Source organism: Schistocerca nitens, chromosome 10, assembly GCF_023898315.1.
Source record: "Schistocerca nitens isolate TAMUIC-IGC-003100 chromosome 10, iqSchNite1.1, whole genome shotgun sequence".
In the NCBI taxonomy this organism is placed as follows: domain Eukaryota; kingdom Metazoa; phylum Arthropoda; class Insecta; order Orthoptera; family Acrididae; genus Schistocerca; species Schistocerca nitens.
In genome coordinates this window covers 76,529,139-76,810,528 of record NC_064623.1, presented here as the reverse complement: position 1 = coordinate 76,810,528, position 281,390 = coordinate 76,529,139, and the positions used below count along the sequence as shown (strand labels likewise).

The window sequence follows — 281,390 nt, the reverse complement described above, 5'->3', positions numbered from 1 at the left end:
ACACACTGAGGATCTGCTGAAGCGTTTGAGCTCAGCTACTTATGCTATTAGGGTCATTCCAAATTTTGGCGATATACATCTGAGTAAATTAGCTTACCATGCCTATTTTCATTCTCTGCTTTCGTATGGCATCATATTCTGGGGTAACTCATCATTGAGTAAAAGTGTGTTCATTGCAGAAAAGCGTGTAATCAGAATAATTGCTGGAGTTCATCCAAGATCATCCTGCAGACACTTATTTAAGCAGCTAGAAATCTTCACTGTAGCCTCAATATATATATATATATATATATATATATATATATATATATATATATATATATATATATATATATTCACTTATGAAATTTGTTATTAACAATCCGAACGAATTCAAAAGTAATAGCAGTGTACATGGCTACAACACTAGGAGAAAGGATGATCTTCACTACTCAAGGTTAAATCTAACTTTGGCTCAGAAGGGGGTAAATTATGCTGCCACAAAAGTCTTTGGTCACTTACCTAATAGCATCAAAAGTCTGACAGATAACCATATAGCATTTAAAAGAAAATTAAAAGAATTTCTTAATGGCAACTCCTTCTACTCATTAGATGAATTTTTGGATATAGTAAGAGGGAAATTTCCCAACCCCCATAAAAAATTGAGTGTCTTTTAATATTTTGTGTAATGTAATATCTTGTATAGACATATTTTATTAACCTGGCACGTTCCACATCATTACGAAGTGTCGTATTCATGATCTATGGAACAAGTACTAATCTAATCTAGTTTCGTGCCAGTCGCACAAGATTAGCGCCTGGCACTAACAAGGGAACCTCCCCATGGCACCCCCCTCTGATTTAGTTATAAGTTGGCACAGTGGATAGGCCTTGAAAAACTGAACACAGATCAATCGAGAAAACAGGAAGAAGCTGTGTGGAACTATGAAAAAAATAAGCAAAATTATACAAACTGAGTAGTCCATGTGCAAGATAGGCAGCATCAAGGATACTGTGAGCTCAGGAGCGCCGTGGTCCCGTGGTTAGCGTGAGCAGCTGTGGAACGAGAGGTCGTTGGTTCAAGTCTTCCCATGAGTGAAAAGTTTAATATTTTATTTTCAGTTTATGTGACAAACTCTTATATTTTCATCACTTTTTTGGGAGTGATTATCACATCCACAAGAAAACCTAAATCGGGCAAGGTAGAAGAATATTTTTACCCATTCGCCAAGTGTACAAGTTAGGTGGGTCGACAACATGTTCCTGTCATGTGACGCACATGCCGTCACCAGTGTCGTTAGAATATATCAGACGTGTTTTCCTGTGGGGGAATCGGTTGACCTATGACCTTGCGATCAAATGTTTTCGGTTCCCATTGGAGAGACACGTCCTTTCGTCTACTAATCGCACGGTTTTGCTGTGCGGTCAAAAAACACACACACTAAACTTATTACAGCGAACAGAGACGTCAAGCCGGCCGAAGTGGCCGCGCGGTTCTGGCGCTGCAGTCTGGAACCGCGAGACCGCTACGGTCGCAGGTTCGAATCCTGCCTCGGGCATGGATGTGTGTGATGTCCTTAGGTTAGTTAGGTTTAACTAGTTCTAAGTTCTAGGGGACTAATGACCTCAGCAGTTGAGTCCCATAGTGCTCAGAGCCATTTGAACCATTAGAGACGTCAATGAACGAACGGACAGATCATAACTTTGCGAAAATAAACGCTTCACTCGAGGGAAGACTTGAACCAAGGACCTCTCCTTCCGCAGCTGCTCAGGCTAACCACGGGGCCACGGCGCTCCTGATCTCACACTATCCTGGATGTTGCCTATCTTGCGGATGGACTGCTCAGTTTTTATATTTTGCTTATTTTTTTCATAGTTCCACACAACTTCTTCCTGTTTTCTCGATTGATGTGTGTTCAGTTTTTCAAGGCCTATCCACTGTGCCAACTTATAACTAAATCTGAGGGGGGTGCGATGGGGAGGTTCCCTTGTGAGTAGCACCTCTTTGAGGATGCAAATCAGATTTGTTTCAAATACGCGCTGTAATGGTCGTGAGCGTTAGTTGCCTCTGAGATTAGACATTGTGAATTGGTTAGTCAAGAATGGCTTTAAGGCGACAAAGACGCCATTATCAACACCTCACTGAGTTTGAACGAGGCCGTGTAATAGGGCTACGAGAGGGCGAATGTTCCTACTGCGATACTGCAGAAAGACACGCGAGGAATGTAGTCACGGCGGTGGTGGTCGCGACAGTCTACACCCGCAAGAACTCTGGCTCCGGGCGGCCACATGGCACTCCCGAAATGGAACACCGTCGTGTTTGGCAAATTGCTCCTGCTCATCGTACTGCATCTGCAGCGGCAGTCTGAGCACCAATTGACACCACAGTGAAACAACGAACTGTTACAAAACAGTTACTTCAGGGAAAGCATTGCACTGTCACCAAACCATGGTCATGCGAGAGCTCATTGGAGGGCAGGATGTAGGGGAAGGCGGGGCAAGATGGGGAAGTTAACTTTAAACCCTTACGAAAGGGACAAAAACAAATTCAAATAGGTTTGATTATCATTTGTTTATTTAACCATCGAATTACAATAGCATGCAAAGAAACCTGCAAACTTGTTACATTTAGTTAGAAATATCTCGATTTGAAACATAAACTACCAGTTCCCCATCTTGCCCCATATGCGGGGTAATATGGGGAACTAGCACGAATTCATCTCTAAAGCTTAAATAAGGACTGGTATAACGAAATCATGTGACGATAAGGTTTCGAAACATGGTTCTGCGAGTTGTAGAATCAGGTATTACGTTTTATTTAGGCCTCTTACTTTCACACAGTACACAAGTGTGGACAGCCTCGTCATCATCACTTTCTGTCCATACACAAGTGTCGTGGACACCCCGACACTGAAACACATATTTCTGTGGTACTTTGAACTGTCGAGCAGCCCTGAAAGAACCCATATGACCTTCCATAGCAGCATTTACAGCGCCTTCCATTGACCCCAATGACCAATCTTGCCTAGACGTTTGTCGCCGATACTTGCGAACCATCTGAAATAAAACACGTGGAACGTACTATTGAGTCAGATCATTCCTGGTAATCTATATTATACAGTAAATACCATATTTCCAATAGTCAGTCGTTAAAGCATTGCAAGAATGCTGACTTTGCAGGTTTTGTGTGTTTTTATTCACCGTGTAGCCTAAGGCATACTTTGTAATAAATTAGGAAAGTGTTGGAATAACGTACACCATTCTATTTATAATTGTATTCAACGTATAATGTCCGTGTTTAAAACCCGCAGCGGGGTAAACACATGAGACGATAAGAACGTAATGGTTGGACAAATAGTAGGGGCAAGCTCCCCATCTTGCCCCACCCCGTCTTGCCCCCTACCATTCTGTCAAGTTATATTACGTCTACATGAACACTATGCATTGAAAATTGACTACTGACACAGCAGTTTACTGTTAATAAGACGTACTATTCAGTGCTATATATACAGTCTGGACAAATGTTCACGAAACACTTGTTTTAGGACCTCGAAAGGTGTAAAACATTGCAGATCAGTATAACAATTGTACGTACCTTGAACAGCTCACAGAAACCGCCGCGAAACTAAGGTTCAGCAATGTCAACACACTGGGACCTGTGTATTGATGATGTTGACGTAGCTATCCACAAATGGCAACTGTAGCTTATAGCCCTTCCCCGTCTTACCCCACCTCCCCGTCTTGCCCCACTTCCCCTAGTTCTTTTGCAATTTCAAATGAAAACTGTTTCAGCCTCGGTGCCATCGATGGCCGTGTGTTGGTTACATGGAGGCCAGTTGAGACTCTGCAACCAATCTGTCTGCATGCGAGACACAATTGTCCTACAACTGGGGTTATGATATGGAATGCGATTTCGCATGACAGCAGGAGCGCCCTCATGGTTACCCACGCTTCCTGACTGGAAATCTGTGCGTCAGTCCCGTGATACGACCTATTGTGCTGCCATTCATGAACAGCATTCCGGGGGTTGTTTTCCAACAAGATAACACTCGGCCTACATTCTCTACATAGTGTCCACATAATGCCCCAGCTTACATTAACCTGTGGTCTTGCAGCGTTAATCACTTACATATGTTACCTGGACAGATGTAAACCTGAAATTTCATTGTTGTTGTGGCCTTCAGTCCAGAGACTGGTTTGATGCAGCCCTCCATGCTGCACTATCCTGTGCAAGTTTCTTCATCTCCAAGTAACTATTGCAGCCTACATACTTCTGAATATGGTTAGTGTGTTTATCTCTTGGGCTCCCTCTACAATTTTTAACTTCCACTCTGCCCTCCAATACTAAACTGATGATCCCCTGATGCCTCCGAACATCTCCTACCCCAATCGATCCATTCTTCTAGTCAAGTTGTGCCACAAATTTCTCTTCACCCTAATCAGTACCTCCTCATTAGTTACGCGGTTTACCCATCTAATCTTCAGCATTCTTCTGTAGCACCACATTTCGAAAGCTTGTCTTCTTGTCTAAACTAATTATCGTCCATGTTTCACTTCCATATATGGCTGCATATTATATCTCTTAAAAAAAATAATGTAACTATTTTATTTTGAGGCATCACTCTCCTAGTAAATTTGTTTGTCCTTTGATTTACCGTGATCTGTTACTGATTTTTAATGGAGTTAGTTTTTACTTTTAGCTTTCAAAAAAAATACAAAAGAGATATAATAAGCAAAATAATGAATTTCGTAGGTTGCCAATTACGTATTATATCTGGTTTTATCGAGCGCCAGGCTCCCTACAAATTACTGTAAATGCAATAGCGTAGTATTACTATCACAGAAAATAGACAAGTTTTAATAAAATTATTTCACTGGATTACTTCAATTAATCTCACTGAATATTTTTACATAATTTCTTCCGCTCCGGCTATCAGACATTGTGCTGTGAAAAAATATTTTTAACTGTACCGCGTAATGGCGGCTGTTAACAGTCAGAGATCACTGTTACTCGCTCCGCAGCAGCTGGAAACATGCTAAATAATTTTCATTAAATATTCTTTTCATAAGATAAATGTGGCGTAGGTTCTTGAAATAACACACGGAGATCACTTTATACTAATATATTCTTACTAGGACACAGTTTACACCATTAAATATTTGCAATTACGTTACGACAGAAACAAATGCTAGCGCAGCACAATAGCTTGCGTACCTTATTCCAGCTAACACCAGAACGAACAGAACAAAACAGACTAGACAGAAGAATGAACATTGCATTGTAAGCGTAGGCTTCCGCGGCCGTTGTCTTCTTCAATAAAATTCTTCAGGGTATCAGACCGCATCGTCATAATTTAAAATGCGCATTTTAAATTATGACGATGCGATCTGATACCCTGAAGAATTTTATTGAAGAACATAGCATTGTGTTTTACACTCTTACAGAGATGATAATACTTCTTTTAATTACGTACACATTATAATCTCATACACTAAAAATAATGTCTTTTCTGCATTTATCGATATATATTGTATATTTTTACAGTTAAATCAATGATAAATGCTCCTAAACCATAGGATGAAGAGTCGGTGGTTATACAAAAATCCCGGGTCATATCCGGATGGTAGAGCATTTGTGCATTCACTAAGGCTCCTTTGATCTCTTCATAAGCTAGCTGACACTCTGCGGACCAGTTCCATGTGACATTTTTTCGCAATAAGGTGAGCAAGGCTTCATTGTTGAGCAGCTGATTCGGCACAAAACGTCGGAAAAAGGAGACTAGTCCGATAAATGATTTTAACAGTTTTTTGTTTGCAGGCTGTGGAAATTCTTTGATCTTGTATCTTCTTGGTATCAGGCATTATTCCGGAAGGTGATATGATGTGTCCAAGGAATTTAAGCTGATCCCTCCCAAATTTTGATTTTTCAAGATTTGCAGTTATTCCTGCTTCTGCGAGCTTATTTAACACTCTTTCCAGGATTTCTATATGTTCTTCCCATGTGCTTATGGCCACTAGAAGGTCATCCACGTAAAGAGTAACTTTTTCTAGCAAGTCTGCGCCATCGCTTGGTCCAATGCCGTAATGAATACGGCTGCGCTTACGTTGAGTCCAAAAGGTAACACTTTGAATTGATAACTCCTTCCATTGAAAATGAAGGCGGTGAATTTTCTAGATTCCTTGGTTAGCGGGATTTGCCAGTAACTACTTCGCATATCTATCGAGGTGAGATATTTGACTCCATAGAATTTCTGTATTTGTTCTTCTAAATTCACAGGTCTCGTCCTAACGGGTACTATAATTTTATTAATGTTCCTGGCGTCTAGGACAAGTCTAATTTTTCCATCTGGCTTGGCTACAACTACCAGCGGACTGCTGTACGGCGAAAGGGATGGTTCTATTATACCCCATTGCAGCATTTTTTGTATTTCTTTGTTAACTGCCTCCCTTTTCGTCCACGGTACTGAATATGATGCTTGGCAGAATATCGCATGGGGAAACACATATATATTATACGTATACCTTTTGATGATTCCAGGTTTTTCAGAGAAAACATCACTGTAGTTATTCAATAACTAACTGTGCGAGCTGCTTTAGTTGGGATTCAGTTAGATAACATGATTCTTGTGCTTTATTGTTAAGGGTTTCGGTCCAGCGAAGCGTTTCGTTGTGAGCTACGTCCGAATAATATTCTCCCTGGCCCCTTAAATTGCTGCTTAATTGAAATACGGGCATCTCTTCGCTTTTTACTCGTACGCTCGGGTAATCTTTACCGGGTGTACTTACTGTTCGTGTTAAATCCAGTACAATGTGCTTATTTTCATTCAGTAGGGAGATCTTCCCGCTGGAGAAATCAATTTTTGCTTACTTCTCGCTCAGGAAACCTCCCCCCAGGATGCAAGTTACTCTCAATCCTTTGACTACGAGAAAGATACATTTTACGTTATCTTCCCCTAGGCATAAATCTACCAGCACCTGATACTGAACTTTTTGTGCTTGTGCTCCCATGGCTCCAATGACACAGCAATTTTGTACAGGAAATGTCGGTAAGTTGCGGTTTTGGCTCAAGGTTTTGAATAGATCATAGCTCATAACATTAGTAGTGGCACCTGTATCTATATACATTTCTACTGGCAATTCATTAATTCTAGCTTTTATGATGGTTTGTACTTCTGTTATTTCTTTTTTGTTACATTGGTTTGATTCCATAAGTAAATCATGTTGTGTACTGTTTCCATCTTGGTACCTCAGTAATAATATATTATCTTGTGTATTGTTTATAGGTGTGCCCCCTGTTTTTTCGTCGACCATCAATTGGGAGCTTATTGTGGCCGTTGTTCGTTTGACGGTCAACTATGGTGGTTTCCGTCAGTGGGCATTTCCACTATCCTTACGCTGCTATTCGAGTCTGTCCATGTTTATGGTATTGCATTAGTATTCTGCATAAAATTCCTATTGTCACACTGGTACTTGTTACCGTTAGGAGGCGGTAGTGGTGGCATAGAAGTTTGCATCCACTGCACCGGTAAGTGCAGTTGTTGGCACTACTGCTTTGATGCGGCCATTGACCTTCATTTCGACGTTTGTTATTGTAACTATTATTACCGTTACTGTAGCCGGGATGTCCTCTATCTTCCCACCTACGTTTTTGATTGTAAGATGGTTGACCGTTTCCGTTCTTCCCGTTTTGTTCTGCGGATTGATCTTCCTTTCCATTTCCGTGGCTTCCAAAACTGGAATTGTTGTTGCCATTTTTAAACTTGCGTGGTGAACCATTACTGTTCTCCCGGTCTTTACTTATCCTATTTTCTTCCTGGGAGAGATCGATTTCGTCCAGCACAGACAAGTACCGTTCCACGTCATTTTCGGGTACATTTATTAATTTGTCTCGTATATGACCGGACAATCGTAATTTTAAGATTCTGATCACATCACGGGCTGATATAGGGTCATCCCAATATCTAGTTTTGTTGATATATTTTTCAAAATATTTACGGAGTGTACCCTGTTTGTGATTGTACATTTGTGGGCTGTATACTTCAGTCCTCAGGCGTTCTTGAATAGCCTTAGACCAGTATCTGTCTAGGAAAGATTTTTCAAATTGTGCCAGGCTATGGCAATTTTCTATGACTTCATTTGCCCATAAGGCAGCGTCGCCTTGTATATGTGCGATTATGAACTGAATTTTTTGGCGTTCATTCCAGGCACTCGGTAATACATTTCGGAATCCTTTTATGAAGATTACCGGATGCACTGTCTTCTTTTCCGCGTTAAATACTTGGAATTGTCTGTGTTTTATTAAGCTTTCATCAATGTTATTGCTTGTGGAAGTAGAGGCTGCCCCCATGGGGTTATGAATAGGAATGCTTCCTGTAAATTGTGTGTTTTCTCTTTCCGAATCGCTTTTTAGTAGGTATGAACTGTACGTAATGTTCTCATTACCGTACACGTTCCATGTTAAGCAATTGCAAATGTGCACGCTCGAGTTCAGCAATCCTGTGTGTCATTTCTTGCTACAACAGCGGTACTGGCAATTTGTATCTCGCTTCGCTTTTTTCACCTGCGAGTGGTAGCGTGTCTACTGTGGGTTGTTTACATACAGCTGCTCCGTTAGTTACTATTTGCAGAGCAGACTGTATTTTGCTTTCTACACGTTCTGTGATCTGGCTTTCTTTTTCAGTGAGCCAGTCATGGAACTCTTTTTCTACTTTCTGGGCTTGATCATTTAAATGCGTTTCTATGGTTTCTTTTTGTGTCATTTCTAAATTGTCCATTCGGTTCGCAAGCTGTTCTACTTCGTCCCGGATGACTGTGTGTGCCGTCTGAAGCGTTTGCACATCTTGTGCTATGTTGCTTACAGTGTTCGGCAGTTCGGCTTGGGCTTTCTTTATTTCTGTCATTTTTGAATATATCTTTTCGAACATTGTACCTATACTTTCTATTAAGACCTTTTCTCTTTCATTTTGTTCCCTTATCTGATTGACTAGCTGTTCGTTCTTTTTCTCTAATTTCCGTAAAAATTCAGCAAATGGATCCGGTATTGGTGAGCATACCGGTGTGGTAGTTGTTCTAATCATTGGAAAATTATCACTAGCCCTGCTAGTAGTACCTATCGGTTTTACTGATTTCGTCTGCTGGCTACTTCCTGGCATATCACCGGAAACTACATTGTTTACATTTTCTCCCCCTCGATCACTATTAATATTTAGTAAGTCAGTGTCACTATCCATATCGCTCAATAATTGCACATTATTTGTAACACTGGACACATTATCTGGTTGCAAATCTAACACACGTCCAACTTTTCCCATAATGACGATAACTTTCACTGGGCTAACTACAAAAATTGTTCCGAACTACAAACGCGGACTAAGTTCACAAGTCAAACTGCTTATTGTTTCCAAAATCACACAATATTAATATCTACACCACTGTACACCATGTACCATCTATGATACTACACTTTGATGATACGGGTCTAGGTAGCAAGCTTTTATGCATAGTGGTCCTTACCTTATTTACTTTTCTCTTTTCTTTTCTTTTTGCTATATTGTCCTCTCAGGGTCTATACAGTTCTCCGATTTCCTCGTTCAAGTTTATACATGAAATGGAATTTGATAGACATTAGAATACATACAATACATGTTAACAATTACATACATACAAACCCTAAAAAAAAATATTTTATCTCTTCGGGCCCCACGTAACAGGGCGCTATTTATTATATCTCTTAAAAAAATATAATGTAACTATTTTATTTTGAGGCATCACTCTCCTAGTAAATTTGTTTGTCCTTTGATTTATCGTGATCTGTTACTGATTTTTAATGGAGTTATTTTTTACTTTTAGCTTTCAAAAAAATACAAAAGAGATATAATAAGCAAAATAATGAATTTCGTAGGTTGCCAATTACGTATTATATCTGGCTTTATCGAACGCCAGGCTCCCTACAAATTACTGTAAATGCAATAGCGTAGTATTACTATCACAGAAAATAGACAAGTTTTAATAAAATTATTTCACTGGATTACTTCAATTAATCTCATTGAATATTTTTACATAATTTCTTCCGCTCCGGCTATCAGACATTGTGCTGTGAAAAAATATTTTTAAATGTACCACGTAATGGCGGCTAATTGTTAACAGTCAGAGATCACTGTTAGTCGCTCCGCAGCGGCTGGAAACATGCTAAATAATTTTCATTAAATATTCTTTTCATAAGATAAATGTGGCGTAGGTTCTTGAAATAACGCACGGAGATCACTTTATACTAATATATTCTTACTAGGACACAGTTTACACCATTAAATATTTGCAATTACGTTACGACAGAAACAAATGCTAGCGCAGCACAATAGCTTGCGTACCTTATTCCAGCTAACACCAGAACGAACAGAACAAAACAGACTAGACAGAAGAATGAACATTGCATTGTGTTTTACACTCTTACAGAGATGATAATACTTCTTTTAATTACTTACACATTATAATCTCATACACTAAAAATAATGTCTTTTCTGCATTTATCGATATATATATTGTATATTTTTACAGTTAAATCAATGATAAATCAATGTTTGCAATTCATTTTGAGTCACATACAGTCATTTTTATTTATGTTTCACCTCGATAATGGTGAATATTGCAAAAGGGACACTACACGCACTCCATACAAATACTTTCGAAAAAGACTTCCATATACTTAAATCTATACTCGATGTTAACAAGTTTCTCTTCTTCAAAAAGGCTTTCTTTGCCATTGCCAGTCTACATTTTATATCGTCTCTACTTCGACCATTATCAATTATTTTGGTTCCGAAATAAGAAAACTTATCCACTACTTTAAGTGTCTCTTTTCATAATCTAATTGTCTCAGTATCACCTGATTTAATTAAACTACATTCCATTATCCTCGTTTTGCTTTTGCTGATGTTCATCTTATATCATCCTTTCAAGGCACTATCCATTCCGTTAAACTTCTCTTCCAGGTCCTTTGCTGTCTCTGACAGAATTACAATGTCATCGGCAAACCTCAAGGTTTTTATTTCTTCTCCTTTGATTTTAATTCCTACTCCAAATATTTCTTTTGTTCCCTTTACTGCGTGCTCGACATACAGACTGAATAACATCGGGGAGAGACTGTAACCCTGTCTCACTCCCTTCCCAACCACTGATTCGCTATCACGCCGCTCGACTGTTGTAACTGCCACCTGGTTTCTGTACAAATTGTAAACAGCTGCATTAGATTCTTGCCACCTTCGGAATTTGAAAGAGAATATTCCTATCAACATTGTCAAAAGCCTTCTCTAAGTCTACAAATGTTAGAAACGTAGGTTTGGCTTTCCTTAATCTATCTTATAAGATACTGTATTAATTATTTTTTGGTGTTGCGATTTTGTTTCCGTCAGTGTACACTTCGCACAATGACTACAACGGGAAAGCCCGTCAAGTTAGAGTTAATACGGAAGTGTATCGACGCGACATGCGCGAATGGATCGGGGAAGAAGGGATACTAGATGTGGGGCCTAAACTGACGGCCAGCCTTTCCGTTATCGGCTCGCGGTTTTGTCCGTCCGTATCTTGAGGGCCTGCACCAACTTCCACTGTCCCTAGAGACGTTACGATGGTGAGCTGCGCCGCTGTGACACTTTGTTTCCTCGTGTGTGGCCTTGACAGCGGGCCAATCACAGCTCATCTGCGGCCTGAACTGCCGCCCAGCCGTGCCGTTATCGGCTCGCGGTTTTCCTCTGTATCTTGAGTGCCTCTCAGCCACATTCCTGTTGCACGTCCTATCTCCAGTGGCAGGAGGAAAACAGAAGGGCAGCCCATCCAGTGTCCAAGTGAGATGCTTATCGGTACACGGCATGCACACGGCGGACAATAATTGTGCATTCTGTACTAACCGTGATCCTCTTTCACTCATAATTCCTGCTTGCCTTGTCGATGACAGATTCTTTCATCATTGTTATTCTTGTGGTCTTCAGTCCAGAGACTGATTTCATGCAGCGCTCCATGCTACTCTTTCCTGTGCAAGCTTCTTCATCTCCCAGTACCTACTGCAACCTACATCCTTCTGAATCTGTTTATTCATCTCTTGGTCTCCCTCTACGAGTTTTACCCTCCACGCTGCCCTCCAATACTAAACTGGTGATCCCTTGATGCCTCAGAATATGCCCTAAGAACCGATCCCTTCTTCTAGTCAGGTTGTGCCACAAATCTCTCCAGTTCTATTCAATACCTCCTCATTAGTTATGTGATCTACCCATCTAGTCTTCAGCATTCGTCTGTGGCATCACATTTCGAAAGCTTCTATTCTCTTCTTGTCTAAAGTATTTATCGTCCACGTTTCATTTACATACATGGCTACGCTCCATACAAATACTTTCAGAAACGACTTCCTGACACTTAAATCTATACTCCACGTTAACAAATTTCTCTCTTTCAGAAACGCTTTCCTTGCCATTGCCAGTCTACATTTTATATCCTTTCTACTTCGACCATCATCAGTTATTTTGCTCCCCAAATAGTAAAACTCATTTACTACTTTAACCCTGTAACGGTAAGGTTGGGGTTGGATCCTACCCCAGCGAGTCTGTTTTGTTTACAACTCCCCACTCACTTTTCTGAGAGCGCTGTGGTTCCAGCTACCCTACAAGCCAGTCGTCCCGAGAACGCCGAGGAGGCCACGTCAGTCTGGTGAGTGACCTGCAGCTACCCTCTCTATCCGTAACCTACATTATCCGCGCTCGGGTTGGATCTGACCCCACCTTACTGTTTACGTCACACTTATTAGTTTCTTTTGTGGGGAGGATTCAACCCCATATTGATGTTTATATTACATCTAAGTTTTGTTTTCTCTTCTAGTATCTTACTAAAAAGGCGCATCATCTCCTTAGAACTCCTGAGGAGATATACAACGAGTTTCTCCGACAGGAGGCTGAGTCAGAGGATGGCGACAATATCGATGCAGAAAACTCCAGAAACCGAGGATGATGCATTGTCTAATACTGATGACGAGGATGATGCATTTCATTGTGCGGCAGGAGCAGTCGAGTTTGATAATTCTCAGTCAGATGTAGATGAAGAGAGAAATTTTGAGCTAGGTAAAGACTTAGAGGCAATATGGACCAAGAAACCCATCCATTCAAAATTTTCTAGGACACCAGCGTCAAATATTATTACTCATCTCCCTGGTCCACGTGGGGAAGCAAGGGGGGTCACTAGTGAATTGGAAATACTTTTGTTATTTATAGATTCGAAAATTATAGCAAAAATTGTTTTGTACACAAATCTTGAAATCGAGAAATCTAGGCAAAAGTACAATACGGTCCAGCGGTTTCATTCCCCAACAGAGAGCGTTGAAATAAAAGGGTTGATGGGCCTTCTCTTCATGACTGGTGTCTATGCTCAGTGTAGATGAGATGTTCTCAGCAACCTATGGACCTCCGGTATTCCGTTGCACTATGTGCAAGAAAAGGTTTGCATTTCTTCTAGAAAACCTCCGCTTCGATGATAAGGCCGCCAGAGAGGCCAGAAAAATCAACGATAAATTTGGGCTTTCAGAGAAGTGTGGGACATGTTTGAACAGTGAAACAAATTATAGTCCATCTGAATATGTCACAAGACTCTACTGAGTTTTCGGGATGCCTGTCCATTCAAAACGTATATCCCATCGAAACCATACAAATAAGGGTTGAAAATAATGTCACTATGCGACGCAAGGACATTCTATTTTTTGCGTGGCATTCCATACACTGGCTAGGACAACAGAATAAAGAGGAGACCTGGAGATTTGCCTTTACCTGCCCAGTATGTTTTGCGCCTGACGGAATCGATCAGGGCTTCTAATAGAAACATTACAGCGGACAATTGGTTCTCTTCACTGGAGGTGACTGACGCCCTCCTCCAAAATAAACTCACACTTGTAGGTACACTGAGGAGGAACAAACCGCAAATACCACCATCAATGCTGCTTTCCGCTCCAGTAGGCTCTTCAACATTTATGTATCAGGACAACAAAACTTTGGTGTCATTTACCCCAAAGAAAAATAAAAACGTTCTACTGATATCGTCTATGCACTTTTCTGGAGAGATAAATGAAAAATCAAATAAGCCTGAAATTGTGGAGTTCTACAATCTAACTAAAGGAGGGTTCGATGTGTTGGATATGCTTTGCCACAGCAGGACCACAAAAAGAAAATCGAGAAGATGGCCCATGCGGTTCTTTTATGCTATTTTAGACATCACTGCTATAAATAGTTTTATCATTTACAAAAGCAATAGCAAAATGGACAGCTTTTCAAATGACGCGAGAATATCATTTCTCAAAAATCTTGCGCTCTCTTTGACAAAATCTCTTATGGAAAAGAAGTTGAATAACACACATCTTCCCCGTGAGCTCCGTTCGTCTATTGGAAAACTTTTAGAAAAAGAACCAATCGAATTAGACAAGCCTACCCAACCACAGCAACTAAAGAAAAGAAGATGTAATTTTTGTGACAGATCAAAAGATAGGAAGGGGAATGCTTCTTGTAGTAAGTGTAATCGTTCTATATGTGGGGAGCATAAAGTTATTATATGCCCTGGCTGTAAAGAAACTGAGATGTGATAAATTGTGCCAAATACGTATTTTCAGGGCTGTATGTGATCGTTTCCAGGCTAACATTATATATTTATTATTTTTTCCTATTACATTATGTGTACAAAGACATTTATTATTGAGAACTTTATATTTCGAAACTGCTGACACTATAATTATTTTCTACAGTTAGCAAGAGATGTTTCTCATTTAGTTCCTATCTTTAGAATTTCTAAAGCACTCAAGTTCCTAGTTGATGACTGATCTATCGATTTTTACTATGTTTTCAATAATTTTATAGAGAATATTTTTATTTAGGTACTTTTTTGTAATCAAGTTCCTATTTTTTTCCAAAGTACTTTATATTCTTACTTATTGACTATAAAAATAAAAAAAACTTGTTGTTATAACAAATATTATATGTGTTTAATTGAAAATAAAACTTTTACCCATTATTCATTTTTTATTTTACCCCGAAAAATCGATATTTGGAGGGTGGCGTCTGACCCAACCCCACCTTACCGTTTATGTCAGGAAACTTCAGCTTACCGTTAGAAGGTTAAGCGTCTCATTTCCTAATCTAATTCCCGCAGCATCACTCGATTTAATTCGACTACATTCCATTGTCCGCGTTTTGCTTTTGTTGATGTTCATCTTATATCCATATATCATTACATTTGTTGATTCCTTGGGTGAAGTTCACTGTAATGGCCTAAAAACCCATTTCCTTAATTCTTTTCTTTCTTCAATTTTCCCCAAGAGAGGATGACATTTGTTAATAAATATAGTTTTAATTAACTAATTGAAAATCCCCTATGTGGTTCTCTTTGAAATGTTTTTAATGTTGTGGTTAAATTTTGAAACACAAGGACTGAAAATCGTTGGAGTTATGCTGCGTGCCGTTTTGAAAAATCATATTCGAAGAAAGACTCGTTTGAAGTTTTTTAATGTTATATGCAAGAAAAAAATGAAGAAAATTCAACTTTTAGAAATCTTTTAGCATTAATCTGCTATCCTTGGACAGCCTGCGATCGGAAAAATTTCTACCAGATTATCAAAGATCGAGGGTTTCATTTCAGCCCACTCTCCGCTGCAGAGTGAAAATTTCATTCTGGGAACACTCCCTAGGCTGTGGCTAAGCCATGTCTCCGCACTATTCTTTCTTTCAGGAGCGCTAGCTCTGCAAGGTTCGCAGGAGAGCTTCTGTGAAGTTTGGAAGGTAGGAGGCGAGGTACCGGCAGAAATAAAGCTGTGAGGACGGGGCGTGAGTCGTACTTGGGTAGCTCAGTTGGCAGAGTACTTGCCCGCGAAAGGCAAAGGTCCCGAGTTCGAGCCTCGGTCCGGCGCACAGTTTCAATCTTCCAGGAAGTTTCATATCAGCGCACACTCCGCTGCAGAGTGAAAATCTCACTCTGGAAAGACCGACGGTAATATCGGTGGTCACGCTTTCATGAACGCACCAAACTTTACAATTCCGGTTAGCCCTATTCCAGGCAGGCACATTGCTAGGACGATTCGACGTTGATTTCATATACATTTCGTAATATCTTACTACTTGGCATAACAACTTCGGGGCTGTTTGGAGAAGCAATAATTATTGTGAAGCATAAGCCTCGGCAACTTTGTTCTTGGAACATGATGTCTATAATGCGCGTTTTATATTTCACGTGGTGAGAAATAACAGAGAAAACGTCAAGAAAATTTACAATCACATAGCTCAATCCGTAATTCACATCAGACTCCTGGTCACTGACTCTCAGTTTCTTGCCAGAGTCACTGACTCCCTTCGAACTGCTCCCGGCCTCACATCTGTTATTTGGAGGTTTTGATGACATACTGCGCCGACGCCACGTTGTATACGATGCTTTCGTGTCTTTTCTACCCGGATACACCTTCTTACCAATTGTTGTTGCTTGAAATACAAAAGTGTATACCATGAAGACAAAAACAATTATCAAAAGTCAGCACTGCACACAAAAATCAAGACTCGAAGCGAAAGAGCTGTCTTTTTCGTACACGTACTGACGTTTGCTGACGCCACGCTAATATATTATTGTTCCGAAATGCTTCTGGCTGTACCCAGACACTACAAGGAGGAATCGAGTTGGCGCAGGCAGTCCGCTTCCGGTCATCCTAGAGGCTATAGGAGAAACTCCGAATTCCGTAGAACAAATTTTTATTCAGGGGTTGCCTCGTATTTTAGAAGAGTTTTTAAGCCGATAAAAATAAGTTTTTGTAAATTATACAGTGGTATTAGGCCTACCCGTTAAGCACTATGGATTGAGTTGACGCTATTAATTCATTATATCCCTTGTGGAAAGCTAGTATTGAGTTATAGTAACGAAGTCACGCGACGGGATTCGACTACAACTTGAACTTTCACGAAAGCTTCAGTCTTGGACTACATCGCGTACTTGCCAATTACTATCCAGTATTACCTCGACACTTGATCGACAACTTCAGTACACTATTTGGCTTCCATCCGAATGCCTCCTCTGGGCGAACGCTCGCAGTAGACCACATCTGAACACTCTCGCGCGTTCGAAAACAAGTCACCGTACAGCGATACTTTTTAAAGATTGGTACATAGAGTTTTCTATGAGCGAAATGCAGACAGCGTTGGTTATAATTTCTAAGAAATGAGACTTGGTCTTCAGACGCGAAACGAGAATGGACTCTAGTTTCAGGGGTGGTAGGAGGCCGTAGGTGTTGCTCTCAACAGGGATGGCAGACTTGGAAGGCAGCTCCCAGCAGAACAGCTGTAGCGGCGCACTTGCCGGCAGCCAGCTTCGCCGTCAACTGTCTGCTCACGTCACATCAACGAGTATGGTGCGAGTACTTCGCAGCGCCGGAACATTGGGAACAGTGGAAATTAGGGGATCCACCATCACCTTCGGTTTAGCTCTCCCAAGTTCGATGGAACTGTCACAGCTGCATGGGCGACTCCAGTTTCTCTTCTGACACTCACAATCTCTGTTCTTAACTGGCAGGCAGGTTGCAATACAATCGTTAGCAAAGGGAAATTGTGTTTAGCAAATACCGAACACCCGCCAGTTATCTTTGCTAAACCTTTTTCGGATTATCTCAATTTCATCGTAATCATTGTTCAATTGTGCACCAAGTAATTTCATTTTATGTCTTTTCCAATTTTTTGTGCATTTACACTATTATAAAAAAAATCGGGTCTCAACATCATGCTTATGATTGTTACGGCGTACAGTCAGCGTCGGTACACCAGTCGGTCCAGTGACAGAGAAGGGAAGGCTGTGAGGAGGAGTCAGCCAATCGCACACTGACCGACCTCCCTTCCAGGACGACAACGCGACACCAGCAGTCCCTATGTGAAGAGCACACAATCGCCGCGACCGACTTCTATGTAATTGACAAAGTTAAGTAATGTATTTGATTAATTGTGATAAAACCCATTAATACGAGTTGTTCGATTGTTTCTCTAGCGAACCGAGTGTGCAGGCTTCCTAGACACTACAAGACTGACAACGAGGCTGGACGAAAGAATGACGAACATTGTTAGTTAACCCTCTATCATGATCAACGTTTTTGAATAAAATAATTATTAACACGCCAACTTCAGTTTTACTGCTAGGGACTCACAAACTTCTAAAGGATTAATTTAATCCGTTGTGCACATTTAATGCAGCGTGGTCCCTCAAGCGCGAATCAGTCTTACAGATAGATACTTCCGCCACAGAATGTTTTCACAACAATGAGTTTCACACCTTTAACATAAAAAATTAATTAATTGATTTTTTACCAATCAGTTGAATAGACGGCGCATTTTGCAGATGCTAGAACGCGTGGCGCGGTGGGTGATATTTATGGCATTTGTTCTCTAATTTATAAGTTGAAATGTGTAGTAGTGTTGTACGATTTTTAGATACCACACAGCCGGCCGCGGTGGTCTCGCGGTTCTAGGCGCGCAGTCCGGAACCGTGCGACTGCTACGGTCGCAGGTTCGAATCCTGCCTCGGGCATGGATGTGTGTCATGTCCTTAGGTTAGTTAGGTTTAAGTAGTTCTAAGTTCTAGGGGACTTATGACCACAGCAGTTGAGTCCCATAGTGCTCAGAGCCATTTGAAAATGTCATAGCTCTCTAACAATAATGCATAGGTGGCAGGAACCACGACGATAAATAAAAGTCTGCCCGTCGTTTAATGTTAGTGTGCACTATGGTCAGTGTTCACAAGCAAAACGTATAAAACTTCCTGGCAGATTAAAACTGTGTGCCGGACCGAGACTCGAACTCGGGACCTTTGCCTTTCTCGGGCAAGTGCTCTACCAACTGAGCGACCCGTCCTCACAGCTTTAATTCAGCCACTACCTCGTCTCCTACCTTCCTACTAATAAGTATAAAAATCATTCAAACTTGTCGATCGTACTCAACACTCGAAACAGTTCAGACACGATTTCTACTGCCCTTTTACGAAAAGTCAATTGTCCGTTTTAAAAGTAGATAATAATCTCCGGGTGGCACAAAGAACGGAGAACAAAACACGGGTTTCTCAGAAAATTCATAATCCAATAGGATCACTTTAGCTCAGTTATACCAGTTTTACGTAATATATCATTCTACCGAAACAGAATAATATCAGGCATTATGAACGCCATCCGAGGATTAAGCGGACGCGAAGAGAATCACATTCTCGTATGACTGCCAACGATCGAGTAAGTTCCAAAGTACAGACACCTCGTTTATATATTCTGGGTGCAGACTACGAAGGGAACGATTACACCAAAACTGCTTCTAGCGTTGGCAGCAGTACTCAGCCACTACTTTTTATGAGTATAAAATTATTTTCTTGTTGTTAGTTGAAGAGTAACCGATGGTAGATGGTCGCCTCTGAACTGTCTCCGTTTTAACTCCGTACGACTTTAAACTTTAAAATGTTATCTTGAAACTTGCACAGCTTCATTACTACATACACTGAAGAGCCAAAGAAATTGGTACACCTGCCTGATACTGTGTAGGGTCCAACGAGAGCACGCAGAAGTGCTGCAACACGACGTGGCATGGACTCGAATAATGTCTGAAGTAGTGCTGGAGGGAACTGACACCACGAATCCCGTATGGCTGCCCGTAATTCCGTAAGAGTACCAGGGGGTGGAGACCTCTTCTGCACAGCACGTTGAAAGGCATCCAACATATGCTCAATAATGTTCATATCTGGAGAGTTTGGTGGCCAGCGGAAGTGTTTAAACTCAGAAGAATGTTCCTGAAGCCACTCTGCAACAATTCTGGACGGTGGGGTGTCGGATTGTCCTACTGGAATTTCCCACGTCCGTCGGCATGCACAATGGACATGAATGGATGCAGGTGATCAGACAGGATGCTTACATACGTGTTACCTGCCAGAATCTAGAGTTATCAGGGGTTCCATATCACTCCAACTGCACACGGCCCATACCATTACAGAGCCTCCCCCTGCTAAAACAGTCCCCTGCTGGCATACATTGTCCTGGATTCATGAGGTTGTCTCCATGCCAGTACATGTCCACCTGCTCGATACAATACACTGATCTCTACCTGTGATACCTGGAAACACACAGAAGAGAAAACTGTTTGTTGGGAACCATTTGTCAGGCTGTTACATTATCCACTGGCTGGTATGGGCGGGTTTGTGTCTTCCAACAGCACACTTGTGTCATCAGTAAACACACAGATTTTGAAGAGTCATCCAGAGCTCCTGGTTTAATTTTTACACTGTCCAAGGCACGTATTTTCAGCGGAAGTGTAAGGAAATGACTGTCTGCATTGCAGGGTGATTTCGGCAGTGCCCTTGTTCTCGAGACCAAAGGAGGCTTCAAGCAGATTGGCTTTGTCCCAACCACGGGCTGTGACGCAGCTGGGACCCCCGCTGGATACACCAGAGTCAACTCTGTCCTCAACAACCGCCGGCATCAGTGTTGAGTGAGAAGCTGGTACTTGCTGCAAAGTGGTTCTATTTCGGCGCTATCTCAGTGTTTAGATAATTTCAAAAGCATGTCCCTCGAATGTAGTTCTGTTGTGTCACATATCTGGTCTTGAAGTTACTCTATCATGTGTATTTAAACAAATAAAATAAAAAATGAGGAAGGAAACGTCTAATAATTCCGAGAAGATACGATCTCGGACACCCATTCTCCTCAGTCTTTATGTAACATGTATCCTACAGCTTACTTTAATATTTTTCTAGCACAGCGAATAAAATAAAGTCGTTGTGCTCAGCTGCGTCATATACTCTGCACCACGTGCTTTTTGAGCATAACTTGTCTTGGTTTCTGAATGCTCCTATTAGGTGGCAGCTTTGCTTTAAGAACGCTGTTTATGGCAGTATCAGCATGAGTAGAAGAAAGATACTTTATTACTGGTCGTTTTAAGTAATTCTGGAATAAAATGTCTTTTAGATATGTTGTAAAGCCCTAATATACCTTACTTTGTCAATTTATTCACAAAAATAAAGCCATGTGTCTTGAATATTTCTCGAGTATTCAGCCGAGTGCCGTCGTCCAAATGCGCGACATTTCGGCCAGCCGACTTCTTGACAAAAAAAAAAAAAAAAAAAAAAAAAATGGTTCAAATGGCTCTGAGCACTGTGGGACTTAACTTCTGAGGTCAGCAGTCCCCTAGAACTTAGAACTACTTAAACCTAACTAACCTAACGACATCACGCACACCCATCCCCGAGGTAGGATTCGAACCTGCGACCGTAGCGGTGAGCGGTTCCAGACTGTAGCGCCTTGAGCCGCTCGGCTACCCCGGCCGGCGACTTCTTGACATCCTCAGGCTTTCCTCATGAAGAACTTGGCGCTGGAAAATCTCAAGACATCAAGAACTAGGCTGGCCGAAATATCGCGCCTTCAGGACTACGCCATCAATCTGAATACCCGTAAAATATTAAAGATTTTGCTACGCTGGGCAAATCTAAAATGACACAAATCGATATTTATTTTCGACGTAGTGTTGCCGCCTCTACATTCCACATTCCAGTGGCATAGTTTTCATAGTTTTTAGGCGTTTCACACTGAGTTTACTGAATACTTCACACATCTGTTATTTTCTAACATAAACAGCTCCTACTTTGAACGCTTACTAAAATGTTGATGAATCACTGCAATGTTTTAAATTTAGCGTTTGTCTTATTCTGTCCCAGAACAATGAACTGGTCATCATTTTAAACTTTTCATTCACAAAATCTACGCTCAAGAGCGAGGAGACTATTTTGCTAATATTATGGCAGTTCATACTGCCAGGAAAACTGAGATATTGAGGACTCAGTATTTAACGGACCATGGTGAAAATATGAACATTGCGCTTTGGATGAACATCTTGTTTCACTCCTCAGTGTAATTTAATTTTTCTTCATAATTTTTTTCGCAGTCTTCGAACTATATGGCCTGGGTTGGGGGCTGACACATGTGCTTCCTACTCTTCGCCATAATGAGTTCAAAATACGTACAAACGAGACAGTATAACTTCAGCCAACGTAATCGCCACCTCGAAATACGTGTGCTCAGGCCCATAAACAATCCATATTTCAAACCATTTCATTATTAACGATTCAAACAAAACAAATAATTGGAAAATGACAGTACATATTCTGCAGGGGGTATGGGATATAAGAGGGCGGGCAGTAGGCATCAGTCGGTGTTTCACAGAACACCACACTAATATCGAAAACTATCCTCATATTCGCCCAGTACTATTTACTGGATCGTAAAACGGTCCTTGGACGTAGAAGTCTTAAATTTATAATACACTACTGGCCATTAAAATTGCTACACCACGAACATGACGTGCTACAGACGCGAAATTTAACCGACAGGAAGAAGATGCTGTGATATGCAAATGATTAGCTTTTCAGAGCATTCACACAAGGTTCGCGCCGGTGGCGACACTTACCACGTGCTGACATGAAAAAAGTTTCCCATTGATTTCTCATACGCAAACAGCAGTTGACGGCCGTTGCCTGGTGAAACGTATTGTGATGCCTCGTGTAAGGAGGAGAAATGCGTACCATCACGTTTCCGACTTTGATAAATGTCGGATTGTAGCCAATCGCGATTGCGGTTTACCGTATCGCGACATTGCTGCTTGCGTTGGTCGAGATCCAATTACTGTTAGCAGAATAAGGAATCGGTGGATTCAGGAGGGTAATACGGAACGCCGTGCAGGATCCCAACGGCCTCGTATCACTAGTAGTCGAGATGACAGGCATCTTATCCGCATGGCTGTAACGGATCGTTCAGCCACGTCTCGAACCCTGAGTCAACAGATGGAGACGTTTGCACGACAACAACCATCTGCACCAACAGTGAACGACGTTTGCAGCAGCATGGACTGTCAGCTCGGAGACCATGGCTGCGGTTACCCTTGACGCTGCATCACAGACAGGAGCTCCTGGGATGGTATACTTAACGACGAACCTGGGTGCACGAATGGCAGGATGTCATATTTTCGGATGAATCCAGGTTCGGTTTACAGCATCATGATGGTCGCATCCGTGTTTGGCGACATCGCGGTGAACGCACACTGGAAGCGTGTATTTCTCATCGCCATACTGGCGCATCACCCGGCGTGATGGTATGGGGTGCCATTGGATACACGTCTCGGTCACTTCTTGTTCGCACTGACGGCACTTTGAAAGTGGACGTTACATTTCAGATGTGTTACGACCCGTGGCTCTACCCTTCATTCGATGCCTGCGAAACCCTACATTTCAGCAGGATAATGAAAGACCGCATGTTGCAGGTCCTGTACGGGCCTCGTCTGATCCCGGCGGAGGTTCGAGTCCTCCGTCGGGCATGGGTGTGTGTGCTTGTCCTTAGGATAATTTAGGTTAGGTAGTGTGTAAGCTGAGGGACTGATGACCTTAGCAGTTTAGTCCCATAAGATTTCACACAAATTTGAACATTTTTTACGGGCCTTTCTGGATACAGAAAATGTTCGACTGCTGCCCTGGCCAGCACATTATCCAGATCTTTCACCAATTGAAAACGTCTGGTCAATGGTGGCCGAGCGACTGGCTCGTAACAATACGCCAGTCACTACTCTTGATGAACTGTGGTATCGTGTTGAAGCTGCATGGGCAGCTGTACCTGTACACGCCATCCAACCTCTGTTTGACTCAATGCCCAGGCGTATCAAGGCCGTTATTACGGCCAGAGATGGTTGTTCTGAGTACTGATTTATCAGGATCTATGCACCCAAATTGCGTGCAAATGTAATCACATATCATTTCTAGTATAATGTATTTGTTCAATGAATACCCGTTTATCATCTGCATTTGTTCTTGGTGTAGCATATCTAAAGGCAAGTATTGTACTATATTAGACTGGTTCACTCTTGCAGGCGCCTTGGTATACACAGTACACTTACATCGTCTTTACGAATAATATTTTCATTAGTCTCTAAACATGTAGAAATACATACTAGCGGTTTTCCATAAGTTGAATTAACACGGCAGATACACATAACAGAGACTTTAGCCATCAATAATACATTCTCCTTCGCTACTTACAATAGTGGGCCAACGTTGCGGTAAGTACTCCGTGATTGTAGAAATGACGTAGTGCTGAGGTGAAGAACTCGTCGCATTTTCATCCGGAAAGGAAATTCCTTGAAGGTTGTTCGATAGAGAGCGGAGAACGTGAAAATCTGAAGGTGCAAGATCAGGTGAATTAGATGAGTATGGAATGACTTCCCGACACAACCTCTGTATAGTGTTTTTTAGTCAAGCAGGATGCGAGCGGGTGTTATCGTGTAGTAGCATCACTTCACGCAGTCTTCCTGGTCGTTGTTCTTGGACTGCGTCTGCAAGACGTCTCAGTTGTTGACATTAAATGCCAGCAGGGATGGTTACACCTCGGGGAAGCAATATGAGGGACGCCACATGGTCGCTGTTTCACCAGAAGCATAACGTTATCTTTTGTCAATGTGTGCAGCTCTTTGTACAGGGAGTTGTTGCTTTTCCTGGGCCTAACCACTTACTTCTTTCCCTTATGTTAGCATAAAGACACCATTTATCGTCACCAGTAACGGCACAGAATAGGAATGGTCGGTTTTGTTGATGAATCAGTTGATGACGAGCAGCTAAAGATGCACACATGGGCACCCACTGATTTCTGTGATTTCGGCTTAGAGCATGCCGTTCTCACAAACCCTATTTTTGAACCTTCCACATTGCATGCAAATGACGGACAGTGGTGGAATGATGCCAGTTCTCGAGTACATTGACAGGGATTACTGTGGATTAATGCGCTTAAGCGATCTTCATCAAACCTCGAAGGTTTTGAAGAACGTGGAGAGCCACAAGTGTCAAAACGATCCTCCTTAAATCTATAAAGCCACTCTCTTGTATTTCTCTGTCCAATAGCATTAACCTCATACGCGTTTCAAATGTTTCTAGCAGCCTCCGCTGCTGTCATCCCTCTACTGAAGTCGTACAGAAGAAAATGTCGGAAATGTTCCGATTTCTTCCACTTGCATTTTCTAGCATCCGCAGTATGGAAGATTAAACAGCAGTCATGAATAACAAATAAAAAAATGACAGTCCATAAATAAACTCAAAGCAACTGGTTCACCAATATGCAAAATAAAAACTCAACGAACTTCCACACCAACCTTATATCTCTAAGTTGCACGTCATTCTCTTTGCGGCTGTGACATTTAGCTGTCACCTGGCGATGGCCTAAGAAGTTGGTATCTAATTTGTGATTTACACAAATAATTGTTGCTGAATATCAGGAAAGTCTTTCCTTCTGGACATTATTGTAATGATACGACAAGCACTGACGGAATGTCTGCATAGGTATGACGGTGCGATACCCGTCAACTATGCTTTTGCTTGAGCGATTACTATGGAAATGGTTGTGATATCAATTTTCACTGTTTCTTACGTCATATATATGGTATTTTTCGACTTATTTGTTATGTTCTGAGCACACCATTTGGCGATTACGTCATTGGTTGAGAGTGACCAGTGAAAGACAACTTTACGTTTGCGACACCTGTGATGAACGAAAACCCAAACTTAAGGGAAAACAGATGTATGTGGTACCTCTTGCGGGATAAAATGTTTCTAATGGCTCTGAGCACTATGGGACTTAACAGCTGAGGTCATCAGTCCCCTAGAACTTAGAACTACCTAAACCTAAGTAACCTAAGGACATCACACACATCCATGCTCGAGGCAGGATTCGAACCTGCGACCGTCGCGGTCGCGCGGTTCCAGACTGATGCGCCTAGAACCTCTCGGTCACTCTGGCCGGCTTGCGGGATAAATATCAACTTATAAAGTAGGCTCTCAGTTAAGTAGTTTTAGCGCCTGCGGTGAAGACAGGGGCAATCTTATGGCCCAACTGGTTTACGACGCACGTCCAGCGGAATGAATACGAAGTTAACGAGATCGTCAGCACCCTAACGTTCTGCTATTCTTCAAACAGTGTGGATTTCGTACTCTTATGAATTAACAAAAGTTCAAAACACTTCATCCATAATGGTAGCAATCGCTTTACGACGCTCCACGTATTTTACTGTGGTAGTTAGCAACACGCACGATACATTAGCCAGTATGGCAGTGAGAGTCATACATTTTACCTCTTATTCGTGGGATGATTTTTGTAAGCTTGACATTGGTAATATGGTACTGAGCATGGAACTCTTCGTGAAGCTAACGCATGAAAATGCGAAAGGGCTTGCTCGCTAGAAATGGTACTCAATTAGTCGTACCTATGATACAATACGAAATCTCTAGACAACCTCACGTCCCGCCTGGTCTACGAAAAGACCTATCAGATAAAAGCGGAAATGATATTGTATCATATGTGTCCCGTACTAAATTGCCTATTTCGTTGTTTTCGTTTTATAAGAAGTACTGTAGTGCATTAACAACATAGAATGAACATTTTGTTTTGTATTCTTTGTGAAAGTGATTAGCTGGGAATAATTAGAACAAAGTATAAAAATTTGATCTTCTCCTTTCTTTCATGACACTTCTGTGTGAACATGTAAATACTCTGGCAATTCTCAGTCTGTGATCGGTTTCGAACGTGTGATTCCTGTAATTTTGAGTGAGTTGTCTTTTCCTGTTGCCGAAATGAGCGAGCGAACTGATGCTGAAGTTTTATGCAAATGAAAATGGCAGAAAGAAAATATTCACCCTTAGGGAGAATGTGTAACGTGTGCCACTCACCAGTGGAGGTGTTACCGAAAGAAAGCTGTAATGGTGGTTTATGTGGCGGTGTCATGTTAAATGAATAATCGCCAAGAGCATCCATGTTCAGTATGTAATTTTTCATGGTTTTCTGGAAGATTTATCTGAAATGAACTAAAGACATGGAAAACAAGGTGTAGTTCCTTGCAAAGAAAATTGTGGTGAAGTATGTATTTCTACTTGTTTAGAGACTAATGAAAATATTAGTCGTAAAGACGATGTAACTGTACTGTGTATACCAAGGCGCCTGCAAGGCTGAGACAGTGGCGACAGCTGCCCCTGGTGGGAACTTGTTTGGTTACGGATATGAAAAGTACCTGTAACTGAAAGACCTGAATTTGTATGACCGAAAACAGCTGTGAAATTATCAATAAAATTAACCCAAAATATCGATAAAATGATGCAAAACCGATATAAAATACACGCCAATTGAGTTATAAACCCCAATACACAACGTTATTTTGTGTAATATTTACTACGAGGTGGGGTGCCTGGGAACTCCATGTTTAAACCAGGTTTTAAGATGCAAACCATTTGAAATTTTTAAAATCACATATATAACATTTATTTAAGCGTTGTTTAGATACTCCATCTTGATTTTATTGCATTAAATAAGTCATGCAGTATTTTACTTCTTATCACAAAAAATCCCATACTTTTTTGCGATATTCTGGGTAATGCACATAAAAGAACTGTTAGAGATCCAAATTTTACATTCTGAGAAATTATAGTATGCCTGTAGCAAGTAAATATTCACATAAAACTGTATTCCAGGGTTTAAACTTGCGCATTAAAATTTGCGCTCCACAGGTACAAGAAGAAAGTCTTCAAAATTGACATTCAATGCTGTGTTCTATATTTTCCTTAATCACGACTCGGAGTACATCTGATTTTAAGTAGTACATTAGGTATTTTGTTGGAGAAATGGAAAAGTCCCAATTACAATAGTCCTTATGTTTTACTTCTATATGATTCTCCACTAACAGAACTATGATCACTGGCTATTCAAAAATTGTCGTCTCTTACGTCTATTTCTTGATCTATATTACTGACATCTTCCTCCATCAACCGACTGACAATTACGTCAAGCTTAGGATCGTTAAAACTGACACGTTTCTACGACTACATTTTGTACTATGCTGTGTTTACAAGGTGCGGTCCAGGAGATCCCAACACATGTCTATAGCATTTCTTAACAACGAACAAAGAAGGCAATAATGTTAACAGCAAAATATTGTAGGGTTCGCGATTTAAGGAGGGCAGGAAGGGCATAGAATCGTCCCACCAGAACTGATCTTGGAAAGCGATTTCGAAAATTGTCGCTCGGTCTGACAGACCACGCCTCGTTAGTTAAAGGATAATTTTTACTGCAGTAACGAAAAACTTTGTTGAAGGTGGGAATTTAAATTTAAAATTTAGTACACTTAATTAAAAATCAGTATGTTTCACTCTAAGAAAGCTCATTATTCCAACATTATGGAAATTGTTGTGTGATGACATTAGAGATATTGCAGTGTGACAATAAGCATGTAGCTGTTCTCGAAACTGAGTAACATCTGCTGTCTGAAATAACTGGAGAGCAAAATTTATTATTTTCCCCAGCGACATTAAAATTGGTACATTACCGATAAAAAGTGACATTTTTGTTCCAGTATCCGTAAATGATACTAGTTAAGAACAGTAAGTGACGTGGCAATTATAACAAGCAGATGGATAATCACTTTATTTTCACTACGTGCTAATATATTCCTGAGCAACATTGTTGCATTTTTGCTTTAGAAATATGCATCGTTTGTTCTTGCGAACATTAAAAGTAATTGTGTCATAAATGGACGTCCAACACAAACGTAAAGAAATGAAATAAAATCTTAAAGGTGAGAGAATCCTTAAAAAATCAATACAGTACAGCATTTATATGACGAAAAATGCAAAATTGGGATTTTAGTACATGTGAACAATATGTAGCTAATAAGAAATGAAAGATGACGTATCAGAAAACCCTATGAAACACTAATAAACTCTAGTGAAACGGAATGAAGCTGCTGATCGACTGACTGACGACACTGCTATAGGTGTACGTAGGAGCATTTAGAAAAATATCTGTGGTGACAATTATGTCTCTGAAATGCTGCCTTAGCAGAGAATGAAAAAGTCACCCTCTCAGTTCCCATGTGCTCACACAACCGCAACCTCAAATGGCTACTTGTGCAACAAAACAGTTGCACGACAGAAAACACTCAACAAAAGTCTGAAAATCAAAGAAAGAAATAAAATAATGTCTGACAACTTTCAGGCGTTAATTTAAAGTAGCATAATATTTGTTATACAGGGTGTTTGAAAACGAACTCCCTAGTTTTAAGTATAAATTTAATGGGGAAATTATTGAAAAATTACATCAATGAATACATACCATGAAAGAGAATTCGTTCAAGTTTTCTTTAATGTTAGTTGACGTCAACGTGGGATCCATTTGTTGTCCTGCACACGTCGAGACGATATTACACTTCTCGCCGCGTAATCATCAACATTTCAGGTGTAACCGTTCTAACCGCCACGACGATTCTTTCCCATAAATGATTGATGTCTATGATCTTTTCACTGTACACAACATTTTTTATGTGGCCCCAAAAGAAAAAGGTATGGGGCAAGCCCTGCCTATCCACCTTCCTGGAAAGCAAGTGTCAAGAGTCGCACGCGCATGTTACTGTAATTCGGTGGAGCGCCATCTTGTTGGAAAAACACAAGTCTCTTTTCCGCCTCAATATCGTGATTTGGGGAAAGACGTACTCTGTCAACATGTCACAGTAAACGTCCCCGTTTATTGTTTTTGCTACAATTATGAAAGGACCAATCACGTGATCTTCCATCAATCCGCAGCAAATAATAACTTTGGGAGAGTCACGTTGATGCTGAATAACTCCATCATGTGGATGCTCTGCCCCCCCCCCCCCCCCCCCCAATTCTGCAGTTATGACAATTAACTGTTCCACTTGAATGGAATGTAGCCTCATCAGAAAAGACAATATTAAAAAAAAAATTGACATCATCGTCAATTCTGTGTAGCAGGTCAGCAGCAAACTCATACCTTTCCATTTTATCAATAGGTTTTATTTCATGTAACAGTTAAATTTGTAGGTGCGTAACTTAAGTCCTTTATGCACAACATCATACACAATACCTTTAGCCACTCCTAATTGTAGACTACGTCTGGCCAATGACTTCTTAGGGCTAGGAATACACGAAACATGGATCTGCTCAACAACATCTTCAGAAGTTCTTGGTCTAACTGGTTATTTTGCCTTTAAAACACAACCGGTTTCCTTGAAAGACTTTAGATAATGACGGACAGTTTTTGCTGTAGGTCGTTCACCACCATTCACGCATCTAAAATTACGTTGCGCTGTTATAACTGACTCAGTTTTCGCCGGCCGGTGTGTCGCAGTAACTATGGAACATCTATAAGACATTCATTCTGAAACCGCGCCACCGGTATGGTCGCAGGTTCGAATCCTGCCTTGGGCATGTATGTGTGTGATGTCCTTAGATTAGTTAGGTTTAAGCAGTTCTAAGTTCTAGGGGACTGATGACCTCAGATGTTGAGTCCCATAGTGCTCAGAGCCATTTGAACCATTTTATTGAACATCTATAAGACATTCATTCTGAAACTACGCCACCGGTATGGTCGCAGGTTCGAATCCTGCCTCGGGCATGTATGTGTGTGATGTCCTTAGCTTAGTTAGGTTTAAGTAGTTCTAAGTTCTAGGGGACTGATGACCTCAGATGTTGAGTCCCATAGTGCTCAGAGCCATTTGAACCATTTATTTGACTCAGTTTTCGGAAGTCAAATAACACACTGCGTTTTCTGTTGCGGAGTACACATTGTTGCTTCGCAGTACACCCACGATAGGGTGGAGGTGAGGGGTCAGACGAAAAGAAAACAGCACTGGTGCCGTCTCAAGGTCAAGCAGACCTGCCAACTGCAGGGGAGCCAAACTTAGAGAGTTGATAAATCAAACACCACAAAGTAGAATAGTGTATGTCACTTTGTACAGATTCAAGGACACATTAAAAGTAGGGAGTACTTATTTTCATATGGTGATGGGGATAACACTTTAACTCTGTGACCCCGATCGGTAGCGGTGCTTATATGGAGACATTCATTGAGGAACTGTTGTACAACATCCTTCGTTTGGTTAATTTAATAATTAGGGAAAGTGGAGCAAAACGACATAAAAGGGAAAAATTACATAGTAGTCTCTTTTAAAATTTGGCAGGCGACAGGATCATATTCTTTGGTTTAACTGATTGCTTGTGGAAGCTACACTTTGCTTCAAGGCATTAATATTTTCCCGCTACCATTTGGTAGGGTGAAATGCACGAACCATTTCCAAAGTCAACGAAGTCTACATTTCTTTTAGGAACCTGTTAAAACCGTGCAGTGCTGATTATCTGTGTGGAAAATTTACTACGGGTGGGAGACCTTGTAAGTCTTAAATTCCGTAAGGCTACTGTGGTTGTGTGATTGTTACTTTTTGAAGTTACGTTTGTGGTGAAGAGGGCAAAATGACATAGGACTACGTCGCTTCTGCATTGCTGCATCACATATTTTATCGACTGTTGAAACGCATAGTATCTCTTTATAAAAAGCTTGTTAGGAATGGAAACAGTAACTAGAACAACAAATATTATTTTTTATGACTAAAGTTGTATGATTCAAGTTTCCTGAAAATAATTTGCCATAAATTTTGGTGTATTTTACTAAAACACATGATTAATTTGTTAGGATTACAGTTCTAATGAATAAGGTATAATATGTATTTATGCTATAATTTACACTTACACTATCAATTTAATAGCGAAAATGAAGGAATAACCCTGGTAATAGAAAATGTGTCATTTTGCCCTTCCAAGTAGCCTACAATGACACTCTCACAACATTTTAGAAATTCTGATCTCATAGCGAAACTAAGTATTTTATGTTGAATTATTTATGCATATACCACTCTAGAAACGTCAGTATAATTTAAAATTACATTTATATGATTTTAACTGGTGGACATGAAATGTGAAAAATAATTTTGTAGATATCGTTTTCCCCTACTACGGTAACTGATCACCACATCTGAACATGAAAATCTCTATAACGCGTTGTAACGAAACCTAGCTGATCGGTTAGAGGCGAGAATGTTGTTGGCAGTGAATGAAGCTCTTTCTCAGTTTTTCCATGGTCAACGATGTGCATGAGTTAACAGTGGTCCACGAATGCGGTTTACTACGAATTTTGTGCGTTGTGAGATGAGTGAATGGAGTGAAAAAATGACCGCTATTCGTAAGTCTTTTGTATCTCACAAACGAATGAAAACCGAAAATGGAAGTGAGGGAAAATCGAGAAATATCACACGAAGAAGTTGAGCCAGCTCCAAATATCTGTACTAAAAATCCAGTAATTTCATCAATGGGTAAGTAGCCAGTGTCTTTTTCGGTTTCAACCATTTGGAGGAAAAGCATTACAGTCCACTGATGGGTAGTTAAGTTGAAATAAAAGGAGACTAAAAAATCCCTAAAGATTTTACTGAATCTATTGCAATGTGACCAAAATTATAATTTCAAGAATGACGCAAAAGACATACACAGAACAGTTCAACTGAACTGGCTGTCATTATACTCATAGTTGGTTTATTCTGATGCAGTTAAAGCAGTACTTTATAAGCTGTTTGTGATTTTTCGGTCATGTAAAACCCATGGCACTAACCATGGAACATCTATAAGACATTCATTTGCCCGTTTCAAAAAGTTTCACGTACCTGCGAAAATGGTTAAGAATTCCGATTGGCAGAAATATGTAACTGGAAGGTCAGGTAATTTTGTTAATTTTATGACGAGCAAAACTAAGACTGCAGAAGAACTCGTCAGTGAGAATCTTTTTAAATTAATTAAATTAGTGCAAACTAATCACAGTAAGCTGAAGTCAGTTGTATTTTGCATACTCTTTTGTGCATTACATGATTAGCCTTTGAGAGGAAAAACAAATTAGGAAGCTGCTTTTAAGATTCATTACAGTTTATAGTGCAGTTGGCGATGAAATATTGCAGAAAGTGCTCCTAATAACACCAGCTATATTTTTCACAGATTCCAAAGTTATTTAGATTCTTAAAAAAGTCGTACAGTTTTATGTTAAGCATTGCCCTACGTGCTGTACATTAGAGAATACAAAATGATGTTTCCAGATAAATCGATTTGAGAATCAATGTTACAGCTTGCGGTAGTGGTTCAAAAGCACAAAACGTGACAAATATTATCCATACTTTTAAACGTAGGAAACAAGTAATTCAGAGTATCGAACTGACAATGAGACCAACGGGAAATAACGTACATTCTGGGAAAATTTAATGTATGGTAAGGCAAAAACGAGTTTTACTATAATTACATTCTTACTATGTTTATGTTGAAAAACATCGACCATGTACTAAAAGTGCAGTGTAGAAACCAATAGCAGAAAATAGTCAGAAGATAGCAATGTCCTCGAAACTTCTACGTCATACACTATGTCATCAAAAGTATCCGGACACTTGGCTGAAAATTACTTACAAGTTCGTGGCGCCCTCCATCGGTAATGCTATAATTCAGTATGGTGTTGCCCACCCTTAGCATTGAAGACAGCTCCCATTCCCTCAGGCATACATTCAATCAGGTGCTGGAAGGTTTCTTGGGGAATGGCAGCCCATTCTTCACGGAGTGCTGCACTGAGGAGAGGTATCGATATCGGTCGGTGAGGCCTGGCACGGAGTCGGCGTTCCAAAACACCCAAAAGGTGTTTTGTACGATTCAGTTCATGACTCTGTGCACGCCAGTCTATTACAGGGATGTTACTGTCGTGTAACCACTCCACCACAGGCCGTGCATTATGAACAGGTACTGGATCGTGTTGAAAGATGCAATCGCCATCCCCGAATTGCTCTTCAACAGTGGGGAGCAAGAAGGTGCTTAAAACATCAGTGTAGGGCTATGCTGTGACAGTGCCACGCAAAATAAAAGGGGTGCAAGCCTATTCCATGAAAGATTTTGAATTTTACTGTTGGCACTACACACGCTTGCAGATGACGTTTACCGGGTATTCGCCGTACCCACACCCTGCCATCGGATCGCCACGTTGTGTACTGTGATTCGTCACTCTACACAATGGATGTCCATTGTTCAGTAGTCCATTGTTTACGGTCCTTAAACCAAGCGATGCATCGTTTGGCATTTACCGCCGTGAAGTGTGGCTTATGAACAGCCGCTCGAGCATGAAATCCAAGTTTTCTCACCTCCCGCCTAGTTGTCATAGTACCTACAGGATCCAGATGCCGTTTGAAATTCCTGTGTGATGGTCTGTATGCCTATTACACATTAGGACCCTCGTCAACTGTCGGCGGTCTCTGTCAGTCAACAGACGAGGTCGGCCTGTACGCTTTTGTGCTGTACGTGTCCCTTCACGTTTCGACTTCAGTATCAGATCGGAATCGGTGGACCTAGGGGTGTTTAGGAGTGTGGAAATCTCGCGTACAAATGTGTGACCCAAGTGGCACCCAATCACCTGACCACGTTCAAAGTCAGTGCGTTCCGCGGAGCGCCCCATTCTGCTCTCTCACGATGTCTAGTGACTGCTGAGGTGGCTGATATTGAGTACCTCTAATATGTTTTTGGGGGTGTCCGGATACTTCTGATCACATATTGCATGTATGGGAAAAATGCATTTCCTCTACTGACATAAAAACCGGCGGGTACCCAGATGTATACTGAGTAGGTGGTGTGCTTTTTCTTCCGGCTGTTATCTTTGAGATCCTGCTGGGTACCGTTGTTATGGAGCGACAATGCAGCTTGAGAATTCGAATCCATTCGTTTCGTTGTAGCAGGGAAATCCTCTAAGATTGCTTCAAGTTTCGGAAATCGCATTAAGCAATGACTGGAAGAGTATCACAGGAGATGAATGGGTAGGTTTGTGAGACGAATTACTGAAGCCAGAAGAGGATCAAATAGGCAAAAACACGAGACGCAGTAGAAATCATTTGATAACACATACTGAATTTAGTTGGCGAGAAGAGAAAATACAAAAATTCAGAAAATACACGGGGCGAAAGAGAGTATCAACGTCTAGAGAAGCAGACTGGTAGAGTGCAAAATGTGTAAGTAGGAGCGGCTAGACGAGGCTGTGTAAGCATACATGACAGGGGAATAGATAAATACCATATATAGGAAATCTTTGGAGAAGTACTGCAAGAATATGAGCTCAAATTATACTCTGCACAAAGCTAAGAAGGGAAAGCACAAAGGTGAACCGAACGAGGTGTCGCAATGGTTAGCACACTGGACTCGCATTCGGGAGAACGACGGTTCAATCCCGTCTCCAGCCATCCTGTTTTAGGTTTTCCGTGATTTCCCTAAATCGTTTCAAGCAAATGCCGGGATGGTTCCTCTGAAAGAGCACGACCGATTTCCTTACCCATCCTTCCCTAATCCGAGCTTGTGCTCCGTCTCTAATGACCTCGTTGTCGACGAGACGTTAAACACTAATCTCCTCCTCTACAAAGATGAAAGGAATACGCAGAGAATCAATACGAGGAAAACAACGTGAAGCCAATATCTTGAAAGTCTTCTCTGAAGTTATTTGTACAGAAGTGTAATGTGTACCGTAAACATTTTAGGGGAAAAGAGGTTAGATGCTTTTGATGTGTGCCGCTAAAGAAGAAAGCTGAAGATTACATGAGTAGATCAAACAACCAACGAAGCAATACTAAATCGAAGGGAAGGAAAAGGAACTTGCAGCACAATTTGACTAAAAGGAAGGGATTGACTGACTAGTCACATCCTCGAGCTTAACCGAAGCGCCCATTTGGTAACTGAGGGAAGTGCGAAGTGGTAAAAATCGTAAATGGAGAGCAAGACTTGTTGAATACACTGAGCAGGTTCATATAGACGTAGGGTGCAGTATATTTCCAGAGATAAAGACACTTGCCCAGAATATAGTAGCACTCTCGATGAAGCACACAATTATTGTCAGCAGCTGGCCGTCGTGGCCGAGCGGTTCTAGGCGCTTCAGTCCGGAACCACGCGACTGCTACGGTCACAGGTTCAAATTCTGCCTCGGGCATGGATGTGTGTGATGTCCTTAGGTTAGTTAGGTTTAGGTATTTCTAAGTTCTAGGGGACTGATGACCACAGCTGTTAAGTCCCATAGTGCTCAGAGCCATTTGAACCATTTATTGTCAGCAAAAATGTTGTAATAGGTTCATGACTAAGGAATTTATTGCCAGCGCACTAGAGCACATGTAATTTCGATGGATTGCTCACGCGCTGCCTGCGATATGAGAGCTACGATAGAATCGCAGACCCGAGAGCAGTAGTAGTTGTAGTTCCGGCAGTAGGAGTAAGTAGTAGCTAGCAGTCGGGTTGGCTGGACCGGTCGTGGGTAGCGATGGCGGTGCCTCAGCGATGTAGTTTAAGGTAAAAACAGCCGCGCGCATATCTAATTTGTTACAACTAAATTTGTACTATTGTCATATCAAGTCCCATGTAAATGTTTTTAAAAATCTTTTAATAATAATCTTTCTTATAAAATTAACTTTTGACAATCATTCATCTGAATTCAAAGAATTTACTAATTACTCCAATCCATGGTCATCCCGATTATCGTAAAGAAAAGTCAGTTGTTTCTTTTTATACATGACCTGCAACATGCGGTCGTGCATTATCCTTCTGAAATGTAGGGTTTCGCACGGATCGAATGAAGGGTAGAGCCACTGGTCGTAACACATATGAAATGTAACGTCCACTGTTCAAAGTGCCGTCGGTCCGAACAAGAGGTGACCCAGACGTGTAACCAATGGCATCCCATACTATCATGCCGGGTGATACACCAATATGGCGATGACGGATACACGCTTCCAATGTGCGTTCACCGCGATGTCACCAAACACGGATGCGACCATCATGATGCTGTAAACAGAACCTGGATTCATCCGGAAAAATGACGTTTTGCCATTCGTGCACTCAGGTTAGTCGTTGAGCACACCATCGCAGGCGCTCCTGTCTGTGATGCAGCGTCAAGGGTAACCGCAGCCGTGGTCTCCGAGCTGATAGTCCATGCTGCTGCAAACGTCGTCGAACTGTTCGTGCAGATGGTTGTTGTCTTACAAACGACCCATTTGTTGACTCAGGGATCGAGACGTGGCTGCACGATCAGTTACAGCCATGCGGATAAGATGCCTGTCATCTCGACTGCTAGTGATACGACGCCGTTGGGATCCAGCACGGCGTTCCGTATTACCCTCCTGAACCCATCGATTGCATATTCTACTAACAGTCATTGGATCTCGACCAACGCGAGCAGCAATGTCGCGATACGATGAACCGCAGTCGCGATAGGCTACAATCAGACCTTTATCAGAGTCGGAAACGTGATGGTACGCATTTCTCCTCCTTACACGAGGTATCACAACAACGTTTCACCAGGCAACGCCGGTGAACTGCTGTTTGTGTATGAGAAATCGGTTGGAAACTTTCCTCATGTCAGCAAGTTGTAGGTGTCGCCACCGGCTGTTACCTTGTGTGAATGGTCTGTAAGCTAGTCATTTGCATATCACACCATCTTCTTCCTGTCGGTTAAATTTCGCGTCTGTAGCAGGTCATCTTCGTGGTGTAGCAGTTTTAATGGCCAGTAGTGTAGACGGTGGGGCTACTGCTGGCTGGCAGAGTGGGGAGAGCGGCGGTCAGGCGTTGCGGGCTCCTGCGAAACGGTATTTGACCCAACCCTGGTCTAAGCTGCCTTGAGAGCTACTGTAATACGAAACTATTTCCTTTTTGGGCTCGAAATGGCATCGACTGAGCTGACACAAGCGCATGAGTAAAATAGAAAGAAGCGAACAGCAATATAATGTGAACAAACGACTGTGGTAACTTGTCAAAGCGAAGCTAGAGTAGAGCGACTGGAAAGTCTGTATGATTTTTAAATGTGGTTGGCCACGTATGTAAGAGTCCCTTGGAGTATGATTTTAGATGGTGTTTGTTTTTGTACGAGAGATGCATTCATCTTAAGGTTAAACGCTGTAGATTGGAAGGTGTGATACTCGTTGAAAAGGGAAGAAAAAAAAAATGGTTCAAATGGCTCTGAGCACTATGGGGCTTAACTTCTGAGGTCATCAGTCCCCTGGACCTGCCTAACCTAAGGACATCACACACATCCATGCCCGAGGCAGGATTCGAACCTGCGACCGCAGCGGTCGCGCGGTTCCGGACTGTAGCCCCTAGAACCGCTCGGCCACTCCGGCTGGCAAAAGGCAAGACCATTTCGCTTAAAAACGAAAAGGAAACCGAGGGAAAGAGTTCCTTCGATAGGCCGGCAAATATTATTTTGACGCAGGCAGGCCAGAGAACATCCCTGCTAGGTGATTTATAGTTCCCGTAATCTCTGTCCGCAGTTTCTTAGGAGAAAATGGCTGTGTGGTGTACAGGGCCGAGGAGGCAAGTAGAAAAGGAAAAGCTTGGAGGAGTCGAGATGTGGCGGGCAGACAACTCCCTCCCACCCGCTCTCTGCATTCCTTGACCAACTTGCTCTCCCCAGCCGGTCCTAACCAGTCAACTATTGACGACAATGATACAGGAAGCATTAGACTCAAACTGCGGTCCAAATCCAAGCGGTTTTGTGACTCACTGTTCTTTGCCACGTTTTTTTTAATAACATACATCTCGCAACGAAAAGCCGACTCAAGAAAGCCAACTAACGTCGAGAGCTTTTTTGTAATAATTATTCCATTCCGTCGTGGAAGGCTGCTATTGCGAACTTATTTTTTTATGAATGACACGTTGCACCCTTTTGGGGCATTATCAAATTTTGTATAAAAACAAGAAACCAGTCATATAACAACAAACAGGGGAAATTGCATGGTCCTATCTTCCACGAGTACGTAGATAAAATGAAAATGTAGTATAAACATACGTAAAAACAACAGTATATAAGCCGGCCGATGTGGCCGAGCGGTTCTAGACGCTTCAGTCTGGAACCGCGCAACCGCTACGGTCGCAGGTTCGAATCCTGCCTCGGGCATGGATGTATGTGATAGCCTAAAGTTAGCTAGGTTTAAGTAGTTCTAAGTTCTAGGGGACTGATGACCTCAGATGTTAAGTCCCATAGTTGGAACCGCGCGACCGCTACGGTCGCAGGTTCGAATCCTGCCTCGGGCATGGGTGTATGTGATAGCCTTAAGTTCGTTAGGTTTAAGTAGTTCTAAGTTCTAGGGGACTGATGACCTCAGATGTCAAGTCCCATAGTGCTCAGAGCCATTTGAACTATTTGAACAGTATATAAAACCCAGCCGTCCTCAAGCCATATAAAATTGAAAATGAACTCAACAGTAATGGGATATGTAATCCATCTGTCATAAGAACATATAAAATGCAAGGCTGATCTGAACAAAAGAAAAGAAAACAACCAGTTTATTGTTATGAAAGTAAAGTAAGGCGTCGTCCACAATCGTGTGTTACCTTTATCACACCAGCTACTTGCGCCATAGCAGTACAAAATAGGACAATACTTACAAAATAAACGCGTTATGAGTCGCACACACCACGTAGCACGATGTTCGTTTCGCGCGCACACACACTATGCGATCAAATGCAAACGGGCACCCCCAAAAACAAACATTTTTCATATTAGGAGCCTTGTGCTGCCACCTACTGGCAAGTACTCCATATCAGCGACCTCAGTAGTCATTAGACATCGTGCGAGAGCAGAATGGGGCGCTCCGTGGAACTAACGGACTTCGAACGTGGTCAGGTGATTGGGTGTCACTTGTGTCCTACGTCTGTATGCGAGATTTCCACACTCCTAAACAGGCCCACTGAGTCCGATCTGATAGTGAAGTGGAAACGTAAAGCGACACGCACAGCACAAAAGCGTACAGGCCGAGCTCTGTTGTCTGGCAAAGACCGCCGACAGTTGAAGAGGGTCGTAATTTGTAATAGGCATACATCTATCCAGGCCATCACACATTGAATTCCAAACTGCATCAGGATCCACTGCAAGTACTATGACAGTTAGGCGGCAGGTGAGAAAACTTGGATTTCGTGGTCGAGCGGCTGCTGATAAGCCACACATCACGCTGTTAAATGCCAAACGATGCCTCGCTTGGGGTAAGGAGCGTAAACATTGGACGATTTAACAGTGGAAAGAAGTTGCGTGGAGTGACAAGTCACAGTACACAATGTGGCGATCTGATGGCAGGGTGTGGGTATGGCGAATGGCTGGTGAACGTTGTCTGCCAGCGTGTGTTGTGCCAACAGTAAAATTCGGAGGCGCTGGTGTTATGGTGTGGTCGTTTTTTTCGTGGAGGGGGCTTGCACCCCTTGTTTTTTGCGTGGCACCATCACAGCACAGGCCTACATTGATGTTTTAAGCACCTTTTTGCATCCCGCTGTTGAAGAACAATGCGGGGATGACGATTGGTTCTTTCTACACGATCGAGCACCTTTTCACAGTGCACGGCCTATGGCGGAGTGGTTACACGACAATAACATCCCTGTAATGGACTGGCCTGCACAGAGTTCTGACCTGAATACTATAGAACACATTTGGGACGTTTTGGAACGCCGACTACGTGCCAGGCCTCAACAACCGACATCGATACCTCTCCTCAGTGCAGCACTCCGTGAAGAATGGGCTGCCATTCCCCTAGAAACCTTCCAGCACCTGATTGAAAGTATGCCTCCGAGAGTGGAAGCTGTCATCAAGGCCAAATTTGTGGGCCAATACCATACTGAATTCCAGCATCACCGATGGGGGGCGCCACGAACGTGGGAGTCATTTCCAGCCAGGTGTCCGGATACTTTTGATCACTTACTGTGACGGAACAAGACTCAGACACCGCATTTAGTGTGGCAAGAGGTACCCAGCTGGCGCGCATGACCGGCGTAAGACACATTTACGAAATGCGAAAATCTATAAATCATTATACAAATAAGCAAACTATTGCAACCACATGAAATCAAAAGCACATTAACGTGCCCCTATATAAAAGAGAATAAATAAACTAACGACATAAAATAGCAAGTCAAGTTATTTTATTAAAACTGTCATACGTAGTGAAACAGCTAAATTTTAAAGTACTCGCGCAGCGTGCGTAAACAAAACCAAAAACCCAAACTTCAAGACATTAGGAAGAGGGGCCGTCTTAAACATTGCAAACCATTGACAAAGATGTATTTCTAGTCATTAGAATAAAATGTAAGTAACAGAAGGGGGGAGGGGGGGCGTACCATCACTCTGACACCTTCCACTCCATCAAACTCGTCGGGGGGGGGGGGCGGGGGGAGTCCAGTGTAATGAAATTCTTTGACGTTGCCTGTCCTTTTGAATATTTGGAACCGCCTCACCAAGCTAGTTTATGCTTGTGGTACCTTCCTATACTGGCGTCGATGATTTCTCGCTTCCGTTGTCACGGATTTGAATTCTGCTTATCAGGTACATTGTACCTTCACCTGGTCTGACGCACTGTAACTTCACCTGATTCGTCTTCACCTGGCCATTTGGATGCAGTTCAAGTCAAGTCTGTAACAAAAGACACAGGAAAATGGTTTCGGGAGCTGATAAACGTTTCATAGGTAAACAAGATTCTTTATCTCGTTTAGTTTCCGAGTACTGGTGCTTTGAAATGAATGATAGCTGGACCTTATCGAGACTCAATGTTGCTGTAATCGCATGCCGTGTTGTGACGGGCTGCATCGTCAAATAGCGATAGTGGCAGATAGCAGCAGGTAGAACCACCTACCAGCACGGAGTTCATCACTCGTGACAGCGGCGCTGACGGCTGCAGCAATGGCTGTGACCGTCCTGTACTTGCTCCTCTCTGCGCTCGTGCTAGCTGCTGCGAAGCCGAGAACTACGGAGTGGGGTGAGTGCTGCTATGACAAAGATCAAATTTCACAGTACAACGTACGAAACGGGTAATTAGTTTACTAGAAACGAGTATACCTTTTGTTTTCATCGCCAAGCGTTACTCTAGCTGTCATTTCATTTCTCTTCTTTTCTTCTGACCACTTTCTAAAGGCCTACTACGATTTTCTCTCCTCCGTAAATTTCTTCGTTTACGGACGACATCCTAAATTATTCGGAGTGAATAGTTACTAGAGCTCATACGATTATTTTAAATGAATATAGGAAATGTTTTTGTTCGTAATGGCGTTATTCGCTAATGAATACAGTGAGTGAAAAATAAAGAGCAATTTGTAGTTAAAATGTAATACATTCTTAGAAGTAGATACCTTAGGGGTTGCGAAGCAACTCAAATCGCTTGATACGGGCAAGTCTTCAGGTCCAGATTGTATACCGATTAGGTTCCTTTCAGATTACGCTGATACAATAACTCCCTGCTTAGCAATCATATACAACCGCTCGCTCACCGATAGATCTGTACCTACAGATTGGAAAATTGCGCAGGTCGCACCAGTGTTTAAGAAGGGTAGTAGGAGTAATCCATCGAACTACAGACCTATATCATTGACGTCGGTTTGCAGTAGGGTTTTGGAGCATATACTGTTTTCAAACATTATGAATCACCTCGAGGGGAACGATCTATTGATACGTAATCAGCATGGTTTCAGAAAACATCGTCCTTGTGCAACGCAGCTAGCTCTTCATTCGCACGAAGCAATGGCCGCTATCGACAGGGGATCTCAAGTTGATTCCGTATTTCTAGATTTCCGGAAAGTTTTTGACACCGTTCCTCACAAGCGACTTCTAATCAAGCTGCGGGCCTATGGGGTATCGTCTCAGTTGTGCCACTGGATTAGTGATTTCCTGTCAGGAAGGTCGCAGTTCGTAGTAATAGACGGCAAATCATCGAGTAAAACTGAAGTGATATCAGGTGTTCCCCAGGGAAGCGTCCTGGGACATCTGCTGTTCCTGATCCATATAAATGACCTGGGTGACAATCTGTGCAGTTCTCTTAGGTTGTTCGCAGATGCTGTAATTTACCGTCTCGTAAGGTCATCCGAAGACCAGTATCAGTTGCAAAGCGATTTAGAAAAGGTTGCTGTATGGTGTGGCAGGTGACAGTTGACGATAAATAACGAAAAGTGTGAGGTGATCCACATGAGTTCCAAAAGAAATCCGTTGGAATTCGATTACTCGATAAATAGTACAATTCTCAAGGCTGTCAATTCAACTGAGTACCTGGCTATTAAAATTACGAACAACTTCAGTTGGAAAGACCACATAGATAATATTGTGGGGAAGGCGAGCCAAAGGTTGCGTTTCATTGGCAGGACACTTAGAAGATGCAACAACTCCACTAAAGAGACAGCTTACACTACACTCGTTCGTCCTCTGTTAGAATACTGCTGCGCGGTGTGGGATCCTTACCAGGTGGGATTGACAGAGGACATCGAAAGGGTGCAAAAAAGGGCAGTTCGTTTTGTATTATCCACGTAATAGGGGAGAGAGTGTGGCAGATATGATACGCGAGTTGCGATGGGAGTCATTAAAGCAAAGACGTTTTCGTCGCGGCGAGATCTATTTACGAAATTTCAGTCACCAACTTTCTCTTCCGAATGCGAAAATATTTTGTTGAGCCCAACCTACATGGGTAGGAATGATCATCAAAATAAGAGAAATCAGAGCTCGAACAGAAAGGTTTAGGTGTTCGTTTTTCCCGCGCGCTGTTCGGGAGTGGAATGGTAGAGAGATAGTATGATTGTGGTTCGATGAACCCTCTGCCGAGCACTTAAATGTGAATTGTAGAGTAATCATGTAGATGTAGACATATGATGACATCTATAGGGTGTTACCGTAAGAGCATGCAAAAACTAAACTGGGCATAGAGGATGTTCCGCTGAACAATCTGAGGTAGGGAACCTTGCATCGGAGTTGCCAACCTAAGGAGATAAAGGGAATAAAATCACATTAGTGTGTATTTTATTATTATTATTATTAGTTGCAAAGCTCCCAGAGTGGAAGACGCTAAGTAAATATGGTTCATTTTCTGTTCTTCTGGTTCTTTTTATTTGCCCACCAGTTTTTCATTGTTTGCGAGAATGTAGCTCTTCTTTCTTCCCTTCATTTTGTTCTGGTTCTTCAGGCTTGTCTCTGGTTTAATATCCCAGTTTTCTACTTTTATTCTAAAATTGTTCTTTACGTCTATTCCTTCTTTGGTGATTTTGGCTAATTCCAAGTCTTTTTTAACATTTTGGATGCAGTCTCCTTCATTAGCGAGGGAATCTACGTATTTAACTATTCTTTTTGTTAGTCTGTGTTCGGGAAGCCTCATTATGTGGCCATAGAATTTGAGGCGTCTTTTGCTCATGTCTGACTCTATATTAGAATATTCTTCAGTTTTGGACGTTTTCTGTAGTCTATACCTATTCTCGGTCCATCTTGTATCCAAAATTTTCCTAATTATTTTTCTTTTTTCTTTCTTTAGATTTTCTATATCAGTTTTCCTGTTTAGTGTCAAGGTTTCGCTGACATATGACATTGATGGCTTAATTGCTGTTTTGTAATTTCTAATTTTGGCATTTAAAGATAAGCATTTTTTATTATAGAAGTTCTGCACTAATCCTAAACCTTTACGAGCTGCTTGTATTATTTCTTATTGTGCATATTTTACAGAGATAAGTTATTCTAGATATTTAAAGTGTGATACTCTGTTAATTTCTCCATATTTGGTTTGTAATTTGAAAATTTCTAAATTTGATGTTGTAAACATTCTGTTTTTAAATGGTATCTGCAGGCCAACTTTCTATGGGCGTTCTCTTAGAGGTTCTATCTGTTTTATACCCATCTCACAAGAATCTGCCATTATTGTGAGATCGTCCGCAAAGGGAATTCGTAGGTTTTTATTTTTTTAGTTCCTAATGAAATTGCTTTCCAGAAATTTTCTTCTTCAAGTTTCTTTTCCCATTCTTCCATGACTCTATCCAGAACTACATTGAACAACAAAGGCGATAACCTATAACCTTGTCTAAACCCAGTTTTTATCACGAATGGTTTTTGAAAGTTTTCCCATAAATTTCACTTTGGATGTTGTGTTTGCTAATGCCTGTTGAATGATTTTTCTGTATTTTCCGATCCAATCTTTTTTCTTCAAGAATCCTAAATAGTGTGGGTCTGTGGATTGAGTCGTAGACCTTTTTGAGTCCACAAACACATATAGTGTAGGCTTGCCTCGCATCTTCCTCATTCTTGTGATTAATTTTAGGTTTAAAATTTGATCTGGGCAGTATCTGTTTGGCCTGAAACCAGCTTGGAAATCTGAGATTTTGGGTTTAAGCAGTTGTTGTGCCCTTTCAAGAATACAAGCTAGTAATATCTTATATGTGACAGCGAGTAGAGAAATTCCTCTGTAATTATTCACATCATGGCCGTCCCCTTTCTTTAATTTTATTTAGTTTTATTTTTATTTATTTATTTTTTTATTTAAATTAGTTACAGCCAACTGCAAATACCGCCATTGACACAATGAACGTACCATTTGTGCTGTATGTTACAAAACGTGCTTAAACTGACGGCCATTAACCTCACGCACACATGACATCGGCGAACAAGATTCTGACGCACCCCGACAAATATTCCTGGTGTGTTTCAAATTACTATACAGGCAGCTACAATTGTGGCAACTAATTCCACCTCCGTATCCACTGGGGTCTCATACACAAGTAGGTTTGGATGTTCCCACAAGAAATAATCAAGGGGATTCAGGTGAGGGGACCTCGCAGGCCATGGAATAGGATCTCTCATTGCAATCCAGCGACCAGGAAATAAAGCATCGTGACTTCCTAGTAATCAGACTGGTCTTCCTCGTTTCCTTGCAGGTAATAAAGAGAATGTACATGTAAATAAACAGCAAAGTACGTGTAAGCTTATGCGCGTGTTAGCTGTAAATAAGCTGGAAAACAGTAATGCTAGACAAAGCGGTAGGCAAGTTTACTTCCATATCTCCTTAAGCTCGCTTCTCCCACCCCAGGTTCCCTACCTTAAACTGTTCAGTGGAGCATTCTCTATGTCCTGCAGCATTTTTGCGTGCCCTTACAGAAATACTCTGTATTTAAAATTACTACATATATTGCAATCTGTCCTTATACACCATTTTTGCACTCAGAATTTTCCTATAGAAACATTAGAGAATAACTTGGCGTGTGTCCTGCCGTCTTGTCCCTTCTTTCTTTCAGTGTTTTTTACCTATTCCTCTCCATGAAGAATTCTCACACTTTTTACCTAATCCATCAACTTAATTTTCAACATCGTTGTGTGATATCACCCGTCTCCGTAACCGAGGTCGCTAACGGATGCTTGTGCCGTGGTACTCACCTCTGACCCCCTAGTTCGAAACGTGGTGGTGAAACATATGCACTGCCACTGTTTGTCCGTCAAGGGTAGGAGAGTTGGTGGTGTAAAGTGCTTGACCACCACCCTCTGCGACAGTGCCTCAGATTTAATACCAAACCTCTCCCTACTGTCTAGTGAAGTGAGGGCGTGTGATTCTGTTGCCGGTGATTTGCCCATCGAGTAGGGACGTTAAGCTCAGCTGCCCCCTTAAAACTGTTCTAGAATAGTAGGGTGCGCGCCAACACCGCGATTCAGCCTCTACCTTCCCTTCATCCACAGAAACATTAATCCGACACTATACTGGACAATCTGGCATCACAGTCATCCACAGGACGCAGGCACGTAACTAATACTTCGTAACAGATCGGAGGAAGACAACGGCAAACCACCTTCACTGCGACCTTTTCTAAAAAGATTCCTGCATCTGGTCCCCAACATTCATTCCCCGAATATGGGACTTTATTCACTTTGGATAACACCACGTTTCAATTCTCCACTTTTCTAGTTTCCCCACAGTCCATTAATCACGTAAACACCCGTGCTTGAGCCCTACGTATCCAGAAATTTCTACTTATGGTCCATTTTTAATACGAGGGTCACTCCAAAAGAAATGCACAATTATTTTTTTTAATCCATCTTTTATTCTGCAAAAAAATGGTTCAAATGGCTCTGAGCACTATGGGACTTAACAGCTATGGTCATCAGTCCCCTAGAACTTAGAACTACTTAAACCTAACTAACCTAAGGACATCACACAACACACAGCCATCACGAGGCACAGAAAATCCCTGACCCCGCCGGGAATCGAACCCGGGAACCCGGGCGTGGGAAGCGAGAACGCTACCGCACGACCACGAGATGCGGGGTTTATTCTACATGTTTGAAAGTTTTACAGTGTGTAGATACATCTTTTAGGAACAATATTTTCATTTCTCCACATAATTTCCATCCCTCTCAACTACTGCCGGCCGTGGTGGTCTCGCGGTTCTAGGCGCGCAGTCCGGAACCGTGCGACTGCTACGGTCGCAGGTTCGAATCCTGCCTCGGGCATGGATGTGTGTGATGTCCTTAGGTTAGTTAGGTTTAAGTAGTTCTAAGTTCTAGGGGACTGATGACCACAGTAGTTGAGTCCCATAGTGCTCAGAGAGCCTCTCAACTACCTCACATCACCTTGGAACCAGCGCCTGTATACTCGCACGGTAAAATTCTGTACCAACCTGTTGGAGCCACTGTTTGGCAGCGTGCGCAAGGGAGTCATCTTCTTCAAACCTTGTTCCACGAAGAGAGTCTTTCAGTTTCCCAAAGAGATGATAGTCACATGGAGCCAGGTCAGGACTGTAAGGCGGGTGTTTCAGTGTTGTCCATCCGAGTTTTGTGGTCGCTTCCATGGTTTTTTGACTGACATGTGACCGTGCATTGTTCTGCAACGGGAAAACATCCTGCTTTTGCCGATGTTGTCGAACACGACTCAGTCGAGCTTGAAGTTACTTCAGTGTCGTCACATATGCATCAGAATTTATGGTGGTTATACTTGTCATGAAGTCCACAAGCAAGAGGCCTTCGGAATCGAAAAACACTGTAGCCATAACTTTTCCAGCAGAAGATGTAGTTTTGAATTTCTTTTTTCTTGGGTGAATTCGCATGATGCCACTCCATTCATTGCCTCTTCATCTCTGATGAAAAATTATGGAGCCATGTTTCATCACCTGTCACAATTCTTCCAAGAAATTCATTTCCACTATTCTCTTACTGTTCCAAGAGTTCGCTGCATACGGTTTTTCTTGTTTCTTTGTGAGCCACTATCAACATCATGGGAACCCACCTGGCACAAACCTTTTTTAACGCCAACACTTTCAGTATTCTGCAAACACTTCCTTCCCCTATCCCAACGTAGCGTGAAAACTCGTTCACTGTGATGCGTCTGTCAGCAGTCACCAATTCCTTAACTCTCTGCACATTGTCTGGAGTGTGTGCAGTACGAGGCCTGCCGCTGCGAGGACAATCCTCAATATTTCCGTGCCCGCTTTCATCACGAAACCTGCTTGCCCACCGACTAACTGTACTGCGATCGACAGCAGCATCTCCGTACACCTTTTTCAACCTCTTGTGGATGTTTCCCACTGTCTCGTTTTCACAGCACAGGAATTCTATGACAGCACGTTGCTTCTGACGAACGTCAAGTGTAGCAGCTATCTTGAAGACATGCTGTGACGGCGCCACTCACGGGAACACGTTGAACTAACTTTGAAAACAACCGGGAAGTATGTATCTGCACACTGTAAAACTTTCACACATGCACAATGAAAACTGTATTTTTACAAAAATAGTGTGCATTTCTTTTGGAGTGACCCTCGTACTATTAGAATTCTTCCGTCGAGCAGTGCTCTCTTTGCTGTGTTAGTCCCCTCATTTTCATCCGTCATCCTTTAGATTGCTTCCAGGGTAGGGGAAGCCTTTTAACTAATCAACTGTGTGGTCCCTAAATTTCATGTTAGGTTTGTTTCCTGTCTTATTTCTGCTGTGGCTCAGATATCTTCATCTTTATTTGGTTAACCCTGAATTCATATTCTGTGCTTGTAAGACCTTAATTCTACAGAGTCCGCCAGAAAAATGTATACACTCTTTGTCAGGCTCTTTCGAGATATCGATATTGTCGTTCGATTTGAGTTACGAGTGTGTTGTAGTATGGTCTTTGGCTCAACAGATGTTAGTATTTTCATCTCGGTATTGAGAAAACATGATGGCTAGAGCACGCTTGACAGTCGAGCAGCGAAAATGTATTGTGATTTTCCAAGTCTGATAATGCCACTGAAGTGCAACGTCAGTGGAGGCGGGAGTTTGAAACAGAACCGCCAAGCCGCCTAACAATTAAACTCATTATTGACAAGTTTGAATTGCTTGGAACGATTTGTGATATTCACAAAGGAAGATGAGGAAGGCAGCGTCCAGCTACAAGTCGTGGTTCCTTGGATCTCGATGTGGAAACGTTTGTTAATTCTCAACAGAAGTCTGCTACGCAATGTGCACATGAAGTATGGGTTAGCAGTACAAGTGTACCAAAAATTATGAAAGTTTACAAAGTGGAAAGTTTACATTCCACGATTACTGCATGATGATGACGATCCTGACCACGGACTGCAATTTTGTGAATGGTATCAGCAAATGGTAACTGATGACAAACAATTCGTGACGAAGGTAGTGGGGAGTGACGAGGTACAATTTAAACGGAACGGTGAATTGGCATAACAGTGTGTACTGGGCACCGAAAAATCCGTATGTTTTTGTGGATAAAGCGGTCTATCTACCAGGGGTTCATGTGTGGTTTGGACTATCATCTAGGGGCTTAGTAGAACCCTCTTTCTTTGATGCTACTGTAACTGGAGAAGTGCACGTGGAAATGTTATGCACATCAATTTTGACAGGTATACGTGCTCTTTATGGAGCTGATGAAGAGGTCTTCTTCCAACAGGACGGGACGCCACCACACTATCACCTAGTCGTACGTACTTTCCTGGATGACAGTTTTCAGGGGCATTGGATTGGACAAAGAGAGCCAATTGAGTTCCCTCCACGGTCGCCAGATCTAACACCTATGGACTTTTACTTGTGGGTAACTGTGAAAGATATCGTCTATCGACGTAAGCCACGTACGCTGGAGGAAGTTCGGCAGGAGGTTACTGCGACATGTGCAGCTATCTGCACTGTAACTGACTAATATAGTTGCGGGGACCGCTCGTCGTTCTGTTATGTCTATAGCCGCCAAAGGTGAACATTTTGAACATTTAAAGTACCCATGTGCTCAACTGAAGGCCGTACAACATGTGTGTTCAATTCTTATATGTGAAATAAAAACGTAAGTAATACTTTTCGTTCGTTAAAGTATGTATAAATTTTTATGGCGGACTCTGTATTCAACAGGTGATATAAGTCTTGCTCACTTTCATAGAGAACAGGAAACTAAAAGGCTGTCTTATCGTTGCTGTCTTTCACCTCCAATCTTAGTCTAACTTATGAAACTTTCTTCTTTTTCATTTCTTGTTGCTTCACAACACAGTTTGAAGAGTAAAGAAGACAGACAGCACCCTTGCCTTACTGTTAATGTTGTCGTCTTCAGTTCAAGGACTGGTGCAATGCAACTCTTCACGCCCTATCCTATCTTCATCTCCACATAACTGCTCTAAACTGGGTCTATTTACCGATACGGATTGAGTAATGTGCGAATCGTTTGGAAAACGTTAATTGACGCCGAGCTGTGTTCGAGAATCTCACGCAAAAGGTTGGTCAGTTGATTTGGGGGACGTGACCAATTAGCGATATCATCGGTCCCATCGGATTAGGGAGGGAGGGGAAAGGAAGTCGGCTGTGCCCTTTTGGGAGGAACCATCCTGGCATTTGCCTTAAGCGATTTTGGGAAATCACGGAAAATCTAAATCAGGATGGCCGGACGTGGGTTTGAACCGTCGTTCTCCCGATGCGAGTCCAGTGTGCTAACCACTGCATCACCTCGCTCGGTCACGGAAAAAAAGCGTGTTCTCATAACAATAGTCTTACAGAATAGAAATCCGCTTCAGTAGCCAGCAATTTTCTTAATTTACTCCGAGAACGGTTTCGAAGCTTAAAACATATAGTTGAAATGGCTCTAAACACTATGGGACGTAACATCTGAGCTCATAAATCCCCTAGAACTTAGAACTAGTTAAACCTAACTAACCTAAGGACATCACACACATCCATGCCCGAGGCAGGATTCGAGCCTGCGACCGTAGCAGCAGCGCGGTTCCAAACTGAAGCGCCTAGAACCGCTCGGTCGCAGGGGCCGGCTTCATGTTATGCTTCTGGGAAGTCAGCACTAGGCACTTGCGTGTCGTGCAGTACAGGCGGTCGCTGTGGTTGCTGGTCTAGGTGTGGGTTTAGTCACTTATTAATTTACAGTATTATGGAGTTCATTTCTGTCCGGAACCCTCCCCACAGTTAGCGTGGGTGTGATGCTCCATGGCTGACTGGCTGGAAAGCCACACAATTATATCCTCATAATTATGTGAGTACAGTGCAATCTGCCCACCTGGCTAGCTGCACGGTCTAACACACTGCTTCCCGATCGAGATTAGTGTCCCAGTGGAATAGTGTCGAGGTCCGCCTTGGCGAATACGAGCTGGTCCCCCTTATTCAGCCTCAGTTACATTGGCGACTGCTGCACAGGCACTGTCTCCATGTACGCGTAGACAATAATTATTCTACCACGCAATCATTTGGGGTTACGCTCGTCTGGTATGAGTCGTTCCCGGGGGGTGAAGGTCCACTGGGAGCCGAACCGCACAATAACCCTGGATTATGTGTGGGCGGCGGTGGGGTGGGTGGACTGCTGTGGCCTGTTGTGGGGTTGTGAACCACAAAGCCTCTCCGTCGTTTCTAGGTCCCCAGTTTAACACACAAATACACACCACTATCTACAAATGTAGCTTTCACTTTAGTATGTCAGTCCCACAGTACTTGTATGTCGCTAGCCCCTCCTTTTGTTCACATTTGGTAGCAAATGAAGATGAAGATTTAGGCTTCGAAACAGATCGTGGAAGAAATTAAGAAAATTACTGGAAATTGAAGAAAATTTTTATTCTATAAATATTCTATAAATATGTTCCTACACGAAACTATATAAGGCTTGAAAAATAACAAATCTGGAGGTGAGGCTCGCATCTTGGCTGAAATGTGGAAATACGCAAATCATGATACAATAAAACATCTCCATGATATCATAGTGAAGATTTAGGAAACTGAAACTCTGCCTCCAGATTGGACCGTAGCAATTATTCAAAAAAGGCGATAAGAGTGATCTGAATAATTACCGAGGAATCTCTTTGCTACCAACAACGTACAAGATCTTTTCCAGACTGTTGTTAAACACAGCTGAATCAGTCTTAGATCAACAAGTGGGCGAATATCGAGCTGCTTTCAGGACATTAAGATCCTGTGCAGAGCAGATCCATAACCTGAAATCTGTTACATCATACGCCAAATCAATATAAACAACGTTTGTTGTGACCTTTGTCGACTTTCAAAAAGCGTATGACTCAATTGATACAGAAACAATAAAGAACACCCCTGCCGAATTTGGTCTAGATAGGTAAACAATCAATCTGATAAGCGCCACTTTAAATAACACAGTGTAAAAGGTCAAGTTCAGAGGCGAACTACCAGCACCATTTGGAATCTGTACAGGGGTCAGACAAGGTGACCCGCTCTCTCCACTGCTTTTCAACTGTGTCCTGGGAAAGATAGTGGAAAACAACCGTACCGCCAGGTTATGGGATTCAAATTGGACACAAAAGAAATGGCCTCAGTGGAAACTGTTTGGCTTTTGCTGATGATCTGGCACTCATTGCTAATAATATTGACGAAGCTAAGGTTGAAGTGTCCAACCTACAATCAATTCCTGCTAAGACTCGCCTAAAAATAGCATTTAACAAAACTGAATTCATCACAAACATCAAACACGCTCCTCCTCATATTGAAAAACAACAAGAGAAAATCAAGCAGTCGAAGAAATTTAAATATCTTAGAAATAATTACAACTGACGGTTCAGAAAATGCAACTGTAGAAAGTAAGTGTTCTAAACTAGAAGGTGCTTTTCATCTGTGCAAAGACTTATACAAAAGCAAAAGCCTGTCTTTAAACGTAAAACTTTCTCATTATGACACCGTTACTAGACCGTCAGCTTTGTATGCATCAAAATGTTTAAACATGACGAACAAAGGACCACTACGAAAACTTGAAATAAAAGACCGGAAAAATTTGAGGAAAATCCTTGCCCCTATCAAAGAAAACGGAGAATTCCGCTGAAGACAGAACTGTGAATTATACGAACATACAGAAGACATTGTGACCAGCATGAGGAAGCGGAGAATGATATTTTTGGTCATCTGGAAAGAATGAACCCGCAAAGACTTACTCATCGCATACATTCGTCAGTTTCAAAAACAAAATCGTATTCAAAATGGGCAAGCCAAGTTAAAAAGGGTTTACAGGAAGCTGAAATTTCATTTGATGACATTCAGGATCGAGAAGTTTTCAGAGAAAAAGTCAAAATTACTAAAAACCTTATTTCGCTTACTTCGCCAGTTCCACGTCCTGCCTGCAAAATGGTCAAAACAGAGAAAAGAAGCACAGTGAGCCAAAATGAAAATCTACTGGCAAAAGAGGAAAACACAATCAGGGAAGAGATAAAAATCTTCGTGGTCCATAGCAGGCCGAAACGATAGCAAAAAAATGTTCCTCAGCTGTGGAGGTTCGCCTGATACTGTCTTGACAACAGTAAGACGATTGGTATAATATATGGGGATGAAGTAGAAGAGACGCAGAGTTGAGAAACTGTATGGAAAGAATTACGCTCCCTGGTCGTATCAAATTACAATGATTCTGTTAGATTGTCATTCTTGAACTATATTTAAGTCTGGTGAAGATGGATCAGTCGTGAGAGCAAGCAAAAACTCTGCTTTCCATATGCAATTAGCAGCAAATGCAAACGCAGAATTTGAAAAGTCCAAACAGTATGGGAAGTATAGTATCTTGCACACTCGTCTAACATAAGGTGCCTAGGAAGCTGTCTTCTCAGATGGCTAGACAACAATTCAAGCAGATCGTATTAATGGAATCTACTACAGTAAGTGAAATTGAAGATAGTGTATTCACAGAAGTGTGTCACAAGCAAATGGCGACATGCAAATAATCAATGTCCTTCGGTATATACAATTTCAGTGCAAGATAAACAACTCAGTTCATATGTCACTGCTGTGGCGGTACGAGGTGCATTCAAGTTCTAAGGCCTCCGATTTTTTTTCTAATTAACTGCTCACCCGAAATCGATGAAACTGACGCTACTTATCGACGTAATTGCCCTGCAGACATACACATTTTTCACAACGCTGACGCCATGATTCCATGGCAGCGGCGAAGGCTTCTTTAGGAGTCTGTTTTGACCACTGGAAAATCGCTGAGGCAATAGCAGCACGGCTGGTGAATGTGCGGCTACAGAGAGTGTCTTTCATTGTTGGAAAAAGCCAAAAGTCACTAGGAGCCAGGTCAGGTGAGTAGGGAGCATTAGGAATCACTTCAAAGTTGTTATCACGAAGAAACTGTTGCGTAACGTTAGCTCGATGTGCGGGTACGTTGTCTTGGTGAAACAGCACACGCACAGCCCTTCCCGGACGTTTTTGTTGCAGTGCAGGAAGAAATTTGTTCTTCAAAACATTTTCGTAGGATGCACCTGTTACCGTAGTGCCCTTTGGAACGAAATGGGTAAGGATTACGCCCTCGCTGTCACAGAACATGGACACCATCATTTTTTCAGCACTGGCGGTTACCCGAAATTTTTTTGGTGGCGGTGAATCTGTGTGCTTCCATTGAGCTGACTGGCGCTTTGTTTCTGGATTGAAAAATGGCATCCACGTCTTATCCATTGTCACAACCGACGAAAAGAAAGTCCCATTCATGCTGTCGTTGCGCGTCAACATCGCATGGCAACATGCCACACGGGCAGCCATGTGGTCGCCGTCAGCATTCGTGGCACCCACCTGGATGACACTTTTCGCGTTTTCAGGTCGTCATGCAGGATTGTGTGCACAGAACCCACAGAAATGCCAACTCTGGAGGCGATCTGTTCAACAGTCATTCGGCTATCCCCCAAAACAATTCTCTCCACTTTCTCGATCATGTCGTCAGACCGGCTTGTGCGAGCCCGAGGTTGTTTCGGTTTGTAGTCACACGATGTTCTGCCTTCATTAAACTGTCGCACCCACGAACGCACTTTCGATACATCCATAGCTCCATCACCACATGTCTCCTTCAACTGTCGATGAATTTCAATTGGTTTCGCACCACGCAAATTCAGAAAACGAATGATTGCATGCTGTTCAAGTAAGGAAAACGTCGCCATTTTAAGTATTTAAAACAGTTCTCATTCTCGCCGCTGGCGGTAAAATTCCATCTGCCGTACGGTGCTGCCGTCTCTGGGACGTATTGACAATGAATGCGACCTCAGTTTAAAGCAATGCGCATGTTTCTATCTTTAAGCGTAGGCTTCCGCGGCCGTTGTCTTGTTCAGTAAAATTCTTCAGGGTATCAGACCGCATCGTCATAATTTAAAATGCGCCTATGTTTCGGCCAGCGTTGCAGCTAGCCTTCATCAGGGCCTTACGTTAACTGCTAAATGAACACACTTGGTTCCTTAAATAGCTGCACGAGAAAACCGTGTCGTTACTTGATTGGCTGTAAAAGGAGGAGGAGGAGGGGTGAAAGGTATGCTTTATTGGTGTTTCCTTTATTATCTGTCATTGGCTGAAATAGCTGTTTTCTATTGGTCTTTATATTAATCCACCCCATTGGAGGAGACGGACGAATAGCGAACAGGTGATGGCTGTGACGTCACACTGTTTCCATGCTGTCCAGAAGCCGGCTGCGGCGTGCCATTGCTTTGTGTGCTCGCGACCACTACTGCGGCTCTCCGCGTGTCTGCATGGGCCGCCACGGCTCTGCCGCCGCTCCGTAGCCCTGCTATTGCAGGCAGCCAAGACCTCGGAAGCTTGTACCCGTCCTCTCTATTCATGATGGCGGGTCTTTTGGCTATTTCTATCGCCTCTCTAATCTTTCTTTTGAAAGTTACCATATGTACAAGGGGTCACCGAACGTATTGGCAAAATTCTACGAAAAGCCGACATCAAACCAATTTTCCGAAGCAGAAACAACATATCAGACATGCTCGGTTCTACCAAGGATGCAGTTGATAAACTACACACAGCTGGCGTGTATGAAATTGGTTGTGCGTGTGGATTAGTCTACATAGGTGAGACGGGACGTCCGATTAGCACAAGGCTCTCGGAACATGAAAGATATATCCGCCTGAAACAACACACTTAGTCAGCAGTGGCGGAACACCGAGACGAGTGCGGGAAACCAATATTTTTTCAAGAAGCCCGCGTCCTGGCGAAACAGTCTCTCACTTTCAAAAGAAAGATTAGAGAGGCGATAGAAATAGCCAAAAGACCCGCCAACATGAATAGAGAGGACGGGTACAAGCTTCCGAGGTCTTGGCTGCCTGCAATAGCAGGGCTACGGAGCGGCGGCAGAGCCGTGGCGGCCCATGCAGACACGCGGAGAGCCGCAGTAGTGGTCGCGAGCACACAAAGCAATGGCACGCCGCAGCCGGCTTCTGGACAGCATGGAAACAGTGTGACGTCACAGCCATCACCTGTTCGCTATTCGTCCGTCTCCTCCAATGGGGTGGATTAATATAAAGACCAATAGAAAACAGCTATATCAGCCAATGACAGATAATAAAGGAAACACCAATAAAGCATACCTTTCACCCCTCCTCCTCCTCCTTTTACAGCCAATCAAGTAACGACACGGTTTTCTCGTGCAGCTATTTAAGGAACCAAGTGTGTTCATTTAGCAGTTAACGTAAGGCCCTGATGAAGGCTAGCTGCAACGCTGGCCGAAACGTTGGCGCATTTTAAATTATGACGATGCGGTCTGATACCCTGAAGAATTTTATTGAAGATGTTTCTATCTCTTTCCAGTCCGGAGAAAAAAACATCGGAGGCCTTAGAACTTGAATGCACCTCGTAGTATGCTGGCTATGAGGCGCAGCACTTGTATCCTCTTCGTGTAGAGGCCGCTCCTGTCATGGTGACGTCTCACAGCCCTCTCTGCTCTTCTGTTCTTCATCATCGGGCCGGCGCTTGTCGTCACGCCGGGACAAGAAGAATATAAAAAATTTTGCGACGCAAGGGATACGACAGTTTCCACTATGTAACTGAGACGGGTATTACATCTGCTAAAAATGAAGAACTGTGAATCTACGGAAAATTATGTAGGACTAACGTACAAAACTGCAACGCATGTAGCAAAGATTAGTGACGAAATCGAAGATGGAGACATTGCAGTGAGTATTCTTTATTGGCTTGCAGACGAATGGGGTTCAGTAGTGACAGCTTTGTGGAATTTTCCAGATAATGACTTTAACTGTGCTACAATTAACAGTCGTTTGCGTGCTGAATATGTCAGACGTCATGAATATAATGAAGATAGACATTCTGGAGTGTCATTCAAAGCTAATACCGGTATTTAAAGGTACCGAGGAACGTCACTTACGGAACAAAGTGTGAAACGATAAAAACAAGCGAAGAAAGAAGCATCATGAAAATGTACTTTTGTTTTCTACAATTCCACAACGAAATTCTGTCTCTAAATCTGGCACAAAACCCAAACAGATTGTCCGCAGCTCGTGGTCGTGCGGTAGCGTTCTCGCTTCCCGCGCCCGGGTTCCCGGGTTCGATTCCCGGCGGGGTCAGGGATTTTCTCTGCCTCGTGATGACTGGGTGTTGTGTGCTGTCCTTAGGTTAGTTAGGTTTAAGTAGTTCTAAGTTCTAGGGGACTGATGACCATAGATGTTAAGTCCCATAGTGCTCAGAGCCATTTTTTTTGCACCCAAACAGATTCTGGTCATACATAAAGCACACCAGTGGCAAGACGCAATCAATACCTTCACTACGCGATAACAACGGTGAAGTCACTGATGACAGTGTCACTAAAGCAGAGGTATTAAATACGGTTTCCCGAAACTCTTTCACCAAAGAAGACGAAGTAAATATTCCTGGATTCCAATCAAGAAGCACTGCCAAGATAAGAAAAGAAAATGGTTCAAATGGGTCTGAGCACTATCGGACATAACGTCTGAGGTCATGAGTCCCCTACACTTAGAACTACTTACACCTAGCTAACCTAAGGACATTACACACATCCACGCCTGAGGCAGGATTCGAACCTGCGACCGTTGCGGTCACGCGGTACCAGACTGAAGCGCCTAGAATCGCTCGGCCACAGCGGCCGGCACCAAGATGAGAAACATAAAAGTAGATTTCCTCGGTGTAACAAAGCAGCTTAAATCACTTAATAAAGCGAAGGCCTCCGGTCGAGATTGTATACCGGTCAGCTTCCTCTCAGAGTATGCTGATACAATAGCTCCATGTTTAACATACTCAACGGCTAGCTCACAGAAAGATCCGTGCCTAAAGACTGGAAAATTGCTCAAGTCCCACAAATACCCATATCACTAACGTCGATTTGCAGTTGGGTTTTGGAACATATACTGTATTCGAACATTATGAAGTACCTCGAAGAAATTGATTTATTAACACATAGTCAGCACCCATTCAGAAAATATCGTTCTTGCGAAACACAACTAGGTTCAAATGGTTCAAATGGCTCTGAGCACTATGGGACTTAACATCTGTGGTCATCAGTCCTCTAGAACTTAGAACTACTTAAACCTAACTAACCTAAGGACATCACACACATCCATGCCCGAGGAAGGATTCGAACCTGCGACCGTAGCAGTCGCGCGGTTCCGGACTTAGCGCTTAGAACCGCTAGACCACCGCGGCCGGCGAAACACAACTAGCTCTTTCTACTCATGTAGTAATGAGTGCTATCGACAGGGGATGTTGCTGTCATTTACCGTCTTGTAAAGTCATCAGATGACCAAAGCGAACTGCTAAATGATTTAGATAAGACATCTGTATGGTGGGAAAAGTGGCAACTGACCGTGAATAAAGAAAAGTGTGAAGTTATTCACATGAATACTAAAAGAAATCCGCTAAATTTTGATTACGCGGTAAGTCACACAAACCTGAGGGCTGTAAATTGAACTAAATACTCAGGGATTACCATTACAAATAACCTAAATTGGAACGATCACATAGATAATGTTGTGGGTAGAGCATACCAAAGACTGCGATTCATTGGCAGAACACTTAGAAAGTGCAACAGGTCTACTAAAGAGACAGTTTACACTACGCTTGTCCGCCCTATTCTGGAGTATTGCTGTCCGGCGTGGGATCCGTATCAGGAAGTACTGACGGATGACATCGAAAAAGTACAAAGAAGGACAGCTCGTTTTTTACTATCGCGAAAAAGGGGAGATAGTGCCACAGACATGATATGTGGAGTGGCAATCATTAAAACTAAGGCGTTTTTCGTTGCGACGGGATCTTCTCATCAAATTTCAATCACCAGTTGTCTCCTCCGATTGCGAAAACATTCTGTTGGCAGCCGCCTACATGGGGAGAAATGATCATTACGATAAAATGAGAGAAAGCAGCGCTCTCACAGAAAAATTTAAGTGCTCGTTTTTCCCGCGCGCCATTCGAGATTGCAACGGTAGAGAATCAGCTTGAAGGTGGTTCATCGAACCCTCCGCCAGGCACTTTATTGTGAATAGCAGAGTAATCACGTAGATGTAGATGTCTCAAAGTTCGTCACTTATTCAGAGCAAAAGAAAGCGTGTGCTGTTTGTATGAGTTCTTCCCGTGACACAGTCACTGAGCAGTGATAACTGGACAGTGGATTCCAGGGCAACTCATCACATGGCTCCAAATGAAAATTATTTTCCTGCTGTTGATGCAATTATTTTAGCTGAAATTATAACCGTAGGTGGTGGCAGAAAGATACACGAAGAGCGAAGATAACTAACAAAGAATGTATGGCTAAAGAATTAAAACTATGGCATTTGTATGTCATGTCGGTCATGCAATGTTTTGTGCGAGACAGCTCACTGATAATGATAGGCAGATTATTTTCGATTACGAAGGTTGGAAGCTCTACAATTAATTTATGAGACAGCTCGTTTAAAGTCAACAGAAAACTCTCTTATATTACGTAAATAGGAACGCAAGCGCAGACGTCAAACCAATAAACGTATTGAAAAATATTGAATTTAAAACAAAATCAATAGACTAATGACATCGTCGAATGATGTACGTCAGGAAGAGTACAATAGATATCATGATGAAAGAGGAAGCAGTCCTGGGACTACACGGTAAAAAAGGCACAAAAAAAAAAAAGAACTGAGACAGCGAACACTGGTGTGGTGCGATAATCAAGTAGCAATTATGCACTCCAAGAATCATATAGATAGGTCAAAAACACGAAACACCTTATCATCAGGGAGAAATTAACGGATTGAACGATTTAATGCCAGTAAATTTGTACGCATAAAAATCGAACAGACTTGTTAACGAAATTTCTAAGTAGGAATATTCATGAAGGACACTGGGACAAAATTTTACGTTCGAAATGATATAAGTGGTTAGTTTCCGATATCATTTCGAGGGGAGCGGGAGGCGTGGCGGAAGGGGAGTTAAGCAACTGGGGAAGAGCTCCTTTACTTATTCCATTTTTGTGACGTGACTGGATTGCTAAAAATTTGATCTGTTAAAAAAAAGACGTTTTTCTTTTCTTCTGTGGTGAACGCAATGTTGTCTTTCAATAAAGATTAATGTGTGTAGTACGACCGGTTTATACTATTCCAGCTAGATGCAGTGCATGCAAATAAAAATCGGAGCCCGTCAGAGACTAACAATACTGTTCACATGCAAGTCACGTTTATTATACACACCTCAAAAAAACTTTTCCATCACCTTGGTTCCGAGACTTCCGGAAGCTGTACAGAAAATTGGGTTAGAGATCAACATAAACACCCTTTCCACCCTTTTTATTGCTCATGAAAAGTACACATTCCATGTTGTACCACCATACAGCGAGACCTTCAGAGTTTGTGGTCCACATTGCTGTACACACCGGTACTTCTAATAAATGACAGCACGTCATCTTGCATTGATACATGCCTGTATTCGTCGTGGCATATCATCCACAAGTTCATCGCACTGTTGGTCCAGATTGTCCCATACCTCAACGGTGATTCGGCGTAGATCCCTCAGAGTGGTTGCTGGGTCACGTCGTTCATAAACAGCTATTTTCAATCTATCCCAGGCATGTCCGATAGGGTTCATGTCTGGAGAACAAGCTGGCCACTCTAGTCGAGCGATGTCACTATGGGGGGTGCGCACTATGGGGGTGCGAATTGTCGTCCATGAAGACGAATATGCTGCCGATATGGTTGCACTATCGGTCGGAGGATGGCATTCACGTATCGTACAGCCGTTACGGCGCCTTCCATGACCACCAGCGGCGTACATCGACCCCACATAATGCCACCCCAAAGCAGCAGGGAATCTCCACCTTGCTGCACTCGCTGGACAGTGTGTCTAAGGCGTTCAGCCTGACCAGGTTGCCTCCAAACACAACGATTGTCTGGTTGAGGGCATATGCGACACGCATCGGTGAAGAGAACGTGATGCCAATCCTGAGCTGTCCATTTGGCATGTTGTTGGGCCCATGCGTACCGCGCTGCATGGTGTCGTGGTTGCAAAGATGGAACGCCGTGGACGTTAGGAGTGAAGTTGCGCATCATGCAGCCTATTGCGCACACGACGCCCTGTGGCTGCACAAAAAGCGTTACTCAACATGGTGGCGTTGCTGCCAGCATTCCTCCGAGCTATATTCCGTAGGTAGCGGTCATGCACTGCAGCAATAGCCCTTGGGCGGCCTGAGCGAGGCATGTCATCGACAGTTCCTATTTCTCTGTATCTCCTGCATGTCCGAACAACATTACTTTGGTTCACTCCGAGACTCCTGGACACTTCTGTTATTGAGAGCCCTTCCTGGCACAACGTAACAATGCGGACGCGATCAAACCTCGGTATTGACCGTCTATGCATGATTCGAGTGCAGACAACAATAGCCGTGTATCTCCTTCCTGGTGCAATGAGTGAAACTGGTCGGCTGTCGGACCCCCTCCGTCTAATAGGCGCTGCTCATGCATGGTTGTTTACATCTTTGGGTGGGTTTAGTGACATCTCTAGTCAAACGGACTTTGTTTGTGACACAATATCCACAGTCAACGTCTGTCTTCAGGAGTTTTGGGAACTGCGGTGTTGCAAAACTTTTTTTGATGTGTGTATATTGATTTAACATGGTTTACTTCAAGACAGAGGGGCTAAAAAGTACAAAAACAAAAATAACTGTAAATTTCTGCAATGAAAATTCAACAAACTGTTGTTGTTACAGGATTACTCTGTCACGCAGCTTTCACGTGCACCCACAAAGAATCAGCTGTGACTGCAAGAGGAGCTCAACGAGCAAGTTGGCGGCCGACCAGCCCCGGAGATGTTCAGAGAGCGGCACGTCAGGCTAACAGGCACACCAGGGGAGCGGTGGTACTCCTCAATGTTCAAAGAAGGCTTGCACATTCCTCGCCAAATGCGGTCGGGCGTTGTCATGCTGTAATGTGACATTTGAAACAGCCTGCAGGAGGGGCAGTGGCGTGGGCTGTAAGGCCTAACTGATGTAGTGGTAGCTTGCCCTCGAGACATAGGGTCCACAGCTAGTGGTCTCGCAGTCGCGTTCTCTCTTCCCGAGCGTGGGGTTCCCGGTTCGATTCACAGTGGGGTGAGGGATTTTCACCTGCCTCGAGATGACTGGGTGTTTATGTTGTCCTCATCATTTCATCATCATTCCTGAAAAGTGGCGAGACTGGACTGAGCAAAGGTTGGGAATTTATATGGGCGCTGATAACCGCGCATTTCAGCGCCCCACAAACCAAACATCATCATCATCATCATCGAGACGTAGGAGGCGATATAACGTTATAGGCAATGGCGCCACACTTCCTCCTCTGTGCTGCTCGATCATACAGTCTGTCCTCATGTGTTCACCACAGTGGCGTCGGAGGCATATGTGGCTATCACTGTAGCAGAACTCGTACGAAAATACCTTTGTCTACCCAGCACTCCAGTGTCGGCTTTCACAAGTCCATTGCCACCTGCAGCGATCATGGGTTCTGGTGAATGGAAACCGCCACAATGGCATGTGTGCCACCAGTCCAGCATACAGAAGACGGCGCTGCAGTTCTCCAACGTTGCACCAAAACTGTGGACGAAGCTGTGCTGTCCAAAACGAGTAAATGGCCAAGATGGCGGTCATCTCACGCTGTGATCACATTGTATCGTCCAGTACCCTCTGGGTGCTTTGTACGGCCCTCTTGCTGCCATTGGTTCCACATCCGCCTCATTGTTAAAGCATGGTGCCCCGTACGAGCCGAAATGTCGAGAAACGGTAGACATACCTCCTGGAGACCAATCATTCTGCCCCATTCGGACACACTGACATGTGGATGTTACTCCCTGTTTTGTCACCGAGGTGTAGTGGCACTCCGTTACACGTTTCCACTTCGTCTGACGACTCTGCACCGACTGAGCGTTGCGTTGCGATACAGTTCCCCACAGTCGTTTAATGAACAAAGTAAGAGCATATGGACTATCAGACCAATTGTGTGATTGCATTGAAGAGTTCCTAGATAACAGAACGCAGCATGTTATTCTCAATGGAGAGAAGTCTTCCGAAGTAAGAGTGATTTCAGGTGTGCCGCAGGGGAGTGTCATAGGAGCGTTGCTATTCACAATATACATAAATGACCTTGTGGATGACATAGGAAGTTCACTGAGGCTTTTTGCAGATGATGCTGTGGTGTATCGAGAGGTTGTAACAATGGAAAATTGTACTGAAATGCAGGACGACCTGCAGCGAATTGACGCATGGTGCAGGGAATGGCAATTGAATCTCAATGTAGACAAGTGTAATGTGCTGCGACTACATAGAAAGACAGATCCCTTATCATTTAGCTACGAAATAGCAGGTCAGCAATTGGAAACAGTTAATTCCATAAATTATCTGGGAGTAGGCATTAGGAGTGATTTAAAATGGAATGATCATATAAAATTGATCGTCGGTAAAGCAGATGCCAGACTGAGATTCATTGGACGAATCCGAAGGAAATGCAATCCGAAAACAAAGGAAGTAGGCTTGTTCGCCCACTGCTTAAATACTGCTCAGCAGTGTGGGATCCGTACCAGATAGGGTTGATAAAAAGAGGTAGAGAAGATCCAACGGAGAGCAGCGCGCTTCGTTACAGGATCATTTAGTAATCGCGAAAGCGTTACGGAGATGATAGATAAACTGCAGTGGAAGACTCTGCAGGAGAGTCGCTCAGTAGCTCGGTACGGGCTTTTGTTGAAGTTTCGAGAACATGCCTTGACCGAGGAGTCAAGCAGTATATTGCTCCCTCCTACGTATATCTCGCGAAGAGACTATGAGGGTAAAATCAGAGAGATTAGAGCCCACACAGAGGCATACCGACAATCCTTCTTTCCACGAACAATACGAGACTGGAATAGAAGGGAGAACCGATAGAGGTACTCAAGGTACCCTCCGCCACACAGTGTCAGGTGGCTTGCGGAGTATGGGTGTAGATGTAGATGTAGATGTAACGCTGGCCTGTCCAGTCACACAAAAGATGGCGTTGTTGTGCCCATGTGCACGGCACCTCTCTGCCATGTGAATCATTTATTGTAATTCCGCTGATCTGCACATCCTCGTATCACGACACTGAGCCGTGGTCGGAGAGCGTTAATGCCGTTTTTCTTTTTGGGCAACTTGTCACCATCGAGTGGCGTCTTATTCCTCCCTCAGTTAGCATCTGAACCAGTTGCTCACTTGCCTCCGTCAGTGCCAGCAGCAGCGCTTATTAGTACTGGTACTGCTATAACTTCCTTTGTGTGGCAGTTATATTTCCATGTCATGGTGTGTGTGGCAGTTGGTCGGTTGCGGCAGAGCAGCGAGGAAGTCTCTGTGGCGCGTAATCAGGCCGGGGCCGCTGGCGGCGTGCACGCGCGGCCGGAGTTGTGTGGCAGTAGCTGCGAGAACTGCTAAGTTCGTCGCCCACCGCACCTGCATACTGGAGTGGAGTAATCAGTGAACCTGTCACGAAAGCTCAACCGTTGTGACATCTCTTCGTTAATTGCCGGTTGTTGCATCCTGGGCTGTCCCCACAAGCAGCACTTTGATGGTGTGTTGTAGTCGGCAAAATTTTGCAGCCGTCTCCCTGTATGGTGTTTAACCATTGAAGTGATTATAATTTATTAGTGAAGTGCATCAGTGGTATCTTCTGCCTAGTGGTCGTTAACGTTCCGGTTACCTGCCCTGGTCGTTACCGCAGTTTTGCGGCAGTGTGGTTTCCTCGCCTTGTTGATGCAGTCCGGCACATCGTGTAGTTTAACAGCTTGGTGTTATTCTCCTCTTCTCTTTGAGTGTTTATTCTGCCTTAACTGTCTTTATACGCCAATTATTAAGACATAATCCTGCTGCAATCCTCGTCTTCGCTGGTACCTTTGGTTGTCGTGCTGTTGGTCGGGTGGAAGGGAATTGGTTAAGCGGTTGGTTGGTTCGTCAGTTGTCTGTAGGTCGTGCTGCAACCCGATCTTTTAGTGCTACGCTTGGCTGCCTGTCTCACCTAAACTGTGGTTCGAGTTTCCTCCCCAGGCCGACGCTTGGAACACTTCTGAGCACCACTGTTTGTTGTTTGTGATTGTCATTTTATTTGGTCGCAGGTACTGTGCCAGGCCTTCAGTCGTGTATTAATATCGTCTGTTTTATGTTTAATATATGGCCTTCATCCGAACTTCATAACAACTTTAAGATTACGCCTTCAACTGTGTTTCATTTACAATTCTTGTTGCTCTGTATTTAGGCCTTCAGCCGAGTTTATTTCAGAATCTGAGGCTTTAGTATGTAAACCCTTGTCTGTAAGGTTTCTCTTTAACTATTTTGAATTCTTGAAGCGGCCTTCAGCCGTGTTCTGTAAATGTTTATCTTCAGGTTGTCTTTAATTATTCTTGAGTAATTGCTTGGGCCTTCAGCAGACAAATTACTTAAGATGTTTTTCTGTTGTACTGTGTAAAGGCTTATTCTTAAAGTCTCTTTTATTATGTAAAGAAATTTATTTAATTGGTCTTTCAACCGAAGAATTAACTTTAAGTTTCCTTAATATAGCCATTAGCCGGAAGATATTGTAATTTTACTTAAGTAAAGCCTTCAGCCATTACTCTAAATCCTGGTGTTTTAAAATCATTCATTTAAACTTATTCTGGAGAAGTTATTTGGGCCGTGAACTGATCTTTGTTGTTTTAAAAAGACTGCGTTGGTTTAAGGAATAAAGCTGTGTGTGTCTTTTATAACCAACAGCAATTGACCTTTGTCCCTTTCCACAACCTCATCCATTCTGTCTGGCGAAACCAAGATTTCAGGCATGTTCCAAACCTTCGCTTCAGAGTGTTCCACTTTTTGCAAACTGTAGTGTACGTTATGCAGGGTGATTTTGTTTAATGGTGAAAGACTGCAGAAAATGATTCCCAAGAGGATAAGAGGCAAAAACGTTCATGTGGATGTATGGACAGAAATGGTGTCTATACTACAGCAGAGATGCCACAGATCACCATGTATCTTATTTTATAGAGCAGACAAGTCTCTGAACCCCACAATCTGTGACGAATCGTGGACGTCCGACCATTTCGCATATAGGGGTAGTTTCACTGTTCTTCTGTCTCTTTGCTTAAATGCTAACGACAGTAGCACGTGAACATTCGATCAGCTTCGCCGTATTCGAGATACATGTTCACAGGCCCTGCGTAACAATAATCTGCCCTTGTCAAAGTAGCTTATCTCAGTGGATTTCCCCGTTTGCAGCCCATATCTCCAATAGAGTTATCCACCTTCCGTGTCTGACCCGCTTACATACTGTTGTTACCACGTCACGTGACCGCAACGCCACCAGGTGCCATCCAGCGCCGCGGTGGGCAGTGGCGTAATGTTTTGGCCGATCAGTGCATGTCGTCCAGGACTCTGACGACGCTGTGTATGGTCCTCTTCTCTCCACTGATTCCACATACACCCCACTGTTCAAGCACCATGCCCTGTACGTGCCGCAAAGTGACAGAATGAGAGACCCACCACCTAGAGAACTATCATTATGCCGCGTTGAAACGCAGTCAACATCCCCATAGCCCACCCTGTGATGTTGGTGAGGCATAGCGGCACTTGATTACACGTTTCCACACCCTGTACGATGGCTACGCCTGTCCACAGTCGCTGCTGGGCTTACGTGCACGCTACCTGACCGCCATTTAAATCACTTGCTATGATTCTGCTGTTTTATCATGGCATGTTGCAGACCTTCGCTTCTCTGTGTTCCACTTTTCGCAAGCAATAGTGTAAGTGTGAGAAAATGAACAGAGAAATGGCCTCACCTCAAACCTGTCGGTATTAGTTGCTGGGAGGTGTACCCAAAACTGACCATGTTATGTGACTACGAATATGACGTGCTTTGTCGCTTTATATTTGTTGGTAATGCTGGATATAATTTCTAAAAAGTAAATCGAAAGTGACAAGTAGGACCACACTGTAAGATCTGATAGAGCAAGTATAAGCAAGTACACTCATGCTCATAAATTAAGGATACTTGCAGAATGTGGTTCCACACAACGTGGCACTACACAAAACTGGCGCTAATAACATAGGCACATAGGGAACACACACGACACAGACCTGTAAGTCTACGGTGTTGGTTATAAGTTGGAAAAACCGTCCCGAAACACAAGTGCTACAAAACGCCACTGTTTCCTGCCCATGTACCCCGACATCAATGTGGGATACGTTCACTATGCACACACACAGGCCGCACAATGGGTTGGCATACTCAGGATGTGGTCGAGCAGCTGCTGGGGTACAGCCTCACATTCTTGCACCAGTGCCTGTCGGAGCTGCTGAAGTGTCCTAGGGGTTTGAAGACGTGCAGCGATATGTCGACCGAGAGCACCGCAGACGTGCTCGATGCGGTTTAGGTCTGGAGAACAGGCAAGCCACTAGATTCGCCTGATATCTTCTGTTTCAAGGTAATCCTCCACGATGGACGCTCGGTGGGGCCGTGCGTTATCATCCATCAGAAGGAAGGTGAGACACACTACACCCCTGAAAAGGCGGACATACTGGTGCAAAGTGAAGTCCTGATACACCTGACCTTCTGCAGTTCGTCTGTCAAATAAATGCAGGGGTGTACGTGCATCAATCATAATCCCACCCCACACCATCAAACCACGACCTCCATGCAGGTCCCTTTAATGACATTAAGGGATTGGTATCTGGTTGCTGGTTCACGCCAGATGAAAACCCGGCGAGAATCTCTGTTCAGACTGTACCTGGACTCGTCTGTGAACATAACCTGGTACCACTGTTCCAATGACCATGTACTGTGTTCTTGACACCAGGCCTTACGGGCTTTCCTGTGACCAGGGGTCAGTGGAACGCACCTTGCAGGTCTCCGGGCAAATAAACCAGGTCTGTTGAGTCGTTTGTAGACTGTGTGTCTGGAGACAACTGTTCCAGTTGCTGCAGTAAGGTCCCGAGCGAGGCTACCTGCAGTACTCCGTGGCCGTCTGCAGGCACTGATGGTGAGATATCGGTCTTCTTGTGGTGTTGTACACCGTGGACGTCCCGTACTGTAGCGCCTGGACACGTTTCCTGTCTGGCCGGCCGCGGTGGTCTCGCGGTTCTAGGCGCGCAGTCCGGAACCGTGCGACTGCTACGGTCGCAGGTTCGAATCCTGCCTCGGGCATGGATGTGTGTGATGTCCTTAGGTTAGTTAGGTTTAAGTAGTTCTAACTTCTAGGGGACTGATGACCACAGCAGTTGAATCCCATAGTGCTCAGAGCCATTTGAACCATTTTTTGCCACGTTTCCTGTCTACTGGAATCGTTGCCATAATCGTGAGATCACACTTTGTGGCGCACGGAGGGCCCGTGCTACGACCTGCTGTGTTTGACCAGCCTCCAGTCGCCCTAGTATTCTACCACTCATAGCGTCATCAATATGTGTTCTTTGAATCATTTTCAACACACAATTAAAACGTCTGAAAACGTCTGCACACTTATTCGCTGCACCGTAGTCTGACATGGGCCAACACACCTCTGCGTGGACTGCTGCCAGCGCCACGGTGCGACGACCGCAGGTCCAATGCACCGCATGGACATACCTCGAGGTGATTTAAACCCGCAAACCGCCCACCAGAGCGTTGTTTCACCATGTATCAGCATTATCCTTAATTTATGTGCGTGAGTGTATAATCAAACTAAATTGTGGAGAAAGGTACGGATAGTTTCAGTTTTATGTTGTAAGCAAAAGAGGCTGCTGTGTTAGACGACAACCATATTTTACTACATGAAAGTTTTGGCTATGGTGGACAAACAGACTTCCGTCTAAAGGCTCCCGTAAACGATCAAACATTTTGTCAAACTTAACTATGCTTGCCAAATATTTGACAGTTCACGGTGCAGTTTGACGTGTTTGTCAACCATAGAACTTGCTTGACGTATTTGAGAGAAATTTTGATTGACAGAATGTTTGACAAGATGGCGGACGTTGTTTGTCTTGACAGTTCGCAGCATATGTTTAGTGAAAAATTGTTTTCATACGATTTATCTCACTGTATTGTGAGTTTCCACTACTATCAAAAAAACTACGAGCAAGTATAAAAACTAAATAATACTGATAATTACCAAAATAATAAAGGTAACACATCTTCATCAGCCATGTATTACCCACCAAGAGGTTATGAACAAAATCAATATTTTACACATACAGTGACATACAAGCGGAGTGGAATGAAACAAAAGATATCGAAGTTCTCTGGTTCCCCGACTTGACTGCAGTATATAAGAAAACACGCGATTTTTAGTTGGTTGTCGATCTTTTTGTGAAGTTAGATCGACAACCAACTAAAAATTGGGTGTTTTCTTATATATTGCAGTAAAGCCAATGAAATGAAGCAGAATCTCACACATCGACAACATCACATAGGAATGGCATAAGAAAAACAAAAAAACCGCTTGAAAATGGGATCATTCCCCGAAACGCGTCGTGCGATAAATAAAATAAAGAAAATCGCGACTGGAAGCAGATGAGTTATTTATAAACAAACCTATTGTTTTCCACAGTCGAAGGCTTTCAGAATCATTTATAATGTATCAAATATGTATAAATATGTATAAATTTTCGCATACTTGTTTCTTTCTCAATGTGAGGGCGAAATAACGTTGGACAAGTTATTACACGTTTCACTGCCCATCCGCATGAAGCTGAATTAATCATCAGGTTCTGAGTGAAACATTTGTAAAATCTGTAAATTTGTGGTAAGATCTTATGGGACCAAACTGCTTAGGTCATCGGTGCCTAAGCTTACACACTACTTAATCTAACTTAAACTAACTTACGCTATGGACAACACACACACACACCTACGCCCGAGGGAGGACTCGAACCTCCGAAGGGGGAAGCCGCGCGGACCGTGACAAGCATACACCTTATAGCCGTCTCACTCACACACCTGTTCGGAATAGAGCAGTGGTGAGGGAAGCCGCAGAACTCAGCCGGCTCGACTACGGTCGCAGACCGCGAGCGCGCTGCAGAACCGGAAGTGGATTCAAATGGCTCTGAGCACTATGGGACTTAACATCTATGGTCATCAGTCCCCTATAACTTAGAACTAATTAAACCTAACTAACCTAAGGACATCACACAACACCCAGTCATCACGAGGCAGAGAAAATCCCTGACCCCGCCGGGAATCGAACCCGGGAACCCGGGCGCGGGAAGCGAGAACGCTACCGCACGACCACGAGAACCGGAAGTGTTGCCCGGGCCTCCTGTAAAGCAGTAAATCGTTTGCAATCTATTTTAAACATGTCGCAGAATGAAGAAAAGAGCAGAGAACCGAACGAAACCGACACACGGCATCTCGCCTTGTTTCAGACGCGCGGAGCCCACCCGAAAGGAGAAACGCTCGCGTCGTGGACGGCTACGACGCGGGGGTGGGCCAGTTCCCGCACCAGGCCCTCGTCCTCTGCGACGGGTCGTCCATCTGCGGAGGGGCGCTCATCACCAGGACCGCCGTCCTCACCAGGGCGCGCTGCATCGACTAGTGAGTCGCAACACCTGCTGCGAGACCAGCTGTGCAGCGTGTGCACACAGGAACGTGGATCATGGGGGCAGTGGGGGGGGGGGGGGGGGGGGTACTGCAGCTGTAGAGTCGTTAGGGTGTCACGTGTTGCAGTTTAACAAATTGTTGTTTCCAGTATTGTGATAAAACTGATACTTCAATATTCCATCTTTGTTTTATATGATTGGCAGTAACATCAAGAGCTGCTTGGGCAATTCCACTGATAAATGCAGAAGAGAGGGTGAATAGGTGGAAAAAGTGGGAGGGTGAGTCAAATGAAAACCTTAAATATTTTTTTAAATATTATTTACTGTGCAGAAGTGGTACAAAGCTGTATCACTTTTCAACATAATCTCCCCCACGCTCAATGCAAGTCCTCCAGCGCTTACAAAGTGCATATATTCCCTCAGAAAAAAATTATTTTGGTAGTCCGCGCAACCACTCCTCCACCGCGTGGCGTACCTCTTCATCAGAACGGAACTTCTTTCCTCCCGTTGCGTCTTTGAGTGGTCCAAACATATCGGAATCAGTTGGAGCAAGGTCTGGTGAGTATGGTGGATGAGGAACACACTCAAAATGCAGGTCTGTGATTGTTGCAACTGTTGTACAGGTAGTGTGGTGCCTTGCATTGTCATGTTGCAAAAGGAAACCTGCTGACAGCAATCCACGTCGCTTTGCTTTGATTGTAGGCCGCAGATGATTTTTTAGGCCCAAATGGTTCAAATGGCTCTGAGCACTATGGGACTTAACATCTGAGGTCATCAGTCCCCTATAACTTACAACTACTTAAACCTAACTAACCTAAGCACAACACACACATCCATGCCCGAGGCAGGATTCGAACCTGCGACCGTAGCTGTTGCGCGGTTCCAGACTGTAGCGCCTAGAACCGCTCGGCCACACCGGCCGGCGATTTTTTAGGAGATCTCTGTATGATCCACTGGTGACAGTGGTCCCTCCAGGCATGTAATGCTACAAAATGACGCCTTTCTCCTCCCAAAAGAGAGTCAGCATAACTTTCCCTGCTGATGGTTCTGTTCGAAAGTTCTTTGGTTTTGGTGATGATGAATGGCGCCATTCCTTGCTCGCTCTTTTCGTTTCCGGTTGGTGGAAGTGAACCCAGGTTTCGTCCCCAGTAACGATTCTTGCAAGGAAGACATCACCTTCTCGTTCAAAGCGCCGAAGAAGTTCTTCACAAGCATCAACACGTCGTTCTCTCATTTCAGGAGTCACGTGGCGTGGCATCTTGCAGACACTTTGTGAAACTGGAGCATATCATGCACAATGTGGTGTGCTGACCCATGACTAATCTGTAAACATGCTACAATGTCATTCAGTGTCACTCGGCGGTTTTTCTGCACTATGGCTTCAACTGCTGCAATATTCTGTGGAGTCACAACTCGTTGTGCCTGACCTAGACGAGGAGCATCTTCCACTGAAGTTACACCATTTGCGAACTTCTTACTCCATTCGTAGACTTGCTGCTGTGACAACCATGCGTCACCGTACTGAACCTTCATTCATCGATGAATTTCAGTAGGTTTCACATCTTCACTACGCAAAATCCGAATAAAAGAACGCTATTCTTCCCTGGTGCAAGTCGCAAGTGGGGCGGCCATCTTTATACTGATACTGCGACGGTATGTGTGCATCTGCACTATGCTGCCACCTACAGGCCATTCTGCACGCTGTTTGTAGCACGGATAACGGCGCGAAATTTCGATTTGTTATGACTAATTTAATGTTTTCATTTGACTCGCCCTCGTACAATGAAGGCCTCTCTGAGCAGGAAGACTTGACTGATGACGTGATAGAAGAAGAAATAGGAATTGACAGGGCAGAAATAGAGGATCCAGTATTACAATCACAATTTAAAAGAGGTTAGGAAGCCTAAAGATCAAACAAGGCACAAGGGATGGATAACATTCCTCACAATTTAAAAAATCATTGGGGAAGTGGTAACAGAATGAGTATACACGTTGGTGTGTAGAATCTATGAGACTAGGAAGTTACCATCAGACTTTCGGTAAAAAATAATCCATACAGTTACGAGTGCGAGATTATAGCATGATCGGCTTAACAGCTCATGCAACCAAGTTGCTGAGAGCAATAATTTACAAAAGAATGGGAAAGGAAATTTAGGATGTGTCGGATAACGATTAGTTTGTCTTTAGGAAAGGTAACGGCATCAGAGAAACAGCTCCGACGTTGCGGCTGATAATGGAAACAAGACTGAAGAAAAATTGTCGACGTGCGAAAAGCGTTCGATAATGTGAAATGGCGCAAATTGTTCCACACTCTGAGAAAAGCTATAGGGAAACACGTGTAGAGTACAATATGTACAAGAACCAAGAGGATGCAGTAAGACTGGAACAGGGGTGTAATCTTTCTCTCCTGCTGTTCTGTCTATACATCGAAAAAGCAATAAGGGAAATAAAACAAAGTTTCAAGAGTGGGATTAAAATTCGATGTGAGAGGATACCAGTGATAAGATTCGCTGATGACATTGCTATCCTTAGTGAGAGTGAAAAAGAATTGCAAGATCTTTTGGATGCAATGAACGCTGTAATGAGTAGAGAAAATGGATTGAGAGTAAACTGAAGAAAAACGAAAGTAATGAGGAGAAATGGGAACACTGAGAAACTGAACATTATAGTTGGTGATCAAGAAGTAGAGGGAGTAAAGGAACTATGGTACCTAGGCAGCAAAATAACCCATGAAACCCATGAAGGACTGAGCAAGAAGGGCATAAAAAGGAGACTGGCACTGGCAGAAAGAGAATTCCTAGCCAAGAGAAGTCTGCATCAAATATAGCCCTTAATTTGGGGAAGAAAATTCTGCGAATGTACATTTGTCGGAGAGTATTGTATGGTAGTGAAACATGGACTATGGGAAAACAGGAACAGAAAAGAATAGAGGCATAAGAGATGTTGTGCTACAGTGCGCAGAATCGACGAGGAAAGGAACGTATTGAAAACACTGACAAGAAGGAGGGACAGGATGGTAGGACATCTGTTACAACGTGAGGCAATAACTTCTATGGTACTAGAGGGAGCTGTAGATGGTAAAAAATGTAGGAGACGACTGAGATTGGAATACACCAGCAAATAATTGAGGATGTAGGTTGAAGTTTTTACTCCGAGATGAAAAGGTTGGCACAGAAGAGGAATAATTGGAAGGTCGCATCAAACACGTCAGAAGAATGATGAAAAAAAAAATATTTGTTATGGAAAGTGGAAGTGCAGAGTAAACTGTAAATTGCTGCAAGACTTTCTTTTCTTCACGTACATGATGAGAATGCTGTAGAATTTGCAGTGGAAAATTTAGCTTTGGACATGGAGGACGACGCGACATTGTAACTCAAGTGAAGTCTGTTGCAAATAAAAACCGACGAGGCTTAAAACTACAACTATCTATCGGTGAAACCACCTACAGATTCATAAAATCCATTTGAAATTCACGTGGCTACACTTCAACACAACAGTGACGTGCACAGCCGGTGTTTGAGGTTGATGGATTGCACCACACATACAATGAAACCACTCATCAATCGTTACTGTTCATGCTCTCAGACTGATATAATTGAATCATCACAAATGTAACGCGCCATCTCGAACATAAAAAGTAATTGATGCCCTTACATTGCAGAGAACCCTGTAGGTAGGGCAACCGCAGCTGTGAGTAATCATATTGGGTATTAATGAACAACTTCAACTGTATTTAGTCCTTTGTTTTTAGGTGAACATCTGGATAACGATAAACCCAGAAGGAATAACAACCCTGAAACATTAACTGGTATAATAACTTTCTAAAAATGTTTTGAAATTTTTAATAATTTATAAAAAACTACTAAAATCTCTTACATGAGACATTTAGAATATTTGTACTCACATAACTGAAATATTCTCATTTTCTCATGTAGAAGTTCTTAATAGCTTTTTTTTTAATTTTTAAAAATCTTAAAATAATTTTAGGAAGTTATTATACCAGTGAATGTCTCAGGGTTGTTATTCCTTCTGGTTTTATTGTTATACAGTTATTCATCTGAAGTAGCTTTTAGTGCCATGAAACCAGTAGTGATCTAAAAATAAAGGACTAAATACAGCTGAAGTGGTTTATTAATACCCAAGATGAACCCTACATTATAGTTCATTTCAGCAATTATCGACTGTGTCCACAACATAGTTTTCGAAGTCGTTCCTTTACTTGTTGTTTAGCAACATCTTGTTGTCACAGTTCTTGCCACAAACTTACTTTATGTTTAGCAACATCTTGTTGTCACAGTTCTTGCCACAAACCTACTGGTTCACTTTTATTTAAACACTGGTAATCTATGTATTGGTATCTAAGTTGGAAACAGAATTCTGTTATCAAATTGTTGGCTGGTCTACATCCAGTTGCAGTGCGCACATAATATGATTATTTTTTACTCGCTTGTCCATGATTTTTTGTGCGTCATTGTAAGAATAATATGCGATGCATAATTATGTGTTGTTACTGATGATTATTCAACTTGCATTTCATGTATAGTCATCGCCTGTAGCAAACTGTCATGATTCAGTCCGCGCTTATTTTAAACAGAACTGCAGATCGGAGATACACATGTCTCTCTCTGTATCGCAGATGGATAGGCGTATTTATACGCTATGAATTTATTATCAGACTTCACGTGGAACGAATACTAATCCTAGTGACCACAGAATAATCTCAGAGTCTAAGCCTAATTCTTCCAACATTTCACACTTCACACGGATATCCACTGTCATTAACACAATCACACATGTTTGAAACGTCTGTATGAACTCATCACAAACATACATCAGTAATTTCAACTAGATAAAGTCAGACTGCTCATATGCAGTCACCTACAAGTTGTTCAAACAGTAACATCAGAGGCATCATTATTTCACATTACTGAGTTCGTCATTATATGTTCGTAAAAACATGCTCCATTTGTTGACGAATTTGCAGAAACGTCATTGAGATTTGTCTCCTGTAAACAGTGCGCTAGAACATCGATTTGTAACAATTTACGTGAATGATGTTAACACTGGTAACATTTCACATAATTTACTTCATTTCACGACGTACAGAGCTTCGCACTCGTCTCATTACTGTATTTCTGCAACCAAAACGCCTATTTTTGACGATGACAAGTGAAAATGTCTGAGGATTTTTAAGTGCGACATGTGCTGAAACAAACACTTTTGCAGTACCACTTGAAAAGGCCCAAAGACTGAAATTTCAATGGTGAAATAAATAGTTTCTTCAGTCAACGAAGAATATGATGTTCCCTCGAAACTTCTACATGACTGTGAACCTAGATCATGAGAAGTTAAATAAAAAATAAATTACATAACTTTATTTTTTCTTGGCGATAATGAAAACCAAATTCTAACCTAGAGACGTTTTCATTAAGCTGCTACACTTACCTTGGGTACATTGCCACACGGATTATACCAACATTGTGTACAAAATGTAGCATTTGCACAATAAGCTTTATAGCTTCAGTCGCCTGGTAGAAAATCATAAGACTCACACACAGAGAAAACCCAACACACACATGTGCACTTGTGCAGACTGCAAGAAATTCTCGGTCAACTCCCTCACGAGACTGACGATCGTACAGAATCAAAACGCACCTCTTCGTCTGCACGACAACGCTCCTAAGAAATGGAGAGACAAAAAAGTAACTCCTATCATCGACCTTAAGTTTTAGTCTTGTACTGAAATGACCAGGTGTGGTATCATATCAAATAATCCTCTATCTCCAGATCTCAGTTACATCATCTCAAATAAAAATCCATTCTTCAGGTGGCACATTCGCCGTCCATTCTACGCATTCTGCCATGATGTAGCACTTACTCTCGCTCTCAGGCCAACAACTGCTTGCAACTCCTTCGCTCGCCTGAGATCTACTCAATAATACAATCTATGGAAGTCAAAGAATATGTCACTCATGTGTTCAAGGCATGCAAAGATGCTCATAGTGGTAAACGTTCCTAACAACTGTGATTTCTCTTGACATTTATTTTCAAAGATACGCCAAGTGCCAAACATACCAGATTAACTGTGATTTCTGATGATATGTACACTTTTTACAGCCATTTTTCCTAATATATACACCTTTCGTAACCATTTACCCTAATATGTACATCTTTCACTAGTACTGATTACCATCAAAACCAAACACAAAAATTAGTATTGTCACTAGTCTGCTTCGCAAGTGGAAAAAGGAACTTACTTTTGCAGCCACACGTCATGGACCGTCCGTCTGGGAGGCATCCATAGGACTCAGGAAGAGAGAACCGCTTGGATCGAAGTAGCCACCTGGGCGGTGGTGCACCCAAACTACAACACGACGGCCTATCTCAGCGATAACGTGGCTATTCTGTTCCTGCCCGCGGAAGCTCCTCTGAACAGTGAGTAGCGCAATAATAACTTACGATTCTTACTTTATATATATAGAGAGAGAGCGGGGTTAGGGGAGGGGGGGGGTTGTGATTCAACGAAAAATGTCACGTGATGGGAGCCTGGGAAAGCAGTGTGTGCAGTGCTAAAACAGTTTAAACATCCAAGATGGTGACATTTATGGTCATGTGATCATGACATCTCTTCTGGTTGCATGTTCTACATTTGCTTGTAGATACAATCCAAACACCTAGGCCAGTTGCGGTATTTTCTATACATGTGTGTGTGTGTATTACTTTGTTGTGGGGCCCTCAGACCTTATCATACACATAACACTGGTGGATTCACCTCTGGACGTTGTGTATCCCATATCATACAAGTGTGGACACAGCATGAACAATACCCATGTCACAACGCTGGTAGATCCATCTGTGCACGTTACATCAGATAATACATGAGTGGGTCCACCCTGAACAACACATCTGGCATAACCCTGGTGGATCCATCTCCATACATTATTCCAGTTCACATGTGGGTCGATCCACTTGAACAGTATCATGTAACGCTGTTGGACCCACCTTCATACCCTATCCTCATCTACCACAGGCTGTGGTGGATACCTGAGAAACTGATGCAAACACACACTGGGCTAGGTTACTACAATTGGACTATAGCATCAACTTTGTAAATATAAGGCAAGATTTTGTTGGGAATTCTTTTTTTACATTCACCTCTGCCTTATACTGTATAGATATTATTTTACCTGATACATAGCATATGAAGAATCTAGAAGATAAGTCACTTTTTAATATGGTTTACATTAGATTCGAAGCTATTTCCTTGTGGAGAGTCATATCATGCCACCCATAACTGCTCACACTTAGTCATAATCTTGTGTGGTAGGTTAGGATGTGTGCAATGCTGTTCTTACCCAAGGTGGTAATGATATCTGTAACAGTCTGCTACCACCTGCCAGAATCCATTAGTTAAATTCATAACATTCATCGTCAAGCATTATGATTATTTAAAACAAATGAAATAAAACTCTTGTTATAAAATAGAAATGATCAACGTCAAAATGAGTGTTCGATTGGAATATGTAATAGCTTCATGTTGATGATACTTGTATTACCCATAAATGTCACACTTTAGGCTCTGTCTACAGCACACCACAGTAAGATAGTACTGTCAAAAGCATTGTGAACTATGCATACACCTGACTCTATTGCTTAGCTGGGTGACTGCCTATTCTTCCTAAGCAAATTCTGGAGGGGGTATGTTACACATCAGATTGCATTGCTTTGCTGGAAGGCTAACTATTCGTTATATGCACATTACATTTCAAAATCAGGAGATGTGTATATGTGTACCAGAGAACATTGTAGTTTTAACAGAACATTTGGTAATGGCACATAGTGAAATATACACTGAAGTTTGGTTCATCACTGAGGACAATCCGATTAAACTGTAATCAAAACCACTGACGTTCGTTTCACATTTTGAAGTACTATCAGATAACTGTGCATTATGATATTTTATACGTAAAAGTATAGAAAATAGATATTAACCGAGGGGTTGCCAATTTTCTTTCCCTTTTTTTTGAGTCATCAGTCTTCTGACTGATTTAATTCCCATTAGTGTGGATAATTTCGGTGCTTATGTAATATGAGGTTCATTGGTTCCGTTGTAGATGTGCTAGACAGCCTGAGTATGGATCGTAGACAGAAGCAAATCGTATGCAATGGAAACATTCCAGGAATTAGTGATAGGATATATTTTTACCAACCATCATATTTAGGTTCGTTGCCAAGTCTTTTAAACTGGTGTGGTAATTACACTCAAAACACCTATGTTTTGATAGAGTGGTAAAATTTGTGGAAATCGGTTTGCCAACTAACTTACTGGGATCGGATGCTTGCTATGTTGTCAGTACAACCAAAACTGGGTAAGATTATGATACTAAGAAACGCACTTATTATTTCCGCTTCTGCTTTCTCAACTATGGCAGCCAAAAGCTCCACCTTTCCTAGGGTTTTGCATACTGTTATGGACAATCGTCACCACATAAAAAAAGCATTTACTGGTGGTAGGCATTCTATCTGTTGCCAAAGGCATTCCAAGCTTTTGAAAATGAGTGATGGAGAGAAGATAGTATGCAGCTTTGCTTTACAGCTACAGTATTTGTCCCTGCTCATAAGGGGAACATGAAAATAGTTAAGAAATTCTGAGATTCATAGCCTAGTAGAGAATAAACATGAAAAACGTCTGGGATGAATAGCATTTAACCATTTACCAATCGAAAGGGTGAATACACCCAAGAGAGTATGTGAAGGATCTCCATAGGGAGAGGGCAAAGGTCATGAAGGTAAAGGACAGTGTGGGGACAGAGTAGCACAGGTATGAAAAACACGCACACTAAACCAGATAAACGCTTTTATGATATTCAGATGTCAAGTTATTGTTGTGATCTTCAGTCCAAAGAGTGGTTTGATGCCGCTCTCCAGCCTTCTCTAGCCTGATCAAGCCTTTTCCTCTAGGAGTAGCTACTGCAACCTTCATCGTTTTAATTCTGTCTCTTGTCCTCCTCTATCGATCTCCCTCTACGATTTTTACCACCCACACTTCCCTCCATTACTAAACTGGTGATCCCTTGATATCTGACAATGTCTCCTATCAACTGATCCCTTCTTCTAGTCAGTTCATGCCACAACATTTCTTTTCTCCCCAATACTATTCAGTACCTCCTCGTTGATTACGCGATCTATCCATCTAATCTTCCCCGAGGTTGGCTTCTACGTAGCAGTTTTTCCGTTCTTCTGCGTGGTATTCGAATTAGTATTTTGCTGCCGTGACTTATTAAACTGATGGTTCAGTAATATTCACACTTGTCAGCAGCTGCTTTATTTGGAATTGGAATTATTACATTCTTCTTGAAGTCTGGTGGTATTTCGCATTTCTCATACATCCTGCACATCAGATGTAAGAGTTATGTCATGGCTGGTTCTCCCAAGGATATCAGCAGTCTTGACAGAGTTTCGTCTACTCTTGGGGTCTTGTCTCGAGTTAGGTCTCCAGTCAAATTCTTTTCGCACTATCACGTCTCCCATCCCATCTTCATCTACGTCCTGTTCCATTGCTATAATGTTGCCCTCAAGTACGTCTGCCTTGTGTATATACATAGAGTTCTTCCGTATTTCTGCTCTCCCTTCTTTTCTTGGGAATGGTTTTATGTGTGAGCCATTGATGTTAAGAATATGTAAAAATCTATTGAAAATCGTTGTTGCCCACGACAGTAATTCTGAGAATCTATAAATCTCTAAAGGTAAAAAATATTGATGTATTTAGATTTCATAGCGTTAGCACCTCCCTACTCTCTGGGAACACTTAACATCGAATGGGAGTATCATGGTACAGAAAATAGGTTACTGAGGGTTCCTGCAACCATGTCTGAGGCATTACAATCCACAATGTATGGTCATGATGTCACTTCAGGTTACGTCTCCTACAATTGGAGTACATATTGAGAATACTGATAAAATCGCGTTACGTGTTTGGTTCGCTTCTGCCACCCTGCTGCTCTGCACTGAGGGGGCAGAAGTCACGTGATACCTCCTTCTATCGTGTCGGACATTCTTTTGTCTGGCGTATTGCACCAACTCGACGAGGCATGGTCTCGACAAATCGTTGGAAGTCACCTCTAGAAATATCGAACCATGCTGCCCCTATAGCCGTCCATAATCGCGAAAGTGCAGCCGGTGCAGGATTTTGTCCACGAACTGACCTCCATTATATCCCGTAAATTTTCTGTGGGATTCATGTCAGGCGATATAGGTGACCAAATCATTCCCTCGAACTGTCGAGAATGTTCTTCAGTTGTGATCTGGTAACATGCCACATTGTCAGTCATAAAAATTCCATCATTGTTTGGGGACATGAAGTTCATGAATGGCTGAAAATGGCATTTCCAGTCAATGATCGGCACAATTTCACCATAGGACTCAGTCTATTTCATGTAAACACAGGCCACACCACTATGGAGCCATCACCAGCTTGCACAGTGACTTGTTGACAACTTGGGTCCATAGTTTCGTAGAGTCTGCGCCACACTCGATCCCTACCATCTGCTCTTACCAACTGAAATCAGGACTCTTGTGACCAGGCCACCGTTTTCTAGTTGCCTTCATTCCAACAGATACGGTCACAAACCCAAGAGGGGCACGGCACGCGATGTCATGCTGTTAGCAAAGGCATTCGCGTGGGTCGTATGCTGCCATACCTCATTAACGCCAAATTTCGCTGCGCTGTCCTAATGGATACTTCCGTCGTACGTCCCACATTGAACCTAAGTGGTTATGATTACACTTTAATCGGATTGTCCTCAATGATGAACCAAACTTTTATATTTCACCACGCGCCATTACCAAATGTTCCGTTAAAACTACAATGTTCTATGGTATAGATAAACACATCTCCTGATATTGAAATGTAATTTGCATGTGACGAATAGTTAGCCTTCCAGCAAAGCAATGCAATCTGATGTGTAGCATACCCCCCTCCAGAAATTTGCTTAAAAAGAATAGGCAGTCACCCAGCAAAGCAATCGAGTCAGGTGTCTGCATAGTTCACAATGCTTTTGTCAGTACTATCTTACTGTGGTGTGCTGTAGACAGAGCCTAAAGTGTGACATTTATGGGTGATACAAGTATCGTCTACATGAAGCTATTACAGTATTCCATTCGAACACTCATTTTGACATTGATCATTTCTCCTTTGTAACAAGAGTTTTATTTCATTTGTTTTAAATAATCATTACGCATGATGATGAATGTCGATCACGTGGATATTTCACGTAGTGCTGCTTGCCTGTTAGCAATGACAACTCAACACAAACTCCGCAGCCCTCGGTGGTTAAGTTACAACCACCGGTCACGGCTTTGTTCGTGGTGAGTCAATGTTAAGAATATGTAAATAATATATGCCTGAAATTTGGTATTCTTGGCACACTTCTGACACTGTGGATCTTGGAATACTGGATTCCCTAACGATTTCCGAAATGAAATGTCCCATGCGACTAGCTCCAACTGCCGGCCGGTGAAGCTGAGCGATTCTAGGCGATTCAGTTTGGAACCGCGCGACCGCTACAGTCGCAGGTTCGAATCCTGCCTCGGGCATGGATGTGTGTGATGTCCTTAGGTCAGTTAGGTTTACGTAGTTCTAAGTTCTAGGGGACTGATGACCTCAGATGTTACGTCCCATAGTGCTCAGAGCCATTTGAACCATCTAGCTCCAACTACCATTCTGCGTTCAAAAGTCTGTTGATTCCCGTCGTGCGTTTATCATGACGTCTGAAATCTCTTCACACGAATCCCCTGTGTACGAGTGATAGCTCCAATAATGCACTGTCCATTTGTACCTTGGGTATGCAATATTGCTGCCATCTGTATATGTACAGTCGTGGACAAAACGAGCGAGACCCCTCGCCTTTTCGTTATGCTGATCCGCACGGCTTTAAAGTCTGCTACACAGCATAACAGGCAAGGCGACGAAGTGCTACCAACATACTATGCGCAGGCGTGAAATTGACAAACTATCTGAATTTTTTTAGACTGTATTCCATAATTTGTAAGACTATATTAATGCTGATTAGTGTGTTAAATACAACACGTAAATATAAGACAGAACTGAAAGAACAAACGCTAATTGGTATGAACTGGACAAATAAAAATGAATTTCAACTTATCGAGATGACTTAACTGTTTCAGTAAGACAAAGAACCCCAGATCGTTACGAAGTAGCAAAATATTATCCGCATTCGGCCGCGAAACGGTCTGTGTCAACGTTCAGACCAGTCATACTGGATTACCGTTGCTGACCTACCATGAAAGTGTGCAAATTTAGCAATGCGTGAAGATTCATAACGAAATTCAGTTAAAAATCATTCAGTGCCACGCTTAAGTCAATTCCATTATTGACAGAAGCGGAAAAAGTAGGCAGTAACATGTATGAAATTCTACAAGAGTGTCATATTGACATGCACAGGGCGCCAGTACAGAATAAAGGTAGCGATAAAACGTATTGGGTGCGCGAGAATTTCTTAAAATTGCTTTACTGATATTCTACCTGCCTCCATAGAGATTAGAACCGAAAACAAACCAGACCTTCCTTTCACTATGCTAGCAGACAACCTAGGCAAACAGCCCTCTATTATTATCCCAGACATGAACAAGCAGGCAATTTCGAAATGAAAATCTGCAGTTTCTGTTGCATAGAGCTTTCTGGACTCAAAAACATGAATTTTCTTCCTTTATGTCACCGCTTATGTGACAATCATTCGGGATGTTTATCGAAATAACAAATTACTGTTATTAGAGAGTAAATTTTGTAGGATAATTCTGCACCACCCCAGGAAATAAACGGCTACATAGCTGCCAAACGTATTCTGCATTGTTTCGAATTCTCCACTAGACTCGCCACAGCCAGAAAACGTTCATTAGCAGAAGTGTTTCTTAAGCTAGCTAGCAATGAGAATGTTCGTACTTCTAAAACGCGGTGGCATTAATACTGGGATGTGAATTACCACGTGTATAGGCAAATACATTCTATTTGCATTCCTGTAAACGTGATTTGGATCGAAAACGTAGCTACGACTAATATGCTTATGTATCGACAGCAACTAGAACATTTCGAATAAAGAGTAGCGGGTGTTATTTATGCGGCCCTCATCTTCAGTGTTTTCGTTGTTAGGATTTCGTCACCTAAACCGGTAAAAACGGAACCCTACTAGTCTCACTTTCTTGACCGTCTATCGGTCTACCCAACCCTTAAAACCCGTTTACCTCCAGAACGGGTGGACATAATAAGCGGAAATGTATCGCACTTCTTGCTGTAACCGGTGCCATGCTGGTGTAAAAAAGTGAGCTTCTATGTCCACGCAATCAAAAGATACGACGGTTTATGTAAAGAAAATTTACGCGAAAGGTCAAAAAATGGCTTCAAGAACTATGCGACCTAACTGCTTAGGTCATCAGCCCCTAGACCTAGAACTACTTAAACCTAGCTAGCCTAAGGGCATCACAGACATCTATGCCCGAGGTAGAATTCCAACCTGCGACTGAAGCAGCCGTGCGGTTCGTCACTGAAGCGCCTGGAACCGCTCGGCCACCGCAACGCGGCGAAACCCTACTCACCTCATGTATAATGATAATATATACTGTCTAGTGAGGATAAACTGTATTCGCCAGCAACTCAGATCGTTTGCTCACGGAACTTTTACGAAGCTACATTCAAACTTTGTCGAAGTCGTCTGCAATATCCATTACAAACACCCTAGGAACTTCGTATGCGATATCCACTTCTGAAGACGCTGGCAGATACTGCAGTACTATAACAAGTAGGTGGGAATTTATTGTTATTGGTCCACGCATGACACTTTATTTCAATATCAATTTAACGCGCCTAGGTGTTTGTATATGCCTGAAACTATTGAACAAAAAGTAAATAAACAACAAACGAGCCGGCCGCGGTGGTCTCGCGGTTCTAGGCGCGCAGTCCGGAACCGTGCGACTGCTACGGTCGCTGGTTCGAATCCTGCCTGGGGCATGGATGTGTGTGATGTCCTTAGGTTAGTTAGGTTTAAGTAGTTCTAAGTTCTAGGGGACTTATGACCACAGCAGTTGAGTCCCATAGTGCTCAGAGGCATTTGAACCATTTTGAAACAGCAAACAACTTCGATGTTTAAATCAAATGAAAGTCACATGTCGTAATTAAAACATAATTTCGTCGTTACATCTACATGACTACATCAACAGGATTTCTTGGCAATCCGGACTTACGTGCCTGGCAGAAGGTTAGGGTTATTTCTCTACCGTCCCACTCATTAACAGTGTGCGGGAAAAAGGACCACTTAAATCTTTTCTTGCGAGCCTTGAATTACATTATTACTATGGTTTCTTCCTGTGTTCCCGAGGAAATACCCCGATCTTGCTGAAACTTCGCTCAGTGAAAGCGGGGACAAAATAAGCGAACACGTGTCTCGGCTTATCTGCTTACACTCTACCGCTTCTGAGAAAACGACGGTCAAAGTTTTCAATGCGCTGTTACTATAGTGTAGACACCTCTTAGCGGGTAAGCATTCAACTGGAGCGGTGGCTCTGCGGCTACCATAGCGATTTCAGAACTTTGCGCTGCGAGTTCGAAACTCGGTTTTTCCTTTTTTTCCCCTCACTCTCTGAATTATCTACGAATGTTTATTCCAATTTATGTTGAAACACTGTTGTCGTTATTCGTCAGTTAATTTACTGTGTAAAGAAATAAGTTAAAAAGGGAACACACAGTGCGTAGTGGGGCGATCACTCTGTTGTAGAAATAATTCAGAAGCCAAGATCGCTTAAATATTGTTTACTGGATAACCGGTTTCAACACACTAAAGGTGCCATCATCGGATCTGAATGTAGATTAACATTTATAAAATATTTGGTTATAACGATACATGAGGCAGCCCAGATGATGTTAGATCAGCTTGTCTCATTCGTTTATTACTTTTTAATTCATTAATTACACATAAAGTTAATTGGCGAATAATGACAACATTATTTCAACATAACTTAGAAAAAAACATTCGTAGATAATTCTGATAGAGAGGCAGGAAAATAAAATAATTAAAAAACCCAATATGGTATCGAACACGGGAATCAGTGTTAAGAAGGAACGACGGTAGCCACCGCTTCAATTGCGTTCTCGGCTGCAGAAGGTATCTACACTAGAGCAACAGCGCGTTGATAACTTTGACCGTCGTTTTCTCGGAAACGGTCGAGTGTCTGCAGATAAGCCGAAACACATGTTCGCTTATTTTGTCCTCTCCTTCACTGAGCAAAGTTTCGGGACAATCAGCCTATGACATTTGGCGAGTTCCCCTCGCTCGTCGAGTCGCTTCTTACGCCCGGCGAGAATTATGTATGCCTCCGAGTAAACTGCGCCACCTGGAAACACGGCGAGCGGGGATAAACACGTTTTCCTTCTTATAAGGCAACCTTCTACAGATAATATTCACGAAGTGTTCTTCAGGTTGCCTCAGATATTTCAGAAATGTTTCTTGCCTCAGGCCTGCCGCATATGCAAAACGTAAACATTTCATTTCATGTAATATTTATCAGGATAAGACATGACAAGAGTGGACCAGTCACTTCTGAGAAAAATTAGAGATTCTAAGTTGCTCCACTATGTAATGACACGGGCACGGGCTTGCGATCTGTCTTTTATGCCATCGATTTCCGTGTTACACATACTTGGACACTGCGTTGTGGCTGCCATCTTGGAGGAGGCAGTCTGTTTCCTGCCAGCGCTGTTTCCGCAGCCAATATTAACCGCGACGAATCATTCAGTCAACGCTAAATGGCCCATCTGGCTGAGGCAGACAAGGGCGCTATAATACTCCATGCAGAGGGATCTTCAAATGCCGACATAGCGAGAACTATGGGTCTTCACAAGTCGACGGTAGCCAGGTGGATCAGACGAAAGGAAGAGAGTGGTAACTTGAATGGGAGGCCTCATGGCCGTCGCCGCAAAACAACGCAAGCTCAGGATCAGCAGATACGCCGTTTCAGTGAGAACCACCCATTTGTCAACGCACGACAAATCAGCAAATTCATAAAGCTTGGAATGAGTTACTTGAATCTCCTAGTTCTGTGGCTCGAGTTGTGGGCTCAATGCCCAACAGACTTCCAGCTGTTGTGGAAGCCAAAGGAGGCTATACGCGATTTTTTTTTACAGACTTATGTTTTATATAATTTCAAGGAAACGCAATAAGTGGAATGGGGACAAACAAATTAATTCACAGCAAGATATGTAATATTTAATTTGATAAGAGAAGAAATACTCACCTTATATATTCATTCAGTCTCTATAAAATACGTGACACACGTGTGTATGCAAGAAGGGTACAAAACAGTTCAGCACAAAATAAAAATGTTGAGGAGAAGCTCCCCGATGAAGACGTAATTGCAGAACAAAGGTTGGGCTAGAAGGAGAGGTAAGGAGGCCCGAAAAAGCAGAACAAAATCAAATACCCAATAGACTTTGAGTAGTTGTCGCAGCAAAGGGCGGTTGATATATGCGATTCGGAGCAACTGTACAAGAATAGTTTTATTTACTGATTTTTGAGGCTTTATTTTGTGACGGCTAAACAGTGCTGCATCATGAGACCCGCTATTTTTCCACATGTGGCTAAACATCAGAGCTGAAAAAATTTTGAGAAGTACCGAAGTTCTCTGGAAGAGTAAAGTGTTTTAGACAAGAAGATGATTTTTAGTTCATTTCATTTTAACCATTCACACTATGCTTCGACATTCTAATCTTTGATTTCATTTTATTATTACGTATCTTTCCTTCAGTGAAAGTCAACGGTAGTAAGTTTCAAGATATGAAGAATAACTGGAAGTTTTTAATTTGTGGAATAGCGTATTTAACAGTTCATATTTTCAACAAATCTGTAGTTATAGGACATATTAAGAAGCAAGTAAAAATGGCACTGTGGAAAGATCAGGTTGGCCTCTAAAGGGTAACGACGGTAAAATAGCAAATACTAAACAATGGGTAACAACTATTGTTGATGGTGAGTAGCCGTAATCGATATGTCACTTTTCCGTAATTGTATTTCTGAAGTTTATCGTCAATCCTAGGACTGACATCGATACTCTGTTTTACGTAAAGAATACAACCTTCAAAATTTATTTAGCAGCGCAGTATATTAAATCACAGTTTATAGATCAGGAACCTAATCCAACTGCCTTTAATTTTATTCTCACGGATGACTTTGGGACAGTAAATAACAAGAGAAATAACAAAACTCTCAGAATCATTATATAGAATTCAAGTGTCCAGTGGATTCAAAAGTTTGCTATAATAGCGATTAATTGCTTTTACAGACTCCTTCATGCCTACATTTTCTATCAGACAATGTTTGAAACTAGGACTAAGAAGGTAAACAATTTTTCCACAAATTGTCAAATTGGAAGTCGGAGAGACAGTTACACAAATTACGATGACAACAAACGTTTTTCAAGTAAACTGATCACAGGAGGCATCCAACGCATTTATTGTGAGTTACATGCACAGTATGTAAACTGGCAACGCCACCAACACACAATACCACTAACAAGGGAACATCCCCATCGCACCGCCCTCAGATTTAGTTATAAGTTGATACAGGGGATAGGCCTTGAAAAACTGAACACAGATCAATCGAGAAAACAGGAAGAAGTTGTGTGGAAGTATGAAAAAAATAAGCAAAATATACAAACTGAGTAGTCCATGCGCAAGATAGGCAACATCAAGGATAGGGTGAGCTCAGGAGCGCCGTGATCCCGTGGTTAGCGCACGCAGCTGCGGAACGAGAGGTCCTTCCGTCAAATTTTCCCAGGAGTGAAAAGTTTAATTTTTATTTTCAGACAATTATTATCTGTCCGTCCGTCCGTCCGATGCGAGGTAACCGCGCCGTAGTATGATGACGCTACACCTAAAAAACATCGAAAGACATGACGTCAGTCGACTATAGCGCACGGAAGAGAGAGTATTCCTGCTAATGAGGCTCCCTGGCTGGCAGTTAACTGTTCGCTACTTTGGACGAGAGTGCATTAAATACGTGCGATGCATTGCGTGGGCAATATGAATCCAGCAAATATAGCTCGTGACTCCAATAACAATGTCAATGAATATTTTCCGAACTGTAAGGCATCGGAAAGTTCCTTAAGGGATCGAACGATTGTCGAACATTTGTATGATTATTTCCTACATTTGTTGAATAACAGTACGTGTGGTGATGATTGTCTGAAAATAAAAAAAATCAAACAACTAACCCGAGGGAAAACTTAAACCAACGACCTCTCGTTCTGCAGCTCCTCACGCTAACCACGCGACCACTGCGCTCCCGTGCTCAAGCTATCCTTGATGTTGCTTATCATGCACACGGACTACTCAGTTTGTTTGGTTTGAATATTTTTTTCATAGGTCCACACAACTTCTTCCTGTTTTTCGAATGATCTGTGTTCAGTTTTCAAGGCCTATCCACTGTGTCAACTTATAACTAAATCTGAGGAGGGTGCGATGGGAAGGTTCCCTTGTTAGCTATGAAACAACTGTAGCAAAACGGAGCATCCTCGTTATCCATGTGATGGATAAGACGACTAATTCGCAACATAAATGTCAATGTAAGCATCAGTTTCTGTTGGAACGTGCTTCCCGGACCAAATAACATACATTTCCTACGTCTTCAATGCGAATCATGTAGCAAATGTAATTTAAAGGACATAAAAATATCGAGTGAATTTACTAAAATAATTATGAACCACTTGAATTTGCATTCAACAGGCAATATTCAGAAGTCTGGTGTAGGAGTACTGCATGCTCTAATTCGAAACAACAAAAATCAACAGAGTAACTATTATTGAACGTCATCAGGTCACTCATCGAGCATTCCTATGCAGTACTGTTACTGGTGACGTGTTATGATGCCTTTATCGTTAACTTCCTAAGAAGAAATGAAAGGCTGAGCCCCACCAAAAGACGTAAACTCGAGGAGAGAGTTGCGTGAACATATTATTTTACATCTGATAAATCCAAAAGTGTGTTTTGGGCTACGAATTCTGCCCCCAGGGTGTGTGCAACACAGCTGGAATTTGTTGCCAACAACTGAGTCACCTTTCGGTCACAGTGTAAGAAAATCGAGCAACAAAACTACATCACCTGTGCTACTGCATGATAACGCACTATGTTGATTTGAGAAACAAAACTATCCAGGAGATTGATAGGAAAGTCGTCTCTCAGGCACATTTGTATTGATAGGGAAGTCCTCTCTCAAGCACTTGTCCCTCTCGTCATATATTTGTAAAATTTTACCTTTCCCACTCTAGATCGATCAACCGTCAAGGCAATTCATTTCTAGACGAAAATACTTTTAAAACTACTCTGGTTTATTGACATCGTTAGAACAAGTAGGTTTCTACAGGCGTAGAATTTGTAAACAACTTTAGCATTGTCATATCGTTTTAGATATCGTGAAAGAAAATTCTGCTGCTAATTAATTTCTCTTTGATAATTACTGTTGCGTTTAGTAAACTAATGGAAAATGCAATTAAAATATTCACTGTACTAATACAAACTAAAGTCAGCTTAATACAGAAACATCACGACGGCAGTCTATCTTAATAAAGCATTAAGTTTCTGTGAGACAATTGGGCTTATTTTAACACGAATTAGTAGGATATTACAGACTTTACACTTAGAAAAGATCTGTATTTATTTCATTTCCTGTACCATTCGTAAGTGTTATGAAAATGGGGCTTTTCATAGATAAAATTATGTATTCACAACAACAAAAAAATGTCGGCAGAAAACAAAAGTGGCATTATGAATCTGGCAGTACCGTAAGGTTTTCACTCTGACACTAAGAGTTACTGAAAGTAGCAAGAAGAATTTTGCTCGAGCGTTGTCTTACGATTCCCTTATTAAGTTTTTATCTGCCTGCTTGTAGCTGTGCTACAAAAGAATTAAAAATCTGGCTTTCAGCAAGTCTCGAAAGGCGAACAAAAGCAGCTTGCACCTGGTTACTAAGCATGTTACCTGGGGACTGGTTTTTTCTTAAAGCGGGAAGACATCCTTTTGTGGTTCAATTGGCAAATGTCAGTCAGACGTGTGACGTTAGTCTAAGCGTTTCGGTGTGTTGAATTTGTACCAATGATTTTTCTAAACGTTTTTTCCGTCCCAAATAGTGTTGAAGTCTCCCATTAGTATTTTCACGTCATCTTGGTGAATATTGCTCATGGTATTTTCGAGTGTGTTCCAGAATTTTTCAACATTGTCGATGTTTTTCTTATTTTCGATGTTGGTGGGTTCAAATGGTTCAAATGGCTCTGAGCACTATGGGACTTAACTGCTGTGGTCATCAGTCCCCTAGAACTTAGAACTAGTTAAACCTAACTAACCTAAGGACATCGCACACATCCATGCCCGAGGCAGGATGCGAACCTGCGACCGTAGCGGTCGCGCGGTTCCAGACTGTAGCGCCTAGAACCTCTCGAACACTCCGGCCGTCGATGTTGGTGGGGACACGTGCATTGATGAGTGTATATGTTTTACTGGGGCTCTGAATGACCATAGTCATAAGTCGCTTGTTGACGGGCCAGCCGCGGTGGCCGAGCGGTTCTTGGCTCTTCAGTCTGGAACCGCGCGACTGCTACGGTCGCAGGTTCGAATCCAGCCTTGGGCATGAATTTGTGTGATGTCCTTAGATTAGCTAGGTATAAGTAGTTCTAAGTTCTAGGAGACTGATGACCTCCACTGTAAAGTTCCTTAGTGCTCAGAGCCATTGGAACCTTTTGATTGTCGATCGGTGTGAATTCTTTGGCAGAGTTGATAGATCGGTGTTCGAGAAATGCAATGCCGAAGATTGGTACGCCTTTCGTTACCTTTTGTTGTATTCTGCTCTTGAAGATGCAATGGTTTCCCTAATACACGGTTTCATTGTCAGTTAGTCGTGGTTCTTGAAGTGCAAGGATGAGAATTTTTTGTCGGTCCATTTCTTTTGTGAGATTATTTAGTTTTCGTGTTTGGATCAAGGTATCGATGTTTACTTTTAAATGCATGTTTTTTGCTTGTAGGGAAATTTACCAGAGATCTTCGATATTCTCTGTCGTGCTAACCTGGACTCCCCAGAATCCGAAAATCCAACTGCCGCCTGTCGACAGCCGGGTTGTGTACCACCTGGGATAAAGTTGACTTTGCTTGCATAGTTTACGTTTGCTTGTGTTTCATTGGTTGTGCTTGGGTGATACCAGGACCGGACAGGACCAGAGGGTGTTGAAGCCTTTGAAAGCAAATATTTTCAGCCAAGCTCATTGAGCTAACACGGTGACCAGAGTAACGGTGATTTTCACTCAGACGTGTCTGGATTTTGCGTTCAACGGATTGAGTAGCCGTTCAGGATTGTGTTAGTATTTGGTTCACCCCTAGTATTTGATTTCCTCGGTACCACCCATATGGGGGAGGGTTTCCACTATCCGCCACACGCGATTATTATTATTATTATTATTATTATTATTATTGTCATTATGTCTCAGCAAATCCCATATGGTGTATCTTCCCACCACTGAAATATATGTGTATTGTTCGATTCAGTATTTCCATCACATAAATGTGGTTTATAATTACGTTACATTGCTACTAGTAGACATATTTCTCACTTTTTCTTAGACAGTTGCTACCTGTTACTCCATCATAGGAATTTATGTGCGAAGCATTGTTGAAATACAGACGTTCAAATTATCCGATTTCTGTAATTTCATTTCGATACCAGATCGTTCTAATCGGATTCAGCCAGGTAGTCTTAATGTGGATATCCGACCACGACTGTCATCATATGATAGACTGTGTAAACCACATTCTTTATCGGACTGTTGAATATAGATCACTTATCTATGACAGGACCTGAATTCTTAAACACTGTGGAAAATAATAATCCGATGTGCTTATTACAAATACGTTATTCCAATATAAATATGTGAACTAACGAGATAACAGTTTATTTACAGGAGCAGAACTAATGTTCAAATGTTCAAATGTGTGTGAAATCGTATGGGACTTAACTGCTAAGGTCATCAGTACCTAAGCTTACACACTACTTAACCTAAATCATCCTAAGGACAAACACACACACCCATGCCCGAGGGAGGACTCGAACCTCCGCCGGGATCAGCCACGCAGCTCATGACTGCAGCGCCCCTGACCGCTCGGCTAATCCCGCGCGGCTACTAAAAGTATACTCGTCCACAAAACCCATGTGGACAATTATCTGATAATCGGTCAAGCTTTGCTTTGTCGCAGCTCTTTAGGACAAAAGAATGGACAGCTCCCTGCTTTTTGCGTTTCCGATAGCGCCTACGATAAGAATCTGGTGTCATATTATGTTTCAGAGCCGTAAACTGTTTATTTTTTCACCTCATACTAAAACAAAAGCTATGATATGAGACGAGGAAATGACTTATATGCTTCTCAGGAACTTAAGTTTTTCGCGTTAATTTTCTCACTTCATTCTAAAACAAGGACGTTAATATGAGAAGAGGAAATGAAATATACGCTTCCAAGACATATTATTTCCTTGTGTGCTACTACTGCATACATGAAAGCCCTGCAGTTAATTTTTGTATGTTGGATAAATTTTGATATCACCTCACATTCCTTTGTGAGAAGGTTCCTATTTTCTTAGGATTCAAATAGAGTGGACATTTCATCACTGGTTAATATTCTCATAACTAATGACATGATACCCGTTGCAATTGCTCCATGGCACCTGTGAGTAGAGTCTCACGTTGGTTACTATAAGAACACGCAGGCAGTGATATCCGCTCACTGCAGTCAGAGCCAAGGTGATTTCTTTCTGTTTATGGCGAAGCGTCTGCTGCAGTGTCCACGCTCAGCCAACATAAACAAATCGCGGCGGCATTGGGCAGTGCTGATCGCTGCGCTTGTCGCAGGCCTCGACAACAAGAGCGCACTCTCTGCTAACGATACTATGGAGTTAATACATCTTACTTAACGTAATATGCAGGACGTGGGTTAGGTGAAAATTCAGTTTGTAACTTCCCATCGCATTAACATACTTTACAGTCATATTTGATGCCCGGTTGTCTGTCTGATGTTAATAGTATTGATTCAGATTGTGCATTAACACGAAAACTCACTCACACACACACACACACACACACACACACACACACACGCACACACTCATTGATTCCAGTGAGGGTGACAACTACTGTGTGTTGAACAACACATGCACCAGTCAGTTCCTCAGTTGGCGTCGAGTGGATGAGTTTTTTCAATTACCTTGCATTGCAAGAATTGTATGTAAGAGCCTGAAAGTAAATGGACTTGTATCCTAAAGAGCTGCGACAAAGCAAAGCTTGACCGATTATCAGATAATTGTCCACATGGGTTTTGTGGACGAGTATACTTTTAGTAGCCGCGCGGGATTAGCCGAGCGGTCAGGGGCGCTGCAGTCATGAGCTGCGTGGCTGATCCCGGCGGAGGTTCGAGTCCTCCCTCGGGCATGGGTGTGTGTGTTTGTCCTTAGGATGATTTAGGTTAAGTAGTGTGTAAGCTTAGGTACTGATGACCTTAGCAGTTAAGTCCCATACGATTTCACACACATTTGAACATTTGAACATTAGTTCTGCTCCTGTAAATAAACTGTTATCTCGTTAGTTCACATATTTATATTGGAATAACGTATTTGTAATAAGCACATCGGATTATTATTTTCCACAGTGTTTAAGAATTCAGGTCCTGTCATAGATAAGTGATCTATATTCAACAGTCCGATAAAGAATGTGGTTTACACAGTCTATCATATGATGACAGTCGTGGTCGGATATCCACATTAAGACTACCTGGCTGAATCCGATTAGAACGATCTGGTATCGAAATGAAATTACAGAAATCGGATAATTTGAACGTCTGTATTTCAACAATGCTTCGCACATAAATTCCTATGATGGAGTAACAGGTAGCAACTGTCTAAGAAAAAGTGAGAAATATGTCTACTAGTAGCAATGTAACGTAATTATAAACCACATTTATGTGATGGAAATACTGAATCGAACAATACACATATATTTCAGTGGTGGGAAGATACACCATATGGGATTTGCTGAGACATAATGACAATAATAATAATAATAATAATAATAATAATAATAATCGCGTGTGGCGGATAGTGGAAACCCTCCCCCATATGGGTGGTACCGAGGAAATCAAATACTAGGGGTGAACCAAATACTAACACAATCCTGAACGGCTACTCAATCCGTTGAACGCAAAATCCAGACACGTCTGAGTGAAAATCACCGTTACTCTGGTCACCGTGTTAGCTCAATGAGCTTGGCTGAAAATATTTTCTTTCAAAGGCTTCAACACCCTCTGGTCCTGTCCGGTCCTGGTATCACCCAAGCACAACCAATGAAACACAAGCAAACGTAAACTATGCAAGCAAAGTCAACTTTATCCCAGGTGGTACACAACCCGGCTGTCGACAGGCGGCAGTTGGATTTTCGGATTCTGGGGAGTCCAGGTTAGCACGACAGAGAATATCGAAGATCTCTGGTAAATTTCCCTACAAGCAAAAAACATGCATTTAAAAGTAAACATCGATACCTTGATCCAAACACGAAAACTAAATAATCTCACAAAAGAAATGGACCGACAAAAAATTCTCATCCTTGCACTTCAAGAACCACGACTAACTGACAATGAAACCGTGCATTAGGGAAACCATTGCATCTTCAAGAGCAGAATACAACAAAAGGTAACGAAAGGCGTACCAATCTTCGGCATTGCATTTCTCGAACACCGATCTATCAACTCTGTCAAAGAAATCACACCGATCGACAATCAAAAGGTTCCAATGGCTCTGAGCACTATGGAACTTAACAGTGGAGGTCATCAGTCTCCTAGAACTTAGAACTACTTATACCTAGCTAATCTAAGGACATAACACAAATTCATGCCCAAGGCTGGATTCGAACCTGCGACCGTAGCAGTCGCGCGGTTCCGGACTGAAGAGCCAAGAACCGCTCGGCCACCGCGGCTGGCCCGTCAACAAGCGACTTATGACTATGGTCATTCAGAGCCCCAGTAAAACATATACACTCATCAATGCACGTGTCCCCACCAACATCGACGTCCGGAGTGTTCGAGAGGTTCTAGGCGCTACAGTCTGGACCGCGCGACCTCTACGGTCGCAGGTTCGCATCCTGCCTCGGGCATGGATGTGTGCGATGTCCTTAGGTTAGTTAGGTTTAACTAGTTCTAAGTTCTAGGGGACTGATGACCACAGCAGTTAAGTCCCATAGTGCTCAGAGCCATTTGAACCATTTGAACCCACCAACATCGAAAATAAGAAAAACATCGACAATGTTGAAAAATTCTGGAACACACTCGAAAATACCATGAGCAAAATTCACCAAGATGACGTGAAAATACTAATGGGAGACTTCAACTCTATTTGGGACGGAAAAAACGTGTAGAAAAATCATTGGTACAAATTCAACACACCGAAACGCTTAGACTAACGTCACACGTCTGACTGACATTTGTCAATTGAACCACAAAAGGATGTCTTCCCGCTTTAAGAAAAAACCAGTCCCCAGGTAACATGCTTAGTAACCAGGTGCAAGCTGCTTTTGTTCGCCTTTCGAGACTTGCTGAAAGCCAGATTTTTAATTCTTTTGTAGCACAGCTACAAGCAGGCAGATAAAAACTTAATAAGGGAATCGTAAGACAACGCTCGAGCAAAATTCTTCTTGCTACTTTCAGTAACTCTTAGTGTCAGAGTGAAAACCTTACGGTACTGCCAGATTCATAATGCCACTTTTGTTTTCTGCCGACATTTTTTTGTTGTTGTGAATACATAATTTTATCTATGAAAAGCCCCATTTTCATAACACTTACGAATGGTACAGGAAATGAAATAAATACAGATCTTTTCTAAGTGTAAAGTCTGTAATATCCTACTAATTCGTGTTAAAATAAGCCCAATTGTCTCACAGAAACTTAATGCTTTATTAAGATAGACTGCCGTCGTGATGTTTCTGTATTAAGCTGACTTTAGTTTGTATTAGTACAGTGAATATTTTAATTGCATTTTCCATTAGTTTACTAAACGCAACAGTAATTATCAAAGAGAAATTAATTAGCAGCAGAATTTTCTTTCACGATATCTAAAACGATATGACAATGCTAAAGTTGTTTACAAATTCTACGCCTGTAGAAACCTACTTGTTCTAACGATGTCAATAAACCAGAGTAGTTTTAAAAGTATTTTCGTCTAGAAATGAATTGCCTTGACGGTTGATCGATCTAGAGTGGGAAAGGTAAAATTTTACAAATATATGACGAGAGGGACAAGTGCTTGAGAGAGGACTTCCCTATCAATACAAATGTGCCTGAGAGACGACTTTCCTATCAATCTCCTGGATAGTTTTGTTTCTCAAATCAACATAGTGCGTTATCATGCAGTAGCACAGGTGATGTAGTTTTGTTGCTCGATTTTCTTACACTGTGACCGAAAGGTGTCTCAGTTGTTGGCAACAAATTCCAGCTGTGTTGCACACACCCTGGGGGCAGAATTCGTAGCCCAAAACACACTTTTGGATTTATCAGATGTAAAATAATATGTTCACGCAACTCTTTCCTGGAGTTTACGTCTTTTGGTGGGGCTCAGCCTTTCATTTCTTCTTAGGAAGTTAACGATAAAGGCATCATAACACGTCACCAGTAACAGTACTGCATAGGAATGCTCGATGAGTGACCTGATGACGTTCAATAATAGTTACTCTGTTGATTTTTGTTGTTTCGAATTAGAGCATGCAGTACTCCTACACCAGACTTCTGAACATTGCCTGTTGAATGCAAATTCAAGTGGTTCATAATTATTTTAGTAAATTCACTCGATATTTTTATGTCCTTTAAATTACATTTGCTACATGATTCGCATTGAAGACGTAGGAAATGTATGTTATTTGGTCCGGGAAGCACGTTCCAACAGAAACTGATGCTTACATTGACATTTATGTTGCGAATTAGTCGTCTTATCCATCACATGGATAACGAGGATGCTCCGTTTTGCTACAGTTGTTTCATAGCTAACAAGGGAACCTCCCCATCGCACCCTCCTCAGATTTAGTTATAAGTTGACACAGTGGATAGGCCTTGAAAACTGAACACAGATCATTCGAAAAACAGGAAGAAGTTGTGTGGACCTATGAAAAAAATATTCAAACCAAACAAACTGAGTAGTCCGTGTGCATGATAAGCAACATCAAGGATAGCTTGAGCACGGGAGCGCAGTGGTCGCGTGGTTAGCGTGAGGAGCTGCAGAACGAGAGGTCGTTGGTTTAAGGCTTCCCTCGGGTTAGTTGTTTGATTTTTTTTATTTTCAGACAATCATCACCACACGTACTGTTATACAACAAATGTAGGAAATAATCATACAAATGTTCGACAATCGTTCGATCCCTTAAGGAACTTTCCAATGCCTGACAGTTCGGAAAATATTCATTGACATTGTTATTGGAGTCACGAGCTATATTTGCTGGATTCATATTGCCCACGCAATGCATCGCACGTATTTAATGCACTCTCGTCCAAAGTAGCGAACAGTTAACTGCCAGCCAGGGAGCCTCATTAGCAGGAATACTTTCTCTTCCGTGCGCTATAGTCGACTGACGTCATGTCTTTCGATGTTTTTTAGGTGTAGCGTCATCATACTACGGCGCGGTTACCTCGCATCGGACGGACGGACGGACAGATAATAATTGTCTGAAAATAAAAATTAAACTTTTCACTCCTGGGAAAATTTGACGGAAGGACCTCTCGTTCCGCAGCTGCGTGCGCTAACCACGGGATCACGGCGCTCCTGAGCTCACCCTATCCTTGATGTTGCCTATCTTGCGCATGGACTACTCAGTTTGTATATTTTGCTTATTTTTTTCATACTTCCACACAACTTCTTCCTGTTTTCTCGATTGATCTGTGTTCAGTTTTTCAAGGCCTATCCCCTGTATCAACTTATAACTAAATCTGAGGGCGGTGCGATGGGGATGTTCCCTTGTTAGTGGTATTGTGTGTTGGTGGCGTTGCCAGTTTACATACTGTGCATGTAACTCACAATAAATGCGTTGGATGCCTCCTGTGATCAGTTTACTTGAAAAACGTTTGTTGTCATCGTAATTTATGTAACTGTCTCTCCGACTTCCAATTTGACAATTTGTGGAAAAATTGTTTACCTCGTTAGTCCTAGTTTCAAACATTGTCTGTCTGACGGAAAACGTAGGCATGAAGGGGTCTGTAAAAAGCAATTAATCGCTATTATAGCAAACTTTTGAATTCACATGATACTTGAATTCTCTATATTGATTCTGAGAGTTTTCTTATTTCTCTTGTTATTTACTGTCTCAATGTCATCCGTGAAAATAAAATTAAAGGCAGTTGGATTAGGTTCCTGATCTATAAACTGTGATTTAATATTCTGCGCTGCTAAATAAATTTTGAAGGTTGTATTCTTTACGTAAAACAGAGTATCGGTGTCAGTCCTAGGATTGACGATAAACTTCAGAAATACAATTACGGAAAAGTGACATATCGATTATGGCTCCTCACCATCAACAATAGTTGTTACCCATAGTTTCATATTTGCTATTTTATCGTCGTTACCCTTTAGAGACCAACCTGATCATTCCACAATGCCATTTTTGACTCGCTTCTTAATATGTCCTATAACTACAGATTTGTCGAAAATATTAACTGTTAAATACGCTTTCCACAAATTAGAAACTTCCAGTTATTCTTCATATCTTGAAACTTACTACCGTTGACTTTCACTGGAGAAAAGATACATAATAATAAAATGAAATCAAAGATTAGAATGTCAAATCATAGTGTGAATGGTTAAAATGAAATGAACTAAAAATCATCTCCTTGTCTAAAAGACGTTATTCTTCCAGAGAACTTCGGCACCTCAAAATTTTTTACACCTCTGATGTTCAGCCACATGTGGACAAATAGCGGGTCCCATGATGCAGCACTGTTTAGCCGTCACAAAATGAAGCCTCAAAAATCAGTCCACATTCCATTTACTGCGTTTCCTTGAAATTATATAAAATATACGTCTGTAAGTAAAAAAAAAAAAAAAAAAGACGAAGAAGAAAGAAACAAAGCTTGAAACAGCTGATTGGTGAAGCCTCCTTTGGCTTCCACAACAGCTCGAAGTCTGTTGGGCATTGAGCCCACAACTCGAGCCACATAACTAGGAGATTCAAGTAATTCATTCCAAGCGTCATGAATCACATCAGAAAGCTGTCGGCGAGTCGACGGTGACTGCCCTTTTCTCGTATTACTCTGACCATTTCTGCCCAGATATTCTCAATGGGATTCGTGTCAGCTCCTTTAGGTGGCCATTCCGTTACAGTAATATTACTATGGTCGTCGACCCGCCTCTTAACCACACGTGCCATATGAATAGACGAGCGATCTTGTTGGAACATGATCTGATCATCGCCAAATCTTGCTGCCACAGCAGGCAACATCACGTTTTCCAGAATTGATATGTAATTGCGCGCATCGAATCTTCCTTCCACTTCCCACAGGAGCCCACACCCTTCGGCCGATATCCACGCCCATACCGTTACCGACTACAAATGGCTCTGAGCACTGTGGGACTTAACATCTGTGGTCATCAGCCCCCTAGAACGTAGAACTACTTAAACCTAACTAACCTAAGGACATCACACACATCCATGCGCGAGGCAGGATTCGAACCTGCGACCGTAGCGGTCACGCGGTTCCAGACTGAAGCGCCTCGAACCGCACGGCCACACCGGCCGGCACCGACAACCTGCCACTCCTTCGGCAACTGTAAATATATTTTCGATTATACCTAGCACATTTAGGCCGGTAAACTAGTACTTTTCCGGATGATGCCGTAGAGAAAACTTTTTGGTGCGTGAAAATCACTCGCCTCCAAAATTGGAGAGGTTTGTCGCCATTTTCAGTAGCAAAAGCAAGGCAAGCTTCTCTTTGGGAAACAGTCAATGTCTCTTTCACAGCAGCGCTTCTTGCTCTCAGTCCACCTTCCCTTACACGAGGAGTGACGGTATAACTGCTAACATTGAGACCCAAAGTTTGCTGAATTTGTCGTGCGTTGACAAATGGGTGGTTCTCACTGAAACGGCGTATCTGCTGATCCTGAGCTGCTGTTGTTTTGCGGCGACGGCCATGAGGCCTCCCATTCAAGTTACCACTCTCTTCCTTTCGTCTGATCCACCTGGCTACCGTCGACTTGTGAAGACCCATAGTTCTTGCTACGTCGGCATTTGAAGATCCCTCTGCATGGAGTTCTATTATAGCGCCCTTGTCTGCCTCAGCCAGATGGGCCATTTAGCGTTGACTGAATGATTCGTCGCGGTTAATATTGGCTGCGGAAACAGCGCTGGCAGGAAACAGACTGCCTCCTCCACGATGGCAGCCACAACGCAGTGTCCAAGTATGTGTAACACGGAAATCGATGGCATAAAAGAGAGATCGCAAGCCCATACCCGTGTCATTACATAGTGGAGCAACTTAAAATCTCTAATTTTTCTCAGAAGGGACTGGTCCACTCTTGTCATGTCTTATCCTGATAAATATTACATGAAATGAAATGTTTACGTTTTGCATATGCGGCAGGCCTGAGGCAAGAAACATTTCTGAAATATCTGAGGCAACCTGAAGAACACTTCATGAATTTTATCTGTAGAGGGTTGCCTTATAAGAAGGAAAACGTGTTTATCCCCGCTCGCCGTGTTTCCAGGTGGCGCAGTTTACTCGGAGGCATACATAATTCTCGCCGGGCGTAAGAAGCGACTCGACGAGCGAGGGGAACTCGCCAAGTGTCATAGGCTGATTGTCCCGAAACTTTGCTCACAAGGGGAGGCCGCCAAATGTGAAATTCAGATTCGATTCATACTGCGCATAATAAAAGCTCATGGCCAGAGGTGTAATGTGGCAAAGCACCAAGATGCACTTCTCAGCTGTTGTCGAGAAAATCGACAGTTAGAAGAAACCGTTGCGGTGAAATACTCTCTACGATTAATAATTTTCTACAGCGTCGTGGCGCAGCGGTAAGCGCTCGAGTTCGTAATCCGAAGGTCGCCGGATAGAATCTCACGCCATGCAACATTTTTTTATTATTATTATTTTTTTGTAATTCAAATATATATATATATATATATATATATATATATATATATATATGTATGTATATATATAAACTATTAATGAATTGCTTATGCATGTTGGTGAAGGCGGATCGCTCTCCAATTGTACCGCCTCCATTTTACCGTTTGTTTAACAGGGTGTACCAAAGCTCTCACGTCGGCACTGATTTTCGACGGTGTTATAAGTTGTGCTAGGGACCGCATCTACCTTCTTTCGAAGTTAGCAGGCAACTACGCTGTTATGCGGCGGCTCGTTTCGGCCCATTCAACATCTGTCCTTCAAGTGTAACGAGCGATTAACGGAGTTTATATTTCATACCTGCCACAGCAAATTTGTGTTCGTGGGGTTTCTATTCTAATTCGAACGTTTGACTTACGCTATACGTATTCGTTTCGGAATATCGTTTCTGCGTCTTCCGCTAACTATACGTGGTTAACATTATGAAGACAATTAATAACATTTGTGAAATACAAATTTGTTTGCGGAAAACATATTGATGTTCGAAGTCGCCAGTTTTTCCACGACAAACGACTTTCAACAACTTATTATATGCATAATTGTTGCAACCTGTTGCCGGGAATTATATATATATATATATATATATATATATATATATATATATATATATATATATATATATGTGTGTGTGTGTGTGTGTGTGTGTGTGTGTGTGTGTTTATACACACATTTGAATTACAAAAAACAAATACTAAAAAAAAAGTTGCATGGAGCGAGATTCGATCCGCCGACCTTCGGATTACGAACTCGAGCGCTTACCGCTGCGCCACGACGCTGTAGAAAATTATGAATCGTAGAGAGTATTTCACCGCAGCGGTTTCTTCTAACTGTCGATTTTCTCGACAACGGCTGAGAAGTGCATCTTGGTGCTTTGCCACATTACACCTCTGGCCATGAGCTTTTATTATGCGCAGTATGAATCGAATCTGAATTTCACAATTGGCGGCCTCCCCTTGTCAGTGAAGGAGAGGACAAAATAAGCGAACTTGTGTTTCGGCTTATCTGCAGACACTCGACCGTTTCCGAGAAAACGACGGCCAAAGTTATCAACGCGCTGTTGCTCTAGTGTAGATACCTTCTGCAGCCGAGAACGCAATTGAAGCGGTGGCTCAGTGGCTACCGTCGTTCCTTCTTAGCATTGATTCCCGTGTTCGAGACCATATTGGGTTTTTTAATTATTTTATTTTCCTGCCTCTCTATCAGAATTATCTTCGAATGTTTTTTTTCTAATTTATGTTGAAATAATGTTGTCATTACTCGACAATTAACTTTATGTGTAATTAATGAATTAAAAAAATAATAAACGAATGAGACAAGCTGATATAAAATCATCTCGTCTGCCTCATGTATCGTTATATCCAAATGGTTTATCAATGTTAATCTACATTTAGATCCGATAATGGCACCTTTAGTGTGTTGAAACCGGTTATCCAGTAGACAGTATTTAAGCGATCTTGGCTTCTGAATTATTTCTACAACAGAGTGATCGCCCCACTACGCACTGTGTGTTCCCTTTTTAACTTATTTCTTTACACAGTAAATTAACTGACGAATAACGACAACAGTGTTTCATCATAAATTGGAATAAACATTCGTAGATAATTCAGAGAGTGAGGGGGGAAAAAAGGAAAAACCGGGTTTCGAACTCGCAGCGCAAAGTTCCGAAGTCGCTATGGTAGCCGCAGAGCCACCGCTTCAGTTGAATCCTTAACCGCTAAGCGGTATCTACACTATAGCAACAACGCATTGAACACTTTGACCGTCGTTTTCTCAGAAGCGGTAGAGTTTAAGCTTATTTTGTCCCCTCTTTCAATGAGCGTAGTTAAAAGCAAGATCGGGGTCTGACACTTGGCGTGCCCCCTCGTAAATTGCGTGCGTTGGGATTCAGTAGACAGAATGCGTCCACTTTCCTCGACTACTCATTGACATGTTTGGAAACTTTCTTTGTTGTAGTTGCACTTTGCATTATGAGGGCTGGTTTTCCTGATGAGGATCTACTTATGGACTTTGCTCCTAATTTACGTTACTGTGTAGTAGACCTACTGCAACTACTTAAACCGGAAACGTTTGTTTGTTTGGATACTCCGCTTCTTAGTTGCTACATTTCGCTAAAATATTTTCCTTTTTTTCAAAACGGCAAGTTAAGATGACCACTGCAACATGGTAAGATCAGTAACAATTTAATACTTTGAAACAGTTATGTGTGGTGTACGAGGAGTCTACTGTTGTTGACTGAGGAATACATTAAACACGAAAGCTGCGTCCAATAACAATAATTAACTTTCGGTTACATGACAAAACACAAGTCGAAGCACTGTCAGTTCATCTCAGTACCCAGTAAAACTTAAACTGGAAAGATCGAAAACATACTTTTGTGGGGAAGGCAAACGAATGACTGCGTTTTATTGGCCGCACACTAAGAATACGCAACAGGCCAACTGAAAACACTGCCTACACTACGTTTGTCCGTCCACTGCTATAATATCCTTGACAGACGTGATTGACTGTGCACGCAAAAACGTCCAAGGAACGGTAGCACGCTTTGTAATGTCACGAAATAGGGGAGAGAGGATCCCAGATTTGATAATCGAGTTGGGGTAACATTCATGAAAACATATGCGTTTTTCGTTGCCACGAGATCTTTTCACGAAATTTCAATCACCACCATATGTTCTGAATGCCAAAACATTATTTCCTAGGGTACTTACACAAGAAGAAACCATAGTAATAATGTAATTCAAGGCTCGCAAGAAAAGATTTAAGTAGTCCCTTTTCCCGCACACTGTTAATGAGTGGGACGGTAGAGAAATAATCCGAACCTTCTGCCAGGCACGTAAGTCCGGATTGCAAAGAAATCCTGTTGATGTAGTCATGTAGATGTAACAACGAAATTCTGTTGTAATTACGACATGTGACTTTCACTTGATCTGAACATCGAAGTTGTTTACTGTTTATTTACTTTTTGTTCATTAATTTCAGCCATATACGAACACCTAGGCGCGTTCAAGTGATATTGAAATAAAGTGTCATGCATGGACCAATAACAATAAGTTCCCACCTACTTGTTATAGTACTGCATTATCTGCCAGCGTATTCAGAAGTGGATATCGCATACGAAGTTCCTAGGGTGTTTGTAATGGATATTGCAGACGACTTCGACAAAGTTTGAATGTAGCTTCGTAAAAGTTCCGTGATCAAACGATCTGAGTTGCTGGAGAATACAGTTTATCCTCACTAGACAGTATATATTATCATTATACATGAGGTGAGTAGGGTTTCGCCGCGTTGCGGTGGCCGAGCGGTTCCAGGCGCTTCAGTGACGAACCGCACGGCTGCTTCAGTCGCAGGTTGGAATTCTACCTCGGGCATAGATGTCTGTGATGCCCTTAGGCTAGCTAGGTTTAAGTAGTTCTAGGTCTAGGGGCTGATGACCTAAGCAGTTAGGTCGCATAGTTCTTGAAGCCATTTTTTAACCTTTCGCGTAAATTTTCTTTACATAAACCGTCGTATCTTTTGATTGCGTGGACATAGAAGCTCACTTTTTTACACCAGCAAGGGACCGGTTACAGCAAGAAGTGCGATACATTTCCGCTTATTATGTCCACCCGTTCTGGAGGTAAACGGGTTTTAAGGGTTGGGTAGACCGATAGACGGTCAAGAAAGTGAGACTAGTAGGGTTCCGTTTTTACCGGTTTAGGTGACGAAATCCTAACAACGAAAACACTGAAGATGAGGGCCGCATAAATAACACCCGCTACTCTTTATTCGAAATGTTCTAGTTGCTGTCGATACATAAGCATATTAGTCGTAGCTACGTTTTCGATCCAAATCACGTTTACAGGAATGCAAATAGAATGTATTTGCCTATACACGTGGTAATTCACATCCCAGTATTAATGCCACCGCGTTTTAGAAGTACGAACATTCTCATTGCTAGCTAGCTTAAGAAACACTTCTGCTAATGAACGTTTTCTGGCTGTGGCGAGTCTAGTGGAGAATTCGAAACAATGCAGAATACGTTTGGCAGCTATGTAGCCGTTTATTTCCTGGGGTGGTGCAGAATTATCCTACAAAATTTACTCTCTAATAACAGTAATTTGTTATTTCGATAATCATCCCGAATGATTGTCGCATAAGTGGTGACATAAAGGAAGAAAATTCATGTTTTTGAGTCCAGAAAGCTCTATGCAACAGAAACTGCAGATTTTTATTGCGAAATTGCCGGCTTGTTCATGTCTGGGGTAATAATAGAGGGCTGTTTGCATAGGTTGTCTGCTAGCATAGTGAAAGGAAGGTCTGGTTTGTTTTCGGTTCTAATCTCTATGGAGGCAGGTAGAATATCAGTAAAGCAATTTTAAGAAATTCTCGCGCACCCAATACGATTTATCGCTACCTTTATTCTGTACTGGCGCTCTGTGGATGTGAATATGACTCTCTTGTAGAATTTCATACATGATACTGCCTCCTTTTTCCGCTTCTGTCAATAATGGAATTGACTTAAGTGTGGCACTGAATGATGTTTAAGTGAATTTCGTTATGAATCTTCACGCATTGCTAAATTTGCACACTTTCATGGTAGGTCAGCAATGGTAATCCAGTATGACTGGTCTGAACGTTGACACAGACCGTTTCGCGGGCGAATGCGGATAATATTTTGCTAATTCGTAACGGTCTGGGGTTCTTTGTCTGTTATCTGGATAAGCTGAAATTCATTTTTATTCGTCCGTTTCATACAAATTAGCGTTTGTTCTTTCAGTTCTGTCTTATATTTACGTGTTGTATTTAACACACTAATCAGCATTAATATAGTCTTAGAAATTATGGAATACAGTCTAAAAAAGTTCAGATAGTTTGTCAATTTCACGCCTGCGCATAGTATGTTGGTAGCACTTCGTCGCCTTGCCTGTTATGCTGTGTAGCAGACTTTAAAGCCGTGCGGATCAGCATAACGAAAAGGCGAGGGGTCTCGCTCGTTTTGTCCACGACTGTACATATCGCTATCCCATGACTTTTATGACCTCAGCGTATGTTACACCAGATAACAGTTTATATGGAAACGTGTAACAGTACCACCAGGCTATATTAATGTCAGATTGCTGTCATGTGTGGTGGTCTTGAGTCCTGAAACTAGTTTGATGCAGCTCTCCATGCTACTCTATCCTGTACAAGCTTCTTCATCTCCCAGTACTTACTGCAACCAACATCCTTCTGAATCTGCTTAGTGTATTCATCTCTTGGTCTCCCTCTACGATTTTTGCCCTCCACGCTTCCCTCCAATACTTAACTAGTGATCCCTTGATGTCTCAGAATATGCCCTACCAACAGATCCCTTCTTCTAGTCAAGTTGTGCCACAAACTCCGCTTCTCTCCAATTCTATTCAATACCTCCTCATTAGTTATGTGATCTACCCATCTAATCTTCAGCATTATTCTGTAGCACCACATTTCGAAAGCTTCTATTCTCTTCTTGTCTAAACTATTTATCGACCACGTTTCAATTCCATACAAGGCTACACTCCATACAAATACTTTCAGAAACGACTTCCTGACAGTTAAATCTATGCTCGATGTTAACAAAATTCTCTTCTTCAGAAACGCTTTCCTTGCCATTGCCAGTCTACATTTTATATCCTCTCTACTTCGACCATCATCAGTTATTTTGCTCCCCAAATCGCAAAACTCCTTTACTACTTTAAGTGTCTCATTTCCTAATCTAATTCCCTCAGTATCACCCGACTTAATTCGACTACATTCTATTATCTTCGTTTTGCTTTTGTTGATGTTCATCTTATATCCTCCTTTCAAGACACTGTCCATAAGCGTACCTATAATTAACCGCATTATCGGTCTACAATGAGGTGATAAAAGTCATTGGATAACGATATGAACATTTACAGATGGCGGTCGAATCACTTAGATGATGTATAAAAGGGCAATGCATCGGCGGAGCTGTAAGTCGTGCTCAGGTGATCCATGTGAAAGGATTTCCAAAGCGATTGTAGCCACGCGACGGGAATTAACAGACTTTGAATGTGAAGTGGTAGTTTGAGCTAGACTCGTGGGGAATTCGATTTCGGAAATCGTTAGGGAATTCAGTATTCAGAGGTGCACGGCGTCATAGGTGTCCCGAGAATAGCAAATTCATGTATTACTACTCAGCATCAACTCCGCAGTGGTCGACGGAGCTCATTTAACGACCTAGAGCAGCAGCGGTTGCGTAGAGTTGTCAGTGCCAAAAAACACGTAACACTGCTTGAAATAACCGTGGAAATTAATCTGGGACGTATGGCGAACGTATTTGATAGGACAGTGCGGTTAAGTATTGCATTCATTAACTGGCTATGGCAGCAGACGAGCAACGACTGTGCCTTTACTAATAGGACGTCGCCTGCAGTACCTCCCCTGGGATCGTGAATATGTCGATTGGACGTTAAACGGCTGTAAAACATTGGGATGGTCAGATGAGTCCAGATACCAGTTGGAAAAAGCTGCTGGTAGGTTTCGAGTGTAAAGAAAAGCCATGGAGCCAAGTTGTCAACAAGGCACTGTGCAAGTTGGTGGTGGTTCCATAATGCTTTGGCCTGTGTTTACGTGGCATAGAACATGTTCTCTGGTCTGACTGAACCGACCGTGAACTGGAAATAGTTATTTTCGGCTATCCTTTTGCAGCCATTAATGGAATCCATGTTCCCAGACAACGACGAACTTTTTGTGGATGACAATGCGCTATGTCGACCGACCGCATTGGTTCGCGATTGGTTTGAAGAACATTCTGGACAGTTCCAGCGACTGATTTAGCCACCCAGATCGCCCGTCATAAATCCCGTCTAACATTCGTGGGACATAATCTAGAAGTGCACAAAACACTGCACCGGCAACACTTTCGCATTAATGGACGACCATAGAGGTAAGACAGGCTCAGTATTTCTGGAGGAGACATCCAGCGACTTGTCCAGTGCGTGCCACGTCGAGTTGGTGCACTAAGCCGAGAAAAAGGAGGTCAGACGAGATATTAGGAGGTATCGCATGACTTTGGCACCTCAATCTAGTCTATATTTATTTATCTCTTGCGTAATACATTCGTGGAGTGACCCGGATTTTCAAGTGCGTTTTTTGCGGTGTGTTATGTAGAAATACATCACGTATGGGATGTGGTCGTCAGCCTGAGACTCTTAGCAGGTTTCACTAATGGATGTGGATCGAAGTGTTTTCCTCACAAAAAGATTTAGAAAAATGGTTCAAATGGCTCTGAGCACTATGGGACTCAACATCTTTGGTCATAAGTCCCCTAGAACTTAGAACTACTTAAACCTAACTAACCTAAGGACATCACACATACCCATGCCTGAGGCAGGATTCGAACCTGCGTAGCAGCCCCGCGGTTCCGGACTGCAGTGCCAGAACCGCTAGACCACCGCGGCCGGCAAAGATTTAGAAGTCCGTATCACGGCACTAGGACATTTTTATGGCTACTTATGAGTCGCCATGCGTTTACTAAGGTATTAAAAATGCTCGTTACAATCCCGACCCCAGATCTAGACCTCTCACCCCGCCTACCCCCCCCCCCCCCCCCGCCTTACAAACCATTTAATTGGCGCCCTTCGCTGCAATCTCACTATGCTACGCTTCGGCAATAAGCCACCGTAAACATATGTTAACTTACCTACATCTGCATCTATACTCCGCAAGCCACCTGCCGGTGGGTGGCGGAGGGTACCTTGACTACCTCTATCAGTCCTCACTTCTATTCCGGTCTCGTAGAAAGAAAGATTGTTGGTATGCCTCTGTGTGGGCTCTAATCTCTCTGATTTTATCCTCATGGTCTCTTCGCGAGATATACGTAGGAGGGAGCAATATACTGCTTGACTCCTCGGTGAAGGTATGTTCTCGAAACTTCAGCAAAAGCCCGTACCGAGCTACTGACCATCTCTCTTGCAGAGTCTTCCATTGGAGTTTATTTATAATCTCCGTAACGCTTTCGCGATTACTAAATGATCCTGTAACGAAGAGCGCTGCTCTCCGTTGGATCTTCTCTATCTCTTCTATCAACCCTACCTGGTACGGATCAGCGCGAGATTAGCCGAGCGGTCTATGGGGCTCCAGTCATGGTTTGTGCGGCTGGTCCCGGCGGAGGTTCGAGTTCTCCCTCGGGCCTGGGTGTGTGTGTTTGTGCTCAGGATAATTTAGGTTAAGCAGTGTGTAAGCTTAGGGACTGATACCTTAGCAGTTAAGTCCCGTAAGATTTCACACTCATTTGAACATTATTTTTTTGGTACGGATCCCACACCAGTGAGCAGTATTCAAGCAGTGGGCGAACAAGTGTTCTGTAACCTACTTATGTGCGTCCATGTAATCTATAATTATTTATCACATACATAAAATGTTTTGGAGAACGATTCCGATTTGCCATTCTAGGCGGTTCTAGGCGCTTCAGTTTGGAACCGCGTGACCGCAACGGTCGCAGGGTCGAATCCTGCCTCGGGCATGGATGTGTGTGATGTCCTTAGGTTAGTTAGGTTTACGTAGTTCTAAGTTCTAGGGGACTGATGACCTCAGATGTTGAGTCCCATAGTGCTCAGAGACATTTTTTGATTCCGATTTTTCTGTGCCTTTCCCGTGGTGTATTACGTAAAAATACATTAGGTTACGAGCCTTAAGCTCTTACTGTCATGGTATATGCAGTGGTATGGGGTACAATTATTGAGCAACTTTCGTCAACCGTATGTTCCCTGGAAAAGCTATCAATCTGATTTTCGCGAGCACTATATTGTTGCTCTTTCAGGGAAGTCTAGTTTACCGTAGAGATGAGAAACCAGTCCAGGACTTAGACATGCTTATGTCAGCAACTATCAGGCTGAATCGTGAAGAAGGCAAACGATCACTAATGCTGCACACATGTCGCAGATTCTTCGTGTTTTTTAATGTCTCCGTTAATACAGAGTGTGTTCCGAAACTATTCGTTCAGATTAATACAGAATGTAAAGAACATAAAGAAATGGCGTTGCAGTAAGGGAGATACGCCCTCTGCAGTCAGCTTCTGTTGGTAGGGAACATTTTGTTAGTGGTGCTGACGAAACTTGTTGTGTCTGCGTCTCTGACAGGGAATGTGTATTGACATTCAAAACTGTTACAAATATAGATGGTTGGCTTTGCGGTCTGCCTAAGAATACAACGATTCATTGGTAAGCGTCATAGCCATGTGACAACAACAGTGACTTCCATATAAACACACCGATTCAGTAGCAGCCATTACCACGTCGGACAACAAAAGTAAACATGGAGCAGTTTGCGTACACAGAAATGGCTGACATGCATCTGGTATACCATTCTGTGAACGGAAATGGACGAGCTGCAGTAAGAGAGTATCTACAGCGCTTTCCCAACTGACGGGTTCCGCAGCACCAAATATCCTGTCGTCTGCCTCGCCTGCTTCGTGGAAGAGGCACTTCCCGTGCAGGTATGCATGAAACATGTCGGAATCGAATAGTGTGAACTCCTGGAAGGAAATACAAGATTCTGCGTCATCTACAAGTTCACGGCGTATGGACATATCAGGGTGTGAAACATTGCCTTGTGTGGAATGCGTTGCATGATCAGCAGCTTCATCCTTTCCGTCTTCAGAGCTTGTTAGCACTAGCACCAGAAGTATTTCCCCAATGCGTGATGTTTGCACAATGATTTTTAAAGGGGACTGCCCCGCACCTCTTATTTCTTGAGTCCGTCCTGTACGAGGTGCATTCAAGTTCTAAGGCTTCCGATTTTTTTTCTCCAGACTGGAAAGAGATAGAAACATGCGCATTGCTTTAAAATGAGGCCGCGTTCATTGTCAATACGTCCCAGAGATGGCAGCACCGTACGGCAGATGGAATTTTAGCGCCAGCGGCGAGAATGAGAACTGTTTTAAATACTTAAAATGGCGACGTTTACCTTACTTGAAAAGCGTGAAATCATTCGTTTTCTGAATTTGCGTGGTGTGAAACCAATTGGAATTCATCGACAGTTGAAGGAGACATGTGGTGATGGAGTTATGGATGTGTCGAAAGTGCGTTCGTGGGTGCAACAGTTTAATGAAGGCAGAATATCGTGTGACAACAAATCGAAACAACCTCAGGCTAGCACAAGCCGGTCTGACGACATGATCGAGAAAGTGGAGAGAATTGTTTTGGGGGATCGCCGAATGACTGTTGAACAGATCGCCTCCAGAGTTGGCATTTCTGTGGGTTCTGTGCACACAATCCTGCATGACGACCTGAAAATGCGAAAAGTGTCATCCAGGTGGGTGCCACGAATGCTGACGGACGACCACACGGCTGCCCGTGTGGCATGTTGCCAAGCAATGTTGACGCGCAGCGACAGCACGAATGGGACTTTCTTTTCGTCGGTTGTGACAATGGATGAGACGTGGATGCGATTTTTCAATCCAGAAACAAAGCGCCAGTCAGCTCAATGGAAGCACACAGATTCACCGCCACCAAAAAAATTTCGGGTAACCGCCAGTGCTGAAAAAATGATGGTGTCCATGTTCTGGGACAGCGAGGGCGTAATCCTTACCCATTGCGTTCCAAAGGGCACTACGGTAACAGATGCATCCTACGAAAATATTTTGAAGAACAAATTCCTTCCTGCACTGCAACAAAAACGTCCGGGAAGGGCTGTGCGTGTGCTATTTCACCAAGACAATGCACCCGCACATCGAGCTAACGTTACGCAACAGTTTCTTCGTGATAACAACTTTGAAGTGATTCCTCATGCTCCCTACTCACCTGACCTGGCTCCTAGTGACTTTTGGCTTTTTCCAACAATGAAAGACACTCTCCGTGGCCGCACATTCACCAGCCGTGCTGCTATTGCCTCAGCGATTTTCCAGTGGTCAAAACAGACTCCTAAAGAAGCCTTCGCCGCTGCCATGGAATCATGGCGTCAGCGTTGTGAAAAATGTGTACGTCTGCAGGGCGATTACGTCGAGAAGTAACGGCAGTTTCATCGATTTCGGGTGAGTAGATAATTAGAAAAAAAATCGGAGGCCTTAGAATTTGAATGGACCTCGTACACCAACGAGGTTTTGTTTACTTGTGACAGCTGTTTCAGTATCCACAATCTGCATTTTTGGGTACATGTGAATCCACGAGGTACTCAACCGTGTGGTCATCGACAACGATTCGCTTTTCGTTTTCGGGACAGCATTCTCTGTGTTGACAGGACAATACGTTCTTCTATTCCGCCTCAGTGGACGGCGATATCGCACCTCGGTGGGACATGAGTTACCAGAAGTGCTGGAGGTTATTAGACAAAGGATGTACTTCTAGTACGATGGGATGGAGCTCACTTCAGTACTGGTGTGAGGTGTCATTTGAGAGCCACCTTTCGAAATCGTTGGATTCGAGGAGGTGACCCTGTGGCGTGGCCACACACTTCACCTGAACTCACGTGTCTGGATTTCTTCTTCTGGGGGCATATGAAGCAGCTGGTGTATGGAACCTTTAAGGAAACAGAAGACCTCGTCCCTAGAATTGCTGTCGATGCTATTTCCATTGTAAAGATGCCAGGAATCTCCGAACAGACAAGACAGTCAATGATCCGTCTATGTACTGCATGCACGCAGGCCATTGGTCACTCGTTCATGTGAATGCTGGTGCTCTAATTAGCATGCAGAACTACCTTCTGTGAAAATATTCTCTAGCTTCAGCAATTGCCGTCAGGGTCTGTATGTACCAGAATGAAATGTATTTGTTTGGATACTCTGCCTGTTGTATTAATTTGAAAGGAAAGTTTCGAAACACCCTGAGTATTGCTGGTCTGAACTATAGGGCCTTTCGTGCTTAAAAGTTGGTCACTCGATCATGACATATTTTTCAGTTATGAGTCATAAATCCTTGGATCACATCTACTCCCAACAGATACTCCGCAAGGTACCATGTGGTGCATGTTGGAGGGCACGTTGCGCCACTTACAAATAGAGTGAGTGAATAAAACACTCTCTGTATGCGTCTGTGGAAGACCTAGATTCTTTTATCTTCATGGTACTTCCACGGTACATTCGTTGGCGGTAGTAGAGTCTTTCTATAGTTAGCTGCAAATGCCAGTTCTCTGAATTTTCTCGATAGTTTTTATTCGCCAAGAACAGTATCTTCTCTACGGGGATTCCCATTTGGGTTCACAAAGCATCTCTGGAACACTCGTGCTTTAATCAACCCTACTGATAACAGATCTATGTGACATAGTAGTGCGTGAATGATTTAGAGAAAGCGATCTACTAACTTAACTATCTGTAGCTAAGGCGTGAGTTGCAGCATTTTCACTTCTCCCTTAAGCAACAAAAGATTTACAGCTGTCAAATAGTTTCCAAAGTGCTCGTTACTGAAAGATGCCAGCAACGTCGTAACCCGCAAAATAACATAAAACTTGAGTCAGCAAAATTATTATCAATGAGTGTCAACGAAATTAAAATCGAGGAATTAATGTAATGAACATCAAAGCATTTCCAGCTTTCCAGATGAGATTATCTTTGTTCTCCGAGAAGTAGAGAGATATGTAAAAAAGAATATTCTTCTTCTTAAGTTGCCAATCCTAAGATTGATTTGCAGCAGCTCTCCATTCAGTGCGATTGTCGGCCAGCCTCTTCAATTCCGTGAAACTTCCGCATCCTAGGTCCTGCATTATCTGGTTTATGTACTTTCTTCTAGGTCTGCCTCTTGCCCTTTTGCCCTCCACAAGGCCTTCCGTTATAGTGTGGAGAAGACTTTCATGTCTCAGAATGTGTCCCATCCATATATCTCTCCTCTTCTTGACCGTCTTCCAAAGAACTGGAACTTCCTCCGCTCTCTGCAGGACTTCTTCATTTGTCATCCTGGCCGTCCATGGAATTTTTAACATCCTTCGCAGACACCACATTTCGAATCCTTCAATCCTTCTTCTTTCGTCCTCTCCAAGTGTCCAGGTTTCGCTGCCGTAGAGAAGCACACTCCCAACAAAGGTCTTTATTAACCGCTTCCTTAACGACAGACTTATATTTGATGTGAGGAGTCCTTTCCTTTTATAGAATGCAGTCTTTGCCTGATTTATTCTACTTATTACATCTTTCCTACTACGACCATCTGATGTTATTCTGCTTCCCAAGTAGACAAAGTCTTGTATTTCTTTCAGCTTCTCTCCATTCAGCCTTATATTCGTAATTGCTTGATTATTTTGTTTGCTTGCAACTAAGATTTTTGTTTTTGACTTATTAATTTTCATGTTGTACCGTGCAGCAAGAGTGTTTTCCATTTCCTCCAACACTACTTGTAATTCTTCCTCATTTTCCGCTAGGACAGCAATGTCATCCGCAAAACGCAGCATATCAACTATTTTTCCCTGGATCCTGATTCCATTAGCTTGTCCTAACTTTTCTCTGACCTCGTCCATTGCTTTCTGTATGTACATATTAAAGAGGACAGGGGAGAGTGCACATCCCTGTCTCACACCCTGTTTAATTTTTGCTTGTTGTTGATGTTCCCTACATCTCACTATTGCCACCTCTTCTTTGTATATGTTCCATATCGTTCTCCTGTCCTTGTACTTAGCTCCAGTTTCCCTCAATATCTGGAATAGTTTTTTCCATTCAACCGTATCAAAGGCCTTTTCGAGGTCAACAAATGCTATGTAGGTGTCCTTTCCTTTTTCCATTCTTTTTTCTATTATAAGCCTTAGGGCCATAATGGCTTCTCGCGTACCTCTCCCTCTTCTACAGCCAAACTGGTCTTCTGTGAGCATGCATTCCACGTTCCCTTCAATTCTTCTGAGGAGGATGGTCGTCAAAATTTTTGATGCATGTGATGTTAGGCTGAGGGTTCTGTATTGTGCACACGATTTTGCTGGCATTTTCTTTGGTAATGGAACAATAATACACTTTTTGAAGTCCTCAGGCAGCTCTCCAGTATCATATATTTGGCATATTAATTTATACAATTTATCTTTTATTTCTGTTCCAGCTGCTTTGATGATTTTTGCAGGCAATGAGTCAATTCCTGGTGCTTTTCCGTGCTTAAGTGCCTGTATTGCCTGATCAAATTCAGACCTTAGTATGCTGTCTCCTAGTTCATCTTTATCTACTTCGTCCTCACTTTCAATCATGTAATCTTGTACGTTGTCTCCATATAATTTCTCTAGGTATTCCTTCCACGTAAGTGCTATATCTTCATGATTATACACCATCTTATTATCCTCTCTTATTAGGGTATTACATCTAATCCTTTGTCCTCCTGAGAAGAAGCGTTTCACTGTTTTGTATGCTAATTCAAGGTTCCCTTTCTTCAGAAGGTCTTCAACTTCTTTGCATCTGTCTTCAAGGAATCTTTCTTTTACTTGCTTCAACTTCCTGTTGATTTTGTTCCTAAGCACTCGGTATGCCGTTTTCCCTTCTTCCGTTTCATTATTTTTGAGCTTCCTTCTTTCCTCAAACATAAGTATTATTTCATCAGTTATCCACTCCTTCCTCTTTTCACGTTTTTGTTTTCCAATTATCTCTTCAGCTGCTTTTATTAGGCCATCACTCATATTTACCCAATGTTGTTCTACATTCTCTATAGGATGCTGTTGAATTAGATCCTTAGCCCTTTCTTGGAACTCCTTCTGCGTCTCACGGTTTCCAAACTTCCCTATATCCAGTTTTCCATTTCCTATTTTCTTCCTTATGCATTTGAACTTGAGTCGGCATTCCGCAACAACCATGTTGTGATCACTCACAATATCTGGGCTTGCGTATGCTCTAGAGTCTTTTAGTTGATTTCTAAATCTATTTTTGACTAGAATGTAATCAATTTGGTATCGTTCTCTATCCCCTGGTGACTTCCAGGTGTATCTTCTACGGGGGTGATGTTGAAACCACGTGTTCGATATTATCAGTTGATTCCTGTTACAAAATTCTATAAGTCGGTCTCCTTTTACCAAGGCCGTAGCGTCCAACAGCTGGCTGTACCTCTTTATCTCCTACTATTGCGTTCCAGTCTCCCATGATTATTAAATTTGTTTCTCCTTTGATTCCTCTCAAGGCTCCATTTAACTCTTCATATACAGCTTCAACTTCCTCATCCTCCTGGCTTGTGGTAGGCATATAGACCTGTATCACAACCGTCTCTGTAGGTTTGGTATCCAGACTGACAAGTATTATCCTTCCTCCATATTGTATATATCCCTTCACTCTCTGCCCCAATTTTCGACTCATAACTACTCCAACCCCACCTGCTCCAGGTCTATCTTCTATCGTTCCTGTGTGAATTATCCTGTACTCATCACTCCAGAAATCCCCGCAGTTAGGCCATCTCATTTCAGACACTCCTAGTATATCCAACTTCATTTTCTTCATTTCTTGCTTAAGGTTTTAGAGCTTCCCCATATGCAGTAAGGTGCGGACGTTCCACGTTACAATTCTACTATAGCTCTTTTTATTTCCTTTCTTCCTATGAACTGTTGAAACGAGATCTCTGGTAGTCCCCTCCCGGAGATCCGAATGAGGGGCTATTACTCCGGATTGCATTTTTACTGGAGCTTGTTTCATATTCATATTATGGCTACTGATACTTGAGAAATCTAATTAGATCTTTAATGAAGTGGTTTCTCCTTGCCTTCTTCATTCTATGCCGTTGGCCATCATGTGGCTCTTCCGCCTTTAGGGACAGTTTCCCATCCCAAGGACAAGAGAGTGCCCTGCCTCTACCTGCTCATCCGCCCTCCTAGGAGGCCGTTTCGCTTGGTAGAGGGTGTCTCCTTATTCCGGGAGATACTCGGTCGCCATATCCTCGTTAGTGGTAACAGGGTGTACTTCTCCGACAAGTAGAGAGATATGTAAAAAAGAATATTAGAGCTTGATTAATACAGCTTACGTATGACTCCGCTGCTGAACACTTTCACTGATGGTATACCGCCTCCCTTCTCAAGACCTTGCTTGCGTCAATCACAGGTGCTGTGTTGGATGGGTTGCTGGCTACTGTATCGTTTCAACTATCACATAGTCGTCTCTCTGTGTACCGGGCGCTGCCTGTTGCGATCGGAGAGTTTCGTAGGTGGTCAGTATCCTTTAGACAGCTTCACAGTGCGTCATTCTCGCTCCAGCTAGTTATGAAGGTAGATCAGACAGGTGCACATCATTATGGTATAATACCTCAGCCAAGCCTGCATCCCTCGCTGTATTGTCAAAGTGTCTTACGTCGTAAATTTTGTTAATATTTACCGAAATTATGCAGAATACGTCATTATGTCATTAAATTACATCGTTTCTGCCAATAGGATGACATACTCGTATTAAGACATATGCTATGGCACTATTTACACTAGTAACGCTGGGATGACGTTGATTTGCTATGTATCAAGAGTTTATTAGCCTAAATGTCGGTATTTTTTTTAACACTTAAAGTGTTAGCAATACTGCATTTCTTGGTGATAATGCCTTTTAAACGTTGTTTAACATGGACTATCAGCGAAACTCGTTAAACATTTCATGCCTCACCAAAAGTGTGTTTGTTGTTAATTAGCACTGCAGAAATTGTTTAGTTTGGAGTATCGATATAATTTTTTAAATAATGTGCAGCAGTAATTGGTTATAATCGTATTTACACATATCTTAAGACAGAGATGTGGGTATTTGTAAAATTGGTAAAACTGGAATAAATTAACTCAAAATTATAAAATAACAATTAATTATGAGAGCATGGGACTAGTTTTACCTTACATGTCTTCTTATTCTGTTTTTGGGGTGGACTCCGCCAGTGCTTCATGATGGTACTTATAAGTGGACTCAACCAGTAATAACTAATTTCCAGAATGAAATGTTCCACAGACCTCTAATGATGAATCCCGTAAATTTCCTCTAGTTCGAAATGATCGGGGCGGGGGAGGGAAGGAGCTTGAATACCATTTGCCCACTGAGGAGGGAGCCAGGGGGAGCTGTGGGTGACCTTGAAGGTATCACATACCAGTCCTGGAAGCCTTATAAGTGGACTGTACCAGTAATAACTAATTTCCAGAATGAAATTGTCACTCTGCAGCGGAGTGTGATATGGAACTACATAAGAATATACACCCTACAGTTGCAGGTTAACTTTATCGTTTACCTAGGTTTCAACGTTAGTAATAACGTCTTCTTCAGAAGAAGACATTATTACTAACGTTGAAACCTAGGTAAACGATAAAGTTAACCTGCAACTGTGGACTGTATATTCTTATATAAACAATATCAGTTGCTGTCGCTGCATAAAAATGTTAAAAATTATGATATGGAACTTCCTGGCAGATTAAAACTGTGTGTCAGACCGAGATTCGAACTAATTTGTACGAGAACCAACAATGCCTTGGGTGCTTGGACAGACCTGGGGAGGGGAAGCTGACCTTCAATGTACCACAAACAAGTGCATAGGCTGGCTTGGGGAGGGGGGAGTTGGGGTGGTCTTGTATGCAACTCTCCCAATTGATACCCTCCATATTCTGGCGCTGATGACCGCGCAGTTGAGCGCCCCACAGACAAAACATCACCATCATCATACTCTCCTTACTAGTGGATTGAAGTAGATGTAACAGATTATAACCATTTGGAAGTTGACCTGGCAGTGCTCCACAACTCAGAGCAACACTTAGTAATAGCCATGGGATGAAACCTGACCATGAAAATATAGACGCGACTGGTGCTGCAGTTCTATCCAGATCGCTTCCCACTGTGCAATGTACTATGGTCCCTTCACTTTGAATGCCTGTATAGAACATGGAAAGGATGACTGTTTAATTGCCTCTTCTCACGGTAATTACTCTAAGTTAATCTTTGTGCTCCCTTTGGAATGTAATATCTTCTGATAAATGATTAAATTTTTTCTTTCATTCACTTGTGAACCTGTCACCGTCAACAGGGGAAACATCGTCCAAACCAACTGGTGATGGCCGGCCGAAGTGGCCGTGCGGTTAAAGGCGCTGCAGTCTGGAACCGCAAGACCGCTACGGTCGCAGGTTCGAATCCTGCCTCGGGCATGGATGTTTGTGATGTCCTTAGGTTAGTTAGGTTTAACAAGTTCTAAGTTCTAGGGGACTGATGACCTCGGCAGTTGAGTCCCATAGTGCTCAGAGCCATTTGTACCATTTTGAACCAACTGGTGATACTCTCCAGTTGCATGTTTTCTGTAGTCACACATTACTCTCAGTAAACACCATCACTTATTGGGCTGGCTGTGAATGGAATGTATTTACTGTATGTGGCTGCAGAACCAAATTGTTATTTATCGTACTCGTAAATACTGTTAACAGAAATGACTAAGGAAGTTTTAGTTTCCTTAGCGCTTCGATGATGATATGGCTCTGGATTTAAATAAGGTTCAAACGGAATTAGAAATAACAAGATACTGAGCTGGATTAATTATCTGTTGTTTAAATAACTAAGTCTATGTTGTACTTCTTTGTGTGTGATTAAATTTAGTGATACTCTTCTTTCAGTCCAAATAGCACGTTAGGTCAAGCTACAAGATGCCTCACTTCTAACGCAAATGCGTTGTTTAATTGCTTTTCATGATCCATTTCTAAAGTTCATGCCTCTGAGGCAACCATGTTTTTAAATCACTTTTAAATTTCATTTCCTTTCTAACAACCATATATATAAAAAGCGTGAGAGTTCATTGCCTTCAGACCTTAAAACACATCATTATTTCGATTTATCTACTTCGAGTTTTTCGTCACTTCATGTGATTCTGCGAGAGAGTATGCCTGTAGCATTTATCGTCTCTAGGTCAAGAGCTGCTACCTGTCTGGAGATATTGTAACTATTTCTTGAACTCTGATTCGTTTAAGAATTTTCAAAGCTCTTCTTAAAATGCGTCATTCATATTAGAAACAAAAAAAACTTTATAATATTATTTAGTGTCCTGACTCATATTCATACTTATTCCCTTTCTCACAGTACTAAGACGGTGGACAGTAAAATGATAGGAAAGAGAAAAAAAATACGTAACCACTACAGACATCAGGTCAAAAGGTGACTGGAGACTGCCTCCCTTCAAGAATCAGTTACCCAGTGTATACATTTTCATCACTCTGTCACACATACAAAATTAACTCCGTCCGAACAGGCCTTGGAAGGACACTTACAAAATTAGATATATTTAATCTGTGATTATTATATCAAAATATACTTTTTGTACCCATTTCACACGTTCTCGTGCACACACTGTCTGCTTGAGTTAAACGGTGCTCCCAAGAGACATTTACGTAGCCATATCCATTCCCTATAAACCAGTAAGACAGTAACTATGACTGCCCATGCCTTGGTGCAAGGGTTGGCAGAGCCACCACCAGCTCTCAGGCAATGGAAAAAAAAATATAGTGCAGTCAGATGTTTCCTTTCCAGAAAATGATTTAAGAACTAGCCATTACCCATGTTTTTAACGGGATTGAAACTGAAACTCATTTTATGTCCACTTACATGTCGCAATTCAGAATATAAAAAATATACTATGTCACCATGTCTAGCTCCCCTCCCTCCTACAAATTACTGTATGGATGTCACTGCTGACACCTACTTCCATTCCTTAAATTGTATTTAACCATTTACTTTTCTCTCCTTATTTCCTGAACATAATATATGTTCAGTTCTTTAAACATCTCTTGTCCTGCATGTGTCTCTTAAATATAGTATCTGTCTGCGGTTTGCAACAGATCTTCCCCCATTACTTCCACGTTCATCCTTAAATAACTTTAAAATGACATTATCTCTTGCCTTAGTTACTGTCATGATCTCTACTCTCCTCACAGCCAGCTGTATTATCTGCAAGATAAATTGTTACCCATGTTCTAACATTTGCTTAACTTCATCTTCTGTTTCATGTACTATGTGATCAAAAGTATCCGGACACCCCAAAAACATACGTTTTTCACATTAGGTGCATTGGGCTGCCACCTAGGGCCATGTACTCCATATCAGCGACCTCAGTAGTCAGTACATATCGTGAGAGAGCATAATGGGGCGCTCCACGGAACCAACGGACTTAGAACGTGGTCAGGCGATTAGGTGTCACTTGTGTCATACGTCTGTACGCGAGATTTCCACACTCCTAAACATCCCTAGGTCCGCTGTTTCCCGTGTGATAGTTAAGTGGAAACGTGAAGGGACACGTACAGCACTAAAGCGTGCAGGCCGACCTCGTCTGTTGACTGACTGTAATAGGCAGACATCTATCCAGAGTATCACACAGGAATTCCAAACTGCATCAGGATTCACTGCAAGTACAATGAAAGGCGGGAGGTGAGAAAATTTGAATTTCATGGTCGAGCGGCTGCTCATAAGCTACAGATCACGCCTCGCTTGCTGTAAAGAGCGTAAACATTGGACGATTGAACAGTGGAAAAACGTTGTGTGGCGCGACGAAACGGTACACATCGAGGCGATCCGATAGCAGGGTGTGGGTGTGGCGAATGCCCGGTGAACGTCATCTGCAAGCATGTGTGGTGCCAACAGTAAAATTCGGAGGCAGTGGTGTTATCGTGTGGTGGTGTTTTTCATGGAGGGGGCTTGCACCCCTTGTTGTTTTGTGTGGCACTATTACAGCACAGGCCTACATTGATGTTTTAAGCACCTTCTAGCTTCCCACTGTTGAAGAGCAATTCGGGGATGGCGAGTTCTACTACACACTTGAAAAACACGCGCTACCTGTATGAAAAGTTAGCAAGTGAGATTCTCAGTAATATTTGTTCTGGTATTCTTGGAGATGCCCTTATTGGATCACCCATCTCACCAGAAATTTTGAATAGTGCATAGCATTTAAACTTTCTGGTGAATGTCTTGCCTAAACTTATAGAGGACGTCCCCTGCACATGTCGCCAGTTTATGGTTTCAGAATGATGTCGCTCCATCGCACTTCGATCGTCCAGCTAGGACATATTTCACAGACAGATTCAGGCAGAGAGTAATAATTGGAAGAGAATTCGTGGACCGTTAGCATGTTCGCTCCCGTGATCTCACCCCTCTTGACTTTTTTCTCTGATGTTATGTCAAGTCCTTTGTGTTCTCGTCACCCGTACTAACATTACCTGAGATTACTGAGTGTATCTTTAAACCTTTTGATACCATCAGAAGAGGCTGCGGAATCTAATGGAGACTAAGATAAAATGTGTCGGTCATTGGACATTGTGTAATGAAGTCACAATGCAAACTTATTCTTCAGTAGTGTAAACACAGATCCAGTTCACATTATATGATTGTATTCTACTCTAAATCAACGTTACCCAAATTACAGTATTCTGCCGTTTTATTTTGCCTACTAAATGCGTAGAAACTTCATAGTGCTACAGAAACATTATTCTACCGTTATGGCTATTGGTTCCTTATTCCAGAATGTTCTCAATTTCACCCTCTCTAATCTCCCATATTTTTGAAACGTAATTCAGTAACACCTATTTTACGCATATAAATTTTACTTACCACTAAATTGTATTCATACTTAGCAAACAAAGATAATAAATACCCTTTTATTTCCGCTCATCTGAAAAGTAATTCTCTCTTAAAATTTCTATCCTTCATTGCATCTTCTTGTCTACTTATCATCTTACTGATAACTAGAATACAGAAAAAAACACTTCCTGCTCAATTCCTTTATGCTTTAATCTCACCTTTTCCTCGGCAATACGTAACTCAGATTTTTGGTTAAATAGCCAGGTTAAACTCTCGTCTTTGGCAGCACAAACAGATGGCATTACAAATTTATCACACGTTAAAACGTTCAACTGGAATAATATTCTTGTAATAAATAATTAATGTTTGTAATTAATATTAATAATTCTCTTGTTTCAGCTCAAAAAAACTTCGACATAAGTTACAAGGTTCCTATTTTCCTATATTTATATTGTTAAACAGGATCCATTGTTTCTTTTTCTGTTTACCATTTCTGTTGTTGAATTTCTCTTTGGGACCTATTTCGTAAATTCATTGCTTTTAAGACAACCATTTTTCTAATTTAGTTTTAAGAGTCATTTCCTTTTAGAGAATCATATTCATAACAGACACGAAAGTTCATTCCTTTAAAATCGCGAAACATGTAATCACATAGATGTACTTACTTAGTTTTTCATTACTTCACGTGATTCTATGAGAGAGTCTGCCTATAGCATTTATCGTCTGTGGATCAAGAGCTGCACCCTGTTGGTAAAAACTGTATCAGTTTCTTTCACTCTGTTTCACTTTAGCATTTTCAAAGTTTGCCTTGGTACATGTCGTTCTTATTAGAAACCAACAGAAACTTTGGAGTGTTATTTCGCAAGCTGAATTAAATTCATAATCATTGCCTTTCTTTTAGCACTAAGATGGTAGACAGTAAAATGAAAGGAAAGATAAACAAATATGTAACCACTACAAATGTCAGGTACGAAGTGGTACATAGGGGGTTGTAGAGTCAAAGTTCATTACTCAATAACAATGGCTCTGCGTGAGTATGATTTGGCAGAATAGTCTACCTTGAAGTGTCTGCCACTGTTATTCTGATGACGACGCGTATTTGCATCGCATTGTGTTGTTGGTTAGGACATAGCGTCAAGCTAACATCCAAATCGCAGATTTGTAACATTTCATTCAATGTCATTAGTAAGGCACTATATTTCATATTCAGAGAATCCAAACATATGATTTGTAATATTTTGTTCACAAGGTTTCATCAACGTGGTGGCGTTACCTTCTTTTCTCGAGGTCAATGAAACCTTCGCTGGACAAATTGCTGTGGTCAGCGGCTGGGGACAGACCAATACCAGTGGTAAGTGTGCTTCCTTTGTTCACTTTGAGGCAACTATTGAAATACAGCAAATTACTAGGCTAGAATACTACTGTCTGGTGACTGATTTTAGAATCACTTGACGGAATGCCCACTAGGGATCGCCAAAAGCTGTTTCCACCATTTTCTGCAGTTTTTGTTGTTGCTAAGACAAGATTGTCCTTAATGCAGCATTTGTAAATGCTTCGAGCTCTACATATTTAAGAGAGGCATTGAAACTACACACATCAAAAAAGTTTTGCATCACCTCGGTTCCGAGAGCTCCGGAACCTGTACAGAAATTTCGAATAGAGATCAACATAAACATCATTTACGCCCTTTCTATTGTCCACGAAAACCATGCATTGCATGTCGTACCACCATAGAGCGAGATCTTCAGAGGTGGTGGTCCAGACTCCTGCACACACCAGTACTTCTAACACATAGTAGCACGTCCCCTTGCATTGATGCATGCCTGTATTCGTCGTGACATATTAACCACAAGTTAATGAAGGTATTGTTGGTCCAGATTGTCCCACTCTTGGACGGCGATTCAGAGTGGTTGATGGGTCACTTCGTCCATAAACAGCCCTTTTCAATCCATCCCACGCATGTTCGATAGAGCTCACGTCTGGAGAACATGCTGACCACTCTAGTAGAGCGATGTCGTTATCCTGAAGGCAGTCATTCACAAGATGTGGACGATGGGGACGCAAATTGTAGTCCATGAAGACGAATGCCTCTTTAATATGCTGCCGATATGGTTGCACTGTCGATCGGAGGATGGCATTAATGCATCGTACAGCCATTATGGCGCATTTCATGACCACCAGCGGCGTACGTCGGCCCCACATAGTTCCACCCCAAAACAGCAGGGAACCTCCACCTCCCTGCAATATCTGGTCAGTGTGTGTAAGGCGTCCAGCCCGACCGCGTTGCCTCCACACAGGTCTTCGACGATTGTCTGGTTGAAGGCATATGCGACACTCATCGATGTCGAGACAGATGATGCCAATCCTGAGCGATCCATTTGGCATGTTGTTGGGCCCATCTATACCACGCTGCATGGTTACAAAGATGGGCCTCGCTATGGACGTTGGGAGTGAAGTTGCGCATCATGCTCCCTATTGCGCACAGTTTGAGTTGTAACATGAAGTTTTGCGGCTCCACGAAAAGCATTATTCAACATGATAGCGTTCTCCGAGCCATAATCAGTAGGTAGCGGTCATCCACTGCAGTAGTAGCTCTTGGGCGACCTGAGCGAGGCATGTCATTGACAGTTCCTGTCTCTCTGTATCACCTCCATGTCCAAACAACATCGCTTTGTTTCACTCTGAGACGCCTGGACACTTCCCTTGTTGACCCTCGAGTTTACTTTTTGTGAAATTACTGGATTACTCTGTGTTAAGAAACTAATTAAAAAAGAAATATTATCAGTTCAATATGCATACATTTTGTAAGGAAAAACATCATGATTACGTCACAAGCCAACATGTCTGACGTAATATCGATCACAAAAAAAAAATGGAATAAGGAACATCTATAGGCTCCCGTCTAGTTTCTTCGAGGGCTTGGCACTCACTTCCATTTCTGACTGAAGTTTTTCTATATCAAGTCAGCAGTGGCTACAAAAATATCAGTCAGGAGTCAAAAGTTATTCTTAATAACATTATTTTTGGTTGAAATTCATATCCAAGCACGAATATTAAATAGTGGCAATTTTATTATTTTGGGAACTCTATTTATACAAATTTAACCGTGCTGGCTTTTCAAGATGTTCCAGAAGTTCGGTGGACTATGAACACAGTCCCTTTCTCCACAGGTACTTTTTGGGTATGTAAGTCAGATTTGATACAAATTTTATCAGGCCAGGTAATATGAAATTACACATTACCTCCAGGAATTTAATAGACTGTTTGAAAAATCAAGTGCTACAAGCACTGAAAACGCCATGGGACTATATTAAAAACTCATCAGGTGCCTCACTTATTGCTTAGAGTTGGAGGATGTGGGCACTTAAATTGAACAGATTACCTTATTAGTTATAAAGACAGAAAATGGTTTGGTAAATATTATATTGATTCAGACAACACAAAAATTCACAAAAACACATAAATGGAGAGATTACAAAAGAACTTTATTACGATTTTACACAGACAGAGTAAAACAAGAATAATAAAAGTAATGATTATAATGGTCGCTGGACAATTATGGTTGCTATTCTGCCCAAATACATGAAGGACATGAGTGGTGTATTCACCTCTGATGTAGAACTTAATAATTATATAAGAAAAAATTACAATTAAACTGTATCAGTCAGAACAGATTAGACAACAGATTTAGAAATCAAGTAGAATAAATAAAATCATTACAAAATGTACGATTGTAAATGATTAATATAAACATTGAACATTAAGAAAATAAATAAAATTGATTATTTTCATCCTTAATAAGTGGTTACAAAATATGAGCCAAACATTGTCAAAAAAGCTAAACGAAATAGAAAAGTAAAGGAACAATTAAAAGAAGATTGTAAAAGAAGGAAAGACAATCAAGAATGGAGTATGAAATTTTTTTATAAGATCAACCAGTTAAACAAGGAATCAAAGGAATAGGTGATAACCCATTAAAAACAACTGAGGAAAACACAGAAGCTGATAGACAGAGGCCTCCTTATCATCTAAATGATTTAGAAAATTGAGCGATATTCCACCAACCACAGAACATGAAAGTTCACAACCTAATTACATTTTAAGTGAATCACAAATACAAGGTTTATTGAATCAATATCTAGAAGAAATTAAATACAGAAAAAAGTTAAAACGGGTGAAGACTCAATGAGTAGTGAATAAGTAAATATGAGTGAAAGAATGATAGAATTTATCAACAACTGTGGAGAAACAGTTTTTGGATAAAGAGCTTGATTTAAATATATTGGACGATTACCAGTGAAATATGATAACTTAAAAAATGGCGAAATAGAATATGAAGGTAAGATGAATTAATGACTCCTTTAACTGGAAACCGATTACTATGGATGATTTAGGTGAAGAATTTGATAACTTTGATTTACAAAGATATGGTTGAATTTTTTCGATTTCAATGCAGTACATAATTAAAATAATCGAAATAAAATGAAATCAAGCAAGGTAAATACATATAAAAATTTGATGAAAGTAATTGTTGAAGAATATTTCCCTAGTTTTTCGGAAAGGACTCTCAACAATCATTAGATAAAATTGGTGTGCAATTAAAACATATTCAGAAAAGCTAACCAAATATGTTTTGATGAGTGAGATTCTACAATTAATTGATAGATTTAAAAAAGGTAACAAATTAATTTAACAGTTTTATTATTAATAATCCAGAAGGAATTCTATAATTGATTAGAGCTTTGGAGAATAGCCCTTCTACGTTTTGGAAATTCCGAAAAATATAGTGAATCATTAGTTAAAATATTAATCAACAAACTACCTTTTGAATTAGATATTCCTGGCTCTGGAACAAAATCAGAAGAAAGATTATGTAGAGGTGGTATTGGAATTAATCAATAGACAGTGCTTGTAAAATACATGAATTTTTTATAGAGATAATGCTTTAGAGGAAAGACATAAAGGGCAGAAAGAAATTCAGTTAACTGGAAAACAAGAAATGTATTCTGAAGATGCTTTACTTACTGAAAAATTGGTGGCAACAGCTCTTGGAAGAATAATATATGGAAAAAGCACATTAGGAATGGATATTGAAACTGATGATAAAGTGTTCATTTTATCAAATTCTTTATTATTTTTTTATCAATATACATGAATTACATAAGTACTGATTATACTTTACATCCAAGTGATAAAATTAAACCAAAATCAATTAAAGTTAAATTAAATAATGTACAATTAAACAGTATCAACAATTTTAACTGGTACTCAAAAAAGAAAGAGATAAAAAAATGGTGGGAATTTAGTTATTACATTAGGTGTTTCTGTAGTGAAATCAATTGGTGAATATGCAATGAAAAAGAAAGAAAACTCTGGATTAACGAAAAGGAGCATTTTTACCAATTTTATTGGCTTTTTCTGTGCAATTCGTTCAGTAATTGGCGATATTTCTTCTGGTGTTTTATCTGCTGATCATAAAGAGAAATTTGGTAAACAATTATAAGAACACAAAAGATGTAATTTAACAATGGGAACGAAAGATACTCGACTGAAAAAGTAAAACAAATTAGAAAAAACAATTAAAACACATAATAAGTCTTTAGCTAATTTTAATGTAGAAGAATTAGTTGAACAACTGAAAATTTAATATTTTAGAGGTTTGTTCATGATTGATTAATTGTCCAAGAAACCAAAAGAATCTTGAATGTAGAATGCTAAATGAAATACATTTGATCATGTTGGTATTCACTGGTTTTTTTCTTATAAATCGAAAATACGAAACTAGTTTTTGATTTATTTTGTGGATCTATACAGAAAGAATTAATTAATTATTCGGAGAAAAATGAGCTATAACATCAATATAAACAGAATTTTAACAAATTTATTTGTTGTCATTTATGTGTATTTGTCTTATAACTATTACCAAATGTTCCAACTTCAATGAAATTTTAAATACCAAAAACTGACATTTTTGGAAATAAGACAAATCTTAAATACACTGAAAAAATTGAATTAAAAATAGAATGGAAAAATACTTAATGAATAATATATTACAAAAATAAATAATTTCAATAAACAATTAGAAAAATTAACTTATATATTTTATAAAGAATTAAATAGGATTTTTAATTCAACTGAAAGTTATGTTACTTTTCTTGGTAAAATAATACTAAATGTAAAAGCTCCAATCGCTAAAATTGTTGTTAATAAACAATATTTAGAAAAGGAAATAAAAACCTTCTTACATATCCTGAATATGAAAGTATTGTAGCATGATTCAATAATTATGTCAATAAAACAGTTTTTAATGACAAATTAAGCATCTTAAGAAAACTGACTAAATTACTTTACAAAAAAGGAAATTCAAAAAGACTGTTTTAACACAGAGCATAAAACAAACAAGTTATTTTTGAAATAAAATATGTGATAAGCAAATTATTGAATTTGTATTTATTCCCACAAATGAAACAAATTTTATTCTTAACAAAATGGTTATTATTAGTTAAAATGTGTGTGATAATCTTTGCAAAGTAACCAAATCTATCCAATAAATGAAAATATTACATAAATTGAGTTTTCTAACAAAAGAAAAACAGATACTATTAAAACTGTACCAGGCGATTTAAAAGTAATTTTATTTGGTGAATTGTTTTTAGAATCAAATGAAGACAACAGATTAAAACAGTAATTAATTCATGTTTTTATCTGTATTAATATCATGCTTCACATTCTGTCCTTCAAGAGAATCAACCAACCCTTCATGATTATAATACCTATCATTTAAAGTGTAAAAAATTTGCTGACACTGATAATCCTCATAGAATACCAACAACTAAAACTGGAAGACAAAGAACTGAAGGCCTTGCTTCTATTTGTAAAACTAAGAATTGTAAATTTGTTAAAAAATTTTAACTAATAGGTTGAAGATTGTAAATATACACACTGAAAATATACAAGATGTATTAATGAAGAAATTATTAATGACTTGCATAAAGCAATGAGAAAAATTTAAAAGATTAAATTTCTTATCTCTTGCTGTAGATGATTTATGGCAATGGGATCTGGTCGACAATGATTCAGGTAATTTAAGAGGAATTTCAAAACTAAATAAAGGATGGAAGTATTTACTAACTGTTTTTGACAACTGTTTTCGAAATTTTCTGGTATCATTGCAATTAAAGAGAAAACAGGTAAAATTATAGTTATTGATTTTTTTAAAAATAGTCAAACCTGTGATCTATAGTTTTTACCCAGTTTCAGTGCCCCACACTCCCTTCCATTACAAAATTCACAATCCCTTCGTGCCTTATAATATTTATATTCAGTGTCAATAAATTGCTGTTTTTCAGGAACACTGTTCTTGCTGTTGCGAGACTCAAGCAATCCTCAGTATATCCTGTATTAACTCGATTACATTACAGAACATCTTTCCATGGCGTCATCCATTCTGACCAACTGATGTTCCAAATTCTTTGTCATGCCTCATACAATTAAAGTAAGGTTACCATACGAATGACAATTCAACATAAAAATTACAATTCTTTTCATAGAATATACAACTTTAAATATAGCTTGCAGATACATTCACATTAATTCTGAGCTTCTGGTTATTTTTTTCCTTAATTTCTTCCTTGTGATGTCGATCTGAGATACTTGATTACTGAATGCCACAGCATTAACTAATTAATTAATAATTGAAAAATAGTCAGCAACGTACATGCATGAGCTGTTAAGCTGACTGTGCAATAATTCCCGAAATTGGCAGCTCTCGCAGTCTTCGGAATTGTGTGGATAATATTTTCAGGAAGTCAGATTGCAAGTTACCAGACTCATACATTGTACACATCAACGTGAATAGTCGTTTTGCGCCACTTCCCCCAATTATTTTAGAATTTATGATGAAATGTTACACATCGCTTCTCTGTTCCACTCAATTTCTTCCTGTTTTCTCGATTGATCTGTGTTCAGTTTTTCAAGGCCTATCCACTGTGCCAACTTATAACTAAATCTGAGAAGGGTGCGATCGGGAGGTTCCCCTGTGAGCTATTACTTATTGTTGTAACTATAACCTTAGAGAACTTGAAGCGTGTCTCATCACTCCTTAGTACTTCCATCCGAAACGGTATATTGAACAGACTGTAAGTGAATGGTGAGCGACGACCTAATGCGACCCTCTCTTGTTTGAACAAGGTGACCTAATTGCGACGGTGTATCGTTCACAGTGTACCAGTTCTCCAAGGAACACAGTGTACACAATCACAGTTGAAAGTTCAAGTTTTTGAAACCTAAGTCACCTTAATGATGTTCTGCAACTTAATGTCTCTAACCAGGACATGGCCGGGCGTACAAAAATTTGTATTTGCAAATGGAGATAAAGTCACGGACTGTCTTTCAATAGACGAAGAGTTAATGACCTCCAGTATTTAGTATTGCTCGTAGCAACCAGTGTTGATGTAACACATGGTTAGAGACCTGCATAACACATAGCTTCTAGTTCATAAGTTCGTGAGTTCATAGAGATAAAACGCCGTGTTGAAATGTTGTCGCAACGTGACATGTAGTCTCTCGTAGGCTAATAGTATTCAGCATTCAGTCAGCAAGTTAGGTATGATAACGTAGATTTTCCCGGCGTATCAAATGCTGATGATTTTCACGGGTTTGCAGCCGGGTTCCATCCTCCTGACGACAACACGGTATTTCGGCGGACCACCTGGCCGCCATCTTCAGGTGAGATTGAGTGCACAATCACGCCGGAACTGAATAGACCTCAGATTCGGCGGCTCCTTTATACCGTCTTGGACGGACTATTCGTACAGTTCAAGATCGATGTGTGGAACATCAACGGCATACACGTCTGCTTCAGCCGGAAAAATCAGCCGTTGCTGAACACTGTCTTAATGAAGGGCACAATATGTCCTTCAAAGAGACGCAAATTATTGCCTCGGCTCGGATTGTGTATTGAAAGAATCAATTGAAATACGTCTGTCTGATGATATTATTAACAGAGATAAAGGTTTTCCTTTAAGCAAGACGTGGAATCCTATTTTATCACAGATAAAACAACAACGGTCTGGTTTCCGACCGGCTGCATTTTAATTTTGCGATTCCTCGCTTTTGACAGTTTTCACCGCTGGCGCCGCTGCAATTCTGCGCCTCACAGAGGGCAGCTCTTCCGTTGTTCGCGCACGTGCAACGGCCAGTACCCGCGGTATAAAGGAGCCGCCGAATCTGAGGTCTCTTCAGTTCAAAAAATGGCTCTGAGCACTATGGGACTTAACAGCTATGGTCATCAGTCCCCTAGAACTTAGAACTACTTAAACCTAACTAACCTAAGGACAGCACACAACACCCAGCCATCACGAGGCAGAGAAAATCCCTGACCCCGCCGGGAATCGAACCCGGGAACCCGGGCGTGGGAAGCGAGAACGCTACCGCACGACCACGAGATGCGGGCGGTCTCTTCACTTCCGGCGTGATTGTGCACTCAATCTCACCTGAAGATGGCGGCCAGGTGGTCCGCCGAAATATGGTGTTGCCGTCAATATGATGCAACCCGGCTAAAACTCGTGAAAATCATCAGCAAGTTAGGTAGTTTGCCTCTTGACAAATTGGACAGGGCATCAGCGAACGACATTTCCCTTACAACCAAGGCGTAGCCACGATTTTGACAGAGGGGTGGGGTCCGATTTGTTGAAGAGGACATTAAAAAGACTATGTTTTTCATTCATTCCTAGAATATCCATATAGATTGCTAAACGATTTTATTCGACAATGATATCGGAGTTTTCATGAACAGGAGATATAATCTCCTGGCTTAGGAGGGCTGTATTAAGACAAACCGCTAAGAAGCAGCCATGCTCCAGTCTCCCTTCATCCTCTAAGGTCATTTTACACTCTTCTTCTTTCAGTCTGGATCTGAGAAGGGAACTGATCAGGAACGAAGAAGCGTTAATTTTTTTGGACACCGTGACGGTTATACACTCCTGGAAATTGAAATAAGAACACCGTGAATTCATTGTCCCAGGAAGGGGAAACTTTATTGACACATTCCTGGGGTCAGATACATCACATGATCACACTGACAGAACCACAGGCACATAGACACAGGCAACAGAGCATGCACAATGTCGGCACTAGTACAGTGTATATCCACCTTTCGCAGCAATGCAGGCTGCTATTCTCCCATGGAGACGATCGTAGAGAAGCTGGATGTAGTCCTGTGGAACGGCTTGCCATGCCATTTCCATCTGGCGCCTCAGTTGGACCAGCGTTCGTGCTGGACGTGCAGACCGCGTGAGACGACGCTTCATCCAGTCCCAAACATGCTCAATGGGGGACAGATCCGGAGATCTTGCTGGCCAGGGTAGTTGACTTACACCTTCTAGAGCACGTTGGGTGGCACGGGATACATGCGGACGTGCATTGTCCTGTTGGAACAGCAAGTTCCCTTGCCGGTCTATGAATGGTAGAACGATGGGTTCGATGACGGTTTGGATGTACCGTGCACTATTCAGTGTCCCCTCGACGATCACCAGTGGTGTACGGCCAGTGTAGGAGATCGCTCCCCACACCATGATGCCGGGTGTTGGCCCTGTGTGCCTCGGTCGTATGCAGTCCTGATTGCGGCGCTCACCTGCACGCCGCCAAACACGCATACGACCATCATTGACACCAAGGCAGAAGCGACTCTCATCGCTGAAGACGACACGTCTCCATTCGTCCCTCCATTCACGCCTGTCGCGACACCACTGGAGGCGGGCTGCACGATGTTGGGGCGTGAGCGGAGGACGGTCTAACGGTGTGCGGGACCGTAGCCCAGCTTCATGGAGACGGTTGCGAATGGTCCTCGCCGATACCCCAGGAGCAACAGTGTCCCTAATTTGCTGGGAAGTGGCGGTGCGGTCCCCTACGGCACTGCGTAGGATCCTACGGTCTTGGCGTGCATCCGTGCGTCGCTGCGGTCCGGTCCCAGGTCGACGGGCACGTGCACCTTCCGCCGACCACTGGCGACAACATCGATGTACTGTGGAGACCTCACGCCCCACGTGTTGAGCAATTCGGCGGTACGTCCACCCGGCCTCCTGCATGCCCACTATACGCCCTCGCTCAAAGTCCGTCAACTGCACATACGGTTCACGTCCACGCTGTCGCGGCATGCTACCAGTGTTAAAGACTGCGATGGAGCTCCGTATGCCACGGCAAACTGGCAGACACTGACGGCGGCGGTGCACAAATGCTGCGCAGCTAGCTCCATTCGACGGCCAACACCGCGGTTCCTGGTGTGTCCGCTGTGCCGTGCGTGTGATCATTGCTTGTACAGCCCTCTCGCAGTGTCCGGAGCTAGTATGGTGGATCTGACACACCGGTGTCAATGTGTTCTTTTTTCCATTTCCAGGAGTGTAGACTGGGCTTTTGGGATAAAGAGATCTCTGTTTGTCAGAGAAGCTAGAACAATTTTTGGTTGTGAAAACGCAAATGATCCGTAATTATTCAGCCGTACACTTTCCCAAATTTCCTCATTTAACTATGCATCTCTCACTTTACGACATGTAAGAGAATTCATTTTCTGCAATACAGAATATCACGGCAGATAAATGCAGGAGCTTAAAAGAAGAGAATCTGAGTTATTTTTTATCAGATGGATTTTAGTACCAAGAGTCTCCAAAGAGATGCAACTCTTTTCATTTAATGAGACGGGCAGCATCTTCAAGAAAATTGGAATCTTTCAGGGAAGAAAGGCATTCGGACGGAATTTGCTGTGGTCTACAGAAAAGGACTAACCCACGGATTTGCTTAAATTAAAGACGTAAAAGAACAGAAAACCATTTCCACGGTTGCTGGCAGACGGATTCAAACCACCTCCCCTCCCGAATGCAGGGATTGCTAGCTCAGCAGCCCAACACCTGGAGCTACCCCAAGTCGCTGGAGAATTAGGAACAACTGGTTGTTGTACATTGTTGTAAAGTAAAAAAAAATGCACCAAAACAAAAGACTGAATTCTGGCATTGCATGTTTTTCCTTTAATTCTGCATGTTTAGTCATTTGATAGTGCATGAATGATGCATATTTTAGATTTTAATTATCCACGGAAATGCTGGATTCAGTTGTTACAGTATTATAAGAGTGTAAACACACTACTGGCCATTAAAATTGCAACACCAAGAAGAAATGCAGATGATAAACGGGTATTCATTGGACAAGTAAATTATACTAGAAGTGACATGTGATTACATTTTCACGCAATTTGGGTGCATATATCCTGAGAAATCAGTTCCGAGAACAGAGCTTGGATGGCTTGTACAGGTACAGCAGCCCACGCAGCCTCAACACGATACCACAGTTCATCAAGAGTAGTAACTGGCGTATTGTGACGAGCCAGTTGCTCGGCCATCATTGACTAGACGTTTTAAATTGGTGAGATATATGGAGAATGTGCTGGCCAGGACAGCAGTCGAACATTTTCTGTATCCAGAAAGGCCCGTACAGGACCTGCAACATGCGGTAATGCATCTTCCTGCTGAAGTGTAGGGTTTCACAGGGACCGAATGAAGGGTAGAGCCACGGGTCGTAATACACCTGAAATGTAACGTCCACTGTTCAAAGTGCCATCAATGCGAACAAGAGGTGACCGAGACGTGTAACCAATGGCACCCCATACCATCACGCCGGGTGATACGCCAGTATGGCGATGACGAATACGCACGCTTCCAATGTGCGTTCATCGCGATGTTGCCAAACACGGAAGCTACCATCATGATGGATTCATCCGCAAAAATGACGTTTTGCCATTCGTGCACCCAGGTTCGTCGTTGAGACAGGTGCTCCTGTCTGTGATGCAGCGTCAAGGGTACCGCAGCTATGGTCTCCGAGCTGATAGTCAATGCTGCTGCAAACGTCGTCGAACTGTTCGTGCAAATGGTTGTTGTCTTGCAAACGTCCCCATCTGTTGACTCAGGGATCGAGACGTGGCTGCACGATCAGTTACAGCCATGTGGATATGATGCCTGTCATTTCGACTGCTAGTGATACGAGGCCGTTGGTATCCAGCACGGCGTTCCGTATTACGCTCCTGAACCCACCGATTCCATATTCTGCTAACAGACATTGGATCTCGACCAACGCGAGCAGCAATGTCGCGATACGATAAACCGCAATCGCGATAGGCTACAATCCGACCTTTATCAAAGTCAGAAACGTGATGGTACGCATTTCTCCTCCTTACACGAGGCATCTCAACAACGTTTTACCAGGCAACGCCGGTCAACTGCTGTTTGTGTATGAGAAATCGGTTGGAAACTTTCCTCATGTCAGCACGTTGTAGGTGTCGCCACCGGCGCCAACGTTGCGTGAATGCTCTGAAAAGCTAATCATTTGCATATCACAGAATCTTCTTCCTGTTGGTTATATTTCGCTTCTGTAGCACGTCATCTTCGTGGTGTAGCAATTTTAATGGCCAGTAGTGTAAATTTTGGACCAAAGTGACAGGGAGGGATGCAGAACGCAGTCGGCTGGGACGAATTGAAACATCCCGCTGAAAACTTCTTTTAAAAACGGACTATAGAATGGGCTGTCATCACATATCCCTTCTGCTCTCCCCAAAACGCTCCCCATCACTCCGTATTGGAACTGGCTTTTGTAGTTGAGTACCACCCAGCTGACCACATTGGGCGACATTTTGCCATATTCGCAACTAATGACAAATACTGAGCAAATCTTTTAACGAAATAGAACCTTGTGTACAACACGATTTTTGGGCGACGTGGACAAATCCAAGTGTATTTTTATGCACTGATTTCAATTTTTGTTTGTAATGATATTTACGGCTCCGATGCCTTGTGAACTACTGAAATATTGCAATCCCAAATTTCTACCAGCCTCCAGATAACGAATCCATTACTAACATTAAACTGCTGTAGATAAATAATTAGACTACTATGGTAGTGCAAACTTGTTTTTAACTTACCATAAGTCTAGCGGATGAATCAAAATCGATTTTCCTCTTCTTCCTTGTTACAAACTCATCCATAAATGGAAACTATCACAAGAGCACACAGCACGAAAACACGGTAGCATTTACATTAAACTCAACTGCAATTAAGAACTGAGGATGAGGATAAGGGGGAAATCAGTGTTTAACGTCCCGTCGACAATAAGGTCATTAGAGACGGATCACAAGCTCGGAGTTGCAAAGGATGGGGAAGGAAGTCGGCCGTGCCCTTTCAAAGAAACCATTCCGGAATTTGCCTGAAGCGATTTAGGGAAATCACAGAAAAATTAAATCAGGATGACCGGACGTGGGTTTGAACCGTCGTTCTCCCGAATGCTACTCCAGTGTGCTAACCACCGCGCTACATCTCAAGTAAGAGCTAAACTGATTAACAAAACAACGAACGAGCTCAAACAATACCAACAATTGGTGCTGGCTAAAATAGGAATGGGTTATAACGGACAGTACCATGGAAGTATAGACAGTTTAAATATCGTTGGCCTTGCTGACTATCGATAGTGCGTATCATTTTGTCGTCTTATGATTCAAGGTCAAAATATCTTTCAATTTCAAGACAGGGCAGCCAGGTCGTATGTACATTCAGGTGACTGGGGAGGGGAGGGGCTGGACCCACCCTTTGGCCACAGCCTTGTTACAACTTGTCCTCGTGTCAGCTGCGGTCTCCGCCTTCCTCGAGCGTCGGCAAGTGGTCGGGGTTTCCGTCGCTATTGGCCGTCGGCGATCTACTGGGGTAGCGGTTCCAAATGGCAGCCGATCACTGCAGTTAGGTGGCTGCTGACCAAGCGTGACCCAGTTTCAAGGTGTGTGCGTCCTGTACTACCTTGTAGTTCTAGGACCATCCAGTAAATTGTATGACCTCTCGTCTGCGATTTTCTTTGTACTTCCAGTTCTTGTGTGGCTTGTGCAACCTGGAAACAAATTACGAATAATAATCAGTTACACAACTGACATAAGACAGATATTGTTACCATCTTTACGCTCACGAAGATCATTAACATATGCAACTCGCATACCATTTCTCTTTAAATTCATTGCAAAAGACGATAATTACATCAGTGAAATTTATACTTCTTTCCTCAGTGTTATTTCCTTAACAACAATTAAACTTGTTAGGTTTACAGAAGTTAATAATTATGTCAATGAAATGTATGCTTCTTCGTCCAAATTATTTCTTTAACAGCAATAAAACGCTTATATCTCACAAATTCAAAGTTATCAGCATAAAAGTGAAGTTAACTGTTTAAATTTCAAAATTATATGTATTCTTCATTTCTATTTTTACATAAATGTGAAAATTCACATTCATTAGGCATTACATTGAATTCCGTCTGGGTGCAAATTGGGACGTGGGTTCACTAATCTTTTAGTTTGCGTGATACATTAGACCAGAGAAACCCAGCGATATTAATTGATTCTCTATCAATTATGCTCCCTAACTGCGATTTCTGTCACCTCTAGTCTGTAGTAGCCACCTAAAATTACTGCTTTTCTTTTTTCTGACATCCTTCGTTCATTTTAAATCATCATTTATTAGCTCATTTCTGAAAATCAGTATCCCTGTTTCCCAGTTCAGTGTGCATTCTTCAAGGTTGGAAAACGCAAATCTATAACAAAAGCACACTTATAATTCGTTCAAAAAAAAAAAATACACAGAAAAACTATCTTGCACCATTATCTGTTGCTACCCCCAATTTTAATTTACCTGTTTCTCTTACCTTACTTTTTTCATTCCTTGCTTTATGTTTCACCCTATTCCATCACCTTTCTTCATATGTATTGATCGAGCCAAGATTTCATCCTTCTAGTTCGTCCACCTTTAATATTTATTTTGATTTTGATTCCATTACACGGGTAAGTGTCTCGCACATCTCATATTATATTAACAATACCTGGGAATCCGTATAACTCTCTCATCTCATTCTAATTAGCACATAAAGCACTCATTTAAATCAGCATGTTCACCTAAACATCCTCTACACAAAATCATACACAAATTGCGGCGTCCTTTGCTTTCGTCAATACTCATTAAACATCATCTCTCACAGCTCACATAACATCACTTCTCCTAACTCGGCACCGTCCTTTGTCTTCTTATGACATCATGCCTCATAACAGTTAACCCTCAATACGCATTTCTCTCCTTGTACACTTACAGCCAACAATCGGCCTACGCTTCCCTTCTTTTTAGTTTCGTTCCCAGCGTCTTGACTGCTTGTGACAAATTCGTGTATCTCATGCAGTTTCAATTATATGCTTCCCTGGGACCACTTGGAGCTTCTCTATTGCTGACAGAATACAGACTCCATGTCACATCTGCTTTAATACTCTTTTATTCCTTTAAATATTTTAACATGTTAAATGTAATGACACCCTACGGATTTACGGCATTTCAAGGTTCCATCTCCATAAATTACCGTGCACAATTCTATGCACTTGATAGGGTCCGCAGAATATATTGACGGAAAAAAGTCGCAACACCAAAAAATAATTAATGCAGAGTAATGAAATTTCGGTAATACATTTGTCTAGGTAAAATAGTTATGTCGTTAACACTGGAAGATCACAGTTTAATGTAAGTGCGAGAAAAGCCATGGGAAATGTGAAATGCTGGTACACTAATAAGCGGTGTAACCGACAGAACGTCGAATTCAAGCATGCATGGATTGAGTTGCACAGTTGCTTGTCTGGGGGATGGAATTTCTTACCTGTTCCACTTGGTCGGTCAATATAGGGACGGTTAACGCCATTTGTGGATGACGCTGGAGATGACGTCCAATGATGTCCCACATGTGCTCGATTGTAGACAGATCTGGTGATCGAGTAGGCCAAGGCAGCATGTCGACACTCTCTAGAGCATGTTGGTTTACAACAGCGGTGTGTGGATGAGCGTTATCTTCCTGGAAAAGATCCCATGGAATGCTGTTCATGTATGGCAGCACAACAGGCCCCGTCACCAGACGAACATACAAATTTTCAGTTAACGTGGAGGGTGGGGACCATGAGAGTGCTCCTGGAGCCACACGAAATCACACCACCGACCATCGCTCCAGGTGTAGGTCCACTATGTCTGGCACGCAGACAGGTTGGTTACAGGCCCTCAACTGGCCTCCTCCTAACCATCGCAGGTTATCACTGCCACAGAGGCAGAACCAGATTTCATCAGAAAACATAACAGACCTCCACCCCGCCCTCCAATGAGTTCTCGCTGGACAGCACTGAGATCGCAACTGGCGGTGGTTTGGGATCAGTGGAACTCACGCTACAGGGCGTCTGGCACCGAGCTGTCCCTGAGGTGACGGATTTATAACAGTTCGTCGTGTCACTGTTAGCCAACTGAAGGAGCAACTACTTGTTGCCCTGTTACACGACGTCGATCAAACTAAGTGAGGTGTTAATAACGGCACTGTTAGCGCCACTCTTGAGCGAATGGCGCGAAATTTTAAATACATCATCTTTCAGATGCAAAAAGAAGCCTACGAACTTCCATTTACGTCGCACATCTCCTTTTTTGTTTGCTATTTTTTTTTTCGTAATCTGTACAGGAAAAATTCTTATTCAGGTAGCGGCTCTTCTTCTGTATCCCACGAAAACTACACTACTGGCCATTAAAATTGCTACACCACGAAGATGACGTACTACAGACGCGAAATTTAACCGACAGGAAGAAGATTCTGTGATATGCAAATGATTAGCTTTTCAGAGCATTCGCACAAGGTTGGCGCCGGTGGCGACACCTACAACGTGCTGACATGAGGAAAGTTCCCAACCGATTTCTCATACACAAACAGCAGTTGACCGGCGTTGCCTGGTGAAACGTTGTTGTGATGCCTCGTGTAAGGATGGGAAATGCGTAACATCACGTTTCCGACTTTGATGAAGGTCGGATTGTAGCCTATCGCGATTGCGGTTTATCGTATCGCGACATTGCTGCTCGCGTTGGTCGAGATCCAATGACTGCTAGCCGAATATGGAATCGGTGGGTTCAGGAGGGTAATACGGAACGCCGTGCTGGATCCCAACGCCCTCGTATCACCAGCAGTCGAGATGACAGGCATCTCATCTGCACGGCTGCAACGGATCGTGCAGCCACGTCTCGATCCCTGAGTCAACAGATGAGGACGTTTGCAAGACAACAACCATCTGCACGAACAGTTCGACGACGTTTGCAGCAACATGGACTATCAGCTCGGAGACCATGGCTGCGGTTACCCTTGACGCTGCATCACAGACAGGAGCGCCTGCGATGGTGTACTCAACGACGAACTTGGGTGCACGAATGGCAAAACGTCATTTTTTCGGATGAATCCAGGTTCTGTTTACAGCATCATGATGGTCGTATCCGTGTTTGGCGACATCGCAGTAAACGCACATTTGAAGCGTGTATTCGTCATGGCAATATTGGTGTATCACCCAGCGTGATGGTTTGGGGTGCCACTGGTTACACGTCTCAGTCACCTCTTGTTCGCATTGACGGCACTTTGAACAGTGGACGTTACATTTCATATGTGTTACGACCCGTGGCTCTACCCTTCAATCAATCCCTGCAAAATCCTACATTTCAGCAGAATAATGCACGACCGCATTGTTGCAGGTCCTGTGCGGGCCTTTCTGGATACAGAAAGTGTTCGACTGCTGCCCTGGCCAGCACATTCTCCAGATCTCTAACCAATTGAAAACGTCTGGTCAATGGTAGCCGAGCAACTGGCTCGTTACAATACGACAGTCACTACTCTTGATGAGCTGTAGTATCGTGTTGAAGCTGCATGGGCAGCTGTACCTGTACACGCCATCCAAGCTCTGTTTGACTCAATGAACAGACGTATCAAGGCCGTTTTTACGGCCAGAGGTGATTGTTCTTGGTACTGATTTCTCAGGATCTATGCACCCTAATTGCGTGAAAATGTAATCACATGTCAGTTCTAGTATAATATATTTGTCCAATGAAAACCCGTTTATCATCTGCATTTCTTCTTGGTGTATCAATTTTAATGGCCAGTAGTGTATGTACAGCTGCCGAGATTCTTCCGGGTTGTATGGCCGTGGTCCATTGAACTCTTCTATCCCTGACGTTTCGTCCAAAGCTACGTTGAACATCTTTAGGGGTGCTCCTGGTTGGGCTGAATCTTGCCGGCTGACCAGTCGGACGTCGAAGAACGGCCTAAATACCGTGCAAAGTGGGCGTGGTCTGGATTTCACGTGATAGCAGAGATAAACCTTGTCAAGAATAAAATATAACTATCGGTCACAGTACGTCAAAGATAAAAACTTCTCATCGACTCTGTAGCGCCACTGTCCATATATCCCTGAGTTTCATGGCTTCTTCTTTTCTGTTAAAATTATCTCCATGTTTATATATTTCGATGGCTTATCTATACAGCCGTGGATAATAGTTCGTCATAGTACATAAAACTTCAGTTTCCGAAAATTTCACTGCGTGATCACCCGACTGAAGAACATGTTCCGCCATGGCTGACTTGTCTGTTTTCCCTAGTCGGCAAAGTTATGTTCCTTCAACCGTGTATTCACACTTCTCTTTGTAGTTCCAATGTAGACCCTACCACATGTACACGGAATCTTGTATACACCACTTCCAGAGAGAGGGTGACGTTTAACCTTAACGGAACGAAGTGCTTGGCCTATTTTCTTAGTTGGTCTGAAAATCGGTCGAACGTTATGTTTCTTTAAAATCTTGCCGATTTGATCCGTTACTTTCTTGATGAAGGGTAGGGAAACAGTGTTCTTCCATCGCTGTGTCCTATCGTTGTCCTTAGGCCTCCTGTTATTCGGTAGCAATATTTTTTATTTCGTTACTAGAGTACCCATTCTTCTCAAAAACCTGGTTTAGATGTTTTAACTCGGTGTCCTGGTTTTCCGGTGCACAAATCCTTTTAGCTCTGTCCACTAACCTCTTAATTACACCTCTTTTCTGTTGTGGACGATGATTGGAATCCTTATGAAAGTACCTGTCGGTAATTGTAACCTTCCGAAAGACTATGTTTCAAGTTGCCACATAGTGAAATTTTCGAAAACTGAAGTTTTATGTACTATGACGAAATATTTTCCACGGCTATATAGAGAAGCCATCGAAATATATAAACATAGGGATAATTTTAACAGAAAAGAAGAAGCCATGAAACTCAGCGATATATGGACAGTGGCGCTACAGAGTCGATGAGGTTTTTGTCTTTGACGCACTATGACCGATAATTATATTTTAACTGTTTGCCGGACCGAGACTCGAAATCGGGACCTTTGTCTTTCGCGGGCAAGTGCTCTACCAGCTGAGCTACCCAAGCACGACTTACAGTCCGTCCTCACAGCTTTACTTCTGCCAGTACCTCGTCTCCGACCTTCCGCTGCAGAGTGAAAATCTCATTCTGTAAACATCCCCCAGGCTGTGGCAAAGCCATGTCTCCGCAATATCCTTTCTTCCAGGAGTGGCAGTACTGCAAGTTTCGCAGGAGAGCATCTGTAAAGGCAGGAGACGAGGTATTGGCGGAATTAAAGTTGTGAGGACGGGCCGTGAGTCGTGCTTGGGTAGCTCAGACGGTAGAGCACATGCCCGCCAAAGGCAAAGGTTCCGAGTTCGAGTCTCGGTCCAACACAGAGTTTTAATCTGCCAGGAAGTTTCACATCAGCGCACATTCCGCTGTTGAGTGAAAATCGCATTCTAGAGTTGCATTTCATTCTTGACAAGGTTTATCTCTGCTGTCACGTGAAATTCAGACCACCCTCACTTTGCAAGGTATTTAGGCCGTTCTTCAACGTCCGACTCGTCAGTCGGCAAGACTCATCACAAACAGAAGCACCTCCGAAGATGTCCAACGTACCTTTGGACGAAACGCCAGGGATAGAAGAGTTCCATGGACCACGGCCATACAACCCGGAAGAATTCTCGGCAGCTGAAACATCCGGTCGTGTAAGCCTTCATTGTACGAAAACTATGTACCCTGTATTGAGTGTTAATTTCCTTACTTTTCCCTCCAAATCTTTTCTTCTGTTCTCTTATTCAATATGACTTTTATTACTTCTTATTGACGCTTGCATCGACTGGGAGGGAAGTCCTCAATTTCTGTAACTCTATCGTGTGGCTGATTCATCAAAACTAATCTGGGCACTAATGGGGCCGTTTCATGCAGTAAGGCATCCAGAACACACTTGAAATCCTTGAAATGCATGCCCCATGTGCAATTTTTGTGGCAGTAGAACCTAAATTATGAATTCTGCATAAAACGCAAGTCGTTGGCACTGGAAATCAATTCGTACTTGTTCACTTATTTCGGCAGTTTTGCCTTTAATGGGACCTCTGATTATTGTCTTCTGAGTTCAGAATACTGGCCATGCCTTCATGACACATCTCGTAATGTCCTTATTTAATATGGAAGTTTCGCTCGCGGTGTTTAGTGCGCATTTGACTAGTCTATCATTTAGATTTGCATTTACAACTGAGTACTCGGATACTTCTTTTCTTTTCTTGTTCTTCCCCTAACAACATCTTCCTGATCTTTACGAAATCTGTGTACAAGTTCCAGCTCCTACTGAAAGATGGAATATTCGTTCGGCTTCTGTTAGTCAATTCATTGTTTCATTGCCCGCATCTCGTGGTCGTGCGGTAGCGTTCTCGCTTCCCACGCCCGGGTTCCCGGGCTCGATTCCCGGCGGGGTCGGGGATTTTCTGTGCCTCGTGATGGCTGGGTGTTGTGTGCTGTCCTTAGGTTAGTTAGGTTTAAGTAGTTCTAAGTTCTAGGGGACTGATGACCATAGATGTTAAGTCCCATAGTGCTCAGAGCCATTTGAACCATTATTTCATTCCGTGCTGTCGTGCTGTCGTCAAACCAATTTTGAACTGCATTTTTGTCCCGAATTTAATTTCCTTGATGGTTGTTTGATAAGGAGACGGAAAGGTAAACACTTGAGGATACGATCAGAGAAATAAATGAGTGGTTGATAACTTCCGATAGTTTTGTTTGTGACATCAACAAAGTGCGTTATCGCGTAGTAGCAACACGTGATGCTGTTTTCTCGATCGTTTTCCTTACAGTGCGACCGTAAGTTGCGCCAGTTGTTGGCAACTGATGCTAGGACGAAATGGACACACCCCTGGTGCCGAGTTCGTGGAGCGCACCACCCTTTTTGAACCGCCTGTTGAAAAATATTTTGCTGACTCTACCCTTTGCTCAAGTACATGCCCTCTGATGAAGTTAACATCAACGCATCATAACTCGACACCAGTAACAATATTTCATATCAACGCTCACTGAGCGAACTGACTACGTTCAAGCAAATATCCAGTAACATTCAGCCGTTTAATTTTTCTTGCTTTGGATTGTAACGTACAGTATTCCTAAACCCGACTTCTGAATCTTCATTATCGAGTGGATATGTCGCACGATGCAGTTCATCACATACATGGAGTTCACTAAATTCATGGGAATCGTGTCTGACCTCCTTTTGACCGGCGTAGTGCAGCAATTCGACGTGGCACAGACTCCAAAAGTCGTTGGGAGCCTCTGTAGAAATACTGAACCATCCTGCCGCTATAGCCATCCATAACTGTGAAAGTGTTGCTGATGCAAGAATTTGTGCACTAACTGACCTGTCGATTACGTCCCATGTCGGACTATATGAGTGGCCAAATCAGTTGCTCGAACTGTCCAGAACGTTCTTCAAACCAATCACGAACATTTGTGGCCTGGTGTCACTGTGAATAATTATCCATCAAAATTTCATTGTCGTTTGGGAACATGAGTGGCTGGAAATAGTCTCCAGGTAACCGAACAAGTGTTGCTGATGCAAGAATTTGTGCACGAACTGACTTGTCGATTACGTCCCATGTCAGTTGCTCGAACTGTCCAGAACGTTCTTCGAAGCAATCACGAACATTTGTGGCCTGGTGTCACGGTGAATAGTCATCCATCAAAATTTCATTGTCGTTTGGGAATATGAGTGGCTGCAATTGGTGTCCAGGTAATCGAACATAGCGATTTCCAGTCAATGATCGATCCAGTTGAACCAGGTGACCCAGTCCATTCCATGTAAACACAGCCCAGTCCATTACGAAGCCACCATCAGCTTTCTCAGAGCCACGTTGACAACTTGGGTCCGTAGCTTCGTGGTCTGTGCGCCACACTCGGACCCTACCGCCAGCTGACTCAAATCGCGACTCATCTGGCGAGGCAGCGGTTTTCCAGTAGCCTAGGGTCCAACCGTTGTGATCACGAGGAGAGGCGCTACAGCCGTTGGCGTTCTGTAAGCAAAGGCACTGACGTGGGTCCTCTGCTGCCACAGCCCATTAACGCCTAATTTCGCCGCACTGTCGTAACGGATACGTTCGTCATAGTCCCACTTTGGTTTCTGCGGTTGTTCCTCCCAGCGTTTCAAACTCCGCTGCTCTCGGTAGTTAAGTGAAACGCCGTCATCGACCACTGTGTTGCTCGTGGTGAGACGTCGTGTCTAAAATTTGGTATTACTGGCTGACTCTTGACACTGTGGATTTCGGAATATAAAATTCCCGAACGATTATCCAAATCGAATGTCTCATGCTGTAACTACCATTCCGCGTGCAAAATCTGTTAATTCCCGTCGTGAAGCTATAATCACATCAGACATCATATCACTTGAATCACCTGAATACATACACTATGTGATCGAAAGTATCTGCAGAAACACCCAGAACACACATTTTTGATATTTGGTGCATTGTGCGGCCACCTACTGCCAGGTACTCCATATCAGTGATCTCAGTAGTCATTAGACGTCGTGAGAGTGCAGAATGGGGCGCTCCTCGGAACTCACTGACTTCGAACGCCGTCAGGTGATTGGGTGTCACTTGTGTGATACGTCTGTACGCGTGATGTCCACACTCCTAAACATCCCTACGTTCACTGTTTACAATGTGACAGTGAAGTGGAAACGTGGGGGGACACGTTCAGCGCAACAGCGTACAGGCCGAACTCGTCTGTTGACTGACAGAGACAGCCGACATTTGAAGAGGGTCGTAGTGTGTAATAGGCAGACATCTATGCAGATCGTCACACAGGATTTCCAAACTGCATCAGGATCCACTTCAAGTACTGTGACAGTTAGGCGGGAGTTGAGAAAACTTGGATTTCATGGTCGAGGAACTGCTCATAAGCCACACATCATGCCGGTAAATGGCAAACGACGCCTCGCTTGGTGTTAGCAGTGTAAACACTGGACGATTGAACAGTGGAAAAACGTTTTTGGAGTGACGAATCACAGTACACAATGTGGCGGTTCGATGGCAGGGTGTCGGTATGGCGAATATCCGGTGAACGTCATCTGCCAGCGTGTGTAGTGCCAACAGTACAATTCGGAGGCTGTGGTGTTATGGTTTGGTCATGTTTTTCGTGGAGGGGACTTGCACCACTTGCTGTTTTCCGTGGCCCTATCACAGCACAGGGCTACATTGATGTTTTAAGCACCTTCTTGCTTCCCGCTGATGAAGAGCAATTCCGGGAAGGCGACTGCATCTTTCAACACAATCTAGCACCTGTTCATAATGCACGACATGTGCTGACGTGTTTCGCCGGCAATAACATCCCTGTAATGGCCTGGCCTGCAGAGATGGAACGCCGACTTCGTGCGAGGCGTCACCGACCGACATCGATACCTCTCCTCAGTGCAGCACTCTGTGTAGAATGGGCTGCCATTCCCAAAGAAACCTTCCAGTACCTGATTGGACGTATACCTTCGAGGGTGGAAGCTGTCATCAAGGCTTAGGGTGGGCCAACACCATACCGAATGGAGGGCACTACGAACTTGTAAGTCATTTTCAGCCAGGTGTCCGGATGGTTTTGATCACATAGTGTATGAAAGCCCCGCCAATATATTGCCCTTTTATACGTTGTTTACGCGAAACTACGGCCGTTTGTACGTGTTCATGTCGCTATCCCATGACTTTTGTGACCCTAGTGTAAGCCAGTTATCGTGACTTACTGAATGCTAGAAATAAATTTATGCCAGAACTTTCTTTCTTGATAGAAGGAAATCCTTCCCTGACGTGTTGCGCCCGATGCCGTACACCTGACATGCAGTACATAGGATTGGGCCGGCCGAAGTGGCCGCGCGGTTCTGGCGCTGTAGTCTGGAACCGCGAGACCGCTACGGTCGCAGGTTCGAATCCTGCTTCGGGCATGGATGTGTGTGATGTCCTTAGGTTAGTTAGGTTTAACTAGTTCTAAGTTCTAGGGGACTAATGACCTCAGCAGTTGAGTCCCATAGTGCTCAGAGCCATTTGAACCAACATAGGATTGGAGTTGTTAACGGACCCTTCACCTCTCTATTTAACGCAAAGCGAACAGTATGACGCAAATGTTAAACTTTTTCCAATTATGACTTTATTTTAGAGCGCTTACACAACGTTCATAAATTTCAAGCTCGGAAAATCCAATACCTAAACGCAAAATAAATACCAGAGCTTCAAACAAGAAAATGAGAGTTGGTAAATGGACCCACAGGGGGGCGCCCGGGTCCGTTAGGATGGCATTTGATGTGAGGCGGCGGGTGGCGTGTGACCGGCAACCCGCAGTTAGTTGCCGCTGAAGGGCGAGGAAATTCCAGAGCATGGCCTCTCACGCACGGAAAACCGCGTGCGTGTAACGCGAGGTGCAGAGCATGTTTGCACGGGGCTTCGGTCCAACTCGGCTTAATTCGCGTCAACTCGGCTCACATGGTGAAACCGCCGCGGTGCGCTGCCAACTACGTTGGATCCTCTAACAATGGCTTTAGTGACAAAGTGCCATATACTTTCTCAAGATCTATGCAGACCAAATGACTACTTAAACTTCTCTCCAATCTCTTCTCAATGATGTATCTTATGGTAAAAATGTTATCTACACATCACTCAGTTTTTGCAAACCCACATAGATCTTCCACCTTATTTGTAAACTTCTCCATTCTTGCTTTTAAAATCTATCCACACAGCATGAGAATTGGGATTGCGATGTTTATGCCATGATAATTTCTACACACTTTCTTGCCTCATTTTTTATGTACTGGGGCTTAGATACGATTAGTTCCACTCTGCTGGAATTTCCTTCCTATGTTACACACATTTATTAAAGAACTTGCTTGTGTATTCATAGAGAATGCTTGCGCCACACTTTGCTAATTCTATTGGTGTACAAACTGGCCATTGTTTTTCCCAGTTTTCATTTGTGTAGCTGTCTTCTGCACCTCTTCCGTAGTTATTTTCTCTGCCTTTTCATCTCTTTGGTTCTCCCACATCTTCCACTTTACTTCCTTGTATTCTCTCCTTTCTTCTGTTAGTAGGCTTTTAAAATGCTTGTTCCACTCTACCAGACACATAATCAGCAGGTTTCCTCTTTCTTTCACTTCCTTTCTCAGCCCTGCAACCATTTTCCATGCTGCCACCACTTGTGTGCCCCCTATGCATCGATTGATTTCCTCGCATTTCTCCTCTCACATTTCATTTTTCCTTTTGAAAATTGTCGTTTTTACTTGTCCATTCATCCTAACACACAAGGCTCTATCAGATTTTTCCCGTGATCTCCACCAATTTTTCTAGAACATCTTCGTAAGTTTATTTTTTCTGCAGTGCCTTGAGTCCACCTTCCTTCTTGGCAATGGGAGCGGGGTCGAAATGGACAATGACAGTAATTCAGTCGTTATGATTTTTGATCGATTCTCTACATAGAAACAGGGATTTACCAGCACACGTAATTATTAATAAGACTGGCTATAAATAATAAGGTAATATTCAAAAACACAGTACATAAAAATTATTTACTTTAATATTCTTCAACAAAGCTCTACTTAGGCATGGAAGAAGAACGTCACACAGTCACAATAATCTATGACACTTATCAGCAGACGTCAAGTGCTATGAAAAACTACTTCAGTTTTGTTTGAAAGGTTTCTTTTACAACACTGATGAATTTTGGGTTAAAACAAATTAAGTATAGAGTCAAAAGTATTAAAATTTTAATCTCTTTCTTCAGTTTAGGTAAGTTTCACCGGTGTGAAATGTTTTTCTGAAGACTAATATGTGTATACCTGATAATAAAGTTTAATCTGTTTCTCTGTGCTCATCGTTGATATGACAACAGCCTATATGTCACCTTGTACACCAACTTGTGATGGATTCACCACATCGAAACTGATTCAGTCTCTATCATAATGAAATATTTGGGCAAATGGAGCTAGGTAATTAACACAACGGCATTCACAAATTATTGCAAAGATTATTTTTCTGTTTTTCACAAACTGCCTATTGGCTTCTGTCTCAGGTTCTTCGGCCGACGTTCATCTAATGATTTTTCTGACGTTTCGCCAGCACGAGTGGCTGGCATTGTCAAAGCTTCACCCTCCATTGCCGGTGGTGAACTGGAGCCGAGCTCGCGGGCGCAGACTATATGTACCTGGCGCGCCAACGTCCGAGGGCTTCTCCGCGGTCATTTCCGGTGCGGTTCTCCTCTTGCTACCTGCGACGGTCGTTCGCTGCAGTACGGGAAGCCAGGATCCGTTGACCTTAAGGCTTTCCTCTTTCTTGTTCAAACTGTTCGCGTGTTTTTGTATTTCTACAGCTTCTCTGAACAAGCGCGTGTGATAGTGGTTCTCTACAGCCAGAACTTCCGTGTCGAGAACCACTATCACACGCGCTTGTTCAGAGAAGCTGTAGAAATACAAAAACACGCGAACAGTTTGAACAAGAAAGAGGAAAGCCTTAAGGTCAACGGATCCTGGCTTCCCGTACTGCAGCGAACGACCGTCGCAGGTAGCAAGAGGAGAACCGTACCGGAAATGACCGCGGAGAAGCCCTCGGACGTTGGCGCGCCAGGTACATATAGTCTGCGCCCGCGAGCTCGGCTCCAGTTCACCACCGGCAATGGAGGGTGAAGCTCTGACAATGCCAGCCACTCGTGCTGGCGAAACGTCAGAAAAATCATTAGATGAACGTCGGCCGAAGAACCCGAGACAGAAGCCAATAGGCAGTTTGTCAACAAGTGCCCACGAAAGCCTCAACAATTTTGTATTTCTGTTTTTCGCTGTTCATTACTCAGATATCCCTACAGTGCAAATGCTTTGGAATTGATATTATTTATTTATATTATGTTGGTGCTGGAGGGTGCTGTAACTGGATGTTCACATTGGTAAAGAGATACGAAGACGACATAATAAAATTCTTTTCGTTACAGCGACTTGCTGTCCAGAGGTTCTTCAATGGACCGAGGTGACGGTTATTCCCAACTCGGCGTGTACGCAGTACTATGAGCCGGGCCGCATTATTGGAAGCACGCTGTGTGCCGGAAACGAGTATACTGGCATGTGTCCTGTGAGTAGAAAATGTGATTCGTCTTGACCACTTAGCCCTTAACAACTTCTTAATGTGTGGCTTTTCAGACTCTGTGCTTGTAGCGAAATAGTAGGTGCTATTTACAGTTAATTAATTAATGTATTTACAGTTCATTTCATCGAATTAACAGAATTTGCTATTGGTAGCTCTATCACACGGTCTGCTTGCATTCACTGATAGCCTGTCAACGTATCAAGTAATCTAGCCAGGACTGACAGTCTCCTGAGTTTTCCACTTGTTGTCAATATGTTACTGTCAGCAGATGTCAATGTATCAAAGCTGCAGGAGGGTGAAATCGTCATATCCATTTCTTCCCTAACAGTTCTGATCGATGTTTATGTTGATATCCACACTGGCAAGCGATTTAGGTGGTGACAGTATTATGTATAGCCACACCTTTTGGAACATACAAATGTCCACTGCTGTACCTACACCTACATTCACATGACTACTCTGCTATTCGCATCTGAGTGCCAGGCAGAGGGTTCATCAAACCACCTTCAAGCTACTTCTCTACCGTTTCACTCTCGAGCAGCGTTCGGGATAAACGAACACTTAAATCTTTTCGAGCGAGCTCTGATTTCTCTTATGTTATTATCACGATAACTTTTCCCCACGAGGCGGGAGCCAGCAAAATATTTTCACACTCTGAGGAGAAAGTTGGTGACTTAAATTTCATGAGAAGATTTTGCCGCAGCGATAAACGCCTTTGTTTTAACTACAGCCACCTCAATTCGTGAATCATATCTGTGACACTTTCTCCCTTATTTTGCGATACTAAATTAATTATAAAATTTCATATATCAATTTGGCATTTGTAATCATTAAGACATAAGAGGACTAGGTGCATCAGCTTGAGGAACATAAACAGATACTAATACAATCGTTTGATTTCCATAACGCTGATGTATTTTAGATCATGTAGCGACTTACTGCAGTGAGCACTTAGAAAGGCTATCCTTACGCAATTAATATTTTTCCGTCAAAGAGTAAAGTTTAGAAAGAAAAAATAAAATGTCCACTGCATTAATTATTATCTCAGGACCACTTTCCTGGCTGTTAGTCATTACAGATTTTTCATTTGACTTCTTCGGTGCACTTCATTACGCTCTCTGTAATGATGGTGACACTCGTGATGCACAGTGCCCAAGACAGCAGAATTTCTTGGCAACAGGTGTGAAGATGACGGTTTGCCTCTTTGTCTCTACACATACACATACACTTACACATACACAAACAAACACACACACACACTCATGCACAAGCAAATTCCTATGTCTCCCACCTGGCTTCCAAGCTTCACACTAAAAACCTCACCACAGGCATTCCACACTATGTAGGAGTACTGTGTCTTCTACATTCGTTCGCTTTGGCTTAATTCCTTCTGGCCAATGACATGGTAGCTACAGCATTGCCGAGTCACTACATAATCATTTCAGTACGTTCTGAGCGGGTATGTGAGTAGGTCAGTGACGGGAGCTAGAAGTGTTTGCTAGAAGTGTTCATTAGACTGTATTGTTGGGGATCGATCGTAGTAAAAGTTAAAGGTACGGTTGAGAGCAAGATTTGTATTAAGAAGTGGATTGGTTCTTCATTAATAATTACATATATCAGGGTTAAACAGATGGAACGGGTGTTATCTTTAAAGTGGAAGTAGAACTAAAGTTACTTTCTGGAATTCTCGTGGATTAATGACCTACAGGAGAATGTGCTACATGTCGAAGCTGTTGTCGGTGAAATAATTGAGACTATAAAAGTAGTGGCTTCTTCAGAGTGACAACCCCTCAGTGTGAATTTGCAGAAGCATGGGTATGGGGCATTAGTTAAGAACTTTCATTGATGAGAACCACTATGCCAAGTTTACATGCATCGTGTTATGTTTTATAACAGATACTGATCATGTGTAATTACGAAGTTGATGGCTGTTACAGATACATCATGAGCATGTAGATAAAAGAGTATTCTATGTGTCGGACGTGAACTGTTGTTCACTCGCCAGGGACTAGCTGGGTAGTAATATAGCTCAAATTACGACTATCACGGAAAGGAGCTGTACTGAACTACGCACGGTAACAATAGGGTATAAACTGCAAGCATAATTGACAATAGTTTCAGACATGTGCAGAAGACCTGAAAAACAAGTGAAAGAACAAACACCGTGACCTCACACACACTTCCGTGGTATGAGACGATCAACATCACATCAACCACAGCAGTGAAGCGAACTGTAATCTGAGGCAAATAAACTTGTAAGTATAGGCAAAGCATTACGGTGGATGTAGCATTGCTTCTGTAGGCATTGTTCAGTAGAAGGAGAAATATATTTTGCAAGTGTCCTGTGAGTAAATTAGTGTCCAATGTCATGAAGGGAAATCCAGTGCATCGTATCAAAGATGGTCGAAGTCAAAAAAAGACATGTCAGGACGGTTCAAAATGGTTCAAATGGCTCTAAGCACTATGGGACTTATGGCCTAGCGGTTCTAGGCGCTACAGTCTGGAACCACGCGACCGCTACGGTCGCAGGTTCGAATCCTGCCTCGGGCATGGATGTGTGTGATGTCCTTAGGTTAGTTAGGTTTAAGTAGTTTCCTAGGGGACTGATGACCTCAGAAGTTAAGTCCCACAGTGCTCAGAGCTATTTGAACCATTTTGAACCACTATGGGAGCATCTGAGGTCATCACTCTCCTAGACTTAGAACTACTTAAACTTAACTAGCCTAAGGACATCACACACATCCATCATGCCCGAGGCAGGATTCGAACCTGTGACCGTAGCAGTCGCCCGGTTCCGGACTGAAGCGCCTAGAACCGCTCGGCCACAGCGGCCGGCGTCAGGACGGACACTGAACAGAATTTTAAGTTATGCAAACTAGATGCAGGAAGGAAGATGGGCCGGCCGCAGTGGCCGAGCGTTTCTAGGCACTTCAATCCGTAACCGGGTGACTGCTACGGTCGCAGGTTCGAATCCTGCCTCGGGCATGGATGTGTGTGATCTCCTTAGGTTAGTTAGGTTTAAGTAGTTCTAAGTTCTAGGGGACTGATGACCTTAGAAGTTAAGTCCCATAGTGCTCAGAGCCATTTGAGCCAAGAACGGATAATAAGAAATATTCTAATAAGCTGGAGTTAATATATATTTAAGCAAATATGATTATCGACGACGGTAAATCAAATTTTGAGGACATGTCGTTATGTTAGAAGAGATTAGGCTCAACCCATAGAAGCTACAACCAGTTAATAACTTACCCATATCTACATACCAAAAGCAATTGAAGAGTTTCTCGGGTATTAACTATTACTACCACCATTTTGAAAATCAACAAACTCTGAACTATGAGACACTATATGATTACTGAAGGGAAAAAAATTGACAATGAGCTAAAGAATACAAATACAGGTTTCGAAAGAGGAAGAGAAGGTTGAACAATTTGGAGATCATAGCCCACCCAACCCCCCATGAACCATGGACCTTGACGTTGGTGGGGAGGCTTGCGTGCCTCAGCGATACAGATGGCCGTACCATAGGTGCAACCACAACGGAGGGGTATCTGTTGAGAGGCCAGACTAACATGTGGTTCCTGAAGAGGGGCAGCAGCCTTTTCAGTAGTTGCAGGGGCAACAGTCTGGATGATTGACTGATGTGGCCTTGTAACATTAACCAAAACGGCCTTGCTGTGCTGGTACTGCGAATGGCTGAAAGCAAGGGGAAACTACAGCCGAAATTTTTCCCGAGGACATGCAGCTCTACTGTATGATTAAATGATGATGGCGTCCTCTTGGGTAAAATATTCCGGAGGTAAAATAGTCCCCCATTCGGATCTCCGGGCGGGGACTACTCAGGAGGACGTCGTTATCAGGAGAAACAAAACTGGCGTTCTATGAATCGGAGCGTGGAATGTCAGATCCCTTAATCGGGCAGGTAGGTTAGAAAATTTAAAAAGGGAAATGGATAGGTTAAAGTTAGATATAGTGGAAATTAGTTAAGTTCGGTGGCAGGAGGAACAAGACTTTTGGTCAGGTGATTACAGGGTTATAAATACAAAATCAAATGGGGGTAATGCAGGAGTAGGTTTAATAATGAATAAAAAAATTGGAGTGTGGGTTAGCTACTACAAACAGCATAGTGAACGCATTATTGTGGACAAGATAGACACAAAGCCCATGCATACTACAGTAGTACAAGTTTATATGCCAACTAGCTCTGCAGATGATGAAGAAATAGATGAAATATATGACGAGATAAAAGAAATTATTCAGGTAGTGAAGGGAGACGAAAATTTAATAGTCATGGGTGACTGGAATTCGTCAGTAGGAAAAGGGAGAGAAGGAAACATAGTAGGTGAATATGGATTGGGGGGAAGGAATGAAAGAGGAAGCCGCCTTGTAGAATTTTGTACAGAGCATAGCTTAATCATAGCTAACACTTGGTTCAAGAATCATAAAAGAAGGTTGTATACCTGGAAGAATCCTGGAGATACTAAAAGGTATCAGATAGATTATATAATGGTAAGACAGAGATTTAGGAACCAGGTTTTAAATTGTAAGACATTTCCTGGGGCAGATGTGGATTCTGACCACAATCTATTGGTTATGAACTGCAGATTGAAACTGAAGAAACTGCAAAAAGGTGGGAATTTAAGGAGATGGGACCTGGATAAACTGAAAGAACCAGAGGTTGTAGAGAGTTTCAGGGAGAGCATAAGGGAACAATTGACAGGAATGGGGGAAAGAAATACAGTAGAAGAAGAATGGGTAGCTCTGAGGGATGAAGTAGTGAAGGCAGCAGACGATCAAGTAGGCAAAAAGACGAGGGCTAATAGAAATCCTTGGGTAACAGAAGAAATATTGAATTTAATTGATGAAAGGAGAAAATATAAAAATGCAGTAAATGAAGCAGGCAAAAAGGAATACAAACGTCCCAAAAATGAGATTGACAGGAAGTGCAAAATGGCTAATCAGGGATGGCTAGAGGACAAATGTAAGGATGTAGAGGCTTGTCTCACTAGGGGTAAAATAGATACTGTCAACAGGAAAATTAAAGAGACCTTTGGAGAGAAGAGAACCACTTGTATGAATATCAAGAGCTCAGATGGAAACCCAGTTCTAAGCAAAGAAGGGAAGGCAGAAAGGTGGAAGGAGTATATAGAGGGTTTATACAAGGGCGATGTACTTGAGGACAATATTATGGAAATGGAAGAGGATGTAGATGAAGACGAAATGGGAGATAAGATACTGCGTGAAGAGTTTGACAGAGCACTGAAAGACCTAAGTCGAAAAAAGGCCCCGGGAGTAGACAACATTCCATTAGAACTACTGATGGCCTCGGGAGAGCCAGTCCTGACAAAACTCTACCATCTGGTGAGCATGATGTATGAGACAGGCGAAATACCCTCAGACTTCAAGAAGAATATAATAATTCCAATCCCAAAGAAAGCAGGTGTTGAAAATGGTTCAAATGGCTCTGAGCACTATGGGACTTAACATCTATGGTCATCAGTCCCCTAGAACTTAGAACTACTTAAACCTAACTAACCTAAGGACAGCACACAACACCCAGCCAGCACGAGGCAGAGAAAATCCCTGACCCCGCCGGGAATCGAACCCGGGAACCCGGGCGTGGGAAGCGAGAACGCTACCGCACGACCACGAGATGCGGGCGCAGGTGTTGACAGATGTGAAAATTACCGAACTATCAGTTTAATAAGTCACAGCTGCAAAATACTAACGCGAATTCTTTACAGACGAATGGAAAAACTGGTAGAAGCCGACCTCGGGGAAGATCAGTTTGGATTCCGTAGAAATGTTGGAACAGGTGAGGCAATACTGACCTTACGACTTATCTTAGAAGAAAGATTAAGAAAAGGCAAACCTACGTTTCTAGCATTTGTAGACTTAGAGAAAGCTTTTGACAAAGTTAACTGGAATACTCTCTTTCAAATTCTGAAGGTGGCAGGGGTAAAATACAGGGAGCGAAAGGCTATTTACAATTTGTACAGAAACCAGATGGCAGTTATAAGAGTCGAGGGGCATGAAAGGGAAGCAGTGGTTGGGAAAGGAGTGAGACAGGGTTGTAGCCTCTCCCCTATGTTATTCAGTCTGTATATTGAGCAAGCAGTAAATGAAACAAAAGAAAAATTCGGAGTAGGTATTGAAATTCGTGGAGAAGAAGTAAAAACTTTGAGGGTCGCCGATGACATTGTAATTATGTCAGAGACAGCAAAGGACTTGGAAGAGCAGTTGAACGGAATGGATAGTGTCTTGAAAGGAGGATATAAAATGAACATCAACAAAAGCAAAACGAGGATAATGGAATGCAGTCAAATTAAAACGGGTGATGCTGAGGGAATTAGATTAGGAAATGAGACACTTAAAGTAGTAAAGGAGTTTTGCTATTTAGGGAGTAAAATAACCGATGATGGTCGAAGTAGAGAGGATATAAAATGTAGACTGGCAATGGGAAGGAAAGCGTTAATCAAGAAGAGAAATTTGTTAACATCGAGTATAGATTTAAGTGTCAGGAAGTCGTTTCTGAAAGTATTTGAATGGAGTGTAGCCATGTATGGAAGTGAAACATGGACGATAAATAATTTGGACAAGAAAAGAATAGAAGATTTCGAAATGTGGTGCTACAGAAGAATGCTGAAGATTAGATGGGTAGATCACATAACTAATGAGGAGGTATTGAATAGGATTGGGGAGAAGAGAAGTTTGTGGCACAACTTGACTAGAAGAAGGGATCGGTTGGTAGGACATGTTTTGAGGCATCAAGGGATCACAAATTTAGCATTGGAGGGCAGCGTGGAGGGTAAAAATCGTAGAGGGAGACCAAGAGATGAATACACTAAGCAGATTCAGAAGGATGTAGGTTGCAGTAGGTACTGGGAGATGAAGAAGCTGGCTCAGGATAGAGTAGCATGGAGAGCTGCATCAAACCAGTCTCAGGACTGAAGACCACAACAACAACAACAACAGCCCACCCAAAGCCGACAAGGTATTTAACATGGTGTGTCAAGTAGATGAAGAACCGAGAAAGATAGTGGAAAGAACAATAATATTCGCCAGCATCATCTTGACATAGTGGAAGGAAAAGTACTATGTCACACGGAAGGAGGTGCTAGCAGTACAGTATGTATTTAATAATTTCTGTTACTATTTAACCAACAGCTAACAGATAACAAAGCATTCTCATTTATAATGAAAGCCAAGCTGCAGCATGAGCGATTCAGTGGATACGTCTTGGTACTGCACGAATTTTAATTTGAAACCATTTCGCTTGTGAGAGTGAATAAGAAACCCTGTACTAGACCTTCCCACCTCAGAAAAATTTGCAATGTTACTGGAATGAAGTCCAGGTCATTCTGCACTGAAAGTAGTGACACCTTTCTGCTACGCATATGGTTGATTTCAGTGTGTGTGTGTGGAAATACAGAAGCATGATACTGCTGAATAGCCTCCCCACCGCTCTCCACCTCCCTCTGTGTCCCTGTAATGCTACTGGCTAATGTCAGCTACTGGGGAATGTCAGCTACTGGAGAAAATTAAATTAACTGGCCTTGTCGTTTTACAAAATTAAAGAAATCTCATTACTGTTGGCTGTGATGACGTGCGATAGGCAACCGTAAGCTTCTTCTGATGTCTACTGCTGCTTGCAGCATTTGCCACTCGCTACATGCAGATACAGCTGGCGACGTCATCTATAAGAGATCCTTCCAACCCCTACACATACTGAGCCACTGCATAAGTGATGTGCTTGGGAGCACCATACAAGTAGCCAAGGAAATGAAATCCTTCGAGATAGGAATCGAAGTTACATGCGATATTGATTGAACAAGAGTCAGTATCTGGTGGGGGCATAAAATGGTAATTCTTCTGCCGGGCCCCAGACTCACTTCTTCATGCTACGGAAAACTTTAGGGAAAACCTCACATCGGTAGTATGTAAGTTCCCCAACCACACTGTAATCATCGGAGGAGGCTTTAATCATCCAACAATCAACGATGATAATGATAGTTTTGTCAGTGGTGGGCATGACAATACATCCGGCGAAACGTTTTAAATGTCTTTTCTGAAAACTACCTAGAACAGGTAGTTCGGCATCCAATTCCCGGTGGAAATATAATGTGTCTTAAGTCAATAAATAGACCTGATCTCTCTGAGGATTGAAACTGGTATCAGTGACCATCAGGGAGTTGTAGCAACAATGATTAGCAAAGTGCAAAGGGCAGATAATACATGTAGGAAGATTTTTATGTTCGATTAACTAAATTAAAGGCAGTAGTGGGGTTAAACTCTCAGCACAGGACAGAAGGACATAGATGAACTAAGGCTCAAGTTTTAAAGAATAGTTGACGATGCACTGGATGGATATGTACCTAGTGAAACAGTTCTTGAAAGGGAGGAAGCCTTAATGGTACCCTGCCACTGTAAACAAAGTTCTAAAGAAACAGAGGCTACTGCATAATAGGTATAAAACAAAGTGGCCAAAGGTGGAGAGAGAGGCAGAACGAAACACATTTGGCAGCCAAGAGAACAATGCGTCAAGCCTTAAATGACTACCGTAGCAGAATATTGTCAAATTATCTTTCACAAAACCCAAAGAAATTCTGGTCGTACATTAAGGCTGTTGCTGGCACCAAAGCTAGTGTCCAGTTGCTCTTGGAAGATACTGGAACTGAAATTCAGAATACCAAAGCGAAAGCAGAATTGCGTAGCTCTGTTTTCAAATGTTCCTTTACAGAGGAAATCCCAGGAGTATTGCCCTAACTTAATTCTCGTACCATTGAAAACATAAATGAGATAGATAATAGTATCAGTGGTGTTGAGAAACAGATGAATTCGTTAAAACTGAACAAAGCTCCAGAGCCTGGTGAAATCCCTGTCACATTCTTTAGCGAATATGTGGCAGAGTTAGCCTCTCTGATACCAATAATCTACAGCAGATCACTCACACTGTGTCCAGTAGTTGGAAGAAAGCACAGGTCACACCTGTCTACAAAAAGGGTAGTAGAAGCGATTCATAACTATTATCTGATATCGCTGAACTCGACTTTTTGTAGCATCTTAGAACATATTCTGAGCTCAAATGAAGGGGGATATCTCGAACAGAGTGACTTCCTCCATGCCACCCAGCACAGATACTGAGAACACAGATCATGTGAATCCCAGGACGCAGTTTTGTCACATGACATATTGTAAACCATAGATAAGACAGCAAAGGACTTGGAAGAGCAGTTGAATGGAATGGATAGCGTCTTGAAAGGAGGATATAAGATAAACATCAACAAAAGCAAAACGAGGATAATGGAATGTAGTCGAATTAAGTCAGGTGAGCTGAGGGAATTAGATTAGGAAATGAGACACTTAAAGTAGTAAAGGAGATTTGCTATTTGGGGAGCAAAATATCTGATGATGGTCGAAGTAGAGAGGATATAAAATGTATACTGGCAATGGCAAGGAAAGCGTTTCTGAAGAAGAGAAATTTGTTAACATCGAGTATAGATTTAAGTGTCAGGAAGTCATTTCTGAAAGTATTTGTATGGAGAGTGGCCATGTATGGAAGTGAAACGTGGACGATAAATAGTTTAGACAAGAAGAGAATAGAAGCTTTCGAAATGTGGTGCTACAGAAGAATGCTGAAGATTAGATGGGTAGATCACATAACTAATGAGGAAGTATTGAATAGAATTGGGGAGAAGAGAAGTTTGTGGCACAACTTGACCAGAAGAAGGGATCGGTTGGTAGGACATGTTCTGAGGCATCAAGGGATCACCAATTTAGTATTGGAGGGCAGCGTGGAGGGTAAAAATCGTAGAGGGAGACCAAGAGATGAATACACTAAGCAGATTCAGAAGGATGTAGGTTGCAGTAGGTACTGGGAGATGAAGAAGCTGGCACAGGATAGAGTAGCATGGAGAGCTGCATGAAACCAGTCTCAGGACTGAAGACCACAACAACAACAACAGATAAGACAGTCGGGTAGATGCAGTATACTTGACTTCCGAAAACTATATGAGCCAGTTTCACATCTGCACTTATTATCAAAAGTACCATCATCCATCATCTGGGTTACCAAGCAAGGTTTGTGACTGGATTGATGATACCTTGGTGGGCAAAACACAGCATGTTATCTTGGAGGGAGAGTCTTCAGCAGATATAGAAGTAACTTCGGATGTGCCCCACGGAATAGTGTTGGGACCCTGGCTGTTCGTGTTGAATATTAACGGCGTCAATGACTTTTACCAGATGATGCTGTCATCTATAACGAAGAAAGGTGCTCAAGTATTCAGTCATACCTCGATAAGATTTCAAAGTTGTGAAATGATTGTAAACTCACTTCAGAAATGTGAAACTGTGCACGGCACTGAACAAAAAAGTAATATCCCGTGACTACAATATCAATGAGTCAGAGTTGAAGTCTGTCAACTCATACAAATACTTGGGTGTAAAAAATCGTAGGAATATGAAATTGAACGATCACGCAGGCTAAGTCGTAGCTTAGGTAGGTGGTAGACGGCAGTTCATTGGTAAATTACTGTGGAGATGCAATCTCTCTACGATAGAGATTCTAGAATATTGCTCAAATATGTGGGACCCGTAACAAATAGGACTAACAAAGGACACTTAACGGAGACATGGAAGGGCGGCACGAATGGTCACAGGTTTGTTTGACCCGCGGGAGAGTGTCGCAGAGATGCTGAAGGAACTTAACTGTTATACTCTTGAAGATAGACGCAAACTATACAGTGACTGCCTACTTAGAAAGTTTGCAAAACCAACTTATGTGGCGACTCCAGGACTGTACTACAACCGTCCACTCCCGCAGAAATCTCAATGACAAGATTAGAGTAACTACAGGGCGCACACAGGGATTTATTATTCATTCCTTCTTCCCTTACGCCATTCGTCAATGAAACAGGGAAAGCCCAAACATTGCTACAGTGGAACGTATTCTCTGCCACGCCTTTGACAGTGGTTTGGAGAGTATAGACGTAGAAATTTGTGTTGCAATGTGCCTGTAAGTTGTAGGTAAAGTTAATGGGAAGCTATGATTCATTGCTACAATACTAGCAAACGTCAGATTGTCCACAAAATCTATTGCATACACATCACTTATACGTCCCATATTTGAACACCACTCTTACGGGATTCATATTATGTTTCAATAATATGAATCATCAAGAGCACAGAATAATAGACAGTGTGAATGGTCACAGGCTTATTTGACTGACTAAATAGTGTAACAGAAATGTAGGGAAATCTTAAGAGGTGCACTCATTGAGAAAGATGCCGTAAGTGTGCCACAAAGTGTGATCTCAAGATTATGGCAACGATTCCAGCAGACAGGAAACGTGTCCAGGCGCCACAGTACGTGACGTCCACACTGTAAAACACCACAAGAAGACCGATATCTCACCGTCAGTGCCAGCAGACGGCCACGGAGTACTGCAGGTAGCCTTGCTCGGGACCTCACCGCAGCCACTGGAACAGTCGTCTCCAGACACACAGTCTACAGACGACTGAACAGACGTGGTTTATTCGCCCTGAGACCTGCAAGGTGCATTCCACTGACCCCTAGTCACAGGAGAGCCCGTAAAGCTTTCTGTCAAGAACACAGTACATGGTCACTGGAACAGTGGTCCCAGGTTATGTTCACGGACGAGCCCAGGTATAGTCTGAACAGTGATTCTTGTTGGGTTTTCAATTGGCGTGAACCAGGATCCAGATACCAACCCCTTAATGCCTTGAAAGGGACCTGTATAGAGGTCGTGGTTTGATGGTGTGGGGTGGGATTATGTTTGGTGCACTTACACCCCTGCATGTCTTTGACAGAGGAACTGTAACAGGTCATGTGTATCGGTACGTCATTTTGCACCAGTATGCCCGCCTTTTCAGGGGTGCAGTGGGTCCCACCTTCCTCCAGATGGATGATAACGTACGGTCCCTCCTCCGCACGAGATTAGCCGAGCGGTGTAAGGCGCTGCAGTCATGGACTGTGCGGCTGGTCCCGGCGGAGGTTCGAGTCCTCCCTCGGGCATGGGAGTGTGTGTTTGTCCTTAGGATAATTTAGGTTAAACAGTGTGTAAGCTCAGGGACTGATGACCTTAGCAGTTAAGTCCCATAAGATGTCACACACATTTGAACATTTTTTATTTGTACGGCCCCTCCGAGCTGCTGTCGTGAAGATATCAGGCGAATGGAGTGGCCTGCCTGTTCTCCAGACCTAAAGTCCATCGAGCACGTCTGGGATGCTCTCGGTCGACGTATCGCTGCACGTCTTCAAACCCCTAGGACGCTTCAGGAGCTCCGACAGGCACTGGTGCAATGGTGGGAGGCTATACCCCGGCAGCTGCTCGATCACCTGATCCCGAGTATGCCAACCCGTCGTGCGGCCTGTGTACATGGGAATGGTGATCATATCCCGTACTGATGTCGGGGTACATGCGCAGGAAACAGTGGCGTTTTGTAGCACATGTGTTTCGGGACGGTTTTCTCAATTTATCACCAATACTGTGGACTTACAGATGTGTGTCGTGTGTATTACCTATGTGCCTATGCTATTAGCGACAGTTGTGTGTAGTGCCACGTTGTGTGGCACCACATCCTGCAATTATCCTCAATTTACGAGCATGAGTGTAGTTCGTAACCTTTCTCAGTTGTTGTTGTTGTTGTCTTCAGTCCTGAGACTGGTTTGATGCAGCTCTCCATGCTACTCTATCCTGTGCAAGCTTCTTCATCTCCCAGTACCTACTGCAGCCAATCTCCTTCTGAATCTGCTTAGTGTATTCATCTCTTGGTCTCCCTCTACGATTTTTATCCTCCACGATGCCCCCTAATACTAAATTGGTGATCCCTTGATGCCTCAGAATATGCCCTACCAACCGATCCCTTCTTCTAGTCAAGTTGTGCCACAAACTCCTCTTCTCCCCAACTCTATTCAATACTTCCTCATTAGTTATGTGATCTACCCATCTAATCTTCAGCATTATTCTGTAGCACCGCATTTCGAAAGCTTGTATTCTCTTTTGTCTAAACTATTCATCGTCCACGTTTGACTTCCATACATGGCTACACTCGATACAAATATTTTCAGAAAGGACTTCCTGACACTTAAATCTATACTCGATGTTAACAAATTTCTCTTCTTCAGAAACGCTTTCCTTGCCATTGCTAGTATACATTTTATATCCTTTCTACTTCGACCGTCATCAGTTATTTTGCCCCCCAAACAGCAAGACTCCTTTACTACCTTAAGCGACTCATTTCCTAATCTAATTCCCTCAGCATCACCCGACTTAATTCGACTACATTCCATTATCCTCGATTTGCTTTTGTTGATATTCATCTTATACCCTCCTTTCGGGACACTGTCCATTCCGTTCAACTGCTCTTCCAAGTCCTTTGCTGTCTCTGACATAATTACAATGTCATCGGCAAACCTCAAAGTTTTTATTTCTTCTCCATGGATTTTAAGGCCTACTCCGAACTTTTCTTTTGTTTTCTTTACTGCTTGCTCTATATACAAATTGAATAGCATCATGGAGAGGTTACAACTCTGTCTCACTCCCTTCCCAACCACTGCTTCCCTTTCATGCCCTTCGACTCTTATAACTGCCAACTGCTTTCTGTACAAATTGTGAATAGCCTTTCGCTCGCTGTATTTTACCCCTGCCGCCTTCAGAATTTGAAAGAGAGTATTCCAGTCAACATTGTCAAAAGCTTTTTCTAAGTCTACAAATGCTAGAAACGTAGGTTTGCCTTTCCTTATTCTTTCTTCTAGGGTCAGTATTGCCTCATGTGTTCCAACATTTCTACGGAATCCAAACTGATCTTCTCCGAGGTCGGCTTCTACCAGTTTTTCCAGTCGTCTGTAAAGAATCCGCGTTAGTATTTTGTAGCTGTAACTTATTAAACTGGTAGTTCGGTAATTTTCACATCTGTCAACACCTGCTTTCTTTGGGATTGGAATTACTATATTCTTCTTGAAGTCTGAGGGAATTTCGCCTGTCTCATATATTTTGCTCACCAGATGGTAGAGTTTTGTCAGGACTGGCTCTCCCAAGGCTGTCAGTAGTTCTAATGGAATGTTGTCTACTCCCGGGGCCTTGTTTCGACTCAGGTCTTTCAGTGCTCTGTCAAACTCTTCACACAGTATCATATCTCCCATTTCATCTTCATCTTGCTCAGTATGTGCAGTATAAGTGTATTAGATGTCTGTAGTATAATAAGTGTCTACATTTCAGGGTGACTACGGCAGCGCTCTTGTTATCAAGAGCGGAGAAGGTTACAAGGCGATCGGCGTGACCAGCTTTGTTCCGGACGGGGGTTGCGGCACAGCCGGGGCGCCGGCTGCCTACACCAGGGTCACGTCCGTGCTCGACTGGATCACCACGACCGCCGGCATCAGTGCCAAATGAGCAGCTGCTGCTGTCTGCGACGCAGCTCCGCTCTGCCACCATCTCTTTTATTTATGATATGTCGTAATACGCTAACATACACTACTCTGTTGTATAAGTGATCGTCTCTTCACAACAATAAAGTGACTTCAACTTTAATAAAGTGATGTATTATTTTCTGATGTAGCATGTAGCCGCCTTCCAATGATCTGTTGTCGTCGCCTTCTCTGACGTAAGATGTTGATGTTGTTATCTACTGCATAAATGGTTCAAATGGCTCTGAGCACTATGGGACTTAACTGCTGAGGTCATCAGCCCCCTAGAACTTAGAACTTCTTAAACCTAACTAACCTAAGGACATCACACACATCCATGCCCGAGGCAGGATTCGAACCTGCGATTGCAACAGTCGCGTGGTTCCAGACTGTAGCGCCTAGAACCGCTCGGCTACTCCGGCCGGCATCTACTGTATATGCCCGACTTTTCGTTATATCTACGCATCAGATGGAGCAGCCACAAACATCTTCACTGTAACAGCGACTAAATTTCGGAATTTCATAATAATAATTAATGTTGAATTTTTGCACAGTCGATCACCCTTAATTTTTTGCTACGTCACCAAAGACAAGATAGTTAATAACGTCTTTGCATGCTACACTACTGACCATTAAAACTGCTACAGCACGAAGTTGACGTGCTACAGACGCGAAATTTAACGGACAGGAAGAAGATGCTGAGATATTCAAATGATTAGCTTTTCAGAGCACTAACCTAAGGACATCACACACACCCATGCCCGAGTCAGGATTCCAACCTGCGGCCGTAGCGGTCGCGCGGTTCCAGACTTTAGCGCCTAGAACAGCTCAGCCACCCCGCCCGGCCGTGAAAACGTAATCACATGTCAGTTTTAGTATAATATATTTGTCCAATGAATACCCGTTTATCATCTATATTTCTTCTTGGTGTAGCAATTTTAATGGCCAGTAGTGTAGTTATCGGCCGCTGTGGCCGAGCGGTTCTAGGCGCTTCAGTCCGTTAGGTTTAAGTAGTTCTAAGTTCTAGGGGACTGATGACCTCAGACGTTAAGTCCCATAGTGCTCAGAGCCATTTGAACCATTTTTGATGTTAGTTATTACTTCAACTTCCTATTTCCGACGTTACTACGTATCCACGCTGTTTCTGATTTCTTATTATTTCTGTCCGATTGGAAATGAAATGTTAAATAGGTTTTAAGTCACAATTTACGCTTAGTAATATTTCATAATCGAATCTTCCGGCATCCAGAGATACAGTTTGCAGCTTGTATATGATTATCGTTGACTAATACACACGCTATTATGGAAATCACTTTAGTTTTTTATTAACAACATTAAATAATAATTAAATGACTATGAATGACTGCGTTTGTATAGAGAGAAAAAGAGGGTTGATTCTAAAATTACTCTCAGCAATTACGGCAACTAAAATGTCCGTGATTTTTTTAGTTCGTCACTCAAAGATATTAGAGCAAGGACTATCGTCCATTACTATTCTTCGTTACAGACATTCAAACTCCGTACGCTCTTACTTGCACAAAGCTTATTGTCCAATTCCGTTCTTATATTCAATTTAACGTCCCTTCGTGTAGTCCACAGATGCTATTATCGGTTATTCGGTATGTTATAGAATTCAATACTGAGCGCTACTTTTTCTCGCGCACACAATGCCTCAGATATTCTTAGTCCATGACCTTAAGGCAAAAGTCTGTCCCGTACAAATTAACTATAAAAGATTATCTTGCAATTTAACAAACGTGCCCTGATCCCTTCCGTAGCATATATCGCACGCCGCAGCTACGTGGAGTTATTCAGGACGCAGAAAACAAAACAAGAGAACTGACAGTCCCGCACATGGGTTATATAGTGGAATTTATAAACAAAAACAACCGCGTTAAAACTCTTTGATTTCCCTGAAACGTTGCTTTGCTGCGGGAGTTATTCTGACGAGAGTTTATGTATATCGAAAATTTTAATTAAAACCTTTTCAATGCTATTATTTATTTCCGATATTTTCGGTCACCTCTCCCCTATATGAGAATAAATCAGATAATATTGTTCTCAATTAAAAGAGCTGTTGTAATCACTGGCTCTACGTTTGGCAACTACCTATACTTTCACATTACAGTGGCATCTTTTCCATAGTTTTTAACTGTTTTAACAATGAGTATCCTGGATATTAAACATATTAGGTTGGTGCAAAAATATCCTAGCGCTATTGTTTTGCATGTTGGTATTATGGTTGGTATACGCATGTTTATCGATTGTGATTTTTTATTTGTAGTTCGTTGTTGTCATATTAGTTGAAATTTTGTCATTTTGTAATTTGGAGACAGTGGGTGGAGCTGTGGACGCTGGAATATGGAGTGCCAAGTGGACAAACCGGAACATTTCCGACCTATTCTTCTGTATGAGTTAGATAGAGTGGTGACAACCAGAAACGTCTACCCCATATATGGGGATGATGTCTTTGGTAAGAGCACGGCAAGAACCTCGTTTTAAGGAGGCCCGGTGTGACATTAGTAACCCTCCGCGCTCAGAAAGACCTTCGGGATTTTATGAAGATCGTTTAAAAGCAGTAATCCCAAATGATGCACGTCAGTGTACTCGAGAAGTGGCAGATGTGATGAAATGTGATCATTCCACTAACACGCGACATTTGCATGCAGTGATGGATGTTCAAAATTCGGGTGCGTTGGTGACGCATCATGGTTGGTACACGCTTGTTTATCGATTGTGATTTTTTATTTGTAGTTCGCTGTTGTTATTTGAGTTGAAATTTTGTCATTTTGCAATTTCGAGACAGTAGCAGCACTCCATCATCAGGTCACAAGTGGTCCATCGGGACCATCCGACCGCCGTGTCATCCTCAGTTGAGGATGCGAATAGGAGGGGCGTGTGGTCAGCACACCGCTCTCCCAGTCGTTATGATGGTTTTCTTTGACCGGAGCCACTACTATTCGGTCGAGTAGCTCCTCAATTGGCATCACGAGGCTGAGTGCACCCCGAAAAATGGCAACAGTGCATGGTGGCCCGGATGGTCACCCATCCCAGTGCCGGCCACGCACGACAGCGCTTAACTTCGGTGATCTTACGGGAACCGGTGTATCCACTGCGGCAAGGCCGTTACCCAATTTGGAGACAGTGGGTAACAAAAATCATCCGGTGGCCTTATGTGCATCTCGCTTGCTCGTTGTCAACTGGCTCATGATCAGCTTCGACCATTGCTATCCTGCATCGTTACTAGAGACGAGAAATTGTGCCTTTATCGTAACATAAGGAAAAGAAGGGTATGGTTGAGCCCAAACAAATAAGCAAATGGTTCAAATGGTTCAAATGGTTCAAATGGCTCTGAGCACTATGGGACTCAACTGCTGTGGTCATTGGTCCCCTAGAACTTAGAACTACTTAAACCTAACTAACCTAAGGACATCACACACATCCATGCCCGAGGCAGGATTCGAACCTGCGACCGTAGCAGTCGCACGGTTCCGGACTGCGCGCCTAGAACCGCGAGACCACCGCGGCCGGCGCAAATAAGCAACTCCCCGTCCAAAGATCTGCACTCATCCACAAAAAATAATGTTAAGCAGTTGGTGGAACCACGGCATGTGGTGTGCTACAATTTCCTTTCCTGAGTTGTAACCATCACTACTGATTTGTTGTCAACAACTGAGACGTCTTGGCCGGTCGAAGTGGCCGTGCGGTTAAAGGCGCTGCAGTCTGGAACCGCAAGGCCGCTACGGTCGCAGGTTCGAATCCTGCCTCGGGCATGGATGTTTGTGATGTCCATAGGTTAGTTAGGTTTAACTAGTTCTAAGTTCTAGGGGACTAATGACCTCAGCAGTTGAGTCCCATAGTGCTCAGAGCCATTTGAACCATTTGAGACGTCTTGCAGGCGCAATCCGAGAACAACGACCAGGAAGACTGCGTTACAAAAGACGCTACGCGGGAGATTGATTGGGAAATCATTCTGCACCCACCTTACTCCCTTGGTCTTGCGTCTTCAGATTTTCAGCTTTTACGCTCTCTATCGATTAACGTTCAAGGAACTTCCTTTGCGGATGAAAATGCGCTCCGAACACGACTCGATGAGTTTTTCGTCTCAAAACCACCCGATTTCTACAGCCGCAGAATCGAAACGTTAACCCAGCGTTGGCACACTGTTATAAATAGTGAAGAAGAATATATTATTCTTATGTGTATCTGTTATGTTTATTAAACTTACGCCCGCATCTCGTGGTCGTGCGGTAGCGTTCTCGCTTCCCACGCCCGGGTTCCCGGGTTCGATTCCCGGCGGGGTCAGGGATTTTCTCTGCCTCGTGATGGCTGGGTGTTGTGTGCTGTCCTTAGGTTAGTTAGGTTTAAGTAGTTCTAAGTTCTAGGGGACTTATGACCACAGCAGTTGAGTCCCATAGTGCTCAGAGCCATTTGAACCATTTTATTAAACTTACGGAAAAACAACTTAGAACTTACGCAGCAATCCAGTATTTCACTTATTTTCTAACATAAATGGTATTCAGTTCGAACGCGTCCTAAAATTTAAGGGAATAGCAGATCTATTTCAAACGTAGTATTTTAGTTTTATTTTGTTGCATTTTACTACAAATGTAAACTTTTCACTAATAATGACTCAATTCTGGACTGAGGAAGCTATATGGACCATTTAGTTTTTATCTTGGCAGTTCAGTCTATCAGGAAAGTGGAGATATTGAGGACTAATCGTTTAACAAGCCACGGTGAAGCTTATATTCTCCAACATAGCACATGGGATTAAGGTCTTGTTGCACAGCTCATTGCAATTTTATTTTGCCTCTATAACTGTTTCATACACTTCGACTCAAAGGGGTGGGCTCTGGGCTCTCAGAAACATGAGCTTGCTACTCGTCACCCTACGGGTGCAAAAAACGTAGAACATAATGTCAACCAACAAGGTATAGCTGTCGCAAAATACGTGTGCTTAGGCACAACTTTCCAACAAACAATCTCTCTATGTCCACCTTTCCAGAGACAGTTGTGAGATCTCGGCTGTTCAGTACAGATTGTCAAGTCAAACACCTTTCAACCGCCAAAATTTTCAAATGGTTATTTTATTAGGTTACAAGTTTCGGCAATATGTTACGTCATCTACAGGCCCCCTGGCCGACGTGTAGGAAGATTCCAACCTCCGTTCCGATCAAAATAGACACCAGCATTCTAAGACTGGCATCTGTAGATTTCTACTTGATACAGCGATCACTTCAAACTTCAGCAGAATATGTTTGAAGTCGTGTTTAAAGCTGGCGGCTATTTTGACCGGATTGGAGGTTGGAATCTTCCTACACGTCGGCCAGGTGACCTGAAGATGGCTTATTATGTCACCGAAACTGGTAGCCCAATAAAATAACAGCTTAGAAATTTAGACGGCTGAAAATTGTTTGATTTGACATTCTGTGCCAACAAACAATCCGCAATTCAGATATCATTAACAACTATCTAAACATAATTACAGAAAGACCATACATGCATTCGGCAAGTGGAGAGAGGAAGATGAAATGTCATTGTCACACATAAACCAAGTTGTCCATCGGTGCTTGGCAGAACAGGACAATAATATTAAACGGGAAAAACCTCCCTGATATTCAGCCATTTGTTGGACCACAAAGCGGCCATTGGAGGTTTACATGTATCACTAAAGTCGGATGTCTACATCTACACCATACTCCGCAAGCCACCTACGGGGGAGGGGGGGGGGGGTACTTTCGGTGCCACTATCTGTCTGATCCCTCCAAACCTGTTCCACTCGCGAATAGTTCGTGAGAAGAATGATTATCGGTAAGCCTCTTTATTGGCTTTAATTTCGCGAATTTTCTCCTCGTGGTCAATACGTGGGGGAGGGGGGGGGGGAGTAAATGTTGTCCGACTCCTCCTGAAAAGTGCTGTACCGGAATTTCAATAGTAAATCTCTCCGTGGTGTACAATGTCTCTCTTGTAATGTCTGCTACTGAAGTTTGCTTAGAATCTCCGTAACGCTCTCTCGCCAGCTAAACGATCCCGTGACGAAACGCGCCGCTCTTCGGTGGATCTTCTCTATATCAGTCCTACCTGATACGGATCCCAGGTAGATGAACAATACTCAAGAATCGGACGAAAAAGCACACTATAAGTTAGTTCTTTCGTGGATGACTTGCATTTTCTTAAGATTCTTCCAATGAATCTGAGTATGGTGTCTGCATTTCCCACTATCTGTTTTATATGGTCATTCCACTCAAGGTCGCTCTGTACAGTTACGCCTGGAAATTTGACGGTAGACGCTGTCTCCAGCTGTTTGTTATCAATAGTGTAGCTGCACGCTAGTGGATTTCTTTTCCTATGTATGCGCAATATGTTACATTTATTTACGTTCACGGTCAACTGCCAGAGTCTGCACCACGCATCAATTCTCTACAGGTCGTTCTGCAAATTCTTACTATCTTCTGGCGTTGCTGCTTTGGTACAGACAACTGCATCATCTGCGAATAGTATTAAAGAGCATCCGACGCTTACTGTTAGATCATTCATATATATTGTAAACAGCAACGGTCCTATCACACGTCCCTGTGGTACTCCGGATATTACCTTCACATCTGTCGATATAGTCCCGTTAAGAGCGAAGTGTTGAGTTCTATCTGCAAGAAAGTCTTGAATCCAATCGCCGGTCTGCTCAGATGGTTCGTAAGCTCATATTTCTTTTCATTAAATGCCTTACTGAAATCAAGGAACACGGCTTCAACCTGAGCGCCGTTTTCCATTTATGACATTTATTTGTCTCCTGACGATGACCTGAGATGTTGAAACCTGGTTCGTGATTGGAAACAAGCTGCGTATCATCAGGAAAGTCTTACCGTTTTCATATTATTAGCGTGACAGGGGCAAGTACTGACGGAAAATGTGCATGGGTATGACAATGGACAACATGTCAAATAATATTTGCTTGAGCGATTAGCATGGAATTGGTTGTGATATTAATTTTTACTGTTTCTTATCTCATATGTACGATATTTCTCCATTTACGTGTTATGCTTAAATAGTTATAAATGATATTGTCTAAAGTACGGATGTATGTTCGCAACATGACTCTAAGTACATGTATTACCTTATTGGTTGGGACTAACCCATGAAAGAATATTTTACGTTTCCGACACCTGTGGTTGATGAAAAGGCAAACTTACGGGAAGATAAACTTACGTAGCTCCTCTATCGGATTAAATATCAACTTAAGAAGCTCGCTGTCAAATAAATGGTTATAGGGCCTGTTGTGAAGACAGAACGAAATTTACACGAGAGCAGGTTCACTGAGTACGTCCATCAGAATAAATCTGAAGTTAGCGAGAAGGTCAACTTCCTTATGGACAGCTATTTTTCAGCGAGCTGAGACTTCGTACTCTCAGGAATTTACAAATATTGAAAACACTTCATTATTGTTGTTGTAGTTGTTTTCGTTATGGTCTTGCGTCTCAAGACAGAAGATAGAATCACCAAAAACGCATTTGAAGTAACTCTCCAGGCAACAAGACCATTGGGCCGACCTCATACAAGGTGGAAAGATGACATAGAGAAGGACATCGTAGCATTAGAAATTTCCGTAGGGTGGAGAGTGACTGCCAGAGACAGAAGGCGGTGGAAGAAGATAGTTAATGCAGCGCGTGGTGTACAGGTTCTGTGATCGCTGAGGAGAAGAAGAAGAAGGAGAAGAAAAAGTCTGAAGACTAATCTGTCCAGCTCTGCATGCTGCTCTATCCTGTGGAAGCATGTTCATCTCTGTATAACTACTCTAACCTACATCCGTTTATACCTGCTTGTTGTAACTATTAATCTCCCTTTACAGTGTCACATTCCCCCCCCCCCCCCACCTTCCCTCCCCTCCCCCCCACACACATATACCTCCTTCCATTACCAAATGGACTAATTTTTGATACCATAGGATGTGTCCTATCAACTGACCCCTTCTTTTAGTTGAGTTGCGGCATACATTTATTTTTTCTCCAATTCGATTCAGTACCTTCTCATTTATTATTCGATCTATCAATGTAATATTCAGCATCCTTCTATAGCACCACATTTCAGAAACTTATATTCCCTTCTTGTCTAAAATGCTTATCATCCATGTTTCCTTTCCATACAAAGCTACACTCCAGACAAATAACTTCAGAAAAGTCTTTTTAACAGTTAAATTTATGTTTCAAGTTAACTTCCTCTTTCTAGGAAAAGCTATTCTTCCTACTGCGAGTCTGCATTTTATATGCTGTCCTTTCCCTCCATCATCAGTTATTTTACTGCGCGAATAGCAAAACTCATCTACTACTCTTAGTGACTCCTAATCTGATTCTCTCAGTAACGTCTGGTTTAATTCGATTATACACCATTATTCATGTTTTGCTCTTGCTGATGTTCTTCTTATATATTACTTTCAAGGCAGTCCATTTCATTCAAAAGCTCTAGCAAGTACATTGCTGTCTCTGACAGAATTACAATGTCATCGACTAATGTCTTATTTCTTCTCCCTGAACTTCAATGACTTCTCCAAATTTTTCTTTGGTTTCCTTTACTCCTTGCTAAACGTCTAGATTGAATAACATCGGAGATAGGCTACAAACCTGTGTGCCTCCCTTCTAAACCACTTCTTCCCTTTCATGGCCTTTTATTGTTATAACTGCTGTCTGGCTTGTGTGCAAGTGGTATATAAGATTCGGCTCGCTGTATTTTATCCCTGCTGCCTTCAGAATTTCAAATAGTATAGTCCAGTCAACATTGTCAGAAGCTTTTTCTAAACCTACAAATGCTATAAACATTGACTTGCCTTTCCTGAAACTGTGATCTAGGATATATTGTCTCCAGGAACCCAAACTGATATTCCCCAACGTCGGCTTTTATCAGTTTTCGCATTTTCCTGTAAATTTTTAATGTATATATTTTGCAACTATTAATTATTAAACTGGTAGTTCGATAATACTCACACTTGTCAGCAGCGGCTCTATTTGAAACTGGAATTGTTACATTCTTCTCTGAGGGCATTTCGCCTGTCTCATACATATTGGACCGCCGCTGGAATAGTTTTGTCACGGATGGCCCTCGCAGGGCGCTTAATCCTTCCGTGTGAGTCTCGCCTATTCCAGTGACCTTGCTTCTGATTAGGTCTTTCAGTGCTATGTCAAATGCTTCCTGCAGTATCATATTTCCCAACTGATCTTCATATACTTCCTCTTCTCTTTTTAAGTTGTTGTTCTCAAGTTTGTTTCCCTTACACAGATGTTGTGTCTACTCCTTGCTCCTTTCAGTTTTCCCTTCGTTGTTTGATACTGGCTTTCCATCTGAGCTCTTAACAATCGTACATTACTTCTTTTTTCTCCAAAAGCCTCCATCTGTTGGCGGCATCTATATTTCCCCTAGTTATGCAGACTTCTAATGTCTAGAATTCTCCTCTAGCCAAACCACAGCCTTTTGTGCTTTCTGTCAGTCCCAGTTTTTACACGTTTGTATTCCCTTTCGCCTTTTTAATTTCCTGTATTTTATGCATATCTCCTATGTTATCCGCAGATTTCTACTAGGATTTGCTTTTTTACCTATGTGATGATCATCTGTTACTTTCCTCGTTTCATCTCTCGAAGTTACCCATTCTTCTTCTGTTATATTCCCTTCCCCAGTTACAGTCCGGCATTGCCCAATGCTCCCTCCGAAACTATCCATAACCTCTAGTTCATTAAATTTATAGACGGTCCCATATCCTTAGTTTCCTTACCTTTTACTCTTCATGCATTTTGATAATAGTCTCTTCAGTATATTTCAGTATTTCACAGTGGTAGCTAGCTCTATACGTGGTAGATTAGCTAAAATAATTATTACGGTCATAAGGTTTCACTCTTTCTCGTGGGCTAATTTTTGTGTGCTGGAATTTAGAAGGTGGTACTCAGTGTGAGACTTGATAAGAAAGTTTAAAACAGTATCATCTTCATAAGGAAGACTTTCAGAAAATATGACTATTTCCGTATTTTTGGTTAGTTCAGACTTGGGTAAAATAGCGTGAAACTGTCAGTACTGGTATGAATGGAAAACACCTGTTGTGGTGAGAGCCTGATCTACAGGGTGTTTCCGTAAGAGCGTGCAAAAATGTAACAGCACATAGAGGATGCTCCACTGAACAATTTGAGGTACTGAACCTCTGGTCGGAGACGCCAGCTTAAGGAGGTATGTAAGTAAACTTGTTTACCGCATTACTGTTTTCCAGTTTATTTACAAGTAACATGCGTAGCAGTTTACACGTACTGTGCTGTTTATTTACGTGTAAATTCGTTATTTCCTACAAGAAAACAAGGAGGACGAGCCTGATTTCTAGGAAGTCATGATACAAGTTTTTTTTTAATTTGTCCATAAGGTGGCTCTATTGTATCGTATTTACATTGGACCACGGCAGAAAGTACTATGAATTAACGACAAAGTCCATTCATTACTCAGTACTATTCAGAGACGGACAGTACACTACGATGGAGCAGTACCGGTACAGTTTTGCAGAACTCACTGACATGTAGCTAGTGTATGGGGAAGTATGTCGCAATGCTCTCGCTGCTGAAAGGCTGTACAGCTAACGATTTCCTAGCAGGCATCATCCGTCACAGCAAGTGTTTATTTCTCTCGATCGACGAATGCGGGAGACAGTTCACGGGAAAGAAGGAACGAGGGATCTGGCAACGTGAGGACCACTCGCACACCCGATTTTGAAGAGGAAGCGCTGTAACGTGATGCAGCGGAACCCACTAAGGCACGTTTCACGCTGGGACACTGGTGACGGTCACCAGTGACGGTCAGCGACAGAGATACATTCGTTTGAACTGGAGCGTTCACACTGGAACACTACACTCACCCTCGCCACATGTGACGGACAACGTCACTGTGTGTACAGCAATTACCGCCAGACATGCATTAGTTTGAATTGGAGTGTTCACACTGGAACACTGATCACAAAAACAGCGCTGCAGATTTGCCAACCGACAGGCAGTCATTTCTGAGACAGTGACGCGAAATATTCATTGTACATTATACTGTACACACTGTAGGCATGAGCAACGAAGTGATGAAAACGAATGTGTGGCAAGAAATTATAACGAATGTAAGTCTGCAGGCTCTCGTGGTGGCCGTGGTCACGGATGTTAAAATCTTATGGGTTATTAGGTCGCGTCATGTTTCGTCTAAAATGTTCGACGTTTCGACCCCTCTGCTGGGATCTTCCTCAGGATCTTTCGGTGTTCTAGCAGTAGTGGACACCAAAAGATCCTGATGATGATGCGCCCAGAGGGGTCGAAACGTCGAACATTTTAGAAGAAACATGACGCGGCCTAATAACCAAGAAGATTTTAACTTCAAATTATAACGAAGTTTCTGCCTGATTTCAATTAGAACAGTGTGGATGAGAAAAACAAAATTGGTTATTTGTATGTTCTTTTTTCAAATTTAATACCTTATTTTTCGGACCATAAAAGGCGAGCGAAATTTAGTTGCTACCCCCTGTACGAGTCCATTTCACTAACTAATCAGTTGGCAATACCTGCGGTGTCGGACACCAGTGATTCAGGAGTGTTCACCACAGTCACCGTTGACCATCACTGGCGACCGTCACCCGTGTCCCATTGTGAAACGGGCCTAAACGCAGTCGCACGTGAAATGGGCGAGCTGCAAATATTAGCGTGTGGCGAGTGCTCCACGAACAAGAATGACATCCGTATCACCCACAACGAGTCCATGCAATGCTTGTGACTGAATCTGCACTAAGGGTCGCGCTGTGTCAGTAGTTGCTCTAACAATGGATTGAGCGACCAGATCGTGCTGTTAACTGACGAGGACTCATTTGATCGTGATGGTGTTTCGAACAGCAGGTACGGCCATGTGTGGGATGAGGAAAACCCTCACGCTCTAGTATAGACACACCATCAAGTACGTTTTGCTGTGAATATCTGGGCCGGTACTGTAGGCGACAATCCTAGTGGGCCATATCTTCTGCCTGGCCGCCTGCATAGCCACCTGTACCAGAGGTTGGTGTAATGACTTCTTCCTAAGTTGTTGGAGAACGTAGCCCTGGCTGCTCGTGAGAGGACATGGATGCAACATGACATTGCACCGCCTCACTTCAGTGTGGATGTCCGCAACCTCCTCTAAGCTGCATTTTCTGGTAGCTGGGTTGGAAGGGCAGGTCCTATTGCGTGGCTTACGAGATCACTTGCCCTGAATTCCATTGATTATTTCCAATGGCGATATCTAAAGTCACTTGTTTATGAGACCCCAGTGGATACAGGGATAGAATTAATTTCCAGAATTGTAGCTGCCTGTTATGTGATTCAAAACACATCGCCGGCCGTTGCGGCCGAACGGTTATAGGCGCTTCAGTCGGGAACCGCGCTGCTGCTATGGTCACAGGTTCGAATCCTGCCTCGGGCATGGATGTGTGTGATGTCCTTAGGTTAGTTAGGTTTAAGTAGTTCTAAGTCTAGGGGACTGATGACAGATGTTAAGTCCCATACGTTTCAGTAGTTCTAAGTCTAGGGGACTGATGTTAAGTCCCATAGTGCTTAGAGCCATTATATTTGTCAGGCTGCGTCAGAATCTTGTTCGCCAATGTTATGCTTGCATTGAGGTTGATGGCCGCCATTTTCAGCATATTTTGTAAGATACAGTACAAATGATATGTTCATTGTGCAATGAAGGTATTTGCAATTAACTGTAATGTAAATAAAAAAGCACACAGTGATACGATTGTATTCCTATTACCTCTTTAAGCTGGCTTCTCCGACTCCAGGTTCCCTGCCTCAAATTGTTCGGTGGCGCATCCTCTGTGATCTGTTAAATTTTTGCATGCTCTTACGGAAACATCCTGTACAACATAGCCCAAAGCGTAGGTCAGGTTGGAAAGTGACAGTTTGGTTACGTGTTCACTAAGGTGAGTGGACGTAAGTGCGAAGAGTCGGTTGGAGTGATATTGTCCATTCTAATGCAGCTTGAGGTCTACTTTTGTTGTGAAGATAATAGTTTGTTTGTGAAGTGTTACATAATGATCAAAAAATGGTTCAAATGTCTGTGAGCATTATGGGACTTAACATCTGAGGTCACCAGTCCCCTAGAACTTAGAACTACTTAAACCTAACTAAGGACATCACACACATCCATGCCCGAGGCAGGTTTCGAACCTGCGACCGCACCGGTCACGCGGTTCCGGACTCAAGCGCCTAGAACCGCTCGGCCACAGCGGCACATAATGATCGAAGCCGTTTATATTTCTATGCCCTAGAAGGCAGCAATTCTTGATAACATTCCGATTTTAGTTACGACTGAAGGTCACGAATTTCGTTTGAATTTGTATACTGAATTAGTCACGCCTGTGCCAAAGTGCGAAACCACTAGGTTCTCATCTCCCGCCTGTTATGCGAAGACACTGTCAGACACAAGCCAAGTCGATACTGGATCACAAGTAATTATTTCGTTATTTTCGTTTTATAATTTTCTTTCTATAAAGAAACGCTGCATCTGGATAGCAGTGTGTTAACGACATAGAGTGCAAATTTTATTTTGTACTGTTTATAAAAGTAATTAATTAGGAAATATTTGAGTGATGTGAATTTGGTCTTTCCTTCCTTCCTCTGGCGAGGAACAGTTAGGCGTTTCTCAATTTGTGACATACACTGACGGAAAAGAAGTCCCAACACTAGGAAATAATTGATGTAGAGCAATGAAATTTAGCGAATAGGTTTGTCTAGGTAACTATTTAACTGATTAACATTGCAGTATCACAGATTAATGCAAGCGCGAGGTAAGGCATTGCAAATGTGGAATGCTGGTACATTAATAACTGGTCAACCGCCAGAATGTTGAATGCAAGCATGCAAACGTGCATGCATTGTGTCGTACAGCTGCCGAGTGTTAGTTTTTGGGATGTAGTTCCACGTCCGTTGCACTTGGTGAGTCAGACACACACAAACAAAGTCAGGTCTCGGGGTACTTCAAATGTACACTCTCACTAATATTCCCCCCAAAAAATTGAACGAATGTGATAAGGTATCCTACCTTTGAAATTCCCACTGAAGCAGGGAACGTACATTAAGAAATATCGTCTTTGGTAGAATAATTAGTCAGTAGTTCTTCCATGTAGCACTCTCCGCCGAAAGGATCAAGTACAAACAAGACATCACTACTTCTTAAAGAGATGAAAGACAAAATATCATTTCTCAGGTACCAAGACATAACGAAACAGTCTGTAAAACAACGCTCAGAGCTGTATCCCCTCTAGGACAAACTGAAATTGTCTTTGCACGTTATTTTGAGTGAGCTAGTCTAGCAAGTGAAGAGGCGCCAAATAAGCTGATCTCATTTAAAGTGTCTCCGTAAATACATTAATCACAGTACGTATGCATCATTCTGTCAAAAGGAACGTTCTTTATCTGACATGAACTAATTCCTTTTCTGCGCCACTAGTATTTAGAAGAAAGGAGGAAATTGAGTCAATCAGCCGGCCGGGGTGGCCGAGTGGTTCTAGGCGCTACAGTCTGGAACCGCGCGACCGCTACGGTCGCAGGTTCGCATCCTGCCTCGGGCATAGACGTGTGTGATGTCCTTAGGTTAGTTGGGTTTAAGTAGTTCTAAGTTCTAGGGGACTGATGACCTCATACGTTAAGTCCCATAGTGCTCTGAGCCATTTGAACCATTTTTTTGAGTCAATCAAATAATTGCTCTAAGTAGATCTACTTAACAGAAGTTTGGTTTTTCCTTTTCAAAGACGGGCAGAGGCGCACCCAGCAGTCAACCGCCTTCCAAGCGTTTCAAAGAACATAAAGTTAACACTGCTCCAGATGGTTACACAAACAAAAAATCAAGTTCACTACACGCCTCACTAAACTGGGCTGCTCAGCGAATATTGTTAAAGGAAAGGTAACACACCCTGGTACGTTGAGTGTGTTTGAAACGCAGAATTAGCGACGCTGCACGGGCAGCATTACACAGAATTGTACTGTTTTCAACTCAGCCAGATTCCTCTTTAGAACAGGAAACTATCTTGGCCGTAACAACTGATTTAAGCCTGCAACAAACGTATATATATGTAACATTAACATAGCACATTCATACCAGAACTTAAGTGACTTCCTGGAACAGTGGGAATTAGTAGACAACATCAAACAATAAATAGCAATAGGCTGAAGCAGTAATTTGTTCAGAACAGCAATTTCTCTAATATCACGGCCCATTCACTGTTAATATATCACAATTTAGACCTCTAACTGAAACGCGGTGCATCAGTACACAATAAATGGCAGCCGTCCCAGATCATCAGTTTACACAGAACATAAAAGATCACAACCCATATATTGGCCACACTAAAATGTATTCAAACTGTCACTGTCCTGTGCAGGAGGCGACAGCGTAAACACCAGCTGGTCTTCCTAACGTCCACGACGTGACGTATTAATCACACAGCTCCACTGGGCACCTGCCGTACAACACAATCATGAAAATATTGCTAATTAGGAAAGATAAATTTTTCTTCTTTCTTTTCTACTGCTTCCTTTTACTCTGTACATATACTCTTATCTCTGATGGTCTAAAATACAATGACGTAAAAAAAAATCGCAAACCGTAAACGAGTTGTGCGATATTAACGGAAACTGATAGGCTTGTTTTTAGGTACATCTGAAAGATGATGTCTGTTCACCGTGCTCTCGTGGTTATCCCACGCACAATGTCTGCTAATTTGTACGTCAATCTGGTGATTCGTCCTGTTGTGCTGCCATTCACGAACAGCTTTCCAGAGAGTGGCTCTGAGCAGTATGGGACTTAACTTCTGAGGTCATCAGTCCCCTAGAACTTAAAACTACATAAACATAACTAACCCAAGGACATCACACACATCCATGCCCGAGGCAGGATTCGAACCTGAGACTATCGCTGTCGCGCGGTTTCAGACTGTAGCGCCTAGAACCGCTCGGCCATTCCGGCCGGCTCCAGGGAGTGTTTTCCAACAGGATAACGCTCGCCCACACACCGCTGTTGTAACCCAACGTGCTATACAGAGTGCCGACATGTTGCCTCGGCCTGCTGGATCACCACATCTGTCTCCAACCGAGCACACAGGTGACATCACCGGATGTAAACTCCAGCGTCATCCACAAACAGCATTATGGTATTTCGATTTGCAAATTGAGCCACTGGGTATTCCTTGGAACTGACATTAATTTTTTTAACAGTATACTGGTTCCTCTTCAGTGGAGTGTCTTCGGAATTTGACCTTAAATGTTTCATTAAATCCGTACTTGGCCGAACTTTACTGGCGCTGTTCCTCTTTGAACTGTGTTAATAAATAAAGCGTGATTGATTAAACTGAATATTTTTTTTATTGTGGCCTAGCACCTCACAGCTTCCAGTACTATTCGGATCCGAACCGCCACGTGGAGTACATTTGCAGAAGACAGGGCTGGATCGAGAACATTTTTTCCACACATGCTGTAAGTAAGCTATTTAGGTTTTTTTTTGTTGGTAACGCCACGAAGTGCTCTGTATGAAAATCGCTGACTGCGCTGTGTGCAGTCTATGGCTGGTTGGATTCATTGTCGGCCGCTGTGGTCGAGCGGTTCTAGGCGCTTCAGTCCGGAACCGCACGATTGCTACGGTAGCAGGTTCGAATCCTGCCACGGGCATGGATGTATGTGATGTCCTTAGATTAATTAAGTTTAAGTAGTTCTAAGTTCTAGGGGACTGATGGCCTCAGATGTAAAGTCCCATAGTGCTCAGATCCATTTGAACCATTTGGACTCATTGTCGGAATATTCACTAGTGTAGCGTTGGGCAGTTGGATGTGAACAGCGCGTAGAGTTGGGCAGTTGGAGGTGAGCCGCCAGCAGTGGTGGATGTGGGGAGAGAGATGGCGGAGTTTTGAGAGCGGATGATCTGGACGCGTGTCCATTAGAGAGAGTAAATTTGTAAGACTGGATGTCATGAACTGATATATATAAATGACTTTTGAGCACTATGAAGGTAAATACATTGTTTGTTCTCTTTCATAATCTTTCATTTGCTAACTATGCCTGTCAGTAGTTAGTGCCTTCAGTAGTTAGAAATCTTTTATTTAGCTGGCAGTATTTGCGCTCGCTGTATTGCAGTAGTTCGAGTCACGAAGACTTTTTTGAGGTAAGTGATTCATGAAAGGTATAAGTTATTGTTAGTCAGGGCCATTCCTTTGTAGGGATCATTGAAATTCAGATAGCGTTGCGCTAAAAATATTGTGTCAGTTTAGTGATGATCAGAATAAGTAAAGAGAGAACTGTCTGAGTACGTTCATTTTTGCTCTTCTGTTTGAAAATCAAATAATGTAAGAGTTTTTCCAGCTCTGTTATTCCTTACATACAAAGGGAAAGTTTCAATGCGATTTACCGTTTGCCAGTTCCCTTCTTGGCAACCCAAGTGGCGGCTTATGTCGTTTGTGCCTTAAACCGACCCTGGTAGGATAAGCGTCACTCCACAGTGCACTTGACATGATTAAACTGTAAATCGAAAATCATTAATTACATCTCATAATAATTTTTTAGTTGCCTACGCTTATTCGTTTTGATTTTGAGGTTTATGTAATACTATCACATGAGGTTTACAAAAACACTTGTTCAAAATGTAGTCTGCCACTTCACATATCCATCTTACATCTACATCTACATGGATACACATATATGTGTGCCTGGCAGAGTGTTTATCGAACCACCTTCAAAATAATTATCTATTATTCCAAACACGGACAGCGTGGAAAAAACGAAGACCTATATATTTCCGTGACAGTTCTGGTTGCCCTGATTTTATTATGATGATCCTTTCTCCCTTTGTAGGTCGGCGTCAACAAAATATTTCCTGTCACTGAGGAGAAAGTTGGTGATTGAAATTTCCTGAGAAGATTGCGCCGCAGCGAAAAAAGTCTTTGTTTCAATGACGTCCATCCGAAATCCTGTATCATGTCAGTGACACTCTCTCCCCTATTCCACGATAATACAAAACGTGCTGACCATCTCTGAACTTTCTCGTCCGCCCCACACTTCCCGTAACTGACTTGTAGCAAACTTGTTTATATCGTATCTCGTAGACGGTGCCCAAATTCGTTTCTCCATTAATCCCACCTGGTAAGGATCCCAGACTGCGCGGTAATACTCCAAAAGAGGACGGACAAGCATAGTGTAGGCAGTCTCTTTAGTAGATCTGTTGCATCTTCTAAGTGTGCTGCCAATAAATAACAGTCTTTGCGTCGCGTTCTCCACAACATTCCTTATGTGTTCTTTCCAATTTAAGATGACCTAATTGTTATTCCTAGCTATTTAGTTGAATTTACGGCCTTTAGATTTGACTGATTTATCGCGTAACCCAAGTTTAACGTGTTCCTTTTAGCATTCATGTGGATGACCTCACACTTTTCATTATGTAGGGTCAATTGCCAACTTTCGCACGATAGAGTTAACTAGAAATGATAATTAAATCGAGACCCTACGCTGTCGACAGGCTTTGATATACATCAACGGAGACAGTTGAAAATGTGTGCCCCGGATGGGACTCGAACCCGGGATCCCCTGCTTACATGGCAGACGCTCTATCCATCTGAGCCACCGAGGGCACAGAGGACAGTGCGACTGCAAGCTCCCCGTGTGACCCACATTCCCAAATTAATGTCCACACACTACATTCGTAGTGCCCCTGCCCATTACACTCATTACCCTCGGCAGACAATCTGACCGAGTCCCGTAAGAGTTCGGGCAATGCTTGTGCATCCGCACAGAAGGTCAATGGCCCGTTAGCCTTAACTACATATCGACATGGTATCTGTTCTTTCGGACATGTCCGAAAGAACAGATACCATCTCCATATGCACAGATATCTTTTCTAAACCGTTTTCAAACTTGTTTTAATCTTCTGATGACGTATGTAGTCGATAAACGACAGTATCATCTGCAAATAATCTAAGACGGCTGCTCAGATTGTCTCCCAAATCGTTTATACAGATAAGGGACAGCAAAGGGGCTATAACACTGCCTTGGCGAACCCCAGAAATAACATTTGTGTTAATCGATAACACTCCATCAGTTACTACGAACTGTGATCTCTCTGACATGAAATCAGGAATCCAGTCACATAACTGAGATGATATTCCACAAGCACGAAATTTCACTACAAACCTCTTGTGTGGTGCAGTGTCAAAAGCCTTCTGAAAACCTAGGAATATGGAATCAATTTGAAATCCCTTGTGCCGGCCGGAGTGGCCGTGCGGTTCTAGGCGCTACAGTCTGGAACCGCGTGACAGCTACGGTCGCAGGTTCGAATCCTGCCTCGGGCATTGGTGTGTGTGTTGTCCTTAGGTTAGTTAGGTTTAAGTAGTTCTAAGTTCTAGGGGACTGATGACCACAGCAATTAAGTCCCATATTGCTCACAGCCATTTGAAATCCCTTGTCAATAACAATCAACACTTCCTGTGAGTAAAGAGCTAGTTGTGCTTCACCAGAACGATGTTTTGTAAATGCGTGTTGATTAGGTGTCAAAAGACCGTTCTCTTCGATGTAATTCATAATGTTCGAACACAAAATATGCCCCAAAATCCTGCTGCATATAGACGTTAATAATATGGGCGTGTAATTTAGTGGATTACTCCTGCTACCTTCGTTGAACATTAGTGTGACTTCTGCAACTTTGCAGTCCTTGGGTAAGGATCTTTCGACGATCGAGCTGTTGGATATGGTTGTTGAGTATGGAGCTATTGCATCAGCTTACTTCGAAAGGAACCTAACTGGTAAACAGTCTGGACCGGATTTAAGTTGCTTCACTACTCCGACGATATCTACCTCTGAGTTGTTTATGTTGGCAGCGCAGGGATGAGAAGGTAACACTATTATGAGGATGTGATGCTTTCTATTACAATTAACTGCTGTTTAAGGGTATTTTTCCCCCTTTAGAGTCGCCAGAGGTAACATTATCACAGCAGACAGGACAATGAAGATTTTAAATGTACTCCGCCACAATTTATATAAGGGGCGCACAGTGATGCTACGTGTGATTTAAAGATGAATATCTACTGCGTCCGCCCCACACTTCCCGTAACTGACTTGTAGCAAACTTGTTTATATCGCATCTCGTAGACGGTGCCCAAATTCGTTTCTTCTCCGTCGGTCACGAGCCGTGAATATATAACATATATGCCACTACTAAGAATTGAAAGGTTAATTCCCAGTATGTCTGATGGTGGTATCTTTGCCTCTACTACTTTCAGCGCTGCTGGTCATGGATATTTATTGTTAAAGGTGAATCGAGGCGTTGCTTTCTTAAAGCGCTTTGCCATGTTCCTGCTCACAATCAGGTGGAGTGTTAGTCTCCAAAGTAAACAAGGCAAGCTGTGTGCATCGCAGGTGGAAAAACAGCAGGTGTCAACAATGCTTGGCTTGTAAAGTCAGACTGGCCACTCGGCTGTGGAAGTTGTCAACTGTTGCAAACCATTATCCATAACATCTGAGATGCTAATGGATTAGTTATGTCAGAGAATCACTGCGTAAAGTTTGGTAACCTAGCCAACTGCTATCTGATCAAAGGTCGAAATTTTATTCTATGTCTTATATTCACTTGTACAATAAACAGCTCATAATAACGTGCCATGTGGGTAGGTTTAAGTGCTAAGCATAGTAAGAATCATACAATGTTACGATGCCAACTAATTTTGTTTTATTTCACTAATAGAAAAATTAGTACAACGATTTCTGGAGCCAGTCTGTCGTTAATATTCATAACAAGATTCCCGGTCATTTACCGTTAGTTACGTAGCACCGCAAAAGTCACAAAATGCTTCACACGATCGTAAAATCCACATGAGATCGTACAAATATGTTTTCCGAGTCAACTTTAACAATTAATTCCGTCTTTACGCGGAGTTGTACTTCACGCACTAGTTCGCGTGTTGCCGTCTCGCCACAACATCGCATGAGCACGTTATCCGAGGTAATTTTTCAGAAAACTGTTCGGTATTTACATGAAGGCAGACTTTATACACGGATTCATGTATTACCTCCTCGGAAACCGATCGTAGACTAGTAGTGAGCTATCTTATCAGTTTGGCGCCTGCTCTGTCAATGCGCACTTGTGGCTGGTCCATCCTTTCCATCAATAAACACCGACAATAATTAAAATTTGTAATTATCATTTCCTGATGAGTTCAGTGATATTGAAATTATTATTAATACGTTATCAGTGCAAGTATCGTCACCAGCGCGTTTGGAGCTGTATATTACTATTCAAACAGTAAATATAAATGGTAAAAGGTTCGCTTCTTGGCACCTAGCGTGATGGGTGAACCCCCGTTGTCTCTCTCTCTCTCTCTCTCTCTCTCTGTTTCAGTACTTTACGGCTCTTGCCCGCCCGTCTGTTCTCCATGCTATTTGACCATCTGCCGCATAGTTCGAGATGTCTATTTTGCGATTCTACCTACTGCCCATTAAAACATAGCAACAAAAAAGTAATAAAAGTGGGCAGGAATGTTGGCATAAGCGGCACACTTATAGAGAATGAAATTGGAATTCTAAGCCGGCCCGAGTGGCCGAGCGGTTCTAGGCGCTACAGTCTGGAACCGCGCGACCGCTACGGTCGCAGGTTCGAATCCTGCCTCGGGCATGGATGTGTGTGATGTCCTTAGGTTTAAGGGGGGTAGGACGTCAAACGGGCCGACTTGGAGCAGGAGAGGCACCACAGGACATTTTATTTTCTACTGTCTACACTTTTACAAATAAATTCATAAAACTTTGTCAGCATGACCAGGAAGGATTCAGGTTTCACACTCATAGCAGTGGAAGTGCAAAAACATAGCAAAATAATTATTTTTTAGATATGAAGTTTCATAATTTTTTCACTTACTGTTGTCTGCATTTGTTGCTATAGGTACATTTTTCTTCACAAGTAAGAGAGATTCTTTGATGAATTTTGCACAGCATACAAACCATACATACAGGTGTATGAAAGTCAAGAATTTTCCAAATCTATTAAAAACTGTGGGAAAAATTAATTAACTACAAAATTTGATTTTTTTCTAAACATAAAGTTTAAAACGTAACAGCTCATTCATTTTTTCATAAATTAAATAGATTCTAGAGTTTCAGACACCTGCAAGTATTGTTTGTACGCTGTGCAAAATTCATCGAACAGTCTCTCTTACTTACGAAGAAAAGTGTACCTATAGCAACAAATGCAGACAACAGTAAGTGAAAAAATGATGAAATTTCACATGTAAAAAAATTATTTTGTTATGTTTTTGAACTTCCGCTGTTACCAGTGTGAATCCTGAATCCATCCTGGTCATCCTGACGAAGTTCTATGAATTTACTTGTAAAAGTATACTCAGTGGAAATTAAAATGTCCTGTGGTGCCTCTCCTGTTCTAAGTCGGCCCGTTTGACGTCCTACCTCCCTTAAGTAGTTCTAAGTTCTAGGGGACTGATGACCTCAGAAGGTAAGTCCCATAGTGATCAGAGCCATTTGAACCATTTTTTTGGAATTCTAACAAGCAACGCACGAGTAGAGGAAGTGACAGAAGCACTAGAGCCGCCAGCCTCAGGAAGGTTAAAGGCTAAGAAAAGAAATTAAATAATTTAAGTAGCCTGGAAAAACAGTACGTCATAGTAACTGAAACATCATTCTTATAACAATTGCTAAGTAGATATTTTCTTAAAGGAAAGATATTTTTAAAATATCGGCACACACTACTGGTTTATGCAGCAAACACGTTTTTTGTCATAAATATTGAAATACATTACTTAAAAGCATGATACGTCACTCCTGAGATGTCCATATACAATCGATGTTATAGTAAATAGCGCTCACGCAGTAATAGACAACCATGTAATATAGGTATTTTACGTGATAGCGCAGTAGTTGCATTATATTCTGTATTACATAGTATACTAACAGCCAAATATAGCCACATGGTCATAGCCACATGGTCATAACTCGTCCCTGGAACTCCTAAATGTAATTCAGTGCGATCAATACAAAAATTTCATATTCGTTAAGTGTGCTTCTGTAGGCAGAATCATATTGAAATCGGCTTTAACACACCAACAGCTCTCAAAACTGACCACAGAACAAATGAGTTAATAAAATAATTAGAATGAACTAAGTACTTCTTTCAGATAAATTCTTGAAGCTGTGGAGTACATTTCAAAAACGAATCTTCAAAATTGTAATAGATGTGAATGACCCGTGTTAAGTTATCACTAATTCAGGTAAACAACAAACTAACATAGCAAATCATGTTCCAGAGGTAGAAGACCCCCAGTTCACTGCTAATAAGCTTATATGATTGAGATTTAACTCTCCTACAATGACGACAGGTTCAGTGATGCGTGTAACAACACATCTATGACAAGATCTTCTGCAGCTAAGCCTAGGTTGTTGTTTACAGTTACCACCTCTTTTAGAGTTAACAATATTTACCTCACATATCTCCTGCCTTATTGCTGAATGGAGCAATGTAGTGAGGCAACTCACTTTAGTAACGAATAATTTTTCTTAGCAGAGTGAACACATTTTATCCCAGAAGGAAATCATGACTACCTTAGTTAGTGTTACATAATGAAACTTAGGTAGGTACCTAGGTGTAAGAAGCTTTAAATCCTCACACTTGAAATTTCAGGTACATCTACCACCTTACGAGACTTAAGATTTGTACATGGCAGATTTCTTCTGAGCAGTGCAGCATAGTTTTGAATCCACGCTTTTTCTGTTTGGCAGTGTTATGACAACTGTAACTCCTGAGATGAGTAGAAAAGTAATAGGAACTATTTATGTTAAAATGACTCAGAGTTGCTTAACTAGTCCTGACATTCTAATTTCATTGACTGCCGAAATTATTATAAGTGAATGCTGGATGGTTCCTCCAATTGGTCATCGACAGCTTTCCTCTTCCGTGTCGATGTTTGATATCTGTGAAACTAAGTGGATTATTATGCTATATGCGTATTGTTTATTATTACCGCAGTTATTATTAACGTAAATTGGAGGTGATGGGGGAAGAAACGTTCAAATGGTTCAAATGACTGTAAGCACTATGGGACTTAACATCTGAGGTCATCAGTCCGCTAGACTTGAACTACTTAAACCTAAGTAACCTAAGGACATCACACACTTCCATGCCAGAAGCAGGGTTCGAACCTGCAACCGTAGCAGCAGCGCGGTTCCGGATTGAAGCGCCTAGAACCGCTCGGCCAGGGAAGAAAGGAAAGGGACTACAGATGTCACCTGCATCGGGACTTTATGTGGAATCAGCGGCAAAGAGTGAAAACGTGTATCAAATCAGGATTGGAACCCGGGATCTCTTGCTCACTGCGCCACGTCGACACAGTCTTTGTCGCAACTGGGAAGACTATCTCGGGTCGTCTCTCGGCGGACCCAAATTCCCATCTAGCGCCACCTGTCCGCCGTCGTGTCCGGTTCATATCCTCCTTGTCCGCTACTTGGAGATTCCCACAGGGGGTCAGACGTAATCGTGCATCTGCACTGAAGAAGGACCCGGTTTCGATTCCCGGCTGTGTTGGGGATTCCTCTACCTCGGGACTGGGTGTTTGCCGCCGGGGATTAGCCGAGCGGTCTTCGGCGCTGCAGTCATGGACTGTGCGGCTGATCCTGGCGGAGGTTCGAGTCCTCCCTCGGGCATGGGTGCGTGTGTTTGTCCTTAGGATAATTTACGTTAAGTAGTGTGTAAGCTTAGGGACTGATGACCTCAGCAGTTAAGTCCCATAAGATTTCACACACATTTTGAACGGGGTGTTTGTATTGTCCTCATCATTCCATCATCATTCGTGGAAGTGGCTAGATTGAACTGCGTAGTTGAGCGCCCCACAAACGAAACATCATCAACATCATCTGAAGAAGGTAGATTTGTTGATCATTGAGGCGAATCAGTTATATGAATGCGTGGTGTCTGCACATTCATATAAGTGATTATTAACGTAACACATGAATTTTCACAGGTGTAAAACTTTTCTCCCCATTAAGAGTATGTCTCCATACTCATGCATCAGCTAATGCCCATAGGGATAGGACATTCAGTCGATACGAAACATACTCGTTTCTATACATGTTGCAAGTCCGTGATAAAACCATTTTCTAATACTTGATATAGAACTTCTCTTAAGGTTTGTAAGTTTCTGGAAATCATTCTTCCTGAAACACAACCAGAGCATAGGTTTGAGGAGTCCATGTACCTTCCATTATAATTACCAATTCTTCATACTGCCACATTGGGCCTGCAGTATCGGTAATCTATTATATTTTGCCGGTAGTAACTGTATTTGGCCTGTTTTAGTCAATCCTCTTATAACTCAAGGAGAGCAAATATTACACACTTCTCTTATTTCTCCTGGAGAGAATCACTGAACATTTTCTGCATCAATATTCAATCTGCAGCGGAGTTTTTGGTGTGCGCTGTTTTGACACTTGCTGGCAGATTAAAAATATGTGCTGCACCGGAATTCGAACTCGGAGTCTTGACTTCTGTGTCAAGTCCTCTTGTCATCTAAGATATCAGGGCACCTGAAACGCCTGCTAAACCCGCTGGGCAGAACAGGTAATTAGGGTTGTGGAAAGGGCCAAATAAGGTTGCCGTCAGTTTTACCTTCTAATTGTAATTTATTGTAATTTAATAACACATTTACAACCAAAGCGGCACATAATTGTACCTTTACCAAATGCAACTTTATCACGGCTGAAGGCCTCCAATCAAGAAATCTTAAAAATCAACAAGATGAAAAACGCAGTTTAAAATAGTAAATAAAATAATTTAAGAAACATATATCACAGCTAGGTGGAAAGCCTCAAGGCAAAGTAGATAGAAGAAACATATGCAAGGTGCAATAAAAATGGCTGAAGGCCACAATTAAATTTCAAAATTTTAAAATATGTTACCATAATCCTTTAAAGGCAGAATGCTGCAAGGTTTAAGCTTGAAAGATAATTTTAAGAAGAAAGTTGCGAGGTTGAAAGCCCACAATTAATTTTCCAAAATTTTTAAAAAAATATAGCCATAAGCCTTAAATTTTAAATAGCTGAAAACAGATAATTAAACACCAGTGGGAAAGCCAGTAAAGACAATGGCACTCAGAAGCTTCCAGGGAGGTCGGTCTGCCCTCGTTCACTTAGGTGAGACAGGTGGTGAGCCCAACTGCACTTGATCCGTCGGAACCCAACCAGGGGACAGCCATGGACCGACCGACACAATGAGTTGCTTGCCATCAATCAGCACATGAGAACTCAAACACAAAAGGTTACAAACGTGATTATCCACAATGATGTACGGATTAGCTGTCAAAATTACACAGCATGTTGGACGGCGACAACAGGTGAGGAAAGGACGCTGCCTGAAGTTACGTTAGCGGCCAGGGGACGTAACCGGAACACTAACGGCCACAAGGCAGAGAATTCCGCTGGTACACTTAAATTTTAAACACGGCAGTATAGTTAACTTCACTCAAAAGAACACTGCCTGAATTTTCATCAGTGCCCAGGGCAGGTAACCAGAACACTGACGGCCACAAGACAGAAAATTCCACTGGTGCACTCAAATTGTTGATCAAAATATTTAATTGCACCGCATGGCGGCTAAATTTCAGCATTAAAAACACTCGGTGTTGATCACAGGAAAACCTCCCCAACAGCGAACTACCGAAACGAACCACCACAACATGAATGCATGTGGCTTGGGTAGTTGAAACCACTACTTAACTTTGACGTCCTGGGTCGGTGAACCACGAAGCTCGTAGCGATCGGACAGCTCCACACGCATTCCGACACTGCGCAGGGACCGCCAGCGGACCCAGCCGACTGCACTGCGCGGAGATAACTTCCCTGGTCCGCAGCAACCGACCGACTCACTGCAGACCCCCTAGCCGGAAACTATACGCACAAAACAAAAGATGGTACATGGCGCAAATATCGATACACATCACTGCTGTCACACGTAGAAGGAAGAAGAACCACGACGTAGCCGCAACAAAGGCAGGAAACCAAACACAGATAGACAGAGAAGTTCACGAAAACGCATAGCTGGGAGTGAGCACGGCTCAGCACCCTGTCGTTATTCCTTCGGCACATTGCAAGGACATAGGCGGGTCTCCCCATCCCCTTTCAATGTATGACCGCAATAATCCGCCAAAGGGATTTTATAACTGTCGAACAATACCAGATTTAACCAGAGCACTAACTGAAGGAAACGCAACAACAAACCTGACACTTACAGAGGAGGTGAAGCTAACAAATAAATTTTTGCAATCAAAATCTTGGACATGGTGCAGATTCTAAACCCGCCCAAAGAGCTAGGAAGAGCTATGCTGTCAAGTGAAATTAAAGTGCCCACCTGCCAGAAACCTGAAAAACAACCTTTTGCAGTGTGAACCACTGTGAAAATGCAGAAAGAGTGTTAGTTAGCTTCTGGGAGGTACCGGCAGGGATGAGGAGCTCAGTGCCGTGCCCAGACGCACTGGGTTTCTCGTTTGAGCAATCATGGCTCGAACAGCCCGATCGAGGTGGTCACACAGATTCTCGATTTGGTGTAAATCCCGGGATTTTCGTGCCAATGTTGTTGTTGTGGTCTTCAGTCCTGAGACTGGTTTGATGCAGCTCTCCATGCTACTCTATCCTGTGCAAGCTTCTTCATCTCCCACTACCTACTGCGGCCTACATCTTTCTGAATCTGTTTAGTGTATTCATCTCTTGGTCTCCCTCTACGATTTTTACCCTCCACCCTGCCCTCCAGTTCTAAATTGGTGATCCCTTGATGCCTCAGAACATGTCTTACCAACCGATCCCTTCTTCTAGTCAATTTGTGCCACAAACTCCTCTACTCCCCAATTCTATTCAATACCTCCTCTTTAGTTATGTGATCTACCCATCTAATCTTCAGCATTCTTCTGTAGCACCACATTTCGAAAGCTTCTATTCTCTTCTTGTCCAAACTATTTATCGTCCATGTTTCACTTCCATACATGGCTACACTCCATACGAATGCCTTCAGAAACGACTTCCTGACACTTAAATCTATACTCGATGTTAACAAATTTCTCTTCTTCAGAAACGCTTTCCTTGCCATTGCCAGTCTACACTTTAAATCTTCTCTACTTCGACCATCATTTATATTTTGCTCCCCAAATAGCAAAACTCCTTTACTACTTTAAGTGTCTCATTTCCTAATCTAATTCCCTCAGCATCACCCGACTTCATTCCACTGCATTCCATTATCCTCGTTTTACTTTTTTTGATATTCATCTTACGTTCTCCTTTGAAGACACTGTCCATTCTGTTCAACTGCTCTTCCAAGTCCTTTACTGTCTCTGACAGAATTACAGTGTCATCGGCGAACCTCAAAGTTTTTATTTCTTCTCAATGGATTTTAATACCTACTCCGAACTTTTCTTTTGTTTCCTTTACTGTTTGCTCAATATACAGATTGAATAGCATCGGGGAGAGGCTACAACCCTGTCTCACTCCCTTCCCAACCACTGCTTCCCTTTCATGTCCCTCGACTCTTACAACTGCCATATGCTTTCTGTACAAATTGTTCCCACTATATCTAACCTATCCATTTCCCTTTTTTAATTTTCTAACCTACCTGCCCAATTAAGGGATCTGACATTCCACGCTCCGATCCGTAGAACGCCAGTTTTCTTTCTCCCGATAACGGCGTCCTCTTGAGTAGTCCTCGCCCGGAGATCCGAATGGGGGACTATTTTACCACCGGGATATTTTACCCAAGAGGACGCCATCATCATTTAATCATACAGTAAATCTGCATGCCCTCGAGAAAAATTACGGGTGTCGTTTCCCCTTGCTTTCAGCCGTTCGCAGTACCGCAACAGCAAGGCAGTTTTGGTTAGTGTTACAAGGCCAGATAGGCCCATAGAAGTATGATAAACTAATCCTATGGTCTTCGAAGCACGCATGTACACAGCGAGCTGTGTGACACGTTTTATTGCCCTGCTGGTACATGCTATCATACTGAGAAAAAACAAATTCCATGTAGGTGTTGGCATGGTTCCAAGAATGGCCGTATACTTGTGTTGATCCATTGTGCCTTGCAGAATGATGAGATCCCCCAGGGATTGCCCCGAAAATATTCCCCAGACCATAACTGTTGCAGGATAGTTGCTTTCAAAGGTTTCACGGCGTGCACGCCAAAGACCATTTCTCCAACGCAGTATAACACGTGCTTCATTTGAAAAGATCACCTGTCGCAGCTCATTGGACGTCCAGTTATGGTAGTGACGTGCAATTCTAGCCTTTGTCACCAATGAAGAGCAGTCAGGGTAGGTGTTGAGCCGGTACGGCCGCTATTTAATTCTTTATTTGCTTTTGAAATCACCCGCCTTCACAGTACTCGCCGCGATCTCAATATCGAGATCGGATTGGAATATCTGGTCGCTGCTTATCTTTGGCGAGTTGGCTTCCCGCGCGCCGCGAGGCGACAGGACGAGGAAGAAGAGAGCTGCTGTGAGTTAGCTCTGGACAGTGCATGAGTAGTTGGTTCAAATGGCTCAAATGGCTCTGAGTACTATGGGACTTAACATCTGTGGTCATCAGTCCCCTAGAACTTACAACTACTTTAACCTAAGGACATCTGAATGCCGCGTCCGGGCATCCTGATTTAGGTTTTCCGTGATTTCCCTAAATCGCTCCAGGCAAATGCCGGGATGGTTCCTTTCAAAGGGCACGGCCGACTTCCTTCCCCGTCCTTCCCTAATTCGATGAGACCGATGACCTTGCTATCTGGTCTCCTTCCCCAAAACAACCAACCAACCAACCTAAGGACATCACACACATCCATGCCTGAGGAAAGATTCGAACCTGCGACCGTAGCGGTCACGCGGTTCCAGACTGAAGCGCCTAGAACCGCACGGCCACACCGGCCGGCCACATGAGTAGTGACGTCGGTGTCGAAGGGCAAGGTCGCTTGATCGGTGGGCCCCGCCGAAGCAGACGGTTGGATTCGGAACGCCGTGGGCTGCAAGGTCCCAGTGTGGAGGGCTGGTGTTGTCCCGATGGCGGTCATCGTGTGCTCATTCAAGGGCTGACAAGTGACTTCTTGGTTCTGCCCTTGGAGTCCGACGGCAAGTTTGGTGTATGAGGTGAACATAAGAATTGTAAAAAGGTGCAAGTTGGTGGATCGTGTATCAGACTTGTGAGTGGTGTAAACTTCGCTTCGGTACTGCAGTCTCCAGCTAGAGCGCTGTTTGGCAGGACAGCGTTGATATCGGAATTGTCATTATTTAGCTGCTTTTAAGTAAATGACTGTTTTGGATCGAAGGTGGATCCAAGTGAGGGACCGAACCATTGTTTATCTTATTAAGAAACCTAAGTGGGTCTCCACCGTGTTAAACTCTTTTATCTACAGTTATAATGAGTAATTTGACATTCTGGTAGTGTCCACGAGTGAACTTTGGAGGCACTATTAAGTGTTTCTATTAATGGAAAGTTTGAGTGAGGAGCTTTTGAGTCGGATGATTATGAATCGTGTTAATTGCGGTTCACTTCTTAGGGTATTTTACGGTTGTGCTTGTGGTGGCGAAATCGCCGATAGTATTTTCATTGCCCGCATCTCGTGGTCGTGCGGTAGCGTTGTCGCTTCCCACGCCCGGGTTCCCGGGTTCGATTCCCGGCGGGGTCAGGGATTTTCTCTGCCTCGTGATGGCTGGGTGTTGTGTGCTGTCCTTAGGTTAGTTAGGTTTAAGTAGTTCTAAGTTCTAGGGGACTTATGACCACAGCAGTTGAGTCCCATAGTGCTCAGAGCCATTTGAACCATTTTTTTTATTTTCATTACTTAGCTTGGGACGTCATTCTGTGGTTTGGTGTTGCCTCCCAATAGCTTAAGGCCCGAATTATTTTCTTATTGCCTTTGCTGAGGTTGCCTTGCAACAGTTGTTTGCAAATTTGAAGGTGTTACGGGATCAATCTGCTGAGGTTATCGGTCCTTAAGGTTACGCATTACTTAATCTAATTTAAACTAACGACTACACACACAACCATGACCGAGAGAGGGAGCCACGCGGACAGTGACAAGGTTCCTTAGACAGCACGGGTACCCCGTGGGGCTGCAACAGTCGTTGATTTGTCCCTTGTCTACCCCAACGTACTGCTGTCTGGTGCGGTGCGGTATAGTCGAAGTGTTCAGTAGTACCGCATCTACTCCCTCACACGTTTTAAGATCTGCGATCCGCATCCATATCGACGTGTAAGCCAAGTATGAAAGTTGTGTAAGTTGGTTGCGCCCTGTTAATGTTTTGTACATCGTGGAAAATCTTTCCCGTGGCGAATGTGATCCTGAAGGACGGCACGGTGCATAACGGCGCACGACCACGACTAAATAAAAAAATATGTATTTCATATTATTTTTTAACGGATGTAACCACTGAGCGTAAGAGTTGATGTGTGTGTTTTTTGATTTATTTTGGAAGGAAAAGATTTAGATACTTGGTTAATTACAACATCTGTGCTTAATTATTTGTCATAATTGGTTGGGTGTCGTAAGCATCACATGTAGGGAGGTTTATGGTGTAAGGTGTTTAAAAGGTAGGAAAATATTTTTTGATGCGATACTTATCGTAGAGGCTACAGGTTTTGAGTGTACGTTGATAGTAATCAGATTTTATTGCATTTAAGTTGTTGTTTTAATTAAAATTTTGTGATCAATATTTTGTTGCCTTTAGAGATCGCAGGTGCTATCTAGGAAAATTTTGGTATTGCCATGTGGCGTTAGATTCTTTTATTTAACTTTGCATTATGCAATTTGTATTTTTTCCTTTGCTTAAAAAGGGATTTTGAGTTTTAAGCGTTGATTCTGAGAACTGCTCTTTGATCTGTTATTATTCAAAAGACTTGTGGTTAAATAATGCTTCAGGAACTTTCATGAAGAAACTATATTGAGGATCTTGCTGTTCGTGATAACGTATGTTCACTTATTATCATAAAATCAAGTTATTAAAGTCGTAAAATTTTAAAGTCAAAGAAAACTGTATTAGAGAAACGGTGCCTGACCGTACTCCCCACAACTTCCCCGTATTCAAGGTATTGGCCTTCGGGCGTTGTCTGATGTTTTCCCCACTATCTGTCCCAGCTAACGCCTGCGGGGCCACGTCAGGTGCGTGAAACAGACGCCTGCTGCGGAGGTCCATACACAGCAACATCCACCAAACGGTCGTTGAGGAGACACTACTGGTAGCCACGTACAGTGCAAGCTGTTACTGATTTGTTTGAGTGATGGAGTTGCTAAGTGCTATACTACCTACTGCACTCCCTGACTTCAGCCCTCGTGCGTTCAACTCGATTACTTAACTGAAGGAAAAGCTTCACGGCATTCGTTTCAGAGCTGCTACAAATTCGTCGGGCAATAAACCGCGCCGCTCGAACTTTCAACACAACTGGCATTGCAAAGAGTAACCTACGACTTCCACATCGCTGGCAACAGGCTATACACAAGGCTTGTGACTGCATTGAAGGTCGGTAAAACTTTGAAACACGTATCTATTTTGTACGAGCTGCAAATAACTATTTGCCACTATTGAGGTTCCAACTCTCGTACACCATCCACTGCTAGTGCTGCCACCAGCTGTTTCTGACAGCTTGTCGCGCGTTGAGGTCGAACAAAGGCGGTGTTGACATTAGTGTGACTTGACCGTGTATAACAAAAGCAGTCCCGCGGCTGCTGAGGCGCGCATACGTATTTAAAGTCTGGTTCGATAACAGTACCCATGGACCACACAAAGATTCTATCAACAGTTGGCTACATGCGAAAATGCAGAAGAGCTGCATAATAGAAAGTGCTCTCAATTCCAAACACAGGAAAGCAGAGAAACTATGTGATGCTGTAAGAGGCAACCCACTCAAGAATGTCACTTAACCGAAATTTCCGCAACACCGGTAGAACTGCGTATGGCAAAATGTCACGGGACGTTTCTTACCACCACAAGTCCGTAGCACGTGGTATAAAGCTGCAAACCTGACGATATCAGCCAAAGAGAGTGTGGCAAGCGTACACCCGATCTCAGCACACGCCTGCGACAGGCAAGCTCTCGAGCACAGTTTTTTGTATTTGAACCGTCACGGACGTTTCACAAGCTAATAAAATGTAAAAATTTTGAAATAAACCCATCAAACGCGAAATGTGACATGATTTGTCTCAGAAATTATACAAACATTTTACACGCCTTTGAATGATGCTCAAAATCATTTACAAAAAATGTTCCGATTGTGAATTTACGGTTCTAATTTAAACCTGAAATTTAAGCAGTACTAGAGGACATTTGTCTAGTGGATTATGTGGACCATCCAGTCTGTAGATATCTGGTTTTATCATATTGTTGCTATGTCAAGTCAAACAATAAGATGTATTTTACCAGCTGAAATATTATTGCTATGGAAAGTCAAGTGGTTAAATATCTAAATAAATGAAAAATGGTTCAAATGGCTCTGAGCACTATGGGACTCAACTGCTGAGGTTATTAGTCCCCTAGAACTTAGAACTAGTTAAACCTAACTGACCTAAGGACATCACAAACATCCATGCCCGAGGCAGGATTCGAACCTGCGACCGTAGCGGTCTTGCGGTTCCAGACTGCAGCGCCTTTAACCGCACGGCCACTTCGGGCGGCTCTAAATAAATGAGTTACTATTGGAAATAAAAAACAAAAGGAAATCCTGCAATCAGGCCATGATAACCACGGGGCAGTCGAGTGGCCTCCGGTATAATTCTCAGTTATTCATCATCGGATGCAGTATGGATATGCATGAAACCGCACTCTCGGCCGCTGTCGAAGTTTCGACATTGTAGCTGCTACCCCTCAGTCAAGTGCCTCCTCATTTGGCATCTCGAGGCAAAGTGCACTCCTGCCCAATCCTTGTGATGTGTCGGCAGCTGGGCCAACACCTTGTAGATAGAGGTGGCTTAAAAGGCACGCTAGACTAACGCAGACGGGCGTGAAGTACTGGAACAGGATACGTAATTAATGCTATGAAGAAAAGTACGTAGCTGGTATAATACTTATCTTTAATCAATCATTGTGGTACATCGCACAAAAGAGACTTTAATTACAATCACTGTAAGGCTAATGGCGCCTTGCTAGTTCGTAGCCATTAACTTAGCTGAAGGCTATTCTGTCTCTCGGCTAATGAGAGAGAAAGGCTTCGTACGTCTAGTCGCTAGCTCTGTCGTCCGTACAACTGGGGCTGAGTTCGAGTCAGTCTCTCGAGACCTGCCTTGTGGTGGCGCTAGGTTTGCGATCACACAGTGGCGACACGCGGGTCCGACATGTACTACAGGACCGCGGCCGATTTAAGCTACCACCTAGCACGTGTGGTGTCTGGCTGTGACACCACACCTTGCACCAAGGAAAAATCCATGGCAGTGCCGATAATTGAACCTTGGTCCTCAACATGAGGGTGTGACGAGTCGACCACTTTTTTTGTAGGTGTTAGCCATTTTCAATTTTTTTCATTTCTTTATTTTTTTGGTGGAACATGAGACGGAACTATAAACAGTGTTATAAGAGATACACCAGATCAGCAGATAACGTCAGAAAGTGCGAATGGGGAAAACTAACAGTTCCTTGTAAGCAGACTGAAGGTAGGAATGATGGGAGATGCGTACATGTAGGTCACTCCAGCTTCATGACAGGGTGAGAGGTGGAATGAGCAGGGGTCTAGCACTCGAGGCCTGGACATGCCGTCCCCACACCACCGAGCAACTGGAGATTGACAAGAAGGGACAGTCAAGAAAGAAGATACTCAATTATAATCATGAAATTTCATCGAGTGACACGGTAGGTAAGGAAGAGGGGAAATGGAAAACAAGGACAGTTGGTATCTGGCGCTGCACCTGCCGGAGGCTTTAAGTAACGCGATAGGGTGTTAACAGAGCACCTCAACACCAGTCGAGTCAATACCGCCAGGCACATTCCAGCTGAGTGGGGCTTTGCGCTAAACTCCATGGATGTAATTGACAAAATAGGCTCTGTAGCGTGGACGTCGTTCAGTTACTGTATATTCATTCTATAGGAGGGTCTAAAAACTCCCACGACTTGTCCTCACCTACATAAAGACTATTGTCCATCCTTTGACCCAGACTATGGCATGAGCCTTGACTGCAGGGAAACACACGTCCTCTGGGCGAATGAAAGTGTACAGTTCAACCACGGATCGACAGACATGGAGGAAACAGACGACCATTGGATGCCTCATCGTTGCAGGTCAGTCGGTGGATGTCATCGTCCACTAAGTGACCAGTGTAGTATAAAAGAGTGTCCATCACATTAACCGCATGTAAACTTCGCTTAGTGGTGAATTTTCCACAGTAAATGTGACATCATGTGGCCCAGAATGATATGGCTGATGTAGGTAACACCACACCACAATCCACCTTGGTAATAGATGCTTGATCTCAACGTTGTTGCAAGGTGCACCATGAAGTAATTGAATGTAGAAACCCTTCAGATGTGGTGGACGTGTATATGAGAGACAAGCGCGTGCATAGCTAAGGTCCACAAAAAAGATAGACAGACGCAGAAATAGAGGTGCAGCTTGTCCTACCTACAATGATGGGGAGATGGTGGCTGTGTAAATTTCCACTAGTTGTCATGTGACTGAGTTCCCTGTGCCCGACCACAGCTTGTTCGTGGTGTTCACATAAAAGGGCGGACATTGGTGAGTCCAAGTCAGTCTGCCTTCTGGGCGAGGGTGAGAGTATCATATCTGACCTTAAAAATGTTACCAGCCATCAGGAAGTAGCGCAACACAGCCTGTAGGCTGCGACCAATCGCCAGTGAAATAGAATGCATCAGCGTCCAAACTACATAGTAAGATATTCCACATGTTGCAATGCATCAAGACAGACGTTGCCAAATTGGTTGCATGGGTGACCTATAGGCCATGCCAGAAGCTGACCATTGTAGTGCAAAGGGTGGTCGATGTAAAGTCAGTACCAAGGTATTGGAAGCTCCAGACACAATGTAGAGAGCCAATTCCTCTCGTGTTAGTCTGCACGAAAGCAGTATCACTGTAGATTTGGCAACACTCAGATCAGTGCCAGTGTGTCACATTAAGTATGCACATAGTCTCTTCTTGTGGCCGCACGAGCACCAACAGGTCGTCTGCATTGACATGACAGTGGAACATGTATTGCTGCAGGTGAAACCTGACAGTATATCGTGACTCTCGCAATAACTGTCTCCTGGCTGAGAGCACAGAGGAGCATCGATAGCAGTCATCTCTGACGTAAGGAATTTCTGCTGAGTCTGGAGATTCGACAATTAGCCTGTACAAAGGAGCAGATGTTGGCATAGAGTCGTCACAGAGTACCAGTCAAATGTTCAAATGTGTGTGAAACCTTATGGGACTTAACTGCTAAGGTCATGAGTCCCTAAGCTTACACACTACGTAACCTAAATTATCCTAAGGACAAACACACACACCCATGCCCGAGGGAGGACTCGAACCTCCGCCAGGACCAGCCGCACAGTCCATGACTGCAACCAGTCAAGGGGGCTGGAAAGCTCATGCACTCCGTGACAATGTGGAAGAGTTAACCATTGACCACGAGATTATCGTGAATTACAAAAAAGTTTTGAAAAATTTTAAACATTACTAAAATTTTTCGAAATAGAGATGCTAGGTCATGAAATTCATTATCAATGATTTTAAGTTTCTTCATTCCCTTGTATCCCAGTTTAATATAAACATCTTCAAAAAATTGAAAATCCCAACCACTAATTATTTTAAAATATCTGTCTGAGAAAATAATTTTAAATTCGTTATTCAGTTGCAAACATATTTTATCTGCTTATTATTTTCTCTCCTTGTCTCAACATTCAAATATTCACAATCAGTAATGTTACATAAAACATTTACTTGTAGATCACTAATCTTTTTAAACAAACTGGTATTGCTAGATTTATTGAGCTTCTTGAGTAGAGCCTCCATTTAGGTGGATAAATTATTTATCATTATATTTTGAAATTTTTATACTGTCGATAGTAATGTGTAATGTCCACCTGATGGTGTGTCTGTTCTATTTTCCAAAATAAATCTTTTCTTATCATGTTGGATAAGTGGCTTTTTATTTACATCAACTGAATAAATTTCATGCTTAATGCATCGTATTACGAGGGCTATCCACAAAGTACATTACGTTTTGGAATCAAAAATATAATATTGGAAAATTTTTTTATTATATACAGATGAAAGCCACACTTAAATACTACTTTTCTGCATAGTTGCCATTTAAATTAAGGCGCTTATCGTAGCGATGGACGAGCTTGGAAATTCCTTCGTCGTAAAATTCGGCCGCCGGCGCCTTCAACGACGTGGTTACCTCTTCTTGAAGCAGTGCGTCGTCATCAACACGCTGCATAGCCAACCACTTTTTCATTGCTGGGAGTAAGTGGAAGTCGCTCGGTGCCAGGTCGGGACTGTACGGCGGATGAGGAAACAACTCCCACTTAAAAGATTCGAGAACTTCACGAGTGGCATTTGCCGTGTGGGCCCGGGCGTTGTCGTGAATCAGTAAGATCTTTGAGCCCAACTTTCCCCTGCGCTTGTTTTGTATTGCTCTTCTGAGGTTGTGCAGAGTTTGGCAATACCTTTGAGAGTTAATTGTAGTGCCTCTTTCCAGGAAATCCACAAAAATCACACCTTTTCTGTCCAAAAAGACAGTCGCCATCACCTTCCTTGCCGACATTGTCTGCATGCATTTCTTGAGTTTTTGGGGGGAATTTGTGTGCCTTCACTGCATTGACTGCAATTTTGTCTCGCAGTTCACATGCTTAACCCATGTTTCGTCACCAGTAACGATGCGATCGAGTAATGAGTCGCTAACTTTCTCGTAAGCGTCCAAAAACTTTAACGCTGCAGCCATTCGCTGATTTTTGTGAATCTCTGTCAAGATTTTTGGTATCCGTCTTGCACAAAACTTGTGGTAACCAAGCTTTTCGGTAATGATTTCGTGCAACAAACTTCGTGAAATTTGTGGAAAACTCATAGAGAGTTCCGTTATTGTGAAATTACGGTTTTCACTGACCGCGGCATCGACTTTTTCGACAAGTTCGGCAGTCACTATGCTGGGTCTTCCACTTCGCTCTCCGTCGTGAACGTTAGTTCGGCCATTTTAAAAATGGCCCATTGACGCACTCCACCTTCAGTGATTATGTTGTCTCATACACTTCACAAAGCTGCCGATAGATTTCTATTGGTGTACAGTTTTTTGCAGTCAGAAACCTTATTACAGCACGCACTTCACACTTCGCGGCATTTTCAATTAACGCTGACATTTCAAACTGTCACAGTAACTCAACGGAGTACAGCACGAACCTCTCACTAGCACGGCAGGATGTCGACTGAGCTGCGGAATGCCATGACACCAAGATGGCCGCGCTAGCCCCACCCCTAACGGACACAAAAGAAAACGTAATGTACTTTGTGGATAGCCCTCGTATATTCATAGTTGTTTACTGTAACCTTCTGATAAATAAAACAGTCTTTATAATCTTTTATAATCTGCTACATCTACCTTTCTCCAGAAAGTGACGTACCGCATCATGTATTGGCTGCACTAGTTTTCCAACTACCCACACCTTTTATACTTCTGGGTGATTTTAATGCCTATAACCCTTTGAGGAGTGGAGCTGAGATAACTGGCTGTGGTTAAGATATCGAGAATCTGCTAACTAAACTCGACCTTTTCCTCGTAGTGTCCCTACTCATTTCAGTGTGGCACATGGCACATGCCTGCCTGTTGATCTCCCGACTGTAGTGTGTTGCAGAGCTACTGGATCATCCTTCACTATTCTTGCAATAAGCCAGCTCAGGTCATTTGCTGTATTATGTTAATACCTTTATGTTATTATAAATATTTTGAATGGGGGGAAATGAAGAGAGTATTTTGCTGTTAACTATGATACCTGATGTTTTAGAAGATGTCGTTTTTTAGCCTTGTGCGACTACGCCGGATTTCGATATAAGCGCACCTTGTTCCGTGCAATGACGTGTCAGGTACTTGAAAGAAGAGAGCAATAATTTTGCTACACTTTTCTGGGAAACAAAAACGGGGATTATAATCAAATTTTTGCCGGATAGCTTCTGATCCTGGATTTCAAAAAGATTATCGAAGAACCTACGTTTGGAAATAAAGTACAGCGAATTACTATTCAGTGACGAATAATAGTTTGCTGATTACGTCAACTTCTTTCAAGTTCCTTCGTCCTATGGAACCGTCGATGATTTCTGTGAACATTTGTACTAAAAGGAAAATTAAACATTTATCAACATAAGGAATGAGAAATTGACTGGTGATTATTTAAATAACAAGTCAAATAACTGCATTCAGTTTAGAATTAATTTTTAATAAGCTAAAGAGAAACTTACTTTAAACATTTTTTCACACATTATCGTGGCTGACAATGCCACATAAGTCAGCTTTTGTGCTAATAAATTCCTCAGAAACAGGCAAATATCCATTGCTTTTTATATGTCGTACTTCTTGATATATTGAGACCTTTCACATCGAAACTATTGACATTACATATTATTAATTATAAATTACAATGAACTGTAGTAACGTGCGTCTGCACATACAGACAGACAAAACGTAAGTGGTATAGGATTTAGTATACATTTTGTTTTCACATTCTATTTCATATTTTGTTTCACCACGGTCGGGCTTAAAAAATGTCTTTGACCATTTTGAGTATATCGGATCGCAATAGAAATCTTTGGCGCTCTGCGTCAGAACAGGTCACGTTATATCACGCGACTTCTACAATTTCACTCAGTCTTTCATTCTCTGGAGAACTTCTTCAGCTAAATTCGGTCTATGGACGCACATGATATTACACCTTCCACCGATTTTTTCCTTTTAGTGCACGTTTCCCCTTTACAGTCACATCTTGACCATGGGAGCACGGCATATTGTCCAGCATCGCCATCCGCATTGTGGATGGTGGATCCTATACGCCACTGTGGACTTAGTCTTGCAACAGGAGCTTTCCGAATATGCCCAGTGAACAGCCTACTCGTGGAAGCTGGAGTTCCTCCATTGTGGAGCAGGCGACAACAACTGCTTGCCAATTATACTGCACATATTTGCAGCTTGCTTCAACACCCAGGGTATCGTCTCCTTTTCCCGACTGCAGGGATCCACCTCCTGCAACGATGGCCCCGTTCAGAGAATTCCACTTCATGTCTGGCCCCTTCTCACTGAACCCGTGAATTTCCCTCTACCACCTTTCTGTGGGTCCTCTCACATGCACCTCCATGGTCCATACCGTGACCACAGATTCGTCTCGACCTAATGCAATTCCCAAAAGCCTCCACTCACGCTGGACATACTGAACAGCACTTCTTGTCAGATGGCTGCAGTGTTTCCACAGCAGAGTTGGTAGCCACTTCTCACATTCTTGAGTACATCTTCTGTAGTCATCATCTGACCACAATCTATTGATTATGAACTGTAGATTAAAACAGAAGGAACTGCAAAAAAGTGGTAAATTGAGGAGATGGGACCTGGATAAACTGAAAGAACCAGAGGTTGTAGAGAGCTTCAGGGAGAGCACTAGGGAACGATTGACAAGAATGGGGGAAAGAAATACAGTAGAAGAAGAATGGGTAGCTTTGAGAGACGAAATGGTGAAGGTAGCAAAGGATCAAGTAGGTAAAAAGACGAGGGCTAATAGAAATCCTTGGGTAACAGAAGAGATATTGAATTTAATTGATGAAAGGAGAAAATACAAAAATGCAGTAAATGAAGCAGGCAAAAAAGAATACCAACGTCTCAAAAATTAGATCGACAGGAAGTGCAAAATGGCTAAGCAGGGATGGCTAGAGGACAAATGTAAGGATGTAGAGGCTTATATCACTAGGGGTAAGATACATACCGCCTACGGGAAAATTAAAGAGCTCTTTGGAGAAAAGAGAATGACTTGCATGAATATCAAGAGCTCAGATGGAAATCCAGTAATAAGCAAAGAAGGGAAAGCAGAAAGGTGGAAGGAGTATACAGAGGGTCTGTACAAGGGCAATGTTCTTGACGACAATATTATGAAATTGGAAGAGAACATAGATGAAGATGAAATAGGAGATATGATACTGCGTGAAGAGTTTGACAGAGCACTGTAAGACCTAAGTCGAAACAAGGCCCCGGGAGTAGACAACATCCTATTAGAACTTATGACAGCCTTCAGAGAGCCAGGCCTAACAAAACTCTACCATCAAGTGAGCAAGATGTATGAGACAGGCGAAATACCCTCAGACTTCAAGAAGAATATAATAATTCCAATCCCAAAGAAAGCAGGTGTTGTCAGATGTGAAAATTACCGAACTATCAATTTAATAAGCCACGGCTGCAAAATACTAACACGAATTCTTTATAAACGAATGGAAAAACTGGTATAAGCCGACCTCGGGGAAGATCAGTTTGGATTCCGTAGAAATGTTGGAACACGTGAGGCAATACTGACCCTACGACTTATCTTCGATAATAGATTAAGGGAAGGCAAAACTACATTTATAGCATTTGTAGACTTAGAGAAAGCTTTTGACTATGTTGACTGGAATACTCTCTTTCAAATTCTGAAGGTGGCAGGGGTAAAATACAGGGAGCGAAAGGCTATTTACAATTTGTACAGAAACCAGATGGTGATGATGAGTCGAGGGGCATCAAAGGGAAGCAGTGGTTGGAATGGGAGTGAGACAGGGTTGTAGCCTATCCACGGTGTTATTCAATCTGTATATTGAGCAAGCAGTAAAGGAAACAAAAGAAAAATTCGGAGTAGGAATTAAATTCCATGGAGAAGAACTAAAAACTCTGATGTTCGCCGATGACATTGTATTCTGTCACAGACAGCAAAAGACCTGGAAGAGCAGCTGAACGGAATGGACAGTGTCTTCAAAGGAGGGAATAAGAGGAACATTAACAGAAGCAAAACGAGGATAATGGAATGTAGACGAATTAAGTTGGGTGATGCTGAGGGAATTAGATTTGGAAATGAGACACTTCACGTAGTAAGGGAGTTTTGCTATTTGGGGAGCAAAACAACTGATGATGGTCGAAGTAGAGAGGATATAAAATGTAGATTGGCAATGGCAAAGAAAGCATTTCTGAAGAAGGAGAGTTTGTTAACATCGAATAGAGATTTAAGTGTCAGGAAGACGTTTCTGAAAGTATTTGTATGGAGTGTAGCCATGTATGGAAATGAAACATGGACGATTAATCGTTTTGACAAGAAGAGAGTAGAAGCTTTCGAAATGTGGTGCTACAGAAGAATGCTGAGGATTATATGGGTAGATCAGATAACTAATGAGGAGGTATTGAACAGAAATGGAGAGAAGAGAAATTTGCGGCACAATTTGACTAGAAGAAGGGATCGGTTGGTAGGTCATATTCTGAAGCATCAAAGGATCACCAATTTAGTATTGGAGGGCAGCGTGGAGGGTAAAAATCGTAGAGGGAGACCAAGAGATGAATACTGCAAACAAATTCAGAAGGATGTAGGTTGCAGTAGGTACTGGAAGATGAAGAAGCTTGCACAGCATAGAGTAGCATGGAGAGCTGCATCAAACCAGTCACTGAACTGAAGACCACAACAACAAGATATATTCCAGTGCCTGCTTTCTTCTGCATTTCTAAATTATGCCCTTTTTGTTCTTCTAATTCTTTATTATCTTTTTCTTGTCCATTACTACTTTTGCAGTACCAGCTGCTCCACCAGCTAGTGAACCAATGGTTGCAAGATCTGTTAACACTGCCAGTAACAAAGGAAGAAATTCTCCTTCATGTTTTGTTAGTCCTGAACCTTCTTTCTTTTTCGTTAGGTATTCGATACAAACCAATTGTTGTGAGTAAATTCCCACAGTTTTTATCTCTTTTTCTTTTTTGTGCATCAGTTAAAAATTATCAGTACTACTTAATTATTCATTATTGAGTTTAATTATAATTGATTTTGGTTTAGTTTGGCCACTAAGTAACAAAGTGTATCAATGCTGTAGTTATTCATTTATAAAGACCAAAATTTTTATAACATTGATATTTTATAGCACCTAACCATTATTATCAAGTTCAATACCGATTCCTAATATTCTCTTTCCATACATTATTCCTCTAACTGTTGTAGTAGCTAATTTTTCTCTGACTGATGCGACAGAAGCATGCATTCATTCTTTTGAAGCTAACTGAAGTTGTTCATCTGCTTCATGCCTTTTCTATAAATCTTTATTATATTCGTATGCAATATCAGGTTCTTTATAAGCTCTATCTACTGGTTTTATTCCTTGATCTCCTCCAGCTAATCTATCATCTAATTTGGTCCACAGACCACAAAACCTATAGCCAGATAGATGAATTTAAAAAGGTAATTTATTAATTAAGGTCTTATGTAATCCTTTTCAATAACATTTATTTTGCTGGATGTGTCTAGTAAGCTATTCAAAAACTTAATCATATATGGAATTCCTATTGGATTCTTGATAGTAAAAATCTCAAAATATATTTGTGTTGTTCCCACTTTTTCATTATGGTAACATATTGCCAAGGAACCTAGGTGTGATATTTTATGTATACAAGAAACCCATCGAGATGACACCATGAGAAGACCAAAAATCCTTGGGATGAAACTGGCAGTTGAGCGACCCCATAGACAATATGGCAGTGCTATCTTTGTGAGGAACGATATAGCTGTTCTCTCTACCTCACTTACAGAATTCAACAATATTGAAATACTGTCTGTAGAACTGAATGGTTGTATTGTGTCGTCAATTTACAAACCCCCAGGAACAGATTTCCAATTTTCACCTACAGACAACTACTCCAATCAACAAGCTCACTTTATTGTTGGAGATTTCAATAGTCATAGCAGTGTTTGGGGTTATGTTGAGGACGACAGTAATGGTGAAGCAGTTTTGACTTGGGCTGAAACCAACCATCTTAATCTTGTCCATGATAATAAACTCCCACCATCTTTTAACAGTGGGCGTTGGAAACGTGGGTATAACCCCGACTTAATTTTTGTTAGCGAGAACATAGCTCACCAATGCAGAAAAACTGTTCTAAATCCGATACCAAATACTCAACACCGCCCCATAGGCTGCCAAGTGTTTGCAGCCATTACTCCTAGAATCACATCATTCCGAAGGCGATACAATTTCAAGAAAGCAGACTGGCAGAAGTTTGCTGATCTCCTTGACTCAGAAGTTTCACGCATAGAACCCTCAGTTTCCAACTATGATGAGTTTGTAGAAGCCGTGAAAAGATGCTCAAGACTCTCAACTCCCAGAGGCTGTCGAGTTAACTACATACCTGGCTTGACAGAAGAATCCGTGAAGCATCTACATAACTATATCCAACTTTTCAATGATAATCCTTACAGCATTGAAACTTTAACTGCTGGCCAAAATTTATCCTCAGCCTTAGCCAAATCCAAAAAAGAACGATGGATAGAGTTACTCGAGAACCTTGATATGTCTAAAAGCAGTCAGAAAGCCTGGCAGTTGCTGCGACGCCTGAACAACGACCCTGTCCACAACCATGGCCATGCAAACATTGCACCAGATCAAATTGCTCATCATCTAATTCAGAATGGCAGGGTCAATTGTTCTAAAGATAGAACAAAACTCAAAAGAGAACCTGAACGTGAAAACAACCACCTATCCAATGACTTCACCTTACAAGAACTTAGAACCGCAATTCAGAAATGCAAAAATGGTAAAGCGCCTGGTCTAGACGACCTAATGATTGAGCAAATTAAACATTTTGGTCCCATCACGGAAAGATGGCTTCTACAATTCTATAATGGTTGCCTGAAGCGGAAACAGATCCCTGCCATCTGGAGGAAAACTAAAGTTATTCCCTTACTAAAACCTGGAAAGGGTGCAGCTGATCCCAAGAACTACCGACCGATTTCGCTCCTTTGCCATTTGTATAAAATCTATGAAAGAATGTTACTAAATAGACTCACTCCCATTGTTGAAAAACAACTCATACCTCAACAAGCAGGTTTCCGACCTGGAAAGAATTGTACAGCACAAGTCCTTAATCTGACTGAACATATTGAAGAGGGATATGAAAAAGGATACATTTCCGGGGCTGTCTTCGTGGATCTCACAGCAGCATATGACACCATTCAACATCGACAATTATTGCACAAAGTCTACTACATCACTAGAGACATTAATTTCACCAGAACTGTGCAGACACTTTTGGAAAACCGGCGATTCTATGTGGAGTTCCAAGGAAGAAGGAGTAGATGGAGAAGTCAAAGGAATGGCTTGCCTCAGGGTAGTGTCCTTTCCCCCATATTGTTCAACATATTTACAAATGACCAGCCTCAACCTTCTCTTACAAAGAGTTTCATCTATGCAGATGATCTTGCCTTAGTCACACAAGCCAGAGATTTTGACACAGTAGAAAACCAGCTTACTGTTGCTCTCAAGGACCTATCTGAGTACTACAGAGTCAATAACTTAAGACCGAACCCTACTAAAACTCAAGTTTGTGCTTTCCACCTACGCAATCGAGAGGCCTACAGAAAACTTACAGTGTGTTGGGAAGATCAAGAGCTTGAACATTGTTTCTACCCCAAATATCTGGGTGTCACCTTAGATCGAACGTTGACCTACAGAAAACACTGCACTAACACTAAGCAGAAAGTTGCTGCTCGTAACAACATCCTGCGGAAGCTCACTGGCAGCGTTTGGGGTGCAGATCCCAAACTACTAAGAACATCAGCCTTGGCCTTGTGCTATTCCGCAGCTGAATACGCATGTCCTGTATGGTACAAGTCATCTCATGCAAAGCAGGTTGATGTGGCACTGAACGAAACCTGCAGGACAGTAACGGGATGCCTCAAAGCTACACCTATTGATAAACTCCATAAACTAGCAGGTATTGCTCCTCCAGACATAAGGCGTGAAGTCGCAGCCAAACTTGAGAGACATAAAGCAGATCATAACACCGATCACCTGCTACATGGATACCAGCCACCAATTAGTAGACTCAAATCTAGGAGGAGCTTTATGAGAACTACTACACCCCTCACCGGTCGGACTGGAGCAGCCAGACTATCTCAGTGGACAGCAAAATCTGACAGCAATGATTGGATGACTCCTTCTGAGACCCTTCCTCCTGGTGGAAATCAAGTCTGGACAGTGTGGAAGTCTCTAAATCGGCTCAGGAGTGGCGTCGGACGAACTAAGGACAACCTGTTTAAATGGGGCTTCATGAAGGAATCTTCCACCTTGTGTGACTGCGGAGAAGAACAGACAACCAAACATTTAATTAACTGTCCTAGATGTCCTGTATCATGTTCCACACAAGAGCTTGTTGATGTTTCAGACAATGCTGCTGCCGTTGCACAATTTTGGGCTAATACCGTTTAGTTTGTTCTTTTATGATTTGACCTGATTTGTTATATTGTATATATTGTAAATATTGTTGTAATGTTTTTGACTCGAAATAATAATAATAATAATTATGGTAATTTTTATTTCCAGGTAATTAAACATCTAACGTCATTTATCCAAATTTTCAGTTTGTTTTTCTGTATGCCTTTTTTACTAAGCCTTCACCTTTTGTATGCCTGAAAAACAGCATAAAATGTTTCACCCATATCATCCACAGTAATCTTTTTTTAATTAATCGATTCATTAATCCATCTATGCCCTCATATTCTTTTCCACAAATAGTTAATTTATAACACACAAATTTTGCTGGTACTTTATCAGCATATTTAAACATATAAACAGGTTTCAATCCAAATTTATATTCATCGCAGTTAATACTCTCTAACATTCTTTCACTATATTTTTCTGCTTTCACCTTCAGCTTAACGTATTTTTTCTATTTTTAATTTCTTCTTCAAATTTCTTCAATGCATCTTGTATTTTTAATTCACTTAATATATGGGGTCATATTGCAGAAATATTTACTAAGTATAAAAAAAATTAACGAGATATATTTTTATTTATGGGTTTATGAAAATTAATAAGATAATGCATTATGCTTTTAACTTATCGAAAAGATAAATCCACATTTATCTGGACCATATTTAGCTTCTTTACTAGCCCATGAAAAGTTAGTATAATTTTGATCAGTTTTTTTTAATAATTTTTCATATTCTGTTCTCTAGTCAAAAGGTTCTTGAAGTACAATCATCATGGTCTAACATGATATGTAATATCATATTTTAAAGTACTCAATTAATAAAGATAAAAACAGTAGTTTAGGAAGTCTTTTATACAATATTTGTATTTCCCTTTATTCAGTTTGCTAGTCATGTATATTCTAAAATATCAAACCTCATCATTTCGACATCAACTATACATTTCTTCAAAATCATAAGATTTTAAGTCACCAACAAAAAACTCATAACAGATATGATTTAAATTTGCAAATGATTACTAAAATTATTTAGAAAGATAGGTTGTCCCTTTCTAATTGTTTTGGTATTTCTAAACGCATCTGAGCTAAGTAAAAACAATTTAACCCTCTATGTCCTCCTCTAGTAAAATATTCTCTAACTACATCTTGATTTTCAAGAGCCAAATCTTCAAATACTACAACTGAATTACCTTGGAATTGATCTAGTGTTATAATTGCATCATTGTTTTCAATAAATTGTAGTCGTCTTCTCGTTATTTTTATCTTCCGGTTTCTTACACATTTTTTCTAAATATTTGATTTTTCAGTTCATCTAAACTTTTTGAATAAACATACAAGTGATTTACATTATTGCAACTAACCATCGTAGAGCTAGAATATAACCATCAACAATTAATGTTGTTTTTCCACAACCACTTGGTGTGATCATTGCACACTGTATAGAATTAGGAAAGAGATTACTGTGATAATTTTTTGATTTCTTCTCTAGGCTTCTTATCTCTGGTTACTAATTTGTTTCATTTAAGTAAATAAAATTTTATTAATATTAAATGGGTTTCCTATTATAGATAGAGTGATTATTAAAAGTGATATTATATTTTATGTGTATATAGAAGATAGTATTGGTAGTGTGGTTGGATTTAGTAGTCAACCTGTTGAACCTAATGAAAAATCTGTTGTTATTCATATTCCTAAATTTGTCCCATTTGAATTAATCAATATAAATTTTAAAAAGGTGATGGAAGGTTTCTAAAGCATACTGATCCCTTTCATCGAGAAACAAATATTGCTTCATTTAAGCCTAATGCTGAATTTGGTGGATCAGTAATTCATGAACCATATTATCCTGTATATATTCCAATTTGTGATACTATACAGGAATTATAAATAACTAGAGCTAATGTAAATGATAATTGAATTGACTTCAGTGGAGCTTGTGTGTCATTGTTTTAGAAATGTCTTAATAAATTTTTATCCTTATTGAACTCCATCATCACCATTGAGTCAAAAATTATATTTATGAAATTTGGAAGGAGGGCTTTGTGTTCTCATAATAGGAGCACATAAAGTTTCCCTACTCTTTACTGCTTTTGAGGAGTACACACATCAACACAAACTTAAGATTTCACTCTTTTCTTTCTTCCAGGTCCTTTGGACTACTTCATGAAAATTTGAAGGTCGATCCCAGTATTTCTTTGCTCAGAAACGAAAAACCACAAGCGTTACATTACTACTGTAAGAATGCAAGACAACCAACAGTGTAACTGGCAGCTGAAACTCAAAGGAGCATAAGAAAGTCGCTGGTTTTATGAATTCAGACAAAAAAAAAGGCATAGACCTACAAGTGAGCACTATGAAGGCTGCTATTTAAACAATTATTTGTTACCTTCAGATAAGTACTTGGCATTATATTCGCAAAAATCATACGTGAGACTCACCAGTATTTGGCACATTCAAGGTACCTTGAAGTCGTGGGTGCATGGCAAGTAAGTGGTGTGTTGGCATCAGTTAGCATTGGCATCACAGAGTGCATTACTAAGAGGAGGTTAGACGCCACGTCCCTCAGAGAGATTCAGAAATGTAAGATAGTGAAGCAGGGGAATGGGACAAGGTTCAAATGGGGTCCTGTATGTGCCATGTAGTTCCTGAATCTTACACACGTATTTCCCAAAAAGTGATGATGAGAGTCCCTCATGGTCACACACCTATCAGGTGGTTTTGAGCTTTCTCCCCTTGGCCTGGAGCACAGAGAGAAGCCTCCTCACTATAAGGTGGGCAGCGGTGCAGCCACTGATGGCGACCACCAGGAGGAAGGCGATGACATCAAGCAGCCAGCGCTGGAACCAGTGGAGGTCCAGCGAGGCGCAGCGCAGGTGGGGCGCCCCCTGGTGCCTCAGGGTGTACTCCGTCCACCAGACGGCCGTCTCCAGGGCTGTCTGCGGACGGTCCCGGTAGATGGCCGACAGCTGCTTCATGCGGTCTCTGTAACTAAACATGAATACATGTCTTATTACCCACTCCATACCGAGCTAAGCTGCTCCTCATGTGGAGGTATCATCTCACCATCAAACATAGGAAATCTCATACAGTGACTCTTGTAACGTTTCTGCTATGATGAGTTCCAATAATTTTTCAACAACTTTCCTCATTTCATACACTAAACATATCAAAGGGATACCAACAAGGAAAGGTTCCAGTATTTTATCCAGTACACACCGAAGTGGCTGAGCAGCACTCAAAAAGCAACAAGAAACCTGCCCTAGGAGGCAATTAAAAATGAGGCATTTCCTTTATTATGTAAAACCTTTACGCTATTACCCATTATATATAGTAAATAGACAAATCAATCACCTCCCCCCGCCCTCCCACCCCCCTCCCCCCCTCGCCTGAGTCCTTAAGGAATCCAGTTCTCATCTAAAAACAGCTGTGAACGTCAGATTACTTCACAAATGCGTTAACACGTTACATTTTTGACGTTAAGCACCTGAAACCCTTATGGTTCAAGACATTGTAGTTTTTCGCACAGCGCAATGTCTATGATGTCATATCTCCTGAACTATGTGTGGTACAATGTCTGCAAAATGAATAACTACTAGTATTAATTACAATAAACAATAAATTAAAACGCCACGATTGATGCCGGAGCTTAACTGCACGAATAACGAACATTTAGCGAGAGATAAACTGTTTTCTTCTCATGATTTTGTGCGTTACAAGTAAGAACAAGTTAAGAAATCGATTGAAGTTATGTTTAAAGTTTCTTTCAAGTCTCTGAAATCTCTCATTTATCATGCACTGGATGAGTGTAGTCTGGGTAATTTGCAGTCTGCTTTAAGAGGACCTTGTTCTTCATACTGTTCAGTGCTTACGACGTCATATCATCTGAACTAGGCGTCATAGAATGATATAATTTTTCAAATACATTCACAGGTGTATATGGGCACTGCCTGGAAAACGTGTTATGGATAGAATTAGTAGTAAAGAAATAATGAAAATACTGAAAATGTTGTTCCAGATGCAGATGTTCTTCTCCATCAAAAGCGAAAATTAAGTAAGCGATAAACTTTTTCCATTTCATTATTTTGTTGAATGTCAGCTATAATAAGTCTGTAAACTGTTTGAAATTATGTGTAATGTTTGTTGGAAGTCGCTAATAGGTCTCGTACTTAAATACTTGATGAATATGGTTTGGGTAATTTGATCACTTGAGTTATGCTGCCTTAACACGTATATACAGTTAGTCATACAGCAAGATCCACTTTGGCCCACTTTGTTTACATTTTTGACATCACATGACCGTGATGTCATCATCATCATCATCAGCATTTATATATGAGGCGCTCAGTGCACAATCGAATCAAATCACATTAAGAAAGTTTTGTGAAAAATAAACATAAAGAGTGTGCTGAATAATTAATAACAGGAACAAGTTTTAAAAAATCTGAATGATAGGAAATATTCCGTATACTGTCTTCTCATATTAAAGTAGGACTAATTTAACTCTGTTATATGGTATTTCGAACAGAAAAATATAATTTCGGACTTGAGTCTTTTGTGTACAGTATGTATTTTACTTGTAGCCTCCACTTCATTCCAGAGCTCAGCTTCTATTACCGAAACAGTAAGGAAAACACATATTTGATTATGTAATTATATTCACTGTGTTTGGTTATAACAAATATTTCCGAACAGGAAGTTATGCAACTTGGACTCGAAGAAAAATACGAGTATATTCACTTCTGTCTGCTTGCTTTTGCATAGCTGGGAAAGCTCTTGTGGCATTGTCACATGAAAGGCTCTTGAAAACACTTTCGTTACTGGTCAATGTTTGGTAGAACGAGGGCCCTGCAAAATTTTACGTAAGTATGTCTTGGGATGGCTCGGCTTCTTTCTTCAGTCAGCTTCTTAAAATTCCACATCAGGGTTAAGAGACTGCTTAAACATTATGGTAAAAGAAGATCCCCTCCCCTCCTCTCCCCCCCTATCTCATGCCAGTCATAGTCCACAATTAAAATCAACCAGCCAATCAAAAATTCGAGATGGCGGAAATATCCTAATATTAGGCTTTATGCACCATATGTGCTCAATCTCCAATCGAGGTGTAAAAAAAGTGTCAAGTTACATTTTTTTCTGAAAGATATCTGCGTCTGTCGTAAAAATTGTGTCAAGTTGCAGCATAAAAAAGTTATTAGGTTGCATTACTCTGAAGGATAACTGCATACTTCTGTCTTAAATCATTCTTCTATTAAAATCATGCATAAAATTGATGCCTGCTTTTATGGCTTCGACGCCAAGTTTTCTTGTTGCTGTCATTTGCATCACAGATGATGGTCTAAACATTCTGCGTGGTGTCAATTTGGTCTATATCGTGTCTCCCTACCACTTTCGCGCAACGACACTCTGAGCGTGTTTTTTAGGAAATCGAATAGTTTGAACCTGGGACCTGTTGCTGGTAAGGAGACGCCAGACCACACATGAAATGTAGAATTCAGAAGAGTTCAGTGAGACTAGCGATGATATAACCAAATACTTAATGATTTCAGCGTCAGCTCCACTGCACTCCCTGTAAAAGAATCTTAATACTAACTAAATTTAGTGGAAGGGGTTCAAGGCTTTCCTATTTTTAGTTGTTAGCTGCTAAAATAACGTCGAAAAAGCAGTTAAGTTTGCCATTGGAAATTTTATTCTACTCACAAAACATCGTTTATAAATTGCACTATTGATAAAAGGAAATGTTTTAATACAGGATGGTAAAAACCAACTGCGTTCAACAAAAATGTGAACGAATATTCCCTGAATGGGTTTCCAAGTTCTACAATGGATCGAAGGATGACCTATGCCATATCACATCTATAATCAAGGTTTAAATTAAGTTTCACAAGAGAGGAAACTATCAAAATGGTCTACAGTGACCCTCAATTATCATTAATTACTTATCTAACTTGTCGTAAATTGCAATGGCTGATGTGGCTCCTCAATAACTATATAACAGAAAAATCATCGCGTTTCAGATTTTTACTTCAAGTGGAAAATATGAACACCATGAGCTTTAACTGACGATCGACACTAGTATTACGCAAAAAGGGGATGTAACAGATGAGACTTCTGCAGTTCTGAGTGAAGCTTTATGCGCTGTTATGCGGCATCGTGTGCGTTCATTACCTTGTCGGTGTTCGTTAGGGGGCGGCGGCCGGCGCAGCTCCGCTCACCTCGCCGTCTCCAAAACAACTCTCCTCTAACTTCTCCTTACTACAATTTACCGAAGTTGGTTTTAAAAAAAAACTACCTGGCTTTGTTTTCATCTGACCAATCAGGGTCTCAATGTTAAACTTAAGCTCCGCCTACAAAAATTCTGTCTATCCAATGAGAAACGTTATACTTTTCGTGGTGGGGCAATGTTTTTAAAAGTTTGCAACGTAACAGACACGCGAAAAAGTCTCACGCTAAAACTTGCAGCTGGTGTGGTCCTTTTAGCGTTATCGTAAGATCTATACTGTTCTTCTGGAGGGCTTTATCTTTTAACATGGGCTAGGGGGTGGTCCTAACGTAACAGAGACGCGAAAAAGTCTCACGCTAAAACTTGCGGGTGGTGTAGCCCTTTTTGTGTTATCGTAAGATCTATACTGTTCTTCTGGAGGGCTCTAGCTTTTAACATTGGCTGGGGGGTGGTCTTGAAGTAAGAGAGACGCGAAAAAGTCTCACGCTAAAACTTGCGGGTGGTGTGGTCCTAGCGGTTAGCTAGCGACGTGGGTGTCCGTCCCTTATCGTAGGGCCTTCCAGCTTAACACGGTTCTGCTCTCAGCTTCTGTTCTCGTTTCTCCCCTCGGAACTGCGTCTGTCTCACGGTGGGAAGCTATGACATGCATTTAGGCATTCTTGTGTTAGTCTGTGGTATTCCATTTGCTCACTCGTTACTCGTATTACTTTGGTTAATTTAATGTCACGATTTATTCGGAGCTATGTGACATACTACTGGATTTTCTTATCATGTCAGGGTTTTCATGGAAGGTGTTGGATTTGCCTGACACCTTACAAGGGGTTTTGGAATTCCAGCCTGAACCGACATTCCCCCGCTTCTGAAGCTCCGTTCGCTTTGTTTCGGTGCCGACAGAGCTCGCGAGATCGACATTCAGATCTGCAGTGAGGTTTGCAGCTGTCACTCTCTTATGTGCCGTCACAATCTTCTTCAATGATCGTTTGTCACGATCACTAAAGACACACGTGTTGTGACTCAGCGGCTCACGTTTTCCCGCTTTCCCTCTATTCGCCACTAATCTCTTCAAACAGCAAGAAATAATATTAATTGAAAGCCGCTTGTCTGATTTTGACGAATAAATACGGTACTGCAACTATTGTGTTGTTCAGAAGTACGATGCATCGTCCTTCCATCCAACACAGACACTGCGGTATCGTATTTATAATCCGAAACCGGGCAAGTGACTCTAAATTAATGTGTCTCCCCTGTACAGACATATACATAATGGATGTAGTAGTTCAGGTTGCAGACACATGGTTTACAACATACGGCAGTTTTAATCTGGCCTTGAGTCGTGCACGGATAGCCTAATGGTGAGGGGGCCGCTCGTGATAGGCGGGAAATCCGGGTTCGAGTCCCGAACCGCACAAATTTTCACCGTTATACACCTTATGGTTGCCTTTATTCGCAACTGTGAATACATTTCTCATGTACTTCATTGACTTGTAACTTTTGATCTTCTCTACCAGGACAGCGGTTTCCAAATGTGCTCCTCATGGGATGTAGCGCTAGCAAAAATACTTCATGAGCGGTCTGATGGGGAAGCGGTGAAGACAGCGGATGGAATAGGCAGCACCAGGACGCGAAGCCAGGGCCATGCAACACCAACCATTACGATCCGCGATTGCCCCCCCCCCCCCAAACCAGAGACCGCGATACCACTTCCGGAACGTGCGATTTGCCCAGCTGTTGCAGAGGAGCCTGCAGTGCGGCCTCTATAAAGATACGAAATTGACAAGAACTCGACATGTCGCCTGAAGGTGACGAGTAGGAATCTTGTCGAAACGTTGCCGCAGAACGACGCCTTGACTCGGGTGATAATCGGACAAGACTTCATCATCGAGAATGGCTGGCAGCTCGTGGCCTAGTGACTCTGTGTCGCCTTGCGCGTCCAGTGAGCAGGTCGTAGTTAACTTCCGGCTGTGCCGCAACGCCGCTTGTGTCGAAACTACTCAGTCTTGTTGGTGTATCGGCCGATGTCACATCGTAGTTGCGCAGCGGAGTTGGTTGTCGTTTTCCTCTTGGAGGCGGTGTTTTCTGCCCGAGCCATTGTGTCTGTCGAGTCTCCTAAATCTGTTCCTCGTCGAGCTACTGTTCGTTTCAGTTTTGACACGAATATGCGTCGTGTTCAACCCGGCTCCTTACAAACGCCTGGTTGGCTGATGTTATCCGTGTTACACATGATCAGGTAGATACTGCTTACTTTCATTCTCATTTGTATGCATTCGTTGTCAAGTTTTGTGATCCCGTTCAAGTAGAACGGTTCCTCACTTGGGTTGGTTCTAAAGTGTTGTTTACACATCGAAATGGTTCCGTTAGTCAAGTCCTCCTTGGAAGTGCGACAATAGAGTATACTCGTTTCTTAAAACAGCGTTGCTTCCGTTTGGAGTAATACGGCATATCCGATCGGAACGCTGGTCAGCACAACATCACTTCCAGTGTTATAATGGTATCCGGACTGTAGACATGTGCGTTAAAAAGAATATTCCTTCCCACTGTTTGTGATTACCGGATCCATGTTACGTATGCAGGGCAAGAAGGAACATGTTTTCTCTGTAACAAAAGCGGTCATCTTAGATCCGACTGTCCGCGCCGTACTATTGTTCTGACGTCGTCTTATCAAAAACGTCTTCCTTGAACATTAGTAGACATAGTGTCATCGCAGTCAGCTGTCAGTCAGTCTCCAGCTACCCCCTACTTCTTGCGTATTTACACCGTTACCGGAGCGTCCCAGTGTGGGACGACGGCTCCTGCAGCGCACGTCAAACGCCGGCGGACTGAGGACGGTACAGATTTCGAGGACGCCCCACTCCAGTCTCGGTCGTCTGACACGGCGTAGACAGAGGGTGCACCTTCTGGCGATAATGAATTGTCTACTGAAGTTAACTGTGATTCCAGTATTACCAGAGCTGATGTCGCTGCTTCTGTTCATGTAGAAATGTGTGTTGAATCTGCGCCCCCCACTTCACTCTTAGCAGCCACGGTTCCCGTGAGTTCAGATGTTCCTGCTGAGACGTTGCCTGCTGGCCAGTCTTAACAGTGTTCCGATGAAATACCACCCCTCCTCCATGCTGAGACGGTGGAACAAAATGACTCTACGGGTTCTCTTCCTGGTGATCAGGAGATGTCACCTGACACCTGTCTCTTCTGTACCTGATGTTGCTGTCGGTCGTTCTGAGATGTGCTCCCCGATTTCCGATGAATGCAGTGGCGATGGCTCCTCTGTCAAATCGGAGCTTGACGTGCCCCCAACACTTCCACATCAAGAGTGTATATTTCCACGGAGTGGTGTAAAACAGCGTTTTCAACCTGCAAGCGCAGCGGCAAGCCGTAAAAAGAAAAACGAGCATTCCTCAGCTTCCAGTGGGGAGGATTAGAATTATACCTTCTTTCCACCGCCTCCGGACGTTGAGGAGAGAAGGGCGTGATGAGTGCATTTTGCTTTGTGTTGTTTTATTGACCTTACATGTGCTAATGGATGAAGGCGTATACATCTATAACCCTCAATGTTAATAGGGTACGTTCCCAATTACGGCTTGCTGCGTTACGCCCGTATATTTACGATTCCCAAGCCGATATTGTGTGTTTACTAGAGGTATTATTTGATGTGTTTTGTCTTCCTGGATGATGTTTTTCAATGTCGCGCCTGAAAATGCTACCGGTATGGCTTTGCTTTATCGAGATGGAATCCCGCTGACGGTCTTAGAAACGCTAGATGATGGTCGCGGTACAGGATGTAGTTTTTATGACCTCACCTTAATTTTTCTGTACGCTCCGTCTGGATCCGGTCGTTCATCCGATCGCGTGCATCTGTATACAGGGTGTTACAAAAAGGTACGGCCAAACTTTCAGGAAACATTCCTCACACACAAATAAAGAAAACATGTTATGTGGACATGTGCCCGGAAACGCGATATTTCCGTTAGAGCTCATTTTAGTTTCGTCAGTATGTACTGTACTTCCTCGATTCACCGCCAGTTGGCCCAATTGAAGGAAGGTAATGTTGACTTCGGTGCTTGTGTTGACATGCGACTCATTGCTCTACAGTACTAGCATTGTTGGTGATGTCTTGATTGGGCCCCATGTTCTTCCACCTACGCTCAATGGAGCACGTTATCATGATTTCATACGGGATACTCTACCTGTGCTGCTAGAACATGTGCCTTTACAAGTACGACACAACATGTGGTTCATGCACGATGGAGATCCTGCACATTTCAGTAGAAGTGTTCGTACGCTTCTCAACAACAGATTCGGTGACCGATGGATTGGTAGAGGCGGACCAATTCCATGGCCTCCTCGCTCTCCTGACCTCAACCCACTTGACTTTCATTTATGGGGGCATTTGAAAGCTCTTGTCTACGCAACCCCGGTACCAAATGTAGAGACTCTTCGTGCTCGTATTGCGGACGGCTGTGATACAATACGCCATTCTCCAGGGCTGCATCAGCGCATCAGGGATTCCATGCGACGGAGGGTGGATGTATGTATCCTCGCTAACGGAGGACATTTTGAACATTTCCTGTAACAAAGTGTTTGCAGTCACGCTGGTACGTTCTGTTGCTGTGTGTTTACATTCCATATTAATGTGATTTGAAGAGAAGTAATAAAATGAGGTAGGTCTAACATGGAAAGCAAGCATGTCCGGACACATGTCCACATAACATGTTTTCTTTATTTGTGTGTGAGGAATGTTTCCTGAAAGTTTGGCCGTCCCTTTTTGTAACTCCCTGTATAAGGAAGAGGTTGTTTATTTACTCCGACGGAACCCGCGCAAGATTTTGTTGGGGGGGGGGGGGGGGACGATTTTATCTGCGTCTTATGTCGTGTAGATCAGACCCCCAATTATACATATTGTCGGGAACTTAATGATATGGTGACGTCTTTGCATCTCCGGGATACTTGGGTTTCCAGGTATCCTACATTGGTGCGGCTTGCGTTTTTTTACAGCTACTGCAAGTAGCCGATTGGACCGCTGTTATTTATCTGCCCCCATATGTAGTCAGCTTCTATCGATTGATGTAATACCTGCCAGCTTCACTGATCACTGTGCTGTTTCCATGACTTCTAACCACGTCCCGCAGCGGGTCCATCATTCGCGCCCTTTACGGAAGCTGAACACTCTACGTCTCACGGACCACTCTCTGGCAGGCATCATCACAGACGTATGGCAGAGGACAACCCAGTCCCAAGCGCGTTATCCCTCACTTATAGAATGGTGGGTTGCTTTTGCTAAATCCCGGATTCGAAATGCATTCAAGCATTTCAGCGCTGAAAAATCGGCTGAAATAAGGCGGACTAGGCACTTTAATTATGTTGTCCTTCGCGATCTTTACGATGATGGTCGTGATGCCCCGTTGAGAGTTGTCGACGCCCACCGTGTGAAGGCGAAACTTATACAACTCAAACTTAGGCAAATGGATGGGGTCCGACTGCGTTCCCAGACTCGTTCAATCGTACAGGATGAGTTGACCTCTCTCTATCATCTTCTCCGGCTTCACAAGCGATCTCAAAGGACGTGTCTTTCTACCATTCGTTCTCTAGATGGGCGTGAGTGGTCCTCCCAATCTGATACCATGCATGAACTTTACCAGTACAATTTCGAACTCTATACCGAACTGGATTGAGACGGTCCACCGTCTGTTGAGTTTACCTCCTTCCTTGATAGTCTTGTTACGCCAGGTCTCCAGGAAGAGTTTTTCTCTGTATTCCGTCCCGACGATATACTTGATATTGCGGCTCGGTCGAAAAAAATGGTTCAAATGGCTCTGAGCACTATGGGACTTAACATCTATGGTCATCAGTCCCATAGAACTTAGAACTAATTAAACCTAACTAACCTAAGGACATCACACAACACCCAGTCATCACGAGGCAGAGAAAATCCCTGAACGCGCCGGGAATCGAACCCGGGAACCCGGGCGCGGGAAGCGAGAACGCTACCGCACGACCACGAGCTGCGGACTACGGCTCGTTCCCCTAACACAAATCGCCTGACTTCAATGGCCTTCCCAAAGAATTTTATATTCTATTATGGTCCCTAATACGAGATACGATAACTTCCATGTTGAATGAAGTGATCCACGGAGGCCTTCTCCCGCCCAGCTTTAAGGTTGGTAAAACTGTCCTGATCCCCAAAACAGCGGTGACGTTTGCGTGTGGATCAGGTCTGTCCGATAACCCTCTTCAACTATGATTATAAAATAGTAGCGCGAGCGGTAAATAGCCGACCATCGGTATTGTTGGCTACCACCATCGCGAGCCATCAAAGTTGTCTTCCGTGTCGTACTCGCCTGACTCCCGTTGCTGAATGTCGTGATTTAATTTCGATTGCTTCCACCATTCCCGTGCCAGGGGCTTTGCTTTTCATTGATTTTCATCAAGCGTTCGACCGCGTTCATCGTGGATTCCTTACGCGAGTATTGACGACTGTTGGTTTTAACGATGCTGCCCGACGGCTGTTTAGCTCTCTAATTACTGGTACTCGGGCGTCCATTGACGTAAATGGCCGTCTTACTTCCCCCATCGCAGGGTGTCAGGGCGTCCTTCCAGGGAGTCCATTATCTGTGTTGTTCTACGTGCTGTTTCTGGAATCTTTATTGCGATGTATAGCTGCTCGTTTGGGTGGCTGGTCGCTGTTGGGAGAAAGGTTTAACCGTTCGTGCATATGCTGATGACGTCATGGTTCTTCTCCGTACCCATGATGGTATACCACTGCTGAAAGAAGTTTTGGATGCCTTTTGTCGTCGCATGGGAGCGCGGGTTAATGACCTGAAATGTCGCTTACTCAGTCTGCGAGGATTGGCGCTGTTGAAAGTCCATGGGCTTTGAAGGTCACCCTATATCGATCGTTAGTTGTTATAATTGACAGTTTACCGCTAAAGATGGCTACGGTAAACTGGAAGTCTGTCACGGATAAGATTCAGGGAGCAATCATTGAACACAAGCGTCGCTCTTTCTCACTTCTTCATAGGATCCGGCCATGGAAACGCATGTGTTAAGTAAGGCTTATTTTATTGCACAAATCTTTCCACTTCCTGCGATGATGTACCGCAAGTTTCAAAGTTTAACTGGCACGTTTATATGGCGCAACTCTATATTTCGCATGCATTATGGGGTCATGGCGCGCCCCCGTCTGCCGGGAGGTTTGGGCCTCCCTGACATTCGGGTTAAGGCTTCTGACTTATTCATCCGTCGCACCGTTTTAACATGTCTACGTGCCCCCCACTCACTTACAGCTCGCCTTCATGACTGTATCCGACCGGCGACTTTAACTTCTCCAGTAGATATTGGTAGGATTAGTTATACTACGGCACGTTAAGGACTTCTTTCTTGAAGTCAGTTATTTAGGAGTAGATATCCTTTCGCAAGAGAATCTCTCCCTAAAAATGCTGTTAAGTCGCTGGCCAATTCCTCATACTATTCCCTCTGTGGAAGCCCCGTCGTTAGAAAGGAAATGGAAGATCGTTTGGTCTAAAGTTAGCCTCCCGATTTTCCCGATGGAAGTGGCGTTCTCGTGGTACCAAGTTGTTCATGATATTGTACCTACCAACGTGCGACTTTTTCGTATTGGCCTCAATGTGACGGATCAAATGGTTCAAATGGATCTGAGCAGTATGGGACTTAACGTATGAGGTCATCAGTCCCCTAGAACTTAGAACTACTTAAACCTAACTAACATAAGGACATCACTCACAGCCGTGCCCGAGGCAGGATTCGAGCCTGCGACCATAGAGGCCGCGCGGTTCCAAACTGTAGCGCCTAGAACCGCTCGGTCACCCCGGCCGGCGTGACGGATCGCTGCAATCGTTGCCATGAAACTGATACATTCTATCATCGGTTGACCTCTTGCGGCCATGGCCATTGTAGATGGCTTCGTCGACAACTGGCTTTCCTCCTCAGGACGTCGGAGGCGGCTATCTCGGGGGAGATTCTCGTGCGTCCCGATTCATCCTTCTTTCCTCGATCGAAGAACAATACCATCATGTGGCTTGTTGGACTTTATGTCCACTACATGATGGTGAGTGGATATGACGCAGATCCGGGTGCCCTTTTCCAATATATGGCCACAGCCCATTTGACGAGGTTCAGGATGCCACGTTATCGTGAGCTTTTTTCTAGTATGCTGTGTCTTTTTTTTCATCGACAAGGAGTTGGATGAGTTGTAATCCCCCCCCCCCCTTTTTTTTTGTGGACACTCTTGTTTGGATTTAAATGTTACACGATGTAGAAGTGACGGTGGAAAGAAGGTGCTGGCACGTTAAAATTAAAGCCATATTCGTTCATACTTTCACATTTAACCCTTTTGTTTTTGTCGAAATGACTTCTTTTGTTTTATTTTAAATTGATTGCCTTAAATAAGTGCTTTCGAGGAAAAAAATATGATTGGCGTTTGTGCAGTACACGAGAGTCGTGGGCGAGGCAAAGGCTCTAATCCTGCTATAACTAACTTTTTAATTTATATTTTTTGCTTCACTGGTCACATTATTTGAAAAAAAAAGTGGCTAGCGTTGCTGCCTCTGGATCACGGGGTCGCGGGTTCGATTCCCGGCCGGATCGGGTATTTAATAAAAAAAAGGTGATGTAGGGATTGGTACATTTGCCTAGTAAGGAGGAAACTCAGATTCAAGTCCTGACCATGGTACAAATTTTGATTCATTGCTTCAGCCTCTATCTTTATCGAAGTCAAACTAGCTGTTAGACCGTTTCTGAATACATATTAAACATTAAAATAAATTTACAGCACTCTTTGCAGTAGGTTTATCATGTATAAATAGAACAAAATGCACTGCTAACCGATCAGTCGTTATCCATAGTACTACACGAATATAAGTCATAGTTCAACGTTACTACCATATATCAAGAAAAGATCTAGATAGATTTACTTCAGATTTTTACACCTTACGCTGATAAACGTTCAGGTGGACATAGGTTATAAATATATGGGAAAGCTTTTTAGCAAAAATCTTGGAAACTTCTTGACCAATTTACTTCAGTTTTTTGCACAATTGGAGAGACATAGGTAGCATATTTGTAATATATACATACACACACACACACACACACACACACACATACATACATACACACACACACACACACACACACACACACACACACACACACACGCACACACTTATAAATGAAGACAGCCACAGTTTAATGGTGTTACCAAAAATTTTCTAAAGTTCTTGACCAATTAAAAAAAAAGTGGCTAGCGTTGATGCCTCTGGATCACGGGGTTCCGGGTTCGATTCCCGGCTGGGTTGGAGATTTTCTGTGCCTGGGCTGGGTGTTTGTGTGGTCCTTATCATTTTATCATCATCATCATTCGTGACAGTGGCAAAACTGGACTGTGAAAAAATTGGGACTTTGTATGGGCGCTGATTACCGCGCGGTTGGGCGCCTCACAAACTAAACATCATGATCATCGAAAATCGCCGAGGTAGCCTGCGTTTCCACACATCCAGATGTTGTTTCCAGGCTACGTTGTAGTGAAGACCACCACAGCTCACCCTACCAGCCCGCTGATAGACACACACTGTCTTTTCCCATGCGTCAACTGCCTCGCTTTGTGGGGGCCAGTCACGTTTGGCGCTATAGTCAAGCTGGCATCACGTCCAGGTTTGAGTGGACGTAATAACTTCCCGCCCTTGATATGAGGGGAGGAATTAGCCGCGTAAACGGAGTGGGGAGAGTGACTGCCCTGCACACACACACACACACACACACACACACACACACACACACACACACACACACGAACAGAATAACAGCTTCCATCCACTTGAATAATGAGAAATTCGTCTCATTAATAAAACAAAGGAGCGTTTCGGTGTGTAATATTGTTCAGGCAATTATAGTAATCTGATGAGCAAATCAGGAGGTCTGATAGTACAAGAGCAGCCTGAACCAAGTGTTCGGGTTGGAGTCAGCCTCAGAATGGTACCTTACCTGGGATCTATGAGCACTTGAGTCAGCGCCTTGAGCACAGACTCCTTGGTGAGGTTCAGATTGTCCAGCTGTAGCGCCCCTCCGCGCGCCACAACCCTTCGCAGGTTGACGTACTGGTCCGCGAAGAAGGGCACGCCCACCACCGGCACCCCGTGCTGCACCGCCTCAGACGTGCTCAGCATTCCGCCGTGGCTGACGAACGCCTTCACGTTAGGGTGCGCTGCAAACAGTGGGCGCAAGGAGGGCGGCCGTGAAAACCACGCGCTGTGGGGTCCCGGAAACCAGAGCTTCGAGATACTACAATGATATATCACATCCAGTGTTCCTAATTTCTATCTTATATGGCTCGTTTTTGGACAAGTAATCGTCTTTGGGGCTACATCAGCAGTTTAAAGAAAATGGTTTAGTGCACAGAGGATTACTTATGGATAGGGCAATGAGCGATTTCCAGAGGGAAGTTCAGTCATAGGATTATTACCACCAGAAACGAACCGAACCAATGGCTGTCCCTGTCTTCGTCGATTGCTGCGAATCTTTGGTTGACAAAAAAAAAAAAAAAAAAAAAAAAAAAGAAAAAAAAAGAAAAGAAAAGAAAAAAAAAGGAATGAAAAGAAAAGCACAATTAAGATTTGTAATATGAGGGGCGTTCAATAACTAATGCAACACCTTTTTTGTTTTGGACAATTTCGGTAGAAAAAAATGCGGAGTTTTTTGTGGGATGTCGTGGAGCATTCCGCTTCATCCACTACAGTTTCATCAAGTTCGGATATGTCGCGGCGCTATGCATTGTCAGCCTCGAAAATAGCTTGTGTAAAGGAGATGCGTTCCAGGCACAGAGTTGTGATTGAGTTTCTTTTGGTAGAAAACTAGAGGACCGCCGATATTCTTAGGTGCCTGAAAGTGTCTACAGAGACCTAGCAGTAAAGAAAAGCACGGTGAGTCGTTGAGCGAGGCGTCTGTCATCATCGCAAAACGTGGCGCAAACCTGTCTGTTCTCCAGCGTGCCGACTGGCAGCACACAGCTGTGACACGTGCAGTGCTGGAATGTGTGGACGCTCTACTTCGAGGTGATCATCGGATCACAATCAAACACCTCGCTGCAGAATTGGACGTCTGGGTTCCTCGCCACCAAATACACACATCAAAAAATGTTTTGCAACACCCCATTCCCAGAACTCCTGAAGATAGACGTTGACTATGCATATTGTATCACAGACACAGTCCCTTTGACTGTTCAGAGATGTCACTAAACCCATCCGAAGGTGTAAACAACCATGAATGAGGTACATGGCTCGTGTTGTCTATAGTTCAACCATGCCTAGACAGTCAATACCGCGTTTCGATCGCGTCCGCATTGTTACTTTGTGCCATGAAGGGCTTCCAGGCGTCTCAGAGTGAACCAAAGCGTCAATGGACAGTGAGTGACTTGGAGTGACAAATCGCGCTGTATACCCTGTGGCAATCCGACCGGAGTGTTTCTTTTGGCAAATGCCTGGGGAATGTTACGTTCCAGGTTGTGAAGCGGCAATGATGAAGCACAGAGAAGACGTTGTTCAGGTATGCGGTTGTTTTCTGAAGGTTAGGGTGGGAGTACCCTTCTTGGGAGTAAGAAAACGCTAAATGCGGTAAAAGATGAACATGTTGTGCAGAATTGTGTACTGTGAAAACCAGAGGAGCGGTTTGGAGACAATGGTTGTATCAGGATCACAATGCACTCTGTCATAAAGCTGCATCTGTGAGGTAATGGTCTGCAGGCAAGAAAATTCCTGAACTGGACTGACAAGCTCAGTTGAAATGAGCTAGAACGTCGACTTCGCTTCAGAGTCCGCCCTCACTACCTTCTCTGGTCTCTTCTAGTAATGATGAATGGCCTGTGATTATTCTACAGACACTGACACGTCACTGAAAGTCTCCCTGGCACAGTTAAAGTCGTCATGAGGGTGAAGTGTGAACACATCCCATATTAATGTCCATTAATAGGTGGCTGGGTACTTTGGGTCAGATAGTGCACCTGCACACCGTTTGTACACTCTTTTGGCCGAACTGAGAGCATTATCAATTTTAGCTGCAATGTTACCACAGTATTGGTGTGTTATCAAATCCCCTTAGGTCCTCTCTAGAGTTCTGCCCCTCTCCTATGTCTACACCCATTACTATTCTGATTCCGTATAACCGAGCGGCACAAAGAAAAGACTTCACTCCCATTAGCCATGTCATGGTTGGTGGACCACTTCACCGCCAGGTACCAGCTCTGCACCGACAGTACCCTCAAATGAACACTTTTCCCTTTCAACGGAGTGAATAATATTTTGTCCGGTGAGTGTATTTGCTTGTTGTCGTGTAAACACGTTAAAGCGTAGTGCGAAAAGTTCTCAAATAATATATCTTACCGAGAATATCGTTCTGGGGAGCCCACTTGATGATCTTGACGTTGGGTGGCTGCCCTGGCAGGGAGAGTGACTCCCACTTCCAGAGCACCTTCTGGGGCAGCTCCCGGAAGGCCTCCAGGAAGGCTCGCAGCTGGTTCTCCCCCAACTTGTCGCTTCGCACATTCGTGCCCAAGCACATGTATATGACGCCCTGGGGCGCAGAGTCCAGGTAATTCTGTAGGTCCTAGAGGGTAGGAACGCACAAAAATGAGGATGACCCTTCACAAGTAGTTATCAACAAAGACGTTTGTTCACTTGTATCAGTACATTCCCAAATAGGTTATATCGGAATATCGAATTCATTGACATTACACAGTAATGTAAACGTTGTCATAGTTACAATTAATATAATTTGTATTTTATACAGATCTAAGAATTTTTAATACATGTGTGAAAAAGAAGAAACTATTTTCTCGATTCAACTAGTGGTTATGACGCGACTGTTGTAATAAACACCATATGATATGTCAACTAAGCCAATGCATGGACATTGTTTAGCAAAGCAAAAGAACAAGTACAGGGTGTCCAACGAGGTATGGTCAATATCGCAATCACTCGAACCAAAGAAGTCTAGTTAACACGGGCGGTGAAACACGTACCTCAGCGCTACGAGAACTTCTTTTTCTTCGACTCCACCCACGAACTCTCTTCTACTGAAATCTCGTTGCTCTCCGTATTTCGGGACGATGTAGCAGGGACCAAATTAAGAAAAACTGTAAACTAAACCTGGGCTCTAAAATATATACCTTAAGAGCTTTGAGCGCTTGTTCAGTAGAAGAGAAGAGAAGTGTTTCACAGCAGAGAAGATGAAAAAGAGGTCATAGCTCTTAAGGTATTCGTTTTATAGCTCATATTTACCAGAATTTATGCTTCGAATGACTGTCCCTGTCATATCCGTGATTATTGACGAATCCCCCTGGGACGCTCTGCAGAATAAGCAGCATTCGTCATTACACTACGACACAGAACCAGCAATGACTGCACTAGAAATTCCAATTTATTTCTTCCAGTGACTTTAGAAACATCAGTCAGAGACAATGAATGAATTCTGATAGGTAGTGCCAGTGACATCAAACTAAGAATGTAGGATACTAAGAAACCTACAGGGCATGAAACAGAAACCATAAAAATGAGTTTTCTTTCTTCTAGACAGTTTTCCAGACCGACAAGTCCTATGAACGTGTATTGATTTTCCTTTAGTCTTCCTTCCATTATCAACCGCAACGTCAGAATTGCCTCTCTTGTGCATTTACCTTTTCTAAAGCCAAACTGATCGTCATCTAACACCCCTTCAGTATTCTTTCCCATTCTGCTGCATATTATTCTTGTCAGCAGCTGGGATGGATCAGCTGTAAAGCTGATTGTGCGCTAGTTCTCACACCTGTCAACTCTTACAGTCCAACTTCCGTAATGGCTCTTTTTAGAGACGCCCTTTCCTCTTCAACTGCACTATCTACTGAAACATTTCTTATTGCTGTATCTATAGCCTTAGAGAACCTCAAGCTTATCTCCTCATTCCTTAGTGCTTCAGCATCCCACTTCTCTGTGTGTTGTTGTGTGTTCATGCTGGCCAATCTCTTAAGATTACTCTTCATTACATAGTAGTCTGAGTCTATATCTGCTCCTGGATACCCCTTACAATCCAGTATCGGATTTCGCAATCTCTGACCATTTTTAATATAACTGAAATCTCCACGTATCACCGGCCTGTTCCAAGTATACCTTCTCCTCTTGTAATTCTTGAACAGAGTACTCGCTGTTACTAGCTGAAATTTATTACAAAACTGAGTTAGTCTTTCTCCTCATTCCTTGCTCCAAGCCCATATTAATCTGTAACCTTTTTTTCTACTCCATCCCCTTCCACTGCATTCCAGACCCCATGACTATTAGATTTTCATCTCCCTTTACATACTGTATTACCCGATTAGTATCCTCATCTACACTACTGACCATTCAAATTGCTACACCAAGAAGAAATGCAAATGATAAACGGGTATTCATTGGACTAACATATTATACTAGAACTGACATGTGATTACATTTTCACGCAATTTGGGTGAATAGGTCCTGAGAAATCAGTACCCAGAACAACCACCTCAGGCCGTAATAACGGCCTTGATACTCCTGGGCATTGAGTCAAACAGAGCTTGGATGGCGTGTACAGGTACAGCTGCCCATGCAGCTTCAAAACGATACCACAGTTCATCAAGAGAAGTATCGTGACGAGCCAGTTGCTCGGCCACCATTCACCAGACGTTTTCAATTGGTGAGAGATCTGGAGAATGTGCTGGCCAGGGCAGCAGTCGAACACTTTCTGTATCCAGAAAGGCCCGTACAGGACCTGCAACATGCGGTCCAGCATTATCCTGCTGAAATGTAGGGTTTCGCAGGTATCACATGAACACCATCGCAGGCGCTCCTGTCTGTGATGCAGCGTCAAGGGTAACCGCAGACATGGTCTCCGAGCTGATAGTCTATGCTGCTGCAAACGTCGTCGAACTGTTCGTGCAGATGGTTGTTGTCTTGCAAACGTCCCCATCTGTTGACTCAGGGAGTGAGACGTGACTGCACGATCCGTTACAGCCATGCCTGTCATCTCGACTGCTAGTGATACGAGGGCGTTGGGATCCAGCACGGCGTTCCGTATTACCCTCCTGAACCCACCGATTCCATATTCTGCAAACAGTCATTGGATCTCGACCAACGCGAGCAGCAATATCGCGATACGATAAACCGCAATCGCGATAGTCTACAATCCGACCTTTATGAAAGTCTGAAACGTGATAGTACGCATTTCTCCTCCTTACACGAGGCATCACAACAACGTTTCACCAAGCAACGCCGGTCAACTACTCTCTGTGTATGAGAAATCGGTTTTAAACTTTCCTCATGTCAGCACGTTGTAAGTGTCGCCACCGGCGCCAGCCTTGTGTGAATGCTCTGAAAGCTCATCATTTGTACATCACAGCATCTTCTTCCTGTCGGTTAAATTTCGCGTATGTAGTACGTCATCTTCGTGATGTAGCAATTTTAATGGCCAGTAGTGTACTTTCTCTATCTGATCATCTTCAGTTTTTGACTTCGGCATATATATCTGAAGCATCGTTACCAGTGTTCGTTTCCTGTAGATTCTGATAAGAACAATCCAATCACTGAAGTGTTACACCTCTATCAAAGAATATGCACTGATGGCACGTAATGAAACCGTCGCTGTTTCTCTTTGCTCTCTTTCAAATTTCCGTAGCTCACGGCCAAATGACACAGACCTTTCTTCTTCTGATCACGTTTCTCAACTGCGTACAACAGCAGCTTTTCACTTGCACACAAAAAAGAAGATAAAAACTAACACGTGAAAGTTTTACCTTACAGAGATGGATACTTCAGTGTGTCAGATGCCCACCGATATGAATCTCAGGAACCTGTTCCTACTGGGACTGTACGGAGAACTATTAAGCTTCAATACTCGGCGACCGACACCACATTCAATCCATTATCATTACTTTTTACCGTCAATGCGTTATCCTACGAGGGGCGACCAATAAGTAATACAACATATTTTTTTTCTGAAAGCAGTTTGGTTTTATTCAGGATTACAATACGCCGTATTGCTCCCCACCCTTTTGGCTGCAAAACCCTATTTTCCAATATTTTCCGGTCAGTGTGAGGGCATTACGCCATCTTACATTACTGGCCATTAAAATTGCTACACCACGAAGATGACGAGCTACAGACGCCAAATTTAACCGACAGGAAGAAGATACTGTGATACGCAAATGATTAGCTTTTCCGAGCATTCACACAAGGTTGACGCCGGTGCCGACACCTACAACGTGCTGACATGAGGAAAGTTTCCAACCGGTTTCTCATTCACAAAGAGCAGTTGACCGGCGTTGCCTGGTGAAACGTTGTTGTAATGCCTCGTGTAAGGAGGAGAAATGCGTACCATCACGTTTCTGACTTTGATAAAGGTCGGATTGTAGCCTATCGCGATTGCGGTTTGTCGTATCGCGACATTGCTGCTCGCGTTGGTCGAGATCCAATGACTGTTTGCCGAATATGGAATCGGTGGGTTCAGGAGGGTAATACCGAACGCCGTGCTGGATCCCAACGGCCTCGTATAACTAGCAGTCGAGATGACAGCCATCTTATCCGCATGGCTGTAACGGATCGTGAGTCAACAGATGGGGACGTTTGGAAGACAACAACCATCTGCACGAACAGTTCGACGACGTTTGCAGCAGCAAGGACTATCAGCTCGGAGACCACGGCTGCGGTTACCCTTGACGCTGCATCACAGACAGGAGCGCCTGCGATGGTGTACTGAACGACGAACCTGGGTGCACGAATGGCAAAATGTCATTTTTTCGGATGAGTCCAGGTTCTGTTTACAGCATCACGATGGTCGCATCCGTGTTTGGCGACATCGCGGTGAACGCACATTGGAAGCGTGTAACCGTCATCGCCATACTAGCGTTACGACCGGAGTGATGGTTTACACGTCTCGGTCACCTCTTGTTTGCATTGACGGCACTCCGAACAGTGGACGTTACATTTAAGATGTGTTACGACCCGTGGCTCTACCCTTCATTCGATCTCAGCGAAACCCTACATTCCAGCAGGATAATGCACGACCGCATGTTGCAGGTCCTGTAAGGGCCTTTCTGGATACAGAAAGTGTTCGACTGCTGCCCTGGCCAGCACATTCTCCAGATCTCTCACCAATTGAAAACGTCTGGTCAATGGTGGCTGAGCAACTGGCTCGTCACAATACTTCTCTTGATGAACTGTGGTATCGTGTTGAAGCTGTATGGGCAGCTGTACCTGTACACGCCATCCAACCTCTGTTTGACTCAATGCCCAGGAGTATCAAGGCCGTTATTACGGCCAGAGGTGGTTGTTCTGGGTACTGATTTGTAAGGATCTATGCACCTAAATTTCGTGAAAATGTAATCGCATGTCAGTTCTAGTATAATATATTTGTCCAATGAATACCCGTTTATCACCTGAATTTCTTCTTGGTGTAGCAATTTTAATGGCCAGTAGCGTATTATGAGGGCCTCTCTGCTCGCATGGTACAATATTGGGCGGCGCCGGAACTACCAACATATTGCTGCATTAACAATCTTACCACCACCTACGTACTGATTCTGGCGGAGTGCACCCTTCATTGGGCCAACCACATGGTATTCGGAAAGGTGCGAGATTCGGGCTATACAGTGGATGACGAACAGCAGTTCACTAAAGTTCTTGAGTTCTGGTCGGGTGTGCAGACCTTTCTGAGGCCTTGCGTTATCATCGAGAAGCCGACGTTGGTTAGCATTTTTGTGGCGACGAGGACGCGAAACTCTTTTCTCCGTTTTCCGGAGGATAGTGCAGTGCACTTTCGAGTTGATCGCTGCACGATGAGACAGAATATCGAACAGAATAACCGCTTCAGAGTCTCAGCAATGACTTTCCCGGTGGAGAGTGCGACTTCGATCTTCTTCCTCAGAGAAGAGGTGGCGCCATTGATTGCCGTTTTGTCTCCGGTTCGAAGTGACGAACTCATGTTTCATCGCCTGTGACCACTTTCGACAAAAAATTGCCAAGATCAGTCTCGCAACCAACTCTTCGTCCCTCGTTGCTCTTTATAATCTACTGTTAGGTTGTGAGGAACCCAGACCTTTGAGTGTCCTAACTGTTGGATGAGTGTGTCAGCATTATCAACAGAGACGTCCAAGTGAGCAGCAAGGTATTTGATAATTATCTGTTGATCATCTCGAATGAGAGTGTCTGCGCGTCCCAACACTGCAGAAGTCACAGCCGTGTGCGACTAGCCGAGACGCGAGCGACGGGACAGGTATGCACGATCTTCTTGCGATGATAACAGACGCCATGTCCAACGACTCACCCTGCTTTTGTTCACTGTCAGGTCTTTGTGGCCATTTGCCAGCACCTATGAATATTTGCGACCCTCTGGTTTTCCGCCAAAAGAAACTCGATGACAGGTCTTCGCTTGGGAAGTACCTTCCTTACAGACACCATTTTATAGGCTATTTAGATCGCCGCCACCTATCGAGTCTTCATGGCAGTGCGCGGACTGGAGCCGGAATATTTCACGATGTCCCACAACAAATTCAGCATTTTTTTTTTTTTAACAGAAATCAGCCGAGAAAAAAATGCTGCATTACTTATTGATCGCCCCTCGTATATTGCGATGTTGCCTTACCTTTGGGAGTGGTTGAGGTGGTCTGATCTGCATACCACCCACTGGTACGACGGCCGGGACATGAGGCTGAGGGTAGTGTGTACCCAGGTACGCGTTCACCAAAACTAAACTAATGTTCTTCTCGATCTCGCTGGGCAGTGGTACAGACTCACCGAAGAACTGACGGCTGATTCGATCTTGCTTCGGCATGTACACGTAATTCCGATAGTACCAGACGAACATGTCGAGCAGGAAATTCGTCAGTCTCTGCAGAAATGTCATGTGGTAGGAGTATGGCAGGTTGAATGTGTTCACAAAGGACGGGTTCTGATAGTTTCCCACCAGGTCGTTAGCCCAGGGAGGGATACCATACGCTGTGATACCGACAATTGGAGGGTTTCCGAATTTGGATACGAATGGAAGAAGGCACTCCTGCACCATAACTTCGGCGATTATCAAGTCGAAGGTCTCGTTTTCGGTCAGCTTCATCAACTGGCGCGCACCGTCTGATTTCAGGGCCTTGTCGCAAGTCGCTAGACCCCACTCGAAGAACTCGACCACTTCCTGAGAGTAGCTGAGGTGAGGGACGACCTCGTAGTTGTACTCTTCTTCGTACACTCCGTCCAACACGATGTCCCTGTGGTTGGGCACGGGACGGTCCTCGGGGTCCGGGCTGAGGACGGTAACGTAGTGCCCCCTGGCTGCCAGCTCCAGCATGAGGGCGCGGTTGAAGATGTGGTGGCTGCGAGAAGGCGTGCTCAGCAGGCCCAGGATCCTCGCCGAGTCACAGGGACTGGCCGACAGCAGCAGCAGTGGCAGCAGCAACCAAGGGGTCCAAACGAGGCTCTTACTCATTCTGAAACCGTGAGACCAAACCAACAGTCACAGCCGTCTATCTACAGAATTCAGGAAAATAAATATCCTCATCTGTAAAATGAGACAAAAGGTGTGTGGCCTGAGATGGAGACTTCATTGAGGTGACGTATACTATCTGATCACCCTCCAAGAACTAAGGAATTGGTGACTAGGTATCACGATAGGCGTGCAGGCAATATACACTACGGGCCATTAAAATTGCTACACCAGGAAGAAATGCAGATATTAAACGGGTATTCAATGGACAAATATATCATACTACAACTGATATGTGGTTACATTTTCACGAAATTTAGGTGCGTAGACCCTGAGAAATCAGTACCCAGAACAACCACCTCTGGCAGTAATAACGGCCTTCATACGCCTGGGCATTGCGTCAGACAGAGATTGGATGGCGCGTACAGGTAAAGCTGCCCATACAGATTCAACACGATACCACAGTTCATCAAGAGTAGTGACTGGCGTATTGCGACGAGCCGATTGCTCAGCCACCATTGACCAGACGTTTTCAGTTGGTGAGAGATATGGAGAATGTGCTGGCCAGGGCAGCAGTCGAACATTTTCTGTATCCAGAAAGGCCCATACAGGATCTGCAACATGCTGTCGTGCATTATCCTGCTGCATTGTAGGGTTTCCCAGACGTCGAATGAAGCGTAGAGCCACGGGTCGTAACACATCTGAAATGGAACATCCTTTGTTCAAAGTGCCGTCAACGCGAACAAGAGGTGACCGAGACGTGTAACCAATGGGACCCTATGCCATCACGCCGGATGACTCCAGTATGGCGATGACGAAAACACGCTTCCAATGTGCGTTCACCGCGATGTCGCCAAACACGGATACGACCATCATTATGCTGTAAACAGAACCTGGATTCATCTGAAAAAATGACGTTTTGCCATCCGTGCACCCAGGTTCGTCGTCGAGTACACCATCGCAGTCGCTCCTGTCTGTGGTGCAGCGTCAAGGGTAACCGCAACGATGGTCTCCGCTCTGATAGTCCATGCTGCTGCAAACGTCGTCGAACTGTTCGTGCAGATGGTTGTTGTCTTGCAAACGTCCCCATCTGTTGACTCAGGGATCGAGACGTGGCTGCACGATCCATTACAGCCATGCGGATAAGATGCCTGTCATCTCGACTGCTAGTGATACGAGGCCGTTGGGATCCAGCACGGCGTTCCGTATTACCCTCGTGAACCCACCGATTCCATATTCTGCTAACAGTCATTGGATCTCGACCAATGCGATCAGCAATGTCGCGATATGATAAACCGCAATCGCGATAGGCTACAATGCGACCTTTATCAAAGTCGGAAGCGTAATGATACGCATTTCTCTGCCTTACACGAGGCATCACAACAGCGTTTCACCAGGAAACGCCGGTCAACTGCTGTTTGTGTATGGGAAATCGGTTGGAAACATTCCTCATGTCAGCACGTTGTAGGTGTCGCCTCCGGCGTCAGCCTTGTGTGAATGCTCTCAAAAGCTAATTATTTGCATAGCACAGCATCTTCCTGACGGTTAAATTTGGCGTCTGCAGCACGTCATCTTCGTTGTGTAGCAATTTTAACGGCCAGTACTGTAGAAGGAAGTGAGTAACATTGTGTTGTCACTAAAGAAGTGGGTGTTGTGTATCACTTCATAGACACACTAAGGAGATGTAGGTTACAGAGTGATATGGCAACTGTAGGAAAGCTGGACAGCAGCAGGAATGATTAGCGAACAAATTAACAATGAAGAGGCTTTGAGTGCAAGTGGGCTGAGTCGCTGCCACCAGCCATCCTATCATCCTATATTGCGGTGGCAGATAGCGCTCGAAGTACAGAGCTGCTGGAGTTGTGGCTGCACGGCATTGGTTCCTCCAGATCTCGCGCGACAACTGTCGTCGTCAGACGGAAACTTAGAATTTCGTTGCTATGACGCCTCGTGGAGGGGGGGGGGGGGGCAGGGGGGGGTCTTGTATCCCTGGAAGGCGGCACGTGGGTCTGCTCCTGCAAACTGAAAGGTAGGCCGAATGTAGGAAGCTAGAAGGAGCAGGTGAGGTAGAACACTTGTCACTGCAATTAAAATTGGTTTTACTATGTACTTAACTTTGGCTGAGTTGAGCATGTAGGTGCGAAGCTGTACATCAAGTTGCAAAGTTACAAGTAGTGGCTCGCCCACTATGAAATAGAAACAATGTTTGCTTCGTCGTCTGCTCGGCATCAAATCGGCTGAAGCCGGAGCGACGTTCGTAGAGCTGCACGGCGCCGGCTGGAGGTCGGTGTCGTAGTGCCAACCTAGCAGAGCGCACCTACGTTGTGGCACCGTAGCTATCGGTACCACAGGGGGAGGGGGGGTACTGAAACGTGATACCGAAGAACAGCAGAATTTAACGTCCAGTAGAGCTAGGTGACATCGAATATGAACAAGCCGCCAAATATCACCTGAGTAACACATCCATCGGGGATATTTCAGTCCAAAGGCTGCTGCAGTTGACTGTTGGTGATGTGATAGTGAAGCGAAAGTGCTAAGGTTGACCACAGCTATGCCGAGACAGACCTGTTGTACTGAGAGGGATTCCTGAGCACTGCAGAGGATGATTGTAAAAATTTGCATGAAATCAGTGGAAGGAATCACTTGTGGGTTTCCAAAGTGCTACCAGCTGCACAGCTATCAAGTTACGGTGCACAGAGAGTTAAAGAGAATGGGATATAGCGTTGGAGCAGCTACTTGTAAGCCAGACACTTTTGTTGCCAATGCTAAGACACACTTGTGGTGATGTAAGAGCGACGCCACTGGGCAGACAATGACGGGAATGAGTGATTTGGAGGGTCACATCACGAAGTGCCCTGTGGCAGTCTGATGGAAGGGTTTGGGTCTGGCGACAGGGCAGGGCGTGGCTGACTCCCAGCTGCGCGGCCTTGATGACGGAGCAGTGGCGTCAGCATAAGAGGAGTTGCTGAGCCGGCTGGAATAGCACTGCGGCCGGCGCGCTGAAACTATGCTGCACCCATCTTAGTACTGTAAATTATGTGAATAAAGGAATATCTACGTCTACATCTACATCTACACCTACATTTATACTCCGCAAGCCACCCAACGGTGTGTGGTGGAGGGCACTATATGTGCCACTGTCATTACCTCCCTTTCCTGTTCCAGTCGCATATAGTTCGCGGGAAGAGTGACTGCCGGAAAGCCTGCGTGCACGCTCGAATCTCTATAATTTTACATTCGTGATCTCCTCGGGAGGTATAAGTAGGGGGAAGCAATATATTAGATACCTCATCCAGAAACGCACTCTCTCCAAACCTGGACAGCAAGCTACTCTGCGATGCAGAGCGCCTCTCTTGCAGAGTCTGCCACTTGAGTTTGCTAAACATCTCCGTAACGCTATCACGGTTACCAAATAACGCTGTGACGAAACGCGCCGCTCTTCTTTGGATTTTCTCTATCTCCTCCGTCAACTCGACTTGGTACGGACCCCACACTGATGAGCAATACTCAAGTATAGGTCGAACGAGTGTTTTGTAAGCCACCTCCTTTGTTGATGGACTACATTTTCTAAGGACTCTCCCAATGAATCTCAACTTGGCACCCGCCTTACCAACAATTAATTTTATATGATCATTCCACTTCAAATCGTTCCGTACACATACTCCCAAATATTTTACAGAAGTAAGTGCTACCAGTGTTGGTTCCACTATCGTATAATCATACAATAAAGGAACGTTCTTTCTATGCATTCGAAATACATTACTGTATCACTCTGCACTGCCCCTTGATGAACTTGATCGGCCTCCTGACGAGAAGCGGAGCCGTGGGCCCCAGCTTCAGCTCAGCCATCTGGAGTCCAGGGTTCGACCAGCGACACCCCACAACAAAGGGTACGCCGTTATCTCTTCCGTTTCCTCGGCGACCGTTGCTTGCTAATATGTTGTTCCATGTCGGATGGAGGGCGGCTATCGTCTGACACGTGGCTAGATGGCAGAAAAGTGGAGGTAGGTACAGCTCCATGATCAACAAGTCTGGGGTCAGGACTGACAGCTTGTGCCTGCTAACGGTCGTCTTTCATTTGTATTGCCTCTGGCAAGGGTGTAGGACACATAGGCGAAATGTCCATCGCGTCAGCGAAAGGAGTCTACGCCGGGTCAGGCTGATTCAGCGTGGGTGCAGCAGGTAGCCCTGTTGCAGACGCGTAAGGTAGAACCACCGTGGCCGTCAAAGGAAGAGCAACGTCTCTGATCGACGTGTGAACCAGCCGGAGACATTCAGAGCGGACATCGCCATCCTGGCTTTCTATCAGTTGTAGAATTTTGGAACACGTATTATGTTCGAGTATAATGACTTTTCTGGAGACTAGAAATCTACTCAGCAGGAATCAGCATGGATTTCTAAAAACACAATCGTGTGAAATCCAGCTCGCGCTATTCGTCCACGAGACTTAGAGGGCCGCAGACACGGGTTTCTAGGTAGATGCCGTGTTTCTTGATTTCCGCAAGGCGTTCGATACAGTTCCCCACAGTCGTTTAATAAACAAAGCAAGAGCATATGGACTATCAGACCAATTGCGTGAGTGGATTGAAGAGTTCCTAGATAACAGAACGCAGCTTGTCATTCTCAATGGAGAGAAGTCTTCCGAAGTAAGAGTGATTTCAGGTGTGCCTCAGGGGAGTGTCGTAGGACGGTTGCTATTAACAATATACGTAAATGACCCTGTGAATAACATCGGAAGATCACTGAGGCTTTTTTCGGATGATGCTGTAGTATATCGAGAGGCTGTAACAATGGTAAATTGCACTGAAATACAGGAGTATCTGCAACGAATTGACGCATGGTGCAGAGAGTGGCAATTGAATCTCAATGTGGACAAGTGTAATGTGCTGCGAATACACAGAAAGAAAAAACCTTTATCATTTAGCTACAGTATAGCAGGTCAGCAACTGGAAGCAGTTAATTCCATAAATTATCTGGCAGTACGCATTAGGAGTGATTTAAAATGGAATGATCATATAAAGTTGATCGTCGGTAAAGCAGATGACAGACTGAGATTCATTGGAAGAATCCTAAGGAAATGCAATCCGAAAACAAAGGAAGTCGGTTACAGTACGCTTGTTCGCCCACTGCTTGAATACTGCTCAGCAGTGTGGGATCCGTACCAGATAGGGTTGATAGAATAGATAGAGAAGATCCAACGGAGAGCAGCGCGCTTCGTTACAGGATCATTTAGTAATCGCGAAAGCGTTACGGAGATGATAGATAAACTCCAGTGGAAGACTCTGCTGGAGAGACGCTCAGTAGCTCGGTACGAGCCTTTGTTGAAGTTTCGAGAACATACCTTCACCGAGGAGTCAAGCAGTATATTGCTCAAAAAAATGGCTCTGAGCACTATGGGACTTAACATCTCAGGTCATCAGTCCCCCAGAACGTGGAACTACTTAAACCTATCTAAGGACATCACACACATCCATGCCCGAGGCAGGATTCGAACCTGCGACCGTAGCGGTCACGCGGTTCCAGACTGAAGCGCCTAGAACTGCTCGGCCACCAGCGGCCGGTGTATATTGCTCCCTTCTACGTATATCTCGCGAAGGGACCATGAGGATAAAATCAGAGAGATTAGAGCCCACACAGAGGCATACCGACAATCTTTCTTTCCACGAACAATACGATACTGGAATAGAAGGGAGAACCGATAGAGGTACTCAGGGTACCCTCCGCCACACACCGTCAGGTGGCTATCTGAGTATGGATGTAGATGTTGATGTAGATGTAGAATCTGAACAGTGTGCAGCCGGCCATCGCTCATGACGACAGTACTGCAGCCGTGGCAGCACATGTTTCCTTAGATCAAAGTTTATCTGATGGACACCATAGAGGACACGGTAGGTTTGGAACACCTTCAGCAATGTGACTGACGACGTCGCCATAAGGTTTAAAGACGGACACCACAGTGTCAGACAGTACCTCAAATGGAGAGTTGGAAAACCCGCAACATTCAGAGGCCAAACCAGAGTGATCAACCACGACAGTCCCTACATGTCCGTCAGAGTATCGGAAGTTGAGATCGTGGGCGTGGCGCCGAACAAAGTCGGCGCACAGCTCGTCATTCGCCAGCACAAACGCCATGACGGTCGATCAAGTGGGACTGTAAGACAGAACGCGCGCTCGCTCGCTAGCAGCAACACAGGCGAGACACAAACAAGGAGTTCTCGCTTCACCACTACCGAAGGCAGACTATCAACTGAGCTACCCAAGCACGACTCAGAATCAGTCCTACCTTCTGCAAGTTTCCCAGGAGAGATTCTGTAAAGTTAGGAGGTGTTGTTGTTGTTGTTGTTGTGGTCTTCAGTCCAGAGACTGGTTTGATGCAGCTCTCCATGCTACTCTATCCTGTGCAAGCTTCTTCATCTTCCAGTACTTACTACAACCTACATCCTTCTGAATCTGTTTATTGTATTCATCTCTTGGTCTCCCTCTACGATTTTTACCCTCCACGCTGCCCTCCAATATTAAATTGGTGATCCCTTGATGCCTCAAAATATGCCCTACCAACCGATCCCTTCTTCTAGTCAAGATGCGCCACAAATTTCTCTTCTCTCCAGTTCTATTCAATACCTCCTCATTAGTTATGTGATATACCCATCTAATCTTCAGCATCCTTCTGTAGCACCACATTTCGAAAGCTTCTATTCTCTTCTTGTCTAAACTATTTATCATCCACGTTTCATTTCCATGCACTTGCATACATGGCTACACTCCATACAAATACTTCCAGAAGCGACTTCCTGACACTTAAATCTATACTCAATGTTAACAAATTTCTCTTTTTCAGAAACGCTTTTCTTGCCATTGCCAGTGTACATTTTATATCCTCTCTACTTCGACCATCATCAGTTATTTTGCTTCCCAAATAGCGAAACTCCTTCTCATTTCCTGATCTAATTCCCACAGCATGACCCGACTTAATTATCCTCGTTTTACTTTTGTTGATGATCATCTTATATCCTCCTTTTAAGACACTGTTCATTCCGTTCACCTGCTCTTCATGGTCCTTTGCTCTCTCTGACAGAATTACAATGTCATCGCGATCCTCAAAATTTGTACTTCTTCTCAATGGATTTTAATACCTACTCCGAATTTTTCATTTGTTTTCTATACTACTTGCTCAATATACAGATTGAATAACATCGGGGAGAGGATACAACCCTGTCTCACTCCCTTCCCAACCACTGCTTCCCTTTCATGCCCCTCGCCTCTTCTGACTGCCATCTGGTTTCTGTACATATTGTAAATAGATTTTCGTTGCCTGTATTTTACCACTGCCACCTTCAGAATTTGAAAGAGAGTATTCCAGTCAACATTGTCAAAAGCTTTCTCTAAGTCTACAAATGCGAGAAACGTAGGTTTGCCTATTTTCTAAGATAAGTCGTAGGGTCAGTATTGCCTCACGTGTTCCAACATTTCTACGGAATCCAAACTAATCTTCCTCTGGGTCTGCTTCTACCAGTTTTTCCATTCGGTCTGTAAAGAATTCGTGTTAGTATTTTGCAGCCGGCCGCGGTGGTCTCGCGGTTCTAGGCGCGCAGTCCGGAACCGTGGGACTGCTACGGTCGCAGGTTCGAATCCTGCCTCGGGCATGGATGTGTGTGATGTCCTTAGGTTAGTTAGGTTTAAGTAGTTCTAAGTTCTAGGGGACTGATAACCACAGCAGTTGAGTCCCATAGTGCTCAGAGCCATTTGAGTATTTTGCAGCCGTGGCTTATTAAACTAATAGTTCGGTAATTTTCACATCTGTCAACACCTGCTTTCTTTGGGATTGGAATTATTATATTCTTCTTGAAGTCTGAGGGTATTTCGCCTGTCTCATACAGCTTGCTCTCCGGAGGTAGGCGGAAGTTAAAGTTGTGAGGACAGGTCTTGTATCGTGCTTGGGTAGCTCAATTGGTACACTTGCCCGCAAAAGGCAAAGGTCGCGAGTTCGAGTCTCAGTCCGGCACGCAGTTTTAATATCCCAGGAAGTTTCAAGTCTTAAGCTCTCATGTAGACAGATTTTTACCGTGTCTGCTGCTGTCAGATAAAATTATTGCCTTTTACTTCATGTACAATATAATGTTCACCTGTCTATATTTTGAATGTGAAGTAGCCTGTTTGTATTTGCTGCTTCTAGATGGCACTCTTGGTGCAATGTTCAGCTGTCCGCAATTGTTAACGCGGGCGCCTCAGCCTGATGTTACCGTAGCTCGAAGCGTGTGAGCAGTCCATACTGGCCTTCCGTCTATGTATTTTGTTTTAAACATTTTGTGGCTAAAGCTTTATCGCTTGATATTTGGCTTTATATGTGACATGGAAATACTGTTTCTTTTTTGTACTCGTAGTTAACACTTAAAAAATTTTTCCTGTGATTTTGTAATTATGTTATAGGTCAGTTTGAGTGCTTTACGTCTGATGAAGGCATAGCAGTGCCGAAACATAAGTCACAAGACTCCTTTTTACGACCGAGCGCTGCTATTCCTTTAATTTCACTTGATAAACGGTCGCTGACCGCGCAGCCATGTTCAGTGCTTTAAGTTTCAATTTCGTTTTTTTTTTCTGACAGCATAGTCAAACTACACGCAAATTTACGAATAAGTTTATATATCAAAAAGCTATATCTGATTTATATTCAGAAAGTTGATGATATGAATCCAAACTAATCATGACCGACATTCAGATATCACCGAAGACTTGCCTAACCAGTCGACTATTATGTCATGGGGGCAGACTATTCCTCCGAGCCATGGCTGATATACGAGGCCTGTTCAGAAAGTAAGCTCCGATTGATTGCCAAATTGAAACCACAGTGAACATCAGAAATGTTTTACTTGTAACAATTAGCTACACCTTTCAGCTACTTCTCTACGTAGTCGCCGTTCTGACTTAGACTTTTGTCATAGCGTTGTACCAACTTTTCAATAGCCTCATCATAGAAGGCAGCCGCCAGTGCTTTCCGCCAATTCTCCACGCTGGCCTACACCTCGTTGTCTGTGTCAAAATGTTGTCTTCAAAGACAGCGGTTCATGTGACCAGAGATGAAACTCAGGGGGAGACAATTGCGGACTGTATTGTGGGTAATCTCACATTTCCATTTGAAAACGATGCAGGAGCATCTTCATTGCCCCTGCAGAATGCGGCTGAGAATTGTCTTGAAGAAGAAACAGCACGACAGTTATGTAATGTTAGCTGCATAGCTTCAGGCGAAATTTCTCACCAGGCCCTCGTACTTGGCGGCAGACACTATTTTCTAGACATCTTTACGCACTCACTGCGAGCTCAGAAATGAGAAGAGCGACGTGATGCTAACTGGGGTTATACTAGAGACACTACCCAACACATCTGTGCAAAGCTTTATCGGATTTTCAGAGTCGTTTCCATTTCGCGACCGATCGGAGCTTACTTTCTGAACGCCCCTCGTATTTCTAGTAATTTGCAGTGTGGCGGACAGCCACAAAGACTGTTCGAGCCGTTTACTTTGAACTCCAGAGCACGGCTTCTTTGTGGCAGAGGGACACCAGCCTCTTCGTCCCTTTTCGCTGAACTTCCGCGACTACGTGGATACTGTGCAAATCACATTTAAGTGCCTGGCAGACGGTTCATCGAACCACATTATTATTCCAATCTCGTATAGTGCGCGGAAATAATGGACACCTATATCTTTCCGTACGAGCTCTGATTTCCCTTATTTTATCGTGGTGATCGTTCCGCCCTATGTAGGTAGGTGTAAACAAAATATTTTCGCATTCGGAGGAGAAAGTTGGTGAATGGAATTTCGTGAGAAGATTCCGTCGCAACGAAAAACGCCTTTCTTTTAATGATTTCCAGCCCGAATCCTGTATCATTTCTGTGACACTCTCTCCCATATTTCGCGACAATACAAAACGTGCTGCCTTTCTTTGAACTTTTTCAATGTACTCCGTCAGTCCTGTCCGGTAAGGATCCCATACCACGCAGCAGTATTCTAAAAGAGGACGAACGAGCGTAGTGTAGGCAGTCTCCTTAGTAGGTCTGTTACATTTACTTAGTGTCCTGCCAAATAAATGCAGCCTTTGGTTAGCCTTCCCCACAACATTTTCTATGTGTTCTTTCCAGTTTAAGTTGTTCGTAATTGTAATACCTAGGTATTTAGTTGAATTTATGGCTCTTAGATAAGACTGATTTATCATGTAACCGAAGTTTAACGAGTTCCTTTTAGTACTCCTGTGGATGACCTCACACTTTTCTTTATTTAAGGTCAACTGCCACTTTTCGCACCATTCAGATATTTTTTCTAAATAGTTTTGCAGTTTTTTTGACCTTCTGATGACTTCATCAATCTATAAATGACAGTGTCATCTGCAAACAACCGAAGACGGCTGCTCAAATTGTCTCCCAAATCGTTTATATAGATAAGGAACAGCAAAGGGCCTATAACACTACCTTGGGAAACGCCTGAAATTACTTCTGTTTTACTCGATCACTTTCCGTCAGTTACTACGAACTGTGACCTCTCTGACAGGAAATCACGAATCCAGTCACATAACTGACACGATATTCCATAAGCACGCAATTTTACTACGAGCCGCTTGTGTGGTACAGTGTCAAAAGTTTTCCGGAAATCCAGAAATACGGAATCGATCTCAAGTCCCTTGCCAATAGCACTCAGTACTTCATGTGTTGACAGTGTGTGTTCAGGGAACCCAACTTCGGAACCGTCAGACCAGGCCTAGCGGCCCGGAACAAATCTAAACTGCCACTCTGCTTAGGTTCGCTACGGGCTCCTCTTCTGCTGGCGGCCGCTTACTGGGTCGCGACTCTCTCGCTAACAAAACCGGCGGAAGAGCCATTTGCTTGCAGTGGTTAGTCGGAGCAGGTCACTGAAGTTCAGTAGTGCAGGAGCTGCCGTTATTTGTATGTCTTTGTGCTTGCTTACGATTCTCAGTAGCAGCCATGCACCTTACAATTCCGGTTCCAACTGTGTAGCATTGGAGGTAACGAAATCGCGATTATTTCGGTCGTGAACCATCATAAATGAACGGTTTGCGTACCGGTCGATAGGCGCTATATAATGCCCCTGCCTGGTCTTCAGTTTATTCTTTCTCTTGGATAATAACAATCATTACAAATTATCTTTCAGTATACTCTCTCTCTCCCTCTCTCTCTCTTATGAAGGGCTGGAAGAGTTAACAGGACGCTCGTTTACGTTGCAAGATTTCCCCTCTGTCTTGTTCTGCAGTAAGACGTTTGCTGTGTCAAGATTATAGTATTCATGTGAGTATAATATCCGATATTTTAATTGTAACAGGCAACATCAGATTTGTTTATTACAATACATGCCGATTTCTGATAAGCAGAGCCCTCCTTTTGTCTCCCATAAACCCTTAAGGAGAGGTTTACTACACTTCTGGCAGTTAAAACTGCTACACCTTGAAGATGACTTACTACAGACGCGAAATTTAACAAACAGGAAGAAGATGCTCTGATATGCAAATGATTAGCTTTTCAGAGTATTTACACAAGGTTGGCGCCGGTGGCGACACCTACAACGTGCTGACATGAGAAAAGTTTCCAACCGATTTCTTATACACAAACAGCAGTTAACGGCGGCGTTGCCTGGTGAAACATTGTTGTGATGCCTCGTGTAAGGAGGAAAAATGCGTACCATCACGTTTCCGACTTTGATAAAGGTCGGATTGTAGCCTATCGCGATTGCGGTTTATCGTATCGGGACATTACTGCTCGCGTTGGTCGAGATCCAATGACTGTTAGCAGAATATGGAATGGTGGGTTCAGGAGGGCAATACGGAACGCCGTGCTGGATCCCAACGGCCTCGTATCACTAGCAGTCGAGATGACTGGCATCTTATCCTCATGGCTGTAACGGATCGTGCAGCTACGTCTCGATCCCTGAGTCAACAGATGGGGACATTTGCAAGACAACAACCGTCTACACGAACAGTTCGACGACGTTTGCAGCAGCATGGACTATCAGCTCGGAGACCACGGCTGCAGTTGCTCTTGACGCTGCATCACGGACAGGAGCGCCTGCGATGGTGTACTCGACGACGAACCTGGGCGCACGAATGGCAAAACGTCATTTTTTCGGATGAATCCAAGTTCTGTTTACAGCCCCATGATGGTCGCATCCGTGTTTGGCGACATCGAGGAGAACTCACATTGGAAGCGTGTATTCGTCATCGCCATACTGGCGTATCACCCGGCGTGATGGTATGGGGTGCCATTGGTTACACGTCTCGGTCACCTCTTGTTGCCATTGACAGCTCTTTGAACAGTGGAAGTTACATTTCAGATGTATTACGACCCGTGCCTCTACCCTTCATTCGATTATCCCTGCGAAACCCTACATTTCAGCAGGATAATGCACGACCGCATGTTGCAGGTCCTGTACGGGCCTTTCGGGATATTGCCCATGTCCTATTTTTCCACGTAGTCTCTATGACGTTCTATGGCCATATGCCAACGTTGTGAAAGAATGTTTATTCGCTGCTGGTAAAAGCTCACCAAGCTGTAGGTACAGCCATGTTTTCACATCCGCGACGGAAAGGCCTCTCCGTCGGTCTCAAAACGCTCCAATAATTCAGATGAAACGGCCTTTCTTTGAATCTTGTGAGCATTCGTGGATGCCATCGAAAGCAGCTCTTTGAAAATCAGAGTGTCTCGATCATTGAAGACCCTTTTCTAATCCTGACCGACAACTGCAGAGCCAACTGTCAAGTTGTGATGCCCCGGTCGGCACGAATAATGGCACCCGCATGATTCAGCATGTCTGGAGCAGTGGCTGTGACAAAATGACCCGAGTGTGACTGATCATGGAGCTGTGTTTCTGCATTTCCTGAGGCTGTAACTTTCTTTAGCCATTGCCCAACTGTACTCCAATGAACTGTAGTACTACACACAAACGTTTATGGACGTTCACCGCGGTTTCTTTGTCTGCACACAAGAATTCAATAACACCATGGTGCTTGTAACGTGAGTCGTATGTAGACGCCATTTTGACAATATATTACGGCTCTGCCATCTACCAGAACGGCTCGAAACTTCACCGGCGCACAGCGCACAGAACGAACATTATATATATATATAGTTGGTTGTTTCGGGGAAGGAGACCAGACAGCGAGGTCATCGGTCTCATCGGATTAGGGAAGGACGGGGAAGGAAGTCGGCCGTGCCCTTTGAAAGGAACCATCCCGGCATTTGCCTGGAGCGATTTAGGGAAATCACGGAAAACCTAAATCAGTAAATCAGGATGGCCGGACGCGGGATCGAACCGTCGTCCTCCCGAGTCCAGTATATATATATATATATATATATATATATATATATATATATTATTTGGTGCACAGAGTTAAATGAGAAAAGCTTTTCTTTAAAAAGTATAACACATACCCAAAACCGCATATATATATATATATATATATATATATATATATATATATATATATATATATATATATGTGAAGTCTGACGTAATTCTGCCACCTTAAATATCTCTGGAACAAGAATAGATATTGATTAACGGTTTTCACCAGCAGGGGCTTAGGGAACCAAATACTATTTTCAATAAAAACTTGTGTATTTTTAAATGGACACCTCTATTATTTCTTATGCAATCAGTAGCATGAAGAATCACAAAAATAGTCGGGTTGGTTGCATCGCAATACTTCAATTACATCCCGAGAAATTGCGAAGCGAAGTTGAAGCTTGAAATAAATGAAGCGCACAGCTAGCGCACGTCCTAAGACTCAAGCGTGCACATCACGCTGCCGGTAATCGTGATGTTATTGACGTACTACGTCAGTGGAGTGTTAATGTATGGTGTGGTATTATATAGCAACAAAGCATTGGCCCATATTTCATTGATGGCACTCCTAAAGGGGGATATTTTAGCCCCTTCTTGAGCTGCACCTTACTCGAACCGGTCTACCTCTTATAATGTCTCAGATAATGCGATATCATAATAATGGATGTCCTGCGCATAATGTTTATTGTTGCGAAATGACAACTAGAGGTACAATTAGTGGTAACATCTTGGTTTCACGTTTGTAAACCTCATATGTTATGAAATATGTGGCTTGTAAAGCATAACAACGACATCACAGTTTGTGACGTAATGCATCGCATGTAGTACTGTGCTCAGACCAGTTGTTGCCTGCACTGGCGCCTGTATCCTGCCGTAAACATACCATTATCACCACGGCATGCTCTACCTTCAGTGTACAAGTTCAAAAATGGTTCAAATGGCTCTGAGCACTATAGGACTCAACTGCTGTGGTCATCAGTCCCTAGAACTTAGAACTACTTAAACCTAACTAACCTAAGGACATCAGACACATCAATGCCCGAGGCAGGATTCGAACCTGCGACCGTAGCGGTGGCTCGGCTCCAGACTGTAGCGCCCAGAACCGCACGGCCACTCCGGCCGGCGTCATCTAGTCTCTATGCCGGCCTTCAGTAATGAAGAAAAACCAGATATTATTTTAATTTATGGCGAATGTCACAGAAATGCAACAGCAGCTGTGACACTGTATGCTGAACGCTACCCAGATCGGCGGTGTCCGTCAAGTCGAACCATTGGCAACATCTGCAACACACTCATGGAAACAGGAAGCTGGGCTCCCACAAAACGTCAGCGACTAGCAATGGAAATAAAATAGCTGTTCCGGCTGCTGTAGCGCACAGTCCTCAGGTGGGTGTACGAGACATTGCACGAGGTGTAGGAATAAGCCACAGTAGTGTATTCAGAATCTTGCATCGGCACCGGGTTCATCGGTTCCATATCTCACTGCACTAAGAACTGTACAGGAATGGCTTTGAATCCCGCATTGCATTCTGTCGTTTGCACTTCAGCATTTGCAAGGTAATCCACTATTTCTAAGCAATAGGCTGTTTACGGACGAGCCCTCACATGCACTACTGGTCCGTGAAAAATTCCCACTGGATTCGTCAATTTGCTCATCAACGACAGTGGAGTGTCAGTGTTTGGTGCGGTATCATTGCCAGCTATATTGTAGGTCCGTATTTTTACCGTGGAACATTGAATGGACAGCGATATGCATCATTTCTTCAACACATACAAGCGTTCCTCATGGAGGATCTAGGATTGGAAACTCGTCTATTAATGTGGTTCATTTCCAAATACGTGGCTTGGGCGGTGAGGTACTGTGCGATGGCCAGCACAGTCCCCCGACATGACGTCATTAGTCTTCTTTCTATGGGGCGCAGTGAGAGACAGAGTGTATCAAGAACCCCCAACAAGAGTAGAGGATATGCAACATCGCATTACTGCGGCGTGTGCGGCAATATCTGTAGACTCCACAATCTGTGCAGCACTCTCTAGTTACCAGTCTGCAAACGTGTACTCATGCAAGCGGAGGGAACTTCGAACATATGTTGACGTGATACAGTTTCATTGGTCAAAATGTGGGTGTATTTTCTATGCTGATTGTAACGCACAACAATATAGTTTCTGTGGGCCACAGGGCACTAGTAACTGTGTTTAGCAAAGTGAATTCAAGTGTGTTATCTTTAATTTTAGCTCTAGTTGTCATTTCGCTAGAATAAACAAACATTTACGATTTGAAAAACGTAACTTCGCGCTGGACGTGTTACTTACTTTTATGGATTGTGCATACCTTCCCATTGTGTGAGCCCCTGACAAAGGCAGCGTGATGTATAGGCTTGAGGCCGGTGAGGGTGGCCGAACGGTTCTAGACGCTACAGTCAATAACCGCGCGACCGCTACGGTCGCAGGTTCGAATCATGCCGCGGGCATGCATGTGTGTGATGTCCTTTTTCTGAGCATTCATACAACGTTGGCGCCGGTGGCGACACCTACAATGTGCTGACATCAGGAAAGTTTCCAACCGATTTCTCATACACAAACAGCAGTTGACCGGCGTTGCCTGGTTTAACGTTGTAGTGATGCCTCGTCTAAGGAGGACAAATGCCTAGCATCACGTCTCCGACTTTGATAAAGGTCGGATTGTAGCCTATCGCGATTTCGATTTATCGTATCGCGACACTGCTGCTTGCGTTGGTCGAGATCCAATGACTGTTAGCAGAATATGGAATCGGTGGGTTCAAGAGGGTAATACGGAACGCTGTGCTGGATCCCAAAAGCCTCGTATCACTAGCAGTCGAGATGACAGCCATCTTATCCGCATGGCTGTAACGGATCGTGCAGCCACGTCTCGATCCCTGAGTCAACAGATGGGGACATTTGCAAGACAACAACCGTCTACACGAACAGTTCGACGACGTTTGCAGCAGGATGGACTATGTAACATTATGTGATTGCCTTATCATTTTAAATCATTAATTAATCGAGCAGTCGCTCGGCAACAGCTACAGTTAGCAAATAATGTTGCGAAAATGTAAAAGGTGAACGACCTGTGATGTAACTTGTTTATTGTCGAAGCGCCGTCAGAGATACTGTGAGTTATTGACTTTGAAAACCGCGGCGCGAAAAACGGACAGAAGAACACTTTTTTTACACTTTTTTTTTGATGTACGAGATATTCTCGATGATCAGTTACTCATTCTTTTGTTGTCTCCTGTAATTTGTGTCGGACGCGCATGTCTTGCCGCCGTATTATTAATGTCAAAATTAATATTGTTCTAGTGTAAAGTAAATGTGTAATACTAAAAGTGCCTAGCAGTAGATTTATTGTGTCACGTGTATGTGAAAACGTCAAAGGAATTGTTTTCATTAAGAGAAGTGCCAGTCAAAACGACATCCATGTTAATTTCTTCATTGCAGTGTAAGTTCGTCTATTAATTGCCATAAATTCAGAGTTAAATGGAACTGGTGTATGGACTATTCATTTACTATAGAATCTATGTCTTACTTCTTCATGAAATTATTTAATTTTCTATATGTTTCTGCCAAATAGAGAGTTCACAGTCACGAATTCTTTCGTCGAGTTCGGACGGAAGTTGCATGCGGTGAAATATTTTCTCCGCGCCATGTTCTATTGGTAAATGCATGATAAACTACGGTCCCTTAGGAAATTCATGTTGAGCTATCCAAAATAATTATATTTTGAATAGGCATTTACTCTCCTCTGCAATGCAACTTCCGACTGATCAGACGATCCAGCAAGAAACAGCCGCAGACGGTCGGCGTTCGCAAATATGTTTCCACCGCTGATTATAGCTATATGTTACAGCACAAAAGTAACATATTGTTATAATTAGAGACTACGAACGGGAACATTTATAACTGTATGTTTATGTATACACTTTACGTAAACATATCGTTATAACTATCATCTCGGAGATCATGGCTGCGGTTACCCTTGCCGCTGCATCACAGACAGGAGCGCCTGCGATGGTGTACTCAACGACGAACCTGGGTGCACGAATGGCAAATCGTCATTTTTCTGTTTAGAGCGTCGTGATGGCCGCATCCGTGTTTGGCGACATGGAGGTGAACGGACATTGGAAGTGTGTATTCGTCATCGCCATACTGGCGTATCACCCGGCGTCATGGTATGGGGTGCCATTGGTTACATGTCTCGGTCACCTCTTGTTCGCATTGACGGGACTTTGAACAGTGGACGTTACGTTTCAGATGTGTTACGACCTATGGCTCTGCGCTTCATTCGATCCCTGCAAAACCCTACATTTCAGCAGGATAATGCACGACCGCATGTTGCAGGTCATGTACGGGCCTTTCTGGATACAGAAAATGGCCAGCAAATTCTCCAGATCTCTCACCAAATGAAAACGTTTGGTCAATGGTAGGCGAGCAACTGGCTCGTTACAATACGCCAGTCACTACTCTTGATGAACTGTGGTATCGTGTTGAAGCTTCATGGTCAGCTGTTCCTGTACACGCCATCCAAGCTCTGTTTGACGCAATGCCCAGGTGTATCAAGGCCGTTATTGCGGCCAGAGGTGGTTGTTCTGGGTATTGATTCCTCAGGATCTATGCATCCAAATTGCGTGAAAATGTAATCACATGTCAGTTCTAGTGTAATATATTTGTCCAATGAATACTCGTTTATCATCTGTATTTATTCTTGGTGTAGCAATTTTAATGCCCAGTAGTGTATAAATGGCCATGCAAAGTTCCCGTTTGAGCTTCTTACTGCAGCGTCTATGTAACATAGTGTGACTGCAGTGCGGATATATAAGCACTGACATGAAGGTAAGGAACTAATGGCCGGCCATTGTGGCCGCGCGGTTTTAGGCGCTTCAGGCTGGAACCGCGTTACCGCTGCGGTCGCAGGTTCGAATCCTGCCTCGGGCATGGATGTGTGTGATGTCCTTAGGTTAGTTATGTTTAATTAGTTCTAGGTTCTAGGCGACTGATGACCTCAGAAGTTAAGTCGCATAGTGCTGAGAGCAATTTTAAGGAACTAATGTGATATTCGTGTCTTTCCGACGTGTGTGCGATAAATGTGGAAACGTGAACTACAGCGAAGTCATTACCAAATGCGTCGATACAGAACCAACGTGCTGTTATTCTTTTCTTGGCTGCCGAAGGGCAAACAGTGACAGACATGCAGCGAAGAATGGGTATGGGGCAGCATGTTTGTCAAAACCGTTCGCGAAACTGCGACAAGGGACGCACGCTGCTGCTTCATGATAACACGAGTCCCCACATGTCGTAAGGCGGGGGCAGCTCTAGTGGGAGGCACTCGAGCACCCGCCTTATAGTCCTCACTTCACACTATACGATTATCACGCCCTTGGTCCCTTAAAAAAGGTCTTGGTCGACGACTCCCGTCAGGCGGGGATGTTTATCAGTCACTTACGGACCTTTTCATGCAGCAGGAGGCGTTGTTTTACCAAACGGGTGTCCTCAGCCTGGTGCGTCTGTGGAATGATGGCCTCAATGCCCACGGCGATCTTGCCAGAGTTGCATAACGATTCTCGACTGTACTGCTCGACCGCTACTTTCTGATTTCCAGTCATACGACGAAAAAGGGATGTGCACTAACGATTGTCGACAAAGCTTTCGATAGATTTAAACTGTCGATATATTGATAGCATCTAACTCGAATCCTGCCTCGGCCATGGATGTGTGTGATGTCCTTAGGATAGTTAGGTTTGAGTAGTTCTACGTTCTAGGGTACTGATGACCTCAGATTTTAAGTCCCTTAGTGCTCAGTTCAATTTGAACCATTTTGAACTAAGCGTAAAAGTAACTTCAAGAAACGCATATTCGCGTTCAGCAGATATGTAAGACCTGCATTTTCCTCCGAAGTACTTGAAAACACGTGTGCTAGCAGTGAAGGAAACCACGATAATGTTTCTGAAGTGTCCACGTCCCCTAGTGCATCGAAAAGGAAAGTAACTTTAGAAATAGGTGACATTCTCTTCCTTTGGCACTAATGGAGGCAATCAAACCTATTTACTGAGGTTTGGCAAATGGGTTCAAATGGCTCTGAGCACTATGGGACTTAACATCTGAGATCATCAGTCCCCTAGAACTTAGAACTACTTAAACCTAACTAACCTAAGGACATCATACACATCCATGCCCGAGGCAGAATTCGAACCTTCGACCGTAGCGGTCGCGCGGTTCCAGACTGAAGCGCCTAGAACCTCTCGGACCACACCGGCCGGCGTTTGGCACATCCTGAGCTACTGAAGAAGTGTTTACATGGGAAGACCCAGAATGTGAATGAGTCCTTCAATAATGTTGAGTGGTGCCGTGTGCCCAAAAATGTATTTGTTGGCCTTATGACTCTAAAGTTAGCAGTGTCAGGTGCTATAATAACTTTTAATTGTGGTAACTATGAAAGACAAGGTTCTGGAGAAGTTAGGGGTAAGATTTGGACAGAACACAGCTAAAGGGCTGTGGGAACTGGATGAGCTTCGTGTACATGAAGCAGAGTTAACTGCTCAGCAAATGACAGAAGAAGTAAGAAAGAAAAGGAGGAGGCAAGCACTGGGCTGTTGTGACACTGAAGAAGACGCAGACTATGGGCCAGGCCAATTGTAGTGCATAAAGGAAGCAGAAATGTAAGTCTGTAAAAGAATTTGTAATAAAAAAGGTTTAAACATCAATATCTCTGAACTACATTTTTTGCAATAAATGACCCATTTTCTAAAAAGGTACTTTGGTAGGCATGAAATTTTCACAGCATGCCAAGTGTGAGATTCAACACATATGGAACTAGAATTATTAAAATACCTTGAGTTGTTTTGTTTTTATGTTCATTTATTTACAATATTCCGTAAAAAGTTAAGTGTTTGAAAAAAAAATAACATGCCCCACAATACACTTTTAGTAATAAATCTAGTTCAGTGTATCTACAAAGGCGCATTCAATAAATATGGAAAATTGTAAGTTGGTGTCTTAAAAAATTTCCAAGATAATCTGTCACAAAATTCGATAATTTAACATTGGCAGCATAGGACATACAAAGTCCCCTTAATTTATTTACTAAAAATCTCTCAATTGCTGTTGATACTATTTCTTCAATTTCAAGCCACATCTGGTCTGCACTTACTTTGTTAATTTGGAGGGAGTGACGTTTGTCTCTGAGGAGGTCGTCAAGCGAATTTGTACCTGCTTTTTTGAATACATATATTTTTCGTTTATTTTCGGAGGATTTGCAAGTTATGGTATTTGGTCTCGCTACGACAACTCTGTGTTCACTAATCTCTGTCTAGATACTCATTATTAGGTCAGGATTATTTGTTGCTAAGAAGTCAATCGTGTTTTCACAACCATTTACTATTCGAGTTGGCCTACAAACTAACTTATCGAAATAATTTCCTGAGATTGTGTTTCACACAGTTTTGGATGATGTTTAATGCAAACGTCCGGATTTGATCAAGTTTTTTAGTCAACATATCGAGGATGTTGAACAACCAACTATAATTGTATCAGTTGGGTACGTGTTTGAAACTACACTCAAGTTTTCTTCGAATCTTTTAGAAATTTTATCAACTGAATTCGCAGGTTAGTAAAAGGATTCGATTATTATTTTATTCCGGTTGTCAAGAATGACCTCTATTTATACTAACTCACAGGAACTTACTACTTCAGTTTTGCTACAATACAAACTACTTCTAACAGCAACGAATATACTATAGCCAACAGTATTTATCCTATCCTTTTCTGAACACTTCACAAAAATTTCGGTTGAACTTATCTCCAGTTTTAGCCAGCTTTCAGTGCCTATGACGATTTGAACATCAGTGCCTTCTGTTAGCGCTTGGAGCTTTGGTTCTTTCCCAGAGGAATTACGACAGTGTACAACTGTTATAGCGATGTTTCCTAGATCTACGTTCTTCCAGTGCTCGACCTGTACCCTTTGAGACTGAAGCCCTTTATGTGTTTCCCCGTGACCCTCTAACATAGAAAAACCGCCCTGCCCACGCCACACGGTCTCCGCTAACCCTGTAGCCACCTGCAGTGTGTAATGGACTCCCGACCTACTTAGCGGAAACCGAAACCCCACCACCCCTTTGTCGTTTTGAGACACGTTTGCTTGGGTAACATCAACTCACGTCACCCGCGCTGCTTTTTTCCAGATAAGAACTGTCGTCGCTTTATAGTTTAGTCAAGTCACGGCAGGCGCCCAGGAGTCGGTTTTCGGGACAAACTTCGCTCACACTCTCCTGTTCTTCAAAATATTCTAGCGATTTAGACAAGTTCCTCCATTGCGATTTTTTGACACCACAGCGTTAACAGGCTGCAACCATACGTCCACTACTTAACACTGCCTGCTCACCATCCGAGTGCGTAATTGTTACTTCAGGCTACTACCGTAATTACTGCGCTCGCACCGCCTATACGCCAGAAATAAAATCAGTCTCGGAAGATTTTGGCTGGATGTATGAGGCCCTTGGCCAAAAATAATTAGGGATATAACAACGCCCGGGTTCGATTCCCGGCGGGGTCAGGGATTTTCTCTGCCTCCTTATGACTGGGTGTTGTGTGATGTCCTTAGGTTAGTTAGGTTTAAGTAGTTCTACGTTCTAGGGGACTGATGACCATATATGTTAAGTCCCATGGTGCTCAGAGCCATTTTGATATAACAACTTTTGAATTGTCCGTGAAAAATACTCATCTTACACCCTTCCATGCGAATTTACCGCTGCTTAAAGCAGTCCCTTGCTTAGCCTAAAGCGACTCGAAAGACGTCTGGTTCTTGGTCATTTTCGAACAATCTTTCCGCGAGTGAAAACGTTCATGTAAAATCTGCCGAACTGTTTCGCTGTCGCTTCTTACAACATCAGCAATCACTCGAATCCTCAAACTGTGGGCTCTTTGGTTCGCTGTAGACGTTGAGGGTCGCTCTAGACGTGACTCGTCTTCAGTCTGCTTGTCCTCCTTCGAATCGCTTGAACCAAAAAAAATTTAAAAAAACTTAAGTGTGTGGAATACATTCATCATAGTACCCTCCTTTCGATAAAGAATCGGCCTGTGTGGGAGACTCCTCAAGTTCCACTACGAATTTCACATTAATCTGTTTGCTCATTCAGAACACTATGCATTGCTTCCATGGGCCGCGGGTACACGGCCTAACACAATCGAAGACCACGGCCCTACTGAAAGGTCGGCAGGTGAGCGTGAAGCGGGAACGTTTGTCTGTTAAAACAGCAGTCCTGTTATTTCGTAGCAAATCGTCACATACTATAACCCCTCCCGCACAGATCATGAAACACATTTGAGCTAATTATCGCAGCACAGAGGCAGCTGTTCATTCAATTGGAAGGGCCCCTCTGCCATGCACTTCCAACTGGTTTACTGGGCGAAAATGTAGTTGTGGATGTAGACCAAGATAGCTCCTTCTACTGCCTGGTCTATAGTTCCCGTCGTCAAACAACGATCAGTGGTAAGTGAAGCATCGTCAAGAAGAATCACTGTGCAAAGACTTTGAATTCTGAAGGACTAGGGAATGATAAGGGGAGTTTGGAGTTCTTTAAGCCTGTATATACCGTGCTGATGAATAGCAGAATGGGCAGTTCAGTTGAAGAGGAATGGACACTTACAAAAACGGCGATCATTGTAGTTGAACAGAAGAATATAGCTAGAAGGAACGTAATTGTTAACGAATCTTGGGTAATAGAAGATACCAGTGCAAAAACTTTCAGGAAAAGATAGGAATAGAGCAGTATTAAGTCACTCATAAACGCTTTAAGAAGGAAGTGCAGAGAACGCAAGGTGAAATGGCTGTTGCAATAATGCAAGGAAATCAAAAAGAAATGGTCAATGGAATGGCAGGTGTGGCATATAGAAAGTCCAAAACTACCTTCAAATACAAGCAAAGAAGAATTAATAGTGTTAAACCCAGAAGAGAGAGTGATTCGGTAGAAGGTGTACACTGAAGACCTCTGTAAAGGGGAGGGATTGTCTGATGAGGTGATAGAAGCAGAAACGAGAGTCGATATGCAAGACAACCGGATTCCAGTATTAAAGTTTAGCAGAGGTTCGAAAGGCAGGAGATGAAATAACATGCAAGACATTTATAGTTTTCCTTAGTAGCTTTCAAAGTCACCAGGGGAAGTGGTAACGAAACGAGTCTTCTATTTGGTCTATAGCCTACATGAGTCTAGAAAGATAGCATCAGACTTCGGAAAAATATCGTTTACACAATCCTGAAGGTGGAAAAGGAGGGTAAGTGCGAGAATTGTCTCACTGTCAACGTCACGTGCACGCACGTTGCTGACAAGAATAACGTACTGAAGAAGGCTCTGAGCACTATGGGACTTAACATCTGAGGTCATCAGTCCCCTAGACTTGGAACTACTTAAACCTAACTAACCTAAGGACATCACACACACCCATGCGCGAGGCAGGATTCGAACCTGCGACCGTAGCGGTTGCGCGGTTCCAGACTGTAGAGCCTAGAACCGCTCGGACACTCCGGCCGGCGTACTGAAGAAGGGTACAGAACACTGAATTATACCTGTCAGATGACGATCTGTTTGTAAGAATGCAAAGTACCGCAGCGGTGACATTGAATAAAAAGTTCTCGGGTTTCCAGCCATAACAAGTAATTGAAATTGCACTAGCTTTCGGCTAAGTACTCCTCGGCCTTTGTCAAGTGGTCTGACTGCCAGCAGACTGCTGGCACGCCCTCCATAGACACTAGCAGCCGGCTGTGACGTCACTGGTGCCTGCGGCATCGCCATATACGCCATATGTTGACTCTGCGTTCGATGCTCCCGCTTCGACTGTGTGATCGCTGGATCCCTCGCACTGCTGAACTCCAGACCACCGTCTATACTTACTGTGTTACTGGTGATTTTTATTTCAATCGCTACCTCAGTTACACAATCTCAGAAGCGGGCCAGTACGGATGTTCCTAAGACATGCTCAGCTCAAGCAGATTTCTCGGGGTAGCGTAGGCGACAAAACCTCTCATGCTGCTTCCTGCATTGTTCCACAGTGCGCACTGTTTGTGCGACATAAGATTGGCCACACTCTCAAGGTATCTTATAGACCCCAGGCGTTCTGAGACCTACTACTGGGTCTCAGTAAGTGACAGATTTTCGTTGGAGGCCTGAAGATCGATTTGATCTTCTGTCATTCCAGCAGGTGGCTTATCTTGGTCGACACGGAGCCACAGAACCGCTAGAAAACAATTACTGAGAGCAATTAAGAACGTAGTAGGTCTCAGAACACCGGGAGATCAGCAAGACACCTTGCGAGTGTGGCCAGTCTTAAGTTCGACAAACAATACGCACTGTAGAACAACGCAGGAAGGAGCATGTGAGGTTTTCTCGCCGACGCTAGCCCGGGAAATCTTTGGCAGAGCATACTGTAGAAAACGGACACCGGATAAAATATAGTGAAGCATCCGCCGTGGCTTGCACAAACGGCTTCTGGGACTGTGTAATTAAAGGAACCATTGAAATAAAATCTTGGCATTATGAAAGACAAAGCAACCGGAGAGAGAATATTTGGAAATTTGTGGTAAGTTCCTATGGGACCAAACTGCTGAGGTCATCGGTCTCTAGGCTTACACGGTACTTAATCTAACTTAAAGTATGACACACACCCATCCGCGAGGGACTCAGACCTCCGACGGGGGCAGGGGTGCGAGAACTAGAGAACTGTGGCAAGGCGCCTTAGACCGCTCGGCGCCGGAGAGGGAATTCTAACGTCCCGCTTGATATTGGTAGCAAGACGTAAGAAAAATCAAGGTGGTAGGTTTTTAGGATTTTTCGATCTACAAAAAACGGTTTGACAGTGTAAAATGGTGCAATATATTAGAAACTATCTGGAAGATATGTATAAGCCATTGGGAGAGGTATATGCAAGAACCAAGACGGAGTATGGCAGGAATGGCAAGAACCAACAGTTCCAGCTGAATGGGCATTAAGACAGGGATGTCGTAAATTAGATGGACTGATAATGATTGAGGAGGTTCTCGGGAGAGTCAGTGAATAAAGGAATATAAATTATAGTGATCTTTGAGAAGAAGGGATATGCTGTATTATGACATCAACTAATATCTTCCGTAGTACGGTACCTATGGTACCCGAGGGAGCTGAGGAGGGTAAAAACTGAAGGCTAAAATTGCAGAGAAAGGCAGAGATTGAGGACGACGAGCGTGAGTATGAGATGAACAGGTTGTACAGTAGGGATGACGGTTATCTCTGAAACAATCGGTTTTCGGTTGTATCGGTTTATTTCGGTGCCAACTGGCTGAATTCGTCGCCGTTCTAAACAAACAGTGTATAAAACCATCGAGAACATCGAGTTCGCCACAACAGCAGGCGACAAGAAGAATCGCATTCCAGTGAAGAGTGTTGCTGCTACTGCACTTGTTGACGGACCGTGTGTTTTCTGTGGCTGTAGACTTAATTTTAGTATTGACATTAATGATACTTTTTCACATGGTAATGGATGGCTTACTGTAGCCATTGTACGTGGAGGTACAGGAGTACCTAGTGTTCCTGGACTTGAAAGTTTTGTTGATAGAGACATTATTGCCTATCGTACCTACCATATGGCAGAACTTGCAAATAAAGACTTTGGTCAGTTAAAACCCGCTAAAAGTAATTAGTTTCTGAAATAACCTGTTCTCTGTTCTTATTTGCTGTAATATACGTAGAGTCTGAACAAAGACTGAAAAATGTTGACTGTTTCAAGATAAATGAAATCAAACTATTATATTAAATAGGCAAATAAAAGAAAACGTAGTCCATTTCGTAAGTGGCAGGTGACTGACTGCAACGGAAAATCACTGGTATTCTGCTGCTGAGTCCAATGTTTTGAAACCCTGCTAAAAATCGATTATCGTACCACTGTTACGGCATTGCTAAACGGTGAAGAACTCTTTTCTTTAGTGTTAATTTGTCCGTTTTCGAGGGCTAGAAGCAGATAAAGCCATATTATGTAGAAACTGGCATCAGATCAACTACTTTCTATTTTTTATTGTAAACTGTGAATGAAAATTTAAGTTACAAGCTTTCTCTTTATATTGTGTAGGAAGTTTGTTGTTGCTCCTCCAGTTTTTTTTATCTTTTAAAGAAAATGGAGAATTATGCTTCATTGTCCGGCAAAGGCAGCGAGAAGCTACCGCATAGACCAGAAGGGGGAATTATTGCACACTACACAACACACCTGCCGTCTAATAGACGAGATCGCATGGTAACAGGTACATTATTGTCTCGTCTTTTCCGTACCAATTTATGTGCCATGTATCTGTCGCTCGTTTTTGTCAGCATTGTTATTAAAATAGCACTGGTCGCTTCCCCTATTTTCTATAATAGGGCAATATTTCAAAACAATGGAAATTTTGTAAATAATAGATTTCAGCTATCAGTCGTACTTTTGAAGTTTTATTGGCAGATCTAGATTTCAGCTAGAAATCAGCCACCACTAGTATTCAATGAACTGTGGATGATGCCATGAGGCCGAGCAACAGGCATTACATACATTGATCAAAAATGGTAGTGCATTGAGAATGGCTAGTTTCTAGCTGAAATCTAGATCTGACCATAAAATTTCAAAAGGACGACTGATAGCTGAAATCTATTATTTACAAGTCAATAAGAGTCGCTGCGTGCTACAGCCTCTGAATGTAGGGTAACCTAATGGAAATTTTACGAATAAAAGTTACTCGTTCTTTAAAAAATAGTTTACTTAAAAATCAGAAATCTATATTTCGGTTTTTTACAGGGTTAATAATAGAAAGTTTCTGTATATAGCCTTTGAAAGAGACTACTCTAGTCTACATTGTCGAAAGCTTTCTCTAAGTCTACAAATGCTAGAAACGTAGGTTTGCCTTTCCTTAATCTATTTTATAAGATAAAGTCGTATGGTCAGTATTGCCTCACGTGTTCCAATATTTCTACGGAATGTAAACTGATCTTCCCCGAGGTCGGCTTTTACCAGCTGGGAAGGGAGTGAGGCAGGGTTATAGCCTCTCCCCGATGTTATTCAATATGTATATTGAGCAAGCAGTAGAAGAAACATTATAAAAATGTAGGTATGAAAATCCATGGAGGAGAAATAAACACTTTGAGGTTCGCCGATGACATTGTAATTCTGTCAGAGACAGCAAACGACTTGGAAGAGCAGTTGAACGGAATGGACAGTGTCTTCAAAGGAGGATATAAGATGAACATCAACAAAAGTAAAACGAGGATAATGGAATGTAGTCGAATTAAGTCGGGTGATGCTGCGGAATTAGATTAGGAAATGAGACACTTAAAGTAGTAAAGGAGTTTTTCTATTTGGGGAGCAAAATAATGGTCGAAGTAGATAAGATATAAAATGTAGACTGGCAATGGCAAGGAAAGCGTTTCTGAAGAAGAGAAATCTGTTAACATCGAGTATAGATTTAAGTGTCAGGAAGTCGTTTCTGAAAGTATTTGTAAGGAGTATAGCCATGTATGGAAGTGAAACATGGACAATAAATAGTGTGGACAAGAAGAGAATAGAAGCTTTCGAAATGTGGTGCTACAGAAGAATGCTGAAGATTAGATGGGTAGATTACGTAACTAATGAGGAAGAATTGAATAGAATTGGGGAGAAGAGGAGTTTATGGCACAACTTGACTAGAAGAAGGTATCGGTTGGTATGACATGTTCTGAGGCATCAAGGGATCACCAATTTAGTTGAGCACTATGCGACTTAACTTCTGAGGTCATCAGTAGCCTAGAACTTAGAACTAATTAAACCTAACTAACCTAAGGACATCACACACATCCATGCCCGAGGCAGGATTCGAACCTGCGAGCGTAGCGGTCGCTCGGCTCCAGACTGTAGCGCCTACAACCGCACGGCTCAGTATTTTAGTATTGGAGGGCAGCCTGGAGGGTAAAAATCGTAGAGGGACACCAAGAGATGAATACACTAAGCAGATTCAGAAGGATGTAGGTTGGAGTAGGTACTGGGAGATGAAGAGGTTTGCACAGGATAGAGTAGCATGGAGACCTGCATCAAGCCAGTCTCAGGACTGAAGACCGCAACAACAACAATAATAGAAAGCAAAAAAAAAAAAAAAAAAAAAAAACCTGTTATAACCGAGACCAAATAAATTCGGAAAAATACCGGTTACACGGAACTAAAACAGTGGTATCTGTTTTCATCGGTCGGTCTGTCCCGTCCCTACTGTACAGGAGAGGAAATTGAGGCAGGCCGCGTCGTACCAGACAGATGACGGATGACAGAAACAGAGGGACTGTGGAACTGACCTGTGTGGTGCTGCGGCTAGCGGAGTCAGTAGCGGCAGCTGAACCAGTCGAGAGACGGGCGGCTTCTCCTCAGTGGAGTAGGCTGTCTCTCCCAGTCACACAGTGCCTGCCGCTACGGTTTCTCCCGGCGTGACGTAACGCCTCGGTGAGAGCGTTCGCCGCCGCGCCGTCGCGTGAAAGGCTTACGTAGGCTCGCGGCAGCCCACCGTCGACCTCTTGTTCCGCAAGGTGGGCCGCGTGAAGTTTCTGCGCATAAGAGATTAATCAGAGATAGCCAAAAAATAACTGAAAAAAAAAAACAGTCCGCCTCGATAGCTGAGTGCTAGCAACACCGACTCAAAGGAAGGCCTCGGCGCTTGTTCGTGACGTCACGTCAGCACGGCGAACGCCAGGTCTGTTGCAGGCATACTCATAATGGTGGTGTCTCCCTCTCTGACACAGGAAAATGTGAAACTATTGGCGGTAGTTGACCAACACACATTGTTCTGAGAGATTTCTGCAATCAATTAATTGTGCAATTCATTACACTTCTTAACAAATAGTATACCCCTGAACTTAAATTTCCACCTGTTTTAAGGATTGACATACAAAAACAACTTCATGGTCCAGCAGCAACATAATTCGTGCTTCTTTACCTTATTTGTAAATCTGAGGAAGTTACGTTTGTACTGGATTGCTTTTACAAGAAACTGTGAACATATTGGTGCTCTTCTTTAGGTATCTTGGTTGACTATGGGGTGAGGAGCACTGAATGTCAATGAAATATCTTGCGATTGTACACGTTGGGGGAAGCGGTGTGGGACGGAAGAAGAGGCAAAAGAGAGATACTTGTTTTATCAAATACAATTTTTTGATCATATAAAGTTTCTCCTTTCAGTTGCAAGAGGGGAATATTTATCTTTTCTAATGTGCATGTTTAAAAAAGTTTACTCTCAGCAGTGTTTTCGATGAATGTAGCTATTTTGTTTTCTGTTTAGAATTCCTTTCGTCGAAAACGACTGTAATCTAATGACTGGCAACAGTTGGACATTTACACATGTAAATTAGTTCACATTTCCTTGAGGATGTCAAACGAAAATAAATAAAACAGTTGTTGTGTGTGATATCTTATGGGACTTAACTGTTAGGGTCATCAGTCCCTAAGCTTACACACTACTTATCCTAAATGATCCTAAGGACAGACACACACACCTATGCCCGAGGGAGGACTCGAACCTCCGCCGGGACCAGCCGCACAGTCCATGACTGCAGCGCCTTAGAGCGCTCGGCTAAGCCCGCGCGGCTAAATAAATAAAAGAAACGAGTTAATTGTAAGGGGGTTGCGGTAAATTTTGATAACAAAATGGATCAAGTAAATATAGTTACTTGAATGTAAAATTTCCGAAGCTTGCAATGGGGCAAAGCATCTTCTCATATTGATCTACGTTTGTTTCGACAGAATTCAGTAATACTGAACTATGATCTTCATTTGTAGCTTTTCGATAGTAAGAAAATCTTTCATCTAAATAAAACTGCAGAATCCAAAACAACACCAAACATTTTGTCCAAAAATAAGAGATTTATAGTGATAAGCGCGCCCAGACGTTTCTGCCTGCAACAGACCTGGCGTTCGCCGTGCCTAGCTGACGTGACGTCACCAACAGGCGCTCAGGCCTTCCTTTGAGTCGGTGTTGGTGGTAGCCGTCACAGTAGCTCAGCGTCTTCGGTCAAAGGGTTAGCTCCTCTCTGTAATAAAAACACTGAGTGAATGTATCCATGATGAACTTGAACGGATGTCATGGAACGTCCGCCCCGAACCAATCGAACGAACAACATCGAATAAAATAAGATTAAAAAAAAAAAAAGTGGTCAGTGCGACGTACGAGGGGTGTGTGAAAAGTCCGTGCAAAGTCCGACAGATGGCGCCACCGGAGCGCATCGAGGTCATGTTTAGTTACTAGCATCTTTGGAAAGAACGCACACCAAGTTTCACTCATTTTGGTCTATTTCTTTGTGTTTGGCATTCGTGTGAATCAAGGAAGTCGAGTGATTGTCAAAAAATGGACGAAGAAGAATTTAGTATGGTGATTAAACGTTACTTTATGAACGACAAAACGCTTCAGGACACTAAAGAGAACCTTGATAAACATTACGGTGACTCTGCTCCTTAGATTAGAGCAGTTTATAAGTGGTTTCAAAATTTTCGGAGTGGCCACATGGGCACAAGTGATGCTGAACGTTCTGGACGCCCTGTGGAGGTTAAGACTCCAGAAATCATTAATAAAATCCGTGATATAGTGATGGATGACAGAAGAGTTAAGATGCGTGAGATTGCTAGTGCTGTGGGCATCTTGAATGAACGGATACATAATATTTTGGATAAGCATTTGGACATGAGAAAGCTATCCGCGAGATGGGTTCCGCGATTGCTCACGCTTCGCCAAAAACGGAATCGTGTGAAGTGTTGCAAGGATGGTTTGCAGCTGTTCAGGAAGAATCCACGGGACTTTAAGCGTCGTTTCGTCACTGTGGATGAAACATGGATACATTACTATACTCCTCAGACCAAACAACGATCTAAACAATGTGTTACCAAGGGAGAATCTGCACCAAAAAAAGCGAAGACAAGTCCTTCGGCCGGAAAGGTTATGGCGACTGTCTTTTGGGATTCGCAAGGGATAATCCTCATCTATCTGGAAACGGCTAAAACTATTACAGGTGCATATTATTCATCGTTATTGGACCGTCTGAAAACCGAGCTGCAAGAGAAACGCAGGCGATTGGGCCGCAAAAATGTCCTTTCCATCACGACAGTGCACCAGCACACACCTCAGCAGTTGTGGTCGCAAAATTAATGGAAATAGGATTCCAAGTCGTTTCCCATCCCCCTTATTCTCCAGACTTGGCTCCCTCGGACTAGTATTTGTTCCCCAATTTGAAGACATGACTGGCAGGTCAAAGATTTTATTCAAACGAGGAGGTGATTGCAGCAAATAATATCTATTTTGCAGACTCGGACCATTCCTATTATTCGGAAGGGATCAACAAATTAGAACGCATAGGACGAAGTTTATAAGTCTAAAAGGAGCCTATGTCGAAAAACAAAAAATATCTACCCCAAACACGTAAGTAGTTTTTATTTTTGAATGGACTTTTGAAACGTCCCTCGTAATTCCATGCTAAGGGGCCCGGGTTCGATTCCCGGCTGGGTCGGAGATTTTCTCCGTTCAGGGACTGGATGGTGTGTTGTCTTCATTATCATGAACTCATCCCTATCGACACGCAAGTCGCCGAAGTTGCGTCAATTAAAAAGACTTACACCAGGTGATCGGTCTGCCCGACGGGAGGCCCTAGCCACACGGCATTTCATTTCAGTGAAAAAACAGTCCAGATAGCGATGGTTATTTTATTAAAATGACCGATTTCGGCCTAGTCTTAGGCCATCTTCAGAACAGCATCATCAGCTGGACGATGTCTAGAACAGTCAGCTGATGGTTAAAATGGATCTAAGCACTGTGGGACTTCAAATGCGAACATTTTACGTTAGGCTATACCGTGACTATTATTGACATTAAATGGAACAACAAGTTTACTGTTACCAGTCACCGTTTTATTTATTTCCACGACGCGTTTCATAGGTTTAAACCATCATCATCGGGTGGATTTATATTAGTTAGTATGACATTTGTGTGTGTGTTGTGTTACGATTTTTTGCAGAAACTTGTGGCACTGTCTACTGGAGAAACAAGACACTATTTCAGAACATGGTTTTGGGTTACTTCTGACAAAAAATTAAACTGATATCTAACGGTAAACGTAAAATAATTAAAACTGAGTACCTCTAGTGGTCACAGGTTCCTTTCGCTGTCTTAACACATCACATGTATACTGTTGTATTTGTAAACAAATATGGCGTCCGGAATCTGCTGGGTGCAAGGCTCGTGTAGCAGAAGAGATTATCGCAAAGTATAAAGAATATACATGGTAACAACATTATTACAGAATAATTATTTAAAGCATTTGGAGGTGTTTGTTTTGAGGTGTTGGATACATGTGTGTGTACTTCAGGTGGCATAAAAATCCGATTCTGACAAGTTAAAACAGCTTAAACTTCATACTCGTTTATACAATCAGGTGAAATGTTAAAGTGGCTTATACATCATACTTGTTATTAACAATCAGGTGATATGTTACAGACTTTAAGTACAATAATCATATTGGCTACAGCAATAAAATTATACATAAATAACAATATTCGATTGGGATTACTAAACAGATGTGAGAGGCTGGAGGCAGAAGGAGAGGAAGAGAGAGAAAAAGTGAGTGAGTGAGTGAGAGAGAGAGAGAGAGAGAGAGAGTGGAAAGAGTGATTGTATGAGAGCAAACTTTACATGGCAAGGGGTCTTAAGGTTACATGTTACATATATTATCTGCCTAAAGGTTGGGGTAATACATTGGTCAATGCTTTAAAATATGCAGATGGAAATGCAATTTCTGTCAGTAGTTGATGTACATATAGTTTCAAGCTGACAAGGGGTACAAGCTGTTGTTATGAATTACCTGTAAATGAGGTCAATCTCTTGTACTCTTGGCGGCTGTCAATACTCATGGTAAATATTAAGATGTGTGTGTGTGTGCGCGCGCGCGCGCGTGTGTGCGTGTGTGTGTGTGTGTGTGTGTGTGTGTGTGTGTGTGTGTGTTGTGTGTGTGTGTGTGTGTGTGTGTGTATTTTTAATGATGTAGGCAGTTGCTGAAAACAGAGATGATTCTACTGTAAATATTGTCATTTTTGTCATTTAAGATGATTTAACATCTGAGGTCATCAGTCCCCTAGACTTAGAACTACTGTAACCTAACCAACGTAAGGACATCACACACATCCATGCCTGAGGCAGGATTCGAAGCTGCGACCGTAGCAGCAGCCCGGTTCCAGACTCAAGCGCCTAGAACCGCTCGGTCACAGTGGCCGGCCAGTCAGCTGACATCAGTCGGAGAAACTGCTCATGGTAGTGTACAGAAGATGGCCCAAGTCTAGACCCAAAATGCCGAAACAGGTAATTTTAATAAACTAACCATCTATGTGGCGTAGTTGGATCGCTAGACAAACAATTGAACCAGTCGTATTCATGAGTTTTATTACAAAAAGAAAATTGCAATACTTGACTTTTACAATTACACAGATGTGTCGCAAGCAAATGGCGACTTACAAAATAATCGATCTTCTTTAGTATAAACAATCACAATTCTGTGCTACATAGAGACTACAAGTGAAGTGAGTAGAGTTGACGCTGCTATAGAACTCGGTAATCTTGAACTGGGGCCGTCACCAGTCGGTCGCGGCGCTTACGTCCTCTTCACACAGGGGCCGCTGCTTTCGCATTGTCGTCCTAGAGAGGGGTCGGTCGGCGTGCGATTGGCTGACGTCTTCTCACAGCCTTCTCTTCCCTGTCGTTCCCAATTGGCATACCGGCGCTTGACTTTACGCTGTAACAACATAATCATCGCGGTCTAGACTCTTTCTTCGCTAATTTTATATAGCTCACAAGATCCTCTTTTCCCCTCTCCCCCCCCCCCCCCAAAAAAAAAGGTGCGAATAGGACTTGCGCACTCACTATTCCGTCCAAACTTAATTACGCATACAGACAGTTCATCACCTCGGCGAATTTGGCCTGTTACCGCAAATTCCAGAACTTTCTCGAGTGTTTTAATTTTAATTCTGAAGTCGGATAAGAAATGATAAAAGAAAATGTGTTTTCGTGTTATTTTATTATTATTATCATTTGCGTCGAGACCCTGTAGGATCATGCAAAACATTCTTCCTCATTTGAGCGTTCTATCTGATCTTCCACGGGTCATTTTTTGTCCATGGAGTCTCTTTCTATCTTCAGTTCACTGTGTCCCTGGTTTCTTTGGGACATTCTCTGACCTCACATTCCACTTGTGTACCTTGTCCCTGCATACCGTTCTCTCTTCAGTTTCTATTGGATAGAGTTTTGCTGCTTCTAGGTTCAGTTTGACTTGTGTGTTCCATGGTATCGTTTATCTGACCCCTTGTACGTGTGTCAGAATTCTCTTGATGAGTCGTTTTGGTGATAGCCTGATGATGTGCCCGTAGAACTTCAAGCTTCTATTTCTGACATCTTTTCCGTGTTATATAATTACAAATTAATGCGTTTAGGATTTTTTTCTAAACATCTACAGTTAAAGCTTGTTTCTTACTCAATTTCAGGATTCTTGGTCAACGGGAAGTGCCCTATAGGTTTTGAGGAATAAGTTTCCAAGTGTCAAAATATGTGACAAAACTGGAAATATCTTTTGATTGCATTGACTTATAAGCTCACGTGTCTTACATCGACAAGGGGCAATAAACCTTAGTGACATAAATTGCGACTTGAGACGTCTGTCAGTTCCTGAGAGAAAGCCGTCTTAACGCACGAACGGACAGTCGGACACTCGTATAGCAAACGACAAAAATTTGATTCTGTGTGATGTAATTACAAATTCACAATGTTCTAATTTTTCCCTTTACTTGTACTGTAAAACCTCGCTTCTTACCGAATTGCACGATTCTACGTCAATGGTAAGTGCCATATAGGTTTTAATAAGTGAGTGTGCAGGTATCAAACATGTGAGATAATCGGCCGTAGCTTTTTACTGCATGGACTTAGAATCTTAATTTTTTTTGCACCACCAAAGAACCACAGACCTCAGTATGTGACATAAATTTCAACTTGATACGCCTACCCGCTACTGAGAAAAAGGAGTCTTAACAGACAGACACACAGACAGTTAGACAACAAAGGACAAAAAATATTTTTTTTTTCTTGTGATATATTAACAAATTCTAACTTTTCGGATTTTTTCCTTTAATTCAACTGTGAAACTTTACTTCTTGCCCAGTTTCATCATTTTATACCACCGGCAAGTACCCTAAGCTCGTGATAAGTAAGTTTGCGGGCATCAAAATATGTGACATAAATGGCAGTATCTTTTGGCTGTATACACTTAGCATCTATCGTTTATGACGCCACCAAGGACAAATTTCTGCTTGATCCGCCTGCCAGTTCCTGCGGAAAATGGATTTTAAAAGGCGTAGGGACAGACAGACAGACAGTGTGAATACAAATGACTACTTTTTTGTGATAGAATTACAAATTCATCATTTTCGGATATTTTACTTGTTCTGTGAAATCTTGCTTTTTGCCACATTACATGATCCTAGGCCTACGGTAAGTGCCTTGTAGGTTTAGTAGCTTGCATTTAGTACACCGCCAAGGGACTACTGGTCGAGCAATAATTTTGTCAGGTGCGAAGCGGTTGACACGATGACGAGGCCGTTTCCTGTGTTTCACAAACGTACCACATGAAAAGCAACATAATTTGAAAACCAATGGAGAATTTATAGAAAAGAAAAGGACTTACATACGTTGTCGAAAATTAGGAACAAGGGGCCACCTGCTTAGGTAGTCAAAATTTCTTAAAATAATCCTCTAAGTTCTGTCTGGGTGTTTAATGTGAGTTTCGAAGTTACTGTAAGGCTCGGAAAATCTCTTCTAAAATATTATAAATTACATGGTATTAATTTTTTCTACGTTACAGGAAATCTTCAAGATGGATGTCGTGGGCTGTAATGCAGACGTTTACAAGTCATGTCATGGACTGTCTTACTCTTGCGAATGTTTCAGGCTATAGCAGAATTTTGTCACAGGCTAACGGACACTCTGTTAGAAGTCTGCACTTCAGCAACTGGTTCAGCGTACACGACACATACCATATGCCCCCACCAGTAGAAGGTGGCTGGCAAGACACGAAAGCTTCCTCTTCCCTCGTCGCACTATTTTGGTGAAGCGTTGACGAAAAATATTACTGAAATGGGCCAGTTCTCCGTAATGCATAGCCTACCCTCCCTGTTGTGTTACTAGAGTTACATGCTTCTGCTAAAGACACGAAGTGTTCCACAGATGTCGAACGCACAATACTTGAGTAAATTTGTATGTGGCACCCGAATATGATTTTATCAACGATATATATCTTTGATAGGCTTGATATCGCAAACCCAGAGATACTACTACTGTTTGAGTAAGAGAAACTTGGCGCTCAGTTGTAGGTAGCTGTCTGTGAGGGAAAGACGACGGAGTAGGCAGTTTCTGTGGTGTGCTGTGTGAAGTCACGAAGAGTTAGATTAATGTAGGTCAGTCACTATTGTTGAACTTGGAAGCTGGAGTCTTCATGTAAGCAAGGTAAAAATGTTAAATAATTATGGGTTTTTGTTTTTGGCAGCGCGTTAGCACAGATGAGTTCGCTGATAATTTGTGATTATTGAGTAACCCCAGAATGTACGTAACTGTTTTGATAAAAAAAGCTGGTTAGATATTTCATTTTTATAACGCTTCTAAGATTTGTTAACAGAGCTATATGTAATTTGATGAGTTGCGTTTATGTTGGATTAATGAAGTTAGATAAAACTTGTTTTTTAAATCTCATTGTTCAGTTGTGAGTAATATAACTTCAACTCTCAGATGCTTGTGTAGAGGCAAACTTAACTTGCAGTATAATTCTGCTGAAAAAAAATCAGTACTAGTAATTCAGCATAATCAGTACCGCCACCCTATCCACGTTATATATAGTTTTAAAGAAGTTGGGTTTTCTTAAATTTTCTCGTTTATCAGCCAAATGAATTTCTTGCGCATTTCAAGTATTATGGCTAGCATTGAACACTGCTGAGTCTGTAGCCAGCATATTTATATTTTTGTGGGAGACCAGAACATATCGCGTTCCACCGTCGCTGCTTTAGAGATAAGACAATTTAATTTATTTGTAATGTGCACATGGACCGAAGTTATCAGTTTTGAACAGAGGATTCAGTGCCTAAGGGGCTGAATGTATTTTGCAGTGACTGTATTTCTTTATTGGTATCGGGAGTTGCATTGTCCAATCAATTCGTGTAAAGTTTTGCTAACAAGTAAGCACACCACTTGCACTTAACAACACGCAGTACGACAATTCGAGTTCAATACTCATTCCACAGTTCAAATATTCATTCAACGTAATCGTAAAGATTGCTATTTCATTTTTTTTAAAGAGTGTTACAATGTTCCGGATGCCTTTGTCAATTAAGGTGTTGCGGCAAAACAATGGTACAAGTAGGTGGCCAATAATGTGTGTCCAATCACCGATACTATAATGTTTCTGATGCGAAGGTTCATCGACACCACGAGGCGATACTGAAACGTACTGGCGATGGTTGTATAGGTTCATATGACATCTCCACCAAAGATCGCTTCATCGGTGAGAGTGTTGTATCGCCTACTCTACCGACACAAAAAGAGAAGGAGAGAAGTTGCTTTGGCCTGTGGCAGAAATCCAAAATGATCTGTACATAACACTTGCAGAGTAGTAGAACGCTTTATTTCTAGAAAGGAGAGAAATGTAACTTAACTTCTCGTTAAGAAGTAGCTTGATGCTCTTTCTGTGGCTCATATATGCAATTACTTAGACACACTATTATTACTCGTAGAATGCAGGCTTCCTATCACTCGGTGCTGATGCTCTCGATGTCTGAGACCGAATTGGGTCCCCCCAGCGCTGGGCGCCTGCTGAAGTCAGCGTTGACAGGAGGGCGCTGAACTCTGTCTTCTACATCTACATCTACGTGATTACTCTGCTATTCACAATAAAGTGCCTGGCAGTGGGTTCAATGAACCACCTTCAAAATGGTTCAAATGGCTAGAAGCACTATGGGACTTAACGTCTGAGGTCATCAGTCCCCTAGAACTTAGAACTACTTAAACCTGACTAACCTAAGGACATCACACACATCCATGCCCGAGGCAGGATTCGAACCTGCGACCGTAGCGGTCACGCGCTTCCAGACTGTAGCGCCTAGAACCGCTCGGCCACCCCGGCCGGCGAACCACCTTCAAGCTGTCTCTCTACCGTTCCACTCTCGAACGGCACGCGGGAAAAACGCGCACTGTGCGACCCCTGATTTCTCTTATTTCATCGCGATGATCATTTCTCCCTATGTAGGTGGGTGCCAACAGAATGTTTTCGCAATCGGAGGAGAAAACTGGTGATTGAAATTTGATGAGAAGATCCCGTCGCAACGAAAAACGCCTTTGTTTTAATGATTGCCACTCCAATTCCCGTATCATGTCTGTGACGCTATCTCCCATATTTCGCGATAATACAAAACGAGCCGCACTTCTTTGTACTTTTTCGATGTCATCCGTCAGTCCCACCTGATTCGGATCCCACACCGCACAGCAATACTCCAGAATAGGGCGGACAAGCGTGTGTAACCAGTCTCTTTGGTAGACCTGTTGCACCTTATTAGTTGTCTGCCAATGAATCGCAGTCTTTGCTTTGCTCTACCCACAATATTATCTATGTGATCGTTCAAATTTAGGTTATTTGTAATTGAAATCCCTCAATATTTAGTTGAATTTACAGCCTTCAGATTTGTGTGACTTATCGCGTAATCGAAATTTAGCTGATTTCTTTTAGTACTCACACTTTTCTTTATTCAGGGTCAATTGGCGCTTTTCGCACAATACAGATATCTAAATCATTTTACAAGTCGTTTTGATGGTAAATGACAGCATCATCTGCAAACAATCTAAGACGGCTACTAGCCGGCCGCGGTGGTCTCGCGGTTCTAGGCGCGCAGTCCGGAACCGTGCGACTGCTACGGTCGCAGGTTCGAATCCTGCCTCGGGCATGGATGTGTGTGATGTCCTTAGGTTAGTTAGGTTTAAGTAGTTCTAAGTTCTAGGGGACTGATGACCACAGCATTTGAGTCCCATAGTGCTCAGAGCCATTTGAACCATTTTTTAAGACGGCTACTCAGATTGTATCCTATGTCGTTTATATAGATCAGGAACAATAGAGGGCCTATAACACTTGGGGAACGCCGGATATTACTTCTCTTTTCTCGATGACTTTCAGTCTATTCCTGGAGGTGTGGCGCTACTCGCTCTTTCCACTGGCGCGAAGGTCAGCGCTCTCCTGATGCCGTTTCGCGGCGCTGCACTGGTCGGATTGCACGTTGTCGTGTAGGGAACTATGTGAGGACGATGGGGGAGGAGGCAGGAAGCTGGGTGGCGTGGAGAGCTGGGAGCTGCAACTGGGACCCACACCGAGCCCCAGCCCGCGTCGCGACATCAGTCATGCGATCTGAGTAGAACGTCGGTCGGAAAAGCCCCAGAAAGGAGCCCAGCCTGTTCTACATCTACATTTCTACATCTACATTCATACTCCGCAAGCCACCCAACGGTGTGTGGCGGAGGGCACTTTACGTGCCACTGTCATTACCTCCCTTTCCTGTTCCAGTCGCGTATGGTTCGCGGGAAGAACGACTGTCTGAAAGCCTCCGTGCGCGCTCTAATCTCTCTAATTTTACATTCGTGATCTCCTCGGGAGGTATAAGTAGGAGGAAGCAATATACTCGATACCTCATCCAGAAACGCACCCTCTCGAAACCTGGCGAGCAAGCTACACCGCGATGCAGAGCGCCTCTCTTGCAGAGTCTGCCACTTGAGTTTATTAAACATCTCCGTAACGCTATCACGGTTACCAAATAACCCTGTGACGAAACGCGCCGCTCTTCTTTGGATCTTCTCTATCTCCTCCGTCAACCCAATCTGGTACGGATCCCACACTGATGAGCAATACTCAAGTATAGGTCGAACGAGTGTTTTGTAAGCCACCTCCTTTGTTGCTGGACTACATTTTCTAAGCACTCTCCCAATGAATCTCAACCTGGTACCCGCCTTACCAACAATTAATTTTATATGATCATTCCACTTCAAATCGTTCCGCACGCATACTCCCAGATATTTTACAGAAGTAACTGCTACCAGTGTTTGTTCCGCTATCATATAATCATACAATAAAGGATCCTTCTTTCTATGTATTCCTGAGCCTGACCGACAAAAGACGGAGAGGGCGGTAGTGACGAGGGAAGCGGCGATGATGACGACGACGACGACGACGCCAGGTCCACGGTGGGCGCCGGGACGGGAACCGGGCAGTTGAGCTGCTGCAGCGGCGGAGGCGATGGGTGCGGCTCCATAGGTTCCCCAAGCAGCGCCGAAGAGGACCCGTGGGGCTATCGCGCCGACCGCAAGATCCTGGTAGGATGCGATCCTGGGGCCAGAAAATCTGCGGAACAATCTCGCAATAGACAAGCACGAATCTGGTTCCAATGGCGGCACAGCAACCCAACGGGTTCTTGAATTAAATACGAGGATCACTCCGAAAGAAATGCACACTATTTTTTTAAAATCCATCTTTTATTCTACATGTTTGAGAGTTTTACAGTGTGTAGATACATCCTTTAGGAACAATATTTTCATTTCTCCACATAATTTCCATCCCTCTCAATTGCCTTACGCCATCTTGGAACCAGCGCCTCTGTACCCGCACGGTAAAATTCTGGACCAACCTGTTGGAGTCACTGTTTGGCAGCGGGCACAAGGGAGTCATCATCTTCAAACCTTGTTCCAGGAAGAGAGTCTTCCAGTTTCGCAAAGAGATGATAGTCACATGGAGCCAGGTCAGGACTGTAAGTCGGCTGTTTCAGTGTTGTCCATCCGAGTTTTGTGATCGCTTCCATGGTTTTTTGACTGACATGTTGCCGTGCATTGTCGTGCAACAGCAAAACATCCTGCTTTTGCCGATGTGGTCGAACACGACTCAACGACTCAGTCGAGCTTGAAGTTTCTTCAGTATCGTCACATATGCAACAGAATTTATGGTGGTTCCACTTCGCATGATGTCCACAAGCAAGAGTCCTTCGGAATCGAAAAACACCATAGCCATAACTTTTCCAGCAGAAGGTGTGGTGTTGAAAATTTTTTTCTTGGGTGAATTTGAATGATGCCACTCCATCGATTGCCTCTTCGTCTCTGGCGAAAATGATGGAGCCATGTCTCATCACCTGTCACAATTCTTCCAAGAAATTCATCTCCACCATTCTCTTACTGTTCCAAGAGTTCGCTGCATACCGTTTTTCTTGTTTCTTTGTGAGCCACTGTCAACATACTGGGAACCCACCTGGCACAAACCTTTTTTAACGCCAACACTTTCAGCATTCTGCAAACGCTTCCTTCCCCTATCCCAACGTAGCGTGACAATTCGTTCACTGTGATGCGTCTGTCAGCAGTCACCAATTCGTTAACTCTCTGCACATTGTCTGGAGTGTGTGCAGTACGAGGCCTGCCGCTGCGAGGACAGTCCTCAATATTGCCGTGCTCGCTTTCATCGCGTAGCCCGCTTGCCCACCGACTAACTGTACTGCGATCGACAGCAGCATCCCCATACACCTTTTTCTTGTGGATGTTTCGCACTGTCTCGTTTTCACAGCACAGGGATCCCATGACAGTACGTTGCTTCTGACGAACGTCAAGTGTAGGTTCAAATGGCTCTGAGCACTATGGGACTTAACATCTATGGTCATCAGTCCCCTAGAACTTAGAACTACTTAAACCTAACTAACCTAAGGACATCACACAACACCCAGTCATCACGAGGCAGAGAAAATCCCTGACCCCGACGGGAATCGAACCCGGGAACCCGGGCGCGGGAAGCGAGAACGCTACCGCACGACCACGAGCTGCGGACACGTCAAGTGTAGCAGCCATCTTGAAGATATGCTGTGACGGCGCCACTGACGGGAAGAGGTTGAACTAAGTTTGAAAACAAGCGGGAAGGATGCATCTGCACAGTGTAAAACTTTCACACATGCAGAATGAAAACTGTATTTTTACAAAAATAGTGTGCATTTCTTTTGGACTGACCCTCGTATGTGCAAGCGCCCAAACTGCGATGAATCGTTCCTCTCTCACAGCCCCGGAGCGTCCAAAAACTTGCGAAGAATAATCCGGCGGAAGGCGATACTTGCGGAGAGTGGAAGGCGCCGTGCGCTGCGGTGAGTGCAGCAACTGGAGCAGCGTGCGTTGGCACCGGCCACGTAGAAGCTCCGCCGGCGACGGACCGCCGCGGCGATTGGAGCGGTATGTTGCGTGGAAGAGCACCACAGCTTGCTCCCGTGTGTGGGAGGCACGTAGTTTGTTCATCTGTTACTTGAACATACTCACCGTTCGACTCAGGATCAAACGGAGCACTGGTGAGGTGAGTGATACTAATGGCTGTACAAAACTGTTCATAGTCCTGAACTGCAAAAATAGCGGTCCGTTTTCTGTAACCAACACTCCATGCAAACCCTTAAAGCAAAAAATAGGTGACAAAACCTGAATGGTGCTATGCGACGTAGTCGTGTTCGAGAGTACTGCAAACGGATATTTCCTAAAAGAGGTATGCCTACTTTTGCTTTTGGAA

At 42.8% G+C, this 281,390-nt stretch overlaps 2 protein-coding genes and 1 pseudogene across 2 annotated transcripts; 1 reads left to right on the top strand and 2 right to left on the bottom strand.

Annotated features, from left to right (window-relative positions):
- The first annotated feature begins 41,535 nt into the window (after positions 1-41,535).
- Positions 41,536-166,379, top strand: LOC126210314 (brachyurin-like). The gene is made up of 6 exons (XM_049939511.1): positions 41,536-41,690; positions 70,710-70,878; positions 77,149-77,318; positions 124,770-124,871; positions 151,709-151,845; positions 166,104-166,379. Exons 1-6 carry the CDS (start codon positions 41,615-41,617, stop codon positions 166,275-166,277), a joined length of 828 nt encoding a protein of 275 aa, XP_049795468.1. The 5' UTR covers positions 41,536-41,614; the 3' UTR covers positions 166,278-166,379.
- Positions 166,380-169,304: 2,925 nt separating this feature from the next.
- On the bottom strand, positions 169,305-169,422 carry LOC126210998 (5S ribosomal RNA; annotated as a pseudogene).
- A 46,020-nt stretch (positions 169,423-215,442) lies between these two features.
- Positions 215,443-238,415, bottom strand: LOC126209888 (UDP-glycosyltransferase UGT5-like). The gene is made up of 4 exons (XM_049939011.1): positions 237,582-238,415; positions 231,335-231,557; positions 228,945-229,164; positions 215,443-215,722 (listed from the first exon to the last, which is right to left on the bottom strand). The coding sequence occupies exons 1-4, from the start codon at positions 238,413-238,415 to the stop codon at positions 215,443-215,445; spliced, it is 1,557 nt and encodes a 518-aa protein (XP_049794968.1).
- Between the last annotated feature and the right edge of the window lie 42,975 nt (positions 238,416-281,390).

Bases quoted from the DNA above. Each gene is read 5' to 3' on its own strand.
- LOC126209888 (XM_049939011.1), bottom strand. From the start codon at position 238,415: ATGAGTAAGAGCCTCGTTTGGACCCCTTGGTTGCTGCTGCCACTGCTG. The intron at 229,165-231,334 runs GTAAGATATATT...CACTGTTTGCAG, and splicing joins TCCCCAGAACGATATTCTCG to CGCACCCTAACGTGAAGGCG. The intron at 215,723-228,944 runs GTAAGGTACCAT...ATTCATGTTTAG, and splicing joins CAAGTGCTCATAGATCCCAG to TTACAGAGACCGCATGAAGC.
- LOC126210314 (XM_049939511.1), top strand. From the start codon at position 41,615: ATGGCTGTGACCGTCCTGTACTTGCTCCTCTCTGCGCTCGTGCTAGCT. The intron at 70,879-77,148 runs GTGAGTCGCAAC...TTACTTTTGCAG, and splicing joins AGGGCGCGCTGCATCGACTA to CCACACGTCATGGACCGTCC. The intron at 151,846-166,103 runs GTGAGTAGAAAA...TCTACATTTCAG, and splicing joins AGTATACTGGCATGTGTCCT to GGTGACTACGGCAGCGCTCT.